Source organism: Phocoena sinus, chromosome 12 (assembly GCF_008692025.1).
Source record: "Phocoena sinus isolate mPhoSin1 chromosome 12, mPhoSin1.pri, whole genome shotgun sequence".
Classification (NCBI taxonomy): domain Eukaryota; kingdom Metazoa; phylum Chordata; class Mammalia; order Artiodactyla; family Phocoenidae; genus Phocoena; species Phocoena sinus.
This window is the reverse complement of record NC_045774.1, coordinates 7,342,763-7,585,000: the sequence shown is the minus strand read 5'-3', so window position 1 is coordinate 7,585,000 and position 242,238 is coordinate 7,342,763. Positions and strand designations below refer to the sequence as shown.

At 43.9% G+C, this 242,238-nt stretch overlaps 3 protein-coding genes, 1 non-coding gene and 1 pseudogene across 12 annotated transcripts in view; 1 reads left to right on the top strand and 4 right to left on the bottom strand.

Annotated features, from left to right (window-relative positions):
• SLC22A2 (solute carrier family 22 member 2) overlaps positions 1–25,080 on the bottom strand; it is a 34,516-nt gene extending 9,436 nt beyond the window's left edge. The window contains exons 1-11 of one of the 4 annotated variants that reach the window (XM_032650590.1): positions 24,646–25,080; positions 22,440–22,543; positions 16,383–16,537; positions 14,301–14,469; positions 12,382–12,496; positions 10,738–10,844; positions 8,583–8,797; positions 7,842–7,950; positions 6,521–6,633; positions 3,074–3,173; positions 1–1,629 (exon numbers count right to left, since the gene is read on the bottom strand). The exon at positions 1–1,629 is cut by the window's left edge and continues 840 nt beyond it. In XM_032650590.1, the coding sequence (XP_032506481.1) occupies positions 1,350–1,629; positions 3,074–3,173; positions 6,521–6,633; positions 7,842–7,950; positions 8,583–8,797; positions 10,738–10,844; positions 12,382–12,496; positions 14,301–14,469; positions 16,383–16,537; positions 22,440–22,543; positions 24,646–25,056 (1,878 nt within the window). In that variant the 5' untranslated portion in view covers positions 25,057–25,080 and the 3' untranslated portion in view covers positions 1–1,349. The remainder of the gene's footprint in view (positions 1,630–3,073; positions 3,174–6,520; positions 6,634–7,841; positions 7,951–8,582; positions 8,798–10,737; positions 10,845–12,381; positions 12,497–14,300; positions 14,470–16,382; positions 16,538–22,439; positions 22,544–24,645) is intronic. The other 3 variants (XM_032650591.1, XM_032650593.1, XM_032650592.1) reach the window with 3 other exon arrangements.
• Positions 25,081–98,263: 73,183 nt separating this feature from the next.
• Positions 98,264–185,969, top strand: SLC22A3 (solute carrier family 22 member 3). Its single transcript, XM_032651316.1, has 11 exons — positions 98,264–98,759; positions 136,683–136,786; positions 139,141–139,295; positions 140,988–141,156; positions 141,997–142,114; positions 168,249–168,346; positions 168,466–168,680; positions 176,150–176,258; positions 176,999–177,111; positions 180,341–180,440; positions 184,427–185,969. Exons 1-11 carry the CDS (start codon positions 98,325–98,327, stop codon positions 184,485–184,487), a joined length of 1,677 nt encoding a protein of 558 aa, XP_032507207.1. The 5' UTR covers positions 98,264–98,324; the 3' UTR covers positions 184,488–185,969.
• LOC116763812 lies at positions 100,939–101,045 on the bottom strand. Its single transcript, XR_004352627.1, has one exon. It is a non-coding gene; the product is annotated as a U6 spliceosomal RNA (small nuclear RNA).
• Positions 108,755–109,002, bottom strand: LOC116763501 (annotated as a pseudogene).
• An 884-nt stretch (positions 185,970–186,853) lies between the features above and the next one.
• PLG (plasminogen) lies at positions 186,854–231,047 on the bottom strand. Of its 6 annotated transcripts, none has more exons than XM_032651351.1 (20): positions 230,996–231,044; positions 226,421–226,556; positions 225,074–225,180; positions 221,144–221,258; positions 219,282–219,421; positions 217,742–217,862; positions 216,066–216,184; positions 214,520–214,682; positions 213,690–213,835; positions 212,000–212,005; positions 210,097–210,256; positions 203,100–203,281; positions 201,350–201,498; positions 200,214–200,307; positions 196,081–196,201; positions 194,258–194,338; positions 193,624–193,764; positions 191,702–191,808; positions 187,658–187,803; positions 186,854–187,015 (listed from the first exon to the last, which is right to left on the bottom strand). In XM_032651351.1, the coding sequence occupies exons 1-20, from the start codon at positions 231,042–231,044 to the stop codon at positions 186,854–186,856; spliced, it is 2,445 nt and encodes an 814-aa protein (XP_032507242.1). The 6 variants fall into 6 exon arrangements, with proteins under 6 accessions (XP_032507242.1, XP_032507243.1, XP_032507244.1 ...); XM_032651352.1 differs by lacking the exon at positions 212,000–212,005 and adding an exon at positions 193,855–193,858 and having other exon boundaries at positions 193,624–193,756; positions 194,254–194,338; XM_032651353.1 differs by lacking the exon at positions 212,000–212,005 and having other exon boundaries at positions 194,258–194,326; positions 200,217–200,307; positions 230,996–231,047.
• Positions 231,048–242,238: the final 11,191 nt, after the last annotated feature.

The window sequence follows — 242,238 nt, the reverse complement described above, 5'->3', positions numbered from 1 at the left end:
TTCTACTTCACCCGAAACTCTGTCTCTGAGATTCAGTTTGGTGTCGGTGCACAGAGGCCAGCTTTCGGCATCAGACCTGGCCTGTTCCTCGCCATCACGTTACTGCCTTCCTGACGCCAGAGCTGGCTGGGAAAAGCCTGGGGGAGCATCACTTAGGGATGCTGTAGAAGGAGCTCTCCATTTATTCCACACATATTTGGTGAGCACCTGCTCTGTGTGTGCCAGGTTCTGTGCTTACCTCTAGGGACACGACCGTAAATGGGGTAGAGTCTCTATCCTCAAGGGGAGGCACTCACGTGCGTGACAAGCTGCACTGAGATGGGGTCTATGGGGGCTGGTTGATCACGGTCAAGGCTCTCAAACTCAAATGTCTACACTCGCCAGGCGGAAAACAGAAGCGTCCTAGGCACAGGATGTAGGGAACGCGGGTCTGTGGCCGACTCCAGCGAGCATGCCCTCCTGCGAGCTGAGCTGTCACCACTCAGCTCCTGCAAATTGTCAACAGGAGGAAATGCCTGTTCAGTGTTACTCCATCCTCTGAGTTTTAAAAAACAGATCCTGGAAATTCAGTTTATGTGGATTTCCCACTTTAAAAACTATGGGGGCCAAGCGAAGCTCTTGAGACCCTTGTATCCTGTGGGCTGCCAGTGCATGACATCTGGCTAGATTCAAAGCCTCTTCCAAGTTCTAGGGAAAGCTTCAGACCACTGTGATTCTTCTGCTGTGACCTTTCCCAAGTGTTTAATATGTGAAATGTGAAGGGTTTGTAGCATGGATACAATTCAGTTCAGTTCATGGTGCCAAAAATGGAATATGGTTAAAATAAACAGTAATATCTAAACATATCACATAAACAAATTCATGGGGAATGTGTCATATGTGATTCTCTTTATTTAGATTTTTTAAGGTTACTTTTTAAATAGATTCATATGTATTCAGAAAGTACAAAAAGTAATATACTGAAAAGTCTCCCTCCTACTGATATCTCATAGCCTCCCAATTCCAGAGACAATCAATGTTATGCATATTCTTCCAGAGATACAAGTAAATTGTATATATATTTAATATATATGTTTTTTGCTCTTTGTACACAAATGATAGACTCTATACTTTTCTATGTTTTCCTTTTTTTTCATTAATAATACCCGTAGGAGAATTTCCTTATCAGTGTATATCAAGCTGCCTCATTCTTCTTGATGACTAGGGAGTATTTTATTGAACAACGTACCATAATTTATCTAACTGGTCTCCCAATCGATGGGCATTGAAAGTTCCCAATCTTTCATTACATAAAAAATATTGCTTGAATGAATAATCCTGTACATACACCATTTTGCACATGTAAATTCCTAGAAGCGTGGAATTGCTAGGTAAAAAGATAAGCACATTTGTAATTTTGATACTATTGTTATATTGCCCATCATAGAGGTTTTAAATCTGACTCCTACTCGCGATGTAGGATACAGCCTATTTCCCCACATCCTTTCCCAACATCGTACAGCGGACCCTTGAACAGCACGCGTTTGAACTGCACGGGTCCGCTTATGTGGTCCACTTTCAATAAATATATTGGAAAATTTTTTGGCATTTTGTGATGATTTGAAAAAGCTCTCAGATGAACCACGTAGCCTAGAAATATTGAAAAAATTAAGACAAAGTTAAGCATGTCATGAATGCATAAAGTATATGTAGACATTAGTCTATCCTTACATAGGCATAAGGTGAGTGATATAAAATTAAAGAGTTCATTTTCTGTGTTATAATTTTGGTTTCAAAGAATTACATTATCGTACAATACGCCTTTCTCGCTCGTACTGGAGAAACTGCGTATCAGCCTGTCATCGCAGGTAAGTGGTGTTTTAAAAAATGTAACAATGTTTCCAATACTGTATTATGAATATGACTGTAATACTGTATGACATAAACACTTTATATCAATTCATTCATTAGTGCATAGGCTAGGCTGCCATGAAGCAATTGTATTATCAATTACACTAGGCGACCATAAAGCAATCATATTGCCGCTTCTTCATTTTCAATGCTTGAGTCACTATATCTGTTAATAAATACGGACTTCTTTTTTCCATTATCTTTTCATTTTTGATGTCTAGTGTTAGTAATACGTATAACATCTACAGTGTTTTGTATCATATAAGACAATGTTAATGTAGGTACTGACAATTTGTCTATAAACAGGTGATATAAGCTTACAGTATTGATAAATACAGTATAGTACTGTAAATGTATTTTCTCTTCCTTTCGATTTTCTTCATAATATTTTCTTCTCTCTAGCTTACTTTATTGTAAGAATACAGTATGTAATACATATAACATACAAAATATGTGTGGATCACCTATTTATGTTATCCATAAGCTTCTGGTCAACAGCACGTTATTGGCAGTTAAGGTTTGGGGGAGTTGAAAGTTTCATGTGGATTTTGACTGCACAGGGTGTTGGCACCCCTAACCCCTGCATTGTTCAAGGGTCACCTGTATGCTGCCAAGCCGTGCGATATTTAACAATCTCAGTGGCTGTTACTGCGGCGTTACTTTGCACCTTCTCTTATTATGAAAGAGATTTGGCATAGGTTAACATATGTTGGAACTGTTTTTTTTTTTCTTCCTGTCACTAAATTGTCTGTTCAAGTCCTTTACCCATTTTTTCTGTTCTTACTTACGGATTTGTTAGACCTCTTTATATATTCGGAAAATTAGCCCTTTACGAAGGAGCGAATATTTTCTCTAAGTTTGCTATTTCTTTGAAGTTTATGGTAGTTTTTCAACAGAGAATTTTAAATTTTTATGAAGGCAAACTTTTTGGAATGGGTCCTGGATATTTGTGGTCAAATTTTAAAGACCTTCCTCGCTATGAAAGGCTAAAGGTATTCTCCCATAGTATCTTCATTCTTTTAGTGTCTCCTTTTTGATGCATTCTAGTCTTTGATTTCATTTGAATTGATCTCACTGTATACGGTGTGAGGTATAGATCCAACCTCATCTTTCTTTACAACTGGCTCCAGAGTTTTCCCAAAGCGTGTATTGAATAGTTCATTTAGGAATCCCAGCTCCCTACCTCTGCATGTTTTCAGCTTCCTCAATGGTCTCAGGCAAAGTCTTCCCTTTGGTCTCTGGGAGCAATAACACCAGTCCTCCAGCAACCAGGCCAACTACAGCTGAAAACCAACAGACGCAAATCACATTCAGAACTGAACCACACTGGCTCTATAATTAAAGCTCTCCTTATTTCTTTAAAACAAGTGTTATTTTTTTGTGCTGATTTCCTATACTTAACAGATTCCTTTGCTATCTCTGACTGCCCTATTCCCCATCATAAATATTTTGCCCATTCCAAACTCTGCTGGATTACAATTCCTTATAGGGAAATGAAATACTTAACATTTTGAGTCAAGGTTATTCTAGGCTAGAGGAAATTGTCATGATATTAAGATACTTTGGAGTCAGAAAATAACTCTGAAAAAGAACCAACGCTAAGAAAAGAAACAATATAGCTCTGCCAATATAAAGCACTCGGTAATGAAAATGAGTCAGAAACTTGGATCATTACTAGCAAATAAAAGTAATGAAGCACGCATTATTTCATAACAGCATTAAATAGTATAGCCAGACCTTTTATTGGATTTTTATTTATTTATTTTTGCTTTTTATTTTTTTTGATTGAAGTATAGTTGATGTACAATGTTGTGTTAGTTTCAGGTGTTCAGCAAAGTGAGTCTTTTTCAGATAGCTAGGCCTTTCTGTTCTGATTCAGGTATTGGATAAATTTCTCTTATTCCTTTTTTCCTTTGTCTCCAGCTGTAATTTTTTGCAGATGTTGGTGTTTTTGTTTCTCTAAATTCCCATTAAGATTTTAGGATTTACGGTTACATCTTTATATGTTTTTCCATCATTGAATGCAGGAAGTAGGATGTGGGTTCTTCGCTAGCTGGGGGGTTTCAAAAAATGCCTGTTGGACTCCACTTTTTGCACGCTTAAAACTGGCAGAAATACGGGCCTCCAGTGTGCAGTGGTTCAGGGCACCGGCTGTAGCTCTGAGCACCTGGGTCTAGTACTGACACCCCGAGTACTGGTCTCAGAGCCCTGAGAAGTTCTCTGATCCCCCTGATACTCCAGACTCCCCGACAGAAAGTGGGGTGGTATCTCCACCACAAAGGCTTGTTTAGAGGCTGGAATGGATTCATATTTGTTAAGTGCTTAGAAGAGTGCCTGGCACATGGCATGAACTAGTTAACCTCTCAAGATCTCCCCAAACCTTGAGAGATTCACTTGGTTGTAACTCATGCAAACAAGAGACATATTCAGCTGGCTTCGATTCTCTGAAGTGAGTGAACTGTGAAGAATATATTAGATAATCAAATTATCATCCATTTAGTACTTTATATTTGCAAAGATAGGCCTAATTAACTAGGATATCACTTATCAATTTTTCCAGTGCTCTTTCAACCAGGATTTTCCAATGTGTTTACTTGTTGGTTTTCAGGCTTCTAGATGACCATTTCTGGCTATTTCAAGAGCACAATTGGCACACCATTATTGTGTGAAAAGAGAAAGAAAATGTGTAAAACTGTTAGTTTTGCTTCCTGCTAGCTATTAAAGGTTGGTGAGAGAAGGAAACTACCAGCAAAATAAAATTGAGGATTGTCTTTGAGTTTACTTCAATGTTGAAATGCAGTTAAAATCCTTTATCTTTAGATGGAAAGGCAAGGTCCGAGGGAGGGTCTGGGTATGGGGGGATCCTCTGGGTCTGGACTTAGCAATTTTTTGGTTAAATGGTACTAAGAGAAACAAAATAGATACTAATGAAGTATCTATTTTCTACCCAGAAATGTCCCGCTGACCCATGCATCACTCACTGCCCACCTTAAGGGAGTGGGCAAGATTGGGATGGAAGGAAGGATCCAGAGCGTGTGAGGGAGCTTCCCCAAGATGGAAAGGGGACTCTGGGGTCAGGTCCCTTGGCCAGAGCTGGGGGAGGAAAGAATCTGGGGCATGTGCCTCCCAGCAGGGCCAGCCACGCTGGTCATCTCAGGATAAAGAGCTCTTGTTCTATCAACCTGGGCCATCCTGTTATTAAGTTGGAACGTGGAGACATTTACTGGGTCTCTTTCAAGGGTGAGTTCTTGCAAAGGTTTGGAGCTTTTCCTGGCAGATCTATGGCAGTAGAAAATTTCCCCTTCACAAATCCCTTGAGAAGAAGGGAATGAGCAGAGACACTTGTGTGTGACAACGCATGGCACTTAGAGGAGAACCATCTGCTATCCCCCTGCTGTGCATCCGAGCTGGGCTTTCCCTTCCTCCCCCCAGATTAAGTCTTGTATGCCCATGGGGAAAAGTGTTACATTTCTGTCAAATTAAAAGAAAGGCTCAGGGACTTCCCTGGTGGCGCAGTGGTTAAGAATCCCCCTGCCAATGCAGGGGACACGGGTTCGAGCCCTGGTCCGGGAAGATCCCACATGCCGCGGAGCAACTAAGCCCGTGCGCCACAACTACTGAGCCCACGTGCCACAACTACTGAAGCCCGCACACCTAGAGCCTGTGCTCCGCAACGAGAGAAGCCACTGCAATGAGAAGCCCGCGCACCGCAACGAAGAGCAGCCCCTGCTCGCTGCAACTAGAGAAAGACTGCCTGCAGCAACGAAGACCCAGCGCAGCCAAAATTGAGTAAATAAAGACTCAGAATGCGTCTGAAAGAAGATTGAAATGTGTCCATCGAGACCTTGGGACTAACACTGACAAGGTGAGTGTTAACGTGTATGGCTCTGGCGCTGTGTCTGCTTGGACGCACAGGAGAGGACCTGTCCCTCCGTCTACCACTGTGGGGAAAGACAATGGGAATGCCCAGGATTCCCAGCCCCTTTCACAGTCTGCAGACTCGCGTTCAGCATGTGCTGATAACTAGGTTTGTCCCTCCCCTTCTCTCCTGTGGGCTGGTCAGGGAGAGGCAGGCTCAGTGTCTGTACATCCTTCAGGGTCAGAGGGAAGAGCTGTGCCCATGCTCCTTAAATCTAACTGCCGAGGAATCTGAGGACCGGGGTGCCCAGCACGCACACAGGTGTTCCTGTTGTTCTAATGCATTTTCTCGGTCTTTGTTTCCCCTGGGTTTTGAAATTGCCCTTTGCAAAATTTTAACCGCCTTTTTTGAAGTAACGAAGTAGAAGAGTTTGTATTTTTCTACATCTGGGCATAGAGGAGGCAGAAAGAGTGAGCTCTTGGACAAAGGGGTGGAAATCAGGGAGGAGAGAAGGGTCTTCTTCAGGGGAAACTCCACCTCACTCTCCCTTGACTTTGCACCCTATGGGCATAAGTCCTCGTGGGCTCCCAGACTTGAGTGTTGGCAGCTGCTGATACTATTAGTAATACTAGTATTACTACACTACTGGTAGTACCAATTACTAGTCATACTTAGTAGTTACTTGCAAACATAGCACTTGTTTCGAGGTAGAAACATGGAGGCCTCTTAAAAATAGGTTTTCATTCAAAGACATCTCTGAGGATTTCTTACCGAAAACCACCAGTGGAAGCTCATGCCAGATGCTGGTGAGCCGGTAGACCAGGAACGGCGTGATGATGCCCCCGATGTCACACATGGAAGAGCAGACGAGGACCCCAAGGTTCCTGAAACACAGTACACTGATGCATCCTTTGACTTATCAAAGGACAGTGGCTATCTCCCACCCACCCCCAGATAAATACTTCCCCAAATCATTAAAATGTGTATGTGAACTGAAAGTGTACATGTTATTGTCAATGCACATAAATGATACATGGTACATAATTCCATTCATATTCTGTTGTACTTGTTTTTTCGGTTTTTGTTTGTTTTTCTTTGCGGTACGCGGGCCTCTCACTGCTGTGGCCTCTCCCATTGCGGAGCACAGGCTCCAGACGTGCAGGCCCAGTGGCCATGATGCATGGGCCCAGCCGCTCCGCGGCATGTGGAATCCTCCTGGACCGGGGCACGAACCTGTGTCCCCTGCATCGGCAGGTGGACTCTCAACCACTGCGCCACCAGGGAAGCCCATGTTGTATTTGTTTTATATGAACTTTCTTGAAGATTTTAAATTAGTGTTGGGGACAGTTTTCATGTTTTACTTTCATCACTGTCTCCCCTGCTCTGTTCTATGGTCCTGCTTGGGCTACTCTCCCTCCTGTTGACATTTGGCCACATCCCTCTCTGGCAATTCAGTAGCTTCTGTCACATGGTTTCTGTGTTTTACCCTATCCTGTAAGTGTGAGGTGTGACCTGCATACTGCCTTGAAATGGTGTCAACCTCTCTTACCCTGCATTTTGAAAGGTAAGCTCCTCCCTAGAGATGATCATACTAAATAAGTCAGAAAGAGGAAGATAAATACCATATGACACCATTTATACGTGGAATCTAAAATACGACACAAATCAACTTATCTACAAAACAGAAAAAGACTCGCAGACAGAGAGAACAGACTTGTAGTTGCCAAGGGGGAGGGGGTGGCAGGAGAGGGCTGGGTTGGGAGTTTGGGATTAGCAGACGCAAGCTAGTATATATAGGATGGAGAAACAACAAGGTCCTACTGTAGAGCACAGGGACACAGGGAACTAGATTCAATATCCTGTGATAAACCATAAAGGAAAAGAATATGAAAAAGAATGTGTGTATGTATATATATAACGACTGAATCACTTTGTTGTACAGCAGAAGTTAACACAACATTGTAAATCAACTGTACTTCAATAAAATAAATTGAAGAAAAAAGTACGGTGTCCTCTGCCGGCACCTGTGGTCGTTCTCACCAGAAAACAAATGTCCCAGCTGCTTTCTTCATGCTGAAGGAAACGTGCTCACCTGATGCATGTGGGGTACAGTTCCGCATTGACCAGGCAGACCATTTCATAGGCCATTGTAATCCCCATTCTACCCAAGCATACGACGGTAACTCTTAGCCAGCGTAGATCTGAAGGGGAAAGCACACCGCTGACACATGCTGCGCTCACTCCCTGGTCTCCCAACAGTGCCCCGGGGGCGTTTGCAAGGAGAAAGTGCACCCTCCAGAATGAGACAAGAATGCACAATCGGTTCTTCTATAGACTCAGGACAATTCAGCAAAAGTCCCCATGTCTGTTTTAGCCTCAGACACAATTCTGTTGCTCTCTTCACTTTAGACTCCAGTCATTAATGACAACACAATTATACCAGCTTCCAAAGTTGCACCAACTTTAGTCTATAGAAGTCACCCAAAAGGAATAACATACACCCCCCAAAAATAGCATTTTTCTCTCTGTGGTCTTCTAACCCCTGCTCTGGGCCAGCTCGATGGCCTGTGGCATGGGTCCTCCTAGCCTCTCTTGTTATATTACATCAAAGAACCACTGGGTGTTATTATATTACATCAGGCAACCACTGGGTGCCACTGTTCTTAAAGGCAGAGTTGCCATATGGGTTCACTCAGGAAGGTCCCAGATATGTTGTTCATTCTTTCCAAATTGACTTGGATGTTAAATGACAGGGTCTTTCTCTCAAAGGGCTGTAATACCCCCTCTTCTCAGGGCCTTGGAAGACAAGACCCCAGCTTGGCCTGACACTTACCCTCAGGGATAAAAACCGAGGCTAAACAGGCTGCCCCTGCCACCATATTTGACGCAGCCCATGGATGACGGCGACCCACGCGGTCAATTGTGACGAGGATGATAAAGGCGGCCGGGAATTCGACCAGGGCAGAGTAGAGGAAGTCCAGGTAGATGTTGCTCCCGGCGAGGCCCATGTACATGATGAGGCCCTGGTAGAGGACAGAGCTCGTGAACCTGAGCAAAGAGGAGAGCTCAGGTCAAGCCGGGCGCCAGGAGCAGGTCCCTGAAAGGTTGATTGTAGGTCACCTATTTTTGTCCTCTTATTACTGCTTTTCCCTCTCTTCCATTGCTTTAACACCATCTGACCCACTGCGGGGGCTGGCTGTGACCCCAGAACCAGGAAAGGGGGAGAATTAGGCTAACATTCCTTGACCAAATTGAAAGGCAAGAAGAAATGTCTTACTAGAGTGATTTATTTAGTAAACTGTATCAAGCTCTTAGTGGTTGTTAATTATTTTTTTCTCTTTGTGGCCTTCTAATGCAGTCGAAATCACAGGGATTGACTACTTAATCCAAATATTAGGAACCCAGGAGACCAAATGGGTACCAAATTCCCAAATGGGTACAGGCCCACTTTCGATGATTTATCTTCTGACGTGATACAGCAACATTTTGATCTAGTTTTGTTGGCTAAAAATGTTCGTTGTCTATAATGGAAAATATGAGGATGATTAGCAAGAATCACAATTACTTAGAAAAAGAAAGGATAATGAAGCCAAGTTTCCCTGATGCATTTTACATGCAATACCGTGAAGGTTGCTAAGTTAATTCCTGATGAGCTTAGCTTTTGTCAGTGACCGTGAAGCTTCCTTTAGCTGATGTGAGTCGTCCCAGCGATGCCGCCCGGTGAAGGGAGGCCTGCTGCAGCAAAGGAGGCTGTTGCAGGGCCCACGGCACAGGGCTCTGGAGCAGCCTGCAGGCGGTGAGGACGGTCAGGCTTGCTACTGGATTGTGGGGCCAGTGGATTATTCCTGTGGTTTGTTTTTTTTTGAATTTTTGAACTTTTTTTTTTATATAGCAGGTTCTTATTAGTTATCCATTTTATACATATTAGTGTATATATGTCAATCCCAATCTCCCAATTCATCACACCACCACCACCCCCTGCCACTTTCCCCCCTTGATATCCATACATTTGTTCTCTACATCTGTGTCTCTATTTCTGCCCTGCAAACCGGTTCATCTGTTCCTGTGGTTTATTCTTGTTCGGGAAGTTTACTTATTTATTTTCTCCAGGTAGAAAAGAAAAATAAAAGGCCTTGTACAATCAGGAGAGATGTACACTCATCATGAATTAATCTATACCACAAGGACCTACTGTAGAGCACAGGGAACTGCACTCAATATTTTGTAATAACCTATAAGGGAAGAGAATCTGAAGAAGAATATACACACATACATGTACATATATACACATATATATATGTGAATTGCTGTGCTGTACACCTGAAACTAACACGATATTGTAAATCAATTATACTTCAATTGAAAAAAATTAATCTATACCAATAGTTCTCAGTTTGGCTATATATTAGAACCACCTGGAGGATTTTGAAAGTATTGGTTCCTGGGCCCTTCCCTCGACCAATTAAATCCATATCCTTGTCAGGGAGGGGTCTGGCCTTGGCATTTTACTATCTCCCAGGTGATTCTTAAGGGAAAGCCAAGGTTGAGAATGTAGTGATCTATGCGTTGGGACTGTAAGCCGATTTCAACATCTGCCTGAGAAAAATGATTTCAGGAAAACCACCTATAAACGAGACTACTTGCAATCCACTGTCGATGCTAACTAGACCCAGGCTATGTTTTTGTGTTTTTTTTTTGCGGTACGCGGGCCTCTCACTGCTGTGGCCTCCCCCGCCGCGGAGCACAGGCTCCGGACGCGCAGACTCAGCGGCCATGGCTCACGCGCCCAGCCGCTCCGCGGCATGTGCGATCCTCCCGGACTAGGGCAAGAACCCGCGTCCCCTGCATCGGCAGGCGGACTCTCAACTACTGTGCCACCAGGGAAGCCCCCAGGCTATGTTTTGAAGGTACTCTTGGTCCCTCCCTTTATGTGGATGATTCAGATTAAAAGAATTTGGAGGGATTTTAAAGTGAAAAGTAATCTTTACCAGTTGTACATCAAGATCAAAGTGTGTTTCCTTATCTGAGGGGTTCTGACCAAGTCAAGAAATGAAGGATTCAACTTCTCGCCAACTTCCTCATCAGATCCGAGGCTCTAAGAATAGAAAAAATAGGAACAGCTTTGTGTATTTCATGATGGCTCCCAGGGTCATCCAGGGAACATAATGCCTTACACTTGCTGAGTGCTTTTAACTGCCCAGGACTAGCTAAGCCCTCCACGCACATTAGCTTGTTTAATCATGACGACTACCCTACAAGTTAGGTCTACGTTTTTCACCCCATTTCACAGAAGAGGAAGCTGGGCTACAGAGAAGTGAGGTAACTCATGCACGTATATAAAGGGATACTGCTGGCAAAGCGGGTGGGGTAAAATCAAGGCCCAGCCCAGTGGCCCTGAGGGCTGAGGGCATTGACACGCCCTCTCTGCACACCTGGACCGGGGTGTGGCCCAAGGGTCAGGAGAGTGATCTGGGACCCTGGCACTCAATCCAGCAATGGAATCACCTGGAGCTCGTTAGAATGAAAGCTCTCAGGCCCCAGCCCAGACAGATGGACGCTGAATCTGCCTGTTCACAAGGTCCCCAGGTGATCCTGTGCACAGAATTGAGAAGCCCTACTGTAGATGACACAGTAGGTGGTGGAGGGGACATTTCATCTCCAGGGTTCAGGAAGCAGAACCCTTGTGAGTCCCACTCCCCTCTGTCTCCTTCCTGGAGCAACACGTGATGTTGTGTGAAAGGCCCAGGAACGAGGGGAGGAAGTCTCCAGGAGACCAGCAGTGACCAGACTTACCACCCTCACGTGAACTCTGACCCTGAGCGAGACAGTGACCCACATGTGCCTTATTCCCTGGCCAGTTTCTGAGAGGATCTGAAATCCAAGAATCAGTGCTATGCCTGTCATTCTTGGGAAAAAATACATATTCCAAACACCCAGAAACCAGAGAGGAAATGAAGAAAAAAGAGCTCTGAGCCCCCAAATCCTCACTCTAAATGCCACGTCAATCTCAAATTCTTACAGGTCACTCATCTTAGAGCCTCATCAGAAATGACTTACTCTTATTTCGGTATAAATTCCTAATAAGCCTGATATTCTCTTTTCCAAGCCTTGTCAGATGAAAAGGTTTAAATTAAAGGTGATGAGGTCCGCTAAAGGCAAAACGCTAAATGCAGAGAAAATGAACACTTCAGTAATTTGTTCTATTCAGGAAGGCAGGGGTTGCTTAAAATATTTTGGGATAATTTCTATCCAAAATTTTTTAAATTCTAAGAAATTATTTGTGTTTGAAGAATCTTCCCTCTGGGGAAAACCTCCCTCCCTGAGGATGTTGATGGACACACAGGCAAACAAGACTTCAAGTACCGGGGCCTAAGGGGCAACATGGTCGAGAGGTGAACAAGATAGAAGCTCCTCATTTGACTTTTAAGAGACTTTTGGCTTCCTTTAGTTTTGTTTTCCATCTGCTTAAAATATTCTACCAGGGAACCACAAATCTTAGTACAACAGAAATGTCCTGTTGCACATGGTGGGTGGGCCGCTTCTGCCACTCTCGAGACATTGAGACAATGCACGGTTTTCCCAAATCTTCCTTTTCACTGTTCCCTGATTTGATACTTCAGCTGCTGGCTCACCTGAAGAGAGGTAGGCAGAGATTTTCCATTTTTCTTTGCTATGTGTTTAATGATTTTCATGGCTTTGGCGTCTTTGTTCTGGGAGATCAGCCACCTAGGAGACTCAGGTACACACCTAGGGCACAGAAGAAGTGTCATCAATGCTGTTAAGTGGAGGGGAACACCCACCCCCAGGGGTCATAGCAGATTTCTGTGAGGGATCTTACACAGTGGTGTAAGATCTACAAAGGAAATAAAACTGTGTAGGGGCTACACAGCAAAGGGAACCATCAACAAAATGAAAAAGCAGCCTACTGAATGGGAGAGAATATTTGCAAACCATGTATCTGATAGAGAGTTAATATCCAAAATATATAAAGAACTCATGCAATCCAATAGCAGAAAACCAAGCAATTCAATTTAAAAATGGGCAGAGTATCTGAATAGACATTTTTCCAAAGAAGACATACAGATGGCCAACAAACACATGAAAAGATGCTCAACATCACTAATCATCAGGGAAAAGCAAATCAAAACTACAAGATATCACCTCACACCTGTCAGAATGGCTGTTATCAAAAAGACAAGAAATAAGTGTTGGCAAGGATGTAGAGAAAAGGGAACCCTGGTGCACTATTGGTGGGAACATAAATGGGTGTGGCCACTATGGAGAACAGTATGGAGGTTCCCTAAAAAAAATTAGAACTACTGTATGATCCAGAAATCCCACTTCTGAATATTTATCTGAAGAAAACAAAACACCCCAAATACCTATTTTCTACTCTTCTGTGGAGCTTGTAGAATTGTAAGAAAATTAAATTTGACTCTATTGAGTGAAAGTGGCAAGAAGTGCTTCAGAAATAGTCAGACGTGGATAATAGGTGGGCCTTCTGCGTCATGCTAAAGCACTAGGTCTTTATTCTGAAGGGAATCAAACTACCGAAAGACGTTTAAGCAGGAGGGTAACGGGGTGGGCCTGGATTTTTACAATGCGGCGTGAAACATGGATTAGAGGATGGGAAAGCTGATGCCAAAGAGACCAGTTATGAGTCTACCCAGAAATCCAGGCAAGACATAATGGATTCCTAATGAGAACAGGGGAAAAGAGGGATGGTTCCAGAGATATACAGGGGGTAGAAAGGATATAGGGATGAAACTAAGGATCACTCTCAGAGTTTTACTGGCTTCTGGAGGAGAAATAGGCTTCCTGGGAAGGGTTGAGATGTTTAATTCTTAGACAAGACAGCTATGGGAAGAACAGGCAGATATGTCCAGGAGCTAAATAAGTGGGTTTTTTCATAGGAGAGAGATTTGGTTGATAATCTAGCATCCCTCTTGCTTTATCTCAGGTAAGCTTGCATTAGGAATTTCTGATAGTTTCTTCTGTTTTTACTGTGTTCCATGTTTCCCTTGGGCAGGGGTGACAAACATATTTCACTTGCCCTGGTAACTCTGATTGATTGGTATGGTCTCTCTGGGGTTCCATGTTGGCCTTATCTGGGATAAAGACTGCTGTGATTGATTGGGGATGTCTGCTTTTGGCATGGTATTGGAAGTGGTGACGAAAGTGCCATACTTCCCCTTCTCTATCCTGAAGTTTCTTCTGAGGAGGGGCAGAATCAGAACAATGGTATTGTCAGTCTCTTTAAAGGGTATCATGGCTACTGGGAGCTACTTTAAACACCACAAAAATAAAGTGAAAAATGTGAGATCCGAGTCATAAAACTCTTAAGTTCAAAGTGAAAGAACATCTGATTTCCAGAGGGGAAGACAGATTAAAGCTTATGATTTTTACCCCTGAAACATGGACCTGGGTTTCCTGTGAAACGGAAGAGTGAAGGATATCTTAGATTCGAAGGATGGTATGCATTGGGGAAGACAGTCTTTTTAGCTAAATAAAATATTTCAGTCTATGTCCTCTTGGTTCCACAGGGACTTACCAGTAATAGAGCAAGAAGCAGAAGTTGGGCAGAGTCACTGTGAACTGCAGCCACCTCCAGTGTGGAAGTACGTATGCCACCCCAGCAAGCACCAGGAGCCCAACCGTAAAGGCCACTTGGTAAAGAATCCCCACTGTTCTCCGGTAGCTCAGCCCAACAAATTCTGTAACTGCAGAGACAACCCAAATGGTCAACGCAAGTCAGTACAACAGTGAATTGGCTGTCTAACTGTGGGGAAACTAGAATGCCAACTCAAAAAGTAGTCCAAGTTCTAGAATTTTCTATACAGCTCTCTGAAAACTTTTAAGTGTTCTTTGGGACCTATTTTGTTATGATTACCGCTGTTGTGTTAATTAATGTAAAATCTTATAATCCCATATTACATGGGGTAAACATTGACTTTAGAGCATAGATGATTTTCACGTAAATGAATAGCTCAATGTAACTTGCCCTCTTACATGAGTTAAACATTTTCTTGGCAATCCTGTTAATGTGTTTAAGTGGCTTGGAAACCTGGTGGTGGGGTTCCGAGCTGACTGGAGTCAGCTAGTACTGGCTTGCAAGAACTGATTTTTAAATTTTCAGGAATTTTGCAAGCTGGTTTTTAACCCATTGGTATCTTAAAAGCAGTCACGGTGGGAGTGTTTACAACTTAGAAATTGGAGAACACTATGAATCAGGCTTTTTATTTTCCAGGAGCTGGTCTATGAGCATAACACGGCACGTGGTATAGTAATCAGCCTTATCCAATCCCATGACTACGGCATGGCAGAAGTATGAGGTCTGTGATACATGGATTTAAGAAATAGTCATTTTTATATTACAAACATTCTAGAATTGAGATTCTAGATATTCCATGAACCACAGAGTTTTGCTTTAAATGTTTGGTAATCATGTGAAAGACTTCAACTATTTGTAAACCAAATAGAAATGCACTTTAAAATTATTTCTATAAATCACTGTGAATTATCCAAAAGCATTTAAAAAGACAGACAAAATTATGTACCTGCTTAATAAATAGAAATGTCTTTCAAAGTGGTTGGGGTCATGGATGAGGTCTTGGGGTAGCAGGTAGAAAGAGGGTGAATGACAGGTGCACCTTAAGGACATCCAGAGGGACTGGAGAAGAGATTAATGGGAGGATGAAACTTAAATTCAAATTTCTCCATGTCACGTGTATGAGAAACCAAATGTCTCATCGAATAACTGCGTACATTAACTCCTTTGTTGCCCAGACATAGATCAGGTGACGACCACGACAGGCACCTGAGAGTGTTAGGCACCATCTCCTCCTTATCTCATAGAATCCCCCAAATTAACTCTACTGGGTCAAATTTAAACACACATATTCCAGTTCTCCTGTGCAAAATGAAAGGTTGATTAATATTATTTTAATTTCAGTGTCCATTTCCCTTGGTGTGGACGCTATTTGAATGTAGCAGAAGGGCAAGCAACGATGGAGTGAATTCCCAAGATCTAATTATGGTGGTAATTCTCCTTAATATTAATTTACAGATGCTCTGCTGTTATAATTCAAATATTCTCTTATAATCCATGGAGCTTAAGCATAACCCTGGTTCCTAATGAGTAGGATGTAAATGATATTCCTGGTCCTACAAATGGCTCGCTGAGGAACCGAGATTGACCACGGTACTTCTATCCTTGGTTTCCTTGCATATACATTGAGGATAATGTGGTTTGCTAGAATGGATGTACTCAAATTACTAAAGCCCCTTATAAATCTAATATATTCTCATCAATGAATTTTCTCTCTGTAAAGCCTGGTAGGCTAGATTTCCTCTCTATGGTACACCCCAGGGCACAGAAAACAAAAATTCCTGAAGAGTTATATAAGAGTTTGGATGGCACGATGTTTACTCTCATTCCTGCTTCATTGTTTTCTTTCTAGGAGGAATGCAGAATGAGTTTTCTGAAAAGATTTCAGAAATTCTTTTGATACAGAAAAAAAATCTTTCAACATTGTCTTGAAGCTGAGTCCATTTTCCTATGCAGCTACCCTCACGTGACTGACTATATTTCGCCAGCAGTGTCCCCCACAGCTACGATCACAAGCGTTCTTACTCAGGATGTAGCCTATTAACCAGCCTGCCTTGCTGACCAGTCCTTGGATCAAGCGAAAAATTAGCATCCATGTATAGTTTGGGGAAATAGCCATGAGAACTCCAGATGAAGCATTTATGAGGATTGTAATCAAGAGGCAGAGCTTACGGCCAAACCTGCAAGGAGGAAACAAAGAGAGGGGATGGAATTAGATTAGATTCATGAGGGCTGTAGAAAATTCACGGAAGTTATGGAACTCTAAACTAAAGTGGAGGTTATCTCTGAATGATGGACATTCAGGAGGTACAGACTGATACCCACCAAGAGAATCCCTGACTTCAGGTCAGTTCCATCAGGACTTTGCACCAGGGCACTATGTATAAACTTGAAGCCCAGTGAGGCCCATTCACCCTGGGCTGGAGCACCTCTCAGCCCCCCACTGTGGAGGGTACGTGGGGAGGGGGTGATTCTTCAGGCCACCTAGCACTGAATGCCCCAAGGGCCCATCTAGGGCTTCTGTCTTCACATGAGCTGGGCCTTTGCACCAACAGTCTCAACTAGTTGCCCACTGAGGAGCTTTTGCTTTAGAAGAAACAAAATTCCATGTTCAGTGTATTTCCCCATCCATTTTCAACACTGCCTTTGGACTTCATGGTATTTGTGTGTCTCCATGGCAACGGTCTTTTGTGTGGCGCTGTCATCATCTCACCTGTTGCCATCCCATAGGCCTTTGCCATGGAGTACCTTAGCAGGATTGCTCCCGCACATTTTATTTGAGACTTGGGTCCCATCGGTTTAGGGACCTGGAGAGTGTCTCAGTGCACAGAGTAGACGGAAACGTGGAAACCTGGGTTTAACCTTGGCCCTACCGCTGACTGGGATGTTGGGCGAGTTATGCGGCCTTTCTGTTTCTTCATCTGGAGAAGAGCTATCTGACCCAGCCTGACCAGGGGATTAAGTGCGGTATTACACCTAAAGAGCTTCGCACCCAGCCCTCCTCCCTCCCTCCCTTTGCGAAGCTGCCTCTCAGAAAGCTGACTTGAAGTTCAGTCTCTTTTTTCCACATCTCATCATGTCCTCTTGGTTTTGTTCTAAAAGACGCCCTAACTAGCTGTTAGTGGAAATTTTAAAAATTCTTCATGCAAAGCGATGTTTTCTTTAACTTTTGTTTATCCACTTCGAACTGCAGGTCAGTAGCGCTGCCAACGTCATTAGCAGTGCACGTTTTGATGCGGCTGGACATTTGTTAATTGCTGCTCTTCCTTTAGGCAATTTGTGCTCTAGTGACCATTTCAATACTGACTGACCATTTGAAAAGAATCCATTGTTAACAATTACTTGGGATTATTAATGCTTTAAATCTGAAATTTAAAGATCAAGCAGTCTCATTAGTAATTAACGTAAACTGCTAAACTTCTTAAAACCCTGTTTTGACCACATCATTTTAAAATTCTCAGTCAGTGGTTCCCCACTGTAAACATGCACCCCCTGGACTTTTATCCACAGCCTTCCAAAGTCATATCAGCACAAATGTTTTAGCCTTTCTTCCTGAACCTCTCCCTTTACCCTCAAAGAATTTATAAGTATGTGCTGAAGTGATAATTCTTCAACTTCCAAAGTTGACTCAGTCAAATCCCAAAGCACCATAATCATGCTCCAGTATATGGACAAAGTTCCATGGCGGATGAGAGGGAACATTCACCATCTGAAACTCAGTGCGTGGAAGCCTTCAGAGAATCAAATCTACCAATGCAGAGCAGCTTCACTAGGGGACATGTTCCCATAAAGACACAATGCTATTAAAACAATAAGGCAGGGACTTCCCTGGTGGCGCAGTGGTTAAGAATTCGCTTGCCAATGCAGGGGACATGGGTTTGAACCCTGGTCCGGGAAGATCCCACATGTGAGGAGCAACTAAGCCCGTGCACAACTACTGAGCCTGTGCTCTAGAGCCCGCAAGCCACAACTTACTGAGCCCGTGTGCACAACTACTGAAGCCCGCGCACCTAGAGCCCGTGCTCCGTAACGAGAGAAGCCACCGCAATGAGAAGCCTGCGCACCACAACGAAGAGGAGCCCCTGCTCGTTGCAACTAGAGAAAGCCTGTGAGCAGCAACAAAGACCCAACGCAGCCAAAAATAAATAAATAAATAAATAAATAAAATTAAATTAAATAAAAAACACACTGAGGCAGGGCTGGAAGAAATTTTGGAGATTTGGGAGAGTTGGTTCGAGAACCTTCCCCCACTTCCTACCCTCCCACACAGAACCACTTAAGTGGTTTAAATGAAAGACGAAGAGCAATAAAAGAGAATGGGGTGAACTCCAGGACTGCTGGCTTCAGAAGTCCTTTAGCCACCTGCCTACTGAGACTGAGGTCTGGGGCTATCAGCATCACCGTCGAGTGGTTAGAAATGCAGACTCTCAGGCCCACTCCAGACCCACTGGATCAGAATCATAATTCTAACAAAACCCCCAGGTGGTTACTATGGACGTTACCATTTGGGAAGCACTGAGCCTCCGTTTCCTCATCTGCAAACGGGATAATCAACTCTCCTTTCAAAGGCTGTTATGATCCTAAGTGAAATGTGACACACAGGGATGCCCAGTAAAATGACTGGCGCATAGTAGGTAGGGGAGAGCTAGTTTTGAAAGATTCCACAGAGTTGAGTAAGTTTGACTGCGACCTGCTGGGACTTTGATTCTGCCTTGATCTCGTTCCGCTGTGAAATCTGGGCAGTGCAGTGCTGGCTCCTGCGAGCTGATTGATAGACTGTCAGAAAAACTTGTGAGCTGACTGTTAGACACAGCCATTATTAAAAATGAAGTGCACCTTACAATAAGTAAATTATGTTAAAAAACACGTGTAATAAATATGCAAAACTTATCTCTTCCTAATTATTTACTGTGTTTGACCATTATCTATGCTCAGGAAGTTTTTTATGTCTATCTGTTGTAGTTGTATGGTGGAAATACCATAGAATGGTGCATCTTTCTAGTCAACTCTGTGTTCAGTGACCTCACTCTGGTAGCTTGAAATGGACCACCGTGGGGAGCCTTGACAACATGGAGGTCAACAAACCCTACAAACTGAGGCTTTTTCCTTCAGAGAGTCAGTTGTTAAACATTTACAAGCCTGACACTAAATTACTGACCATTAGAGTAAAAAAACCTTGAATTGGTGAGAGATTACTTTTTTGGTGTCAGGTGATTCTGAAAATCATTCTTTAGGAGGTTTGAATGATGAAACAAATTAGCCATCTTACAAAAGGTTTACTTTCAAAATCTCTAGCATATATCCCCCATCTCTCCCTCCTTCTACTTGCAAAGGTGACCTTCTGAAATTTGACTTGGTGTAAGGCTCGTTATTCTTATTATAACCTGTTCATAATGTGCTCCTGGCTTTCTTCTAAAAGACACCTTCATCAGCTGTTAGGTCATATTGTTACAGGAGAGAACCAAGTCTGACTACATGTTGGATCTGTTTCTTCTACTTTAACCTTTGCTTTCTGCTGTTTTTGTCCACTAAAAGGAAACTGTCTATACATAATGGCCTGCCTCAGGGAACCCTGCCCCTCTGCCTGAATGTTAAACCAAAGTGCCTTGTTCAGGGAAACATCCGGACCCTGTCCACCTGCCGATGGCTGCAAGGAAGAAGAAATGAACACATCCCCTCCCTGAGGCTGGCCATTCCAGGGGACATTTGCAAAACTTATGGTGTTTTTACTTTACTTCCCCATCTCCTCCCCCTCTCTGTTCTATAAAAGAAACTGGCATCCAAACCCCGATAAGATGGTTATTCTGGGGACCCTAGCCCGCCATCTTCTCAGTCTGCTGGCTTTCCGAATGAAGTCGTGTTCGTTGTCTCAACACTTCGTCTCCGACTTATTGCCCTGTCAAGTGGCAAGCAGAGGGAGCTTGGGCTCAGTAACAATATGTTTTAAATTCCTCATAGCTGACAATCTATTTTATTTAGTGTTGGTTTAATCTGTAGCATCAGATGGGTTTCCATGAGATTCTTGTTCCATTCTATAAAACCTGACAATTATTCAGTAATAGGCATTAAATGTGCAATAGATAGTGTCCTCTTTGGACCCGTAGGGTGGTTGTCTTATTACGCACCCTTACCTGCATACACAAGCAGAAGAGAAGCGGGCAGCAACCAACCAGACTTCAGACAGTTTAAGAAAAAGAAATAGAGGGATGTACACAGCTTTGGGGGGAAGAATAATGAGTAGTCAACTTTACATGGGAGATTTCAACAATAGGAGCAAAATAATGAGGTCATCTAAGAAGGTGGATAATTGACTGGGGATTTTAAGTCAGAAAGAGGATGATAACCGGTCTCCTACTCTGGGCGGGATGGGAATAATCAACTCATTCATTTAACCAGCTGTGAAGCTCAGTCCCCTGTTCGCTCACTTCTGTGCTGGCGAGTTGAGTGTTAGAATCTGCTCCTTACATTGGAAGAGCCAGTGGAGAGGGAACTGGGAGCCAGGGGTCCAGACCGCCACACGTGGGGGGCAGGGCGGACTCCCGACCACCCTCGTCAGGCCACCTCTCAAGACTTCAGGGGTCATTTCCAAACCACCGTCCTTATTGCCAGTTCTGTGGCAATAAAAGTAAAAGCGAACGACCTTCCTCTGCATCTCACAAGCCTCTTTGCCACACAGCGTCCCAGGAGGAGCCTTTGAAGGGAGGCTGAGTTGACAGTTACAGAAGTGATGCGATGCACGGGACTGCCTCGTGACCCAGCGCCTTCACTGCCACCTTCCCTCCCTCCTGCTGCCACAGGGGGCCCCGGCTGTGACAGTTCAGACGCCCCTGAGGGTGTGATTGATTCAGCCATCCTTATTAATCTTTAACACGCTTGCAAGTTTTAATCCAGACTGTAGTCTCATCAGAGAAATGTTCTGTCTATATCTCATATTAAGCTCCACGACCTTTGGTTTATCTGTATCAAAGATATAGTTGGGGAAGGAACAAGCATAACGTGTATTTACTTTACCACTTATTTCAGAATTAAATACATATAGTTATAGCGTATAATAAATTATAAAAGATTGTATATTTATTATAGAGTCATATGGCACTATCTCACTGGGTGACTAGTGATTAAAGGGGAGGATACTGTCCAAAATGTTGCACACGGTGCCTGAAACATGGGAAATACTCAATAAACAGTCAATATTAGGAATATTAAATAATTAGCACTGATGGCCAAATTACCCAAGGTGCTTATCGAGTATAAAGCCAACTCTTCTGTTCCTTTCCCTTCGGGGGATTCCTAACAATGTCTAATTGATCATCAACAGAGTAAAGATGTGCCTTTTGAGGAACTTCCAGCACAGTGAGCCTGGGATTACAAAATAGTGGATAAATAAAAGACATAGGAACAGGTCGATTAGTATGAGTCACTGAAAACTAGCTCCCGGAGACACGGACCCATGTACGAGGACCACCTGCTGTACATTCCACGTGGAGAGGTCTCTCCTAATCTCTCTCCAGGGACGTGACGGTATGGAAGTGGATATTTACCTCTGCCAGTGTGGAGACCCTGTTTCCCTTTCACCAAATTATATCTTAGGTTCCATACATATAATTACATCTGGCCCCAGGGCCCCAGTTCAGGAATCCTGCAACGCCACAGGCTCAGGTAAGAACAGAAGGGAGAGTCTACCTGGTTCCAGCACAGGAGAGGCAAGCGGAGGACGGGACAGAGCTCAGAGGCCCTGAAGATGCATGACCAGGTGGATGGCATGAGGCCAAAGAAAGAATTGGGATTACAACAGGGCTCAAATCCTCTATCACTCTCCCTTCTAACTCTAAGCTTCTGGATAGCCCACAAGGAAACACTGCTGCCCAGTGTTGAAACATCCCTCTATGATCCAAGAGAATTAGAAAAATAGAGACATCGGTCATGCTAATCAAAGCTGTAAAGGAAATCTAAGACCGTCACGACAATTCAGGAAAGTGTGGCCTGTGTGCTCTGGGAATGCAGGGTATTCAAGCAGGGACAGGTGAATCCAAGCGTTCTCCTTGGGACTGCTTACATTCCACAACTTTCTGCTGTACCTACCTGTCTGCTATGTAGCCGATACCCACAGAACCGATAAAAAATCCTACATTCACAGCCGACTGAAACAGGTCCAGCATCCAGGAGTTGGTACACACTAGGTTAAACTGCAAGGGGCCAGGGGTGTCCCGGGTTGGGAGGAAAAGAAAACAAAATTCTGTTAGACACAGCTCAACCCAGGGAACTCAGGAGGTATTCCTCGCATGGCACTGATGTGACTGGACGACAATAAACCAACTCTTTTCTTGCTTGTGTTAATTTTCTTTACACAACCCCGAAGATTTGTCCCGCAGTCTGTTTAGCATTCCATCTGGCAGTATGTCATCAGGCTGAACTCTGTTTTGGCTAAATGAGCTGAAATTGGGTAATTACTTATGCACAAACCATTTCTTTTTGTAATTTTATTAAATAGGTGTGTGGACACAAGCAAGCATTGCCCTAAGGGAGCCAGGCTGTTCAGTGTCTCTTTAAATTAGCATCTTGCTAATGGCTGTTACCTTTGTCCTCACTTGGAACAGGAGGTGATGCTGGGGAGCCACAGGTGCTGGCCTGGAGGTCGGGAGAAAACCCCTTTCTAGGGCTAAGGATAAACTTTCTCACTTTGTGGCCTTGGGCAAAATTTTTCTCTGCTCTGGGCCTCAGTCTCCCATCTCTGTATGAACAATGAGATGAACCACGCTGCAAAAGCCTCTTAAAAGTTTTATGGTACTTGACCAACAGAATGTGGTGGAAGTTATCCTTTGCCATTTTCTGGGTCCAGGCCTTAAGAAACAGGTAGCTTCCTGTGATGGTTAATTTCATGTGTCAACTTGACTGGATCACAGGATGCCCAGATACTTGGTTAAACATTATTTCTACTTTTTAATGATTTTGTTTAATCAAAAATCACAGACATGTTAAGCCAATGGAGCCTGGAAATAAAGAATCACTGTAGAAGAAAAAACAAGTTTTCTGGTGTTAAATCTTCACTCCTCCACATTTCATGTGACTATCAGACCATTTTAGATACTTCAAATGGCTCTTCTACCTTAACGCCTGTACAGAATCTCTTCACGTCATCCAAGCAGTCCTTTTAAGTTAAGCCAGGCACCTGGCTTTCTTTGTATTTGCAGAATAATTTTATCCCCCCATTTTGCTTTGTCTCCAGTAAAAGCAATTCTCACTACTATACATAAAATAGACAACTAATACGGACTTACTGTATAGCACGGGGAGCGCTACTTAATACTCTGTAATAATGGCCTATATGGGAAAAGAATGAATGTAAAAAAGAGTGGATATATGTATAACTGATTCACTTTGCTGTACACCTGAAACTAACACAACATTGTAGATCAACTATATTCCAATAAAAAATTTGAAAGCAGCAAGTCTCCATTTTTTCTATTTATTGAAAAGAGGCCTCATGACTAGATGCTAATACCAAGTGTAGTTTTTTTTTTTTGTTTTGTTTTTTTTTTTTTTTTTGCGGTACGCGGGCCTCCCACTGCTGCGGCCTCTCCTGGCCTCTCCCGTTGCGGAGCACAGGCTCCGGACGCGCAGGCTCAGCGGCCATGGCTCACGGGCGCAGCCGCTCCGCGGCACATGGGATCCTCCCAGACCGGGGCATGAACCCGTGTCCCCTGCATCGGCAGGCGGACTCTCAACCACTGCGCCACCAGGGAAGCCCCCAAGTGTAGTTTTTAATAAAACAATAGTACCATAGCATAAGCTCCAACCCCAAATGGTTTGATACGGATACTTCGAGCAAATTAAGAGAAAACAATTAGCCATCGAGAGAAAAGTACATTGTATCACAGTAAGGCACCCGTTCAGGTGAGTTCCATGAGGTGTCAGGTGTCCATCTGTACCGTGGCAGAGTGGAGGGGAAGTCAGGGCTTCCGGAAAAAGAGGAGGCTTGAAAATGTTCCCTTTCCTGGCGTAACTCCCAGGAATTCTGACGTTTCTGCTTGCTTCTTACCGCTGAGACTTGCATACACTAGAATTCAGAATTTGAAGCTTAAACTCACCTGCTCGGACTCCAGACAAATAAGAGGCTGTGTGTTTTCTTGAAAACTAGGATTTTATTCTATAATTAATTTGCTCGTTTGTTTATTTTTTATAAGATACTTTGAGTCCAAAGAGCACACCTGGCCCTCCCTGGGTTCATCCTTAAGAAAAACTTCACTCTCTGCTTTCTCCATCCCTTCTAAGTCCCACGATCGCCTACCTCGGTCACGATGGAGGAGCCGGGCGTGTCGTACACCCAGCCGTACCGACAGGGGCCCAGAGGCAGGAGGCTGCTGTTGGCGGCCAGGCCGGCCAGCGGGTCCACGCAGCCGAGGGCGCTCTGGTTCCAGTCCACTTCATAGCGGCGGCACTGGCGGGGGAATGCCTGGCCCTCGGGCCCGGGGCCCGGCACCGTGTAGTTGAGCTCCTCGACCAGGCTCCAGCCGCATCGACGGCTCAGCTCGGGCACCCCGGGGCTCCGGCAGCGGTGGTCCGGGGTGAAGGCCAGGAAGACAATGCCCACGTAGATGGGGGTGAAGGCGGCAGAGAGCAGAGCGAGGAAGAGAAATGTTTGTTTCTGGAAAAAGTTGAATTCCCCTATGTGTTCTAGGATGTCGTCCATTGTTGGCATTATTCTGGGGAGAGAAGTCCCAGTGCTGTCTCCTGCACTGCTCAGACGCCACTGAGCAAGGCTGGGCCCAGCTCAGCACAGCCCCGACCAAAAGTCAAAGGGTGAGTTTATTTTAGAAAGCGACCAGCCTTTGGTCCAGACCTTTACTGGTCAGACCAACTCCCAGCCATGCACTTCCCCGGCCACTCCGAAATTCCCCAAGCAAGTCACAGGGCAAGATGCTGTATTTATTGTAGCATCCCTCCGGTGAGTGGGTCCCTACCTCATGCTGGCCCCACAAACAACCCTTCCTCTGTACCACACGGGGAGAAATCCGAGCACTTTCACATATCACAGCCCTGTTGATCTTCTGTAGTAAACTGAGTGTCCAGGAAATTAATATATTCACATCTCACTCACACAGCCAACCTTTCAGCTAAGGTGTCGCAGGGAAACGCACACAATTTTGGCCTTGCTTGCAAGTATGATGCGAATCGTGGTCTCCCGGTCAGAGCTCTTGTCTGGATTCAAGATAGTTTGCAAATTCTATCATTGTGCTTTTTCTACAAACAACAGCCAGGGCACTCGGGGTACATGCTGGGGCTGTTTGCTTTGATTTTTCCAGGATTTTATAATTCTGCTCTTTAAAGAATGACAATTTGGCATTCTTGCCTTTGAACCCTGGAACCCCTTGACCTGTTTGTGAGGCGAGAATAGAATGTTCTCCACACATGTAGGTCAAGTGTAATGCAGGCAGGAGTGGTCTCATTCTGCTGTTTTTTGGTCTTAGTCATTTCTGCCTGTGGTCAGGGGTGGAAGGGCTCTTTAGGATGGTATTGGCTGCGTCCAAACACAAGGGAAACAGGCAAACATCTTTCCTGGTGGGGAAAGGATCCTCACTGCGGTGGGCAGCTGTCACATCAGGAAGGTGGCCTGCTGATACATCTGCATATTAAAATACCAGAAATTTAATCCTGTTTTCTTCTTTTTTTCCGTTGGGGTCTGTTTTCCTGTGGGTAGAACAGCATGGGTTGAAACGTAGTGACCCACAGAAGTCTTCCTCCCCATTGCAGCTGCAAACTTTGTTTTCTTAAAAAAGCAAGAACCAGGGTGCCTCTGGGGACCTTGTCAACCTCTTCTGAGCTCTGTCAGGCTCCTGGAGGTTCTCTGCTTGGTGGTAGCAGCATGGGGGGGCTCCTGCTGCCCCCCGGCCCCAGTTTGAGTTCATGGGTTCAGACTCTATAGAACCAGGAGCTGGGGGAGTATTTCTGGCACAGAGTCATGCATGCAATTCTACCTGCTGACTATTCAGTGGGGGCTAAAACAAAACAAAATAAATGAGAACTGGGTTACATTGCTGACTGCACCGGGACTGGCCAAGGCCAAGGGTGGGCCGTGGTGAGCAGGGGTCTCGGCTTCTGAGGTAATAGACTGTCACAGACTAAAAACGCCAGCCCCCGAAAGCTGTGGCTCATCCCACAGCCATCTTGGGTAACAGGTAACAGGAAGGATTTCCGGAGCGATGAGGCCGCGGCCGGTTGCCTGAATCTGGAGACTGGTTCCGGTTCTTTGATCGGGAGCTCTCTAGAGGCAGAGAGATTTTTCAAATAAAGATGAAAAATCATTAATAACATAACGGACAGAGAAATAATGCCAACCAGCAAAAAGATATGGTGATATCAAGCAAGAAAAACCTACGTCTAACTTCCATTTCCAGGAAAATGGAATAGATGGCCTTCTCCTTTTTCTTCCCGCTGAGCACAGCTAAAATCCCAGCACGCTGCATACAAGACAATTGCCAGGACACACTGAAGAGTGGAGACAAGGAAGCCTGGGCGGGGACCTCTGGGCCCAGAGAGTGACACAGTGGGCAGTTTTCCTGCTCACAACCCACACTGGGTGCTGGAGAAGCAGCAAGCCAGAAATACCAGCGGTGCCAACAAAATGCCGTCAAAAGTCCCAACAAAAGCCTGCTCTCTCTCGATTCCCAGGAATAAGCTGAAGTTTTTCAGTGACCCTAATGGATGTCTCATTCCTCTTTTCTTAAGGTTTTTTCTTTTTTATCAGTCTCTTGTTAGCCCCAAATCACATTGTCTCTTAAAATAATCCCATAGCTCCATAAGACGAAACACTGCCTTAAGAGTTGCAGTCTGCGATTCCGCAGTGTGATTTCGTCCTCTGAACAAGGTTGCTGAGCACCCTGGACATTATTCCCCAGTTGGAAACAATCAGCAGGACCAGGTATCACCTCATCCCACCTCTGTCAAATGTGTGGATCCCTCGACAGGATCCTCAACGCACAGCCACTGGACCTTGGAGGCTGCCAGCTTCACTGCCCGACCTTCCCTGTTGATGGACAGATTCATCTTCTATATGCCTGTCCACGTGTTCTCAACCTAATGGCCTAGTTCTTGCCTCCAGAACTACCAGAACAAGACTCCTGACTGCCCGAGGTGACACCCCATCACACAATAGAGGTCTGTGCATTGCTGTGGCTGACGCGGGGAGACTGGGGCGGTCTATGGTTCCTCCCAGGAGTCCAGCATGGCCAGCTGGGGCTTCGGTCTTACTCCCCGACCTCCACCTCCAGCCTCTTCTCTGACCCCAGGTGCCTATGGCAGGAACCAGAGGAGGATCGGCAGGTGGCAGAGACCGTGACAGGGAGGAAGGGAGGAAATAAGGCGACTCACGTCTGCTGAGCGTGTATTCTGCTCCAAGGAGCCTTGGAGGAGCCGTGTCTCTCCTGTAATCCACAGACCACCCCCGTGGGGCAGGTGTGAGTGCCCCTATCTACAGAAGAGAACACTGAGGGTCAGAGTGGTTTAGGGACTTCCTCAGTGTCAGCCAGCCAGCTAAGGATGAGTCAGACCCGAGGCAGGGGTGTCCCCACACCTCCCCTGCCTTCTGGCATTGGCCAGAAGTGATGTGGGACAAGGCGAGTTAAAAAGTGACCCAGGTCCTAAAACTCAGCACCTATTCCAGGGACCCATGTGGTCCTCACTGCCCCTTACTAGGAAATTGTATAAGCACCTGCACCCTGGATTTGACTCGTTCAAATGGTCCACTCCAAGACACCAGATCTTCAAGGCCATCAGCAAGAGAGCACCAGGTGAGAGGCAAGAAGAGTGTCGTTTGCCAGGGAGGAGTGATGTTGAAACTCACTGTGAATTACTTACAGTAAATGATCAGATAAGGAGAAGGCAAGACCTCAGATCACATATGGCAATCAGTTGCATGGTCATCTGACACGTTTGCATTGAAATACCAGCATAGGAGCAAAGCCCACAGCACGGCCACAATAAAACCCATCCTCCTGAGGTGACAGACCCTACAGCAAAGCCGCACAGGCGGTGAGCGAAGAACCGCAGAGAGGGAGGGGATGGAGCGGTGGGGAACCTCCAGGCTTACAACCTGAGTCTGGTCTCCTGTGCCCCAACCACTTCCTTTGTGGGGCTGCTTACACACTCAGGAGTGTGGCGAGAGGCTAATCTGATCCAAGCTGAACGATCACTTAATCCGTATAATCGGATGATTCATTGTAATGAGCGTTGGAAGTGTTTCTCAATCTTTTATCAGGTTCTTTTGTAATGTAAATAAATATTGTCCCCAGATGCTATGTTCTGGAAGCACCAAGGAAGGCCAGTTGTGCCCAGGCTGACTTCTGAGCTCTCCCCACCAGAGGACAGGTGGGCAGCTAGAACTGTGAGTCCCACCCAGTGACAAGCTAGCGTTTAGGCAGTAGACACATGACTTAGAGAAAAAGTACGCTGTGGCCTCCGGTCAGTGCCGCCCCGCACGTAGGTAAGCTGGAGCCCACCTGAGACCAGGATGATTGGGAGCAGTTTGTCTCAAGGTGGTGAGCGCTGCGTGTTCTCCAGGCAAGTCACAGGGGTGATGGCAGCAGACCGGGCGGGTCAGGAAGGGATAGTCCACACAACCAGAGTGTGCCCAGCCTTGCCCTAGAGCATCCGTGAGACTGGGCTGGCTCCTAACTTGTAAGCTGTTGACTATACTCGAGTCAGAGAGCTGACGAGCGGGAACGCTCAGGACCCCCCAGTGCCGTGGCTCCCTGCTGCCAGCCTCACCCACAAGACACTCCTTACCCCCCTCCCTTCCGCCTTCTCCCTCCTCGCTGTCGCCGCCACATCCTGCACTGGCCTCCGTCCTCCTCACTGCCCTGCTGCCCACCTGCGTATATTGGCCACAGCGGCAGGAGATCTGCTTTGACCCAGAATCACGAACTTGTAGAACCTCTGGATAGAGGGACCTCAGAGGACATCAGAACTGACACTTTGATATCTCAGAAACATCTGTCCCACATGGTTCCACACACACGTCCTGTGCAGGTGAACCTACTCCACTGTTAGGCATTGCCGATTGCTGGAAAGATCTTCCTCATCACGCATCAGGAGTCGGCTTCCAGAATCTTCCACGCATTTGGACATTATTCTTTCTCGGGGTCAGATAGGTTAGGTTAAACCCTTCTTACACAGAAACTCTTGTATTGGAAGATGGCTTTCTTTGACCTCAGAATCTTCTCTTTCCAGAGTAAACATCCCCCGCTTCGCAGGTGGCAGGTGTTCTCTTCTCCTCACCACCAGGGACGACCCTGATGTGTGCTCTGGTTTCCCCTTAACTTGCAGAGTCCGGGTCCCAGAGCACCACTCCAGGTGGGGTTCCCCTGGGTGCTGGATAGCTGGGTGCTGCCCTCTCAAGCCAGGGTGGGCCAACACCAGCAGACAGGCAGCTCCTCTGTCAACGTGCTGCAGTTACCGTCCCGCGGAGGAAGGGCTGATCGGCTCTCCCTGGGCTTCCTTCGTTGATGAAATCTCTTATCTTGTTTATCCTTATTGGTTCTGCTTTCCCCACAAAATGGTGGTCCTGGGCTTATTCCCTTTAAGCCAGGAAGGTGGAGTTAGACTGGCCATGACATCAAGGTGGCTTCTTAGAAGGGGCAGGAACGAGGCGGGTGACTGAGGTTTTGGGGGGTCCCTCCTTCCTGTAGCACCTTCTCTCTCCTCTTAGCTCAGCTCTGGGCAGCTCTGGGGGCTCCAAAAGGCCTGAATGCTGCATGTTAAAATGCAAGACATGGCCTGATACCAAACCACGAGGCAGCCTGGCTGACTTCACAGGTTTCATTTGAAGAGCTTCAGGGAAAAGTAATGTTTAAAACACTCAGGCAGTTAATAACTACAGTTTCCTTCTTCACAGACACCACTTGTCTTTAAAGACTGCTATTTCCTATGTAAATAGTGCAGAGAATTTGGTTTTGGCCTTTGGTTTCTGAGTCGGGGTGAGCCTGCAGCTCATACAGTCCCCGAGCTCTCTAATCTGGCAGCTCGACTTTTATGTGGTTTTGTTTGCCAAAGCAAACTCCATATTAATGTCCAAATACTGGGTTGCCCAAAAAGTGCCTTCAGTTTTTCAGTAAAAATAAAAGGCACATTTTTCATTTTCACCAAGAACTTTATTGAACAATGTATTCACCCTTTTGTTCTACTACCTTCAGCCATTTTTCAGGCAACTTCATAATCCCATCTTCCTAACACTTTTTATCTTTTTGAGCAAAGAACTGTTCCAGGTGCCTTTTATAGTCTTCCAGGGAATTGAAAGTTTTTCCATTAAGAGGATTTTGTAAAGACAGAAATAAATGGAAATCCGAAGGTGCAGTGTCTGGTGAATATGGCGGATGAATCAGAAGTTCCCAGCCAAGCTGTAACAGTTTTTGCCTGGTCGTCAAAGAAACATGCGGTCTTGTGTTATCCTGATGGAAGATTATGCATTTTCTGTTGACTCATTCTGGACACTTTTCTTCGAGTCCTGCTTTCAGTTGGTCTAACTGGGAGCAGTACTTGTTGGAATTAATTGCTTGGTTTTCCGGAAGGAGCTCATAATAGAGGACTCCTAATTCCACCATATATACGACTTCACCTTCTTTGGATGAAGACCAGCCTTTGGCGTGGTTGGTGGTGGTTCATTTCACTTGCCCCACCATCTCTTCCATTCCACACTATTGTACAGTATCTGCTTTTCATCGTCCGTCACAGTTTGTTTTAAAAACAGAGCCTTTTCATTACATTGAATCGCACGCAGAAATACGGTCAAGAAGGTTTTTTTCCGCTTAATTTATGTGGAACCCAAACATCAAAGCGATGAACATAACCAGCTGGTGCAGATGATTTTCAACTCTTCATTTGGATATTTTGAGTCTGTCGGCTGTCTCCCTCGTGGTATAACGCTGATTGTTCTCAATTAATGTCTCGATTTGATTGTGATCAACTGGTCTACCGAACCGTGGAGCATCGTCCAGTGAGAAATCTCCTGCACAAAACTTCGCAAATCACTTTTGACACGTTCGATCAGTCACAGCACCTTCTCCATACACTGCACAAATCTTTTTTTTTGCATTTTGGTTGCGTTTTTACCTTTCTTGAAATAACAAAGCATAATATGCCCCAAATGTTGCTTTTTTCCTTCCATCATCTTCAATATTAAAATGGCTATACAAAAATTCACCGGTTTTGAGGTCTTTTTTTAAACGCGGATATGACAGCTGTCACACACTATCTAACAAAATTGTTTTTTTTTTTTTTTTTTTTTTTTTTTTTTTATGCGTTACGCGGGCCTCTCACTGTTGTGGCCTCTCCCGTTGCGGAGGACAGGCTCCGGACGCGCAGGCTCAGCGGCCATGGCTCACGGGCCCAGCCGCTCCGCGGCATGTGGGATCCTCCCAGACCGGGGCACGAACCCGTGTCCCCTGCATCGGCAGGCGGACTCTCAACCACTGCGCCACCAGGGAAGCCCACAAAATTGTTTTGAATGAAATTAAAGACAACCGAGTGCTACTAGACCCGTCTTATGGAAACAGACAAACAATCCTTTTGGCCAACCCAATACAATCGAACTTTCATGGGCATTTAACCAAGACCCAGGAGCGAGTCAACTTGATTGGACTGCTTTCTTCAAAGAGATAGTGAACCTGGTCTGGCTAGAAAGCATACCTTTTAATGTTACATGGGTGCCACTGGAGAATGAGAAGAGAAGAATCTTTAAGAATTTTCATTTCCATAATTCTCAGTTTTTTTTTTTTTTTTGAAGTTTGGATTAGTGATCAATTTCCTCCTCAACTGACTTATTATTTGTTTTTTTTCCTTTTTTTTTCAGTTGCATCGGGTCTTCGTTGCTGTGCGCGGGCTTTCTCTAGTTGCGGCGAGCGGGAGCTACTCTTTGTTGTGGTGCGCGGGCTTCTCATTGCTGTGGCCTCTCTTGTTGCTGAGCGCAGGCTCTAGGTGCACGGGCTTCAGTAGTTGTGGCTCGCGGGCTCTAGAGCACAGGCTCAGTAGTTGTGGCGCACGGGCTTAGTTGCTCTGTGGTATGTGGGATCTTCCCAGACCAGGGATCGAACCTGTGTCCCCTGCATTGGCAGGTGGATTCCCAGCCATTGTGCCACTAGGGAAGTCCCCGAGCTATTATTTCTTAAGACCACTTATCCAGAGCACTGAGGGTAACACTGCCTGTAATCCTCTCGTATGCTTACGAGGTGGGGATTTCCACACAGGTATGTGTGCCAGAGTCAAAGGGAATCAATAATGCTGATGTCAATTAATCCCAAGCTGATTTTTTTTTTTTTAAAAGTGTCAGAAACAGAGATTTTAATTCACAGCAAAGCCGTAAGCTTCGCCAGTGGAAGTGTTGTGCCTGAGGTTCAAAGAGCTCTGGTTAGAGAGGACGGGCCCAGGACGTCTCAACTTTCTTGTGACTTCAGCTCAGAGCAGGGGTGCAGCAGATGAAAGGGAGGGGCATCTCCTTGGAAAAACTGCTGATTCCAGATCGGGAGAGTAAATCAACATGATGAGCTGGGACATCCTGTCAGGCCGGAAAATAAGAGAGTACTGGTCATGCCGAAAGGGCAAAGGAACCCCGTAAAGATGCTCCCATTTACCTACAACATGACAATTGGGGCACCAACAAGAATAATAACTGCAATGCATTGAAACACATGTGTATTTTAAAAATCTATTCGTTCATAATGATTTTTTTTTAAATCTCATGAAATAATCTAGGCATCAATCTTTAATACACTCTAACTTCGTTAGGTGAAATGACGATGAGGAATTCTATATTGGACGGGTAAGGCTGACACCACCTAAATTTCCCCATCCATAAATAGAAGGGAACAGACTAAATCTCTAGGGATCCTTTAAACATCATAATTTAAGGACTTAGTGATTTGCTAGTTGTAAATCCAAAGTCCTCTGTGTCATGCACAAAGACCCACATAACACTTAGTATGCTACAGATCTATCACCACAGCATAAATACATATAAACTCTCCCCTCTTTCTCTCAACCTTCCACATTAATACAGGTAGAGCCAAGCTGGGTTGTGTGAGGTATATGGTTCCTGGATCAACTACTATCTATGTCCTTTTCATCTCTTTCGGTTACGACCCTCATTTATTAAGAGAAAAGTTATCAAGTACATCTCCAACAGAATTAATTCCTCTAGAAATTCTTCATCTTCCCAAGAAAGACAACTTCAAGTAGAAGATGAAGGAAAGGCTTGTCGACTTCCGGTTGAAATGAAAGATGATGGCAAGTGATCAAAGTGTCGTTTATATTTGAGATTTCCTCAAGATCGAGTCTCAGAATTTAGGTTCCTTTGATTCAGGAATAGAAAGAGCAGACAGCTTAAGGTCATGGTTTTCATAGGACTGGAAGTAAATTGGGGGACCTACAAGCCATATTCATTTACCCAGAGCACGCAGGAAAGGAACACAGCGTGAAGAAAATCGTGTATAACAGAGAATTAAATTGAAGAATTTACCTCTTTTCTTCATATTAATTTTAGAGGGTGAAATAATTCATTTTTAGAGGAAAAAAATTCATCTGTGCTAAAAGCTAAAATAAGCAAGTGTGGAAATGAACAAAAACCATGCAATCGAGGACAAAAAAAAGGCTCTCTATTCAGAGCTCGCTGTACCAAGGGAGTCAGCCCCTTGCATTTTGGCAGAGACTCAAGGGCAGGCAGAGAAGTGGGAAGCCTTCCTAGTGGAGAAAGGCACAGCTCCAGGCATGCCCTGATGGAGGCTGCGGGCACGGGGAAGCTGGAGGCAGCTGGCCAGAAGCAGGGCGACCGTGTGATTGGTTAGGGCTGCATATTTCATTTTCTGTCGTGGGTCCTAAACAGAGATGCCCTCGGTTATTAATCAAGTTCTGGCTGTTTTGGTTCAGTGGCTGCAGGCTGTTGTTTGGCCCCCTGAACTGATGGCTGAAGAAGTTCTGTCTTTATACAGTCCGGCCACTACTGTGTGTATGTTCCATCTCTCACAAGCTAGTCATTTGTCAGAAGAAGCTTTAACTACTCTCTGCAAAGAAACCAAACCATGCCTTTTAATGTTACATGGGTGCTTGGTTGAGACATAACAGCGTCATGGGAACAGTCCCAGAGAATGATAAGACAGGACATCACGTTTGGGGGTGTGGTCTCGGAGCAGGGAGAATTTGCCTTGCAGGCCACTCTCTTCCAGGATCTCCTAGGCTAGGTCTCTGAGACTGTAGTAACGCCACCAGCAAGCAGACTTACCTCGTCAGAGAACAACAGCTCCACCAGCGTGAGGGGAGAAGTCTCGTAGGAGTTCTTATTCAAGAAGATTCTCTAGTTTTCCTTCAAATATATTTCTGCTCCATTCTCTCGGCTGTCTGTCAAGTGGACTCTTCATAAATAAGCTGGAGTTTTTCATTCTCTCCTCCATTTCTTTTAACTTTTGCCTACGTTTTCCACCTCTTTATTTCTCTGTGTTGAGGTCTACGTTATGCTCCCAGATGTACTTCTCCTCTGCTGTGCTTACCCTGCAGTTTTATTTAAATGGCTGAATTTCTGTTTGGTGGCTTTTCAATCCTTTGGGGTTTTTGGTTTTTTTTTAACGTAATTTTGTATTCTTGCACCACACAATCAAATACTTCCTTTCCATACTTTTAAAACCTTTAAAACTGTAAAAATCTACTCATTTAAAAATATTTTTTAGATTTCCTTATTTTTCTGTTTCTGGGAGTGAATTCTCTCCAACCCTTAGCTTTATTTGGGGAGCTCAGTTTCAGCTGCTCATCACCTCCAGGGCTTGTATCCATGACTTCTGTTCTTCCTTCGCATTAAACCCCAGCACCAAGGGGTTTATGGCATTCCGTGGACTCAACTCACGCTGAATCTCAAGGACCACCTCTCTGATTTTGAGTTCCTTCCATGACTCTAGCCTCTAGGGAGATCCCTCTCTTGCTTTGGAGCTCGGCTCTCTATCCGGCAATGGTTCTATCCAGCATATCCCTGTGTAGGAGCATCACAGAGGAGATCTACTAAGTCTGCCATGTTGGCCAGCGTCACCTAATATTTATGATGTGTCTACTGTATACCTCCTGTAGCTAGGTGATGAGGATGACAAATGAGCAAGGCACAGGCCTTTTCTTCAGGGAACCTAGAGTCCAGAGGGCCAGAGAGACAAATGAAACATTTATAATAAAATACGAGAATTTCAATGCTACATGGGATTCTATAGAAGCACCAAGGAGGGTGCATCTGACTCAGGCTTTAGGAAAGGTTGCGAGTCTGTGAAGAAATGCGTGTCCTTCTAAACAAACGCTCTATTGGAAAAAATGATTTTGTAGGGAAAAGTTTTTTGGCTTTATTTTATTTTAAAAATCTGTGCGTGGGCCCAACAATGACAGTCATACGCTGAAGTCCTTGCCTCGCTGGTTCCCACAGTTTAGGACTTTCCCAAGCTTCATGTTTCTTTCAACACCAGAGACATTATTTGATGAATCATTTATTCAGCAAACAGCATCCAAACAGCTATTAAGGTAGCTGCTCAAAAGATTAATTTGACTGCTGGGACATAGATGATACCCTGGAAAGATGTGGAATCACTGTCAACTGCCATTGTAAATATTTACTAGGAGCCTGTTCCCAATGACTTGGGAGGCTTTATTCTATTGTTGCTTTTTTTTAAGCATTAAAAAAGTGCTACTTATCTGCATATTTTTGGTAACATATGAAAATTGTTACTTATATTGAAGATAAATAATCTGGGACAACTTAAAAACAAGGGATCTGGAATGGAAGAAATATAGTGAACTATTTATAGACCCATAAGATGTTTGAGCTACATATCGTCTTGTTGGAAATCCAGTCCGATCTAATGGAAACCAGGTTTCTCACATAACAGCATCACTGGTCTCTACTCCCTAGATGCCAGTAGCACCCCTCCCACTCCAAGTCATGACCAAATGTCCCAGACGTTGCTAAATGTCCCCAGATGAGAACTACTGGTCCACATCCTTTCTTTTAGAGATGAGAAGTGGAGGCCCTGAGAGAAAATGATGTTATGCTACACAGCTAGTTAGAGACAGTCCCTGCAATAGCATCCCTGGTCTCCTGCTGCCTCTTCTCGGGCTCTTTCACAGAAACTGCAATAAAACCTCCAGGCTAGTATTCGTTACCTGCTCAGTCCTACATGCAACAGAGGCCTGGGCTCAGACCCTCAAAATAATGTAGCTTCTACTGACTCCAGCTTGGCAAGCTTGTACTGTTTGAGTCGTCCCCAACGCACTTAAGAACCAAGATTTTTGTGAAATTTCAATGATACTCATTGAGCTGATTCTAAGTAACCAACATGCTCCTTCCAAGCTCACATTTTCTTTTTAAGAAAGTACCTATTTCTCTCTCCATCTCCTTCACCTGTGAAAAAATAAATGCCTTGAGCCAAGCCCAGAGGACTGTGTGTTTGATCATTTTCCGTGGTGCTGGTGATTGGATGACCATATGCTTGCCAAACGGTAAGCAAATCCTTACACAGCTTTTGTTCATTTGATAATTGGTTGTAATATATGCAAAGTTAAAGTTCACTTCTTGAAAACATCCAGTTTCATCTGGGATCTTTTCTTCTGGTCAGTACATTCAGACACCTAAGGAAAAAACCAGATAATCCACAGTTTGAAACCCTGTGGTCCCATTTTTTAGCCTCTTATTCACCATGTTGACAAATAAGTGAGACAACAGAGGGTGAGTGAAACCAGGCCCCAGAATGTTCTTCCTTGGGGACCGTACCACCATGCCCCAGCCCTTCCAGGCTGGTGAGATGCTCCCTTAATTACAGGTTGCTTGGGGTCACTGGCAGGCCTGGCTTGGATTCTGACTCTGCAGAGCTGTTGTCTTTGAAGTCTAGCAGCTTGTGGTTGGAAAAGACCACCCGAGCCAGAAAACGGCCAGTGAAATTCAAGCTCAACTCCAATTTATGTCAGTGTGCCAGTGACGAAATTCACGAGTCTCCCTCGGCACTGCTGAGCATCTGATGGGGAAAATCCTTGCCGACAGCCAGTGCCAGCAGCCACAGCAGGTGCTGCTTCTTGCTCGTTGTTGAAATGCCCACAGCTCTGGGAGATGGCTCAGGAATGCTGCTGACGCCACCCGAGAGCTCAGCACCTCTACTTGCTTGCACTACCACTCTGCCAGTTGGTAAGAGGAAATATGTTTCCGTACTGGGAGATGTCCTCATTGTACCAGGTGATGAATTTTGAGTTGGCTTTTGTGCAGGAGCCAGAGATATCCACAGTCAAATTGAAAACTGGGGGTGGAAAATAATCGGGTCAGGGCTTCATGGTCAGGGCGTATGGAGCCCCACATACCACTGATCTCTTTCCCCTGAATTACTACATCTTCGGCATTGTGAACTGAATCTTTCTGTGATTAAGTCCCAGTAGGCAAGGACTATCTCCTGGTCCCTTTTCGTGCACAGCACTATGCTGGATGTGGCAGCATGGGATAGCAGAAAGAGCACTGACCAAGGAGGGTCTAAAGATCACAAGTCAGGGACCTTCAAGATGGCGGAAGAGTAAGATGTGGAGATCACCTTCCTCCCCACAAATACATCAAAAATACATCTACATGTTGGGGCTTCCCTAGTGGTGCAGTGGTTAAGAATCCACCTGCCAGTGCAGGGGACATGGTTTTGAGCCCTGGTCTGGGAAGATCCCACATGTCATGGATCAACTAAGCCCGCATGCCACAACTTCTGAGCCTGTGTGCCGCAACTACTGAAGCTTGTGCACCTAGAGCCCGTGCTCTGCAACAAGGGAAGCCACTGCAATGAGAGGTCCATGCACCACAACGAAGAGTAACCCCCGCTCTCCACAACTAGAGAAAGCCCGCTCACAGCAACAAAGACCCAATGCAGTCAAAAATAAAATAAATTAAATAAATAAATTTTAAAAAATTACATCTACATGTGGAAAAACTCCTACAGAACACCTACTGAATGTTGGCAGAAGAATTCAGACCTCCCAAAAGGCAAGAAAACCCCCACGTACCTGGGCAGGGCAAAAGAAAAAACAGAGACAAAAGAATAGGGACAGGACCTGCGCCTCTGGGAGGGAGCTGGGAAGGAGGAAATGTTTCCACACACTAGGAAGCCCCTTCGTGGGCGGAGACTGCAGGTGGCGGAGAGGGAAGCTTCAGAGCCACGGAGGAGAGCGCAGCAACAGGGGTGCAGAGGGCAAAGTGGAGAGATTCCCGCAGAGAGGATCGGTGCTGACCAGCACTCACCAGCCCGAGAGTCTTGTCTGCTTACCTGCCAGGGTGGGTGGGGGCTGGGAGCTTAGGCTCCAGCTTTGGAGGTCAGATCCGAGGGAGAGGACTGGGGTTGGCTGTGTGAACACAGCCTGAAGGGGGCTAGTGCACCACAGCTAGCTGGGAGGGAGTCCAGGAAAAAGTCTGGACCTGCCGAAGAGGCAAGAGACCATTGTTTCAGGATGCGCAAGGAGAGGGGATAGAGAGCACTGCCTAAATGAGCTCCAGAGATGGGCATGAACCACGGCTATCATATCAGATCACAGAGATGGGCGTGAAACGCTAACGCTGCCACCACTGCAACCAAGAATCCTGTGTGCAAGCACAGGTCACTACCCACATCTCCCCAGGAGCCTGTGCAGCCCACCACTGCCAGGGTCCCGAGATCCAGGGACAGCTTCCCAGGGAGAACACATGGTGTGCCTCAGGCTGTTGCAATGTCAAGCCAGCCTCTGCCGCTGCAGGCTCGCCCCACATTCCAATTATGACTACTGTAGCCCTCCCTCTCCCTGGCCTGAGTGAGCAAGAGAGCCCTAATCAGCTGCTGCTTTAACCCCCTCCTGTCTGGGTGGGAACAGATGCCTGTGGGCAACCTACATGCAGAGGCAGGGCCAAAACCAAAGCTGAACCCCAGGATCTGTGCGAACAGAGAAGAGAAAGGAAAATCTCTCCCAGCAGCCTCAGGAGCTGAAGATTAAATCTCCACAATCAACTTGATGAATGCTGCATCTGTGGAATACCTGAATAGACAATGAATATTCCCAAAATTGAGACAGTGGACTTTGGGAGCAACTGTTGTCTTGGGGGTTTGTTTTCTGCATCTGATTTGTTTCTGGTTTTTATGTTTATCTTAGTTTAGTTTTTAGTGCTTGTTATCATTGGTGGATTTGTTTATTGGTTTGGTTGCTCTCTTCTCTTTTTATTTTTTTATTGTTTTTTTAAATTTTTACTATTTTTTAATATATTTTAAAATTTTATTTTACTTTTTTCCTTTTTGTGAGTGTGTATGTGTATGTTTCTTTGTGTGATTTTGTCTGTTTAGTTTTGCTTTTACCATTTGGTTTGTGGCTCTAACTGTTCAGTTTTTTTTTTCTTTTCTTTTCTTTTGTTCCTTTTCTTCTGAGCCGTGTGGCTGGCAGGGTCTTGGTGCTCCGGCCAGGTGTCAGGCCTGAGCCTCTGGGGTGGGAGAGCCGAGTCCAGCACATTAGACCACCAGAGACCTCCCAGCCCCATGTAATATCAATCAGTGAGAGCTCTCCCAGAGATCTCTGTCTGAACGCTAAGACCCAGCTCCACCCAACAGTTGGCAATCTCCAGTGCTGGACGCCTCATGCCAAAGAACTAGCAAGACAGGAACACAACTCCACCCATTACCAGAGAGGCTGCCTAAAGTCATATTAAGTTCACAGACACCCCCAAACACACCACCGGATGTGGCCCTGCCCACAAGAAGAACAAGATCCAACCCCACTCACCAGAACACGGGTACCAGTCCCCTCAACCAGGAAGCCTACATAAGCCACTGAACCAAACTCACCCTCTGGCGGCCAAAAACAACAGGAACTACGAACCTGCAGCCTCCAAAAAGGAGACCCCAAACACAGTAAGTTAAACAAAGTGAAAAAACAGAGAAATATGCAGCAGATGAAGGAGCAAAGTAAAACTCCACCAGACCTAACAAATGAAGAGGAAATAGGCAGTCTACCTGAAAAAGAACTCAGAGTAATGAGAGTAAAGATGATCCAAAATCTTGGAAATAGAATGGAGAAAATACAAGAAACCTTTAACAAGGACCTAGAAGAACTAAAGAGCAAACAAACAATGATGAACAACACAATAAATGAAATCAAAAATTCTCTAGCAGGAATCAATAGCAGAATAACTGAGGCAAAGGAACGAACAAGGGAGCTGGAAGACAGAATAGTGGAAATAACTGCCCAGGAGCAGAAAAGAGATAAAAGAATGAAAAGAATTGAGGACAGTCCCAGAGACCTCTGGCACAAGATTAAACGGACCAACATTCAAATAATAGGGGACCCAGAAGAAGAAGAGAAAAAGAGAGGTCTGAGAAAATATTTGAAGAGATTATAGTTGAAAACTTCCCTAACATGGGAAAGGAAATAGTCAGTCAAGTCCAGGAAGCACAGAAAGTCCCTTACAGGATAAATCCAAGGAGAAACATGCCAAGACACATATTAATCACTATTAAAAATTAAATACAAAGAAAAAATATTAAAAGCAGTAAGGGAAAAGCAACAACTAACATAGAAGGGAATCCCCATAAGGTTAACAGCTGATCTTTCAGCAGAAACTCTGCAAGCCAGAAGGGAGTGGCAGGACATATTTAAAGTGAAGAAAGGAAAAAACCTACAACCAAGATTACTCTACCCAGCAAGGATCTCATTCAGATTTGATGGAGAAATTAAAACCTTTACAGATAAGCAAAAGTTAAGAGAATTCAGCACCACCAAACCAGCTTTACAACAAATGCTAAAGGAACTTCTCTAGGCAGGAAACATGAGAGAAGGAAAAGACCTACAATAACAAACCCAAAACAATTAAGAAAATGGTAATAGGAACATACATATCAACAACTACCTTAAATGCAAATGGATTAAATGCTCCAACCAAAAGACATAGACTGGCTGGATGGATGCAAAAACAAGACCCATATATATGCTGTCTACAAGAGACCCACTTCAGACCTAGGGACACATACAGACAGAAAGTGAGGGGATGGAAAAAGGTATTCCATGCAAATGGAAATCAAAAGAAAGCTGGAGTAGCAATACTCATATCAGACAAAATAGACTTTAAAATAAAGATGATTACAAGAGACAAAGAAGGACACTACATTATGATCAAGGGATCGATCCAAGAAGAAGATATAACAATTGTAAATATTTATGCACCCAACATAGGAGCACCTCAATACATAAGGCATATGCTAACAGCCATAAAAGGGGAAAATGACAGTAACACAATAGTCAGAGGGGACTTTAACACCCCACTTTCACCCATGGACAGATCATCCAAAATGAAAATAAATAAGGAAACACAAGCTTTAAATGACATATTAGACCAGAGAGACTTAATTGATATTAATAGGACATTCCATCCAAAAGCAGCAGAATACACTTTCTTCTCAAGTGCTCATGGAACATTTTCCAGGATAGATCATATCTTGAGTCACAAATCAAGCCTTGGTAAATTTAAGAAAATTGAAATTGCATCAAGTATCTTTTCCGACCACAACGCTATGAGACTAGATATCAATTACACGGAAAAAAACTGTAAAAAATACAAACCCATGGAGGGTAAACAATACACTACTAAATAACCTAGAGATCACTGAAGAAATCAAAGAGGAAGTAAAAAAAATACCTAGAAACAAATGACAATGAAAACACAATGACCCAAAACCTATGGGATGCAGCAAAAGCTGTTCTAAAAGGGAAGTTTATAGCAATACAACCCTACCTCAAGAAACAAGAAAAATATCCAATAAGCAATGTAACCTCACACCTAAAGCAATTAGAGAAAGAAGAAGAAGAACAACAACAACAAAACACCCCCCCAAAGTTAGAAGACGGAAAGAAATCATAAAGATCAAATCAGGGCTTCCTTGGTGGTGCAGTGGTTAAGAATCTGCCTGCCAATGAAAGGGACACAGTTTCGTGCCCTGGGCCGGGAAGACACCACATGCTGTGGAGCAACTAAGCCCATATGCCACAACTACTGAGCCTGAGCTCTAGAGCCCGCAAGCCACAACTACTGAGCTCACATGCCACAACTATTGAAGCCTGTGCACCTAGAGCCAATGATCCGCAATGAGAAGCTCACGCACCACAGCGAAGAGTAGCCCCCACCACCCCAACTAGAGAAAGCCTGTGCATAGCAACGAAAACCCAACACAGCCAAAAAAAATAAAAATAATTAATTAAAAAAAAGTTCAAATCAGAAATAAATGAAAAAAAATGAATGAAACAGTAACAAAGATCAACAAAAGTAAAAGCTGGTTCTTTGAGGGGATAAACAAAATTGATAAACCATTAGCCAGACTCATCAAGAAAAAAAGGGAGAAGACTCAAATCAACAGAATTAGAAATGAAAAAGGAGAAGTAACAACTGACACTGCAGAAATACAAAGGATCATGAGCGATAACTATAAGCAACTATATGCCAATAAAATGGACAACCTGGAAGAAATGGACAAATTCTTAGGAAAGTACAACCTTCCCAGACTGAACCAGGAAGAAATAGAAAATATGAACAGACCAATCACAAGCACTGAAATTGAAACTGTGATTAAGAATCTTCCAACAAACAAAAGCCCAGGACCAGATGGCTTCTCAGGCAAATTCTATGAAACATTTAGAGAAGAGCTAACACCTATCCTTCTCAAACTCTTCCAAAGTATAGCAGAGGGAGGAACACACCCAAACTCATTCTATGAGGCCACCATCACCCTGATACCAAAACCAAAGATGTCACAAAAAAAGAAAACTACAGGCCAATATCACTGATGAACATAGATGTAAAAATCCTCAACAAAATACTAGCAAACAGAATCCAACAGCACATTAAAAGGATCATACACCATGATCAAGTGGGGTTTATCCCAGGAATGCAAGGATTCTTTAATATATGCAAATTAATCAATGTGATACACCATATTAACAAACTGAAGGATAAAAACCATTTGATCGTCTCAACAGATGCAGAAAAAGCTTTCAACAAAATTCAAGAACTATTTATGATAAAAGCCCTCCAGAAAGTAGGCATAGAGGGAAGCTACCTCAACATAATAAAGGCCATATATGACAAATCCACAGCCAACATTGTTCTCAATGGTGAAAAACTGAAACCATTTCCTCTAAGATCAGGAACAATAAAAGGTTGCCCACTCTCACCACTATTATTCAACATAGTTTTTGAAATTTTATTCATGGCAATCAGTGAAGAAAAAGAAATAACAGGAATCCAAATCAGAAAAGAAGAAGTAAAACTGTCACTGTTTGCAGATGACATGATACTATACATAGAGAATCCTAAAGATGCTACCAGAAAACTACTAGAGCTAATCAATGAATTTGGTAAAGTAGCAGGATACAAAATTAATGCACAGAAGTCTCTTGCATTCCTATACAATAATGATGAAAAATATGAAAGAGAAATTAAGGAAACACTCCCCTTTACCACTGCAACAAAAAGAATAAAATACCTAGGAATAAACCTACCTAAGGAGACAAAAGACCTGTATGCAGAAAACTATAAGACACTGATGTAAGAAATTAAAGATGATACAAACAGATGGAGAGATATACCATGTTCTTGGATTTAAAGAATCAACATTGTGAAAATGACTATACTACCCAAAGCAATCTACAGATTTAATGCAATCCCTATCAAATTACCAATGGCATTTTTCACAGAACTAGAACAAAAAATTTTACAATTTGTATGGAAACACAAAGACTCCGAATAGCCAGAGCAATCTTGAGAAAGAAAAATGGTGCTGGAGGAATCAGGCTTCCTGATTTCAGACTATACTACAAAGCTACAGTAATCAAGACAGTATGGTACTGGCACAAAAACAGAAATACAGATCACTGGAACAGGATAGAAAGCCCAGAGATCAACCCATGCACAAATGGTCACCTTATCTTTGATAAAGGAGGCAAGAGTATACAACGGAGAAAAGACAGCCTCTTCAGTAAGTGGTGCTGGAAAAGTGGAGAGCTACATGTAAAAGAATGAAACTAGAACACTTCCTAACACCATACACTGAAATAAACTCACAATGGATTAAAGACCTAAGTGTAAGGCCAGACATTATAAAACTCTTAGAGGACAACACAGGCAGAACACTCTCTGACATAAATCACAGCAAGAGCCTTTTTGACCCACTTCCTAGAGAAATGGAAATAAAAACAAAAATAAACAAATGGGGGACTTTCCTGGACTTTCCACTTGCCACTGCAGGGGACACGAGTTCAAGCCCTGGTCCGGGAAGATCCCACATGCCATGGAGAAACTAAGGCCGTGCGCCACAACTACCAAGCCTGCACTCTAGAGCCGACGAGCCACAACTACTGAGCCCACACACCGCAACTACTGAAGCCCATGCACTGAGAGCCTGTGCTCCGCAACAAGAGAAGCTACCACAATGAGAAGGCCACGCACTGCAACGAAGAGTAGCTCCTGCTCGCCACAACTAGAGAAAGCCTGCGTGCAGCAACAAAGACCCAATGCAGCCAAAAAATAAATTTAAAAATTAAAAACAAACAAACAAAAAAATGGGACCTATTGGGCTTCCCTGGTGGCGCAGCGGTTGAGAGTCTGCCTGCTAATGCAGGGGACACGGGTTCGAGCCCTGTTCTGGGAGGATCCCACGTGCCGCGGAGCGGCTGGGCCCGTGAACCACACAACTACTGAGCCTGCGCGTCTGGAGCCTGTGCTCCGCAACAAGAGAGGCCGCGATAGTGAGAGGCCCGCGCACCGTGATGAAGAGTGGCCCCCGCTTGCCACAACTAGAGAAAGCCCTACGCACAGAAATGAAGATCCAACACAGCAAAAATAAATAAATCAAATAGAGCCCAGTAATTCCTGAAAAGTCTAGATAAACAACTTCAATAAACAGTCACAGGTTCTTTAAAAAAAAAAAAAAATGGGACCTATTGAAACTTAAAAGCTCTTCCACAGCAAAGGAAACCATAAACAAGACAAAAAGACAACCGTCAGAATGGGAGACAATATTTGCCAATGAAGCAACTGACAAAAAGTTAATCTCCAAAATATACAAGCAGCTCATGCAGCTCAATATCAAAAAATCAAAAAAGGGCTTCCCTGGTGGCACAGTGGTTGGGAGTCCACCTGCCGATGCAGGGGACGCGGGTTCGTGCCCCGGTCCTGGAGGTCCAGGACCTGGAGGTCCATGCCGCGGGGCGGCTGGGCCCGTGAGCCATGGCCGCTGAGCCTGCGCGTCCGGAGCCTGTGCTCTGCAGCGGGAGAGGCCACAGCAGTGAGAGGCCCGCGTACCGGGAAAAAAAAAATAAAATCAAACAACCCAATCCAAAAATGGGTGGAAGACCTAAATAGACTTTTCTCCAAAGAAGATATACAAATTGTCAACAAACACATGAAAGGATACTCAACGTCACTAATCATTAAAGAAATGCAAATCAAAACTACAATGAGGTATTACCTCACACTGGTCAGAATGGCCATCATCAAAAAATCTACAAACAATAAATGCTGGAGAGGGTGTGGAGAAAAGGGAACCCTCTTGCACTGTTGGTGGGAATGTAAATTGATACAGCCACTGTGGAGAACAGTATGGAGGTTCCTTAAAAAAACTGAAAAGAGAACTACCATACGACCCAGCAATCCCACTACTGGGCATATACCCGAAGAAAACCATAATTCAAAAATAGTCACGTACCAAAATGTTCACTGCAGCTCTATTTACAATAGCCAGGACATGGAAGCAACCTAAGCGTCCATCGACAGATGAATGGATAAAGAAGATGTGGCACATATATACAATGGAATATTACCCAGCCATAAAAAGAAATGAAATTAAGTTATTTGTGGTGAGGTGGATGGACCTAGATAGAGTCTGTCATACAGAGTGAAGTCAGAAAGAGAAAAACAATTATCGTATGCTAACACATATATATGGAATGTAAAAAAAAAAAGAAAAGAAAAGGTTCTGAAGAACTTAGGGGCAGGAAAGGAATAAAGACACAGCCATAGAGCATGGACTTGAGGACATGGGGAGGGGGAAGGGTAAGCTGGGATGAAGTGAGAGAGTGGCATTGACATATATACACTACCAAATGTAAAATAGATAGCTAGTGGAAAGCAGCCACATAGCACAGGGAGATCAGGTTGGTGATTTGTGACCACCTAGAGGGGTGGGATAGGGAGGGTTGGAGGGAGACGCAAGAGGGGGGAGGATATGGGGATATATGTATATGTATAGCTGATTCACTTTGTTTTAACGCAGAAACTAACACGACATTGTAAAGCAATTATACTCCAATAAAGATGTAAAAAAAATAAATAAAAATGAGGAATCCATTCAGACCCTGACAGGTTTATAAGTCTGGGTAAGTAGCTCAGTAGCTGGGGGTCAGGAAGGGGCAGGTGGACAGTAAAGCTCATGTCCTACGAATCCTTGACAGGCAGGGAGTTCGCTCCTGCACCTCCTTTTCTTCCACACCTTAAAGAGCCCCCTGCCCCCAGCCTCTGCCTACTGGGCATCAGCAGCTCTGTAGCACCTGGCCAAGCTCTCTGCTTCTTCGGCATCTTCCCCCTCGAAGGTGGCTGCTCTCACCCCCATGCTCCTTCTCTTTGCTGCCCATGTCAGGACCCAGAGATGGTCCAGCTTATTTTTCTCCACAGCTCTACTTACCAATTTACAGGGTGGCAGAAGCCATAACTGAATGAATATTAAATTATACAATGCAGAACTTCTTAAAGTTTCCTCCCCGAAAAGCACTCTTTTTGCCCAGACTGGATCCATTTTAGTTGCAGCTAAAACTGGACTCTGTCTCTCCCACCCACCCCCTGTTATTAACCAGAAAGGAGCGTTTCATTTTCAATTTTTTTCTCTAGCAAATTTTTTAATCTTATATTTCTTTGGCTGCTACCAATTTTCAAACAGACAACTAATCAAGTAGCAAGTGAAGTCATTTTAGTTTTAAGCTTGAAATATCTCTATTAACAGCCTTTTTAAAGCGGGTTCAGATTTTCAATGTTTTGAAAGGAATTTTGAAGCAAGCTTGCAAGCTAAGACCCCTGAACTCTGAGTTAATGGCAAGTCCTTTTTTCTGTTGTTCAGGCCAAGAAACCTTAACGTCAGTCTTCACTCTTATTTCTTTTGCACACACAGGTAACCCATTAGCTCCAGCTGGCAAAATGAGCAGAATGGGACACTTCTCACCACCTTCCCTGCCACCGCCCTGGCCCAAGCCACCATGCTTTCTCACCGGGACTGTGGCGAGGCTCCTCTACCTGGTTTCATTACTTCCCCGGGGCCCTTTACAATCTATTTCCGATCCGGCAAACAAAGGGATACCATTGTTCCTCCACGGCTCTACTTCTTGCTCTAGAATAAGACCTTCGGGTCTCCCCACCTTACCCCACACTCGCGCACACTATCCCCTACCCCCTGCTTTTCTCACTGACCCGCTCCCTGCTCTCCAGCGCCCCCTGCAGGACCTTGCTTCAGCTGGAAAACCGACGGAAGTGTGCAAATTAATCTTGTACCTCTTTTTATTTGCTTATTAGCTATCCATCTACCTCCTTTTGCGAAGTGTCTGGTCAAATATTTTGCCCATCTTTTATCACTTGTTTTCTTATTGTTCAGTTTTGGGAGTTCTTTGCACATTCTGGATACAAGTTCTTTATCAGCTATGATTTGCAAGTATGTTCTCCAGGTCTGTGGTTTATCATCTCATTCTCTTAATAATATCTTTTAAAGAGCACAAATTTTTATTTTTGATAAAGTCCAACTTATCAATTTTTTCTTTTATAGATGGTGATTTTGATATCATATCTAAGAAATATTTGCCCTACCCAAGATCACAAAGATTTTCTCTGATGATTTCTTCTACAAATTTTGAGCTAATTTTTATATCCAATGTGAGGTATGTGTCAAAGTTAATTTCTTAGCAAATGGATATATCCTATTGCTCCGACATCATTTGTTGAAAAGTCTCTGCTTTCTCTACTGAAATGCCTTTCCACCTTTGTCACAATCTGTAGTCCATAAGTGTATGGGTCTATTTCTGGACACTGGACTCTTCCATTGATCGATTTGGCTATCTCTATGCCAATACCACATTGCCTTGATTATTGTAGCTTTATAATAAAAAAAAATTTTTTTTTTTGGCCATGCCACATGGCTTGTGGGATCTTAGTTCCCTGACCATGGATTGAACCCTGGGCCCTCAGCAGTGAAAGCGTGGAGTCCTAACCACTGGACCTCCAGGGAATTCTGTATAATAATCTTGAAATCAAGTAGTGTTAGTTCTCCAACTTTGTTCTTTTTCAAAGTTCTTCGCCTATTCTAGGTCCTCGGCATTTCCATATGAGTGCTAGAATTCGCTTGTGAAATTCTACAGAAAAGCCGTCTGGAATTTTGGTAGAGATTGTGTAGAATCTGAGGATCAATTTAGCACAAGTTAAAATTTTAACAATATTGTCTTCCAATGTATGAAAAGGGCATCTCTCTCTCTTAGGTCTTCTTTAATTTTTCTCATCATTCTTTTGCAAGCTCTCAATATAGAGGTCTTGCATATCTTTGTCAAATTTTTCTCTAAATATTTCTTATTGTTGGTGCTATTTTAAAAGATGTTTAATTTTAATTGTTATATCTCACCTAGAAAAACTCTTGCACAGATGCATTAAAGGATATGTATAAAAACCAAAAAAAAATTTAATTGTTGATTGGTGCTAGTATATAAACATATTTTGCATATTTATCCTGTATCTTGCAACAATGATAAAATCCGTTATTAGTTTTAGTAGCTATTTTTTAATGGTTTATTTCTGTGTTTGTGTATAGATCTTCAATTATTTTTTAAATTTTATTTATTTATTTATTTATATTTGGCTTTGTTGGGTCTTCGTTGCTGTGCAAGGGCTTTCTCTAGTTGTGGTGAGCAGGGGCTACTCTGTTGTGGGGTGCGGCCTCCTCATTGCAGTTGCTTCTCTTGCTGCAGAGCATGGGCTCTAGGCGCACTGGCTTCAGTATTTGTGGCATGCGGGCTCAGTAGTTGTGGTACACAGCCTGAGTTGCTCCATGACATGTGGGATCTTCACGGACCAGGGCTTGAATCTGTGTCCCTGCACTGAGAGGCAGATTCTTTTTTTTTTAAATTTATTTATTTTTGGCTCCTTTGGGTCTTTGTTGCTGTTCGAGGGCTTTCTCTAGTTGCGGTGAGCAGGGGCTACTCTTCGTTGCGGTGCACAGGCTTCTCATTGCAGTGGCTTCTCTTGTTGTGGAACAGGGGCTCTAGGCGTGTGGGCTTCAATAGTTGTGGCACACGGGCTCAGTAGTTGTGGCACGTGGGCTCAGTAGTTGTGGCTCACAGGCTCTAGAGCGCAGGCTCAGTAGTTGTAGCGCACGGGCTTAGTTGCTCCGCGGGCATGTGGGATCTTCCAGGACCAGGGCTCGAACCCGTGTCCCCTGCATTGGCAGGTGGATTCTTAACCACTGCGCCACCAGGGAAGCCCTGGAAGGTGGATTCTTAACCACTGCACCACCAGGGAAGTCCAATTTAGTAGGTTTTGTTTTAAAAAATTGTAGATTCTATCATAGACAACCAAATCATCTGCAAATAAAGACAGTTTACTTTTTCTTTTCCAGTCTGGTAGTTTTTTATTTCTTTTTCTTGCTTGATTGAGCTGGATAGAATCTCCAGTACAATTCTGAATAGAAGTGGATAGAGGAGACATCTTGTTTTGTTACTAATCTTAGGAGTAAAGCAATTAGTATTTCACAATTAATTATGATATAACCGCAGGTTATTCATAGACACTCATTATCAGATTAAGAAAGTTCCCTTCTATTCTTAATTTGCTAAGAGTTTTTTTTTTAATCACAAATGGGTGTTGGATTTTGTTAAATGATTTTCTGCCTCTATTGAGATGGTCATAAGATTTTTCAGTTTTAGTTTGTTAACATGGTAAATTACATTGATTGATTTTTGAATATTAAACCAAGCAAAAATTCCTTGAATGAATTTCCCTTAGTCGTGATATGTTATCTTTTTTGCTAGGTGGTCAAATTTTGTTTATTAAAATTTTGTTTAGAATTTTTGCATCTATATTCATGTGGGATATTGATCTATAGTTTTCTTGTGATCATTGTATGTGTTTGGTATTAGGGTAATGCTGGTCTCATAGGATAGATTGGCAAATATTCCTTTTTGAATTTCTGGAAAAACTTGTGTAGAGTTGTCATTATTTCTTTCTTAAATATTTGGTAGAATGCATCAATGAAAAACACCTGGACCTGGAAATTGTATTGAGACAGTTTTAACTACAAATTCAATTTTAAAAACAGATATAAGGCTATTCAGGTTATTTATTTCTTCTTGAGTGAGTTTTGGTTTTATATGTCTTTCAAAGAATTTGTCCATTTCATCTAAGTTGCAGAATTTATAAGCATGAAGTTGTTCATAATACCGTAGTCTTTTATTATCTTTTTAATACCTGTTGACTCTGTAGTGCTGTCACCTCTCTCACTGCTGATATTGGACTTTGTGTTTTTTCTTTTCTTTTTGCCCAATCAGTCTGGATAGACGTTTATCAGTTTTATTAATTTTCTCTGAGAACCAGCTTTTGGTTTCATTAATTTTCTCTATTCTTTTACTGTTTTCTATTTCGTTGATTTTGCCCTGATTTTTAAATTATTTTCAATTTTCTGCTTACTTTGGGTTTAATTTGCTCTTCTTTTTCTGGTTTCTTTTTTTTTTTTTTTTTTTTTTTTTTTGCGGTACATGGTCCTCTCACTGTTGTGGCCTCTCCCGTTGCGGAGCACAGGCTCCGGACGCGCAGGCTCAGCGGCCATGGCTCACAGGCCCAGCCGCTCCGCGGCATGTGGAATCTTCCCAGACCAGGGCACGAATCCGCACCCCCTGAGGCGGGCCCCCAACCACTGCGCCACCAGGGAAACCTTTCTGGTTTCTTAAGATGAGATCTGAGGTTATTGATTTGAGACCTTATGTCCTTTTAAATATAGGTGTTTAGTGCTACAAATTTTCCTAGAAATACAGCTTTAGTGTCACTCCACAGAATTTGGACTATTATGCTTTCATTTTCCTTCAGTTCAAAATAATTCCTAACTTTCCTTTCAGTTTCTTCTTCATTGAATCATGGAATATTTAGAAATGTATTATTTAATTTCCAAATATTTGGGTATTTTCCAGTGATATTTTTGTTATTAATTTATAATTTAATTTCATTGTGATCAGAGAAAATACTTTGACTTGAATTCTTTTAAATTTATCAAGACGTATTTTATGGCATAGAATGTGACTATCTTGGTAAATGCTTTGTATACACTTTGTATACACAGGAATGTGTAGTCTGCTATTGTTGGGCAGAGTGTTCTAAAAATGACAATTAAGTCAGTTTGGTTGATAATGTTCATAATGAAAGGCTATAGTTCCTAAATAATATCATTTTGTTTCTGTTTAGTTGTTCAATTATTGAGAAAGTACTACTTAAATCTCTGACTATTATTGTAGATTTGTGTATTTCTCCTTCCACGTCTATCATTTTTCTTCATTTTTATTTTTTTGAAGTTCTATTGTTAGGTACATAAACTTTTAGGATCGTTCTCTTGATAAGTTAACTCTTTATCTTATTTAAATTACCCTTTTACCTATGGTAATATATCTGCTCTATAACTTACTTTGTTTGATATTAATATCCACTCCAGCTTTTTTTTTGACTAGGGTTAGCAAATCACCCATACTGTTCCTTTTAACCTATTTGTTTCTTTGTATATAGGGTGTGTTTCTCATAAGCAGCATGTAACTGGATTTTGCTTTATTTATGCACCCTGACAATCTGTGCCTTTTGACTGAGATTTTTAGATAATTTACATTTAATGTGATAATTTATATGACTAGATTTAAGTCTGTCACCTTGCTATTTATCCCATCTGGTTTTTATTCCCTTTTTCCTGTGTTCTCCCTTCTCTTGGATTAATTGCTTGTTATTATTGCATTTAGTCTCTTTTGTTGACTTATTAGCTAAAACTTTTTGTTTTGCTATTTGGTGGTTGCTTTAGAGTTTATAGTATACATATGTCAAGTGTTATTATATGACTTCCATATAGCATAAGCATGTACAATATTAGAACCCCTTGCTTTCATGCTATTGTTAATACACATTTTTACTTAAACTCCACATCTTGTAAAATCAACAATATTTTTGTTTGTTTGTTCAAAAGTTTTAAAAGTTAAAAAGTTTATTTTAAAAGTTAAAGAATAAATTATTTTTGCTTAAAATGTCAATAATATTTTATACAGATTTAAATAATAAGATAACAGTTTTACATATTTACCAATGTAATATTAGTCTTGGTACCCTTTATTCCTTTCTCTATTGGGTGTGATTTTTGCCTCTTGGGACATTTGGCAATGTCTGGACACTTTTTTTTTTTTTTTTTTTGCGGTATGTGGGCCTCTCACTGTTGTGGCCTCTCCCGTTGCGGAGCACAGGCTCCAGTCGCACAGGCCCAGCGGCCATGGCTCATGAGCCCAGCTGCTCCACGGCATGTGGGATCCTCCTGGACCAGGGCACGAAGCTGTGTCCCTGCACTGGCAGGCGACTCTCTACCACCAGGGAAGCTCTAGACACATTTTTTGTTAACAACACTGAGGGAGGCTACTATTAAGTATCTAGAGGGTAGAGGCCAGGGATGTTGACAAACATCCTACAGTGCACAGGACAGCTTCCCCCCAACAAAGAATTATCCAGCTCCAAATGCCAACAGTGCCAAGCTTGAAAGGACACTGGTGTGAATCTGTATTTCCATTTGCTTTCACTTTCCTTTTGCCTGAAGAGATTTCATTAAAATTTCTTGTAATGTGGCTCTGAAGGTGAATTTTTTCAACTTAGAACTTAGAGTTTTTGTTTTAATTTTGCCTTCATTTTTGAAAGGCATTTTTTGAGAAATAGTATTTTAGCTTGAGGTTTTTTTTTTTTTTTCTTTCAGTCCAGGTATATCTCGTTTTATTGCTTTATTGTACTTGGCAGATACTGCAGGGTTTTTGTTGTTGTTGTTGTTTTGTTTTGTTTTTTTGTTTTCTACAAATAGAAGGTTTGTGGCAATCCTATGTCAAGCAAGTCTATTGGCACCATTTTTCCAACAGCTTTTGCTCACTTCATGTCTGTGTGTCATATTTTGGTAATTCTCACAATATTTTAAATATTTTCATTATTATTATATTTGTTAGAGTCATCTGTGATCAGTGATCTTTAATGTTACTATTGAAAAAAGGTTACAACTTGCTGAAGCCTTAGATGACAGTTAGCATTTTTTAGCAATAAAGTATTTTTTAATTAAGGTATGTACATTGTTCTTTTAGACTATTGTTACTGCACACTTAATAGATTACAATGTAGTGTAAACATAACATTTATATGCACCAGGAAACTGAAAAATTAGTGTGATTTGTTTTATTGTGGTGGTCTGGAACAGAATCTGCAATATCTCCTAGATGTGCCTGTACTTTGAAGATGTTGCTCCACTGTCTTCTTCCTTGCACTGTTTCCAAAAAGAAATCTGCTGTCATCCTTATCTTTGCTCCTCTCTATATACACCATGTCTTTTTTCTTCAGCTGCTTTTCTGATTTTTTCTTTATCAGTGGCTTGTGAAATCTGATTAGGAAGTAACCTGGTGTGATCTTTTTCATGTTTTGTGCTCAGGCATATTCGATCAAGCATTTTGGATCTATGGGTTTATACTCTTCACCAAATTTGGAAAAATATCATTCATTATTTCTTTAAAATAGTTTTTTCTGGTGTCCCCCTTTACACTTTTCTTCCAAGACTCTAAATATACATATATTCGGTCATTTGAAGTTGTCCTATATTTTGCTGATGATTTTGTCATCTTTTTAAGGTGTTGTGGGTTGTTTTTTTTTTTGTATTTTATTTTGGATAGCTTTTATCACTCTGTCTTCAAAGTCACTATCTTTTATTCTGCAATGTCTAATCTGTTGTTAATCACATCCAGTATATTTCTATCTAATAATTGTAGTTTTGTCTCTAAATGTTTGATTTGGACATCTAGAATACAGTTATACAGTTATAATATTTCTTGAACATCTAAAATACAATTGTACAGGTATAATAACTGTTTTATGTCCTTGTTTGCTAATTCTAACATTTAATCAGTTCTGGGTTGGTTGTGATTGGTCGATTTTTCTCCTCATAGATATTTTCCTGTTTCTTTGCATGCTTGGTGAATTTTACTTTGTTTGGTGCTGAATATTTTTCCATATCTAAGTATTCTTGAGCTTTGTTCTGGGATGCAGTTAACTTACTTGGAAAAAGTTTCATCCTTTTGGGTCTTGCTTTAAGAATTTAGTTGAAACAGAGCAGCATTTAGTCTCAGGCTAATTATTCCACGTTACTGAGAAAACATGACTTTGAGTGCCCTACAAAATGACCGATTAATTATGGTGCTTTCCTGTCTTGTTGTGGGGACAGGCACTCTTTCTCGCCCTGTGTGAGTAGCAGGCACCATTCCCACTCATCCTTTCAGACAGGTCTTTACCCAGCCTCACAGTTTCCTCATGTGCTTGTGCCTAGCAGTACTCTGCTGCATTCTTGAGAGGACCTTCCATAGACCTCAGGAATTCTCTCTCCATGCGACTTTCCTTCTAGTATTTTATTCTGCAAACTCTAGGCACCCTGTTCTCCCATACTCTCAGCTCTGTTGATTTAATAGAGCTCTGTTGACTAAGGAAGTCCACTGGGCACCACCTGGATTCCTGTCCCTGCACCATGGCCTGAAAACTCTCTCATGGCAGTAAGGTGGGGTCATCAGAGGGCTCACGTTGCCTATTTCCCATCCCTTAGGATTACTGTTCTTCACTGCCTGATGTCCAGTACCTTGAAAATGGTGGTTTGATATGTTTTATTTGGTTTTTAATGATTGTTTCAGGCAGAAGGGTACATCTCTTACTCCGTCTTGATCAGAAGCAGAAGTTACAAATTAACTAGATTTTATTTCCTTTTAACAAGCATGTATGCGTGTGGCTATGATTTTACATTGCATACATGCAATAAATATTTGCTGTAAGTAAAATTAATCCTGGTTTTATATTGGAGCTGAACAGATGAATAATCCATGGATTTTGTTTGCTAGGTAAGTCATATCTGCCAGGTACTGACGAAGTTGGAGAATCCTGCCCTCACTTATCTTCCTGTCACTGATGTGCGTTCAGGGACCTCTTGTCCTATCAAGGGAGTCATATCCCCTTCCCAATGAAGTCCTTTGCTCCCATCAAGTATCCACTTGAAGTTTGGTGAAGTTCACTCCTTCAAAATCCAGTTTTTGCCTCCTGAGAATTTTATGAACCAAACTTTCTTAAAGGGACCATGTCACATTTCTAGTTTTAAAATCTAAATCTAAAGTAATACACTTATAAGAATACACTTACCATGATGAGTTTCTTAAGCATAGAAGTATTTAGCTATTTTACATAGATGTTTGGAAAGTAAACAGTGGAATTTCCACACGAGGTGTTCCCATGTCTCTGATGGATGGGCACAGAGGTCTTGAAAGCAGAAATAAGAACAGTACAGCACACACCAACACAGAAATAGCCTGTTCTCTCTTGGAATGGAGAGCCAAGGCAAAGCCAGTGCGTTTTAGGAAGGTGGAAACTTGTGCCAACAATTTTTTCCCAGTTTATTTTTGGCCTTTTTATTTTAAGGACTTTTAACCTACAAAGGTGCTCAAAACTCAAATAGATATTTTTCTTTTACTTCTTCCATTGCTTTTATGCCTTGACTCTCATTACTGAGAGGGTATAAAGTTTTAAAATATGTGATTTTTATGGGGTTATCTTCCCTGTATTATTATTTAATTCATATGGAATTTATTAGGGATGTGAGATAAGAAGCCAACATTATTTTTTCCAAAATGTCAAGAAATTTTGCTAGCACCATTACTTTAAAAACTACCCATCACCATTGATTTGTGATGCCACTTTCATAAAATATATAGTTCTTATGTGTACTAAGAGCTGTTGATGTGTTCTTAGCTCTCTTCTGTTTATTTTTTCTGTTCATACTTCTATAAGCCTACTCTAAACCATAGAAAGGGTCTTCTGTAGATAAGACCTACACTATTCTTATTCACTGACTGTTCTTATTTATTCAGTTCATGTTCCAGATAAACTTTATGTTAACTTTTTCAAGTTCAAAAAAAAAAAAAACAACCACCATTAAAATTTCCTTTGAGATCAAATAGAACGTCTCAATTCTTTGGGAGAAGAACTGCCATTTTTACAGTACTTTAATCTCTTCAATCTTACCATCCAGAAATATTTTCTCTCTCAATTTATGCAACTCAATTATGTCACTCAGTAAATATTTACATATTTACTGAGATAGACATATATTCCCTGTGCATTTTTAATACATTTTTCCCCAAGTTATTTGTTTTTGTTGTTACTGACGTTGTGGTGGGAACACCGGACTTTATAACTGAGTTTTGCTAGTTGATAGAAAAGATATTGATGTCTCTACACTTTCCATTGGTCTCCTTTAAATGTTTCCTGTAGTTTTCAGTTGGTTTGTATGTTTTTTTTTTAAATCAATAGAAAGAGTTTCACTTGAAACTCTTAATATTCTCTTGATTATGATTCTGTTTAATGAATACCGGGAAGCGCTATGAAATGCTGAGTTGGCGAGGAAAGAATACTAATCCCACACTTTTAAGATATCCTCACTATCTAATGTATTTTGCTATAAAATTCTAGAATTCCTTAGAGATGAGTAGAACTTTAGGTGTAACAAATCTAATTCTTTCATGTACAGAGAATAAAACAGTCTCTGCTATGTCACTGTTGTAATGTTAGATGCTGGAGACGGGAAAGAAACATTCGTGACCGTGTTATAATAAGCAGTCATCAATTTCAGTATTCTGCTAATTTTACACTTTCATTACCTGTCATTTTCCCCATAAGTGGTATCAGCATCGCTCCCTTTTGTCTCAAAATGGCATAGTTTATATCATAGCAGAGGCAGAAAAGAAGGTTCCACCCACTCCCCCAGGCTGTCTTTCTAAGCTGGTTTCTAAGCACACGGAAGAGGCGTGCACTGGCCGCATCTCCGGAAGTGTGAATGGCCAATGCAAACAAACTGTGAACCTCCAAGTGGAAGCTCACTGCTTTAGAGTCATGTGTATCTGGGGAGACGCAGGGGTGCTTGGAACTCAGGGCAGCCCCACGGAGACAGACCCTGGTGGGAACTTGCATGCTTAAAGCCACCAAAAAATGCTTTAAGGAGCTCTGCAAGCACATACCACTTATTTGCCTTGGAAGATGGGCCATTATCTAAATCTCCTGGAGGGAGCCAGCCCTCCATCAGAGGCTGATGCAACCCTAAGATCAGAGACAACACAGACCTTTCTCATCATTTGTCACCAGTCTGGAATAATCCTGCCCTGCCTCCTGCCATCTCTGCTTCTGCTGTGGCTGGAAAGCCCTCTGAGAGCAATTCCCCGGGGGGAGAAATGAGCTTGATGCCAAGGTCACGTGCAGCCAAGTTCCCTAGACAGCTGAGGACCACCCGTTTTTGCAGCATCACCTCCAAAGCTCACTTCAAAGGGGATAGGGACCAAATCTCCAGCTTTATAGAAAACATTCATGAATTTAGTCAACAAACACAGAGGGAGTTTGTTGTGTGCCCAAGACTTTGAGTTACAAAGGCTGCAGAAGACCTGGTCTCAGCATCAGGGAGAGCATCACCTAAGTGTGGGTAGCAAGGAGGGAGAGACCCCCATGTCCAAGACGGTCTTTGCTATTTTCACCCACAAGAGTCAAGCATCACACCGGATACGAAGCACATAGAATAGTTTGAAGGGAGTATATTGTAATGAGTACAGGGGCCCTTATATATATCGTGAAGTTATAAAGAGGCAAAAAATAATGGGATATATCAGAACACCAAGGCTGGAATCTCTGCTCTTACCACCCATGTGATTTTGAACACTCATGGCACATACAAACCATGTGCATGCAATCCAAGAGGCCCTGACGGGTTATGTAAGGAGACCCAGGAAGACTTGCTGGAAGAGGTGGTTTCTGGGGTAGCTGAAAGGGGACAGAGCCAGTAGGAACCCTGAGACATAGACTCTCACCAGGTGCCTTTCTGTTTCCTTTTTGGGTAGCAAAGCAAGCCCTCAGCCCTCCAAGGTGAAGTTGGTGTCCTGGTGATGGATTTGTTACATAGGCATGAAGCACACAGATGCTGCAGAAAGATATATAGGTACATGGTCATCTGTGCTATCACTGGCTTCACTTGTTGAGAGAGGGGAAAGAAAGTGTTTTCCAATGAGAAAAAAGAACCCAAAATGCGATTTTCAGTCACAACCAGTATTCAGCCCTTCTACCTACAAGTTTTAAAACTTTAGTGACTTGTCTCATGGAGGATCAGAAACCTGGCTTCAAGGGACCAAGGTCAAGGATTGGCTCCCCATTTAGGTCCGTTGGACTGGATTATTCCATAGCTACATTCTGTAACCTCTAAAAGCTTTTTTAATGAATAGGTCAGTATTCCACATGAGCAGGGAGGGGCATGCAAAGTGTGGGCTGTGCTCTTATATCTGCACATCAATCAAGTATTTATTGGATACCCATGCCTTCTGTGTGCTCACCTCTCACTAGAACATGGACTCTCTAAGGGCAAGGACGGTGTCTTATTTGTCTGTGGGAGCTCAGTCCCCAGCACTGAGCTGAGTGTAGGGTAGGTTTCAGTAAAAGTTTGAATGACTGAGACAGCGAATCCCTAGCATGAGAAGAACATTGAAGAAATTCATAGCACGTGCATTGTCCACTGTGAGCCGGTGAAGACAATTCGCTGCTGGCTACCATAGCTTTGAAAACTTGATCTGGGCTGATGGGCCAGTGGGACAGGACCCCCTGCCCCCCACTTTCTGGAGTGTACTGAACGAGACAATCACGCTTGGCAGGGAGATTGCACTCAGCTTAGGGGCAGAGGTCCCGAAGATCCGCTCCCTGAGGGAGGCTGAGTCGTTGACTCCACCTGGTGGCGTCTGCAGGGTGCTCACCTACCTGATGCGAAGCAGAGAGGAGCCGGCAGCCCAGCGCCGGCCATTCAGGTGCAGAAGGGCTGGGACTTGAATGAGCCCCAGAGCGCATCCGTGGGCTCCGAAAGCTGGGCTCCGAACCTCCCAGGCACGGTGGGCTCTGCTCCCGTCATCCCACCCCAGAGAGCAGCATCCCTAGGCAGATGGCCTTATTACTCCCTCAAACAGGATAATAAAGTGTTCTGGGAAAATGCTGTCTGAATGCCCCTGGATGGTCCAATTGTGGAACAGACAGCTGTGAGGTTGGCTCGTGAACCCCCGTTTTCCCAGTGAGTAACCTGAGGTTCAGAGGGGGCTTCCGAGGGAGACAGGTCACCCAGATCTCCCCCCTCCCAGCCAACCCCTCATCTCTGCTACACACACGCTGCCTCTTACCTTCCATGTGCACGGGGCTCTGCCGTTACGGAGCGCAGTCATATGTGACCTAGAACCTAACAGGCTGTCCAGTGAATACAGAAGAGGAGTGCCCTTGTCCATGACGCAGTTGAGAAGGCAGACAGGTGAGGTCAGTAGCGAGTGAACAGCGGGGCGGCACTAGCCCAAGGCCAGCACGCTCTGTGCCCTCCACAGGGGCTGAACTCCCAGAATCCGGCGGTGCCTGCTGTCCTATGTCCTTGCAACCCCAGTGTTCGATTTGAGGAAAGACACCACGTATGACTGGTACAGCTCACTCCATCTAGCAGACCACGAAGGGGAGCTTATTTCTGTCCACTTCGTGGTTTGACAGCCCATCTAGATTGATTGGAAAAAAGAAAAAGAAGAGACCTGAAGGTTTATTTGAGGCATTTCTAGAGCAAGCAAAGCACTTCCCACGTCTCTGTAGGCCTGACAACACGGGAATTGAGAAGCCACAGCACCAAACGCGCGATGGATGTTCCAAAGAAAATGCAGGTTGTTCTTTTTCGAAATCAGGCTTTGGAGATGGTGTGTCTTTTCTTTCTTGAGGTGGTGTTGGACTGTTCATTCAATATGGGTATGTGAGACTTCGTTACGAGAGAAGACAGTTCCAAATGCATAGACTGAATTAGCTGAAACCAAAAAGTGTAAGGGAAAGAAAAGGAAGTGGGGAACTTCCCCACTGGGGGTGGGAAGATGAAATGTCTTGATGAAGCCACAGAACAATATATGAGACAAAGAAATGATAGGGACAAACGTATATACTCCATGAGAAGTGGAACTGTCGTGAAAAGACAGTTTGATCTCTGATCATTTGACCCCAAAGGGAAGAGGACTCTGTGTAGCATTTCATAAACATCCTGTTATCAGAGAGGATTACCCGAACCCATGTCATTTCCCAAGACTGCGTTAACCTAAAATGAAGCAACAGAATTGCTGTTGCTTTTGACTGGAATTAAGAAAACTCAGGAAACACACAACCCTATAAAAATATTTTTTTAAAGAGCAAGGGTCACCAAATGTCCTCAACAAGAAATTCAGAACAAGTCACAGTGGATGTTTGCTGAGACTGGGAACACACAGGATGATCAGTCTAGGCTTTTACATGTACGTCCACAAACGTATACACACATACACATACATATACACATGTGTGCACACATATATGTTCACACTTACATGGGCTGGATCAAGTCCCTCCCAAATTGCTAACCCTTAGTAGCTCAGGATGTGACTGTACTTGGAGATGGAGCCTTTAAAAAAGCAATTAAGTTAAAATGAGGCTGTTAGCGTGGTTCCTAATCCAGTGTGACTGGTGTTCTCAGAAGAGGAAATTTGGACACTTAAAGAGAGTCCAGGGATGCGCATGTGTGCACATCTAGGGAAGACCATGCGAGGGAGGACCCAGCGAGAAGGCGGCCGTCTGTAAGTCCAGGAGAGGCCTCAGAGTGAAACCCACCCTGCCCACACCTTGACCTTGGACTTCTGACCCCCAGAATTGTGAGAAAATAAGTCTGTGGTTTAAGCCACCCGGCCTGTGGAATTTTGCTTTGGCCGCCCCAGCAGATCAATACACACATTATTTTACATTAAATGTATGACTGAAAGTTTTTTATAATGTTTAAGTTAGTCTTTTCCTTATTCTCCTTATGCTTGACTCCCTCTCTCTGCTCCTGGCTCCACCCAAGGTCACTGTGTACAACGTACTTCGTGGGAGTTCTTATTTCTCTCTGTACTCATGTAGTCAAAGAGAGACACACGCACATACAGAGGTGAGGGGCTGTCCTTGCTCTACACAATTAGGATCATATTTCACGGGTTTTCAGCGTCTTGCTTTGCATTACTCCTTAAAACTTATGGAAAAGTTGCAAGTACGATACAAAATAGCCGTTCATTATTTTTTTTTTTTGAACCTTTGATCCGTTTGAGGCAAAGTTGCCAACATGATGTGCCATCGGCTCTGGACACTTCGGAGTGTGCTTCCTTGTCATCTCTGGCAGGAATAGTACAGAAATGATGGGCTCTTCCCGTGGGATCCTATCGGTGGTGCTCAGGTTCTACTCATCATTGCTGACGACACACAGTTTGATGGCTGGTTAAGCGGTGCTGCCAGTATCTGTTTTAGCACAGTCACTCTTTTTCTCCTTGTAGTTAATAACTAGTTGACACTATGCGAGCATTTTGTTCTTCAACTTTCAATCCACTCATTTATTTATATTAGGTGGACTCATAGATTCCTTTTGTATGTAATGGGTTATCATTTGTTAACTCTCATGATTGACTTTGATGTCCATGTCTGTGTCCTTTGGACATGTCCCCCTCATCATTTGAACACTTTCTTGCTTTCTGATACCCGGTGTTACAGGCTCACCTGCGCTTTCCCTGCCCTGGCACTGGAACTGGCCTTTTCTCTAAGGAGCTTCTCTTCCTTTTGCAGAGAATCGGGCATTAGATGCACTCATTGTTATGGGGGGATGGCAAGGGCAGGAGGTGGCTGCTTCCAGTCAACAGAGTTACAGATTATACAGACATATGTACACACTCATATCTATACCCACATACGCACACACACATATAACTATACCTATGTATATATATTCACACACACATATATATATGTGTACACGTGCATCTATACATACACACATCTGAATCTTTACTTATTATGTATATTGACAACCATGAGTTCACACTGGTACCTCCCCTTCCCATTTAACCCCAAAGAGTTTATCCAAGTTCCGAGTTGTCCTTATCTGTAGCTCCCACCTCTGACAGTGAGGCATCTGGGCTGTTCCCCCAGGCAGAATCCCCCTCAGCCCTCCTGGAATTCTCGCCTCACCCTGCCAGGGCTCTGAGCCCCAGCCCAGGCCCCCATAGGACCCTCCTCTCTGCTGGGCCTCTGATACCCCTCGCCGGGCATCCCCTCTAAGCAGATGCTCTCCTCGCTCACCCAGGCCCTGACCCTCCCCCTGGGCCAGCGTCCCTCTAGGCTTCCCCCTCCATGCCCTGCTCAGAATCTGACTTGTCCTGCAAGCTGCCCTCTCACCCTGACTGGCCCCAGCAGCCCGGGTGTGGCTGCCTGCCCTGCACACACAAAGTGGATGAGTTCTTCTGGAAAGGAAGAGAAGTGCAAGGGAAGGGAGGGCCATGTCTGCTACCCTCACTGGGCAGGATCCCGGGCAAATCACTCCATGTCACTTCGTGGAGGTGGGCGTTCCCCCTTGCATGGCACGGGTGTGTCATAACAGCCCATGTGCCCCTCGTTGGCATCCCTTTGTTTCGGTGTTTTACCGCCACAAACAAAGCTGCAATAAGCATCCTTGTATGTGCCTGTGGACTGGGTTTTATGCTTATTTCTATGGGACAGGGTCCCAGGGGTGGGATTGCTGGGTCAAAGGTAAAGATTTTAACAATGTCCAGCAATCCTGTGACAATCTCTGAGAAACTGTTTCTTGACCCGAAGAAACCGAGGTGCTGAGAGGCATCTGACATCCTTGGTAGCCCTGGAGCCCTGGCGGGTTTCAGATGAACCCAGGGAATGCAGGCGTATTCTTCTCGAGTAACCATACCAGCCAAGAAACTCCCTTTCAATCCTTGTAGGTCCCCGTAAGGGGGCGGAGCGAACCCCGTCCCCTCAGCTTTCATAATTCATCCCCTCCCCCCTCCGCATCGGGCTCCATGTTCAGCGGACTTGAATGCCGACTCTCTGCTGTCCCCGGGGGGCCACCCGACAGCGCTCACGACCTAGTAGGGAGGTCGACCAGCAAGCCAGTCCTTGTCATCGCGTATGCCGAGAGCCCTGGGGACACAGGTAGGGGCAGCTCAGACGTGGGGGTGCGCAGGGAGGGAGGCAAGGGCTTCCCAGAGGGGTGACCTATGACCCTGGTCTCGGAGATCAGGTAGATCCCAGCCGGGCAAAGGAAAGGCAGGGCGTGTCCCACAAAGGAAATAGGTGACAGGGAGCGTGGCCCATATGGGCAGTCAGAGTGCACAGGCTCCACCGGGGATGCAGGGACCCCACCTGCTCCAGTAGCTCCCTCCGCCGGCCCGGCTCCTTCCAGCCTCGTGCTTTCCCTCCGGCACCATCCTCGCCCTTCTCCCGAGCAAAAGCCACCTTTCAAATGCCTGGTGTGTGCAGCGGTCCCTGGCTGCTGCAACCACACTTATCTCTTGCCCTGGGAACAGCCAGGTGCCCAGTGCCTGACGCCTCGTGTTTGTCAGATCCCTGCAGCACTGAGCGCCGGAAACTTACCGCGTGTCTCAGCAATTGATCTTAGCCTGGGAAGTGGGTTTGGGGTTCCCCGCTCCCCCTGCTAGAGAGCAGCTCCCTAGGGGTCAGGTGTGCTGTACACAGATGGGGCTTAGCTGGGTGGGCACAGAGAGAAGGAGTAGCTTTGTTCCATTGTCTTTACACATCACAGAGGCCTCATTCCCTGAAAATCCTCCTCACCATCCTGGGGCTCCGCTGGGAATCTAGGTGCGCAAGCAAAATCCTCCTATTTTCAGTTATTTGCAAAGTAATCCAGTGTCCAGCTTTCCCGTCAAGGGGGTGGGGTGAGCAATATGGCAGCCATGGGAAGAGGGGAGGAGACCTTCTTCATGCTTTCTCTTCCCATCAAGGCGGAGGGTGACTACATGCCAGCCAGCTGAGTAACCCCCATGTCTCATGGGCTCCTAAGGATTTAGCTTAAGCAGTTGGCTCAGGGAGCTCTCAGGTGGAGCTGGGACATGGGATAAACGCCGCTGGTGGAATTGCACAGCGTGTGGACTAGTGACTGGAGGAAGGAGGGGACGTGAGCAACCTCACTGCCGGGGTCCTGTGGGTTCTAGCCCCTTCCCTGTGCTGTGAGGGCAGTGGCGGGGTGTCCAGCATCCGACCAGCTGCTGACCACCACCACCCCCACCCCACCCCCAGCCAGCGATGGATGAGGACAGCTGAGACCCACTCACCCTGCAGAGACAGTCACACTGGCATTCTTGAGGTCTTTTCTTTGAAAGAGTTACTAAATTCATCATTAAAGCTAATCTCTATTGGATCAGCTCGGTGCTCTGTGACCACCTAGAGGGGTGGGATAGGGAGGGCGGGAGAGAAACGCAAGAGGGAGGAGGCATGGGGATATATGTATAGCTGATTCAGTTTGTTATAAAGCAGAAACTGACACACTATTGTAAAACAATTATACTCCAATAAAGATGTTTAAAAAAAGTTAATCTCTAAAGGCCATTTCTGATGTATTTTACAGTCTAAACAAAGTTGCACTTTATCTCAAATTGAAGTAACTAAAATAAAACCCATGCTTGGTGGTGGAAGTCAGAGCATATAAAGGAATAAGCTGTTTATGGTGAGAAGTGTGTGCGCCTGAGGCACTGTGGTTCAGAATAAGCTGAAATGGATTAATGCGCCCCTGAGATTACTAGACATCGAAGTCCCATCTATAAGGCAGACCGTTAACAGCTATGGAGTCGGAGGGTGGTGATGTCAAGGTCCTAGCCAAGACCACGCCTTGGAAATGGCTAGTTCAGAGAGTCACGATTAACTCTGGGCACAGCGATTTCTAGGAAACTGCTGTAGCCAATCTCTAAGAGAACTCTTTATCTGTGTGCCAAGTGTCTCCTGGTCAGATTCTGAAATCAGCCAGTAAGCGTTAAGTTGATATTAAAGCCAGTGGAGGTTCTCCCAGGAATTCCTGATGGGATGGGGGTGTGGTCAATGTCACCGACCCTGACAGGAAGAGGCAGGAGGCTGTTCTTCCTGGAACCAGCTTTGTGACCTTGGGCAAGTCACTTAGCTGCCAAGACTTCTTCCAGTCCTAAATGCTCTGATTTATTAACTTTGGGGAGGTAGTTACAGGGTATTAGGTGGACAGAGGCTTTGCTGATGAGAAAAAGAGAAACACATGTTCAACAGTCGATGCTTTCTAATATGCATTGGAATCATTTCTCTGTGTTCATGCTATCAGGCTGTAATCACTTAGATTACAGTGACTGGAATAGGGTGGAACAATTCAGGAAATGTTTGTAAAATAGGCAAGTCCTGAATTTAGAGGGAAAGAAGGAGCCTGACCCGGAATAGGAGGGATGTTCCAGGCAGGGATTAGCTTATCTGGTGCCTTGGAGGAGTGGTGGGTGGGATGAAGAGGGGGTGCTGGGGTTTGGGTGACAAGAGAAAGACTAAGAAGCTAAGGTCATGGTAAAAATGCTTTACTTGCTAAAATAGATACATGCAGACTTTTTGGAAACAAGAACTGTGGACTTGAACAAGAAATCTGCTTGTCTATCAGTTCCAGTTGGTTGTACTTCATGGACCAAGAAAATAAATTTCAGAACTATGATGATTGACATAGTGTAGCTAGCAAGATACTCAAATGCTGGAAGATATGGCTACCAGAAATTGTTGGAATCATCTCAGAATTTAGACATAGAAAAAAGGTAGCTTTAAAAGAATTGAATAGGGCTTCCCTGGTGGCGCAGTGGTTGAGAGTCCGCCTGCCCATGCAGGGGACACGGGTTCGTGCCCTGGTCTGGGAAGATCTCACATGCCGCGGAGCGGCTGGGCCCGTGAGCCATGGCCGCTGAGCCTGCGTGTCCGGAGCCTATGCTCCGCAACGGGAGAGGCCACAACAGTGAGAGGCCCGCGTACCGCCAAAAAAAAAGAAAAAAGAAAAAAAAAAAGAATCAAATAGCATTGTTCTCATATCCCTTCCCCATTTTGACGCAAATCAGCACAAGCTGTCATGTACCTGCACCATGATTTAACTGACCCATTTTACAGACAGAGAGACTGAGCCCTGGGAGATAGAATCTAGAATCACAACATACGTTAACTTCCACGGGCTCTTCAGTAAACAGATCACTTTAGCAAGATCTATGAAAATAAAATGATTTGTGTGTAAGCAGATAGGGTACGGAGTCTCTGGAGAAAGAGAACCAAGCATGGCTTTCTTGACATAAGAGAAGATATTTTTGGCCCAAGCCATTTTGGGGTCTAAACATGGCCACAATGCTTGTCCTTGAACAGGTCTCAGTTATCATTGATCTTGAGGGAACAAAAGAATGAAGAAATGTACGACTGTCATCAGGCAAGAGAAGTAACAATAGCAAAGATAACGTTATCAGTTGTAAAGGCTCCCAGTTCTGTTTCAATGATACAGATTAGCCTGAAGCACTCAACCACCAGATCAACTGGAACCTAATGGATGATGACGTTGACCTTTTCTGACACTCATGACTTCAATCAACTGAAGCCTGGACTGTGTCAGCCACCCAAGCTCCTTCATGAATGTGCGTATACCCTTAGCTTAAAGCTCCCCCAGTTTTGCTGGTCAGAGAAACACTGCTTTGGGAAAGATCCTGGTGTTTCCCTTAGTTGTTGCAAGTAACAAATCCTTCCTTCTCCTGCTCTGTAGCTTGGTTGTGTCTTGGCTCTGATGCCGAAAGCTCAGCCTCTGTGCACCGGTGCCGAATCAAGTCTCAGAGACAGAGTTTTGGGTGAAGTAGAAAAGAATAGCTTTATTGCTTTGCCAGGCAAAGGGGGACATAGCTGGCTCCTGCCCTCGAAAAACTATGTGTCCCAACTGGGGAGGATTTGATGAGGAGTTTTACAGCAACAGTTCAAGGGTGGGATGGCTGATAGGATTAGGGTGTGTGCAGGGCTTGCACTCCTCTAATCTGGTCTCAGGTAATCTTTTTTATAGAGTTTTTAAAAATTGTATTTTATTTATTTACTTTTGGCTGCGTTGGGTCTTCATTGCTGCGTGCGGGCTTTCTCTAGTTGCGGTGAGCGGGGACAGCTCTTCGGTGCGGTGCGTGGGCTTCTCACTGCGGGGGCTTCTCTTGTTGCGGAGCATGGGCTCTAGGTGCTTGGGCTTTAGTAGTTGTGGCGTGTGGGCTCAGTAGTCATGGCTCATAAGCTCTAGAGCGTGGGCTCAGTAGTTGTGGCACACGGGCTTAGTTGCTCCACGGCATGTGGGATCTTCCTGGAACAGGGCTCGAACCCGTGTCCTCTGCATTGGCAGGTAGATTCTTAACCACTGCGCCAGCAGGGAAGTCCCTCAGGTAATCTTTTTTTTTTTTTTTTTGCGGTACGTGGGCCTCTCACTGCTGTGGCCTCTCCCGCCGCGGAGCACAGGCTCCGGAGGCGCAGGCTCAGCGGCCATGGCTCACGGGCCCAGCCGCTCCGCGGCATGTGGGATCTTCCCGGACCGGGGCACGAACCCGTGTCCCCTGCATGGGCAGGCGGACTCTCAACCACTGCGCCACCAGGGAAGCCCCAGGTAATCTTCTTGATGAGCTTCTCTGGTTACTTTAATGTAGCCTCAGGTGGTCTTTCTCTGGTATGAAGAATAAAGACATTGTTATGTGTATCCCTTGAGGTGGAACCAGGACTCTACCCCAAGGCTGCACTATTGTTTCTTAGCTGCCCCTCCCTTGTCTTTGCATCCTTTCCCTTCCCAGATTAGCGACTGTTTGAATCTGCCCCTTGGAACACAGGGAGGGTCATGGAGGCTGGAGTCAAGAAACAGGGGACAGAAAGCCTTCTGGCTTCTGTGCCCAGGAGCCCCACAGGGTCCCGCTGGGTTTCAGCTCGACACCCACCAAGAGGCGAACCAGTTTTTCAGGTAACATGTCTTACTCTGATTTGCAGGGGGAGCTTTGGGGTTGGGGGTGGTGGTAGCAGGAGACCTTTGTGTTATACTTTCTTGCTAGATTTAAATCCTGAAGTATACTCTAAGCTCTAGAACCTTTGGATTAGAATATTGTAGAATCACAGAAACATGAAGTCTTCATGGATCTAGTCTTGTTCCCCGAAAACTGGGCTCACCTCTTGGTGGGTGTCGAGCCAAAAGGTTGGGAGATGGAAGGGTTTATTATTGATACTTGCAGCAAGTAAGGAGAACCCCAGGGATCTTCCCCAAAGCAGGGTCTCCCCGAACAGCAAAATTGGGGAATTTTTAAGCTAAGGGTACAAGCATATTCATGAAGGGGCTTGAGCAGAGCAGAATTCAGCATAGAACTGGGGCCAAGGTCAACGGAGTCCTAGCTTTAGTTGATTGAAGTCACGAGGGTCAACACTGTCATTCTATCCTCCTCCTGGGTGCAGAGCTCAAAAACGGTATCAGATTGTTATGTATTTCCCTTGAGAAGGAACTAGGACTCTTTTATCACTGAACGATTGTTTCTTTACTGCTTTTCCTTTGTTTCTGCACTTCCTTAACTTCCCTTAAGATCACTGATTAGTGAGACCTGTTCAAGGGCAGGCACCGTGGCCAAGCTTAGATCCCAAAATGGCTTAGGCCAAAAATGGCTTCTCTTATGTCAGGAAAGCCAGGCCTGGTTCTCTTTTTTTTTGACATCTTTATTGGAGTATAATTGCTTTACAATGGTGTGTTAGTTTCTGCTTTATAACAACACCTGGTTCTCTTTCTCTGGGGCCCCCTACCCTACAGTCTGTCTCCTCATTTAACAGGTGAGTCAACTGAAGCCACAGAGATCCACACATGACTGATTCAGCTTGGTGCCTAATAGGCAGCTGGACACGTATGCCCACAATGGAACTCTGAAGCCATGTGCTGACCACCAAGGTTGAAGGATGGCATTAAAGGGGTCAGGCTAAATAACTGTGGGGCTATCATTAATAACTGTGGGGAAGGGATACATATCTGATTGGAACTTTTCTATATACATATTTGTTGTAGAAATATAAGCAGATAAAGTAGGGGATCCCCAGAGGAAAAGAATCAGATAAAGCTTTCTGACATAAGAGAAGCCATTCTACATCTAGGCCATTTCGTGGTCTAAGGCAGGCCACAAGCCTTGCCCTTGAACTGGTCTCAGTAATAATGATCTTAAGCAAACAAAGGAACAAACGACTGTTATCAGGCAAGAGAAGTAACAACAGCAAAGATAATAAGTCAGTTGTAACTCCCAGTTCTGTGTTAATGGTAGAGATTAGCCTGCAGCACTGCCTTGAGCTGTTCTGCAGAATTCAACACCCCCCACCCCCACCCCGTCAAGCACTCACCTACCAGATCAACTGGAATCTAAAGGATGAGGGTGTGGACCTGCGTGACTTCAATCAACTAGAGCTTGGACTCTGTCGACCTAGGTCCCAATTCCATGCTGAATTCTCCTCCTCAAGTCCCCTCATGAATATGCATGTGCCCTTCACTTAAAATTCCCCCCGTCTTGCTGTCTTTCCCACTACTTTGGGAAAGATCCCCCGTGTTCTCCTTACTTGCTGCAAGTAATAAATCCTTCCTTCTCTTGATATTTGGCTTGCTTGTGTCTTTTGGCTGAACATCCATCAAGAGGCACACCCAGTTTTCGAGTTTTAGGGTAAAAGGAAGATGTGAAATAGGGGATAATTAAAATTTTTTTTTCCCAAACAAACAACTCTTTATTGAAGTTTAGTTGATTTACAATGTTGTGTTAGTTTCAGGCATACAGCAAAATGATTCATTTATATACACACATACATATATGTCTTCTTTTTCAGATTATTTTCCATTATAGGTTATTACAAGATATTGAGTATAGTTCCCTCCACTATACAGTAGTCCTTGTTGTTCATCTAGTTTTTTTAATTTAAATTTTAATTTTTTTATTAGGATATAGTTGTTTTACAATGCTGTGTTGGTTTCTACAGTACAGCGAAGCGGAGTTCCCTGTGCTATACAGCAGGTTCTTATTAGTTATCTATTTTATACATGTTAGTGTATCTATGTCAGTCCCAATCTCCCAGTTTACCCCCCGCGACCACCCCCACTCCCGGAATTTAAAATCGTTGACAAAGCACATTGATATCTGTGGAAGAACTCTAAAACTTCCTGAAATAGCAACATGCTCTGCTCACTTTCTAACGAGGTTGGCTGAGGATTAAAGTGAGAGGTGTGGGGAAGCCTGGACTCTCCTCGGCGGGGCTTGCCTGCTCTGTGTGTTCCTGTGGAGGGGAGAGGGGCAATGGCAGGGGTGTCAGGCAGGGCATCTCCACCAGGCCCCCAGGCTGGGTCTGTTCAGCTTCTACAAGACGGGACACAGGAGCATCTTTCCAGGGCTCCGCAGACAGGCGATCCTTCCGCACATCACATGCTGCTAAAGGAAGCCCTGCCTTTAAAACAGGAAAGCTTAAAAAGAGCAGTCATGCCTCATGCCTGGAAAGTACCTCTGCTATACCAAACACCATCACACCTGCCTTCTTATTTGACCTCCACAGTGAGCCAAAACAGATTACATAGGACAAAATAAAAGATCAGTGAACTTGCAGATTGACTAATAAAAATGATAAATTCTGAAAAACAAAGAGAAACAGAATGAAAAGATATCGACTGGTAAGACAAGATCAAGCAATCTAAAAAGGTGTAACTGGAGTCCCAGAAGAAATAAAAAGAGGAAAATGTGGCAAAAAATATTACTTAAAAAAATAATGATATAAGACTTTCCAAATTTGGTGAAAAACCATAACCTTATAGATCCAAATAGTTCAGAAAACTTATGTAGGACAAATACAAAGAAACCCACACCTTGGCATGTCATAATCCAACTGCTGAAAATCAAAGATAAAGAGAAAATCTTGGGAACAGGAAAACAAAAACAAAAAAGCCACAATGACTATAGAGAAGCAACAAGAAGAATAATAACTGACTTCATATCAGAAAATAAATAAATAAATAGGTGAGAATGCAGTGGAGTAACATCTTTAACGTATAAAAAGAGAATGCCTGCCAACCCAATTCTTGTTTATTTATTTTAAAAAATTTAAATTGAGGAAACCCAGAATTCTATACCCAGCAAAAATATCCTTCAAAAATGAAGGGAAAGACCTTTTCAGATGTCTGAAAATTGGGAGAATCGATTACCAGCAGATCCACATTATAAGAAAAAAAAGATGTTCCTCAAGTGGGAGAGAACTGACTCCAAATGGAAAATTAGACCTACAAGGAAAAAAGAAAAAAAAAAAAAGAGGACCAGGAGTAAATATATGGGCAAATATAAAAGATTACATATTTTTTTATTCTCTTAATTTCTTTAAAAGACACAATTCTGTGTAACACCGTATTGGGGGTTTATAAAGTATGCAGATGTAATATGTATGACAACAGCAAAACTAAGTATGATGAGGAGTAGGACTCTATTGTTACAAGGTCCTTACATTTTCTGAGAAGTGATACCACATTAACTCTGCATAGATTGTGATAAATTAAGAATTCGTATTGTAATCCCTATAGGAACAATTAGAAGAATAGTGAAAAGAGATGAGCTGAAAAGCCAGTCTTTCAGACTGTTGGACGCTGAGTTGTGCCTCTTAGATCCCCCTTCAAAAAAAGACTGGTTGCCCCAGCTGCTGGAGTGCCCTTGGCAGACAGCCTCCCACTGGCAGACCCTTCACGGGTTATGCTAGGTGCAGAGAACTGTCTTGCCCACCCCTCCTTGGGCAACTCAGGACAACCCTGAAGGACCATTGTAGGGGGCCTGTGGGGTTTCTGTGGGGTCTTCTGGGGCTATTGTTGAACCTACAGCACAGGTCAACTTCTCCCCCTGCCCCATTCTCCTTTCTCCTCCCTTCCCAAAGCTTTGCTCTCAAGGCCACGTCCTGACCAAGCACTGTGCATGCTTGATTCCACCTCAGAGACTTCTCTGGGGAACCCAATCCACAGCACTTGGTAGCAAGACTGGGCTGAGAAAGCAGGTGAAAATATGGAGTTTGGGAGCCATCACACGCACTTGTCTGGCTGGTGACGAGGACCCCATCACTGGTGACAGGTGGAGATAGCCCCTGGTGCAAGGCAGTTAGCCTAATGGCTTAAACTTTCTCTGGTGGTGAACTGGGATGGCCTAACAGGGCCAAGAGATGTGATGTGATAAAGCTGATGTGATATATCAGGTGCTTAAGAGAAAAATAGAGGCTGAGATTGATGATCAAGCAAGTGGAGGCCTCCTTGGTAGCATACAAAGATGCTCTCCTTTCCGGCAGAAGGAAGGAAAATAAAGCTGAGGATGACCCAAGCTTATTGGTCAGAGTAGTCAAGCTCCAAAGAAGGTTAAATGCCAACCAAGGCAGGTTGTAATGCCAGAGTTGGGGCCCTTATGGGAAAGAATATGACCAGGACTCATGCAGTGGGGTCAACTGGGTCAGTGGTTCTCCAGATATATATATATTTAATATGTTCGAGATAAATTTCACCATCACAATGATTTTAAAGTCTGAAATTCAGTGGGTTTTAGTATATTCAAAATATCGTGCAACCATTACCACTGTCTAATTCCAGAATATTGCCATCATCCCCCAAAGAAACCATGTACCTCCCAATTTCCTCTTCCTCCCAGGTGCTGGAAATCACTAATTTACTTTCTGCCTCTACCAATGTGCCTATTCCGGACATTTCATAAAAATGGAATCTTACAAAGTGTGGTGTTTTGTATCTGGTTTCTGTCACATAACATAAAGTTTTACAGGTTCATCCATGCTGGGTCATCCACGTGTCAGGTCACTAAGACTTACACCTTTGTTTCTTCTGAGAGTTTTATAGCGTAGCTCTCATGTTTAGGTCTTTGCTTCATCGTGAGTTAAATTTTGTATATGGTGTGAAATAGGGAGCCAAAGTTAGTTTTTGCACGTGGCTATTCAGTTGTTCCCACACCATTTGCTGAAAGACTATTCTTTTCTCCACCGAATCATGTTGGCACTCTCTTTTTTGTTTGTTTGCTCCACTGATTTATTTACCATTATGTTAAAATTACAGTTAAGTTACTGTAGTTTTTTTTTTTTTAACATCTTTATGTTAAACTGCTTTACAATGGTGTGTTAGTTTCTGCTTTATAACAAAGTGAATCAGTTATACATATACATATGTTCCCATATCTCTCCCCTCTTGCGTCTCCCTCCCTCCCACCCTCCCTATCCCACCCCTCCAGGTGGTCACAAAGCACCGAGCTGATCTCCCTGTGCTATGTGGCTGCTTCCCACTAGCTATCTACCTTACGTTTGGTAGTGTATATATGTCGATGCCACTCTCTCACTTTATCACAGCTTACCCTTCCCCCTCCCCATGTCCTCAAGTCCATTCTCTAGTAGGTCTGTGTCTTTATTCCCGTCTTACCCCTAGGTTCTTCATGACATTTTTTTAAATTAAATTCCATATATATGTATTAGCATACTGTATTTGTCTTTCTCTTTCTGACTTACTTCACTCTGTAGGACAGACTCTAGGTCTATCCACCTCATTACAAATAGCTCAATTTCGTTTCTTTTTATGGCTGAGTGATAGTCCATTGTATATATGTGCCACATCTTCTTTATCCATTCATCCGATGATGGACACTTAGGTTGTTTCCATCTCCGGGCTATTGTAAATAGAGCTACGATGAACATTTTGATACATGACTCTTTTTAAATTATGGTTTTCTCAGGGTATATGCATGTTGGCACTCCTGACAAAAATCAATTGACCATAGATGGTCACTCTGCTGTCCCAGCTGCTGCCACCATGTCTGCACTCCAGACAGCAAGAAGAAGAAAAATAAGGAAGAAAGGCACATCAACATCAACTCTCTTTCAAGGAGACTTCCCAAGGTTCTACCCAATCTACTAGCATCTCCTTGGATGGAACTGGGTCCATGGCTGCACATCTCTGCAGAGGAGGCTGGGGGATGCAGTCATTACTCCAGTTGTTAGAACTCACTGTGAATTTTAATTTTTCATTCATTTACCTCATTTATTAGGAGCTATTGATAGATTAATATAAAAGTGTAATTCTTCAATAAACTTAAAAGATATTAATATTAACTAAATATAAAACATGCATATAATATAGAGATGATCAACCAAGCTAAAACAAATTCTTTGAAAAATCTAATACAAATGGACAAAACTTCGGTTAGATTAATGAAGAAGAATAAAAGAAAGCACAAATCACTGATGTAGCCGATGAAAAGAGGGACAGAAGGACGGATGCTGCAGTGGAATTTCCTCCTGCCTTAGAGATGCAGGCAGCTCTGCATTCTGCTGTATTAACCTCCTAACATCAACCAAACCTGAGCCCTCTCCCATGCCCGGAGCCCCCTTTGCTCGGCCCTTCGTTAGTTTCATCTGTGCTCTTGCCCTGGCCCCTAACTGGACTCCCCACCCGTGCCCTCCTCCGCCCTACCTGAACCGTGCTCTTCAGATGCCGGTGTCCTGCAGGAGAAATCTTCCACCAAGAACCTGGCATTCAAGCCCTTCTTGCTCTGGAGCTGATCTCTTTTCACCTTTGCTTTTTCTACTTCAGTTAAAATACGCTCCGTTTTCTAAATTCACCCCTGTAACTTCCAACCTCCAGAATCTCACTGATGCTTCTCCCTGCACTTTTCTTCTCCTCAGAGAGCCCAAATGTCACCCAGTAAAACTGCACTATTCCTATCAAGTCCCCAACTTGAAAACTGGACTTCCTCCACTCAACAGTTTAATAATTTTGTGGATTTTTAAACTTTGATGTGGTTTCAGACATACAGAAAAGTTGCGAGAGTAATAAACAAGTCTGTGTACCATTTCTCACAGTTACTAACTACTACTATTTTGCACTATTTTCTCTCCCCCTCCGTACACACACACACACACACACACAGAAAGGAAGTTGGCGACGTGGTGCTTCCTATCCCTTAAATACTTCTGCATGTATTTCCTAATAACAAGGATATTTTCTTACACAACCACAGTGCAATTATCAAAATCTGAAAGTTCAACATGGATGCAATGCTATTATCTAAGTCAAAGTCAGTATTCCAGTGTCTCATCAATTGTCCCGATAATGTCCTTCATAGCTATTTTTTCCAGTCCAGGATTGGTCCAGGACCATGCCCTTCCCTTAGTTGTCACGTCTCTGGTCTCCTTTACAGTGGATCAGTTCCTCAGCATTTGTTCGTCTTCCTTCTAGGGCTGTGACCGAATGTGTCATACAGGGCTTAACAAATCAGAAACCCAGGAGCCATCTTTACGCCTTCTTCTCTTTCCCCCACTTACCTACCATCACCAGCTACTGTTGATTGTAACCTCCTAAATATCTCTGGGGTCATCCATTTTTTCCATATCCATCTCTCAGTTTATCCAGCTAGAACATCTGTCTCACCAGGACTCCTGGAATACCCTCCTAATTAATTGCTTTTCCTCCTCTCGTGATTGGCCCTCTCCAATCCATGCAGTACCTGGCAGCCGCTGTCATCTTTTCCAAATGAAAACTGGATCCTCTTACTCCCCCAATTAAAAGCATTTGATGGTTTCCCACTGTCCTCAAGGCAAAGGCTACAAAGCCCTAGGTGGTCCCTGCACCCCACTGCCTCTTCAGTCTTGTGCTGAACTGAGAAATCTCCCCTCGTGCTCCAGAGTCCAGCCTCACCAGCTCCTTTCAGCTCCTTCAAGCCTGTGTGCCTCCCAGTGGGAGAGACGTTGCTCAGCTTCCCCCCGCAACCCCGGGGAGCACCCTCATCTCCTTGCCCACTGCTCATCTCTGTCTCTGAGCTCTCAGCTCACAGGGCATTTCCTTCCAAGTTCTTTCCTGCCCGTCTGCTTGGGCGGGGTTTCATCATTATACCTGTGAAAAGACGAGTTTACCTTCCTCTCTCTCTTCTTCCTGAAGCCTGGCACCTTGTAGATCTAAAATAAGAGAAGGGCCCTTTTGCAACTCCAAGCCAGAAAGGAGATGGACAATCTTTTCACCTGGTGAAAGTACAGGAGATGTGCTGGCGGCAGGCTGACCTCCACAGCGCTGGGAATCTGACTGGTTTGTAGATGTCCCTCCTGGAGGTGGAGCCACTGTGGGGGAGGGCTTTCTCCTGTGTCTCAGCCTCGGGGGTCTGCACCTCACACCCCCTTCCAGCAGCAGAGCGTGGTGGAGAAGTAACAAGTGCCCACCCACGCTGGAGGCCACACAAAAGGAGGGGAGGCTTTGGGGACCAGGAAAGAATGAAGTGACTTAAAGATACAAGGGCTTTGACATACACACACTAATATGTATAAAATGGATAACTAATAAGAACCTGCTGTATAAAAAAATAAATTAAATAAAATTCAAAAATTCCAAAACAAAAAAAGATCCGAGGGGCTGAGGGAAGATGGTATAAGAGGGAGGGTCCCCCCAAATCCAGAATTAAGGCGTCTTTCCCTCCATGAGTGGTCTGTGCACTCAGGGTAAGTGCAGAGGATGGTACATGGTGTAGAGAATCCAATCCCGACTTTCTATAATTGTCTCTGGGCCAAGGTATGGAATGACTGAACACTCTTGACAACCCACACGCGTGCTGGACTGGGCTTGTCCCGCCCCACTCCTGTGCTTTGGCCTCAGGAGGAAGCACACACCTTGACCTTCCTCCAGAGGATGACAGGGGTCAAAGAGCACATCCAGGCAGGAGAATGCTTTTGTTACTGACCTTGCCATCTTCCCTCTCCAACTGGAGGTTACATACATCCTCAGGGTGCCCTGCCCGCTTGGCCACAGCTAACTGGACCAGGCGTGGATACCTGACTCATGATCCACAGATTCTCTTTTCTGCAAATCTGAAATTAGAGCCATCAAGCTTTCTTTGATTTCTTGGTTTAGTAGGCCTTAGAGTTTAGGCAGACACATTTGCTGTGCGGATAAGGAAGGAACAAACCAGGGCTATAGAAAGTGAGAGAAGAATGGTCAGACACGCAAGAAACTCTGCATCTTCCAGGAAGGGAGACAGAATGAATAGACACTTTAGTTGCTCCCACCTTTCCAGCTCCAGGCTTTACAGTGTTCAGTTCTAGTTTGGCATTTGGTCCCAGCGTTTCACCTGCCCTTGATCTCCATGAGCTACTCCTCTTTCTTCTGATAAAGTCTCCTTTCAACTCCAGCTAATTTAAGTGAACTTCTGTTTTTATAAACGAAATAATCTATTACTTAGAACCAATGATCTCTGAGTTGGTTTCCATTACTTATCACCAATAATAATCTGAGATTTGTAGCCGACAATTTTATGATGTGTACTTAATTTTAATTGGTTGTAACCCATCAAAAACAACAAATTAAACAAACCAACAGACCCAGCTGGTGTGGTTAAGACAGAGCTGGAAGGTCGCTGTGCCAGGAATCTAAGAAGTCTTCAGGTTCAGTGTCACTTTGGTCAGCAGAATCCTAAAGATACCCCAGGTTTCCCATCCCCTGGCTGTTCAATCAGACACTAATCTAGGTAAGAACTTTGCCGGTGCAGTTACGGTTAGGCATCACTTGACTTGTAGATAAGATTATCCTGCATTAGCAGGTGGGCCCAGTGTAATTACATGAGTCCTTTAGAAGAAGAAGAGGCAGAAGGGGAAGGAAAGGGACATTCCAAGCAGAGGAAGGACTCAATGCTCTATTTCTGGCTTTGAAGATGGAGGGGGCCACAAGTCCAGGAATGTGGGCAGCCTCCAGCAGGTGAGAACGACTCTCAGCGGACAGCCAGCAAGGAAAGGACCTTAGTCCTACAACCTCATTGGACTGAATTTGTCCAACAACACAAATGAGCCTAGAAGTGGATTCTTCAGATAAGAGGCCAAGCCAGCCGACTCCAGTGAGACCCTAAGCAGAGAACCCAGTTGAGCCGCACTGTGGCCAGATTTCTGACCCACGGACCCTGTGACCTAATAGATGGGTCTTGTTTTAAGTTACTCTGTTTGTGGTACATATTATTACGGAAATAGAAAACTAATATGACTGTCATCTGGGGTACATCAGCACCACCTCGGGAATCCAACACACTCCAAGGCCAGAGGCCATCCTCTCTACCATCTGGTTCAGGTCTCTTGCTTGTAAATCAAACAAAGGGAAAAAGAAAAGGAAAAACAGAACTTTAGGTCAAGCCTTGCAGTCTATCCTTGGGACCTCTTCATGTAGGTGTGGTCAGTATGTGCACATTAATGAGGTTTTTAAAATCACAATAAATGATAAAGTAACTGATATCCTTAACTGAAGGTCAAAGTCGTCCTAATTCACGGGGCTAGGAATCTCCAATCGTGGAATTTATAATTAACCCTCCTCCCATGCAGGTTGGCGATACTATAAAAACAACCTTTCTCAGGATATTTTGGGAGTTATATTCCCAGTGAGAAATGAGAAATGCAGACCCACATGGAACTGGAAAGGCTATCAAGAGAAAATAATTTGCTAATCTTCATGGGGCTGGAAAGGGAGAGAGAGGATACAATCTCAGGCTTAACCTTTTTAAAAAGAGAGAGAAAGGCTCAGGGGAGTCATTTGGGTATTAGACCCAGGCTCCCAGCTGTGGCCAGGAATCAGGGTACAGACGTTCTGATCCCCACTCTTGGAGCTGGATGGGTCAGCAGAGCCCGGACTGGATTTATGTTGGTGGAGTTTATGGGGGTACGAGAGGGGAAGTGTGAGAAAGTGAGTATTTTAGTGGCTCCAAAAGGAGGAGACCAACGCCAGGGGTAGGGATGGTGCTTCTCCTGCTGTGAACGTGAGATTTGGAGTCCTGGGAAAGAAGGGGCAGCCCAAAGGCTGAAGGACCTCTGCTTGGAAAGCCTCTGAGTCTCTGAGCAGAAGCTTCACGGCCCAAGAAAACCCGCATCGACATGGAGGCCGGCCTCACCCTCCCTCCAGCCCAGAGCCCCAGGGCCAGCTGCGCAGAGTGGGCAGCAAGACACCTACTCACGGGGCTGCCGGCAGAAGGGTGATGGGGAAACGCCCGGTGAGCCAGAGCAGGGCCAGTCCGCAGGCTCGTTTCCGAGGGTGGGGGAAGCCTCTGGGGTAGGGGGCAGGCAGCACCAGGGGCCTGACTTAGCAGATAAGGTGCATGGCCTCAAAGCCCTCACCATTTAGGCAGAAATGCCAAGTGATGTCATTTGCTCCTAAAGGCTGGTGAGGCCAAGAATATTCAGGCTGCACCCTCATGCCAAAAACACGAGTGTGGGCTCCTTTAAGAGTCTGTACCAAGATGGAAGACAGCTTTTTCCGTTGAACAACAAAAGCAAAAAACCCCAACGTCCCTCAGAAGAAGCCTGTGTCGAGGTGGAGCGGAGGGGCTTCTTTTAAACAGCGCTCCCTCCGGTCCCTGAACATCCCCACGCATCTCCCCCAGGTCATAGAAAGCACAGTCCCATGAGGGCTAATCCCCATGCCCGCAGCCTCCCTCCAAGCCCCAACCTCAAAAAATTCTAAACACAAAAAATCAAGAACAACAACTCAGTTGAGCCCTGGTTTGGGCAAGAGATCCTGGGTTTGCCAGGGGAAGGCTACCTTCCCTGGCCTACTTTTAGAGCACAAAGTGGGGGTGGCGGGAAGGACCCGTCCTTTATTTTTATATCAACATGTATTTTTCCAGGTACAGGGTAGCGGGTTGAACGGTGGCCCCCCGCAAAAGACATGTCCTAAGCCCTGGACGTTGTGATTGTGACCTTATTTGCAAAAAAGGTCTTTGCGGATGTAATTAAGGAAAGTGTCTCAAGGTGAGATCATCCTGGATTGTCATCCCTAAGTCCGATGACAAGTGTCCTGATAAGGGACGCACAGAGGCGAGCCACAGGGCGCAGAGGACACGGCCACGAGAAGACAGAGACAGAGATTGGAGAGATGCTGCCACCAGCCAAGGGCTGCCTGCAGCCCCCGAAGATGGAAGAGGTAAGGAACGGATTCTCCCCTGTAGCCTCAGGAGAGAGCCCAGCCCTGCCCACATCTTGGTTTTGGACTTCTGGTCTCCAGAACCACCAGAGAATAAATTTCTGCTGCTTTGAGCCCCTCCATTTGTGGTCATTTGTCACAGTAGCTATAGGAAATGGAGACACGCAGTTACAGGAATTAAGTCTACGTTTTAGCCTATACTCTCCACTCCTTCCTTTTCTGTCACTCTCAGTTCTGGTCAGGAGGCGGCAAAAAGCTTTCTGATGTCTTTATTTGTGACTGCCTCAAAGCAGGCCAATGCAACAATTGAACATTGAAATAACAGTAACTGAAGGTATGGAGTATGATGTCAGAATTCTCACTATTTTGAATGCTGGCAACCAATGCTAGGAAGACTTGATTGACAATGGACTTGCGAGGGGGACACCGAGGGTCCGCAAGATTTATCATGTGACTTAGCAATGATCTGTTTCATCGTCTACATCGGAGGTCTTATCACCTGTGACGGGGGAGGTGAAAAGGGTGGAAAATGAGGGATGAGGGATGCCAGTATTCTGCTACGGTTGAGTCAGGAGACACTTTCCAAGGTTGCTAGAATAAGAAATAAAGATAAAGGGCTTCCCTGGTGGCGCAGTGGTTGAGAGTCCGCCTGCCGATGCAGGGGACACGGGTTCATGCCCCGGTCCGGGAAGATCCCACATGCCGTGGAGTGGCTGGGCCTGTAAGCCATGGCTGCTGAGCCTGCGCGTCCGGAGACTGTGCTCTGCAACGGGAGAGGCCACAGCAGTGAGAGGCCTGCGTACTGCAAAAAAAAAAAAAAAAAAAAAAAAGATTAATAACTTCATTTTTAAAAAGAAGAACTAAAAATTGTTCTGTAGTCATAAAATATGTAGAGGATTATGGGAAAGGAATGCTTACGTTTTGTAGAAGAGTCACTAGACCCTATCAGGAGTTGCTAAACAAGAAACGGAGGGAGTTTCCTGGTGGGCTAGTGGTTAGGACTCTGTACTTTCACTGCCACGGCCTGGGTTCAATCCCTGGTCGGGGAACTGAGATCCTGCAAGGTGCACAGCACGGCCGAAAAAAAAAAAAGGTAGTTGAAAAAAAAAAAAAAAAGAGAGAGAAATGGAAGTAACATCCAGTAGGGCTAAAGATGTAGAGCAATCAGCTCTGGGAAGTCCTGAGAATGAAATCATTACTAAACGGTTAGCTCCGGGAGGTGGCCCCAGGGACGTGGGCGGTTCATAGGGAGATTGTTGATTTTCCACATTCCCTTCTGTATCTTTTTTTTTTTATGTGTATGTATTATTTTAAATTGATTTCTTAAATAAAATAATCCAATAATCTACCTTCTCTCCCCTTTGCAGTGTATTTCAAGGTAGAAGTTGGAGGCAGTGAAAAAGGAGGACAGAGGAGGCAGGATAACCACGAAGTCGGGTCCCCTGTGGCCCTTTCTCCCACCCTGGGTATCAGGTGCCCCAGAAAGGACAACTTGTAATGAGCTCCAGAGTTCTTGGAAGGTCGCAGTGTCACGGAGGCCCTGGTTGGACTTAGGTCCCGGCGCCCACATTTCATGAAGTCAACTCTGGCAGTACCAGGGTGCCTCTGTGCCACGCCTGGGCTGGGGTCACAAATCTGTGAAGACAGGGAATAGCAGGGGAATTCAAAGATTGACGAAAGCAGCACTGAACACATCTGCGATGCTTCTTCTCCGGGAATAGCTATGCTGGCGTTGTACCACTGCTCCTGATTTCACGTGGAAGGTACCGTGAGCACTAATATCTGTGGCAAGTAACAGAGCATGTTATCAGCACTCATGGGCTTGCAGGTCACCCAGAAGACCCTGGATAATTTTGGACTTGGGAGGGCTTTAAAATTTATTTAGAAAAGAGTCAGGATAAAGGAGTCAATTCCATCCAGTTCCATCCAGTTTTCTCTCCCTCTCTCCCACCGCCATTTAGAATTCATTTCAAAGGTGGATTTTGGAGGCAATTTTAATTCTTTGGGGGCTATGTAGCTGTGCTTATCACAGACAGAAATTAGCGAGCCTTTTCACTAGGTACTGGAGAAGCCTGTGCTCAGAAATGCAAGGGGCGATCTGTCATCCAACACTTTTTTTGGGGAAATCCTATTTTCTATGATCTGGACCATGTCGATTTCAGGCAGTCACCATTTACCATCTAGAGCAATAAGGAAGGCCTTTTCCATGACAGACATGGGAGCCAAAAGGAGTGTGGGTGGGTGGTGCCCACAGTGACCCACGGACATTCCACGGGGTTCTGCCCAAGCCTCTTGGGCCACTGTTAACTGATTTGCAAATACAGAGTCAGGGACCCGCGAAAGTCATCACTAATGCTGATAAAGACACAGAACAGGCAAATACAGAACGGACTGAGAATCCTGGTTTTAGGCTCAGAAACCGGAGTCTGAATCCCAACTCGCTCTCTTGCTGATGGTCTATTTTTTCATGTCTGAACTTCAGTCTCCCTGAAAGAGAAAAAAGCATCGTGACCAGGTGAGAACCCCATCAGCTTTAGAATCTGACAGATTTCGAGTTGGATTCCATCCTTGCTGTACTTTGTATGAGTCAACTCTCTCCTAACCTTGGTTTTCTCCATTAAAAAAGGGCATGAAGATTAAACGAGATGACATGTGTTAAAGTGTCTGGGACATTCTAGTTTCTATTCTCCTGAAAGAGGTAAGAGATGAGGAAGTTAAAAAGAAATTCTGCCTTCCACAATGAGGCAGGAAAAAGAGGCAGGGACGTGGGGAGGACTGAGAATGGAGGCAATGGCAAGTTTGGGCCCATGAAGTGAGAAGGCTCCGGTTGCTACTTGAATGACAGAAGCAAGCATCCATTAGCTTGGAGGCATATATAGACTTGGGATCTATTTGCTATTAACTTTGAGGCATATATTGTATATTCTTGGGGTACATTTGCTATTAACTTTGAGGCATATATTGTATATACTTGGGGCACATTTGCTATTAACTTTGAGGCATATATTGTATATTCTTGGGGTACATTTGCTATTATATATTGTGTATACTGGGGGTACATTTGGCTATTAACTTTGAGGCCTGCATACACTTGGGGTACATTTGCTTCTGCAGCCACAACTACTCTCATAGTTGCCCAAGGAGAGTCTGTAGAATGAGAAGAAGAGAGTGATTTGGGCAGAACCTTGTTGAATGCCCACTTTGAGGGGGTGGTCAGAAGGAGAGAACCCACCAAGAGGTCTGAAGAGTGGGCGGGGGCCTCACAGAAGCCAAGGGAAGAAAGTGCTTCAATAAGGAGGGAAAGTCAAGAAGAACTGTCTTACCAGTTGGATTTAGCCCAAAGAAGGTCTGTAGTGATCTTGTCCGGATAGTCTTAGAGGAGTGGTGGGTATCAGCTCTCCTGCAGAGGTTGAGGAGGGAGAGGGAGCGAGGCGGACACGGGCTCTCTGAGCAGGTTGGGTAGCGCCCGGAGGAGAAGTGCGGTTGCAGGAAGGTGTCTTTCTTTCTTCTTCCTCCTTTCCTTTCTTTCCTTTTATTCTATTCCCTTCATTCCTTCCTATCTTCCTCCCTTCTTTTCCTTCGATGAGTAGAAAGACATAAGCATGCTTAAATTCTAATGAAAGAGGAAATGGAAGCTACAGGCAAACAACTTCCGAAACTCTTCTCTACTGCCCAGACGGCTTTCTCATAGAACCAATAAATTGCCCATCAAACACCTCCATCTGGATGTCCCTTGGGTGCCTGAAGTTCAATATTGTCTAAAACTGCTTTTTCTGTCTTTCCTCCCAGTGTTTGCTTCTTTTATCCTCTTGACAGGCACCACCATCCACCCTCCCAGTCGCCCCAGTCAGGGACCTGTGGGTCACCATGGATTCTACCTTCACCTTGTCACCCACCCAGCATGGCCCTGCTGTATCCTCAACCTCCCTCACATCCATCAGGCTCTTCCATCCCCACTGTCCCTTCTTAGTGGAGCTGCCCACCTTCTCTCCCCTGGACCACAGAGAGTCTCCCGAAAGGCTACCTTGCCTCTAGTTTCATATCTTTGAAGCATCTTTCCTCATTAAGCAACCTCATCTTCAAAGGAATACTTTTCCTTCTGTAGGAGAAGTCTTGCAGTCTTCCAACTGTGATATGTGGCTTCTTTGTCTTTACCTTTGTAGTTCATGCTCCTCAGTCTGGAATGCCACTTATTCCTTTGTCTAAGACCCAACTCAAGGGCTTGTCTGACTCTCAGACAGATCCGATGTCTCCAGTGTTCCAGCCTGACACCTCTGATGTGTTCTCATAGTCTCTCCCTAGACAGTAAACTCTTTAAAGGCAGGGATAGTATTTTATTAATCTCTGTACTTCTAGTCCCTGGCACCATTGCAGGAACTGATTGAATGAATGAATGACAATGAAAAAGACAGGGCTAAACGCAATTTCATGGAACCGATTCCTCATTACACTTTTTGGGTTCAGTCCTCTAACGAGTCATAAGCCGCCAAATCATATTATCCGTGTTCAGGCCACCCCACTCCTCTCATTTACCCACAGGATATTGTCACAAACCTCATAGAGCAATTTGCTGTGTTACCTGTTTCCCAGAGTACGGCACCAGGAAATGTCAGTCCTTCAAGATGTTCTGGGAGAGAAGGATTCCAAGGTCACAGTAAGCTTTGGACACAGTGCAAACAACATTCTCCTTTTGGGGGTACACCATGTAGCTTAAGGGCTTTGAGAAGTTTAACAGAAAAAACGTTGAATTTGGTTGTCAAGGCTTCCTAAACTTATCTGAACCTTTTCTTTCTTCAAGTCACACTTTGGAGCTTTAACATTTCTGAAAGTTGGCCTGTGGCAGTCTTTCGATTTACTCACAGTGGGGTTCTTCTAGTAACACATGACGCTGGAATCCTACCTGATTCCTACGCAGTAACTTTTGGTGCCATCTTTGGCCGACAAAATGGCATATGGCAGTTTTAACGATGTCTGTTTCCCAAATAAGCAATGTATCTTGAGCTTATGACATGTTTTAGAGAGTAATGATTTTTCCTCAATTAAGAAATTCTATGCCTATCTGAAAGATTCCATGTATCTTATGAGGTTTACTTTTTTTGTTTTGTTTTTGCTTCTTTGTAGAAAACTTTTTGTTCCACCTGACTGGGGATTAAAAATAAGATATACCAAAGTCACCCTTTTGATTCCTTAATTGAAACGTAAGTGAGTTACAGTGAGGTCTTGCTTCCTTTTAGGCTTCACTCCAGGGTCCTTAAGGGAAAGCAACACTGTTTTCCAACATGATCTGGATGGTGAGGTTCAAACCTGAAGATTTCATTGTTTTAAATTTGAGATTTCAGAGACAGAAACTTAGGGTGTATCTCTACATACATCCTAGACTAAAATCCAAACTTCTTGTTTAAAAGTGAATAGATACTTCATGAAAAAAAAATCCATCTGTCTAGTTGACTTCTATAGCTCAGCTTGTACAGAGTGAAATGATATTTCTTTCTATAACAGCACTTTGGATAGTTTAAGGGACGGTAGTGTGAGCAGGGAACACCGCCCAGCAGTTCATTCATGTGGCATCTGCAACCATTTCTGCTACTCACGTCCATTAGAGTTGCTTTTCCTGAAAGGATAATGTATACTAATCTCAAATCCTATTGCAGAGCTGGTATTTAAAAGCTCAACTTCACATTTTTTCCAAGCCAAATTTCCTAAATCTCTGGATTAATTAATACTCTGGAGAAGGGACTTGCCATTTGAAAAATCGTACTTAGAATTATGATTCTGGGCTATTTGCATCATTTCATGTCTGGATGAGGATTATGCTAATAGTTTCAGACATCACATCTGCAAAACATTGTTTGATGTCCTCTAATGGAGATCTCTCAGTCATAAGATAGCCGAGTGGAAAGACCTTTAAAAAAATCGCTTTGTCTCTCACTGTATCTGGTGCATAAAACAGAATAAATGTCTGCCAACAACACGACCTGAGGATCTTTTAGATCGTGTCTATATAACACCCGCGAGGGCAGGAAGGCATAAGTCACCCATTGCCCTGCCAAGTTTCCTTTGTAAACTTGTTGTGTTGGCATCACCAGCTCATGACAAGCACATCAGAGCACATCAGAAAACGTCAGTGGAGCAATAATTAGCAACTGTGTCAGGTGCCTGGGCCCATTTTGATAATGTGAGATCATAGCTTTCTTGCTCTTGGATGAACAGGAAAGAATGGTTTCTGGAAGCCACAGAGCATCTAAATCAGTTTTCCCACTTGTATTTGGGGTAAGGTATTAGGCCAAAGCATTAAGAAAAAAGAGGTTCAGAATATATGAAACTGAGAACCAGATGAGTCACTGAGTTTCCCTAAAATGACTCCGAGAGTTGATAGATATTGTAGACTATCTAGAAAGATGTCCAGTGTTACGCTGGGAAGTACATAAAAGAGAAATACACAATGTAGTCCTGGTCGTCAATGACAAGGTTAAGAAGACAGAAATAACCTGTGTGACACAACTGGAAAGGAGTACCTCCTGTTACGTGCTGTGTTACCGATCACAGAGTGATTTGATATGGGCGTAAGTACTCAGGAGTGAAGAGAAACAAGTGAAGTTTAGGAAAGAGGCATAGGGGAGGCATGATTGAGTGCAACTGGAAATGGAAAGAATTTTGCAAATAGTCAACGTTGATTGAGTCCTGTGAGTTTAATACTCTTATTTATCCCCATTTTACTAATGAGGACACTGAGACTCAAAGGGGTAAGTGATGTGTCTAAGATACACAGCAAATCAGTGGCAGAGGAGCAATTCCAGGGCAGCTTGCAGACCACTTAGCCACCTTGCTACAAGAGCTAGCTCTGTTGTCATCAAAGACATGGGTATACATATGAATATGGATATAAATGCACATGTATGTATTAGATGTGGTGGAAGCAGAAGATGGTCACAGGGACCGCATTTCAGAGATGAGAGAAAGATTAAGTATAAAAGTAGGAACTGGCATGGATGTGAGGGGGTTGATGAAGATATATGACTATCTGGAAAGAAGGGCGTACCTCGGGAGGGTCATGGAAGACCTCCGTGGGCAGGTTGGGGTTAGCAGGTAACAGGGAGGCTGGCTGGTCTGGAGCTGAGATTCAGGTGTGGACTGAATGGCCAATACTGACCACCATACTTTGTCTCTGTGCTTTGGGTGCAGAGAAAAAATATTTAAGGACAAATGCCCAGGCACGTCTTCTGATGTGACTGTAGCCCAAGAAACCCATGGTAAAGAGCTTGAACCCTGACTACATTTGGGGGTCAGACACATGCAGACCCAAAGGTGTGGAGCAACGGAAACCTGAGGGCTGAGGATGAAGGGAAGCCACATCCAGCCCCTTTGACCCCCCACTCAACAGACACAGGTTCCCAGTGAGGGTGACTCTACTCTTCCCCGGCATTAGCAAGCCCCCCACGTGTACACATCACCATTCTCATCATCCAGTTTCAAACAAGACGATGCTCCAGCTCATGCCCGTCACTTCATCCGGTCCCTGCCCAGAGAAACCGTGATCTGTAATAGCTCTGGACCACTGAGAAGACTTTCAAGTAAGATTTTGGACCAAATACTCTTTTCTCTGTGTGCTCTGACTTGAAAACGTAACCCTTGAATGAGATATGATTCCACAGTGCACATGAGAGCCCCACCCACTAACATCTTAGATGTTCCTGGAAGGTACAAGAAGGAGAGGTGCAGGAAACTGTCCAAATGGATGTGGGGCACCCATAAAAGACAGTCCTGGGCATTCCCAGAGAAGCTTGGGTGTGAGAAGCCTGCAAGGGTTACAAGGCTTCCTGCAGGAGCAGAGCTGGGGCAGAGCTGCAGAGATGAACAAAGGGATCTTGAAGTGGCTGCATTTGTGAGCTTAAACTGGTGGTGTCCAGGAGAGCCACTTATCACATACAAACTGTTCCAGCGTGTCCTTAGGTGTGTTATGGAGTGTGCACACAAAACCCCAGGGGCCATGTGTATTTATTAAGCAAAGAAAGCATGTATTTTGCAGGAAGATCACTAACACCAATGGCAGTAACAGAGCAGAAGAAACACAGATCCTTTATTTTCGGTCACAGCCTTCTGATCAGACTTTAGCGAAAAATGATTGATCACCATTTAGCAAAAACTTCTTTTTTGCCCATCTGAAGATAAACGTTTATTTCGAGGCAGAAGAAATCCATAGCTTATGGCTTCAGTTCACTTGTCCTCTGTGCTAAACCCAAGGTCACACTCAAGACGGCACGCACACAGACGACCTCCAATTTACAAGTGGATGGGGCGCTGAGAGGACACTCATAAATTGGTTCTCTGGAGCACAGGAGCACGTCCCCATCGACTCCCAGGCCAGTCCGTAAAACTCTCTGAACCCCCTGAGTTCCGAAGCTGGTTCCAAGAGCCGCCTCAGAGCAACTGTGAGACTGAGGGTGGAGCAGGGCCAGGGGGGTGGGGCTGGACTTGGAGGGCGGGAACTGTCATGCCCTTGAAAGGAAGAGCTCAAAGTCACGGTCGTTTTGGGGACAAGTTTTCCAGGACTGGTTGTCGTAGCAATATAGCATTACTTTTATTTCTTAAATAACTTTTTTGCGAAACAGTTTAAGATTCACAAGAAGTTGCAAAAAGAGTACAGATTCTGTGTATCCTTCACCCAGTCGCCTTAATAATCATCTCTTACCTAATCATGGTATATTGTCAAAACCAGAAAACCGACATTGGCAAGATACTCTTAACTCAGAGAGCTTACTCAGATTTGACCAGTTATCTTTTTTCTCCCTAAACAAATATAGTGCTTTGGAATTATTAGATCTTATTATTTTTCCAATGTTACAATGCTAAGAAAGTCTCAATTTTTGCAAGAAAATCTTCCATTCTTTACTATAAAATATTTAACTGGTGGTGTTATTTGAGTGAAAACTGAGTAGGTTTTATATTTATACAAATCACTTTAATTTTTATATTAAAAGGCAAAGATTTTATTTTAAATTTCTAGGCTATACAATATTTGTAGCCAAGAGAATAATTTATGAAATGACAACTTTAAAAATTAATCTGAGTCACTGTTTGATAACAGTGCTTGGGCCTGGCTCCTGGACCTACTGGTGCTATAAACTGAGTGACCTCATTTTAGATGAGTTACTTGATCTCTTTGGTTCTTAATTACTTGATTGCAAAATAAGGAAATTAGACTACATGACTTCTGAAATTTTTTTCAGCTAAAATAACCCCTATGGGACGCCCATGTCAAAAGTATCATACAGAGATTGTTATAGAAAGCATAAGATAGTTTTATGAAGAACAGACAAAACAAAACCAAAAACCAAACCCTAGAGCTAAAGTGAAAAGGGGAAAATACCTTGTATTCACCTAAAAGTTATGGGAAGAGTACAAAAGAACATTTGAGGGCAGCATCACTGTGGAGGGTGAGGACCACCGGCCTGCAGGTGGTCCTGAGAAGCACACATGGTCTGAATTCCCCATAAACCACTTAAACTTGTGTGACATTTGGACCATCCCAAGCCTCAGTTTCCCCATCTGTAAAAGGATGATGGACACTGTTAGTGGGGCTCTGAGGAGGAAAAGGGATATGACAGGTAAAGCGCATGACAGTCTTGTCCCATGAATGTTAACAGAGCCCCTGAGTGTCACGTGTGAGTGGGAATAGAGCCGATGTTGCGTTAGATGGTATGAATGGAGTGCAGGTCCGCCTGCCTCTGACAGTGTGGTTAGCTTAAGCGGGGAGCCTCCACTTCCGGAGAACAAGTTATGGGGCTTAGATGTGGTTGTCACACTGGGCACTTGTGAACTGAGAAGGCGGACAGGGTTTCCCCTGTGATACGGAAGAGAGACCCCCGGTCTCAGTGGGGGGATCTGAACCGGCAGAAACGAGCAACACTAATTAGAGAGCATTCTATTCTGTTTTTAGGAAAAATAGATATGTCCCACATACTTTTTATCTCACTGTAAATTTGGGATTAGAATTTAGACTCTGGATTTCAGTCTAAGACATCTTACTATGAAAATGAAAGAAAGATTTATTATTCTCTCCCCATCTTGCTACTCATACCAGTTTCTTATCTACAAATGCCTTCTCTTCCGCCTGGCCTTTTCTCCTATTTTTAGCCATGTCTCAAACATAGCCTTCCAATTGCGATACTCAAGATAAATGGGAAAATCATCTAGACCACAATCAATTCAATAAAAAGATAGAAAAAAATTAATTAATTCAATAAAAAGACAGAAATATTTGTATGGACTCCTGCCCAGCAGTCATTTAACACTGCTATGTACATCAAAATTTCCTAGTGGGTATTCTTGTTCTCCTTATACTGTTTCTTTGGGCCATATTTTTTAAAGTTTTCATTTTGAGTTTTTCAAAGAGCTTTCACCTTTTCACGTTTAAGACATAGCTCTAAAATCTTAAAACATCGAATATTCTGTCTGCCAGCATTCTACAACCTGCATTAGAAAACCAGTGTTAATATATACATATATATACAAACTGCACGAAAACTGACCTGGATTACTGTAATTTATACCTTTTATTTTTCTATTTAAAGGAAAAGAGAACTTGAACTCATTGCATTTTACAGCCAGGAAATGGTCTAAATTATCTTAATTTCATTGGACTTTTAGAAATTATTGGCTCAACCAGAACTAGAAACTACTCTTTGACTCCAGTATAGACTGGGAAAGTAGACATTTGTAATTTGAAAAATACAAACAAAAATTAATTCCGAAAGGAGAGTAATCTACAAGCAGAACGCCTTGAAGCCATGAAATCAGCTAAGGACTCAAAGCCCCTTGGTGTTACTCTGCTAACCCCGGGCTCATCTCTCCAGACCACCTTTCAGGCATAGACAGACTCTGGAAATCATTCATTGCCTACAGCGTCGCAGCATCTGTTTGTGCCTGGGGTACAATAAAGAATTCTTACGGAGACAGACGTTATTTTACAAAAAACAGCATTGCACAGAATGCACTATTAGAGCTGGTCTGTGAATCCTTGTCCCCCGTCTGCAATCAAATAAGTGCAGAAATTGGGAGTAAGCACTTAGAAACTTTCATACCGATCTGGCATCGCCATGACATCCAAGCGTGTGACTGGTGTACAGGTCTCCTTGAATAGGGTGTAGACCATTTCCGATGCTGCTGAATTCACCTTGGGGTTGTACGTGTCGTGAGCTGCAGTCTATCCGTGCCCAGTAAGACCCTGTGTTGATCTGCGAAAGATCAAAACAGACAAAGAAACATGTCTCCTTTACCTCTAACGGGTTGAGAGGCATTGATGTCAAACGTATTTACACAACATGTTGTGAGTATCACTCATGTCAGTAACTATGTCGATAAACCTTATTTTTAGTGAATGTGTTATCCTTTCGTTTTTAAGTTGGATTAATTGAGAGGTCACTCAAGTTTTCATCGGTGCCTGCAAATCTCCTAAGTCTGCCTTTTCCCGTTGGAAGATGGCATTACTGTGATTTACGTACAATGGTACTAAGAGTCAGAAACGGTGGATCGCTCTTGAATGCTTTGCCCAGGGAGACCACTATCACACTACAGAAGGTAACTCACTAAAAGACAGTTTCATCCAGAATGAGGTCCAGCACCAGAAACTTCTGGGCAATATTTTAGCAATTAATAGCACAGTGGTCTCTTCACCGAGACTTTCACAAATCCCCAAAGTAATAGATGTTTTAAGAGTTTTGGAGACCCACGGGGAATACTGTGTCTATTTGGGACTTCCCAGGCTACACTGACAGTAGCAGGATGACCACTGTTTTGCCCTCATACTCCTGTCCCCTTTCCTCTACCTGACATTCCTAATCAGCCGTGGCCTAATTTCCACTCCACCTCAAAGTTACCCTCAACATGCTCTAGATGGCTCCTGACAGATGACAGGAGTGGGACGTAGGAAGAAACCCATTTACCATTCCTGCCCTAAACCATTTGTGATGAAAAGGTTTTCCAGAGAGGTAATGTGCTTCACCTTGCACTTGTTGTAATGGCACTAGCATTGAAAGGAAAGTGGCAAAGGACTTGCTACTCTATATGTTCAGAGAGTAAAATACAAACTCTCAAATCTCTTAGGCTTGACTAGGTTTTTCTACTTCGTCAGAATTCAACTCTGGAATATTTTAGTGCTGTTTAGCATTTTCCTTCATGGCTACCATCTTCTCCAAAGATGTCTTTTTTTTTTTTTTTTTTTTTTTTTTAGAATAAATCATGCGATTATTTTTCAGGTAACACCTTTATGTCCGATTGATATCCCAGAACACGGAAACAGCAACCCAAATCCGTACATGTTTATTTTTGAAAAACCGAAGTGTTTTGTGTGTGTGTGTGTGGTACGCGGGCCTCTCACTGCTCTGCCCTTTCCTGTTGCAGAGCACAGGCTCCGGACGCGCAGGCTCAGCGGCCATGGCTCACGGGCCCAGCCGCTCCGCGGCATGTGGGATCTTCCCAGACCGGGGCACGAACCCGCGTCCCCTGCATCGGCAGGCGGACTCTCAACCACTGCGCCACCAGGGAAACCCTCCAAAGATGTCTTTAAGTCTAAGATCCTAGATGCTTCAAGTATAGGGAGCGTCTATTTCCAAAGGATAATAGTATCTGCAATATTTGTCCCCCAAACCAGAAACTTTCCTCTAAGGAAGTCCAAATTGTAATCAAGTAACGAGAGAATGGATCAGAGAAACAAATGAACATTGGTCAGTCTAAATCAATGTTAGGGTCCAGCGTTCTGCCATATAATAATGGAAGTGCTCTGTGGTTTTTTTTTTACTACGTTCACATACTAAGGTAAAAAATAGCTACTCCGTGCCTAATAAGGTAAGAATGAGAGCGTTTCAAATCCTCTTACCCATTTGTTAAAAAACAAAAAAGAAAATAAGATTCCTAGTTTTTCCCCTTAGACCTGAGCACAGGCCACGATTCACTTGCCAAATTTTCTCTCAGAGGATTGTTTTCAGAAGTTTTATTTCTAGATTTATTACAGTATTCCCAAGGAAACTCGTCTTTTTTTGTGCTTTACAAACAGCACAAATGTCATTATGACGTAGTTTGGTAACTCAATATGCGGTGAATAAACCCTAATACCTGGTATATCCATTCCTAAACGCGAGAAAAAAAAATACCAACTATAAAATTTTAGATGAATAAACCCAAACAATTACCTTTTCAAAAAGAGTTAAAGTCAGTATGCTTTACAAAAGCTAAACGTTGTGGGCCAGTAGACTTTTATTGTTCTTATTCAACAATCATTTATTGGTCACTATGTCTGGACCAGCTCTGTCCAACAGAAATTCCTGTGGTGACGGAAATGTTCTGAATGGACATAGTCCAATAGGGTAGCCACCAGCCACATGTGGTTATTGAGCACTTGAAACGTGGCCCAGGAGAAACACAACCTTTCATTTCACTTAATTTTAATTAATTTAAATTTAAATAGCCACATGTGGCTAATGGTACCTTACTGGATAGTGCAGATATAGAATGGATGTCAATGTTTTAAGATAGAAAGATGAACATGATTTGGCTTTTCTCCCTAAAATCTACAGAGTAACGGGAAAAATAAAATGCATACATAATTTTACATAAAAGCCCTGATCAAATTTATATGGAACTTAATAAGAAGATAAAAGTTATATGGAAGAAAAAAGCCCCCAAATTGCCAAGATAACTCTGAACAGGAGGAGGGGGAGGGGAGAGAAGAGGTGAGACTTGTCCTACCAGATACGAAGAATCATCATAGAACTATCATGATTAATAGTAAAGTACTGTCACGGAGAGAGAGAAATGAACAGCAGTAGAACAGCCCAGAAGCCTATTTGTGCAGGACTTTTTTTTCTTTTTGGCAAGATGCAGAAAGCAGAAACTATAAAGGAAACTGATACATTTTACTATCAGAATTTAAACTTCTTGTAATCACCAAGACAACATAAATACAGTTAAAAGACAAACCACAGACTAAGGAGATAGAACATATACAGCTGACAAAGGAGCAGAATAAACACATATACGAATAACTTCCCAAAACTTCAGTGAGAAGAAACAAGTAACAAAGAGAACACAGGCAGAGGATATGAGATGGTGATTCGCAAGAGATGAATCTGAAAGATGAATACCTGTCAAATGTGCTCAGTTACAGGAAATGAGCTAGATCCATATTTATCAAGGCTAATAGGTCTCAAGGCTAATGGCTCACAGGCTTAGTTGCTCTGCGACACGTGGGATCCTCCCGGACCGGGGCACGAACCTGTGTCCCCTGCATCGGCAGGCAGACTCCCAACCACTGCGCCACCAGGGAAGCCCATAAGGTAAACTTTTGAAGAGCAAGGGACACCTGTATAGTGTTTGTGTGTAGTACCTAGGTATAAAAAGGATTAAAACATGGAGGAGATGAATAACGACTTCATGATAACTATACCTGGGCAAGAGACAGCCTGAATCTTCATCAGAGGGGGCCACACTTTCGCCTTCCTCTCCCCTAGAGCCAAGGGCTTGTACCCACCTGAAGCCCATCCCCCTTCCCATCCTCCTGTCTCACACCAACACGCTGGGATCTGAGATCCCAGGTTTCCCTGCTCAATGGTCCTGAGCCCTCTTCTTGAGCCTGTGTGGCCTTTTCCCCAGGCCCACCTTCTGAAGAAAGGGTCTGGTAGCTTCCCTGGGGAGGAAGGGAGGGGACAGGGGACAGGACCTGAAGGCATATGAAGGAGACTTCAGCTGTGTCTAGGAGTGTTAGTTCTTTATAACAATATACCTAAAACACGATAACATGACACTTGCTAATTCTGGGGAAGGGTGGTATTTTTGTACAACTCTATTAATAGCCAACTTACATATAGCACTTATCATGTTTCAAGTACTGTTTTAAGCGATTTGCATAAAAAATGAAAAGGTGTCATCGCTACTCAGTTTTACAGAAAAGACTAAATACCTTGCCCAAGTCACTCACCATAAAGAGTAGAAGGGGATTTGAACATAGCAGGTCTGGCTCCAAATTCCATGATCTTAGCAACTGCTCTAGGTCTACTTGTCCAAATGCTCAGATTACTTCATTTAAAAAAAAAAAAAAAGGAATTAAAGTTAAAATAGCCTGACAACTGCAATACAAAGAAAAATGTAGTAAAATTCCTTAAGAAGGTTCTTAGATGTGTTAGGAGCACAGACAAGGACGGCAGACATGACTTGGGGAAGAAGGCCGTTTCGGCGGTCGGGGAGGGCTCGGCGGAGGGGATGCGGACTTTCGGCCCAGGCCTTGCTGGGCAGTGGCTGCGAGGGCAGGAGAGTGAAATGCCAGGAAGAGGAAACTTCTTTGTGTGGACAGGCACAGATTTAGGAAAGTTAAAGAAGGATCTGAGAATTAGCAAGTCGTGGTGTTTGGCTGTCACATGGGGGACAACTTGGTGAGGGATATAGGTTGGGATCTTGAAAGGGAGCGTGAGAAATGAGTATTTTATTTGGAAACCAAGGCAAGCCCTTGAAGGCAGCACCTCCGAGCTGCTCCGTGGGAAGACAACAGTGCAGCCTGGCTGGAAGGACAGCGGCCGCAGGTGAGGAGCCCCTAGGGTCACTGCGAACAAAGTTGGTTAACAAAGTTGGTGGACGAGGAGAGGAGGCCGTGCCTGTGGGGGACAGGGGAGGAGGGAGGGACAGGGGACAGGGGAAGCATCCAGTTGTTCCACCAATATTTATGGAGCACCTACTAGGTGGTGGCAATATAGAAATGAACAAAACAAAACTTTCTGTCCTCGTGAAACCTGCCTTCTTAGTGGAGGAGGGGGCAAAAGTAAAAAAAATAAGTAAATTTAGTAAACAAAGGGATAAAAATATGCATATGTTAGAGGGTGATAAGCACTTTGGAGACAGATAAAACGGGGAAGGGAGCTGGGGGCTTGCCTGTGTACTGGGGCAGGGGTGGTGGGGAGATGGCCAGGAGGGATGAGGTGAGGGCACCTTTAAGTAAAGGCCGGAGGATTGCCGGGTGTTGAGATGATATTGAGAGTCTGAGTCTTGGGGTGGGGCCATGGTTACCCCAAAAGAGAGGGCAGAGGAGTAGCTGGGTGGGAGGACAGATTCTGGGGTCCCAGGGGGCAGTCAATAATATGGACTACACCCTGGAGCGTGAGACATGTACACACAGAAGTGGCTGCTAACCAGGTGACAGATGAGCTTCAGTAGCTGGGAACAAGGATGATAGAACAGTGAGAACTCTCATTCAGTGAGCCCCTCATGTGTGCCCACCTGCCACCAGGTGTTTTATCCTTCCTAGTACCCGGGATCCTTAGGACATCCCTGCACAGAAGACAGTATTAACTCAGCAGCAAATAAGAACGACAGTAATAAGAGCTAACGTGTGAAAGGGCAGACTGTGCGTCGGCAGGCACTTTATGTGTAATAATTCATTCAATCCTCACAGCGACCCCAGGAAGGTATCAGTCTCACTTGACAGATGAGAAGACTGGGCTGGCCCGGTAAGGTGCCCAAGGTCACAGCTGGTGAACGGACGCAGCCTGGCTCCGGTCCTTGCTCTGGAAGGAGGAAAAGTCAGTCTGCGCTCTACCGGCCTCTCTACTCTCTGAGAAAAGTGAGCTAAGGGTAGAACGCTTTTCAGACGGCTGGGGTGGGGTCCTGGGCAGAAGAGCTGGAGAAATTCTCAGAAGATACGTCTTGAGTGGGGAGGCTGGGCCAGGGCAGGGAGGACGCTGTTAGGAGTGCAGGGTGAACAGCATAGCTGAAGGCTGCAGCCGCGAAGGGGCTTTTAACCCGGCCCGGGGAGGGCATCCGAGTGTGGACATGGACACAGCAGCCTGGACGCGGAGCAGGGGCCAGGACGCCAGATCGCACACAGCTCTGCGGATCTCTGGGAGCGAATAAGGGAGCTAAAAACAACGATTGAAACCAACCAACAAACACCCTTTCTGGGCGATTTCAGGGCCAAGAGCCAAAGCCTTGGCTAAAGAAACCTGTAAGGGGCTGAGGTCCGTTCTCACTTAGAACTCCAGGACTCTGAACAAGACGCCTCACACCCCTGTGGGTTGTCCAGCTGCTCTTTTGAAAAAGTTGGACGCTCTCTGAGATGTCGCCAAAATCTAATCCCGCGTGGTCCTAGCTCTGCAGTCGGTCCACTGCTCTGGGACCCGGCTGCCCGGCCCCAGGGGTGCGCCGGGCGGCTCTGCTCACCCAAGGGACGATAACTGGCGGGGTGTGGGGGGAAGGGGGCTCCCCCGGCACGGGCGCGGGACCCGGAGCGCGCGCGTCGTCGGTCCCCTAGGCGGCACCCGGGACCACCTAGAGACCGAGTCCCAGGAGCCTGGGAGTCGCTGGGTGGCCCTGGAACTTTCTTCTCTGGAGCCCGATCCGGGACCGCCCGCAGAACAGGCTGCTGGCAAGGACCAAATGGAGCTCCGCGCCAGGCCGGAGGCTATGCGCGTCACTCGCAGTCCCGGGCCGGGTCCGCGGCGCGCGGTGGCGCTCCGCCAGGCCGCGCCGCCCGCGCCCCGCCGCGCGCCCACCCCGACCCCGCGGCGGCGCCTCGGGGGAGCGCGGCCCGGGCCTCCGCGGGCGCCCCCGGACCGGAAGCGGGTGCGGCGGGTGGGGGCCCCGGGGCCGGAGGAGCGGCGCCCGCTGGCGCGGCGCCCAGGGGCGTGAGGCGGGTGCGCGGGGGAGGCGGCGGGGCGGAGGAGGCGGCCGGCCGGTCCGCGGGTCACTCGGAGGCCCGGGCGGCGGGCGGCAGGACGCGCTCGGGGAGTCAGGCGGGCGGGCGGCACGCACCATGCCCTCCTTCGACGAGGCGCTGCAGCGGGCCGGCGAGTTCGGGCGCTTCCAGCGGCGCGTGTTCCTGCTGCTGTGCCTGACGGGCGTCACCTTCGCCTTCCTCTTCGTCGGCGTGGTCTTCCTGGGCAGCCGGCCCGACCACTACTGGTGCCGCGGGCCGAGCGCCGCCGCGCTGGCCGAGCGCTGCGGCTGGAGCCCTGAGGAGGAGTGGAACCGCACGGCGCCCCCCCACCTCGGCCCCGCGCCCTCCGAGAGCCGCGGCGACGGCCGCTGCCAGCGCTACCTCCTGGAGGCGGCCAACGCCAGCGCCGCCGCCCCGGGCGCGCTCAGCTGCGCCGACCCGCTCGCCGCCTTCCCCAACCGCTCGGCGCCGCTCGTGCCGTGCCGGGGGGGCTGGCGGTACGCCCAGGCCCACTCGACCATCGTTAGCGAGGTAAGGGCCCGGGTCCGCGCCGGGCGCTCCCGCCCCGCCGGCGAAAGCCGGCCGGGAGCGGACGGCGCGCGGAGCCCCCGCGGACGCCGGGAGTCGGTGAAGCCGGCCGCCGGGAAGGTCCGCGGAGGCAGGGAGCTGTCGGTTACCTCTGGGGACCGACCGGGTTCATCCCGCGCTTGGAAGCGTGGTGCTGCGTCGTAACTGCCCTGGCAGTGCCTTTGCTTTATCTCTCTCTGCTAGTGAGGCAACGGAGTGGTGCTTCGGTTTAGGTGTGAACGAAAACCGCCCTGGAAGCCAAGTGCTAAGATGCTTCGCACACATCTCCTCAGGGATCGAAGCATCCTGTACGATGCTCGTTGACTGTGAGATGTGTGTGCGCAGTAGTTGGAAATGACGGATGGACGCGGGTAGAGAACCGCAGTGTCTGGGGCGAGCGACGCTGAGCACGTCCGCGCCAGCTCGTGGTCCCCAGGGGGGCGAAGGAAAGGAGAAACCAGCGTTTGAAGGCAGCGCCAACTGTCTGTAGTTGCCCAAATGATTATCTGAAAAGCAAAAGTACAAAGGTCGAGGCTTTCCCGGGAGCATGATTTTGGCAAAACTGCTTTGGGGCAAAGAGCAACATTTGAGAGAAGTTGGGAAAGATGAGGTTTTGAATTTAAAAAAAAATTTTTTTTTCCTTCTAATAAGTGACAGGAACGCAGCAGAAGAGGCTGTAAGACATACATAGTGGACACTCCACTTACTGGGGGCGGGGGTAGCTGCTGGGATCGGGTGGGGACAGTCCCCACGGTTTTTTGGCTACGTTTGAGCTCTCAGTGCCTTGGGGGTTAGGTGCCCTCACCTTTGGCGGCAGAACTGTTTCTGCGCTGCGCTGGGCTGGCGGTTTGCATCTTCATCTTGGTGAGTTCTGACTTTAGGGACTGCCTCCACTGAGCTTGCAGGGAAGGGATGAGTAGTTTTATTGAACTTTGCTATAAGCGTGGATCAGTTTAATTTCTAACAAGTGATTGAATGTGCTCAGGCAAATTGGGAAAGAAAAATGTTTGTCTTTAATTTGCTGTCATAAAGAATTTTTAAGCACCTACTTGAATAATGGGGGAAACACTGGCTTCAGAGTTCGCAGTGCCTCTTCTGCCTGTTAATGGTGTTCTTTGGTCTGGTGGTGACCTAGTCTCTCTGAAGCTGGGATTGTAGGTCTTTGAGGTTATGCATGTTCTGTGTGTTAGCACACCATGTGTGGTCCTCTGCTAAGTGCTTTAGAGATCAAACCCCATGGCAGCCCAGAAAGGCCATGTGTATGTGTGTTTGGGGTACTTAAATTTCTACCTAATTTGTGGGTCATGATCGGGACTATTTTATAAACTGTGGTGGTCTTTTTGTTAGGGATTTCACTCTTGAAATGGATAAGGTGTGGGCTTGGGTGGGAGAGGGTGTTATCACTGGTACTTCCTTTGAGTTGTATCCATTAGGTGGCTGCTTAGTGCTACTTTCCAGGCAAACCAGAAGACACTGCTCGGAGAGTAGACGCCTGATTTTTGAAGACATACAGATCTCAAACGAAGAATCAAATGAACACACACTCCAGTGGGGTTTCCGTGAGCAAGCATGATCCATAGACATCAGAGAAGGGAGACATAAAAATCTCTAAGTTAGTGTCCAGACAGGTACTTTAAAAGCATTCTGGGGTTCCAGGGTTGTTTCAAGCATTCCAGGGTTATTTCAAAGGAGGGACAGTTGGTCTTATGAAGGTCTAACAGGCACTGTGGAAGGTGGGAGTTCCGGAGACCTGGTGCTGGCATGGTCTCCATCCAGCTGTGTGGCTTGGGTGGATAGCTTAACCCTTCTGGGCTTACCTTTCTCATCTGTAGTATCAGGGGTTGGATTAAACCCTTTACAGTCCGACCAATGCCATCAGTGTCATCACTGGATGGCTGTTCTGTGTGCTCAGAACAATGATAAAAATCTTCAAGGAAAAGTGAAATGCTGTTCAGAATGCTCCCTTAAGGCCTCTGACAAGTTTTGGAAGTATATTGGAGAGAGATTTTTTTGTTGTTGTTCTAAATTGTTTGCTTCTTCTGGTTTTTTTTTTTTTTTTTTTTTTTTAACATCTTTATTGGGGTATAATTGCTTTACAATGGTGTGTTAGTTTCTGCTTTATAACAAAGTGAATCAGCTATAAAAAAATATGGAACGCTTCACGAATTTGCGTGTCATCCTTGCGCAGGGGCCATGCTAATCTTCTCTGTATCGTTCCAATTTTAGTATATGTGCTGCCGAAGCGAGCACCTGGTTTGTTGTTTTAATGTTTTGATTCTTGAGAGGAAACCCTCCATCTGTTCAGGAAGTTCAGCATCTAGAACAACTCCTTCCCTCGCAGAGTTCTGCACAGCTAATATGTTACTGTCTCTGGTTTTGCATATGATCCAAGTAGTGTTTGTTCTTTCATATGCTGTCAGCGTGACCCATCTCAGTGTGTTTTCAGAGACTTGAGACCTAACATATGAGTCACGGAAAGGGGGTGACTTGGGAGACTTCAGAACGCGGAAGGGGAAACCAGATTCCAGAATGGCAACATACGGCTGTTACATTTAATCCTTGCGCCATTGCTGGGTAGACAGCATTGTCCCGGCTTTTAGAATAGGAACCTGAGGCAGGAGATGCGAAGGGACCCACTAGCGTCCCAGACCTTTTATGTAGCCAAGGTGGGTTCAGATCTGAGGGTCTTGATTGTGAATCCGTCTCCTTTCCTCCAGGCAGTGCTCTAAGTCCTTGAAACAGGTCCACACAGCATGATACCAGATCACTCACACTTTAGAACCTGCAAGAAATCTAGTTGAACCTTCCTGTTTACGTAGTTACTATCCTGGTCCTCTGGCCAGCGTGTCATTTTATGTCATTTCACGGTCCGGAACACGATCCGCTGCAGATGAGAGGCAGTCGGTACTCTCGGTGTGAGTGTTGCAGAATGGGCACTTAAACCTCATCCACCCTTTTTTCATCTTACAAAGAGAAACAGCGCCAAGGAGTTAAGTCAGAAGTCAATGCGAAGTGCAGGGCCCTTTCAGTCCAGCTCCCCCTCTGGTTTCTCCTGCTCAAGGTGATGCAGTGGATTTTTCACCTACATTTAATGACCTCAGCACAGACTTTTCTAACGTCTGAATCTCAGCCCTATGTGGTTATCAGACATTGGGCAGAAGAAAGCATGATGTGATGCAGAGAAGTCCAAGTCCTTACCACCCAGATATTTCAATTCATTGCCCAGGGAGTGAGACTCCGAAATTAATGTTAAGACTTTGAAATGCTTGCTTGTGTACCATGGATGGGGGGATAAAAGAGCTCCTCTCTCACTAGGAACCAGGCCTCAGAGCACCATTAAAAATAGACCGAATTGCCCTTTGTAGATAAGTTTTCTCCCACACACAAAAAATGAAGGTCCATTTGAGGGAAGTGGCTGACCCATTGAAGAAAGCGGAGGCTGCTTTGATCTCTGGGGCTGTCCCACTGCTTCTCATGCCTTCCGCTTTGTTTCCTGCATGTCCAACCCACAACAGGAGGCCAACCCCAGACATTAGTGTCATCAGCATCCGGTCCCTACTATTTGCTAAGCATGGAAACACACTGCCATGAATACTGGAGAAAGGAGTTTAGCCAGGCCCAGGTTTTGTTCTGGGCTGAGTCTCTGATTTGCTCTGAGCACTTGAGAAAGATCTTACTTTTATATTGTTTTTATTTTTAATATTATTTGTGCTTTCCCTGGTTTTTGCTGAATCAACCTCACCAAGAGAACATCTGTTTTATTATTACTTCAAAGGACCAACTGTGGTATTGTTCATTTTCTATTTCATTAGTTTGTCCTCTTTTTTTTTAGTTTGCATTATTTTTTTAAAAATTTATTTAATTGAATTATAGTTGATTTACAGTGTTGTGTTAATTTCTGCTGTACAGCAAAGTGATTCAGTTATACATATATACATTCTTTTTCATATTCTTTTCCATTATGGTTTATCACAGGATATTGAATATAGTTCCCTGTGCTATACAGTAGGACCTTGTTGTTATCTTCCTGTTTATTATTTGTTCTGGTTTTTTGGATTTACTATGGGTGTGCATTTTTTCCAATTTAAGTTATCTGCTTAGCTCAATTCTTTCCTGCCTTTCTTCTTTTCTAGAATAAATGTTTAAAGCTATAGATTTCCTTCTGTGTACTTTTTTTTGACTATACCCAGCAAGTTTTGAAATGCAGGTTTTAGTTATTATTCCATTCTCGGTATTTTTTTTTTTTTTTTTTTTTTTTTTTGCGGTACGCAGGCCTCTCACTGTTGTGGCCTCTCCCGTTGCGGAGCACAGGCTCCGGACGCGCAGGCTCAGCGGCCATGGCTCAATGGCCCAGCCACTCCGTGGCATGTGGGATCTTCCCGGACCGGGGCACGAACCCGTGTCCCCTGCATCGGCAGGCAGACTCTCAACCACCGCGCCACCAAGGAAGCCCCATTCTCGGTATTTTTAATCTCCATTATTTCTTCTTTGACCCATGATTTATTTAGATATTGGTTTAAAATTTTTAAGCATACATTGATTTTTTATCTTTTAATTGTTCTAATTTAACCTTGGAGTGGTAAGAGAAAGTGGTCTGAATGATACTGATTCTTTTTTTTTTTATAATATTTGGCTTTATTTTCTAAGTATTCCATTGACCTTTTTATTTTTACCATTTACTTTTTAAGTCTCTCTCTTTTTTAAAATTTTATTTTTGGCCGTGTTGGGTCTTTGTTGCTGCTCGCAGGCTTTCTGTAGTTGAGGAGAGCAGGGGCTACTCTTCATTGTGGTGTGCGGGCCTCTCATTGCAGTGGCTTCTCGTTGCGGAGCACAGGCTGTAGGCGCACGGGCTTCAGTAGTTGTGGCACGCAGGCTTCAGGAGTTGCAGCACGCGGGCTCAGTAGTTGTGGCTTGCGGGCTCTAGAGCGCAGGCTCAATAGTTGTTGTGCATAGGCTTAGTTGCTCCGCAGCACGTGGGCTCTTCCCAGACCAGGGATCGAACCCGTGTCGCCTACATTGGCAGGTGGATTCTTATCCACTGTACCACCAGGGAAGTCCCTGATACTGATTCTTTGAATTTTATTGGAACTTTCTTTTTGGCCTTCTAGGAGGTCAATTTTTATAAACATCCCATACATGCTTGAGAAGAGTGTGCAGTCTTTAGCTATTGGGTGTAGGGTTTTATAGATAGATGTCCAATATTTGAAGCTTGTCAGTTGTGTTGTTACAGTATTCTATATTTTAATTAACTTTCCATCTGCTTGGTCTAGCAAGCATAGAGAGTATTGAAATTTACCATTATGTTGGGGGGTTTGTCATTTTCTCCCTATATTTCCAGCAGATTTTAAAAGTTGTACACATGAGATTGGATGCCTGTACATACAAACTTAGAATTTTTTAAAATCTACATAGTGAATTGAACCTTTTATTATAGTGTTGGTACTCTGTCTAAAATCCATGATGTATATTGTCCCGAGGTCTACTTTGTATAATATTATTTAGCAACTCCAACTTTCTTTTGGTTAATATTTGCCTGCTATACCTTTTGTTATCCTTTACTTTCAAACTTCCTATGTTCTAATAATTTAGATGGGTTTCTTATAAAGTGCATATAACTTGATTTTGCATTTAACTACTATGCTTAGCCTATTCACCATTTCTTGTGGTAATTGGTATATTGGGGCTTATTATACCAGTTTTTTCTTTGTCTTGCTCTTTTTATGTTTTTTCCCTTCCTTTAAAAAATGATTTAAAATATGTTTCTCTTATTCTATTTACTCCTTCCTTTATTTGTTTCGAATTTAGATTTTTTCCCCCAGCTTTTCTACCTTTTTTTTTTTTTTGTAAGTATAGTCGATTTACAATGCTGTGCTAGTTTCAGGTGTACGGCAAAGTGATTCATTATATATATATTTTTTCAGATTCTTTTCCATTATAGTTTATTACAAAACATTGAATATAGTTCCCTGTGCTATATAGTAGGTCCTTGTTGTGGAATTTAGATTCTTTATTTCAATTCTTTTAGTGGTTACTCCTGAAATTTTGCTAAGTTTACTTAAAAAAACCTAAATTTAATACTCCAACCTCCTCCTAAACAATTTAAGATCTTAAACACTTTCATTCAGTCACTTCTCCTGTATTAGAGGCATTAATAGCCAATATTCTAGGTCTGTTCCTTTATTGTTAATTTATGGGTTTTGTGTAAATCATGTATGCTTGGGTTTATACTTATACTTTATCTACTCATTATTCCATACCCTATCTCTTTTCCCCCCTTCCTTTCATATAGATCTTTAACATTTTTTCTTTAGTGTGTCTCTCTAGGTGGTAAATGTGCTCAGTTTTTGTTTATATGGAAATGTCTTTATTTCACCATTATTCTTTAAGATTTTCTTTTGATGTGGACCATTTTTTAAGTCTTTATTGAATTTGTTACAATATTGCTTCTGTTCTATGTTTTGGTTTTTTGGCCGCGAGGCATGTGGAATCCTAGCTCCCTGACCAGGGACTGAACCTGCCTCCCCTTCATTGGAAGGTGAAGTCTTAACCACTGGACTGCCAGGGAAGACCCCGCTATTATTCTTGAAAGATAGTTGTGCTAGGTAAATAGTTCTATGTTGCCAATTATGTTTCCTTAACCCTTTGAAGATGTTAGTTCTGTCTGTAGTTCTCATTTTACTTTTGAAAAATCTGTCGTCAGTTTAGCTGTCTTTTTCTCTTGGGTTGTGTCTAGATGGGTATTTCTTCTTTTTTTTTTTTTTTTTGTGGGTATTTCTTTTATTTATCCAGCTTGGTTTGCATTGCCTCTAAAGGGTGTCTGACATATAGTAGGCACTCAATAAATAGCTGTAGAATGAACCAGTTGCGTTTCCTTTCCACTGTGAATTTTGGTTCTTTGGTAGATTCTGGAAAATTCTCAGCCATTATCTTTTCATTTTCTGCTCTCTATTCTTTCCTTCTGAGATTCTACTTGGACATAAGTTGGACCTTCTTTTTCTGTCCTTCATGAGTCTTAACCTCTCTCTCATATTTCTCATTTCAATATCTATATATAGTTAAGATATTTTCTCAGACCTGTCTTCCAGACCACAATGTTTCTATTCAGCAGTATCAAATCTGCTGTTTAATCCATTCATTGAAGTTTTTATTTCAGCAATTATCTTTTTCATTTATCAAAGTTATATTTGTTATCTTTCAGATATCCCTGGTCATTTATTGGTAGTCTCTTATTTTTTACTCATTCTTGTGTTTCCATTTTTCAGTTTCTTTAAGGGTTTTACGTATGATTACTCTATATTTTATATCTGGTAATTACACTGCCTGAAGCCCTTGGTGTTTTGAATCTCTTATTTGTTGTTTGTTATGTGTTTGGCACTTGTTTGTTATGTGTTGGTTGTGAGTTCCCAGCTGGTTGAGTGTCTCTGTGGGAAACCTGGCTGCCTGCAGAGAGGATTTGCACTTGCTTCTCTCTGAGCTTGGACACCCATGATCTGGAATCATTTTCTTCCTTCCAGACTTCCTGGTGCATCTACAACTGCTGAATCTGTCATTGTTGTTTGTTTTTATTAGAGGTGTATGATTTCCCCTTACTTTCTGAAACACCAACAATTCAACAAAAATTGTGTTTTATGCTGAATCTCATTTTTTCAACAAGAGTCCCTCAAAGTAACTAGTCCTTTCTGCTGATGACAAAAGTGTACTAATAGTTTAACAGATTTTTTTTTTAATGGAGTGAAAGCAAGACCTTAATGAGTGAGCAGTCACCCCACTAGGTGTCTGCTACTTGGTGTTGGCAGCAGGATGACCAAGCAGATCCATGCAGTGATGTGTGTATGAACCCCAGAGCCAAAAGGAATGAGACTATGAAAAAGCATCACCTGCTTCTTTCTGGCAACTGATTTATTAGATTATCAGCTACAGATCAATTAAAATTTCATTAGCATTTGTTATATGCTAGGCACTGGGGTAGGCTGGTAATACAAAGGTAGATAAAATTGTCTGATGAGTTCTGGCAGAGAGACTTGCCCCGAGACAGTAATGTACTGAGAGTGGTAACAGGTGTGGTGAAGGGATGCCTTCTTATGATTGACTGGGGGTGAATCAAAGAAGAGTGTGCACTGACCTTGACCTCAGCCCCAGAGGAGAAGGAGGAGTCCAAGAGGAATATATGAGGAAAAGGATGTTCTATTCCCACATTCTCTCATCGTCAGCATCATTTATTTGTAGCCATTTATCGACTGCCCTCTGGAGCAGTGGTTGATGTGTATTCCTTTGACCCACCCACACAGACGTGGAATCAAAAGATCAGGGTGGGGTTCAGGAATCTTTGTTGTTCACAAGCGTGTAAAGCCCCTGCAGGCGGTCCCTAGACTACACCTGAGGAGTGTGACAAGAGCATCACAAGTGGAACAGCCTATGTGTGGGTGAAGCAAGTACCACCTCCCCCAAACACACCCTGCAGACCTTGGGATGGAAGCCTCGTTCCTTTACCCAAGACAGGAGTCCCACATCTTTCTTTAAGATGAAAAGGCAACCCTCAGAATGGGAGAAAATATTTGCAAACGAATCAACAGACAAAGGATTAATCTCCAAAATATATAAACAGTTCATGCAGTTCGATGTTAAAAAAAAAACCCAATCCAAGAATGGGCAGAAGATCTAAACAGACATTTCTCCAAAGAAGATACACAGACGGCCAAGAGGCACATGAAAAGCTGTTCAACATCACTAATTATTAAAGAAGTGCAAATCACAACTACAATGAGGTACCACCTCACACCAGTCAGAATGGGCATCATCAGAAAATCTACAAACAATAAATGCTGGAGAGGGTGTGGAGAAAAGGGAACTCTCTTGCCCTGTTGATGGGAATGTAAATTGATACAGCCACTATGGAGAACAGTATGGAGGTTCCTTAAAAAACTAAAAATAGAATTACCATATGATCCAGCAATCCCACTACTGGGCATATACCCAGAGAAAACCATAATTCAAAAAGACACATGCACCTGTACTTTTCCTCTGGGACACACAGCTAGGTTGTATTTCCCAATGTCCCTTGCAGCTGGTGGGGGGCGGTCCTGTGATGTGTTCTGGTCAGTGATGTGGGGAGAAGCAACACACCTGGAGCCAGAATAACGTTTCTCCTCACAGTCCCCCTGCTTGCTTCCTCCCCTCATCTGCCGGCAGAGAGTCCTGAAGACCCCAAAGACAGCAAAGCCCTTAGCTGGAAGATCGGGGCTTGAAGCCTGCAGGGAGGGCACCCCCATCGTCCTCCCTTCCACCTCCTCTGCATGGGAATGTGAAATTAATGAAGAATAAACTTTCTTGTGTTAAACCGCTGAGATTTGGGGTGGGGGGGGTTGTTACAGCTCTTACTGTGAGCCTACCCTGACAAATACACATTTTGGTGTGTTTCCTGGAGGCTGCAGGCACCTGATGAAATGGTAGGGAAGCTGGTTCCTTCGAGATAGTCCTCCCCTTGGTCTGCGCACAGGTCACCATGACCTTGCCTGAGGTCCCTACGGGCCCCTCTCCTCTGCAGGCACCCCTGCTGCAGCCCCTCCAGGGCATGCCTGACTGTCCTCCCTGGGCAGTGAGCGTGCTGTTTCCTCTTCTCCAAATACCTTTCCTCTTTCTTCTTGAGGATGTTCCATTTTTTTTCCCCTAAAGATGCAGCTAAGAGTTACCTATTCCAGAAATACCTTCCCTGTCCCGACTCTGGGGGTCTGCTTTCTTTCCTCTGCCCAGCCACCCTGTCTGTGTGCTGAGGGTATTACCTTCCTCATCAGACTGCAGCTTTCTTTCTTTTTTTTTTTTTTCAGTGTAAACCCCAACACAAATACACCAGCATGATTTCGTGCATTTAGAGGGGAAACGTTTCTTGGTTAAGTGGAAAACTGTGCAGGTGTCTTCTGGAAGACCTTCATTTTAAGCAGCTTTATAGTGAAACATGATATCTAGAAGTCTGGACCTTCTTTCTTCCATTTGCTGTAATCTACATTCACTGAGTAGAACTTGTACTGATCATTGGGACCCAGTGGGTTCCAGGGTTCTGGGTTCTTCTTTCTGTCCCAGCCGACATCTGGATTGAACAATGCCAGGCGCAGGTGTGCAGCGCTGCACCAGTACCTCCTGCTCCAATAAATACGAAGAGGGGGATCGAACTAGAATGCTTCTTGGCCTGACCGAAGATCACGCAGAGCATGGTTGCGACAGAGGCCTTGAGTCCAAATGGAGAGAAAAACAAACCTGCAAGGCCCGAGACCAAATAGCCTCCACGCCGCGGAGGAGTGGACGTCCAGGGTCACCCAGGACCTAGACTGCAGCTTTCTTGGGGGCAGAGACTGTTCAGTATATCTTTGTGATGAAATCACATGGCATTTAATAAATCCCATGATGAAATTAATGAGTGAACGGGAAAGGGATCGAGTGAAATATTTGACCCCTTTTATAACTGGCTCAGCCAACCCTGAAATTGACCTTCGGAGACTCTAACAAGCTCTTTCCCCCTCCACAGTGCTGCTTTCTTTTTGCATCAATTCTGTATATTAATTTAGAGAAAACGGCCACTTGAACAATTCTGATTTTTTGAACACGGTGTATTTGATGTAATTTGAACGTGATGTGTTGCGGCATTTTCTTAGGCGTAATTCAGTCTCTCTCGCAGTGTTTTGTAGTTTTCAGTATGAAGGTGTTACAGAAATTTCACAGGTTTTATTCTCAGGCGTCTGTTTTATTGATAACCTTGTACGGTGCTGCTTCTTCATAACTTAGCCAGCAAGGGCTTTTCTTCCTCCCCTTCGCACCAACGGGCTCTGACAGATCACTGGGGTGGGGGGGGGCACGGCCCTGTAGAAAGTGGCTCCAGGCCTCTCGAGCAGGGGGACAGCCGCCACCACCCGACCCCTGTCTACATGGGGACTCTGTTGTCCTCAGATCCTAATGGGGGGTTGCGACCTGGAACGTGAAAGGGAAGGAGCTGGACGGCTGGCTCTTTGGGGCCATTATTTTTATGTGCTGACGTCCATTGTGCAGAAAAGGCCTTTCTCAGCTGTCCTGGTACTTTTGGCCGCGTCTGTGTCATCAGCCGAGCTGGGCTCCGGGAGCAGCAGAGCACAGGTGCAGGGCACAGGTCAGCGAGGGGCACATGGGCGCCTGGCGGGCAGCAGTTCAAGGGTGCAGTACTGAGCCCTCCAAGGCCATTGGGGGCGGGGTGGGGAGACACTGCCTACATTTCAAAACAAAATAAAGCCTCTCCAATTTTTCCTCATTTTTTTTCTTAAACTATAACCAAGAAAGGAAGTTTATTTCTATTCTGTGAGGAAATAGCAAAGTTCCTTAAGGTTCTTGGTGTAGCTTTCTAGAATGGCAATGACACAAGCATGGCCAATGATACTTAATGCCTTTTTATGTGGGTGAGAGATCAGTAACATGGCTTTTTAAGGATTGCTGTGCTCTAACTTTTCTGTGCTTGTAATAAAGCAAAGTAACTTCGGGGCTGGTGCTTGTGTAACACTAGAGGAAAACCATGAGGGATGCAGTGTAGGGGCGCACACAAAGGTGAATAAATAAATGTGATTAAAAAGAAAAAAATCCTGTGTTTAAATTGTATGGCTAGTACGGGCCCCGCCAAGCACGTCCCTCAAAGTGTGTGACTGATTCAGAATTTAACTTTAAAAACTGTGTTCAGGGAAATTAAAAATGAAAGCCAGAAAATGAGTGTGGTGATTATCGTTGAATATTTTCCAAAAGCTTGGATCCTAGTCTCCGATTAATCAGTGAAGCAGACGTTGTAGTGGAAAGGGTGCTGATCCGAGATGTGGGAACCCTGGCACAGGTCGCTGTGAGTGACTGGGGGTGACAGGTAACATCCCTGGACCACTGTTTCCTTATCTGAGTGGAGTAGTCAACCGTCAACGGATTTCCGAGGTTCTTCTACCTCTATCATTCTGCAGCCAAGTTCATTTTCAGGTATTTAATTCCTGACCCTGAACTTGGGGTTGCCATATCCATGCAAGAGTGGGAAAGTGGCTTGGGATGAAGCTAACTTAAAAGCTGGAGGTGTTCAGTTCCGGAAATCAGGATGGATTCTTCCCCAGGACACCTTACTTCCTGGCGGGCGTGCTGTGAACCGTGTGGACACAGGAGAGGGTGATGGCACGGGTGTGGCCACATTCTAGAGCAGCTGCCCGTCCCCGCCCTCTGTAACATCTGCTGTCGACCCTAGAGTTTCATGGGGAATCTGAGGAGGGGACACGCCCTGGGCCACCTACACAGTGGAAACCACCCGAGGGAGGCAGGATGGGGACAAGCTTGGACTTCAGAACGAAGGTGATTATTCTGCTGTGAAACCCAGTCTTCTGAGACAGGGGACCTCCCTGTTGGATGGTTATAGGCCAGAGCAGGAGAGATGAGCAAGTGACAGGTGAGGCTCTGGATTTGCATTTTAAGGGCCATCACTGGGACCAGAAAGTTGAGACACTCATGAGGAGATACAAACCGGAGCTTCACAAGCCTGTCCACACTCACCCGCTTTGGCCTCAGTTATCTGATTATTAACAATTTAACATTAAACTTAACATTTAACTTAAGTTTTAAGACATTTAAGTATTTGAAAGTAATTCTGACAAGACTGTGTCTGTTTAGGGAGTATATAACTTTTCTTTTATGGGTTTTCTTGTTAACTTGTGTTGTATTGATTGGTCATAAAATCTACAAATAAGTGCGGGAGACTGTGTTTTCTTGTTTCTTAGAAAATAGTTCAGGGAGGAAATTTGGAGGCTTCAAATAAGGTGAGAAGTGAGACACGTGCCTCCTGACCGGTGATTCTGGTTCCTGTGCAGGAAACCGCAAACCATCTGTCTTGCTCTCCTCCCCCAAATGACGGGAGACATTTTCCTCTTGGGTGGATGTCAGCTATTTTAGCAGTTGTTGGAGTATAATTGTTTAATTTTTCTTGGCTTCATAATGCAGACATGAGAGTTTCACATGTCAGACAAATTTGTATATCATTGCCTGGAATGCAATTTTATTTTTTATGCAGTGAAAAGTTAATTTTATTACTGCTTGTATAACACGGGGGCAGCTTTGGTAAAATGGTGATTTTCTATGAAATGCCTTCAGCACAGCGGTGTCCAGTGTGAGAGACCCAAGTGAGGCCATCCTAGTTGGACGGAGCTAGGGCCGCCGCAGGCCCTGCTGCCCAGAGGAAAGAACATTGTCTTGATTCTTAGGACAGGGGGACCTGTGAGACAGTTTGGTATTGGTGACTTCTGAGGGCTTTGAAAACTTTTGCTGTTGGTGTTGTGAAGTCTCTGGAGCCCACCTCCTCAGGGGGCTGGGGGTACCGCGCCCCTCCTGAGAGATAACAGAGCATCCATTGCCTGGACGGTGCTCATGTGAAGCGGGTGGACCCACTCCCAGGTGTGTGATGAAGGCTTCCCGCTGGAGAACAGCAAACACCCTCTCATCATCCTCTCTGCTCGGTAGCGTCACGTCTCAGATGCCTTTCCCAGAGGTGGCTTATGCCCCTCGGACGCACAGGGTGGCTCTGATTTCACGGGCTTCTGCCAGCTGGAAGCATCGTGCGGCCGCCAACAGCACAAGATGAAAGACGACATGTGTGTCTCTTGCCCCCAGGGAGGGATGCTGTAAGCTGATGCCTCTCAGACATAAACAGAGGGGCCTAGGCACCAGAACCTCTTATTCTGAAGATTGATGGTAGCACATTTATGGGAATCCAAGGACCGTGGAGAAGACAGTGTGGGCTGTTAATATGGATAATTCTTTAAGAGCAATGCTTTGGAGACATTTATTGAGAAATGAGTGCCCTTTCATTGCCCTCAGATGAGGGTTTCAAAGCAAACCCTCATAGGGAAGTCACGTGGACAATTGACAGTATTAAATATCCAGGGCAGAGGAGAAAGTTAAATGGAAAGTAATTAAAATTAATTTGGCATCGACTTTAAAAAAATCAAATAAAGAGATAAATTTCAGAGTTTCTGTAGTGTAAAGGAAATTGTTCCAAGAACCTTTCCCACAGAGAATCTTGCTCTTTCTGTGTCTCAGCTACTTGGTAATAATGGTAATAACACATTTACCTAAGGCCTCCATTTGACCGCCAGCCAGCATCCCTGTCAGATGGCTACGCTCCCCTATCCAGTATGTATGTCTATAGGGCACTTCCAGAAGAATTTTGATTTTTAAATCAAACCAAGTGCATTACAAAACAAAATAAAACTACCTATGTCTTTATCCACTATTTAGATAATGACCCTTGATTGTTGCAAAATACTGTGAAGAAATGATCAACTTGTAGATCAGAACTCGTTCTTTGTGCCTATCTGTACGGCAAGTAAGTGGCTAAGAACATAGGATTACTAGTTGTGTGAACATGGGCAGATTTCTTAGTTTGAGACTGTTCCGAGCTCAGATTCTTACCAAAGGGGAATAATCGCTGCTGGGTGGAGCTGATGGGAGGCTTACGTACATAACGCATGCAAAGTGCGTATCCAGTTGTCTGCCCAGCCTAAGTGCTATGTGACTGGTGATATCGCACTTGTTGGTTACAGATATTGTGCAAGTCCACTCAGAGAGGCAGCTTGGGTCTGGAAATTAGGGGCAAATCCCTAGAAGCTTTTGTTGGGCAGAACACTGAGATTCCAGCCCCAAGGGACATGGCAGGGATCACCTCCCTAGAGCTGGTACATCTGTAGCCCAGTAATAAAGACTAAGAAAAGACCCAGAATAGATTCTCACAGCTACAAGCTTTGGCAAGACGTCCCGAGCTTCCATTTCTTCACCCCCCTCGGGCCCCTATGGATCTGGGCGGGGTTACGGTCCACGGTCGCTCAGAGGCAGACCGACAGCTCTGCCCACTGCCTCCTCTCCAGCCCCAGTTTGATTGAGAGATTGTGAAAAGAACTAAAACTTCATTCTAACATGAAGCTCCCTCCATTGCGTGTTTTATTCACAAGCACAAGAAGTCCTTCAGTAAATCTGGACAGCAAAAGTTTCTCTCAAGATGCTGTGGTTAGAAAACCACCGATGTGGCTCACGCCTATGTTCGAGTTGGGTCAATTACACAAATTTGCTTCACATTTTGGGGCAGTTTGCAATGGCCATATCATGTCACAGTTTACTTGGCCTGTCATGAGAATCTGGCCGTAGAGAAAAGACCGAAAGACTCCCCTCTGCCCCTGAAATCTATGAAATGAACACAGGGCAGTGATGGTGGGGCAGGAATTATAAATATTGAGATTCAGTTTGGGGTTGAGATAAATCTGGGCTTAGTTGTTCTATGCATTAAGCAACCCAGTTCTCTTGACACTCAATAGACACTACAATGTAATCCATGAAAGTAGCTTAATACCCAATAGGGACAGAAAGCCATACTATAATATACTACATGTAACCTGATAGTTATTGACACACCTTTCCTGCTTAGAAACCTGATTGTCTCTTTAATTACTGGATGACATTAAAACATAATGATTTATGTAACTATTTAAACTATTTAAAACATAATGAACTCATTTAATCCTCACACACGCTGTGAGGCGTGGGCTGTTATCCGTGCTTTGTAGAGAAGGAACGGAAGGTGCAGAGAGATTAAGTAATTTGCCCCAAGTCAGGCGTTACAGGATGAGAGAATTGGAAGAGATATTTTTGATGTCTGAACCAACAAGAGATTAATTGATAGCCCTAGAATATGAAAGGGACTTCCAGAAATCACCAAGGAAAAGATAGCAAGCCTTGTAGCAAAATTGACAAAGGATATAGACAGTTTTCATGAAAGGAAACCCAAAAGGCCATTCAGCATAGGAAGCCCATGCAGATTCATTCATCATCAGAGAAATGCAGATACAAACAAGATAGCACTTTACCCTTGTTAGGCTGGTTAGAAACCAAAAAGCCCCGTGGTGCCAACTGTTGGTAGATTTCAGGTCTACTGCTGGAGGGCAGGTGGGGCTGTTTTCAAGAACAGTCTGAAACTACTGATACAAATTAGGTGTCTACAAACATATACTGTGACACAGCAATTCCACTCCCATGCATGAGTCCCAAAGGAACATCTCAAATCTATCAGGAGCGTTATTTGGGCAGCAAGGAGTTGGAGACAAACCTACGCATACGTTGACTTTCAAAGGTGTTTCGTTGTATACTGAAATCTAACACAAAGAAGCTGAACAAGCATCAGGAAAGTTGTGCCTTTTACATGAAATTAAAAATATGTAGATTCTGCAAGAATGCAAACAAAAGATATACCTTGACACATCAGGATGGTTCATTTGTGGGGATGGGATGGGAATAGGAATAGGGACAAAATAGAATAAATAAAATAAGATATGGGTGTTTTATAACCAATGGTTATATAATACATTATAATTAACTCAACCTTCTGCCCTTGAGGTTCAGAAGAGACAAAGGGGTAAAAAGAAGGAAATGGATTTTTCTACCCAAGACACTTAACGGGTCTTGTAAGATGCCTTAGAAATCACCCCAGGCCCTGGCCTATTGAATGAATTGGCCTATAACCTAGAAATGTAGTTAGGATCTAGGTTAGTGGATTTCAGACTGTTTTGGTGACCCTAGGCAGTGCAACGCCTGCCCCCTTCAGGAGAGTAATCTTACTTTTATCAGTTTTATTTTGGTGTTAAGATTCTGTTTTTTTAAATTTTTTTTCTGTTTTTTTTTTTCTGTTTTGTTTTTAAGAGGGGAAATAGAGTTCTGCTTCTAAAATAATGTTTGAAATGATACAGGATCAGTATTCCCCAGGATCCCTTCCAGATCCAAAATTCTATATTTTAATCAAAACAACCAACTTAACAAAAATGTTTTCAAACTCAGAAGTTGGAGTGTCAGCATCCCTTATGATTGTATAGAAGATATTTTCTTGGGAAGGTGTTGGGAGCGTCTTTTCCTGAGGCTTCTTTGTGTTAAATTTCAGTACACAACCAAACATCTCTGAAAGTCAACATATGCGTAGATTTGCACTTTAGAGACTGAATGCATCTGATGTGTACTGAGCCTGCAGATTTCTTTATCCTCTTGTGACAGCTGACCTGAGACTTCCCCAGAGCTGTCTGCCTGTGGGAATCAGAGGCAGCACTGCTGAAGGTCGGTAGACATGATGATTTCACCTGGGGATGCTGTGTCCTCGGATGCAGACCCCTGACTGAGGCATGGATGGAGGCCTTGCCTGAGCATGTCACATGGAAGATGTCTCTCAGTTTCCATCTCAAAAGTCTTCTATAAAATGTCATTCCCAGGGCTTCCCTGGTGGCGCAGTGGTTGAGCGTCCGCCTGCCGATGCAGGGGACACGGGTTCGTGCCCCGGTCCGGGAAGATCCCACATGCTGCGCAGCGGCTGGGCCCGTGAGCCATGGCCGCTGAGCCTGCGCGTCCGGAGCCTGTGCTCCGCAATGGGAGAGGCCACAGCAGTGAGAGGCCCGCGTACAGCAAAAAATAAAATAAAAATAAAAAAATAAATCTAAGTCAACACCAGATAGCTTTACAAAAAAATGGTAGCAAGTTAAGAGCTTCTGTATTGTGTAGAATGAATTTTAAAAAAAAAAAAAAAAAAAAAAAAATGTCATTCCCAGTATTGCCTTCTAGTTAATCCATAGCTTTTATTATGCTTTTATGTGATCTCAGATAGAGAATTTCAGGCATCACTTTTGCCTTCAGTGATCATATAATCTTCCTAGTTAGGAAGACGAGGGGCCAGATACTGTTCAGAACCTTCTGGGGGACTAGGTTCTGGAAGTCATGACTAGATAACTCTACAAGTCATCCTGAAACGAGATGCTTTGATGCGTCATCTCTTTCTTTTTTACTTTGCCCTTTTCCCACTGTCCTTTGGTTCTCCAGGGGGGAACTGTCTTCATCTGAGTTCCCCACACAGCAGAGCCTGAGACAGGGCGTATGTGCTAGTTTACGTCTCAGGGCAGCCAGGGCGCAGAAGCGGGGGCAGGGAGGTGAGGTCGGGGAGAAGGGAGTGGACCCCTCACCGCTGTATCCTCTAAGCCCCTGTGCAACTGACCCCCGAGAAGCTGAGTAGAGGGTGGAGGACAGAGCTGGGGAGGGAAAAGGGAGGAAGAACATACCCTGGGTTCTGCCTCCTCGGGGTCAGATGTTCCCTCCCAGGCATTAACTCCCTCACGCTTTCAGCTGGAGCCCAGAGGCGCAGGAGGCCAGCAGCTGGGAGGGGCTGATGCTCAGGTGATCAGAGCTCCCATGGGCCAGCTCAGGAGGCAGGTTGCACCTAGAAGACCCGAGGGGGCAGGGAGAGTGCGACATGGGACCAACAGAGCGTTAGCTCTTGCACAGACTCTGTCCCGAAACCTTAGCAGGGCCACGCCCAGTGGCTTTCTGCCTCCCTGTTTCCACACATCTGCATGCCCCCACTTTTGGTTCACCCTTATGTCAGACTCCCGATGCCCACCCCCTCCCTGTGCCCTTGCAAGGGGGCTGCCTTGCATCCCCCCTTTATCTGCGGAGTTTCCGCCTTATGGTACCATGCCACCACTTTCCTCTTCTGCTTGCTGGTGTCTTAGGGTGACCAGCTGTCCCAGCTTGCCTGGCATTGAGGGGGTTCCCTGTGCCTGAGGACTTTCAATGCTAAACCGGGGAGAAACCCCGGCAGACCAGGACAGTGGGTCATCCCGAGCACTCCACAGGTAGAAAGAATGATTCACAAGATGTATAATAATAAAGAGCTGTGAACAACGCAGATGTGTAATATGGTTAAATAAACAGAATGTACCCATTTGATACAATATGACAGGATGATAAAACTGAATTGACAGATAATAGTGTAGAAATGTTTATGATGCACTTATAAGTTAAAACAAGAGGCTGAGATAACAATGTGTGCATATTACGTGATTTCAGTCATATACTTAAAAACCTCTGCATGGCAAATTGACGATTGAAAGTAGGGACTGCTACACAGAGATCTTGAAGGAGAGAGCTTGCTGTTACGGCCACTTACACTTTTCTCTTAACTAATCGAGATATTCTTTTGCCAAAGATGGTGCTAAAGTAGCGATAGAGCTGAATTAACTTACGGTCGTGCTACATTAAAAACTGACGAGGAGAATGCTTGCAGAGCGTTCAAAGGAACTATAGTTATTTTGTTCAGCAAGTCAAACCTGGAAATGAAAGCATGCAAATGACAGTGGGTTTTCGGCAAAGGAAGAGGCACCAGATTCCTTCTCAGCAAGGCCCACGAGAGAGAAAGGCTGGGAAAGCTTCTAGTTAGTGAAAGAACTTTATTGATGATCTCTTAACCCAAAGTTGCTTTACTACTTGTTTACTCGTTGCTTTTGGGAATGAAAAGACTCTCAGAAAAGAGGAGGCCTGTTCAGAGAAGACGGCTTGGGGGAGAATAAAAGCCTCTGGCATCAAACTCACTCAGCCTGGAAGCTGTCATAAGATGACAGAAGGACTTTCCTTCCCTCAGCGCAGGAGCAGAAAGCGAAGCGGGTGACGTGCACTCGTGAAGCCTATAATTGCCTCCCTTGACCCGAATCGTCAAAAAGGCGATTGCTCCATGCAGAGGAACTAAGATTTCATCGGACCTCCCTTTTAATAGCTAGCGTCTGTTTAAATGTCTTAGTGACCACGTTATATTTTGCCTTCTCCAGTTCATATTGTTTTCTATTAGTGATTTTTTTTTTTTTTACTAAGTGACAAGATACATTTACTTGATTCATGAACCATTAATTTATGTGTCTGTCTGAGATTATGTACTCTTGGGGGCCATTTTGATTACCGAATTTATTTTCGATCATAAAAACATAGTAGTTAGGTATGTTCCAGGCGCTTTGAATATATTATCATCAGCATCAAAAGAGCCTATGAGGGAAGTGTTATTTTCCCATTTTCCAAAGGACGGAATCTCTGAGGCTGGGAACACCTGTGTGATGTGCCCAAGACAGGACGGTGTGAGAGTTGGCTTTGTCCTGAGGCCAAGCTCACCCCAAACCAGTGTCCTGTCCCTGCCGTCTGCCTCCAGAGCAGTGGCTCTCAAAGTGTCGAGTCACCAGGAGGCCTTGTGAAAACAGCTTGCTGGACCCCACCCCAGTGCTTCTGAATCAACAGGTCTGGGGTCGGGCCTGAGAATGCTCATTTCCAGGTCCCCCCGTTGCTGCTGATGCTGGGGGTGCCGGGGTCCCACTGCGAGGAGCCCCTGATCCAGAAGGAGGTTCGCTTTCGCTACTGACTTTTCAACTGTGATGATGACTGGCTCGCCTCGCACAGGGCCGTCTTCAAGTCAAGTTCCCGTGAAGTCTGGTTCTTCGCAGAAACTCAGTTCCTTGCTCCTTAGCGGTGTTTCTTTCACAGCCGTGTTTCCCCTTCCGGTCCAGCTTGCGCAGCTCTAAATGGGTCTTAGGAAAACATCATCTTGGTCACAGCACTTTCTATTCAGAGAGCAAGCAAGACTCTTGTCTATGAAACCGTTCAGGTGCCTCAATCTGGCGTCAATCTCACGTCCCTGCCTGATGTTCGGATGGCATCGAACCTTCCTCTGCCGCACGGAGGCTCCGCTGCCCCGGTCCTCCGCCCACCAGTCCCCCGGAAAGCCACGGCCATCACCGGGGATGCCCAGCCCTGCCTTCGAGAGGCGGTGGCTACGGAGTGGCAGGTGTGTGCCAGGTGGGTCGCGGGCACTGGGCCGCCAGGTGAGCGAGGTGCGCAGGCCCCGCCCCAAGCCTCCGCAGGCCGCTGCGCCCCCCGCTATGGACCCTAACTCCTCTCCAGCCCCGTCCCGCTTAGATTCCGGGTCCCGTTCTGCAGCCGGGGCTGCGGAGCGCCGTGCGGGACCCTCACCCCGCGGCTCGAGGCTCCGTCCCCCCGGCCGCATGGCCTTCCTGCCGGGTCCTCATCCTCTCTCACTCTCGTTCTCCACGAACTGCCCCTTGCCCCTCACTCTCAGCAAAGCCCTCCCTTTACACTTCCTGACAACCGAAGACCTGGGACGAGAGGCTTCTTCCGTGCCCTGCTGCCAAAACAAGAAAGGCACCCGTACCCGCTCCCAGCCTTTCCTCCTGACGACACATCATGCTGGAAGTCACAGCATCCCTTCCCACAGACGGTGTGTGTCTCCCCCTGTGCTGGGTCCTGCCCACTTCTCAGGCCAGTGCTACCTCCCCGCGCCCCGCCCTGTCCCCTCCACGAGCATCTTTGCCCGCCTTGCAACGCACTCCAGTGTGTCTGGTCTACACAGCCCCTCCCCAATGTCTGTTGTCTGCCCACAGCTGAGGACCCGTATTTCTCCCTCAGAAGCGCGTTTCTTCGAAGGGTTATCTTATCTCACGGCCTCCCCGTTCTCACCTTTCACTCTCCCCTCGGCCGGTGCGGTCCCCTCCCACCCCGCCACGGTCTCTGGAGACCCCAGGCTGCTGCCCACTGGCCCTCGCTCCTGCTCTTGCGTGGATCCCCAGGGTGCCACCTGTGCTCCAGGGAGGAGCGTGATTCGTACTCCATAGTGACCCTGCTGCCAGAGTCACCAGTTCACATTTCACTGTTCTGCTCATTTTGTGCGTCCCAGTGCGTCTCCCGTTTCACTTGTGCAGCCCTGTCCAACGTGTGCTGAAGCCAAGCACATTTAAACAGATGGGCGCTGCTGGGCGTTCCCCCGTCTGCTGGTTCCTGCTCACTTCCAGGAACCCTGGATCCCAAATCTGGAGACACTCTGCAGAAAATACTCTATTTAGTAAAATGTTGAAGTAACTTAGCTTAACTGTCACGTATTTCATTAGCTCCACTGTTGCCGTGATTACCTAGTGCCTACATGGAAAGCGGACGCTCTTAGGAGATTTTCATCATGATGACTTCATTTTGCCTTTGTTCTTTACTTTTGCAGTGACACTCCATCTGTAAACAACACAATCTTCAAAACATGACAGAGTACATTGATAAACTACCCCTGAATGCCTGTGTTTACTTGTTAAACCTTCCCAGTCAGGTCAGAATCCATTAATGTTTCAAAAAATCATGTAAATAATGCTGCTGTAGCATGCTAACATATTCCAGAGTATTATGAAAATTTTTAACTCATTTGTAAGTACACACATACGACTACTGCGATAAAGCAAATATTGCAATAAAGCGAGTCACACAATTTCTTTGGTTCCCCAGTGCATATAAAAGTTATGTTTACACTACATTGTAGTTTATTAAGTGTGTGATGGCATTATGTCTAAGAAAACCTAAAATGTACGTACCTTACTTAAAAAATTATGCTGTTGGAAAAAGGGCGCCGATAGATTTGCTTGATGCAGGGTGGCCGCAAACCTTCAATCTGTAAAAAAACACAATATCTGCAAAGTGCAATAAGACGAGGTGTGCCTGTAATGGAAAACAGTATCAGAATTTACTACCGTGTAGACCCATTATCAGAGCGATTACTGTGATGTGCTTGTGATGTTCATCGACTACTTTATGATATTCTCATCTCCATCGTTGAATCCTTAAATGGACAAAGTAAAATACAATAGCTTTCCATGTAAGTCTCTTGGAATGCTTTCTATCTTTTTTCTTTTTTTTTTGGCCACGCCCGCATGGCTTGCAGGATCTTAGTTCCCCGACCAGGGATTGAACCTGGGCCACGGCAGTGAAAGCCCGGAATCCTAACCACTAGGCCACCAGGGAACTCCCTCTGTCTCTTCTTTTTAACACAAGCACTTAGAGATTTACTGGAAATTTCAACAATGCTGTTTTATGTTAGAAACACAAATGTATTTCATGTAAATGTTTCAATTAAAAAATATAAAATTTTTCAAAGAAAAACATAACAGATATCCACACACTCATCACCCAAGATGAACAAATGTTAGCATTTTGTCATAGTTACTTTTGATTTTTTTCTAAAAAGAAAGGAACCATTGCAGATGAAGTTGAAATTCCACTTCCTATTGCTGTAGAAGAAGTTACACCAAAACTTAGTGACTTAAAACCACCACTTTTTTTTTTTTAATTGAAGTACAGTTGATTTACAGTGTTGTTCCGATCTCTGCTGTACAGCAAAGTGACGGGTTTACACCGATTCCATGGGGGAGGGGTTCAGAGCATGCACAGCAGGGAATGCTCGTCTCTGCTCCATGATGTGTGGCCTTGGGTAGGAAGGCTCAGAGGCTTTCTAGTCCATTCTTCACAGTCGTCCTATATCTGGGCAACCATGTGAATGTCCCCTTGTAACCCTGTCTTTCTAAAAACTAATCACAGAAAGCAGTGGAGATGCAGCGTCAGGACCAGGTGTTGTCAGTGCTCTTACATTATTATTATTATTTATAACAGTGTTTTTATTTTATTTTTACTTGTTGACAGTTTGCTTTATTTATTTATGGCTGTGTTGGGTCTTCGTTTCTGCGCGAGGGCTTTCTCTAGTTGTGGCAAGCAGGGGCCACTCTTCATCGCGGTGCGCGGGCCTCTCACTCTTGTTGCGGAGCACAGGCTCCAGACGCGCAGGCTCAGTAGTTGTGGCTCATGGGCCTAGTTGCTCCGCGGCCTGGGGGATCCTCCCAGACCAGGGTTCGAACCCGTGTCCCCTGCATCGGCAGGCAGATACTCAACCACTGCGCCACCAGGGAAGCCCGTCTTACATTATTATTTATCAAGCTAGGTTAGAAGGGAGCTGGCATTAATTAATCAAAGCTGTACATTTGACTTAGTTATACTGTACTCTCTAATATGTTCTAATCATTAGTAGTAAGTACTCACATCTTACTTCATGTCACATTTTACAGTGTTTAAAATACATTCGCATTTATTCCCTCAGTTGAAGCTTCATGAAAATAAAACCTGATAAGAATCTTAAGTTCATATTTTGTATAAAGCAAATAGAATACTTAATAATAAAATGCTTTAGAAACCGTATAGAGCTATCAACATGCCCATTGCTATTAAGACTCACGGTCCAGTTTTTCTGTGATCTAGTTTCGTACTGCAATCCTGCCCCATGCGTAATCCTGTATCTCGTTGGTGACTCTGTTCCCTTGGCTTCCACCTCATCTCTGTGTGTCAAAACACAACCAGGTCTTCACGGCCCGGCTCCAACACTGCCTCCTCCAAAAGCCTTTCCTGGCACGTACTTCCCAGCTGGACTGCATCTCTCTCTGCTTTGTGCTTACGTAGCATTCTGTGCTTCTCTTGTGAGGTTTCAACACGTTCCACCTTGTATTCTGTTTCACATACTGACATACTGCATCACCGGTGCTCAGCTGGGAGCTTCGAGCACACCGGAGCCTAGCCCTGCTGCCTTCTCACTGCACGACAACATGCCTGGCACCGGGAGCCTCCTGGACAAGTGTTTTCACTGTGCTTAGCTGCTTTCGCTGCTCTCAGGCTGGGCAGAGTACAAGATCCAGACGTGCCTTCAGTGTGGCCATATCTGGCAGGACAGAGGACTCTCCCCTGGCTTACCCAAAGTCACCCAAAGCCCCCCAGTTTAGCGAGAGGACGCCGGCCTCTGACAGGGGCGTTTCCCGGGACTCACTCCATCCTGGGACCGTGGGGCTCGTTGGTGAGGGCTGCACTGTCCAGTTTGGAGCAGATGTGGATCGAGAAGAGACACAGGAAAGAGAAAAAGACTTGGCAGTGGCAAGGCCGTTCAGGCCTTTTCTAGGACGGGTGCCTACCTCCGGTTTAAGAATTAAGTAATTAAAATAAATGAATGTCTGTCTCGTGTCCAGCTTCGCTTGTAAGCACTGCAGGGACAGTGGCTGGAGCATCTCTGCCTCCCAGGGACACCGGGAGGGACAGACCAAGTGGGTGCACGTTATTTCCTGAGTGGCTCGCTTTGGAAGTCTGGCACCTAACGCTTCCTCAGGTGGGTTGGTGGACAGCACTGTGAGAAAGACCACGTGGTCACCTTACACCTTGGTGGCAGCGTCTCTCTCCAGAAACTTATCAGACCAGACCTGGACCTTTGATGTGGCTTGAAGCGGGCTCTCACAAACAGCCAGGTCCACGTGAGTGCAGCCAGTCGGCACCACCGCCCTTCGGAAATGCCCTGTCATTTCGACCTAAGAAGTGCAGTCTTAGCAATGATCTGTTTTCCTGCCGTTCAGCCTACTCTGAGCCAATAAAAAGACATAAACAGTCAAGGTGACACTCTACTCTAGAACCTTCCTTCCTTTGCAAAACAAACATAATCTTAGGACCAAGATGCATACATACCTCTTGTACTCAAGACCTTGTACTCCCCCCACCCTGCCCCCCGCCAAGCAATTGGTTCTAAGAGCGATATAAAACTGCTAGAGTAATGCTTGAAGAGAAAGCAAAAGTATGGTGTGATACCAACATCTTTTTAACGTTAGACCGGTAGCAGAAGATTTTACTGCAAGCATGAGGCAATATTCAGTTGGCAAAAATATGATGGAAGTAGTAGCTCACCTACTGAAAAGAGAGAGCTTAATGATGTCTAAGTAATTATTAAACATTTGTTTAAAGAAAAATGCCAAGGGTTTAAAAAAAAACTCAGAACAAGAGAGTTTTGGATATTTGCTGCAGTACACATCTATCCAAGTAAAAGTAGTTAAAGAATGATCTCTTGCACCTGCTTAAATGAAGAACGTATATTCCAGCAACTTTTTTTTTTTTTTTTTTGCGGTACGCGGGCCTCTCGCTGTCGCGGCCTCTCCCGTTGCGGAGCACAGGCTCCGGACGCGCAGGCTCAGCGGCCATGGCTCATGGGCCCAGCCGCTCCACGGAATGTGGGATCTTCCCGGACCGGGGCACGAACGCGTATCCCCTGCATCGGCAGGCAGACTCTCAACCACTGCGCCACCAGGGAAGCCCCCAGCAACTTTTTAAAGCTGCATTTCTTTGTATGAGGCTGCAAGGGTGGCAGGTCGGGGCATATGGGGTGTCACAGGGGGTGGACTCAGGAGTTAAGACGTTTCAGGTCAGCCTCCTCCCCACCTGCTGATGAGCATGTAACCTCCAACTGCTTTCCGCATCTTCCTAATCTCAGTTTCCTCATCTGTAAAATGAGGGTAATAATCATGTCTACCTCACAGGGTTGCTGGGAGGAGTAAATGAGATGGTGTATATGACTAATTGAAAGCTTGACTCTAGGGTACTCAGTAAATGTTAGGGGTCAGTAAAAATAAGTTTCAGCCACTAGACTCCAGATGTGAAGCCTGCCAGAGTACCTACGATGAGACATCATCTCTGTACTTATTCACCTGAACACCTGGATGTGTGGACTCAAATGGCCAGGCTGCCGAGCTGCTGTATTGCTGTGTTCTGCTTATTTGGTTAATGCGTGTTCAAGGCACTACCCGCCCTGACATCTGCTTTAAGGAGCCTTAAAACAGGGTCTTCATGAAGTCCATCTACATTTTTTTTGTTTGTTTCAATAGCTCCAAGTAATCATAAGGAAAAACAACTTGTTTTTAAAATGTAGTAAGAAGCAAAGATTTTCAGAGTGGGACCTTGAACAACTAATGGTAATGTGGTCTTGGGTCCCATGAGGAACTAGAGTGGCAATCCTGGATGATACGTTAATTGTGCCCTGGAACCAACAGAGTCAAAGTGCATCTCAGTCCTGGGAAAGGAGCTGAGATGCCTTTCAAGCCTTCCTTCTAACACCCCCAACACCTGGACAAGGGCAGTTCCGGGCATCTTAAGGACTTTGGGAAATACACTGTTTTGTGTGTGTGTGTGTGTGTGTGTGTGTGCTAGAAATAGTGTTCAGAGTAATATAGATTACAAAGTTTGTTCTGCGCTTTGGGTCAAATATTATAATTATAAACTCAGCAGTCACAATGGGGAAACACTTGCAAAGCGGTGTTCTCCAGGTGGAGTTTGGTCAATAATCCCATTGTCCCAGGCTTCCTTGAAGTGCTCTAACCAAAAATCCTGGGCCAGACTCTGCTGAGATTGTTTTCTCAAGCCTCTTTTCCTGATTCTAAACAACTGGAAATGTTATGAATATAATTCTATTGTCAAATCCCACTTATTCCGGCTCTCAAATACAAACCACCGAGAGAACAAAAAATAAAGTGAACACAAGACACAAACGGAGGAAGAGGCCATCTGCAGAGGCTGCTGAGAAAGCTTAGTTTGGGCACAAAGACTTTAATTTTATTGAAGTATAATTGATTTACAAAGTGGTGTTAATTTCTACCGTACACAAAGTGATTCAGTTATACATACATATATTCTTCTCCATTATGGTTTATCACAGTATACTGAATATAGTTCCCTGTGCTCTACAGTAGGACCTTGTTGTTTATCCATTCTATATATAATAGTTTACATCTGCTGACCCTGAACTCCCAGTCCTTCCCTCCACTACCCCCCTCCCCCTTGGCAACCACAAGTCTGTTCTCTATATCTGTGAGCATGTTTTCGTTTCATAGATATGTTCATTTGTGTCGTATTTTAGATTCCATATCTAAGAGATATCATGTGGTATTTGTCTTTCTCTGTCTGACTTACTTCACTTAGTGTGATAATCTCTAGGTCCATCCATGTTGCTGCAAATGGTGTTATTTCATTCTTTTTTTTATGGCTGAGTAATATCCCATTGTATATATACACCACATCTTCTTTACCCATTTGATGGACATTTAGGTTGTCTCCATGTCTTGGCTATCGTGAATAGTGCTGCTATGAACATCGGGGTGCATGTATCTTTTCAAATTATAGTTTTGTCTTGATATATGCCCAGGAGTGGGATTGCAGGATCATATGACAACTCTATTTTTAGTTTTTTGAGGAACCTCCATACTGTTCTCCACAGTGGCTGCACCAATTTACATTCCCACCAACAGTGTAGGAGGGTTCCCTTTTCGGCACTCCCTCTCCAGCATTTGTTATTTGCAGACTCTTTAATGATGGCCGTTCTGACCTGTGTGAGGTGGTACCTCACTGTAGTGTTGATTTGCATTTCTCTAATAATTACTGATACTGAGCATCTTTCCATGTGCCTATTGGCCATCTGTATGTATTCTTTGGAGAAATCTCTATTTAGATCTTCTGCCCATTTTTCAATTGAGTTGTTTGCTTTTTTGTTATTGAATTGTAGGAACTGATTGCACATTTTGGAAATTAATCCCTTGCAAATATTTTCTCCCAGTCCATAGGATGTCTTTTCATTTTGTTTATGGTTTCCTTTGCTGTGCAAAGCTTTTAAGTTTGGTTAGGTCCCATTTGTTTATTTTTGATTTTATTTCTATTGCCTTGGGAGACTGACCTAAGAAAAACATTGGTGTGACTTATGTCAGAGAATGTTTTGCCTATGTTCTCTTCTAGGAGTTCTATGGTGTCTTGTCTTATATTCAAGTCTTTAAGCCATTTTGAGTTTATTTTTGTGTGTGGTGTGAAGGGTGTGTTCTAGCTTCATTGATTTACATGCGGCTCTCCAACTTTCCCAACACCACTTGCTGAAGAGACTGTTTTTCTCCATTGAATATTGTCTGGCACAGAGAATTTTTTTTCTTTTTTTTTTGCGGTACGCGGGCCTCTCACTGTTGTGGCCTCTCCCGTTGCGGAGCACAGGCTCCGGACACGCAGGCTTAGCGGCCATGGATCACGGGCCTAGCCGCTCGCACAGCATGTGGGATCTTCCCGGACCGGGGCACGAACCCGTGTCCCCTGGATCAGCAGGCGGACTCTCAACCACTGCGCCACCAGGGAAGCCCCTAATTTTTATTTTATATTGGAGTATAGTTGATTTACCCTCATTTTACAGATGAGGAAACTGAGATTAGGAAGATGAGGAAAGCAGTTGGAGGTTACATGCTCGTCAGCAGGTGGGGAGGGGCTGCTGGGAGGAAGGGACAGAGGGAGGAAGCTCAGGTGCCTGTGGTGCTGAGTACAGAGGAAACACATCTTTCATCTCCAGGCCCCCTACTCACACTCAGGGGTCTCTGAAGCGAGGGTGGGTGTGGGGATTGAAGTGCAGGTATTTACAATGCAGTGGGACCTCTCCTGCCGGTCACTGGGCTCAAATCTTCCTTCCACTCACAGAATTTCTCTCTGCACCTTATCATAACTTCTCCTCCCCCCTTATGGGTTCTGATTTATGGAAAAACCAGCGTTAGCACCTTGGACTGCTCTGTGCTTCTCTTCTTTTCTCTCAGGTGTCTCCTCTCTCTTTTTTCTCAGGTTCCTGGAAAACTTCTTCAAACGGATGTTCGAAGTCACTAACTCGCTTGTCCCCTGCGTTCCTCAGTGCTACTCACTGGCTTCGTTTGTTTTTAATTTCAGCAGTTACGCTTTTAATCTCCAGCAATTCCTTTTTGCAGATTGCTCCTTTTCCCCCGACGAACCGCTCTTACTTTATCAATGTGATGGCCCCTGGCGTCTCACCGAAACTCTGAATTAGGGTTCTTAGTGATCCTGTTTCTTGTAGCCACTTATCACCGAGAACCATTTGCTCCGAACATTCAGATGGTTCTCGGTTGACTTTCGGAGCCTTGCCCCAGCCTGGGCGCTTTCCTCTGCTTGTGTCTGCAGATGGGCACGTGGCCGGCTCGGAGCCTGGTGAGGCGGTGTCTGTTCAGTTCTGCCGGTTCCCACTGACTGTGATTCTTCTCTGGTTTGCATGGGATCAAGAGGAGACCTCCATGGGCTCAGAGAGTTCTAGCAGCTTCTCCTCGTGGGGGGTTGACATGGCTGCACAAGGCAGCTGGGCAAGGAAGGAACCGCCTCTGCTTCCAGCCATTCAGCAGCTGACCCTGGAGTATCTGTCCCGCAAACTCCCTCTAGACACGCGTGCAACTCAGGCCCAGCCCTCCCAGCCGGTCACCGGCAGCCCACACCGCAGGCTCCTGCACCAGCTGGATGCCCAGAACCCTCCTACTTCCTCAAGGCTTGGCTCCAGCCCAGGAGCTGTGAGTGAGGGGCATAGAGAGGGGAGGGGACAAGGGTTGAGTGTCTTTGCTCAGCTCCCCGACAGGCTTGCTTCCCTTAGACAGGTTCTGTGGCAGCAGTCCCCCTTTGCTTTCTGCTGAAACTCCCGAAGCTTTAGGTCTCTGGGCAGGACACGTCTCTAGTTTCTGTCTGTGGTTTGCAATTTTTAGGATTGTATTGGTTGGGCCCTTTTAGCTGGAAATTGGGAGAGAGAGGAATTCATAAATATGTGGATCTCTGTGGCCCTTGGCAGTTGGAAGCCAATGTGGATTTCCTAAGTCTTATTTCCTGAGCAGGTCGTGGTTTCCTCAGCTTTGAACCCAACCCCTTTAGATAGACACGGCCCACCCATGACCGACTGTGCTGTTTGGTGGTACACACAGCCCCACCCGTCGCGTCGTGAGAGTGTCCAGCATACAAGGCAGCTGCTGCACCGCCACGTGGGGAAGAGCAGCCCTGCAGGGCATCCGTCTCAGTTACCATGTTGGATTCACCTCCCAGTGCCTTTCTCTTTGTCCAGCCCCTTTACCTCACTCTCTATCTCTAATCCCTCTTTGCTTTGTTTCTGAAGCCTCTGCTTTCCCCTCCATCTGGGTGGGCTGGGCTGTGGAAAAAGGAAAAGAGAGAAGAGAATGCAGGCGGAAGAAGGCTCAGGCACAATGGGGCGTTGTGGCTTTATTCTTTTTTTTTTTTTTTTGCGGTACGCGGGCCTCTCACTGTTGTGGCCCCTCCCGCTGCGGAGCACAGGCTCCGGACGCGCAGGCTCAACGGCCATGGCTCACGGGCCCAGCCGCTCCGCGGCATGTGGGATCTTCCCGGACTGGGACACGAACCCGTATCCCCTGCATCGGCAGGCGGACTCTCAACCACTGCGCCACCAGGGAAGCCCCTAATTTTTATTTTATATTGGAGTATAGTTGATTTACAACGTTGTGTTATTTTCAGGTGTACAGCAAACTGATTCAGTTATACATATACATATATCCACTCTTTTTCAGATTCTTTAAAGGGGAAATTAAGTTGGAATGAGGTTGTTCAGGTGGGCCCTATTCCAAATGGCTAATGACCTTGTTAGAAGGAGATTAGGACATAGACACACACAGAGGAAGACCAGGTAAAGGCAGAGGGAGAAGACAGCTGTCTTCAAGCTAAGGAGAGAGGCCTCAGAAGAAACCAACTCTGTTGACACCTTGATCTCAGACTTCGAGCCTCCAGAACTGTGAGGAAATAAATTTCTGTTGCTTAAGCCACACTGCATCACGGCAACCCTAGCAAGCAAACACACAGGCCACCCTTGGTGGTCCTTAGCTTGTAGATGCATCATTCCAATCTCTGCCTGTGTCTTCCCCTGGTGTTCCCCCCCAGGTGTGTGTCTGTGCCTCTGCTTCCTCTTCTTATAAGGACACCAGTCATCGGATTAGGGCCCACCCTGATCCAGTGTGACCTCATCTTAACTAATTATATCTGCAAAAACGCTATTTCCGAATAAGATCATCTTCTGAGGTTCCAGATGGACATAAATTGGGGGAGGGGTGGGGAGAACACTGTTCAACCCAGTACAATATGCAAAAATTAACTCCCCGCCAGCAGGCATGTAAATCACTGATAGGCTCCATACGAGTGGTTTTCAAACTCACCTTCTTGTTAGACTAGATTCTGATTTAATTGGTCTGGAGCAGAGTTTAGGCTTGTTTTCACTTACTCCAAGTAATTTTAACGAGCAGTCAGTGTTGAAAACCACATTTTAAAACCATTCATTGGGACTTCTCTGGTGGTGCAGTGGTTGAGCGAGAATCCGCCTGCCAATGCAGGGGACATGGGTTCGATCCTTAGTCTGGGAAGATCCCACATGCGGTGGAGCAACTAAGCCTGTGTGCCACAACTGCTGAGCCTGCGCTCTAGAGCCCGCGAGCCACAACTACTGAGCCCGAGTGCCACAACTACTGAAGCCCGCGTGCCTAGAGCCCGTGCTCCGCAACAAGAGAAGCCACCGCAATGTGAAGCCCACACACAGCAGCAAAGAGTAGTCCCCGCTCACCGCAACTAGAGAAAGCCCGTGCACAGCAACGAAGACCCAACACAGCCAAAAATAAATAAATAATAAATTTATTTAGAAAATAATAAAACCATTCATTATGCTATTTATTATCATCAACATTAGATCAGTAATCATAATGCAATTGGGAACATTTATCGGGTATTTAATATCTCGGGCATTGGGCTAAGTACTTTACATATATTACCTGAGTGACAGCATCAGTCCCGTTCTTACCCCCATTTTATAGATAGGGACACAGAGGGTTAAAGACACTAAGAAAATCACCAAGAGACACAAAGCTAGGAGTGTTAGACCGACACCTGGGCTGACTCCAGAGCCGCGGCTCCTCTCTGCCCTTAGATCTGTCCAGATTCAGAACCTGTCATCTTCCTCTCATCTTCACATAGCCTCAGTTATGTAGAGAAATCGTAAACATTTTCAGATGAGTAATTGCTTGTCTTCACTACAAAGAAATAAAACAGCTTGAACGCTGATTTGAGGGTGAGTCACGAAGGTCTTCAGTTAGTAAATGATGAGGCATTATTTTTATTATCCACCTTGGAGAGCAGCTGATCTGACAGGTGATGCTCTATAAACCTTGCGTCACACAGTGGTGCCTCTTTATGCCTGTGAAATCACCTGTTCTAGGTGATTGTTGCAGACTCTTGGGTTTCCTGTCTCGTCTCTGAGTCCTGCTATCATCTCCTTGGAATCTCGTTCCGTCCCGGGACCAGGGTTTCTGCTCTGGACCTCTCCATTTGCAACCTTCCAGACTCTTCCTCTAGCTTTTAGAACTTCCTCCTCCCTGTTGTGAGCTCTCTCGATGCCTCTGGTGTCCTGAATAAGAAACTCTGTCCCTGCGGGACCTGCGCCCCCTTCCCCACTGGGGGCACAGACACAAGTGGTTCTTCAGCTTCAAACCTGAGCCTGACACCTCCACTGCTGCAGGCAGATCTGAACCTCATTGGCCCACACGCTTCTGTCCTTGAGCCTCGGCTGCCCATCGCCCTGCTCAGTACCCTTCTTTTCCCTTTTTTTCCCTTCTAAATGCAGCTCATTGTTGAAGGATCTGTTTATGTCCCACCTTCTTCACGAATCTGACTGCTCTGGGTCCCAGCAGTCCTTTCTTTCCCTGAGGCCCTCACGCATTTATAGTCAATTCCATTCCATTCAGATATCAATTCCTCTGCATTTGCTGCCCGTGAATTGATCCTGGCTCTCTAAGCCGTATAATAAGCTCCTCACGGAGGCAGAAGCAAAGCCTGCTCATCACTGGTACTGCTCCCAGCCTCGTCTGCATGATGCCAGGCCCACCACTGGAAGCTGTAAATACCTGATGATTAGTTTTCATACCTGCAGCTCGTCACGGCGCTTCATACAGATCAGAAAAGCATTAATTTTTGGCATTAAGATACCCCACTAATGCTATCGGATCGCGTTAAAGAGATTTTCATTGAAAGTAGAATTGATAATGACATCCCTCCTCCTCATGGAGACCCAACCCAAATGATTTTCTCTGTGATTACACTATTTTTAACCATTATTAGGCTCTGTGGTGGCGGCTTGTTGATTAGAAATGGAATCCATCCATGGGGGTCAACGTGTGATTGTCTGGCCAGTGCTAAATGTAGCCCGAGGCACCCTACACCCAGTGGTCAAACCAAAGGCACACTGGAGTCAAATACTGTGATGTCCCTCTAAACTTAGAATCTCTCACGCGAGAATTTGTTCAAGAAGGCTAAACAAGACATCTATGGAAAAGCCAGCTGCCGGTCATCAGGGGTCATTCCCTGTGGTTTCAGGAGCGGGCAAGCCCCCCTCCTGAGGTCCTAAGTCTCTTGCATCCCTGTATTATTTTTACCTTATCTCCTACCTTTGGCCTTTGTATATTGAAGATATTCTGTTACTCTGGTTCTAAGGATAATTTAGAAATCAAAACTTGAGCATAGATCTGATAATGACCTGCTCCAGCATTTTATCATTACAACCCAAGTTAACATAATGTCTGTTTGGATTTTAATGACTAGGAAAAGCTAAAAAAAGTCACTTGGTTGGAAGCTCTTCGAAAGTATCTAATTAGGCTAGAGCTGTGCTTTCTGCAAAATGAAGCAATGTGATCCCTTCCAGCATTCCATGAACAGTTGTTTGAATCTTTTATCAGATTGGCTTTCTGCTCATGCGAAGGGGAGTAATTCTCTTTGTGTAAAAATGACTTGAAATTTAAATAAAAGTGACTTTAAAAGAAAATTAACAGGATGGGTACACCTGGATTTATGAGCATTTAAAAATAACTTTAAATATGTACACTTAGGAAAAAAAAAAAGGAGATGCTTCACTTGTTCTTGGTAGATTGCCTTAGGACAGACGTAAATGCTTGTGTCTTTGATTCAAACTTAGTTAAATTTGACAAGAGATGGGTTTTAGGTCTCCCTGGTAACTACAAACAGCTTTTAGTACTTTATTTCAGGAAAAAGTCTTCAGCCTGTGACGTTCATTGGCTTTGGTACGTGCCAACCTCTCTCTAGACACAAAAGCATATCTCAGACCCAGAGCTGTTTTGGCAGCAGGCAGCGAGCTCAGAGCCGATTAGGAAGCACCAGCCCCAGGAGGCAGGGGTCTGACTCCTGACTGTAGTGCAAGAGTCAAAACCAAGCCCTTCCATCCTTGTGACTGCAGTGTCTGTTCCCTACTGGGAACCTAAATGTGTGTGTGTGTGCATTTCTTGTAAAGGTATGTAATTTGTTTATAAATTTCTTTTGTGCTTTTGAAAGATGGCAGGCTCCCAGTCATAAGAAGAGAAACTAGGCTAGGTATTTCAAGCGGGAAGGGATTGAATAAAAGGATTTGGGTTTGAGCTGTTTTGGAAAGGCGAGGAAAGCAAGGAAGGACAGCTCCTGCAGAACCCCTGCCCTGCTCCACAGCATTACAGAGCCTGTGGGTCCTGTCCATTTGCCCCTGTGTAGCCGGGGAGTGGTTAAAAGCACTGACTGTTGTCACTGCTACAGTTGGAGCCAGTGCTGCTGCCACAGCCAGAAGCAGAATCCCCACTACCTGCCTTCTGATCTTGCACCAGCGCCCCCTACTGGCAGAACCTAAACAGAACCCCTGCTGGCAAGGATTCTGAGAATTGCAGTTTCCACTCCTCCAGCACCTGAGATGCAAAACAAAGTATAGAGGACTGACAATATGTGGTCTGGATGGTATCGTGGTGCTTTAGAAACTAAGTTATCATAGCACTTTAACCACTTAAACATTTACTTTATTTTACTTTACTTTATTCTATTTATTTTTTATTTTTTTTTTTTGCGGTACGCGGGCCTCTCACTGCTGTGGCCTCTCCCGTTGCGGAGCACAGGCTCCGGACGCGCAGGCTCAGCGGCCATGGCTCACGGGCCCAGCCGCTCCGCGGCATGTGGGATCTTCCCGGACCGGGGCACGAACCCGTGTCCCCTGCATCGGCAGGTGGACTCTCAACCACTGCGCCACCAGGGAAGCCCTAAACATTTATTTTAAATTAATTTTATTGTGATACAAAAAAATCCTTTTTGACGATTTCTTTTATGGGAGAGTGAAAAAGATCACTGTTTTTTTTAAAATAAATTTATTTCTTTTTTATTTATTTATTCTTGGCTGCATTGGGTCTTTGTTGCTGCGCACGGGCTTTCTCTAGTTGCGGAGAGCGAGGGCTACTCCTCGTTGCGGTGCACGAGCTTCTCATTGCGGTGGCTTCTCTTGTGGCGGAGCACGGCCCCTAGGTGTGTGGGCTTCAGTAGTTGTGGCTCGCGGGATCTAGAGCACAGGCTCAGTAGTTGTGGCGCACGGGCTTAGTTGCTCCACGGCATGTGGGATCTTCCTGGACCAGGGATCGAACCCGTGTTCCCTGCATTGGCAGGCGGATTCTTAACCGCTGTGCCACCAGGGAAATCCAAGATCACTGGTTTTATATTAGAGAATATCTTTGTGTTTAAAGAGTATTTCGGGGTATTTTAATTCACACAATTCAAAAGCAGCTAAGTATGTTCATAAAGGGATAGCTCTTGCTGGGCCTTGCTGTGTCATCTATGAAAACCATTCCTTTATCTTTAGTTAACCAAGTTATCTGAAGCTCAGCTGGAGGATTTGAGAGGTTATATTTGACACTGGCTGACATTTTTCTGTGTCAAAATGCTTTCTCTGGTGGTTAAATCACCTGTTTGACCTCTGAGGTTTTATATACTTTAATTGCATCCTTTATGTGTTTAATTCTAATGGGAAATGATTTCAGATAAATAATCATCTGCAAGTTTACTTAAAATGAAATTGCTCTGCTTTGGAAAACCAGTACCTACACTGACAATAAATCTCTTTTAAGTTACTGCTACTATGCATATATGTGTATATTCTTACTTCTTTAATCTCCATAAATCTTTTCAGTAAGTCTATGAAGTGAGCCAGCTACTACTGATCCCAGTTTTTTTTTCCAGCTGTGTTAGTCGACAGGTCATTAGCTGTAGAATCAAGACAAGTCAGGTTCTATAAATAACTATTATTACAGTTTGCTTATGAATATGTATCTATAAGACCACTCACAATTCCTATTCCAACAGCATTAATTTTCTCATCATGCTACAGTCTCGAGCAGTGGTCTTCACACTGAGGCAAGCATACCATTTGGAGGTGTGCAGAGAAAATCACAAGGTAGAGGGCCTGGCTACTTTGAAGGGAATCAGTTTTCAGAGCCTCAACGCACATATGTCCAAAATGGATCTGTCTGAGGATATGTACATGATGAGGATACAGGTCTTTTCCTAATATCCTTCTCCCCCTTTGCGGAAGGACTCCTACGTCTCTTCCATCTTCCTATGATGTATTGACCTAGGGTTTGAAAACCTGTGGGGAACCAAACAGTGGGACAGTTTGGAATATTGGTAAGAAAGTAACTAAGAAAGAAAGTAAATACCCTAATGATTTGATTAAACAACTTTGTGTAAGTCTGGTGGTTTCCGTTTCTTTCCTGACAGCAAGACTGTAGGAGTCTTAAATGGCATGTTGGTTAATAGAAAAGTTAAAAATAATTTTGGTGATAGATTATTCTGTAAATCTTGGCATTGAGAAGGAAGCAAAAGGATTGAGTAACAATACTGTAACAAAACTCTCTCCATTCCCATTAATTTATTTATACAGACAAGTTTTCTTGGCACATAAATTTATAAAAATGAAGAACAGGAATAGAATTGATGTTGAGCCCTAACTCATTCTAGTAATAAAAAGTCTTCAACCACAGATTACATGAACTAAGCGGAAAACCCCGGGCTTTTTTAACATTCTTCTAGAAAAGGGGCAGTGCATTTCCAACAAAATTTTACTCCTGAGTAATAATTCTTTTTCAAGATTCATCATATGTTATGTTTTTGTCAATTGTGTTCTAAAAGTAACTGTTATAACCCAATCAGAAAGGATTCTAATAGTTAGAAACATTGTCACAGGAAAAAAATGTTAATTAAACGTCAATTTATGTACATAATTTATTACATGCAGAAGTATTTATTTACCTGTCCATTAACATAATACACATTAACACAAAACACATTTTCTACATAAAATATTAGGATATATGTATGTGGGAATGAAAATAAGAATTCAAAGAGAAAACAGATTAGTGTCAAATTTTAGGCTATTGAAGAACTTGTTTTCACTGGATGATGGTAGGCGTCACGTGGCTATAGTACTCTATCAGATACAGTTGAAAGAACGATTGAAAAATGTCAGCCTTTGTAATGTACTGAAAATTACATCCATGGCAGATAGTGAAACTGATAAAGAAGACGTTTATATATCACTGTAGAAATATCTATGCGATACACTTAAAATTTTTATTTAAGGAGCACGTGAGCAAAAATGTTTAAGGATCACTGGTCTGGACAGATGATCAGGTGTCTTGAGGGTAAGCATTGCCACACGTCTCCGTCTCCCATGTGTTTTCTTTGTTTTCCCAGTTTGACCTCGTGTGTGTCAATGCGTGGATGCTGGACCTCACACAAGCGATCCTAAACCTGGGCTTCCTGGCCGGGGCATTCACCTTGGGCTATGCAGCGGACAGGTAGGCATGGGTATGGCAGCCAGTTTACATCTAGAAAATGATGTGTACCTATGGAGAGGAAGATGTTTCATGTTAACTATTAGAAAACTATTCTTGCTAATTTTGGAAAAAAATCTGAATTCCTCCACTAAGGACATTCATACCTGTTGGGCTGCACTAATGCCTTCCTTTGTAAGCTTCGTCTCCTCACCCCTTGAACTGTACAAAAGGTTGGGGCTGCTCCCCTTGGGTCTGAATGCATCTGAGAGGAAACACAGAGCAGCGAGGCCGTGACTTCATGGCGGGGCCCACGGCTGGCTGCTTGGATGCCGTGGAGGTGATTCCATGGGCTTCGGTAACTCGCTGATCGCGGTTTGATGAATTCAGTCATAAGGTCGCCCCCTTACAAATTTGTTTCATTTAATTAAAACAAATTTTTGTATTTAGTCTACAAATTAAAAACTCTGCAAAAAAAAAAGTTTTCCAAAAACCATGAAAAGAATTTGATCTATTCTTGAAGATCCATAAATACACAAATATACCAGTTAATGGCAGACACAAAGTGAGTGTATATATTCAAGACAGTCGTGCTCTCTCTTCAAATATCCCCGTTTCGGACATTATTGATGTAGGTTATTGTACTCCTGTTTAACTGTCCCTTTATCCCAGTTCTCAGTATGAACAGACTTGCAGTGATTTAACAATTCTCCCTGTCCCCCGTGTCTGGCTTACCGCTGCTCCCAGCACTCCAGCCCAGCATCAGTGGGTCAGCGTGACCCTGCTCGCAGTGGGCAGGGCTGGGAGTGTCTCTTGCAGAGCTGAGAACAGCAGTTAATTGGAGAATTCAAGACAAAATGCCCCCAATCCTGTAGGCAGTTGGTGGTCTGCACTTGACCAGACCAGGACTTCAAAATGGGTAGCACCTTTGGTTCCTGTCCCTCCCTCTGTCGTCTTTTTCTTGTGTTGTCCCCCAGCCCTCCTCGGCATGTGACGTCCTCCTTAATCCTCTGTGTCTGGTGCTCTCTCCCTGTCTTTTATCTGTGTCTTTCCTACTGTTTCTCCTTACAGCCTTTTCAATTCATTTTTCCTTCCTTAATCTTCCGCACACAGCCCTCTCTTTCCTAACTGGCTGCCATTTGGAATTGAGTTACAGATTTTCAATATGTATTTCTTTCATTTTGCCGTTACTCTTCCTAATTTAAGCATTAGGTTTTGCTTCTTCGGCATGTTTCTCTTTCACAGCCAATCAACATATCTTCAAACTAAAGTAACTTGACCAAAGGAGGGGGCTTTTCCTACCTGTGTTCCAGGAGGGGCTGAGCATCTGTCCTCAGGTGTGACCCGGTACTTTGGGGAGGAAGACAGAGCCGTGAATAATGCTGCCTCACCTCGGGGCTGACCATCTTTCAGCTCCTTCAATCTCTTATGTTCTTGAAGGAAAGGGCAAGAAGCAATTTAGTAGGTCCTATATCTGTGAGAGGAGAGTGGGAAGGGCAGTGAGTGAACTTAAAAACCTAGGTAAACCGAGACTCCTTGTGTCTCCCCTCTGAAGCGAGATGCTGTGTGAATTTGTTGGAAATTTCTATGGGAAAATGTCTTTGAATCAAATCTCTCAAAGGTCGTTGATGACAGGGCTTCACCAGCCAATAATCTGGCACAGCTATACTGAACCACTTAGCATCAGACTCTCAGAATATTGCCGGCGGTGACCTGTGTCTTTTGCCTAAGCGCTTTAATAATGGCTACGTAAATGGTGAAAGTAAAACACAAAACTTAAGAACAAATCACATTTATTGTGAACTTGACAGTTTGTAAAGGGCTTTCACATTAGCATCTCAGTTTGGTCTCTACAACCTCACTGTAGAAAAGATAAAAGAAAAAAATAAATCACAAGCAAACAAACAAAACCTGCATCTTGAATTGCTTAAGGAATTCACCCAAAGTTGCGTGACTTGAGCCAGAAGGCCAGGCCTTCTGGCTGTCATGATCATTTTGGCTTCTTTCTGTCCCTTTCTCCTCTGACCCCACCCACAGAAATGCTAGGAAGTGTCCAAGCTGTGCCACTGGAGTGACTGTATGGGAAAAGAATGTTGTAATGGAGAGGGTCATCTCTTTGGAAACTGCAATCCCAAAGGATGCATTCCACGCTTTAAATTTTGTAATGTCATTTCAGAGGCATATGTTTTCATTTGCCCTGGCTTTGCTATAAAACAAAGCGTAGCATTTTCAGCAGTCCTTGACATGGTAATAATGAACCTATAAAGGACACAAATTCTGCACTTAAGCCTACTTTAACAACACTTGCAGTGAGAGTCTTCTCACTGTGTTGAAGAAACACGTTTAAGGTAATCTCATCCTTTCTCTTTCTCCAAAAGGTACGGCCGAATAGTCATTTACTTAATATCCTGTTTCGGCGTTGGCATTGCTGGTGTTGTGGTGGCATTTGCACCCAACTTCCCTGTGTTTGTGGTCTTCCGCTTCCTACAAGGCGTGTTTGGAAAGGGAACGTGGATGACTTGCTACGTGATTGGTAAGACCTGGCTACGCCTCCTTGTCTGTTTGAGAACCAGGGTTAGGTGGGTGAGAAGTGCCGCTGGTCAGCCTTCCTCCAGCAAGTATGGTGAGGCTTCACTGCTGCAACGTTATTTCTGCAAATGGGAGGATGCAGGGGCAAGATGCTGACTCTTTAGAAATTAAAGTTCCATCTTGTTTTGGGAACCAAGTATGGACTCTCACCAAATACTGGGGTGAACCACTTTCTAGCACGGCCATACTGTTATCACATGGTTTCTTGCTTTGTTTTCTTAGAGATTAATCTTTAGAAAAACTTCAGTAGTTCCTTGAAACTTCTTTTTTTTTTTTTTTTTTTTTTTTTTTTTGGCTGTGCCATGTGGATTGTGGGATCTTAGTTCCCTGAACAGGGATTTAACCCAGGCGCTCAGCAGTGAAAGCACAGAGTCCTAACCGCTGGACCACCAGGGAATTCCCCCTTGAAACATTTTTAAAGCATTTTCCATGTATTTCTGTGATACAGTTTGAGGTAACATTGCTGTGCTCTCAAATATTATTTCTTTAATTCTATTCCTTCCGTACAAGTGGAGAACTTTTTGCCGTGCAGGAGATATGACCTGAAAATAAGAAGTTCATTTGTAACCCTTTGCTATCTTCCATACCTAGAAAGTTGGACGTCTGAGTGTGAAGGAGAGAAAAACTTCTCTTTGCTCCTATTACTGGGGAAGGTCCTGGCTGCTACCTTTCCAGTAGTGTCTGGGATAGGCACCCACTCTAAGTCGTGGTGGATTTGTGACCAGGGAAATATGAAGCCTCCTTTTTGATTATCACCCCAGATCTGTGAGCTTCCACTCACTTCTGTTACTGCTGGACAGCCCCTCTTTGGGGTGCCCACTTTGGGGACCCTTTGAATATCTTTTTGTGGGCGAGGAAGGAGAGAGAGAGCTGGGGGGACTGATGGTTGATGGCTGGGGCAGAAGGGATAACTTTGGACTATGAAGCGTTTTTAAGGAGACCCCAGTCTAGGTGAGTTTTCCTAGTTGTGATCTTAGGGCAGCAATAAGGTAACATATGCCAAGATGATCAGAATGGAGTTAGGGACAGATAGAAACGGATCAGCAGGAGGGGAGGGGAGGAAAGGATGCCAACAGTAAAATTCCTCATGTGATTTTCAAAGAAATATCACACAAATGAAAGGTCCGACACTGTGGAGAGAATTATCATTTGATAGAAACTCTCTTGTGATAGTGAAAAATTTATCTGTAGAATCTAATGTTCATGATGAATCACCTAAAGAGACTGTAATATGCAAATCTTTAAAGACTGTGATAAAATCTAGCCACTTTATTATATTTATGTTTTGATACTTACAATTACTTTTCAAAATAGTCATCGTCTAAGCTTTCCTAAAACCAACACGTATATTCTTTGTGTACCCGGAAGGGTGCTAGGCTGGGTGTGTAGGAGGATGGCACGTGCTTGTTGATAACGCAGAGAAGAGGGGGAGAGGAAGGGACCTGAGCTGTCTGGGAAGCACATCCCCATCAGGGCAGTGCCTAAGGAAGCTTTGGGATCTTTGAGAGTCCTGTATAGTATTCTAGCGCCGCTGATGGATGGATGTCACAGGTGTAACGTCTGTGTTTGTGTGTTTGTCTGTTTGTTTTGGAGCTGGTCTTGAGCTTCCCTAACCTCTCTGTTTGTTTTCCTTCAGTGACAGAAATAGTAGGTTCAAAACAAAGGAGGATTGTGGGAATAGTGATTCAGATGTTCTTCACCCTTGGAATCATAATTCTCCCTGGAATTGCCTACTTTATCCCCAACTGGCAAGGGATCCAGCTAGCCATCACGCTGCCCAACTTCCTCTTCCTCCTTTATTACTGGTAATGTGGTTTTGGTCATTATCAAATTTATTCTTATTTCACAGAAATGTAGAATCTATGCTTCCAAACCAACACGAAAACGAAGGCGAGATTTTCTAACATCTCCAGAATGGCTATGGGCTTTGCGAATTTCTAGAGATGATTTATTGGTTTTTGACTAATAGTTATTATTAAATTAAGAAAATTGAAAAACACCTTTAAAATAGAGTATTAATTATGTTTTATTATTCTGTAATCTTTTTATGAAAACTACAAGGCAACAAACCATATCTGCCAGTATGTCAACATGCAGTTTAAATGCAGTGAACAAGATTTGCTTGTCTGTATGTTTTATTAAGCTAATTAATGGGACTCAGGAATTCTCAGGGGAATAAGAAAATGTGAAGAGCATCAGAAAATTAAGTTATCGGAAAGCTACAGGTTTGTGCATTTGACTCCTATTAGAATGAACATATTTTAATCATCCTCTAATCTAATTTTAATATATGAGCAAACCAGTTTACGTAAATTGGGTTCTTGACCTTTTCCTAAATGTTCATTAAATCCCAGTTTTTTTCATCTTCGTAATTGAGGACTGCATATTCTAAGACAGCCTTCTCGCGAGAGCAATGTAATATTGATTATTTTTATCGTAAGCAATGATTCAATTATCAAGTGAGCATTTTTTCCCATCCGTTATAAACTTGCAAAGATAATCTATGTTTCAGAGAGCCAGTTCTAAGCTCTCAGAATCTCTGAAACACGTATCTGATCGCAAGATCCATTTCAATAGAGAAATTCAAGTCATAAACTTTTAAGTTTTGAGATACGCAGGCATAACTCAAGACTTCTTTTCACCAGGGTGGTTCCTGAATCTCCCCGCTGGCTGATTACTCGGAAGAAAGGAGATAAAGCATTAAAAATTCTGAGGAGCATCGCGAAATGCAATGGGAAATATCTCTCGCCAAATTACTCGGAGGTAATCTTACATATTACTAGTAACAAGTATTGTTAAAGTGGGTGAATTAATTTGTCACTTATGCACATATTATCAAATATATGACTAATCATTTTTAGTTTGACTTTAAAAAAACCTTGGGAAGAATCATGTGGTGTATTAAAGAAGAAATAATTGCAAAGTTGTAATAGCATTATAATTGAGGTGAATTGGTCATTTAATCCATATTTTAATAGTTGCACCAAGTTACTTGAACTACTATACTTGAATCACCTACTGTAGGCCCCATAGTAATTAATCATTCATTCATCTTAATTGGACGAACTATAAATCTTTTCTTGACATTCAATTTAAGTCTAAAGATTTGTCTTTAAATTTAGTCTTGGAAGTATTGTCTCTGCCGACCAGAGCTTGGGCAGTAATGTAATATTTCAACCTTTAGACTTAGACATCCTGAATAATCTGCCCTCCCTCCCTCCCTTCCTCCCTTCTTTCCTTCCTTCCATCATTCCCTCCTTCCTCCAGCAAAGGCTTTTTGGGTGCCTCTGTGTCACTGCATTAAGAGAAAAGGGGGTTGTGTATTAAAAGCTCATTCTTGTCTTTTCAAAGATTTGATATGCAGCCGAAGACATATGCATGTATTTGAAGCAACACCTGAATAATTAGAGAATAACATATAAAAAAGATATGATTTTTGCTTTATCTGAAAAGACTAAGTGAATGCAGAATAACAGAGGATTATTATAAAAGGAATATTTAAGAATAATTTTTTAAAATTTATTTAATTTATTTATTTTTGGCTGAGTTGGGTCTTCGTTGCTGCGCCCGGGCTTCTCTAGTTGCGGCGAGCAGGGCTACTCTTTGTTGCAGTGCCCGGGCTTCTCATTGCGGTGGCTTCTCTTGTTGTGGAGCACGGGCTCTAGGCACGTAGGCTTCAGTAGTTGTGGCATGTGGGCTCAGTAGTTGTGGCGCGTGGGCTTAGTTGCTCCGTGACATGTGGGATCTTCCCAGACCAGGGATCGAACCTGTGTCCCCTGCATTGGCAGGCCGATTCTTAACCACCTCAATGCCAGGGAAGTCCATAAGAAGAATTTTTAAATGTTTAATATTAATATTGCTAACATCGTTTTCTTTTGTAGCATTCAGTTTGTCTTGCTAGAAACGTTCTGATAAAAATGGGTTTGTGGGTTGTATTGTCAACTCCCCAGCTTCCTAGCTCCCCAGAACCTGGTCGGTTATTTTCGGATTTCTACCTTCTTCTTTCACTCTTACATTAAGTAACAAGCAGTAGGCTCTGTGTATACAAAGGTTTCAACTGACCAATTGTCACTGTTGGAAGTAGATTAATGATTTACCTTGAGGTTTACAGGTCATAAAATATATGGTAAAGATAAAACGTGATCGGTTCCAACCATGAAGACTAGTTGATCCTTGTCAGTCTTTGACTGAGAACATTTGAGCTGTGCTTCTAGGGAAAATAACATCCCACTGCCCTCTCAGCTTGCTCTGGTCACACGAGCCATTGGTCTGCACAGCTGGATCAAATGAATGATACTTTGTACTCAGTTTTAATGGCCAAATGAGTATTTTTGCTATTCATTCATCAGTATCCTGAAGACGTTGCACGTAGTCCCAGAGCTAAGCATGTGTAAGATCTAAATCAAGGTTTTAAGAGTGTAGAAAACATAGTGTGTGCTGATGGCTTATGAAAGAAGATGCTGCATTAACCGTGCACGTTGTGTGTTATCATGAGTGTTGCTGAGAAGCCAGAGGATGATTGCCAAAATAGCTGCTATTCCACATCCTATGAGTGTCCAGTCCAACACCCACTGACCCGCTTCGAATTCATGAGCAGGATAGAGATCATTTCAGCAGGGAAGTACTTAAATGCTCTACATCATTGTGATTGTAAATGATCGGGAACTATGGATCCGATGGCTTCCAAGACACTTGAACTCTAGTTTTTAGCAGTTAGATGATCTCCATTTGAAAGTCAGGATTGGTGAGACTTCAGTTTCTCCAGGACTTCAGTTACTCTAGGATCCTAGCTACCACTGTGGGCATAGGATCCTAGTGATAGGTGTTGTGATAGGTTGATAGGCCTCTTCGGTCTTTTTTTAATCCATAGGTTTTCTTTTTCTAGCAACTTTTTTAGCAACTTTGGTGGAGAATGCTACGGGGTTTTCTCTCTGTTGAGTTTTCTGAAGTCCAAATTTCACTGATTACATCTCTTCGGATCCTTTAACGTGACCCTTTGTCTTGTATTCCCTGTGATGGAATACAACTAAATAGAACTAAATTGGCAGTTAGATCTAGAGTTAAGCAAGTTCAGGTTTGTCATTTTGGGCGTGACTACTTCATAAGTGGCTTTGTACATTTCCATTAAGAGACACCTAGTGTCTCTGTGCCTCTCTATTCTTTTGTGATGTTAGCTGCCACTGATAATCATTGCCTGGATTTATCCATTCATCGGAGATTGCAAATTGACAATATTCCCATTTTGTCATTATTTCTTCATGTGTTACTGGAACACTTATATCAAGACTAACTTATCCCATCAACTGAGATGACTCTGACATACAGTTCCTATAGGAAAGGCAGGATATAGGCATAATTCTTTCTTTTCAAATTAGCAAATTGGTTGCCTGAATTCTCGAAGTGATCAATGCATTGTGGGCTGTGGGGTTTTTAAGCCTCATTATGACCTCCTGGATTTATACATACTGTGTATGTTTCAGTCTTCTGCAGTTATTGTTATTATCCCACTGATGCTCAAATTGCCCCCGTCTTTGGACAGACAAGGCTCATCTTTGCTGGTTCCTGAGTCCCTCTGCCACACCTCTAGTAGTTTCTGAATGCTTCCTTGCTCATTAGCACGACAAGATTTTCCAGGCTTGTCTTGTAAGTTCCAGTCTCATGCTTGTAATCCCCTGCTTCTCAATGGGGGCTTCAAGTTTTGAAATAAATGTCTTCAAACTGACTCTGTCCATCTCCAGCCTTTAAAAATACAACCGAAGTAGAAAGGCAAAGTATTGTCTTTAAAAAGAGAAAGAATTTTAAAACGTAAAGACGTTGAAAGCACTTTGCTAATAGCTGAACTCAGTCAAATTATAGGCCAAACCATAGTTTTCTATTTCAGAGACATTAATGTTTCCACAAAACATGATAATGTGTAAAATCCCTCTTTCAGTGCTCAGAAATACTGGTAGGTAGTACAGGCATTTGACTTGAACTCCAGCACTAGCACCAAGGCAGGATCCTATTATAGTTTTGGGGGGTAATGCTATCAATTACTCCTCTTTTGGCCACTCAAGGAACTACTGCCCATGTCAACAGTAGGACCACCAGGAAACCTTACGGTTACACAGTCACCTCACACCTTCAGAAACCCTCCGTTGCCTTAGCTGGTATTCCCGCTCTCTGGATATAATAACATCAAGGCACCCGTGCCCAAGGCTGGTTGCCCAGTGCTCTCCTTACACTTTTCACGGAACCTCTCTTTGGTAAATCCTGACTTTTGGAAGAAGTTATTACCATGTAAATGACCTCATCCCCCAAGACCTCTCCAATTCCCACCTCATCCTAGGGGTGCACATCCTAGGCTGCAGTGAAGCTAGAATGAATTAGAAAGAATCTGCTTGGTAGCAAAGCGGCCCTAGGAGATCTGGCAGGTCTACCCTCCTCTCATCACAATAGCCTCAGCCACCTCCCAACACCAGCCTGTTCCATCACTGACACCAGAGGTCCTGGTCTGTTTTAGGCCCGAGATGCAGAAGTGGTGGTGGGGTACCAGTTCAGAGCAGAAGCTGTAAAGGCATCACGAGTTTCCGACAGCTCTTTTGCTCTTTCCTTCTGCTACAAGAACAGCACATCCCAAACTGGAGCTGTTCCTTCAGCGTGGGTCCAGAATGAGAAGAGCTACAACTTGGAACAGAGCTATAGCAGCTGACCTACAGCTGAGACGTGGAATGTGGCCAAGAAATCATTGTTTCCCCTGTAAACTACAGTCTGCTAAATGTGTCTCAGTAAGCTACAGAGATTTGAGGGTGTTTGTTTTTGCAGCCAAAGCTAACTAATGTAGCTGATAGTAATAGTACTGGTTCAGGTGCCAAAGTAGGGTTTGGTGATCCAACGCATTTTTTGCTATCTAGATGACGCTGGATTGTGGTAGATTAGATTATTGTTTGAAATAGTCACATCTTCCCCCTCGTTTCCAATGCATGAAGATACTTCCTGGCTCCACTGATGCGGGGCAGAACCATGTAACCTGCTCTGGTCTCCTGATGGCTGAAGTGTACGGCCTGCCCTTCGACTTCGGGCTTGGCCGTTCAGGTTGCTTTGACCAATGGTAGGTGACCAGATGTGATGCAGTAGAGTCATGAAATGTGCTTGGGCTTGATCTCTGGGCTTCAGCCAGCACTGTGAGAAGAATATTTCCAGGTTCTCCTACTGACCACATAGAAGGCTAAGAGACATTTGGAGGAAAGCTGCTCTAGCAAAGTCTCCCCAAACCTAGATCAGCAGTCTCCCAGCCAGCCCACAAATGTGTGAGCTCAATGAATGCTTATTATTTTATGCCACTCTGCTTGTTACAGAGCATTATTTATCAAAAGTCAACTGATATCCTGATTAAATAGCCATTGTCACTTACTGACCTGGATTCTACAACTACATAGGTAGTAACTCTGGCAGTAGTTTGGGTTTCATTTTTTTAAAAAAAGATTTTGAAGATGTCTCTCCCCCCGTCTTGTCTTCGTGTGGGATATGCTCATGGAAAATAGTAGGCTACAACTCTAGTTAACAAAGAGGCTCTAATACTACCGAACTGAATATGTCCGTATTTGTTGGCGATACTGTTATGTTCTGTTGACTCAAAAACCTATAAGGCTTGATTGTAATTTCCTTACTTGTATGATACGCTTATATAGTTCATTGCTCATAGCTAATCACAGTTTATTGAAATGTCAGTCGTAGATGTTACACTGATAATCATTCATGCATAAACACACTCATGGGCAATTCCCATGGTGACGTGTTTGGGTGACATCAAGAACTGATACTTGAGCTTTCTGATCGCAAAGGGGACATCATCAATATAAATGATCCCACTCTGGTGTATTTCCAAGATTGAATATATTAAAACCTCCTTAAAAAGTGTCAGGCTAATTTTTAGGTTACCTTAGTTACCAGAGAGACTTCCAACTCTTAATAGCTGCCATATTTCCTATATTTTAATGAACCGTCACAGAGGCATCAATATTGCTCCAGAGAGGGACTTTCCAGCTTTGGGAATGTCTGTTTCTGACATTTCCTTTCCAAAGGGGATTTTTATAAACATAATTTTTGTTCTTCCGAAAGAGAAACCACACCATGATTCTGGCTGTCATGAAGCTCATGTGAGTTGTGTGGTATTTTCGTCCAGTTGTGCTGTCTTTGTTAGTTTTCGTGTTTAATTATTATCTCAGACTTGAAACTTAAAAACTCTCCCGTAGAATTCATTTCAAAAGATCCAGAGAAAGTAATTTAGGCCCAGGCAGTGACCGTGTCAAGAGTGGGAAAGGTGTGAGTCTGGAAAATAGTAAAAGACAGTGGGAAAAAAAGTCTCTGGAAACTTGTACATTACTTTTCCTTAACAGAAGTAAATCTTCATTCTTTGACTTCACACAGAATAAATGATTCCGGTTCTACCAGCAAAGCCGTCATCCTTAACATGACGTGTTAAAATGATTGGTGTCATATGCCACCACCTTAGCTTTAATTTAGAATATTCTTGAATGCATAAAAAAAGTCAGGACACTTCATATGCTAAACAGAAAATGGATCTTTGGAGCTGAGAAATAATTTAATAGTACTCTAGTTAAATCCATTTTTGGAAACAGCCTGAGTTCTATAAATGGGCTATATTTCAATTCTAATTAGTTCCCATGTCTTTAACTTTTTGAAAATAAGACAATATTGCATGAATAGGGAAGAATGTTTATGCTACAATTTAAAAAGCCATAAAAACAGCAGTGAAGGGCCGTTGAATCCAGAGCGAGTTCCTTTCCCAAGCTGGGTGAGTAGATAGTGAGTTTCTTCCACTAAAGGAAATTCGGCCTAAAATCTTCCAGGTCAGTGGGCTCTCGTTTCACCTGTACAGATCTTGAGGGAGAGTGATCCAGAGCATCACATGGCTTTAACTGAGCTAGAAATCCAAGTGTCTTATCCCTTAAAGAATGAGATTACAGCCGTGGAGAGGGCAAGGCAGATTTTCAGGGCAGCTCCTCAAAGAGCAGCATTTTGAGTGAGGAACCCTGGGAGACAGACCTTCTCTCCCCTTCCCTGAAATTGACCTTCCAGAGTCCCTCCTGAAATAACTGGGCTATATGCTCTTGCCACGGTCTTAAGGCTTGAGAAGTATACATCAGAACTGTGAAAGAAAAGCACTCAGCATCATTGTTACATAAATATAAATAAATATATATGTAGATATAGTGATACCAGTCAGTCCTGGTGTCTGATGACATCTTTCTAACAAGTAATTGGATCTACAGAACCCAGGACAACTCATGGACTCAGATGGTGACCAGTAGGGTGACCAGTTGTCCTTGTTTGCCCAGGACCGGGAGGATTTCTAGGACACTGAAGTCGCAAAGCTAAATCTAAAGAAAGTCTCAGGCAAGTGGGGGTGACTAGGTCAGTCCTCCCCTTCCCAGCTATGCTTAGAGAAGGATACCAAAGATGTACATTTTCTGGCTCCAAAAGCCCCTCCCAGCCCACTGGGACCCTGATCCCTATGAGAAGACAGTGGGATGCCTGGCCTGACTAGAGGATGGGACCTGGGATTTCCCGATGTCAGATGCAAGCTGCCGGGGCCCCCAGGTGGCTGCCAGGCTTCCTCTTTCTTCCTCAATCCTTAATTCTTTAAAAAACACACACACAAACACACAAAAACACAAAAAACTTTTACAGCCTTTATTTGAAGGTCTAACATGAAGTGATATTCCTTTGAAAAACACACACACTTTATTGATGCATGATTGACATGCAGAAAGCTGTACATGATTCATGTATACAACTTGCTCGATCCCCTGTTTCTACTATAGTTCTTAATCTGGACTTGAACCCTAGTTGTTCGACTGGGGCCCTGGCCCCCTGCTTACTTTCTGCCTGTTCTTTCTGTCAAAAGTGGGGTCCCACTGCTGATGTCTTTACTCATCTGTTGTCATAGAGTTAGATGTTGCCCCTTCTGACAAGTGCCTGATCTTTCTGGAGACTGCGGCTGCTGAGAACCCGTCCTCCAGGTGGGTCCCACACGGGACAGCAGTGCTGGCCCACAGGAGACCCAGGTGTCCCCTCCCCCCACTGGCCTCTCTTGGTGTACATTCTTGGTCCAGACACAGAGCCAAAGCACCTCCATTCACCTGGCCTGCTCTCCCTAAAGCTGAGATTCCAGCAAACACTGTAGGCAAAGTGATGTTGGATTATGACACAAGGGGAAGAGTTCCAAGCTCTACATAAGTGATATTTAGAGGCATGTCAACTCCTCTTCATTAGTTACAGAATCTGGGAACAATGGACTCCTCCCTTTTTCCATCTCAAAGGCTGATCCTTGCCCTTCACAACAACAGCCCTCCTGTTTGAGCCCCAGCACCCCTGTGGTGATGCAGAGAAGCATTTGCCTTTTTCTGGCCTAGCCCAGGCCCCGGTGGCATTACGAAGAAAACGAATTAAAATATCAAACAAAATGAATAAGCCACACAGGCTTATTTTATCCTGTTAATATTGATTGCTCTTTTTTGGTGAGAATTGTGAAAATGCCGACTGCGGTTATTTTAATTCTGGGTCTCTCTAATAGAATAAAAAGTGAGTTTGCTTTTGCTCTTGCCTTTTGAACACTTGCCAAGAGAATGGCCCTCTAACGCCGTCTTTGAAATCTTCATATTCTATCGTGTGAGAGAGGAAGATAGCAGCCTTTTCCAGTGTTTTGTTCCTGTGCCACTTGGCCCACTCTTGTGTTTTTGGCAAAAGCAGTCTCTGCAAATCCAAATTGCTGTGCTTCCCTACTGTGAATAAATGAGAAAATACTAGCTCTTTGTGAAAGTGTTCCCTGCTCTGGAGGCCATGATGGGTGCAACTTCCAGAACCCTGCACATCCAACTCCCTGGCAGGAATTCCCGGGCATTATTCCTAATCCAGAGCTGCTGTTGCTATGGCAGTGCTGCTTGCTAGATCTCCAGTCCATTAGGAAAACTGCCTTTTTTCAGGAAATAATCCTAGGAAAAGAGATGCAGCCTGGGTGAAATCATTTAAATTCTCCAGGGCTGGGCTTCCCTGGTGGCGCAGTGGTTGGGAGTCCGCCTGCCGATGCAGGGGACACGGGTTCGTGCCCCGGTCCGGGAGGATCCCACATGCCGCGGAGCGGCTGGGCCCGTGAGCCGTGGCCGCTGAGCCTGCGCGTCCGGAGCCTGTGCTCCGCAACGGGAGAGGCCGCAACAGTGAGAGGCCCGCGTACTGCAAAAAAAAAAAAAAAATTCTCCAGGGCTAGGTTGATTGTTGCAGTATGCAGACATGCTCCTTTGATGTAGATAAACATGAGAAAATTGTGCTAACTAGTAACAGAGAAAACACTGGGATCTATTCGCTTCCATCCCTGGAGGTTCCCCCCAGGTAGATGGTATAAAGGTTTCAGGTGCTAGATTCTCAAGGGCTAAATCTTCCCTTCCCTGAAAAAAATAAAAATTAAGATCCATCTAACAGATGGCTGGATGAAGAACAGCCAGGTTGTGTTGCAACAGCAACACTTCTTCATGTGGGTGCAGATATGAACGGGACCAAGCCCGTGCAAGCCAGGGATGGCTAGATTTCTTGGTTTAGAACAAATAATGTGGGTCTGTGCTGTTTTCATTTTTCTTTGAATCTGGCACTATTGGAGGGAAGTATAATTTAATGTACAGAAAGGGGACCTGATGGAGAGGAAGCCTTCCTTCTTCAAATAGTGAATGTACCTTTCTTAAGGTGGCTGTATAAAGGAAGCTTTAGAGTGAAGAAGTCCTTATATCCTTCCCAGGAAAAGGACTTAGGGAACGTTGGGGGAAATGGCCTGAACCAAGGACACTCTTATGCTAGAAAAGTAGGTCTTTGTTACCATCCCTAGGAATGGGCATGGAGGGGGACCAAAGAGGAACGTTCTGGCTAACACACTCCTGCCTCGCAGCGCCTGTGACCTTAGCCCCGGAGTCGATGGAAGAACCATGCAGCAGTCTGTCCCGGGGGGGCCACTGATCCCTGGGAACCACCAAGTTACTGCCAAAGTCCACAAACCATTTGCAGCCAAGTCTTGTCTGTAGAATGAATGAATACATCTCGGATACATATACACTATTATTTCAGATGAAGGTAGATGCCGTTGTGATGAACAGTGACTAACGAACCGAAAGGCGTTAAGTTCATAGTAAATTTGTGTTATGTTGTCGTCTCAATGAACAGAATTAAAAGCACAATTCCTATCATGCGGGCAACCATTAAATTCTTCGACATTAACCAGAAGTTCTCATACTCAATTAGGACAAGAGTCACTGATCAGTACGCACAGACAGGATTAGTTTCCATCAGTCGGACAGCTGTTCCCTGAGCTCTGAGAGTTCAAGTTATATGAAGTTCTCAGAAAAAGCTGAAGGACCCCACAGAGTCTTGATAAACCGAATTCTTGACAACTTCCGAGATTTGTTCAGTTTTTTTAAATTCAATAAAGTAAACCCAAGTTCATTATATTCTGCTCTTTCACTGACCTTAAGGACAAGTTCTTCCTCTGAAGTAGCAAGAGTTGAGCAACTTGGTGTACAATTGTCTTACTGTCTCTCAAAGGTGGGTGCTTGTTTTCCTTCTTGTTTAGGTTTCAGAGCCAACACACCACTAACAGTTTAGATCTTGAGGAGGACTGAGGAAGCCTTGCTGAATGAATACTCAGCCCGATTATGTCTGTGGCCCCAAGAACGGTAGAGATTAAGTACTGGCCGCGTGTGTTGATCACTAGGGGAGTCTCCAGGCTTAAACACTTCTCTTTGAAACCTGACGCGGACAGATCTTACCAAAGACAATTCACGTATTCACTCTGCAATTCGTAATCGTTAACATGCTGTATTTATACAGGCTGATCTAAAATTAGCAGGGGACAGATTGGATGGCAAGTGAGTGAAACATGGGCTCCGTGCCATGTAGTGTTCTTCCCACAGTTCTGTAAACTATGTGGCACACTTGGTTGTCTAAAAACAACCGGCCTGTAAAGTTCAAGTTGATTATTAGTTACTACATTGAAAATATTTTTCACCTTGCACCCTGAATCATGGAATATTTTATTTGGTCACCGCATGTTTAGAAAAACCATGTAAATGTAATTGACATGAGGTTGTCCCACAAACGGACACGCACCATAGCAGGAATTCATCTTCATTTGTTCACCCATTTATTCAGCAAATAGTTACAGAGCACTGGGTTCAAAACATCTAGTTTTAAACAACCTCTGTGCAGTAGTCACTTTCAAAAATGCCTCCCAACATGCATTCAAGGTGCCTTACATTTTCTCTAATTCTCTATGGTTGGTCTTCTTTCTTTTTTTTTTTTTTTTTCTTTTTGAGCTGTTTTCAGGTCCCCCCTCTAATAGTTCCTTACCTATTCAAATATACTCAGTTTCTTCATATAGATAAGTGTAATACAACTAAATATAAATTTTTCCTCTCATTTAAAGCTGAAGAACAGCTTAAATCTCAAGTGTAGAGTTTGGAAACCGTATCAGTGTGTTTTAATTTTGATGGCATTGTCTACAGAAGGGTATTCTAATTGGGTCTCAGTTAGTACATCTGTTAAGGCTGGAAACTCACCTATGTGTTTCTTGGAATATAATAAAGCAAGTCACATTTCAAAGTTAGAGAGTGAATGCAGTATAACATTAATACACATCACTGTGGTCCAGAGTGAAGCCATGAGACTGAACAGGCTTCACTATCAAAAACCTCCAGAGTCAGAATTCCAGGGATGGTGTGTACCACCCACTCGTGGCTTGTACTTAAAAGCATCTCATCCCTCTCTAAAGATGCTTCTGCCTGAACAATCAAGTACATGCCCGTGAACAATAAGTAACTGTATGCAGAAAACTATTCTGCAAATCAAGAAATAGAGAAGGGAGAAGCTTGCAAATTCTAGAACTCACCGAGGACTGCAATATTTATTGGGGTGCGTGTCAACTGTTCTTTCAGCTGTTCAGCTGTACTTGACTTTCTTTGGAAAATTTCTTAGCTTTCCCCAATGCACGTACATAAACATGAAACTAAGGGCTTCCTGAGGTGCAGAAGTAAGGCAAAATTTGAATAGTTGGCAAGCCTGGAAGCACTGAAAGCAGAGGAAGTTCCAAGCTGACCTCTAAGTAGCTCTGTAGCAGGTGGTTTGGGTGACCGTCATTTTTCTTTGAGCGCAGAGTCGAGTTAAGCCTGTCTCTCTGCGCGCGGTACAGCCATCGTTGGGCTGTGCAGGCCCCTCTCATGTTTGGTCGATTTGATTTTCCCTTCCTCCACTCTCCCCACTCTGCCCTCAACAGGTCCCCAATTGAATGTGCTTGATGTATGCCCTTTGATATTGATGTGTCCTTATAAACCAGAGCTTGTGGTATGCGTGGGTTTAGGTGACATAAATGGCGTTGTGCTGCTCTAGATCTTGCCTCATTTCTTACCTTTTCATGGAGCAATGTTTTAAAGGTCTCCTTGTGTTGCCCACACGTGAGCGCTGCGTGGTTTTCGTCAGTACCTTCTGCTGTATTTCACATCTCCGTCCTCCAAACCTGGACTGCCTCCAATCATCCTGATAAACGTTTCCATACATGTCCTCTCTGTTTATCCATTCTCTATATAATAGTTTGCATCTGCTAGTTCCAAACTCCTAACCCCTGCCCCTTGGCAACCACAGTTCTGTTCTCTATGTCTGTGAGTCTGTTTCTGTTTCGTAGACAAGTTTATTTGTGTCATATCTTAGATTCCACATATAATGATAGCATATGGTATTTGTCTTTCTCTGTCTGCCTTACTTCACTTAGTATGATCATCTCTAGGTCCATCCATGTTGCTGCAAATGGCATTATTTCATTCTTTTTTTTCAGCTGAGTAATATTCCATTGCATATATATACCACATCTTCTTTATCCATTCATCTGTCGATGGACATTTAGGTTGCTTCCGTGTCTTGGCTATTGTAAATAGTGCTGTTATGAACACTGGGGTGCATGTATCTTTTTGAATTAGAGTTTTCTCTGAATATATACCCAGGAGTGGGATTGCTGGATCTTATGGCAACTCTATTTTTAGTTTTTGAGGAGCCTCCATACTGTTCTCCATAGTGGCTGTAGCAATTTACATTCCCACCAGCAGTGTAGGAGGGTTCCCTTTTCTCATACATGTCCCCTTTGGACACTTGAGAGGTTTCCCGTGGAGTATAATGCCTAGAAGTGGAATGACCGGGTCCTGGGTTGCATGCAAGTTTAGTGCCCTAAATAATGCCACATTGCTTTCTGTGTACACCCATTGAGTGTCCTGTTTGCCCATGTACACATTTGGTACTCTCCAGTTTTCTAATTTGGCCAGCCTCCTTAGTGTTTTAGGTTGCACGTCTCTGGTTACCAGTGAGGCTCAGCACATCTTCGTGCATACTGCTTTGTTATTTGTGTTTCTCCTCTGTGGATTGCCTTGCCATATCCTTGCCCACGTGTATGGAATTTTCTGGATTTGTTGGACTTATTGGATTGGATTTGTCCCCTTCAATTTATAGGATTGCCTTTTATATTCTAAACTTTACCCTATTGTTGGTTTTAGACATTGCGAGTATGTTTCCCTCAGTGTTTTAGCTACCCATTAACTTTGCCTATTGTTTGTTTCATTGACCCAAAATTCTTAAATCCTTAATTGATTTGATACGGTCAGATCAGTATGTTTTCACATATTGATTGTTTTCTGGGTTTTGTTTAAGAAATCTTCTTCTGTACCCAAAGGCCACAGACATTCTCCTATTAGCTTATGGCTCCATCACATTCAGGCCTGAATCCATCTGCCCTGCTCCCTCAATGCCACTGTGAAGCAGGGATCCACCGTTATTGGTCTCAGTACTGAGCTGATTTTCCGAGCACCAGCTAATAAGCGATACATCATTTATTAAGTTCCCATTTCTGAGTCTAAATTAGTTTACAGCTTAAAACCTGTCTACTATTTTTAAGGAACCCAACAACTCGTAACTTATATATGTACTCCTGGGCTTCAGATCGGGGCTAAGATGCAGGCACCTCGCCAGTGTTATCAATGAATGTCCCACACCTGTGAAGCTCCATGTGGCTGGAGATACATGAACCAGATAATGAACCAGATCACTTAGACCTCAGATTCGTATACAACCAGCAGACAATCACGTTCACGCTCTTGGCCTTAAAAGATAAACACACGTTGTTAGCAAATGCCCAAATATCAGTGCTTATCCTCTAAAACACACTTTCTGATTCTGGACTTCACTATCTAACTGCCCATCACTGAAATGAAGGAGAAATACTCTTCAAAGCCGGAACATCAGTCATGCAAAAGCAGAAGGGATATAATGTCCCCCCAAGATACTCAAGTATTTCTTTAAAAAATGAGGATTGTCTCTGGGAGAACGATGCCTGCTCTGCGTACCTCTCAAAAGGAGGTGACAACGTATGAACATACTTCATCAGTGTAGAACGAGATCATGATTTTCAGACCCACCAACACCTTCATTAAGTGTACTTGGGGGTTCAAATGTGACTTGTTAACTGTTCCAGTCCCTGGGCAGTGGCGTAAGCTCTTAGTCACAAGCTTTCAAGGGGACGGCAGGTCTACCCAGGGCTCCCTCTGCTTCCGTGTTACAGTTTTATGATTTATTTCAGTGATAAACTAATTAGTGCCTGTTGATTGAAAAAGCAGTAGAAATAATCCTCATTTCTTTTTAGGAATTTTAAAGGTGGATTTTATCAAAAGGACTTATTATTTATAAGAAGCAAACAAAATTTCATAAAAATTGCAATTTCCCCAAATTTAAGTTGAAGTCTTAGTTTAATTACTTCAAAATAGAAATATAATACTTAGCATAATAAATTCCTATGAAGAAGAGGGTATAGGGCTTCCCTGGTGGCACAGTGGTTGAGGGTCCGCCTGCCGATGCAGGGGACGCGGGTTCGTGCGACGGTTCGGGAGGAGCCCACATGCCGCAGAGCGGCTGGGCCCGTGAGCCATGGCCGCTGAGCCTGCGCGTCCAGAGCCTGTGCTCCGCAACGGGAGAGGCCGCAGCGGTGAGAGACCCGCGTACCGCTCCAAAAAAAAAAAAAAATAGAAGACGGTATAGACCAGAGAGCCTTTTTGTAAACGTGAGAAATCTATGGACTCTTTATCATTCAGGATAAGCCAGGTGTGCATGTAACAAACACTCCCCAGATCTCTGTAGATTAAAACCACAAAAGAGGGACTTCCCTGGCGGCACAGTGGTTAAGAATCCGCCTGCCAATGCAGGGGACGCAGGTTCAAGCCCTGGTCCGGGAAGATACCACGTGCCACGGTGCAACTAACCCCGGGCACCACAACTACTGAGCCTGCGCTCTAGAGCCCATGAGCCAGGCCTACTGAGCCCACGTGCCACAACTACTAAAGCCCATGAGCCTAGAGCCCGTGCCCTGCCACAAGAGAAGCCACCGCAATGAGAAGCTCGTGCACTGCAACGAAGAGTAGCCCCCCGCTGGCCACAACTAGAGAAAGCTGGGGTAGCAATGAAGCCCGACGCAGCCAAAAAAATAAATAAGTAAATAACATTTTTTAAATAAATAAATAAATAAAACCCCCGAAAGATTAACTGCTGTCTGTGCCACGTGGATTCACTGGGGCCTCCTCTCCTTGTCACAGAGTCCTCACTCTTTAATCTAGGCTGTCCTATAGCAGCCACTGCCTGGACCATCGCAGAAAAGGGGGAGTTCTAGAGGGTCCTGCTTTAGCAATTAAATGCTCACAACTCCTTGGCAAATCTGGGGAGGGGGCCCCACTCAATCACGCAGGACCGAGCACTACAGTCCTATCACGTCCCTGTGATGCGCTGGGGAGGGAGGAGAGGAAACAAAAACATTTTTGGCAAACAGCGCTCAGGAGATGAGTACCACCATAGATCTCTTTTAAAAGAAAAACAATTAAGAATACAGAATTCAGTTTGAGAAACACTGACTTAGGAAGATACATGCTTTTGAATGCAAATGTATGCAAATGATTACTACAAAGTAGCTTTCGCCTTCACAACTGGTTAAAAAAATAATTTGGTCAAAGTGTAAACACAATTTCAGAAGTTCTTACTGAAAAATAGGAACTATGATGACCCATTTCTCAGAGAAACCACAACTTCGGGGCATTGTGAGAGCAGAAAGAAGATGGTACCCAAGGCACCACAACTCTCGGAGCACATTGTTAAATAGAGGACAAGGAAGGGCAGCCAGGCCTCTCCTCAGTCACAGCCAGCAGTCAGGGCCAGCTCAGCACAGGGATTTAGAGAAAACACCCTGAAAAGATGCCTGTGAACCTAGCTGATGGCGAACACCAGAGAGGACGCCAGGACCACTGCCGGCTTGCTGAGAGGCTGGTAAGAGCTGGACGAAGGAAAACAGGAGAGGGAGCCGGTCCCGGAGAAGAAGACCCACAGGAATACAGGAGGCAGCTGACCCAACCCGAGGGCGCTCTGAGAATACCATCCTGGACTCGCCCTGTCACCACGGCCGGGAGCACTTGTGCGATGGAGCCGATGTCGCCCTGGGTTGGCCTGGCTGTCGTTGGCCTTCATGGAAAGGGCTGGCAACCCAGAGACAGGGTGGTAGTGCCTCATGCTCCAGGCCCAGGCAGAAAGACACCTGCCAAGAATCCTCCTGGGCGAAGTTGCACTTCGGCTGGAATCCTGCAAACACCTGAAGCCCTGGAAAAGCTAGGAAAAGGAATGATGATAGGAATGCGGATGGGTGGAGATGTGGTTTGGCTTTTATTTGTGACACAGCAGATGATTTGTTTTATTTCACACTAGCTTTCTCCTCTCTAGAAGAATCCTTGGCTAACTAGTTACTTACAGATACTCAATTTGCCTATTTAGAACTAAAAATTTGTGTATCTAGACATGTTCCTATGGTTTAAGACGCTGGACATTCTTTTCTTAAATTTATAATTGGAGTTTTTTATTGAGATAAAATGACATAATATTAGTTACAGGTGTACAACATAATAATTTGGTGTTTGGTGTATTGCAAAGTTATCACCGCAGTGAGTCTAGTTAAGATCCATCACCATACATGCTTAATAAATTTTTTTCTTGTGATGAGAACTTTGAAGATTTGGTCATGTAGCAACTTTCAAATATGCAGTATGGTATAATTAGCTATAGCCATCAGACTGTACATCATATCCCCTTGATTATTTTTTTGGACATTCTTCATCATTTGATATTTAGAACTTTTCTGTTTCAGCAGCAATCAGTGACATTTATTGGTGCCACTGGGGAGTTCAATGACATGTTTAATCCCATCCACTCACATCAAATTTTGGTGTCCGACCCCTGCCAAGTTCTGAGTCTTCAGGATTAGAGTTTTAGAACTGAGAATGCCATCTGTTTTTCCCTCTCTCTGTCATGTGCTTTAACACCTCTCCTCCCCCAAATCCTCGCAGATTTGTTTTTAAGAAATGAAGCAGTGTTCCACCATGTGACCCACAGCTGCAAGCCATCAACCTTTGCTGATGTTAAGGCTGCACTTTGGATCCCTGGGGAACTCTAGAAAGATGCACTTTTGCTGTTCCAGGGAGCGAGCCCAGTTGTGGGATGGGAGGGGGACTCCCTCTCGGGCCAGACACAATCTCGGAATAAATACCTCCTCTACAGAGCATCCTCACAAAAGAGCTGGCTGAGCCCGAAGTCCAAAACAGGGACCACCAGCCATATGTGGCAGTGGAGCCCTGAAATGTGGCTGGTCTACACGGAGGTGTGATGTGAGAGCTGCACCGTGGATTTCAAAGATTTAGTGTGATGTAAACACATCAACTATCTCATCAGTAATTTCACGTTAATTACATGTTGAAATGATTGTACTGGGGGTAGATCGGATCAAATGCAACATAGTCTTAAAATTAATTTTGCCTATTTCTTTTTACCTTTTTAATGTTGCTACTAGAAAATTTAAACTGACGTAGGTGACCCTATATTTTTATTGGACGGCGCTGGTCTAAGTGTCTGGAATTTGATTTTAACCATTTTAATAAGCGTCAAATACTGATGATCATTTTGATTATGAGCATTGCTTTACCATATGAACTCTGTATGGTGAATACTTTATCTACTCTTGTTTTAAAGTATAATGAGGTTTTTAAAATTTTTCAAGCCACTGTGGGTAATTTCACAAATTCTCTTTTGTGGATGCCGGGCAGCATTATTGCCACCTAGAAGCCGGCCAGTGTTCTATGACGTTAAACATCTACTCCTGGACCTTCTGGTTCTGGCCTTCATCTGACCGATGGGGGTGTCCGTGAGGCGGTGGCGGTGGCGGGGATTGGTGTACCACAGCAGTCACCGTGCACTTCCCCTCGGCCTCACCCAAGCTCTCCAGCTCCTGATGCTTCTAGAAATGACCTATGTAGGTGGTTGAACTTTGGGCACGACTCCTGGTCCTCCAAATCAGTGAACCCCGAATCCTCAAGTAATATTTTGTTTGCACAGACTTCTTAGAGGGTAAAAGGTTCTAGAGAACAGAGCATGTTGGGAATTTGTGACGACACTTACTAAGTCAGTGTTAGATTCAAGAAGAGATGAATTCCCCTTCTCATCAGTGGCTTCACCTTTCCTTGTGAAATATGACAACTGTTGAAAAATCCACCCACTGAGATCAAGCAGGTGAAACTGCAAGGCTGGGAATGCAGCTGCCTGACGCTGTTCCCTCCCCTGCCGGCGCCAGACCCTACCGATCAGCTGGGTTCTTCCACCTAAACCCGGGGGACTCATGTTCCGTCTTGGCCAAGAAGAATAAATGCTAGGAGTCAGCAGCTGAGGCAGGACTTCGTGGATCATCCGGGCTTCTCACCCGAATCTCCAGGGAGGTTGTTAATATGCAGATTCTGATCCGAGGTAGGGCATCTTTAACAAGCTCCCTGGTGACCACACTGTGGACTCATGGACCACACTTTGAGCAACAGGGTTCTCCAAGCGTCATTTACTTGTGTTCACATTTGTGAGAAATTACCCTGTCTAAGGCCTGGGAGATCAACAGTGCCAGGTGAACATTAAATATACCTGGTAAACTTAAGAAAATCTAATAAAAAAGAAATCCATTCCGTTTTTTAAAAAAGGCACAATGACAGTTGTCTTTACAAGGGGCTTCATGTAGGAGTACCTTGAAAAGAATCTCCCCACCTAGTGCATTGTAGTATAAGGTACAGTTTACTAACTGAAAAGATTTTTGAAAGTGCCAAGTGAATTATCGTCTGGAAGTAAAATATCTCTGAAATGTTGTAAAAATAATATTAATGTCAACCGCCTCCATTTCTGAGCACTCACTGTGCGCCAGGCGTGTGTATTGCTGACCTTAAACAAAATTAACAGTAATTGTTATTTAGCGAAAATGAGTTTACTCGGGAATAGCAAAGGAATTACATTTTGGGACACGCAAACTATGGCAATCCATAGCCCAGTCTGAGGAGACAAAGGGAAGGTTAGCTTTAATTAGGTTCTGGGAAGAAATTGGGGAGGGTCATTTTGAACAAAAGTTCATTGGAGGATGAGAGTTTGGGGTTGACAGTTTCACGTCGGTGGCGTTGACAGGCAGTTTGCTGTTACTGAGGACTGTGGAAATCTTTCATCCTCTGCTGTGTAAGTTGAGGTGGGGTGTATGTGCTGTTCATATGCTACTGATGAGAGTTTAAATAATGCGTTGGTAAGAAAATGTTCTGACTAAAATACAGCATCTCTAGCTTGACTCTGGCTGGTTGTCTCTCTCTTTTATTAAAAATTATTTTCTTTATTTTTTTATTTTTATTTTTAGATGTTTGGGGTAGGAATTTATTAATTAATTAACTTTTGCTGTGTTGGGTCTTCGTTTCTGTGCGAGGGCTTTCTCTAGTTGCGGCAAGCGGGGGCCACTCTTCATCGCGGTGCGCAGGCCTGTCACTATCGCGGCCTCTCTTGTTGCGGAGCACAGGCTCCAGACGCGCAGGCTCAGTAGTTGTGGCTCACGGGCCTAGTTGCTCCGCGGCATGTGGGATCATCCCAGACCAGGGCTCGAACCCGTGTCCCCTGCATTAGCAGGCAGAGTCTCAACCACTGAGCCACCAGGGAAGCCCTAAAAAATTATTTTGTATTGAAGTATAGTTGATGTACAATGTCGTGTTAGTTTCAGGTGTACAGCAAAGTGATTCAGTTTTACATACACATGTACCTATTTTTTTTAGATTCTTTGCTCTTATGAGTTATTACAAAATATTGAGTATAGTTCCCTGTGCTATACAGTAGGTCCTTGTTGGTTATCTATTTTATACATAGTAGTGTATATATGTTAATCCCAATCTCCTAATTTATCCCTCCCTGCCTTTCCCCTTGGGTAACAAGAAGTTTGTTTCTTGACGGGAAACCAATCCCATGTCAGGAGAGCTCTGAATACCATATTTATAACAGATTGTTATTTACAATGTCTTTCTCTTTCTTGGCAATTTAAATTAAAATGTCAACTTCAAGAAGTGTTTCAGAAAGGCACCAGAAAGAATTGTAAATAGAGCTGGACTAATCAAAAAAAGATGACTAAAGTATGCTTTTAACATCATTGTTGATGTAAAACAAAATCTTGGCAGAATTAAAAGACAATTAAGAGTCAAATAGAGCAAATAGCCATTAGTTCAGTAAATGAGTGTCGGGGCACCAGCGTGTACAGTTTACCTGTGAGCAACCCCTTTTTCAACGAGTGTCATTACTAGGTAACAAGACTCCAAACAGACAGATGTTGCCAGGAGCATTTCCCATCTTCCTTTGCTCCTAATGAAAGCAGGCAGACACCACTTAGATGGATAAATGTGTGACAAAATACAATGCCAAGCTAGATACGAAAGATAACATTCTGCATGGTTCCATTTATATGAAATTCTAGAAAGGCAAACTGTAATGACAAAACGGAGATGAGGGTTTGCCAGGGGCCAAAGCTGGGGGCAGGGAATTGGCTGCAAAGAGACAGGAGGAGATAGTCCACATCATGATGGCAGCGGTGGTTATATGACTCTACACATTTGTCAAAATTCATTGAAATGTAACTTAAAATTGCTGAATTCTACTGGACATAAATTATATTTCAGTAAAGCAAATTTTTAAATCTATCTATCTATCTGTCTATCTATAATAACCTGACATAGCATTTCTATTCTTTTGTACCTGACTCAGACTATGCAAAATCTGGTAACGCTTTGACAATAGAAAATAAGCATGATTTAATTTAAAAATATAGAGCTAGAAGTTGTTGTAAAAGAATAAGAGCTGCAACAGTTACTACACATGAGTTGCCAAGACTTTCCTGGATGAATTCCATCCAAGATACGGCTTTTAGTCTCTCAAGGTCTTTGGACACCCAGAAAGTGGGTCATCTTTCAGAATATCTGCGTCACTGTAGAGAGCGTGTTAGTAAATCAAAGACCAGCTGGATTTGTTCTTAAACTGGCAAAATACTTGCTTGGAAGCACTATTAATCCTTTCATTTACTGAATGGGGAAAATTGGTTTTATGGTCTCGATTACCTTCAGTTGCTATCAACACTTCGTATTCTGTTGGTGTAGGATATATACTAGGCATTGAACTTGTGCTTAGGAAAAGCAGAGATCATGTGACTGCTTGATTCTAATAAATGTTAAGTTGGAAATTAAGACTAATACTAAATATTTTTATGGAGTAAATTTGAGTAGTGAAACAATTCTTTTCATTCTTTAATGCAAAATTATTTTGCCTAAAGTATTCAGTTACTATGCAAAAGCATTGTTCTGGACTGAATTCTCCAGATAATTCTGCTTTTGGCAACAAGTAACAGGAAACCAACCTAAATGGGCTTAGACAGTAAGCACAGTTCCAGGCTCCTGGATCTGGGATTCTAGAGATAGAACAGCATCCAGGGTTGTTTAGACCTGGGTCTCCACACTGAGCCATGGTTTCCTCTCCTTCTCCACCCTCCACTCGGCTTCTCTCCTGGGGGTAGGATGGCTGCTAAGACCTATTTGAGCCCACTCTTTCCTCATTAATTCCCTGAGGGGAGAGAGAGAAGATTCCTCGGATGCCTCTGACTTAAAGGCAATGAAGGACTTTCCCAGAAGCCCTTTCTCTCATTGGTTCAAATTCGGTCACATGTCTATCCCTCATTGGTTCAGAATGGGTCATGTGCCCAGTCACTGACATAAAGGATAGAATTACCCTTGGATGATCAGACATCCGCCTACAATTGGAAACAGAGTCAGCTTTCCTGACAACACAAATTGATGAAGTATGTGTGTGGGGGGGAGGGGGGATGGTGTAGTGGGGGGGTTCTACTAAGAAAAAGAAAGGGACAGTGATACTGAGTCAATGACAAAAAAAGGTGCATAATGTCTAATTTAAATCCATCGCTTTAAAAGTGAGTTATCTTTTCTTGCTACAAAAGTCATGTAGGTTTAAATTTTAATTTTTTTTAATAATGAAATATTTTCTATACCCCTGTTACCCAGACTCAACAGTTAACTTTTGCTGAGGGTATTTAGGAGATCCTTCCTTTCTTTCTTTTTTTTTTTTTAAGATGTTGGGGGTAGGAGTTTATTAATTAATTAATTAGTTTTTACTGTGTTGGGTCTTCGTTTCTGTGCGAGGGCTTTCTCTAGTTGTGGCAAGTGGGGGGGCCACTCTTCATCGCGGTACGCGGGCCTCTCACTATCGCGGCCTCTCTTGTTGCGGAGCACAGCCTCCAGACGCGCAGGCTCAGCAGTTGTGGCTCACGGGCCTAGTTGCTCCGCGGCATGGGGGATCCTCCCAGACCAGGGCTCGAACCCGTGTCCCCTGCATTAGCAGGCAGATTCTCAACCACTGCGCCATCAGGGAAGCCCCAAATTTTAATTTTAAGAGAATATTGATAGCCAGAAAGAAGAAAGTAAAAGCCACCTTAATCCCACTACCTCTGAGAACCATTAATGATATGATACAAGCATACTTTTAAACAATAAAATAAATATACTCTGCAGACACAGTACAGCATAATGGTGAGCGATACAGACTCAGGGAGCAACTTCCTGGTTCAGCTACTCCTTGTCTGTCTTCGTTGGGTTAACTACTTAGCTTTCCTGTGCCTAAACTTCTTCTTCCCTGTAATGGAAATAACAGTACCTGTATAAGTTCGTCCAGCACTAACCCTCTAGTTCAGAGGTTGGCAGTCTACCGCCTGCAGGCCAGACCTGGCTTGCTGCCTGTTTTGTAAATAAAATTTTATTGGAATCCAGCCACAGCCATCCATTTATATATCCACTTATGGCTGCTTTCACAGAGCAGTGGTACAGTCAAGTAGTTCCAGCAGAGACCTGATAGCTCACACAACCAAAAGTACTTACTATCTGGCCCTTTGCAGAAAAAGTTGGCTGGGTTAGACCATCAGAGCTCTATTGTCTTGTGAGAATTTAACATGTCATAATTCTGTGGTCATGTAGTAACTTAACTAGCCTGGAGACCTGATCAGGAAAAAGTGACATCTGCAGAGCAAGAGGTATTTATTTTATGAGTTAGAAAGAGTTAAGAACCACGAAGAGCTGAAAAATCCCCAAAGGTGTTTAAGTGTCAAATTATCTCTCTGAATTGACTAGAGATCTTGAAATATGTGAAGTTTGATTTCCCCTAAACTCTGGGATGTTGACGTTGGATGGACCAGAATGAAAGTAATTTGTTCAGTCTTATCTAAGACATATGAGTCATGGCTATAGGCAGAAAATAAGAAGATTGAAGAGGAAATAAAAGAGAGTCCATAATAAATTGTTTTGAATATTGCTTTTGAAAAGAAAGGATTGTCCCTATCTGTGTGGTCTGAGTGAACAGTGACGTACATGTGTGTACGTGAGCAGAGCTGTCGGCTCTCCCTGGAGAGAAGAGAACAGTCTGAGATGAACATGACCCAGGTCTAAGTTGTGGAAAAACCCTAAGTGAAAAGATGAGAATCACTGGAATAAGTGATACATTCATGGAGGAAAACGGCTCTCATATGATGAGTGACTTTAATCTTGAATTTAAAGGTCCTCAAAATCTAAATTATTTTAATCAAGGCCAACTTTTCCATAAAACAGTGTTTTAGCTAAAGATTAAATACTTGGTCAAGTGCATAATGTCCTTCTTTAAAATTATACAGAAGTCACCGTCAACTACAAAGAAGTTTTCTAGAATAAAAAGCTTTTTATACAGTCAGCAATGCAGTGAGAGGATTAAGAACAGAGGCTGTCCATCAACTGCCTGGATTTCAAATCCTAGCTTAGCCACCTTCCTTCTATTGAATCCTTAGTGTCTTAAGCCTTGTTTTCCTTATCTATAAAATAGGATCAATAAAAGTACTAGCTTTAGAGAGTCTTGATGAGAATTAAATGAAATAATTCATGTAAAGTACTTAGGCCAGAATCTAAGAAATATTGCACACTCCATAGAAGTTAGCCATTTTAATGTGGGCAATATATAGAAACTAATAGTGAAAAAAATTTTGATAACCTACCATGTAATAATATACAGTCATCCCTTGGTATCTGTGGAATATTGGTTCCACAACCCTCTGCAGATACCAAAATCCTCAGATGCTCAAGGCCCTTACATAGAATGGGTCTCAGTTGATGCTCTGTATCCACATGCTCTGCATCCACAGATTCAACCAGTCACAGGTCCCACGGTCGGTTGAATCCACAGATGCAAAACCTGTGGGTGTGAAGAGCCAACTGTATTGTGATGTACTAAGTTCTTTCACTTACGGTATTTCTGCTGTATTTTTGGAGCAGCAAAGGTGAAGGTAAGGGTCTTAGAATTTCATTTTAATAAGGATTGTATTAGTGACAGTACAGGTCGACTTGCTGCTGAAACACTGCAAAAATACAGTGACAAAAAAGAGAAAAGTTTCTTTTTCTTTAACATGCCCACCCAGCGTTGAGTAGCCCGGCGCTAAAGGCAGCTCTGTTCCATGAGGTCCTCTAGGACCCAGGTTCCATTTATCTTGTTTCTCCATCTTCGCCTGCAATAGGTTGTATAATCAAAGCCATTTCACCAGCATTGTCTTCTTCCATCCTTCAGGAAGGGAAGACAGTGAATGAAGAGCAAGCCATTTCCTTTTTAAAGGATGGGGCACAGAGCTTGTACACATGGCTTCTGCTCCCACCTCATTGCTGAGATCTTAGTCACTGGGCCACCCGTGGTTGAAAGAGAGGCTAGAAGATATGACTTTAGCTAGGCTGCCATGCCCCCAACTAAAATTCCATGGGTTCTCTTACCAAAAGGGAGATGAAAAGAATGGATGGTGGAATCAATTAGCAGTTTTCCACCGGTGTTGCTATGGTAACTACTAATACTGCTTCATTGACCCCGAGATACTGTTAATTTTGAGACACATCATCATTTTAGGCAACACTCAGTAAGAAAAACCATGCTATTGAAACTGGGCACATTGCTTTCTTATCAGCCGAGTTGTAGGACACGTCCTAATTTCGAGATTTTTCAGCTGTGAAGAGTGTGTGTCTTGGTATAGAAGAAATACAGTACTGGAAAGACTTAGGAAAAGAAAGTGATCTAAAGACATCCATTTTTCAGTCTTCTGTGTGTGTGCCTTTCCTTGGGGCAAGCATAGGCAGCAGATATGCAGCTTCAGGTGACCTGTTGAGCGTGATGTTTAGAACAGGTGATTGACGAGGTATTGTACTATCCGCGTGAATTTAAGTCAAATTCCTACGACTGCTGGTAGAGGGACTTTTGACTCAAAGTCTTGGGGAAAAGTTGCCTAGATTTTCACTCATTCTGGACCGGATCTGGAGTTGAGTAAACAGACAGTGAGGGTCCTGTTTTTGCTAGCCAGGGTTCTCACTTAACAGAAGGACAAAGACCGAGGGCTATAGTCTGAGGGAACAGACATGGCCATGGCACTTGACTTCCTGTCTCAACATTCAGTCATCACCCAAACACTGGCTGAACACCAAGCACTTTGCTTGGTGCCACAGCGCAGTCCCTGCCCTCCAAGAACTCCAGAGCTCATGCAGGGAGAAAAATAAGTAGACCCGTAAAGGCATGCAGTTGCATATGGGCTATGATAGAAGTCTGGTAAGTAGAGGCACAGACTGGAGATCATCAGTTCCCAAGTCCTCCCAGTGGCAGGGAAATCAAGACTGGGGAGGTGTAAGGACTCTTCAAGCAGAAGTAACAGAATAAGCAAGTGCATGGAAACGCGAAACAGTGGTCACTTCAAGGGGACTGAGTTATGATCCCTTTGGCACACAGGAGTAGAAGCAGTGGGTATGTCCAGCTTTGTTTCCCTTACAGTGCCTTATACATAGGAGGCAAACAGCAATATTGTTTTAATCGAATTAAAGAAAAGACCAACTTCTTGGATGGCCAAATAGAGATGAGCTGAATTTTCCTGGATCAAAAAGATGCCGGATTCCAGTAAATGGACAGAAGCAAAAAGATACCTTTGGTGCCACGCTTGTTCGGGAACTTACTGTTATTCTAGCTTATTTGGCAACTTAAGGTTTGAGGATTTAATGGATAAAGGAACTTGCTTGGAACTGCTTTCACCAGTTTTATGCTTATTTTCTCCAATTTAATAAATGCATAAGTGTATTTTACTTTAGAACACACCTTTTATCCTTGTTTACTCAGAGCATATAGTACTGCTGGTATTACCGTAAGAATAGATTCTCAATGCAGCAAGTACATCTTTGTGAATTTGACCTCTTACAAAGGCTAGAGAATTAAACTTCTTATTCTCAGGTTTTAAGATGTAATAACGAAAGACCCTGGTCTGTTCAGTAAGATCATCTGGTAGCTTTGAATCTGGTCAATGACAAATCTATAATATGCAGATGTCTCTTGCTGTATATTGCTACTGAAATCTGCTTCTCTTATATAGATCACTGTTACAGATGAGGAAGTTAGTAATCCATCCTTTTTAGATCTGGTGAGAACTCCCCAAATGAGGAAGTGCACACTTATACTTATGTTTGCTTGGTAAGTTTGACTTGTGATGGATTCAAAAGCTTGTGTCAAATTTACAATGCATCCCGTCCTTCAGATCAGGTTGAAGTTATCTCTTACTTGTTCTCCCTTGTCTTTCAATGTTGCTCCAGGTTCACAAGTGCTGTGGTTTATCAAGGACTTGTCATGCGCCTGGGAATTACAGGAGGCAACCTCTATATCGACTTTTTCATCTCTGGAGTTGTGGAATTGCCAGGAGCCCTCTTGATCTTACTAACCATTGAGCGTTTTGGTCGGCGCCTACCCTTTGCGGCAAGCAATATAGTGGCAGGAGTGGCATGTCTTGTCACTGCATTCTTACCAGAAGGTAATTGTCCCCTAAGTCTGTTTGGCAGCCAAGAACTTGAAAAAAATCTTAAAATAATCAAGAATGGAGAACTTGTCTTTAGAAAATGGACCATAGCATCAAAATCGTAGTGCCAGTCGTGCTCTAGTGATGTCACTCTGTTTTCTGCCTAACCAGCCTAACTACTTTGAGTATAAAAGATCGGTTCTATAGATTTTTCTGTTTTCTCCATTTCTCAGTTCATTTATGGATGAAATAGATGTGAGAAATCTAGCTTGGAGTGATGTAGTTTACTTTTTAAAAAATTTTAATTGAAGAAGTAAAAATTATAATTGAAGTTTCAGGTGTACAGTATAGTGATTCATAATTTTTAAAGGTTATGCTCCATTTATAGTTATTATAAAATACTGGCTGTATTCCCCGTGTTGTACAATACATCCTTGTAGATTATTTTATACCTAATAGTTTGTACCTCTTAACCCCCTACCCCTATGTTGCCCCTCCCCACTTCCTCTCCCCAGTGGTAACCCACTAATTTGTTCTCTGTATCTGTGAGTCTGCCTCTTTTTTGTTACGTTCACTAGTTTTTCGTATTTTTTAGATTCCACAGATAAGTGATATCATACAGTATTTGTCTTTCTCTGTCTGACTTATTTCACTTAGCATAATGCCCTCCAAGTCCATGCATGTTGCTGCAAATGGCAAAATTTCATTCTTTTTTATGGCTGAGTAGTATTCCATTGTGTGTGTGTGTGTGTGTGTGTGTGTGTGTGTGTGTGTGTGTGTATACCACATCTTATCCATTTATCTGTTAATGGACACTTAGGTTGCTTCTTGGCTATTGTAAAAACACTGCTGTGAACATAGGGGTACATGTATCCTTTCAAATTAGTGTTTTTGGTTTTTTCTTGGATATAGACCCAGGAGTGGAATTAATGTCATTTATTTCTGATCACCTTTATCCAACTTAATTTTGTGATATCATTGACCCTGTTTCACATTTCTTCCACGTGGCCAATCCCATGTGAAACACTGAGGTTGCAAAGGGAAGGAAAACACGTCTTGACTTCAAAAGGTTGACAACCTAGTGAGGAATATAGACACTTCAATGCTCTCACAGCAAACTGTGATAAATGAACTAATAGAATGATTTACAAGGTTTAGAAATAGGAAAAAAAAGGTGCAAGAAGTGATGAATCCATGGGGATAGTCAGGAGAAGCTTCCCAGAGGTGAAAACTAGGCACGTATGAAGAAGGAAGAGAAGTGTGCCCTACAGAGGGGAAGGCTAGGAGTGATTTTACAAAGGAAAGCATGGTTCTCAGAAGTACGCACCACCTTTGATCGTTCGGGAACCAAACGTTCTTTGTTATCACAGGAATATCCTGGCAAAGAGGCTGAGGGATCATCTGTCACCAGTGGAGATGGCCTCACAGCCAAGGCCAAGCCAAGAGCTTGGGCGCCTCCACCGTGAGCTTCAGGTGGAGGACAGGTGGCCTCCAAGTGGCTGTTGCAGTTTGGACAATGGCAATGAGGAGGAGAGAGGCTGAGAGCAGGAATCAAGGTCGTGGCAGTCGGGCCTGAATGGGAGACAGTGATTTCAGAGATGTTTCAGAGTTAAATTGGGGGGTGGCGGGGGCCTTGATGACCGGTGTGTGGTACAGAGGTTGTCAGTGACTCCAAATACACTGTTAATGGAAAGCCGGTTATCTCTGCCTCAGAACACAGCGGGCACTGGACAGAGGAAGCCTTTCAAACTCCCAGGGAACGTGTGTTTTAGAGCAGATCTATTATTTCAGCATTTCAGGTGGTGTGGGGGTGGGAGGTGGCTGGCAGAGCTGGAGTCTCTGTTAGTTCTTTGTGTCAGCACAAGAGAAGCTGCCTTTTCTTTTGCGAATCCTCTGCGGATCAGGGAAGAACTGATAATACTGTGGAAGTCGAAACAGTCAGACATTTACAGATGAGTTTATTAATTAAATAAGGATTTATGAAATCCCAAAACATCAGATAGACCCTACCTATTTAAATAAAATTACAGAAATGCCCATCTTCAGAAGAGAAGGGTGGAAAAAAAGATGTGAAGTCCTGTCATACTGGAATGGTTGATGATAAACAACTGACTGTTTACATTTATCTCATTTTTCTTGAGCGTATTAGTTTCCTAGTGCCGCTGTAACAAAGTACCACAAACTGGGTGGCTCGCAACACAGAAATTCATTCTCTCACACACCTGGAGCCTGGGAGTCTGAAATCCAGGTGTGGGCCAGGCCATGCTCTCTCTGAAGGCTCTAGGTGAGGACCCTTCCCTGCCTCTTCCTAGCTTCTGGTGGTTGCCAGCCATCCTCGGCATTCCTTGACATCATTCCAATCTCCCCTCCATCTTCACATGACCTTCTCTGCATCTCTGCGCCTTAACTTAACCATTATATCCGCAAAGACCCCTATTTTGAAATAAGGTCACATTCTGAGGTTCTGGGTAGACATGAACTTTGGGGAACACTATTCAACCTACCACATTGAGTTAACACATTATAAGAGCTGGGGAAGAGATTGGCCAATGCGCATCTATTTAGTGTCTTTTAATTTCTGCCAGTAAACTAAGAATAGAGATAGTGCAGTGAACAAGACAGACGTAAGTTCTGTCCTCGGGAATTATGCACAAGTTAGTAGAAGGTGACAGATCAGGAACATTGGAGACCTCACTGTTCTTTCTGTTTTACTTCGGCACTTTTTCGTTTTAGGTTTAATTTTTAAATGTAGTTCCCTAAGACAGCGTCATCTGTTCTCATTGCATCTGGAACAGGAATCAAATATTAATTACGTATTCACTGCATACGAAGTTAGGAAAGTGGAGAGAAAGAGTAATGACTGAAGTGTGGCCCATCTTTCCATTATGTAACTTTCCCCAGAAGATCTTCTCTGGCCTTAGATTGACTGGGATGACTTTAACGTGTGTCGCATTCAGCATGATCCCAGAAATCATTGAAGATCGTACGTCCAAACCAATATTGAAGGAACTAAGGGGGTGAGAATCAAGCTATTTTATAGAGAACACTCTCATATATTAGAAAATATAAGGCAAAGAATAGATTTTTCTGTTTGGTCCGATCAGTTTTATTTTGTAGACAGAATTTCCCAATTTAAGCCTTAGAATTGTTCTCAGCAACATTGAAAATGAATTGCTCTTATTCTGGATACATTTTTATTTGTATATCCTGCAGATTCGGCCGCTTTTATAGTCACACGCTGGTCATAATTGACTGCTAAGAATAAGTTCAAATCCCTAATGCTGGGAGACGCAAGAGGGAAGAGATATGGGAACATATGTATATGTACAACTGATTCACTTTGTTATAAAGCAGAAACTAACACACCATTGTAAAGCAATTATACCCCATAAAGATGTTAAAAAAAAAAAAAGAACACTGAAAAAAAAAATCCCTAATGCTGTGTGTGAGTGCCACATATTAGCAGAGGTTTCTTGCTTGTGTTGACATCCTTACTTCCACTTAAGGGAACCTCGGGACTTGGTTACTTGGGCTGTTGAATTAACATTAGAAAGACTTTTCCTCTCAGCCTTTCTTGACATCATCACCAGGATGACTGCCCCTGAAGAGAATACTGAGTAGCCTTCTAGGGGAATCAGCTCTAAAATTATCTCAGAGAAAACGGTTTAACCAACTTTCCATCCACTAAGCATGACTTTTCATGGTCTGAAGAATGAACTTCCGGAAAAGAAAGGCTTTCAGGCTGTATCCTCATCTAAGACTCACTATTTCTGACCCCAATTTTTTTATTTTATTTTATTTATTTATTTTTTTTGCAGTACGTGGGCCCCTCACTGTTGTGGCCTCTCCCATTGCAGAGCATAGGCTCAGCGAGCCCGCTCCGCGGCATGTGGGATCTTCCCTGACCGGGGCACGAACCCGTGTCCCCTGCATCGGCAGGCAGACTCTCAACCCCTGCGCCACTGGGGAAGCCCGACCCCAATTTTTTAACTCTAATTAAAGCCTGAAAAATAAAGAGCTTTCTAAATCCATACTCACCTGCCATCTTTAATTTGACTTTATTCAAGATGGCTGCAAACTCGGCAGTTTGGGTAAGTCTTTTTGAAATGAAAAAGTTGTCTCGGACTTTTCTCTTTAAGTAAAAAGTAAGTCTGTTTATCTTACTTACTAGGAATTTTCACTACATTTTATTTCAGAACTCAGAGCAGATGGTGCATTCAGAGGAGATGTAAAATTGTGTTTGTTTAAAATCCTGCGTCCTTTCTTCAAAACTTGAGGTATTATTCTCAGTAATCTCTACCAGCTTGACCAAATCCCCGTCAGAGGGACTTTCTTTCTCTGTGTTCTCAGGAGTTCATGGGAGGTAGTTTCAGTTTCAGTCCTCATTCTTAACTTGTCTTGTTGTTTTCTGCCATTGCTACCGGAAAGATGTCTATTGCCACCCCAGGGTGAACTTAGCATATTACAGGGATAATCAGAAGTTTTTATGTGCATACGTAATAGTCATACATAACTTACACCTCCTATGAATTGTTTTCATTTTACCCTTTAGTTAAAATGAGCAGTGCAGTGCCTTTGGGACTTCTCTTTTGTTACACATTTCAACAAAATCTCTGTCCCAGAGCAGTTAGATACTGGCCTTTACTTCTTAGAAAGAGTTGAGGACCTTGAGAAAACTTGACAGCATTTTCTTAACGTTTTACTGAATTGACTATTTATTTATCTGTACTCACGGAGCTAACCACATACATTTCTCATGGAGGGGGGGAGGGTGTGTGTGTGTGTGTTTTAATTTGGTTCCTCGGTTTTTGTTTGTGTTTGTTTTTCCGCAGTCAGTTATAAACTTAAATTGTCACTGAAGTTGTCAGTGGGACTCACTTGTAGAGCTGTCGTGATTCAGTAGAAAAAACTATAGCTTAAGAACCTAACCTGGGTAATCAAGTTCTTTCCACGGGAGCCAACAGCGTTCTTCTCAGCAGCCTGAGAGCGGCGAGAGGTTGCCTGGTCAGGCCGGGACCCAGGGAATCTGAGCGCCAGTTGCCACTTAAGTTCCCCAGCATCTGGCACCGCAGCACCTGCTCACTGAAGGAGGGGGTGGAATGCATTTCCTAGTCTCCCTCCCTGGCCTTAACGAAAAAGTAAAGGCTAAGTAAAACACTTGTTTACAACTGGGCCAGAGCAGATGGCGGGCCCAGTGCATCAGCACGACTGTGCTGTTGTTCACTCCCTGGTGTGACGTTAATGTGAGTACTGCAGGTGTCCTCAGCTGGGAAAAACATCAAGGACACCAGGGCGTCCTCGGCCAGTTTGCAATCAACATATAACAAACTGGAGCCTCCCAGCAATGATCTGGATTCTGGAACCCTCTTTTTCTTTGCTTGCCCTCCTAGGCAACTGTTTTATTTAATGAGTTTTAGCTTTTTTATTGGTTGAATATTCTCTAAAGAGAACACACAGAAGGGGAGTTCCCTGGCGGTCCAGTGGTTAGGGCTCCTCGTTTCCACTGCAGGGGGCATGGGTTCGATCCCTGGTGAGGGAACTAAGATCCTGCATGCCGTGTGGTGCAGCAAAAAAAACCAAACACGTAAATCTCCTGAGCTTCATCCTTTCTCTCGTCCTCCTGATTCATGCCTACTTTTCTACTAAAAAATTATATATTCAGGAAAGCGTGATAATTCTAAAAGACAAGAGGACCCTTTAGTGCTGAGCAAGCATAAATAAATATGAGTACAAAGGGAGAAGGTTTCCTTTTCAAAGATGGAAGCCAGGCATATGCTGAATGCCCTTGGCTTTGCTCTGGAGAGTAGATAAGCTGCTGTTCACGCGGTCATATGTCCTCACCCAAGTCTACTAAGAAAGGATGGCATAAAATCAAAACTATTGATACAATGAGATACCGCCTCACACCCGTCAGAAAGGCCATCATTAAAATGTCTACAAGTAACAAATGCTGGAGGAGGTGTGGAGAAAAGGGAACCCTCCTACACTATTGGTGGGAATGTAAGTTGATGCAGCCACTATGGAAAACAGTATGAGGTCTCTGTTGCCATATGATCCTGCAATCCCACTCCTGGGTATATATTCAGACCAAACTTTTGTTCAAAAAGATACATGCACCCCTATGTTCATAGCAGCACTATTCACAGTAGTCAAGATGTGGAAACAATCGACATGTCCATCAACAGATGAATAGATAAAGAAGATGTGGTATATGCATACAATGGAATATTACTCAGCCATAAAAAAGAATGAAGTAATGCCATTTTCAGCAACATGGATGGACCTAGAGATTATCCTAGTAAGTGAAGTAAGTTAGACAGAGAAAGACAAATACCATATGATATCACTTATATGTATAATCTAAAATACAACACAAACAAACTTATCTACGAGACAGAAACACACTCACAGACATAGAGAACAGACTTGTGTTGGAGGGGGAGGGATGGAATGGGATTTGGGGGTTAGCAGATGCAAACTATTATATAGACAATGGATAAACAACAAGGTCCTACTGTAGAGCACAGGGAACTACATTCAACATCCTGTGATACACCATAATGGAAAAGAATATGAAAAAGAATGTACATGTATGTATAACTGAAGAAACTCACACAACATTGTAAACCAAATATACTTCAATTAAAAAAAAAAAGGATGGCATCAACTGCACAACTTTTAGGAAATTTAGAGCACTGACTTTTTAGAGCAAAAATGGTTTATGCCTTCTTCCCTTAAAGCACAAAGGAAAGAAAATATTTAGTAGAGAACATTTGGCATTTCCCACTAGTTACTATGGAGGAAAGGAGTGTTTCCTCATATAACCAAAGCAGCCCTAAAACAGTTCATTTTTAAATGAATGAACAAACCAGCATTAAAGAATCTGGCTCCTTCTGGATGATTTCGTAGGCAAAGTAGAAAGACCTGGGATGAGGGAAATAAGGAAAGACATACGCCCTGGTGATGACGCACGGCAGAGATGTCCCCTCCCGGAGATCTCAGTCCTTGGAGCAAGAAACCAAAGTCAGTTTCAGGTCCAGATCTTTCCTGGTCTGTTGGGAACAGTGATTCTGTGTGTCATCACTAAGGGGTATGAACAGAAAGAGGGCAAATGGGCGTCAGACTGCTGTGATGGTTTTCAAGGGCACAGGCAAAGACTGCCTTCCAGACAGAAGGCCAGTGTACTCAGGCCCTCTAGGAAGGCACTGCTTGGAACATTGTTTTCAAGGTAGCAGCTTCTCAACAAATGCCTTGACTTGTATTTCTGTAATCCAACCCTGCTCGGGAAGGCAGCTGGTGCACTAAATGCTAGCTGTCCTCCCAGTTGCTGCTGCTGTTGAATTTGGGCTACAATATTAGGAGGCATCTACCATTTGCACTTAAAATGAGCAGATTTACGGCCGGGAGAACACTAAGCAAATGCCCTTTGTTGTTTTGTAAAATTGTATTGAAAGCAGACCCTTGCAAATTTTCTGTTTTTGCAGGAATACCCTGGTTGAGGACCATTGTTGCTACCCTGGGAAGATTAGGCATTACCATGGCCTTTGAAATTGTTTATTTGGTGAATTCAGAATTGTACCCAACAACATTACGGTAATTCCAACATCCGTACCGTGGTTTCTCCTAAGTAATTCTGCAGCCGCATGTTTGAAGTTGACTTAAAAACTATGAAATAGTTTTCTTAGCTTGGCGACCTATTACCCTGGGCTGGATTCAGCCCGTGGAAAAGCTAAGTTTTGAGTTGTAGCTTCTTTTTGCATTATTATCATCAATATCTTCGTACACAGTTGGGGGTTTGTGGAAAGGCACTAGACCTGAAATCAGAAAATCTGGGTAGCGTGCTTGCGTCATGGGTTACACCTTCCTTCATCAGCAGGGCTCTGTGTAAAGGCTACAGCCTCTGTTCTGACCACACTCCACAGCCGATTATTGAAGGACAAGATGAAACAATGTGCATAGCTAGGGCAGGTTGGCCTCCTTCCTTGGGGGAATATTCCTGAGCACACCTTACCGCCAATCTGGGGTGCCAAGGAGACACATAAGCGCCACAGAGCAGGCTGGGTAGTGAGCCGCTGATGGAAGATTGATTTCCACCAATACTGTAGACCCGCCCCCGCCCCCAACTAGCCTCACTGTGACTCAGCTTTTACCCAGACGTGAACTGGTGCAGGTTGGAAATGATGCGCTTAGGGTATGAGAGAGGAGAAATTTTCAAAGTTAAAAGCTAGAGAAGTGGGAAATGTTGTTACGATTTCTCTGTTACTTAGATATCTGAAAATGTTATGTATCTTGAATTTATTTAAATACTTTAAAACAATTTTTTTGTTCTGCAGAAACTTCGGAGTTTCACTGTGTTCAGGTTTATGTGATTTTGGGGGGATCATAGCCCCGTTTCTGCTCTTCCGCTTAGCGGCCGTTTGGCTAGAACTACCTCTTATCATCTTTGGTAAGTTCTCACTTTACATCCTATTCTTAAATGCTCTCATCCACATTTTCACATTAATAGAACCTAAAATGATCATCAGGCTGGATATCAATTTTAACCATTTGCTCTTTTTATAACAGCTGTTTCCGTTTTGAGGAACCACAATGAAATGTGGACCCTAAACCATTTACATTTACTTTACATTAAGGGTTGCTATAAAAAAGTGTTCAGTTTAGCTTTCTTTGTTGAGGTTCTGAGTTAAAATCAAATATTATGAAACTTTTTTATAATATTGTGGAACATAACCAATAATTTTCCAAATAGGACCAAATAATAGGACCCTCTGTATGTTTAAAAACAAGCCTAAAAACAAATTGTATTGTTAGGTGCTCCATGTCTCTCAGTATTGTATCTGCATGTGCTTTGGTGCTAAGCACACCGTGCCCAAAGACCAGAGGACGCAGAAGCCCTTGCAGACACGTACCGTAACCTCTTCGATGCCCCTCAAGTTCATACCCTCCTTCCGACCTTCAATCTTCACGAAACTCACGAAGGGATAGAACCATAGCATAGGGAGGCCCCTTAGGGTAATTCAGTCCAGTGCATCTCCAGTGCTGTTTCTGCCCAGATCTCATACCCTCCTCAGCAAGAGAGGATGCCGGCTGGCCCCTTGCTCACCTACCTTTCCTCCACCTCCACTTCCTTGCTCCCGGTAGAGGTTTTTCACCCATCGCTCCGCAGTTTAAGCTCCAACGAAAACATTGCATCCGTGAGGGCATACGTCCGGAGGAATGCAGGCGTCCTTCAGCTGTGCTGGGGACCATAAAGTCGGCTTCTAATCACTGACACCAGTGATTCCATAAAAGATCATTTCAAACTCTTTCACGGGATCTGATAAACAAGCTCAGCATTGATTCTGGGCCAGCGTGAAAAAGCAAAGAGGGGCCACTGTGCAACCAAGACAGAGCTGCCTGACAGCCCAGGCCGTCGAGGTTCGGGGCTTGCCTGTGAGCCCGGCTGGCGGAGCTGGGCGCTGGTGCCGCAGGGCAGGCCCTTGCTTCGCAGAGTCTGGCTGGGGAGGGAGCCAGTCACAAGGGAGTGTGATAAATAAGGGCGCCATGAGAGCACATCGCAGGGAGCACCAGCCCCGTGGAGTCAGGGAGCAAGGGGGCCGTGTGGAGGTTGAATAGGAATTATGCACGTGAGAGGTGTGGGCTGGTGCTCTAGGCAGCGGGAAGGCCTAGAGTAAGAGGAAGTTAAAGGACAGAGTGCAGTGTGTAAGTTGGGGCCTGAAGAGAGATGCAGCTGGGGAGGTGAGCTGGGGCCGGACCATGGAGGGTCTTCTCCGATGTGCAAAGGGTCTGCTCTTTATCCAAAGAGCAGAGTTTCAAGCCGGGGTTAACAGTGTCAGGTTTGCATTTTAGAGACATGACTCTGATGGCAGGTATGCCTATGAGTTAGAGGGGGACAATGCTACTGGTGAGACGATTCAAAGAATGTTGGTGTAATCAGGTAAGAGATTTCATAAGGACTGGGTCTAGGGTGATGGCGCTGAGAATGTTGAGGAGTGGAAGGATCCACAAAAATATATTGGAGGTTGAATTGGCAAAAGGGGGTGATTGACGGGACGAGGGCCAGAGGGACCAGGGAGCTGGCAGCCGGCCTCCGGGCTGGCAGCACCGTAGGTGGCGGGGCCAGTCCTAGTTTAGTGGATGTCAGAGGTGCCCGTCTGCAGGAGGACGCGGAGGGATACTGTTTGTAGCATGAGGTGCCTCTAAGAAATCCAAGTTGAAATGGTGAGAGGCCAGTAGGTTTGATGAGCTGAGTCGGGAGCAAAGTGTGGCCTTGTGATGAAGGTTTGGAAGCCATCTGGATGCAGATAACCACTGAAACCATGGGAGTGACCGAAACCCCGTCTACAGGGAACAGGACCGAGTGAGAGGAAAGAAGGGGGCCCAGCATGGAGCCCTGAGGAACGACAGAACATCCAGCATAAGCAGAGGGAGAGGAACCAGCCAGGGGATGAGAAGGGATGCAAGAGGGGCAGGAGGGAAACCGGGAGCGCGTGGTGCAGGGAAGCCCGGGGACGGCGGGTGAGGTCACCAGCCGCCTGAGCTGCCACGAGGCCAGGCAGCAGAGACGAGAAGCGGGGCCACTGCACCTGGTGGTGGCAGCAACTGGCGACCTGGCTGGAGCAAGGCCAGAGGGGATGCGGAGCAGAGCTGGATCAGGGCAGGTGGAGCTGGGAGGTGACTCTGGCCCGCCAAGGTCAGCTGTCAAGTTTTCAAGAATTTTTGAGCCAGTTTAAACACATCCATCATTAAAAATGGAGTATATAAAATAGATTAAGAGCAGAGGTAATAAATACGCACACCTCATCAGTTCCTGATTCATTGAGTTCTACAGCATCTGTCCCCGAGGCTGGTGCGTCCACCGTAGTCCACGGTGGAGATGCTGCCGCCCATCTCCCCAGAGCCTCACTCGCGATGTCACACTGCTGGTTTGAATCGCTCGCATCCATGCTGGGTGTATTTACACCACAGAAACAGGGAAATGCTGCTGCACGTCAGGACTTTATTTTCTGGAGAGCTGGTTGTTAGACATTTACCAGCACAGCTGGGATATGAAGATGTGTAGAAAATAGGAGAGGATGGTGTTTCAAGAATTGCGGTTCTAAAGAACGGAAGAAGGGAGGATGGTGAGGTTGATAGAAGGCTCTTTAAAGAGGAGAGATTTGAATATGTTTCAAGGCGTCCACTGACGGGTTAAAGGTGCTGGAGAGAGCAGATGAATCGCTACAGCGCGGAGCCCACAAAGACGCCAGGAGATGCTCTCGGGCAGATGTGGGCACGAGTCTTGGGTGTCACATGATGGAAGCGGGAAGGGGAGGGGCAGGGTGCAGTGAAAGGAGGCTGAGGGACTCCTTGCTGGTGGCTTCTATGTTCCCTGTGAAGTAGGAGGTGAGGGCTTCTCGGAGTGTTTGGCACTTGGTAGGTCCTCAGTAAATTGTGAAACGAGTGAATGAATGGATGGATGCCAAGAACACAGGAGCGATGGAACTGTCTAGAGTTGGAGGAAGGCTGAGAACCTGTGAAATCATGACAGAGGAACGCTGGGCAGGGTGACCAGAGGGCTGCTGCGGGGCAGGATGAGTCCAGGTAGTGAGCACAGCGGCTTCCAGACTGAGCAGGGGGCCATGAGGGGGCGCTGTGCGTTCCCGGTACCGTAACGCCTTTCTCCTGTGCCACAGGTATCCTGGCATCTGTCTGTGGTGCTCTTGTGATGCTTTTGCCTGAAACCAAGGGCACTGCCCTGCCAGAAACAGTGGATGATGTAGAAAAACTTGACAGGTACGGTACAAAATTCAGCATATCCTAAGTAAAAGCAGCATTTCAAACCCACTGGGAAAGGACGGTGCTAAGAAAATTGAATATCCAGGGGGAAAAATATAATATTAAATCCCTGTCTTACATCTGAAGCAAAAAGTTCAAAGTAGATTTAAAAGGTTAATGTAAAGCAAATCTGTAAAAGAATATGTTTTATTTTTTAAATGTGGTTATGAAGAGGGAAACATTTCTAAATAAGGTGTTAAAACTCAGAAGGAATCTAAAGGAAAGAGACTGATGATTGGACAAAGTAGAAATAATTTAAATGTGCATCGATAGGCAACCGATGGTGAAAATGATAATATATCTATAAAATAATTGAGATATATCTATATGGAAAGACATGGAGAGATTTTCAAGATGGATTACAAAGTGAAAAGTCACAGAACAATGTGTTACAGTATTTATTAAAAAATAAAACCAAGAGTAATCCCTCTCTATAGCTAGATGGGAAAATAAATGCTAGTCAGATGATGATAGAATGGTAGCTCAATCGATAGATGGATAGATGAATGATAAGTGATACATAGACAGATAGAAAGAAGATAGGAGAAGGACAGTGAGAAAGAGACTGAACTTGGGAAAAGGGTGTCTAAATGGTGTACAGGGAAAGCTAATATCCAACCAACACATGAATATGAAATATGTTTCTGTTATATCAAGAAAAATCCACAGTACACATATTCTAATCTCCTCTGAAATCTTCCATAATAAAAAGACAGGAGGAGAGAATATGAATATGAGAATGCATAGGAAAGGATCTAAAATGATAAAATATACCCTCTGGGGATAGAAATCGTTCGGGAAGTGGGGTGTGGAAGGGAGGACATTACTTTTATACCCCATAGACTTCTGAATTGTTCGATTTTTTATTTTTGTAATTACAACTCATGGTCTTGTATCATTTGTGAATTTTATTTTTAAAATTTTTTTAAGTTTTCTGGCTGCACCGTGTGGCATGTGGGGTCTTAGTTCCCTGACCAGGGATCGAACCTGTGTCCCCTGCATTGGAAGTGTGGAGTCTTAACCACTGAACTGCCAGGGAAGTCCTCATTTGTGAATTAAAAAAAAATAATTTAACAGCTAATTTTATTTATTTATTTTAAATTTATTTTTGGTTGCATTGGGTCTTCATTGCTGGGCACGGGCTTTCTCTAGTTGTAGTGAGCGGGGCTGCTCTTCGTTGTGGTGCGCGGGGTTCTCATTGTGGTGGCTTCTCTTTTTGTGAAGCACAGGCTGTAGGCACGCAGGCTCAGTAGCTGTGGCTCGCGGGCTCTAGAGCGCAGGCTCGGTACTTGTGGTGCACAGGTTTAGTTGCTCCACGGCATGTGGGATCTTAGTTCCTGGACCAGGGATCGAACCTGTGTCCCCTGCATTGGCAGGCGAATTCTTAACCACTGCACCACCAGAGAAGCTCCTAACAGCTAATTTTAAAAATAAAAATCAATCTTCTAAACAGTGACCTAGAAATTAAGAGTATGGACCTCTAAATATTTAAAAAGTGTATCAAAAGTCTTTATGACAAGACTGAAATGTTAGTAACCTCATGGCAGTTTTATTCTTCACTTGACAGACTGGGAAGAGAATAGAAACCGACATTTTTTAGGTCCTTATATACGTGATCAATGGTTTCATATACGTCATTTCATTTAATACTCAAAGTGATTTTGTGCAATACAAGTTCTTGTCGTTACTGTTTTGTATGCTAGGAAATCTACGCTCAGAAAGACTTCACAACTTCTACATGCTAGTGCTGGGATTGATATTGTCCGGTGTACAGGCGTGACTGTTGTTTTGGATAGTTTTATTATCTTATGCTGTATCCTACTTGATTATGAGTATTTTAGTAGCAAGAATCCCCTGGTAGTATTGGAAATTTCTCTCTTCATATCCTCTTTTAATGAGGTCCCATCCCCCTCCCCAGAGATAGGCGACCATCGCTCAGACGTATTTCAACCAGACCTTTAAAACCTATACAGTGATTTCATAGTCCTATTTCTTGATGCTATTTTGAAAAATAAGATTGACGAATCGTCTCAGAACTTTCCTAAGAAAGGCTTATCAGTGTACTCAAAACCAAACCACCAGCCGACTTCTAACAGGACTGGCCAATCAGAGCACAGGTGGACATTCGTCCCATGAAGTAACCCAGTCAGATTCTTGTGCTTGTTTGTAAGTAAACTGATAGGTAATGGCTTATTCCTCAACCAAAGCTCTACCTATGTTTTACCGTAAAACAATGCTATGTGAAGCCTGAGGTGTGGTGGGAGATTCTCTTTAAGACATTGCCATTTTATAAACCAAAATTAAGTTAAGAAATTTATAAAAGGGGGGACTTCCCTGGTGGTCCAGTAGTTATGAATCTGCCTTCCAACGCAGGGGACTCGTGCTCGATCCCTGGTTGGGGAACTAAGATCTCACGTGCCGTGAGGAAACTGAGCCCACACGCCACAACTACTGAGCCCCCGTGCCACAACCAGAGAGAAGCCCGCGTGCCACAGTGAAAGATCCCGAGTGCTGCAACTGAGACCCGACGCAGCCATAAATAAATAAACAAATATTTTTTTTAAAAGAAATTTATAAAAGGTATCAAAACTGTCCTCTTGAGTGTTACATCATGGAAAGACTTGCATCATCCAGAAAGGATAGACATGCTGCTAGCTGTGTCATCACAGACAATTATGTGGTTTGTATGAGCGTATGGGGGCCAGATCAGGGTGGGCGGTGCCCAACCCTGTCACCCCAATTGCAGTCATGCTAACAGACCAAAGGAAAGAAGACTATATAAGGTTAGATAAAGCAGGGGAAATGGTGAGAAAGGAAATAGGATTATCTTCAAATAAGATATCCAAACTTTAAGGGCAACTTCTCGTGGGCTGATGCCCTGCAGGATCTGTTCGGGGCTGGGGTACGCAGGAGAGCATCCCGGCCGGGATTATAGGGTCAAAAGTAAGAAGTTCAGTGCTGACTGTTGGTGGCACAAGCCTGGGAATGTGTCGTTGGAGTTTTGAGACGTCTAACTCAGTGGTGCAGAGTTCTTTTCCCGCACATCTGCTGCCCTCTCTTGTGAATGCCCTCTGTGCCAACCCTCCAGCGACAGGGACTGCATCCTTCTGTTTGACTCGACTCCATTTGCTGCGGCTCATTTATAGTGAGCGTGATAGACTCATTCTTGATCCCCAGACCAGTCAGAGGTCAGATTTTCAAACTCATCAGGAAAAAGTGGAGGAAGAGGGAGTGATTTGAGATCAAGACTCTTTCGCCAATTCAATCATATTAAAAATAGAATTAAACAATTGGAAGAGATGGAGTTCTGGAGGTGAGAAGGCCATCTCAATGGCGTGCAGGGAAAATTAATATCCAAGCAGTACATACACAGGAAGAATTCGTCCAACAAAAATTCAACTTACATGAATTTTTTTCTGTTTGTAAATTTTCATAATTAAAAAATTGGGTAAATTAATTAATTATGCCTGGTCCCTACCCTTGAAAAAACGTCTGATAAAAGTCTGATCTATGGTTTTACAAGTTAAGCACACTGATTGCATTCTATAATCACTTACTCAGGAACAAAAACTACTTAGCCCCAAGTTATGGAAACCTGTTAGTATTTTCCCTTCTACAACAGCACTTAGTCATTTTCTCATTTCTGCTTTCTTTTGTTCACATCAGCAGCTCATTTCCAAACCATCTGTTACGGAGTAGAAATTCATAAAGAATTTATATGTGCTATAATGCTAATTAACCCCTGCCTAGGGATTGAGGGCAGGCAAAAAATGACCTGGAGACAGTTAATTTTGTTCCCTTTGAGTTGGGTTTTTATGAGTAGTTATGCATGTGTGTATTCGATCAAAACCAACTATGAAATTGAGTCGTAACAAAAAGACTTCCTTCTCACTAGTTGTGTAACCTTTTATAAGGACTTTCTCTTTTCTCCTTTGTTTTGTTAGTCCACATTCCTATAAATGTGGCAGAAAAAAGAAAACTCAAGTTTTGAGCTCTCACCTTTGAGCCCCCTGCCAAAGATGCAAGGAAAGAGCTATTCAGGCTGGTCCCCCCAAGAAACCGACGTGCCTTGCAGAGACGTGTGTGTTGTCCACTTCAGCTGTGCAGCTCCAAGTGTTTTCAGTACTTTACAAAGACGTTCAGACTATCCAGAGTATTTTTATACAGCGCCGGATGAATCAAGACTCATCGTGCTGTCAAAGTTTCTGGGAACATGTAATATGTGACCGGTTTAGCCAAGAGCCCGTTGTGTGCACAGCTCCTCCTGAGGTTTTTTCTCACGCTGGGGCAGTGTCTCTGACCCACTGGGTTACGGAGAGACAAGAGAAGCCCCACCCAGTTCTCAATGACGGTTCCGTCAAGAATGCAAGATGTGCAAACCAAGGATCTGGGGCAAGTGTACAGGAATGGGTTCATCAAATCTGATCAAGACGTGGAGGCTCTGAACGGAGGGTTCTGATGATTGCAGGGAAGATGAAGATTTGGGGATCTTGTTAATGCAGAGACTGAATCTAAGGACCTCGGGCCACCTGGCTCTGAGCCTTTGCTTTCTCCTCTCACCTTGAGCCCCTTAAGCTCCTGGAGCATCTAGGTTTGCAGGCACTTTTAGGCCTTGTTCCAGAAATAAGAACAAATCTGCTGGACAATTCAAGGATTTGGCTCTATTATTTATAAAATCAGATTGGTCCTGAGATGATTCAGGATGACTGCGGTCCTCCTTTAGTGGACACCTAGAGCCACATATTCAGTGTTTTACTGATGAAACCCATGGACTACGAATTCATGGGTCTTCAGATTTTAATCATACAGGGATATTTATCTTACATGTGTGAGTTCAGCTCTGTGATGATGCCCACGGTCAAGAGTGAAAACTATGGACAAATCTCATTCAATCTTGACACTTTTGACTTGTCTTGGGAAGAAGCTTACATTTTAGTTTGAAAGAAAGGTCAGTTATATCCATGCTTAAAAGAACTAGCAGAAGTTTATATTGTACATGACTTTACAGGTACTAATAAGGGATTTGATCTTTCTTTTTTGTTACTGAGACTTTTTGAAATGTGGAGTTTAAATACAAATATGCTGTCTTTATGATGTCCTGCTTTCTGTGTCACATTTGTTATATTTTCAGGTTCAGTATGTATCTTATGCAGAATTGTTTAATGAATTATTTTGGGTGGACAGGTAAAATGTGAGCCAAAGGGAAACCTTGCCAGTGAGGAAGAAAGTTTCTATGTGAACGTGTGACGATATGTACGGTGTACGTGCTAATTGTAAAATAAGTTTTTAATCCTTAAAGCACATCAGAATTGAATATGAATACTTTATTTTTCAATGAAATAGACACAGTTCTTTAAGGGTGTAATGCTGCATTTACCCTTTATTCACACACCCTTGTATTTTTGTTTCTTTTGCATTTTTCTCTTTGCTGTGAGATGGCTGTTGCTTCTTGATACGATCACCTTGGAATTGTATTTTGAGTTGACATTTGGGTTCTGATAACAATAAAAAAATGTAAATTGTCAAGAAAAATCAATTGGCATCCTTTCTCTTCTTTCTGAACGTGCGTCACTGTAGAACACTCCTCCCATGTGACAAAGTGTACTACATATCCAGGCAGCCAACTACTGATGGAAATTAAATGGTCCGCCTTCAATATATGTTCGTTGCTCCTTTCCAGGCTCTTGGCACCATTCCTAGACTCATATGTGACCCAGAATACCATTCAGACTCTTAGCTGGTCTCGTGTTATGACACTTCCATTGCCCGGTTTACTTCTCAGAATACAGCTGTCTGCCCAGGGTCTCCTGCGCTGGGCTAGAGTCAAGTTGTCAGTAACAGATTTCATTCCCAAGAACAGAATGTGCTCTCATGATTCCCCATATATGCTGCAGCTTTGAAAACATTCATCCCAGTGCCAAAAATAAAGACATTAAAGATGTGTGACAAGGTAAATGTATAGGTGACTTACTAGGGCTTCTCTATTCATCTTACAGGCTTCTCGTTCCTCTCTTCCTTATGAGAGAGAACAAAATCACTCAGGTCTGTAAGAGTTACACCGTTTACAATTGGTAGGATGAACGAAGAGCATGAAAACAGTGAAAATCAAAAGATTAAGTCAAAGGAAGTACAGAGTTTATTTTCAACAAATGTCATAGCTGTATTGCCTCATTATTACAGAATCCAGCAGTCCATGGACAGGAACAAGTTATCCACAGCAATACAAACAAATGTTGCGGTTGGCAGTAGCTGGTAGCTAAGTACAGTGTCAAACTTGGTTTGATTACTGTCAATTATTTTTGAGCACGCTGAATTCCCTACCCATGTTCCGGCTTCAGATCCGTTGATGCTTCACTCTGTCTCCCATCTAATTAATTCTTTCTCATTATTTCTTCAATCCAAGTAACAAACTTTGAAACACGAACATACACACCAGGCTTATTGGGGCGTGCACAGCCAAGACCCCATGAAGTGACTCCTTGTAAAATGTATTTGTCCTTCTCAAAGCAAACCAGAGGCCCTCCACTGTCACCCTACACAGAGGAAGGGAAAAAACCATGAGAGGATTAAGTTTCCATCCTTTTAGTATGGGATGTCATCCTTCTATTACCCAAATGTAAGTTGTTCCCAGTATTTGAACATCCCTTTCCAACCAGAAAGGGACTTAGTAACATATTATTTGAACATCTGCTGTGCTTCAGTACTAGGCAACGTACGTTTAACGAAACCGTACCATTTAGTGTTTCCCCGGGGGGGAAAAGAAATCCCTTGTGAAAACTGTATTCATCCCTTCAAGCCTTGGGGTTTCTCTTAGGGAGGGTAACCCCAAGAACAATCTCAAAGGAGGTGTGGGAGGGTCTTTGTCTCATGCCAACCTCCCTTTCCTACTAGAAAGGCCACGTCCCGAGTCCCACCCAAGATCCCCCTCCCAGAGGCGTAGGGGCTGTTGCTTAACTATTCCCTTATAACCAGTGTGGAACTCAAGGCCGAAGAAATCACCCTAGATGACCTGAATCAGCCTTCAGAGACACGCTTAAAAGGTTTCCAGGCAACATTTAGACTGTGGCCTTCGATTGACAAATCCTTCTAGAATTTGCTGCTTTGGGGCTGAAATGTCTAAGGGGCCAAAACAGGCCAACACAAGATGAACTTTGATCTCTTTAGTCTTTTGTTACCTGGCAACTGTCAGCACCTCCAGCCAGATGCCCCGCACACAGCTCGGTGGGTTTGACTCTCCCATTCAGATACTCATAGCGATTGCACACCTTGTTTTCAATCACAGGCAGCCGGGCTTCCTTGAGCAAGCCAGCACCGTAAGTGCCTGTGTTTAAAAAGATGAAACACACGGTGACTGGATCGAAAACGTGTCCGCAAGGAAGCTTCCAGAACAACAGAGCAGCAATGATAGATCTCATGTTCATCGTGAGGTTGGATAAAACAAGAAGTCAGTTCCCGGTACTAGTAGAACTCTTTCTTTTTTCTTTTTGACCCTTGAAAGTATAAACATTATATAAGATTTCATGTTCCCAAGACCTAGACTTAATTAATCTGGGCTTCTTTATGGGATTTTGAGGTTGGTTTGTGTTGTTATTTTTTGGTTTCTTTTTTTTTTAAACTATAAAGAAATTTACTTTTAATGTATAAAGAGAGATTGAGAAATAGTAGTGCTACTATTTTCATATATGCCCTTCTAGGATTTTGATATGCTTCTTTTACTACTTATATCGTATTGCACATTTTTTCCACACAAAGTTATATCATAAAGACTTTCATACACCTACAATCTGTATAATTAATATTTTAGTTGGGAGTGACTGATTAATGGGTTTGGGATTTCCTTTTGGGGATGAGGCAAATGTTCTGTAAATAGTGGGGACGGTTGTACAACGTTGTGAAGGTGCTAAATGCCACAGAATTGTACTCTTGAAAACAGTTAAAAAAGTAAATTTTACGTTACGTATATTTTACCCCAATATTCGAAAAAAAGAACAACTGTCATTGACTGACAATTAACTTTTTCAGGTACAAGCTCATTATGTGGTGTAGCTCATCTAATCCTTAAAACAGTCCGGTCACCTAGGCACTTTCGTCATTCCTATTGTACAGTTAAGGAAACTGAGGCTTAGGGAGGGTGTGTAGTTTGCCCAAGACCACCCAGCAAGTATGGTGGAGCTGGGATTTGAACTTGGGTCTGCAACATCGTGGTCCAAATTCTTCACCACCACGTTCATTGGCTACAACAGCTGCTCTCAGCGTATCACTTCTTTGTTCCTGCAGGTTATTCATATTCCTTAGTATTTTCTTAAGTCTAAGTTCTGAGGGATTATATAGACATATTTATGGTTCCCAGTATCTTCGCCAAATATTTTCTAAACGGGTGTGACAGTGTAAAATGTCACTAGAAAAAAAGCAGTGCACAGCAACCTTCTGAGTGTGTGGTGTCTAATAATTTTCAAATGTTTGCTAATGTGATGGGTGGACCTTGTCTTAATTTGTTTCCTAATTTACATTTCTTTTCCGATTAGGGCCAGTAAAGATTCTTTGGTGTGCTTGTTTTCCAAACTGCACTTCTTTCTTTGTGAGAAAAACTGCTTTTTTCTTACTTTGGCAAATGGAAATAGAACCCGGGCACGATCACAGGAAGAGATGATGTTTTCCAGACGGACACACCCAGGTACGTCTCAGCATTTTCACAAATAATCCAGTTTTCCAATTTTGCAAGCCCAGCTTTCATGAGCTTTGCAAAATCTTTGCGTTGCCAGAGGGAAACAGCCAAGAAATAAGGTACTGCTTCTTCTCCAAAGACTTTTAATAAAACTGGAAAATTGTCTTGAGTTCAGAAAACTTACACTGGAGTTGACGGGAGCACCTAAGAGATCCACCATCTGGAAAGAAGAGGCGAGTCCCAGCCCTGGGCAGAGCCACCGAGGACGAAAGTCCTGACCACAGAAGCATTGGGTAGCGGATGCATTTTCTGAATTGGGTGGATATGCAGAGGGTGCGGCCTTCTCAAAAATTTTTGCTGAAAATTAAGTTAACTGAGTGTCCTGCTCTTACATCTGCTTTCTGAGCAAGACAGATCCTGAGGCTAGGGACAGATCCACTGCTAGTTGACCAGACGCCTTCGCGGTCTGTGCAGAGGTGCTGCCATCGTGTGGCCACAGGAGAGATGGCGTTTCTGAGGGCCTGGGGCTGAGGGTGACCTAGGAACCTGATGGGGTGGTGGCGACGTCGAAGCAGGTCCCCGAAAACACCCAGCGATTGCTAATGAGGGGCTGACATGAATGACCCCCTCGACATCAACCCTTACCTTGCTTTGGAATACAGAAGTCAGGGAAAGTCTGGAGACTAAAGGGGAGAATTCTGACCTCACACGGAGAGGCTGATTGATCTGATGTCATTACTGACATATAGAAAATTGGTAAACAGACCTGACTCATGTTTTGTGACTCCTGACCCAATGAATACATTGAGAGTCATTTTCTCCAGTTAGACGTTCAGACGAGGCCTGGAGAGACAGGGGAACCCAGTGCAGGGTGATAAGTTAGAAAAGTGTGGGTGCTTGGTGAGACAGAAGAAACAGTGGATGGGCTTGCGGGGGTCTGGCAGGCCTGGGTTCCATCAGGGCGCAGCTACACACAGGTTATGTGGTACTTATTGATGACAGTGACAGTGGTGATGACGGGGAGGGTTGGGGGCCGACCATGACGGCGATGGTGATGATAATGATGGTCCTGAGATGGTGAGGGTGGTGGTGAGGACGGTGGTGGTGATGGCGGTGTCCATGGTGATGGCGGTGGTGATGGTGGTGGTGATGGCGGTGTCCATGGTGATGGCGGTGGTGATGGTGGTGGTGATGGCGGTGTCCATGGTGATGGCGGTGGTGATGGTGGTGGTGATGGCGGTGTCCATGGTGATGGCGGTGGTGATGGTGGTGGTGATGGCGGTGTCCATGGTGATGGCGGTGGTGATGGTGGTGGTGATGGCGGTGTCCATGGTTATCGTGGTGGTGATGGTGGTGGTGATGGCGGTGTCCATGGTTATCGTGGTGGTGATGATGGTGGTGATGGCGGTGTCCATGGTGATGGTGGTGGTGATGGTGATGGCAGTGTCCATGGTGATGGTGGTGGTGATGATGGTGGTGATGGCGGTGTCCATGGTGATGGTGGTGGTGATGGTGGTGGTGATGGCGGTGTCCATGGTGATGGTGGTGGTGATGGCGGTGTCCATGGTGATGGTGGTGGTGATGATGGTGGTGATGGCGGTGGTGGTCGTATAATAGGCACAGGAGCTGCTGAAATACCATCTCCAAAGCACTGAGCTCTTCATATGCACTATCTCAGTCCTCACAGTGACCTCATAGGGGAGCACAGATGAGGAAACCAAGGCTAACATGTAGAACGTAATTTGAAAACACGGATTTTATGGATGAGGGCTTAGATGCCAAATGGTACAAAGAGGTAAGGTGACTTGTCCCGTTCGCCCAGCTGGTGGCAGAACCAGAACTACTTTCCAGGGTTCCTGGCTCCCACTCTGGTGCGCCGACCAATGCTTCTGAGAAAGTGAGGCAGAGATCTAGGACATTCTTATAATGTTCCTAGGCCCGAGTCTGAAGGATATAATAATAATTTTTATTATAATATAATGCAGGGCATACTGCAAAGAGAAGATGGGATTCCCAAAATATAGTACCAGCTGCTGAGCCAGGATCCTGCAGAAACGTTTCCTCTCTCATCCTCACCCCGTCAACCAATACCAAATACCATCCTAGAATTGGGACCTTTCTTCCTTTCCCCTGCTGTCAGTCTGCCCTACCCCCGACAACGTCTCCACGCAGAGCCAGGCAAGTGGGTATTTGAGGAGACTAGTTTAACTATAAATTTTGTTGTTGATTTGCACCGTGTTTGGGAACTCTGTGCGCTTAATTCACATGAACGACAATCTAACACCCTTAATTTGTAGCTTGTGTCAAAACCCTACTTACCTGGGGACACAATATTAACCTTGGATTTTTGGAGGTCAGAGTCTCAAGGAAACACTACCCTTCCCCTCATCCATGTCCCTCGATGACTGATTTTAGAGACGGAGGCAGATGTCCAGACAAAGTCAGGAAGGGAGTGGACCTCACTCACTGATAGAAATCAGTACACATGCTCATTTTCCCATGTAGGTTGCAGGTCAGAACCAGTTCATCATGTGAGTCACAGAATTTACCTTACCTTGGGTTTCTCCCCAGCCAGTGATGTAACATACTGTCCGGTCCGCGACCACGTAATTCGGGGATGGCAGACAAGCTGGGATTACCTTTTCGGTGATGATGGCAGGGCTGAAAGGAAAACATCAAAAGTTACATTTGACTGCCCTGCTGGGAGACTTCTGCCATTCATCTGTTGGTCACAAGATCCCACCTGCCCCAGAGCCCCAGAACGCTCTGAGCTGGTATTTCTTCCTTGCTTCACTGACACAGCGTAATGTAGAAAACAACTTTTCATCCTCACATTTGCCTGTAGTATCTTATGAGTCAAAAAAAAAAAAAATAGAATAATTTGTTTCAAAGGCACCAGTTGTGGACAAGAAACTAGAGGTGGGAACAGAGATGACAATGGATGAAGTTAAGAGGGCTTCAGTCAGCAGGTAGACCATTCAGCTGAAGTACAATCACAGGGCTTTAATAATAACAAGTGCCTTGTGCCACTAGGAGCAAGCTGCCCCATCTTCGGGGTCCTCAGATTCCTCACCCATGAATGTTACAACACCATGGCTGGAAGAATCCAATATAATGCAAGATACCAAATCAAAGAGGATTAGAAGTAAGTCCCTTGCCTAAGCAAAGTAGTATTGTTTTCCACAAACTTTCACGTTGGAGTTCCAGAGAATCAAATATTAGAACTTTGACTTTTAGACTTGATTCTATTTTAGTAAGTTCAGGAGGAGAACCCATTGAAGGTGAGAAATGCCTGATTCTGATTAAGAACCATCATGGCCTTCAACTTTGAAGCAGACACACACTGTCAGAGCTACCAGAATAGATGGGCGTCTCACATGGAGTGGGGGCCGCGGTCATCACGGTATAGGTTCCCCTTGCGGAACGCCAATGCCTGAGACTCTTGGGGTTTGGGGAGCCTGGGGGTGGGTACCCGAAGGCTCAAGCGCATCAGTCTATCGGAGAACACATCCAGAACCCACGTTCACTAAATGACTTGCTCGAGGATCACAGCTTTCCTGATGGCCCCAGGGGACCATGGAGAAAAGCGAATCAGCTCCTTTTTTAGGCTAAGCCAAGAAGGCCCTTTCTTTCCTTTCCAGAGCGTCCAAATACCCCAGGGAGTCGCTCAGTTTACTGACCCAGAAAACTTGTGAAGTGTTTTCTGTCCAGACCCAGCGAGCCCCACTCAGACTCTTTACCCCTGGGCTGGCCACATCCTCGTCACCATCACCGTCGTCCCGCTGTCATCTGGAGCCCATCATGCATGGCCGATGGGCTCTGCATGCCTTGCTGACTGTCCCAAATGTGCCTATTCTCAAAATAGCAGTCTGTTTATTTAGCTGTCTCCCTTGTGACCTGTTTCCAAATACTGCTCACTTTAAATGACGTTAACAGATTTATCATTTTGTCAGACTTAAGAAAACACCATTTCAACAGGAAACATAAAACCAGAGATAGGAAGAAGGAGAATTTGCACTTGTGAATTTTGAGTGTGTGTGTCTGTTTACATCGCCTTTATAAAGTGCATCGAAATATACATAATCCCATTGGATTCCCCCAAATATATTATTACATTGAAAAGAGAGTGTCAACCTGGAATAATTGAATAATTCTCTGATTATGAATGTATATTAGCTGGCTGGGGAACATTAAGTGAGAGAGTTTGAGGGGTAACCTGTACCTCATGTTTCAACTCGCTCTTTTTCCGCAAGAGGAAACTGTGTCCTGGTGCCTTTGTCATGACCACGGCTAGTAAGAGGCAGGCGGGGCTGAGCCCAGGTTTTCTCACTTGAAGGTCAATGCCTGTCCCAATGCCCCATGCCGTTGGGGTCCTAGACGGGGCTGCCCACACACAACTCTGTTACGGCTCATAAACCCAGTGATGAGCAAATGTTCTCACTGCTCACAGGGTGAGAGTCACGGGCGAGCCAGTACCTGCTCAGCTTGAGCAAGGCGATGTCGGCCCGAGTGGGCTCCGGGAACAGCTTGGTCACTTGTATTTCCTGGACACTGTCTTCAATGGCGGTCTCTCGGTGTGCGCCCAGGATGACCTTGTATGATGCCGGCCCTGAGTAGCTAGAGAAGACAGCAACGTTAGGAACAAAATCTGGGCCAGCCCTTCATCGGGTACCCTTCTAAGCCACAAACACTGCGTCTTCTCCCCACTGGGCTACCTACCATCAGAGACCTCCGAGTGGCAAGAAACAAGTTCACGGTTTACCTGAACCTGGCTGTTAAGGAATGTTCTCGGGGCTGCTTTTGGCCTGACCACAGAGGAAGAATGACACCAACACTGAAGTTGGCGCAGGACAGATAGGGGTCTGTCTTCTTCGTTTCTCTCTAGGAACACCTCCTCCTCTCTCGTCCAATGGCCCTGGCAATTCTGCCTCAGGCCCTTCTCATCCATTCCCTGGTCCCCAGTGTCACTGCCATGAAAGGAAGGAGGGAAGGAAGGGGAGGGAACAGGGAAGGGGAGAGGGGAGGAGAAAAGGGTGAAGGAAAGGAGAGACGGGGAGGCGGAAGTCTTTAAGACGAGTGAGTCTTTGTGTCAGGGGTCCCCTAAACATACCTGTCCAGGCAGTGGGCAGCAGTCAACACCCACTCTGGGGATATTAAAGTGCCTCCACAGAAGTGGCTTCTAGAAGGAAATCTAGAAGGAAAATGTGCCAGGATTTTAGTTCAAACCTGATGATTTATTCTACAGAAAGCCCGGAAGTAGTGCTCACTCTGTTGTGATATCGCTGACGTTCCCAAAGGACAAGGTGACCGGCCCGTCATCGGGATGGTGGGAGCTTTGAGCTGTGCTCCTGTGGTGGGTTCTCAGGAGGTCACTACACCACTCTGGAAGGTGGCTGGCGCGCAGGCGAGGCCCAGCAAAGCCATGCGACTCCAACAGGGGGTCCACGCCCATGGCTTTGACCCTTTGGCCCTGGACTCCAGCTCCCTGTCACTTCTTTTTGACAAGATCTATGCAAGACCCGACGAGTCATTCTTCAGGGAACCAAGTGGGATCCTGAGTAGCCGTGATTCACGGGCATTTGCTAATCTTACCTGAGAAAGCTCGCTCTGGGGGGAACGTCTCCTAAATCATTTACTTTATAGGACTGCTTAGGCACGGGGTCACTCATAAAATCTGTGTGAGCCGCTCCGAAGCCCATCATAATGAAAGGGACACAAATAGTAAGTGAATGACCAGCAAGGCGATTATCAATCTGGAAATAGACCACAGCGCATCTTGGGAAAGAAGGAATATGAGATACGTGAAAGGTGAAGGCTCCGTATCTCAAGCAGTTACTAAATGATAAGACAAATAAAAGAAAAGCCAACTCAGCCGGGGAATGAAATAGACTATTTTCATTCATCGATAGCGTCTCACAAGCGGAAGGAAGACCGCGGAGCACAGCGATTGGGCGCATGTGCTCTGGTGCGACATCAAAAGCACATCAGCCTGTTTCCCGCGTGTGCTTCGAATGAGACGCCAAACGGGCTTATCAAAGGCGAGCACCACTGAAAGATAACCTGAACCTTCTGGGTCATGTCGGATGGGGACTGATCACTCTTAAATTACGTCGATCCTGAGCTACCCTTCACTGAAGGAGATGGCGTTTTGCAAATGGGTGAGCACCCTTTGATTAAATTCAGTAGTTCTCAAAACTGTGGAAGGAAGGAAGGAAAGAAAGACAGAAAAAAAAGAGAAGAGACTCTGTGTGATATATTATAGATAATTTAATCTTTACCCTCCCCCTCCAGGTGTCCCATTTCTAAAAATATCCCTTTCTCTTCGTTTGACAAAGTAACAGTGGGTATCTATCGAAACCCTCAAGGCATCTTCCACAGTTTTTTAGCACTATGGGAACTTAGTGTAAATTGCTACATTTATCAATTTTGATGAGAGCTGCCCAGATCAAAAAAAAAAAAAAAGCTTCTAATTCTGACTATTTTCAAACTGAAGAACATAGAAAAGAACATAACGAAAAAAGAAGCAGACTCACAGATATAGAGAACAAACTAGTGGTTACCAGTGGGGAGAGGGAAAGGAGGAGGGGCTATATAGGGAGGGGGAGTGAGAGGTTCAAACTGTTAGGTATAAAAGAGGCTACAAGAATATATTGTACTACAAGGGGAATATAGCCAATATTTTATAATAACTATAAATGGAGCAGAACCTTTAAAAACAGTGAGTCACTATATTTCACAGCTGTAACATATTTTACAGCAACTATTCCTCAACTAAAAAACATAGAAAAAGTTTTTTATAGTTTTCCTTACTCCTTTGCAGAACTTAGAGGCAGGTACTGATACTGAGGGTATGTGGATTTAGTGTGAATGTAGAAAGGTTTTGCAAGGAGTACACAGGAGGATGGAATACACTGTTTCTGGACATGGTGTTACCTTTTTCGAAGGCTGACTTGCCAGGGCCAGGAGTGTGGGGTGGACACGCACCCACCTACAACCCTTCCGGGACACTTCTTCGGCTCTACCTGGGGCTTTCCACAATCAAATGAAGAGGAAGCTGTGGCACAAAGTGGGAAAAATTTGCATTTGAAGACGTGAGAGAGCAACTCGTGATAAATTCATGGCTCGTGGCCAAAGCACTGAATTTTTGACATCCCAAAGCCCAAACTAAATAGTAAAATCATAAACAACTTTTGGAATATTTTTTCTAAGTTTCAAGAGTGGTAGGGGACAACAACATTTCCTTCTCCTTTCAAGAAAATATAAGTACTTTTTTTTTTTTTTTACTGCTTTCTTAAGGAAGTGATTAAATAAATTTGGAAGAATTAGGCATTAGAATGAGAGCTTTTTGGAGAGGAGCTTGACTGACACAAATTGTTATTCTGACTTGATGTGCTATATCTAGAGAGTGAATCATCGTCACCATCATCATCTGAACCATGTAAAGTTTACTGAAAACCATAATTGTCATCCCCATTGAAAGGCACTAAGAGTATTTTTAAAATGTGAATCTCTGTGTGTGCACGTATGTGTGCATGTGTTTGTGTGTGTGCACGCAAGTGTGCGTGTGTGTCTGTGTGTGTAGCAAGGATAACAGTCCTAAACTAAAATAATGCCTTCTCTCAGCCAGTTTCAGGATGGCTTTTCCAGGGAGCCTCCCAAGACTAACCCAATGCCACGGGGATGACTTCCGTTCGCTTGCCTTCCTCTCTATTCACTCTCCCACCTGCTTTCTCTCTCCACCTGGCCTGCAGGGTTCCTGGAGATTAGGGTTAATGCTCCATCTCTGGTTGGTGCCACTTACTAATGTCTAGAACAGTTCAGGGGCTACACAAGGTATTCATAAAGGGCTTCCCTACTGTCTGGAGCCCTTTAAGATCTTCAAAAACAGAAGCATAAATCATCGTTGATAATAACATTACAAGGAGAAATTTTTTGCTCCTAATCAACCAAGAGATTCTATCCTCTAGTGAATCTGGAATCTGAATTTTCCAAATACCTTTCCAATTGTCTTGGCCTATTCTGAGAATCTATATACAGAAGTTTTTTTTTTTTTTTTAAAGAAGCATGCAATATAATGAAATCCTACTCTCTAACACTGACCTTAATTTCTCTTACTGTGTCTTACACAGGATAGACTTACAGAAATGGACTAAGAAAAGAATAACTACAGATATTATGGTACCCTGGTCTTAGTATTCAAAACAAAGCTGAAGTTCTATTTATTTTTAATTACTTATTATTTGTACTGTTAGTGTTGGTGGAATTGAAATGAGTTGTTAAAACCAATTAACAAAAATTTACAATTTAAAATAAATGAATATAAATAAATAAAATTATGTTTAAAATGGGCATCTTTCAATTTTTATTTTATTTTATTATTATTATTTTTTTGTGATACGCGGGCCTCTCACTGTTGTGGCCTCCCCCGTTGTGGAGCACAGGCTCCGGACGCGCAGGCTCAGTGGCCATGGCTCACGGGCCCAGCCGCTCCGCGGCACGTGGGATCTTCCCGGACCGGGGCACGAACCCGTGTCCCCTGCATCGGCAGGCGGACTCTCAACCACTGCGCCACCAGGGAAGCCTGCATCTTTCAATTTTTGAAGTTAATATTAAAGAGAAAAACAATACAATCCCTTGATAAAATTGAGAAGCAGAATACTGTGCTGAATAGATTATAGTTCTGGTTTCAAATTGTTTTACTTATGTGCAATTTGCATGGTGCCATTGTTTTAACAACACAGAATATTTACACAAATTTTTCAGGTGAGTTGCTTAAAGAAGCTTACGTGTAGCCTAAAAAGTTAATCAGCGTTACTTTTTCATTTTAAAGATATTTTCCATGGGAATTACAGACGATGTAAAGTTTGGAAATTTTAAAGAAAATTGCTATTAGGAAATTTCTCACTTACATAAAGGAAATCCAAAATCTCCCAGGAATAAGCAATAAAAATCTTTTTTAAAAAAACAGAGAAGGTGAAAATAACCTAAGAAAACAAAGTCATACTTCAAAGAGATTTCATATTCTGTAAAATCTGAATAAACTTATCGAAAGCCATACAAGCACACACACAGAAAGTACCCTTAACCGGGGATAGTCACCCTGTTAAGCACCGACCTGACATGTTGGAGGAACTGTGCTGAATTTACTCATTCAGCAAATATGTATTCAAATATGTATACGTAGTGCCTGGCATGCACTAGGCATTGCTCTAAGCACTAGAAAGAAGGACACAGCTGAGGTTTGTAATCTTTACCTTCTGACGGTGGGTACGTAAAAAGATGTTGCACTGGAAGATTCAACAGAGGCCCCAAGGATGCCCGGGGATGTGTAAGGTAAACCTCCATCTGCAGACATCAAGGCAAATAGCCTCTTCTACAATGCTGGTACACTTACCCAAGTCAAGGATGGAAAAGAATCAGGTTCTTAAGACGGAAGAAAGAAGAAAGAATGGAGAGAGGGCTGTTCCAGCGGACTGTGAGGTCCCCGCTTCCTCAGGATGTGGGCACGCTATCAGACCACGTGGTCTGATCTTGAGACATATTTCCTGAAGGATACCCAGGCCTGCCTCACACTTGAGAAGCTGATAGCGTCTGGTGGTGACTGAGGGCTGCACCTGGGACGTTACTGTACTTCCCTTCAGTGGGAATCAGAGATGCGTGAATCCCAGGCACAGCTGTAGAGGCCGGGGCGGGACTGTCAAGCTATACAAGTTAAAGGCAATCGTGCCACATAGGCAGCCTGTCCAGGATAGCGAGGCCACGCGGTAAGAGGCAGTGGGGTACCAGAAAGCTTCAGGGTGGCAGGGAGGAGTGGAAAGGGAGGCGCTAACCCCACCAGGGGCTCTCAGATGGAGGGCCACCAAGAGAGCTTGTGCACAGCAAACACACACTGGAGAACGAGTCAGCTATAAATTCCCCAAGTCCAGAGAGCACAAGGACGGCAACCAAGTAGAATCTTTCCTGTCACCCTGACCTCTCCCTCCTCCCCCTGCTCTACCCAGCAGTGGCCCAAAATCAAAGCCCGACAGTGTGGCTCCAGAGCTCTCAACCCCTTCCCCAAACTGCCTCCCAAACCATCTCCGGACGTGGACTTAAGTGGCTTTGCAGCAGCAACTTCTCTGCTCCGGCCTGTCCCCGCACGTGGCAGACACAAGCAGATGCAGTCAAACGGTGCAGAGGAGAAGTCCAGACTGGTTAGCGGGAACCAGGACAGATGGTGTTTGCAAAGATGGCTCAGCGGAAAGTAAGATAGGGTCCAAATCAAAGTGGCTTACATTGTTCTCCAGACCTAACTATGGATTTGTTACCTCTATCTATCTATCTATGGATTTGTTACCCCAGACTTTTCAGAACTAACGTCAACTCCCCTTTCCCTGATCCAAGCTTCTCACTCCCTAGAAAAGTCCTATGTATGGATTTGTTACCCCAAACTTTTCAGAACTAACTTCAACTCCCCTTTCGCTGATCCAAGCTTCTCACTCCCTAGAAAAGTCTCAGAGAAACGAGGAAAGAACCCGGCAAGCTTCCTCTAAGTTGTCTGACTAATGCATGGCTAACGCATGGTCATCTTATGATAAAGAAAGCTGGGGCTTTGTAAAGAGCTGTGTTACTTTTCATTGAATTCTTAGGATGACAGTTTATAGGTTTACAATGTATGTTGTCTGTTTAGCAGTTTCCTGCGGTTTGTGCTTTCTTTCTTCTCAGCTGCTGAAAGAGAGAGTTTCCTATCTGGGTGACTCTAAGTTTGTGTTTCATGCCTCCCACCCCAGACACTGGAGAGTTCAGTGGAACTGTCTGGAGGCTGATTAGATCACCTCTGAAGTTGCTCTTTTGGAGAATTTTGCATTTATTTTGTTTACAGAGTCAGAGGAGGGGGCGGTGCCTAACAAAGGGGGCCACGAGTAGGACAGATTCAAGAGGCCCAGGATGAAAAGAGGGCTCCCAAGGAGAGGGGACCCTCTCTTGCCCAGAAGCGCTCAGCCCAAACTCTTGTCTTGCAGATCTAAGACCAGGTGATGCTGCATTTATTTAGAAGTCATTTCCTTCCAAAAAAGAAAGAAGCTTACCACAATGAGGGACATCACAGTAGTCAAAAAGTTTTCTTGGATTTGTCGTGTAGCACCAGGGACCATTGACATCACCATCAGGATTGCGGCAGTACTGGAAAAAGAGGCTGGCATATAGGGGGTGGCACACACCGGGGCGGGGGAGGGCAGAGAATGTCACGTGAGGCTGGCATATAGGGGGTGGCGTACACCCGGGCAGGAGAGGGCAGAGAATGTCACGTGAGGCTGGCATATAGGGGGTGGCGCACACCCGGGCGGGAGAGGGCAGAGAATGTCACATGAGGCGCAGACACTGGTTTCACTGATGTCCTGAGAAGATGAAGGGTTAGTGCTCCTTTGGGGGGGAGGCAGGCAAAGCTATCACTTCAGGATGCGTGTCAAGCCTCTGACTCACAGAATGCCATCCGTCACTTCTCGTTCAAAAGGAGCTCCAGCCTTGAGGCCACTCCCCTGGGGAAGGGGTGAAGACCCTGAGGCGTCTTGAGGTAGAGGCTGTATAAAGGGGCCTCCCCGCTCAGCAGCCTGTGTCCGTGGGGACCATAGGGACCCGGCAGTAAGGGACTGTAGACGTGGATGACTCGTCCTGTCCCTTTGCTCATGTCAGTCTTCTGCTTGATGGCGCTGTTTTGTTTGCTGTTTGCTGTGGCTTCAGAACTGCTTATTCCCCTGGCCTGGGCACCCTCTGTGGGTCAGCTGTGGAAAGACTGTGTCTTCCTTTTCCTTCCCTCTACACACCTATACCCCAGAGGAAACCACCCCAGAGAATGTGTGGGACTAGGGGAAATCCTAGTGGAGTCCTAATTACGCATCCAGTTTTCTTCTAGAAAAATCCAACTACAATGTCATGAAGGTCATCTTTGATCACTGGAAACCATAAATCAGTAACAAAAGCAGACAGGAAATGACACACATGGAAGTGATAAAGACAGGGAGGTTGGCTTGCCCGTGCTAACGCTCCCTCCCACGCTGAGGCTGGTTAGATCCTACGCTTGGTCCCCTGAAATCTCTCGCACATCTTCCTCTCCACCCCACACTGAAGCTCAGTCAGGCTGACTTTCTGTAACAGAGGGTCAATTCAGTCTGCAAAGACTTGTCAACAAAAGGCAAAATCGAGTCCAAATCAAAGTGGCTCTTACATTTTTCTCCAAACCTGCCCGTGGGTTTGTCTCTGGAGTGAAAATGTTGTGTTTGTGGGGCTCCTGGGCAGCCCACTCCTGGCAGGGGACACCGGCCACCGTGGTCGCCTTCTTGCCCCGGTATCCTTTACCAGTGCCGAACATGCAGTCTGTCGGGGAGAGAGAATGGTGGTCTCCTGTCATTACACAGAGCCGGGTGACAAGGAACAAACGCAGCAGTGCTAGGTTTCTCTCAGGACAGACTGTGGTCACATCCTTCAGAACGCAGGAGTGCTAAAGACGTCAGTGAGCTCTGCTGAATTTGACAAGTTACCAGAAACGCTATTGGCTCAGAAATGATCACAAGCTGAGATGCTAGACTGGGAGGTTTGGCCAGGACACTAAGATAATCAATTTTATAACAAGCTGAGTGGTGACACAGATGCCACCGTGAGCTGTTAGATGATTCTTGAACACCTCAACAAGGACGGAGAGAAAGAGTGCGGATTGAAAAGGATTTTATAAAAAATATTATTTTGGCCAGAGCTGTGCTGTGAGTTCCCACCTTCTGGGATGAAAGAGGTAATAAAGGGATGACGAGAGGCCCCTTCCCCAAACTCATCCCTCACCTCAAGCCTTGCCGTTGGGGGATTCGGCAGAACCCCTCAGAGAAATTGATGTGTGTTCCATAGGGGGACCCAGTGCCCAGTGCTCTGATGGCCACATGGAAAATCCACAAAGCAAAAGCTGGGCCAGCTGGCTTCCAGGCCAAGGAGCAGGGCTGGGCTAGGCGGCCTCCAGTGTTTTCCAGGGCCAGGGTGTGTGAGTTACTCGTGCACCAAGTGTGGGGCATCACGTGAGGCCATGCGAGGTCTTATCAGGAGGGATCCCCAGCTGGAGCACGGCACTCAGAGTCTCACCAAGAAAGAGTGGGGAGAGATGAGCTGGCCCTGTGTGTACAGCAGCTGTACAGGTGTACAGGTGTTCAGTCGGGAGCAGTAGGGGAGGTTTCTCCAGCATCCTGGAGGAGGCAAGTCCACCTCCGGAAGGAGAGGGGGGTCTCAACTAGAAACCAAGTTCTCATTTAATCATTCCTGTCTGATTTTGGATTATCTGAAATTGGTCAGACAAGCCATGGGACCCCTGAGTTTTCATTCCGGGGCAGGGGGAGAATCAGCCCCCTCGGTTTCCTTACCCTGCAGCGGTACAGAGCACTTCCTGCCACCTGACAACCACAGGACCAGGGGCCAAGCACTTAGAGCGACACGCGGGCGAAGGGCCAGGGAAACAGAGAGGACTGTGATATCTTCATGTCTCCCACCTCAGATGACAACGACATTCTTATGCTCAGGCCCCGAAACCCTTGGAGCTGCATGTCCGCTTCGCCAGGTGTTTGTTGTAGCCCTCCTAACTCTGTACATTCAAAACCAAATCAGCCATTTCTATCCCTCCATGCAAAAGGCAGAGACTTGCTTTTCTAGAATGTCCCATCTCGGCCACCATCATCAACATGTCAGTCCACCCAGGCTCAAAATTGTAACCATCCCTCACAAGCAACTAGTTTTCAAATCCTAAAGAAACGCCCTACCCCATCATGCCAGCAAGAGCAGCTCTGTCTCCCCCAGGTGATACACTGAGGCTTCCTTCCATATCGCAGACTCAGCCAGCACTCCAGCTCCCTGTAACAATGACGCCTCTGCATCCCAAAGATTTTCCATCTCTTGTCATCCCGATACCCAACTATACAGATGTCTGGCCACAGACTTCTTACCTGCTTCAGAAGTATCCTGTATACTTGGAACCTGGGCAGCAGTTGGAGATTCTGTGACACGCTCTTGTGTTTCTGAGCATTTCTTCAGGTTACAGAACTCCCATCTGACGCTCGGGTCAGTGGTATAACACCAAGGGCTTTTATCAGCATCTGGATTTCTGCAGTAGTTCATTGTCAAGCCACTGTAAATTCCACAGCAGTAGAGGTCATGAGAGGTGAGCGAATCTTCAGGGCACCCCAGCACCCTCTGAATTTTGTTACAACAAAGTGACTGAGATATTTCCATTAAGGTACCAATTATTATTATAATGTCACAAGCACAGATAGTCCTCAACTTCTTACAAAGTGGGTAAGTTTTTAAAAATAGGTTATAGTTTTTATTTTAAAAAAATCAAGGGACTTCCCTGGTGGTGCAGCGGTTAAGAATCCGCCTGCCAATGCAGGGGACACGGGTTCGAGCCCTGGTCTGGGAAGATCCCACATGCCGTGGAGCAACTAAGCCCATGCGCCACAACTACTGAGCCTGTGCTCTAGAGCCTGTGAGCCACAACTACTGAGCCTACGAGCCACAACTTCTGAGCCCACACACCACAACTACTGAAGCCCACACGCCTAGAGCCCGTGCTCTGCAACAAGAGGAGCCACCGCAGTGAGAAGTCCGCGCACCTCAAGGAACAGTAGCCCCTGCTCGATGCACTAGAGAAAGCCCGCCCGCAGCAGTGAAGAACCAATGCAGCCAAAAATAAAGAAAGAAATAAATTTGTTTAAAAAGAAATCAAAAGTAATATATGCTCCATATAAAAACAGATCATATATAAATGTATAACAGAAAGTATCAGAATATCTTCCTTTCCCTGGGAATGTTAAATACCTTCCCCAGGGATAACCAATATGGATTTTGAAGCATGTATTTTAGAGTTTTTTAAAGGCACATACAAATATATCTATATCTCTGGCTTTCTCTCTCTATGTGAGTACATAGGGCTACGTAAGTTGGAACCAAAACATACTTATCCAAGGCAGAAAAGACATACAAGATGATATTGATATTCCCAGGGCCCCTCTCTTATTCTATTTACCCATACTGTATTTTACGATGAAACAAAAACTCAGGACAGTAATATTACTGTAAATATCATAGGTAGATTGAGTGGGTTTGGGGATTGGAAGGCTTGTGGAAGCCTTCCTGGAAAACTAGCTCCCAGGCAGGATGAGGTTTCCCGAGGATGCTGCATTCTGGGGCATATGGGGAGGAACCCCAGACCCCTCTAGCTGGAGCCACTCGGAGACTGAGGGGAGGGGGCGTGACTAAAGGACAGTGGGATCAAATGGATGAAGGGAGACGTCTGGATAGACCACAGGGTCTGTGGGAGCTGAATCAGAAACAATTGGATAAGGACGTAGCAGACGAGCAGCCTGGGGCTCACTGGGCAACTTGGATCCCCAGGGCCACAACTTCACCCCAGCCTCTCAGAAGCCTCAGCCTTGGACACCCCTTTGCAGCTTAGACCCATGGCCTGAGGCTTATGAGATAGTTTGAAACGTATTATGGGAATCCAGCAACACTGTGTCTGTGGGTACTATAGACAAGTGACAGTCTCAAGCCCAGGCCCACAAATTGAGGAAGCCCGTTAGCAGGTTTCTGAGCCCTGGATGTGTTAAAAAGCTTGTCATGTGAAACAGACTCCTGCTCTTTTTTTTTTACATCTTTATTGGAGCATAACTGCTTTACAACGGTGTGTTAGTTTCTGCTTTATAACAAAGTGAATCAGTTGTACGTGTACGTATGTTCCCGTATCTCTTCCCTCTTGCGTCTCCCTCCTTCCCACCCTCCCTATTCCACCCCTCCAGGCGGTCACAAAACACCGAGAGTCTGTCATACAGAGTGAAGTAAGTCAGAAAGAGAAAGACAAATACCGTATGCTAACACATATATATGGAATTTAAGGGGAAAAAAAATGTCATGAAGAACCTAGGGGTAAGACAGCAATAAAGACACAGACCTACTAGAGAATGGACTTGAGGATATGGGGAGGGGGAAGGGTGAGCTGTGACAATGCGAGAGAGAGGCATGGACATATATACACTACCAAACGTAAGGTAGATAGCTAGTGGGAAGCAGCCGCATAGCACAGGGAGATCAGCTCGGTGCTTTGTGACCGCCCTTATTTTTTTAAGGTAGTTTGACGAGTTTTGATGAACACACATACCTGTATAGCCCACACTCCTAGTGCGATAGAGAACATTTCCATCAGCCCCAGAAACCTCCCTTGGGTCACTGCTCAATCAATCTCAGCTGCCCCCCAGACGCAAATACTATTGATTTCTTTCACCATAAATTAGTTTTGCCTTCTCTGGAACTTCCTATGAAAGGGCTCATACAAGTATGTACCTTTTACGTGTGGCTCCTCTCCTTAGGATACTGTTTATAAGTTTTATCCGTGCTATTTGAAAGTGTCAGTAGCTCGTTCCTTTTTATTTCTGAATAGTATTCCATGGTATGAATATCCCACCAACTGTTCATGTTCTTATTGATGGCCACTGAAGTGCTTTCCAGTTTGGGGCAATTTTATGAATAAAGCTGCTAAGAACTTCCTGGTAGATCTTTTGGGGGGCTTATGTTTCATTTCGCTTGGGTGAGCATTCACAAATAGAATTGCAGGTTTGTAGGCAGATGCACGTTTAACTTTATAAGAAAATGTTGGACTGGTGTCCAAAGTGGTCGCTCCATTTTACATCCCTACCAACATGTGTGAGGGCTGCAGCCGCTCCGCAGCCCGGGCACACTTCTTATTTTGTGGTTATAATTCTTATTTCTGTAATGGCTAAAATGTTGAACATTTTTTCAGGTGCTTATTGACCATTTGTATATCTTTCCCTGTGGAATGTCTATTAAAGTCTTTAGCCCCTTTTTCTTAGGTTGTTTGCCTTCTTACTAGTGTGTGGAAGGGATCTTTACACATTCTAGATACAAGCCGTTTGTCAGATATATGGATTGAGATTATTTTTCTCCCAGTCCCTGACTTGTCTATTTTCTTTTTTTTTCTTTTTTTTCGCGGTACACGGGCCTCTCACTGTTGTGGCCTCTCCCGCTGCGGAGCACAGGCTCCGGACGCGCAGGCTCAGTGGCCATGGCTCACGGGCCCAGCCGCTCCGCGGCATGTGGGATCCTCCTGGACCGGGGCACGAACCCGTGTCCCCTGCATCGGCAGGCGGACTCTCGACCACTGCGCCACCAGGGAAGCCCTTGTCTATTTTCTTAACAATGACTTTTGATAAGCAAAGTTTTCATTTTATTAAAGTCCAAATTATAATTTTTTTATAATGTTTTCTGGGTCCTATCCAAAAATGGTCTGCCTTCCCCAAGGCTGTGAAAATAATCTCATATTTTTTTCCAGAAGCTTTAAATTTCAGCTTTAGTTTTAACCTTTCCTTTCAGGTCTAAGAGTTTTCTCAAGTGAATTTGACATGGCAGCTAGGAGTCAAGGTTTTGGGGTTTTTTTCCTTTACGGACACTCAGTTGTTCCAGAACAATTTGGGGGAAATTTTCCTCTTCCTATTGAATTGCTTCGCCAGGTATATTGAAAATCAACTGACCATACATGTTTGCGGGTCAGTTTCCAGACTTTCCCTTTTTCCATTTGTATATCTTTTTGCCAGTACCACTGATTCCTGAATTCCTCTGTGATTTCTTTTTTGACTCATGGGTTATTTAGAAATGTGTTCTTTAATTTCCAAATATTTGAGAATTTCCTAAACTTTTCATTATTTATATCTCATTTAATTCTGTTGGCTCAGAAGACACCTGTATATTATTTTAATCCTTTTAAATTTATTGGGACTTTTTCAAGGCCAAGCATATGATATACCTTGGTGAATGTTCCTTGTGCACTTGCATATGTATTCTAAAGTTGGGCATATGTTATGTTGGTTCATATTTTCCTCCAAAACTTCTGTATCTTCTCTGAATTTTTCATCTACTTGTCCTACTGTATTGTTTTGGGAGAATTTTTAACTATACAAGAGAGAAGTGAGAAAATCTCCAACTGTAATTGTGGACGCATCTATTTCTCTCTTTAGTTCTGTCAGTTTTTGCTTCATACATCTGAACCTCTGTTATTAGGGTCAACACATTTAGCATCGTTAACGCTTTTTACTTCAAAAATGGCCTTTTTATCTCTGGTATATTTCTTATCCTAAATTAATTTTTCTGTCTGGTGTTAAAAACCATTCTAGCTTTCTTTTGATTAGTGTTTTTTTTTTACATCTTTATTGGAGTATAATTGCTTTACAATGGTGTGTTAGTTTCTGCTTTATAACAAAGTGAATCAGTTATACATATACATATGTTCCCATATCTCTTCCCTCTTGCGTCTCCCTCCCTCCCACCCTCCCTATCCCCCCTCCCCAGGTAGTCACAAAGCACCGAGCTGATCTCCCTGTGCTATGCGGCTGCTTCCCACTAGCTATCTATTTTACATTTGGTAGTGTATATATGTCCATGCCACTCTCTCACTTTGTCATGTGTTAGCATACGGTATTTGTTTTTCTCTTTCTGACTTACTTCACTCTGTATGACAGACTCTAGCTCCATCCACCTCACTACAAATAACTCAATTTCATTTCTTTTTATGGCTGATTAATATTCCATTGTATATATGTGACACATCTTCTTTATCCATTCATCCGATGATGGACACTTAGGTTGCTTCTATCTCCTGTCTATTGTAAATAGAGGTGCAATGAACATTTTGGTGCGTGATTCCTTTTTGAATTTTGGTTTTCTCAGGGTATATGCCCAGTAGTGGGGTTGCTGGGTCGTATGGTAGTGTTTTTATTGTATTAATTTTCCATATTTTGATTTTTAACTTATTTATGTCTTTATATTTAAAGAGCATGTATTGTAAAGAGACCATAACTGGGCTTTGGTTTTATTCAACTTGACAATCTCTGCCTTCTAATTGCATTGTTTCATCCTTTTTATATTTAATATACTTATTGATAGGGCTGGGTTTAAGTCTAACATCATTCTGTCTATGTTCTGTTTCTACCATGCCTTCTTTACTCTTTTTCTCTCCTTTTCTTCTTCCTTTTGGATTAATTGAATATCCTTATTATTATCTATTCCTCTGAGTTTTCATTTTCAGTGGTTACTCTAGGATTTACAATATCCCTCTCTAACTTACCACATTCAAACGTGTATTAATATTATACAGCATCATGCATAATGTAAGAAAATTAGAACAGTAATGTCTACTGTAATGTAATGTCATGTCATGTCATGTCATGTAATTGTAACAGTAATGTCTTCTGTATTGTCTACCTGATGGTAAAGACATCCAGTGAATTTTTCATTTAAGATATATATTTAATATATATATTTAGTTCTTAAATATATATATATTTAGTTCTGTCTTTTCCATTTGCCTCTTTTACAGTTTCCTTTCTCTTTAGCTTATCCATTTGATTCTTTTATGTTCCTATTTTTCTTTAAATCCTTAAACACAATTATAATATCTTTCAGAATTTTTTGTCTGCCAATTCCATCATTTCTATCATTTCTGAGTCTGTATTGACTGATTTTTCTCCTCATTATGGATCACATTTAATGATCTTTGCATGTCTAGTAATTTTTAAATTTCTGCCAGACATTGTAGATACCACATTACTGAGTGGCTTGATTTTGTTATTTTCCTCTCAAGAGTGTTGACTTTTCTTCTGGCGGACAGTTAATTTACTTGGAGATCATTTTGTTTATTTTAGGATTGCTTTAAAGCTTTGCTAGGGTGTTTTTCTAGAGTAACCTTTATTCCAGGAATACACTAATCCTACCCCTAAAGTGTGACTTTTCTGGATTCCTTACTGAATGCCCAAGGTGTCCCATGAAGTCTCTCCTCTCTGGCTAGTAAGAATCTCAACTCTGCAAACACAGAATCTCCTAGTGCTGTGTGAGTTCTATAATCTCCGTTTATCTCCCTGTTCCCTGGTAGTTGTTCTTCGTCCCACTCACATTGTGGAATCTCTCCCTGTGCGTTTGCAGCTTTATATCCAGCCAGAGACTTCAGGAGAACTCTATACATATTTCTGGAGCTCCTTCTCTGCACAGATCCTTCCTCATGATTACCCAGCCTACTAAATCCAAGCTGCCTCACGAATCCCCACTCCAAGCTCTGTGTCCTCAGTTTAGCAAGACTGTTGTGGTCTGCTTTGGTTCCACCTCCTTGAACTGCAGTCCAGGAAGTATCTCCAGGAAGAAAACCAGGGTACTTGTAAATTTATTCTAATTTATTTTCTTTTCTGAAAAGTCTGTCCTGTGCTGCCTGTTGTCCGTCATGTGAAAACAGTTTTTCCATAAGTTTTACAGCCATTTATCGCAGAAAAGCTGGTCTGACCAGACCTAGCTTTCGTCCATCTGTATGTCCATTTTGCCTCTCAGTATCTGTATACTTTCTGACTCTCATCTGCCTTCTTGCTTTTGCTCCTAATGTTCTGGTAACTCGTATCCCTTTAGACCACGAGTGCTCAGGACCCAATGTACCTATACAGGTCAGGTGGAAAATACTTATATTTATCACCCAGTGGTGATAAGTATTTATATTTATTACTCAATGACAAACACAAAACCCCTTCAGGAGTTGGAGGATGAAATGATAAAGTTCCATAGTTGAAAGACCACACTGATCTTTGGCAGGTGCTGTGGAATGATGCTATTTCTAAGCTCTTGATCATTTGTTCTTCTGAGCTTTTTACTACTATGACCTCAGCCCCTCTTTATCTCCCACCCTGCTTCTGCAAAACTACTTAGGAAAGATAGCCAGCCTCTAGCTTCTCTTCTTTCCGAAATTTTGCTCTAAAGCAAAAGCTGCCTGAGATATTTTGTCTCATAGTCTGGAGCCAAAGGAAATTTGGTCCTAAGACGTTTGTTTAAAGCATGGCCCTTTTAACAGGAATTTAAGTTGGCTGTTGCTCCTCTAAGGGTTAAAAATCAAAGACGTACGCATTTGGGTAGTTTCCTGGGGTCTTCTGGTGCCGGTGTGGTAACATCGATGACCAAGATTGACATTTCCTTCCTGTGATAGTAGTGGATGATGTCCCTCGATAACTCTGCCCATTACCCTGGTAGCAGTCCTGGGCTACAGGAGTTTGTTCAGGTGGTACTGAAATTGAAATAGAAGAAATCAGTAAATAATGACTAAAACAGAGAAATATGTGAAATAATTTATTAAACAAACAGAATAGTCATCTCTGGGAATTAACACTCTTCTCTTTTTACATATTGGCAGGCAGATGGCCATGCAAAGAAAACAATAGATCCATAACATTCTAAAACTTTAAGGACCTAACTTTTTGGTAAATATTTAATTTAAAACTCAGAAAAAAATAAGTAGGGCAGAGTGCTTATAGCTGGGCATCGCACTCATGTGCAAGCTCTCTTCTATGGATCTCCACTGGGAGATCATGGGAACAACTGGGCAGGTCTCCAGAAAGAGACACATTCACTGGTGTAGGCTGCCGGTGATGACGGGGTGACAGTGAGGAAGACATGAAAACCTTGTGCATTCCCCAAGACTCTTTGCTTATACAAAGCCAAAACCTCAAGCTGCTGGGGAGTGGGGCAGGAAATGGTCCTGCACCCAGGACCAAGGCAAAGATCTACTGCCTCTCGGGGAGGTGTAGGGCGAAAATCTTATTACCCTGGAGGAGGGGCAGAAAATTCTCTTGTGCCAGGATACTTCACCAACACACAACAGAAGTCTGCTACTCTTCCACCCAAGACTCACCCCATATACAAGTTAGAGTTTAGCTCCATGGGAAGAAGGGGCAAGAATACTGAAAAACATTACCTTCAAAGCCCAGGTGCACAGAGTATATCTAAGGCTGAGGGTAAACCAGGAAGATAGAGAACGCCTACCTCCACCAAAATCTTAGCAGTGAGTAACAAGAAACAGTAGTCTATCACAAGGGTCAGGTTAGAAGTGTGGCATGACCCACGTCTGTGGTGCAGGCATGCAGTGATTGCTAACAATTGAGAAGGGATTAGGAATGCTGAGAAGACTCTTCAGCACCCCAGACCCTACTCTAAGCACAAAGTGATTGCACCCCATCACTGCAGGGATTTGAAACCTGTGGTTCACTTAAGGTAAAAGCAGCAACAAGGAAACTCAAATTCCTTTTATCTGTTAATTGTATCAATTCAATTATCCACATAACATACTGATAAAAGAAGAAGGGTGCCCATTTCAAAGTGTAAAGAATATTTGCTTCAAGAGTTATTGTTCCTCTACATATATATCCAGCATTTGATTAAAAATTACAAGACACACCAAAAAAAAAAAAAAAAGGGAAAAAAAAGCTACTGTTGAGTGATAATCAACAGTGCCAGACTCAGTGATGACTCAGAGCCAGACAGAGATGTGGACACTATCTGATTGAGATTATAAGGTAACTGTGATGAATATGTTGAAGGATCTTGTAGTACCGTACTACAATATGCATGGATAGGTGAAGAATTTTAGCAGAGGTGGAAACTTTTTTTTTTTTAAAAAAGAAGAATAAAATGCAAACACTAGAAATAAAAACCATGTTATCAGAGATGAAAAATTCCTTCAATGGGCTGATCAAGAGATTAAACACAACTGAGGAAAGAATCAGTGAACTTGAAAATAGATTGATAAATATTAAACTGACATACAGAGAGAAAGAGAAAAAAACAGTGGGGGGGAAAAAAGTAGAACAAGCATATAAGAGGTATGAGGCCATATGAAATGGTCTAATATTTGGGTGATTGAAGTCCTAAAAAGGAAAACAGAGAGAGACAGAGAGAGCAGGGGAAAGAAATATTTGAGCAGTAATGGCTGAGAATTTTACAAAACTAATGAAAACCAGCAATCAGCAAACACCAGAAGCTCAGAGAACTTCAAGCAGGATAAATACCATAAATAAACAACAAAAACAAACAGACTCACTTAGATACACCGTAATCAACTGCTGAAAACTGAAGATGAGAGAAAGTCTTAAAGGCAACCAGAGAAAGAAGAAATATTAGATACAGAGGAACACAGATAAGATTTCCATCAGAAACTACTCATAACAGAAGATAATATAGCAACATCTTTAAAGTGGTAAAAGGGGAAAACAATTGTCCACCCCAGAATTCTATACCCAACAAAAATTATTTTTTTAAGTTGAAGGCAATATAAAGACTCTTTCTGACGTACAAATGCTGAAAGACTTCATCATCAACAGACTTGTATTACAAGAAATGGTAAAGGTTAAGTTTTTTACAGGAAGAACATGACATCAGATGGAAATTGGAGAACCAACAAAAAGAAACGAAGCATAGCAGAAATGGTAGACATAAATAAATGAAAGTAAATATAAAAGATTTTTTAAATTTATAATTGCTTTAAAACATGACTGTTCAGGGCAAAAATAGTATCAATTTACTGTGAGATTTCTAACATAATAGAAGAAAACTCTTTGAGAACAATAGCACAATATTTTGGGAGGGAGGAAATAGTACAATGTTGTAAGGTTCTTACATTAAACATCAAGTAAAATAATATTATTCGTAGGTGGAATATGATAAGTTAATGATGTATATTGTAAACATTAAAAAATACTAAAATCAGTGGTAATGAGGCAATACAAAATACTCAATTAATGCAAAGGCAGAGAAAGATGAAAAAAGGAACAAAATTCACATAGGACAAGTAGAAATAACTAATTTGATGGTAGATTTAAATCCAACCAGGTTAACAATTACATTAAAGGCAAACAGTCTAAACATCTCAATTAAAAGACTGAGGGAAGAAAAAGTTATATCGGGCTTCCCTGGTGGCGCAGTGGTTGAGAGTCCGCCTGCCGATTCAGGGGATGCGGGTTCGTGCCCCGGTCTGGGAAGATTCCACATGCCGCGGAGCAGCTGGGCCCATGAGCCATGGCCGCTGAGCCTGCGTGTCCGGAGCCTGTGCTCCGCAACGGGAGAGGCCACAACAGTGAGAGGCCCGCGTACCGCAAAAAAAAAAAAAAAAAAAAATAGAGCTCTTATGGCTGTATTCATTTCAGCAAAAGTAGACTTTAGAACAAGGACTATTTCTAGAGATAAGGAGAGATATTACATAATGATAAAGGGGTCATTTCTTCAAAAAGGCAACAATCCTAAGTGTGTCTGTGCCTGACACAGAGCTCCGGAATATATAAAGCGAACACAAAACTGAAACGAACAGCTGAAGCTGGAAACGCCACCATTCATTTCTCAGTAAGCAATAGAACAGGAGACAGAAAATTAGTAAGGATTCAGAAGAGCTACACAATACTAACCAACTTGGCCTAACTGGCTTTTGTAGAACCCTCTACCCAACAATAGCAGAAGCCAGACTCTGCATGTGAAACAGTCACCAAGAGGACCTCATTCTGAACCACGAAACAAGCGTCAACACATTGAAAAGAAACGAAATCATGAAGCATGTTCTCTGACCACAACACAATGAAACTGTAAACAAAGCCACTGTATATTGTGCTGCTGCTGGAGTAGAAAAATACAGAGCGCGCTGGAGCTCTCAGTAAGCTCTCATCGCCCTTGCTTACCTGGGGCATCCAAATGTTCCGTGGATAATGGAGAGGACTCACAGGACGGTATCGTGCAGTATTCCCACCTCACTTCACTGTTGGTTGTATAGCACCATGGACCTGTTTCTCCATCGGGGTTACGACAATAGTTTTCTTCCAAATTTCTGAAAAAGAAGCGACTGTGAGTTTGGTTTTCCAAAAAGGCTAAAGATATAGCGAAGTGCACACATGCTTGTTAATAGTGATGTTGGCTATGTATCCAGCTAATTCTCTAGAATTATACAAACTCAATAATGGGTGGGAACTTAAGCAGAGCAGGATTCCAGAGAATTATGGCACAGATGCTTCTCTTGGGTAAATGATTGAAATCTATTCCTTGGCTAATGTCTAATGGAGCAAAATAGGTCTTTTCCTACAGCTCTGGGCACTGTGCTGTATGCTGGAAACACAATGGGTATTTTCTACACTGCTTTGCCTCCGAAAGCGTATATCGTAGCCCTGGAATTTAAATGTTCTCAAGCCTTACTGTACGTTTAGTACAAATGTCAAAATGTTGCTGAAACCCGCTCCGAGGTTACTGATTTAGTGGATCTACGATAGGGTCCAAGAATTTGCGTTTCTGACAAATTTCCTGATAATGCTGATGCCGCTGGCCTGGGAAACCACATTTTGAGAACAAGTGTTCGAGGAAAATCAGCGCTAAATTTCACTTCCCTTGCATGTGACTTGGCCAGTTTTCATTCCCAAATGCTGTAAGCCTAGGTCTCTATTGTCACTGACACCAAGGCAAAGTCAATGGGATTTCACTTTCCATCCAGCTGACCGGGAAGAGACCAGAGCAGACTTACCTGCAGGGAAAGTTTTCTGGGGTCCTGTTGTGCTTGTGGGGTGTCTGCTCACCCCAGCGTTGACAGGTGTGCCCAGATACGGTGACAGCCACTGTCCCTCTATAGTTTTCGCCTCTTCCCTTCAGACACTGATATGTTGGCCCGGAAGATGGTGGCGGTGTTGCTTAAATGGGAAAAATACATGACAATGAATGTTTTTTAAGTAAAGGATTCACAGATGGATATTATGGGGGAATGGATGGATGCAGGGAGCGTCAGCCTGTCTTCTTTTCCACTCATCCTCCCAGATATTGGCATTTGAAAGTTTTTTATCGTTTTTCAGAAGAAGTTGATGTGGTAGAATCGATGTTTCCAAGACCATCCCATGAGGAGCTCCTCCAGGGGCAAGACCCTTGGAATAGATGCTTCTTTCTATATTCTGTTTTCTCTATATCCTCAGCTCATCACACAAGGTAAGGCTCAACATGTGTCACATCCCACCCCAAATCTGCACGTGTACCAACAATCCAACTTCCTTTACGAAAAATAAATTATTCATTAAGTAAACATAACTGGATGACCCCCAATATTCCGCAAAGCCAAACAACAGACAGAGTCCATGGGAAGAAAGAAAATAGTGTCTCCAAGGAAAAGGGTATGCAGTGAGAAGTCAAGAAATTCTTAAGACACACTGCCATATATAAAACAGGTAAATAAAAATTTACTGTATAGCGCATGGAACTATATTCAATATCTTGTAATAAACTATAATGGAAAAGAATCGGGTGAAAAAGAATATATATATGTATATATATATATATATATAAAACCAAATCACTTTGCTGTACACCCAAAACTAACACAATATTGTAAATCAACTATACTTCAATTAAAAAAAAAGTCTCAAGAAAAAAAAGAAGATGACAGAAAGAGAAACTGCTGCTCGTGAGGAAGGAGGGCACCGAGGCACCTCAGCGTCCCGAAGGATGACCTTCAGAGCGAAGAACAGGAAGCCGGCCCTCACGGCCTGCTAAGTCCTTAACGGTCTCAGATGCCCTTGTTCAGTGCCTTGCTTCAAATTCTCATAGAAGGAAAATATTATAAAATTGTTTTCTCCAACTCATTCCTGCGAGGTCTACCATTTCATCTTCTCTCCCGACCTCTCTTCTCCTGTTGCTCCCTCCCAAGCTGAACATACTGAAAAACTGGACATCCAGAGACACCTCTTTGCTTACAATTGAAAAGACCTCTGGTTGACAATGAAATCCATGTACCAGAACGCATGGGTCTGATTTGCCTTTAGCGCTAGAGAACCATAAGTGTCAGAGATGGCTCCCAAAAGCCTACATTCATCTGTACTCAAAACAGGCAGAAGTCTATGTTACGGGACCAAAAAAACCCCATAGTAACTAGATACTCTGATCAATTACCTACAGTAACCAATAAATTGTTCTAAAAGAGTAATCACATCCCACGGAATTTATAGGGCAATTTTCAGGCACGGCACTCTTGTTACCAAGAGAGGGACAGGTGAAGATCCGTGAGGACTGGGTAGGAGCATACTTACTACATCTCGGGATGTCACAGAATTCCCAGCGTTTGTTGGGATCGGTGGTGAAACACCATGGGCGGGGCTCCCCATCGGGATTACGACAGTAATTCCTCTTCAGATTCTTGTTTGGAAATCTGAATGTGCAAGAAAGATTTCAACAGCACTGAACATTTACATCCACGGATGAGAATCATTTCAAATGAGCAAATATTGAGCACCTGCTGTGTGCTAGGCACAGCGAGGCACCCAAGGAGGTGACTGGATGCAGGTTATCCTCAGTGTGATGCCAATCTCATAAGGTTAGTCGAGTATTCTAAGGATTATTTTTCTAACAGTTTACACGTGCAAAAATCATAGAATGGGATCAACTTTATCATTTTGGCCATCTGTAAAACCGACGTAAGCCAGCTCCAATTATTCAGCTGCAAATAATAGCAATTTTTAAAACACAAAGTACTTACTGGCTAGAGATAGTCATCTAGTAAACAGTACAGCCGAGAAGTTGGTGTCTTCATAGTTTAAGGGAATTGTCCTCCTGATCTACCCGGTTCTGGTCCTGCTAGCCTTTAAGCTTATAGAAACTGAGACGGATAAGCTATGCTCCCGTGTGCAGGCCAGAGAGTCCCCTCAACCACAGGGACCCAGTGACCGAGGCTGCGAGATGCACGCCATGCCTCGTGCCCCTCTGGGCTCATTTTACGTCCCTTCCTGAGACCACAAATGCTTAGTCAGGATGGACAGAGCAACCAGCAGTGGCTTAAGCAATCCTCTTGCAGGATTGCTTTCCTGAAAGTAAATTTACCCAATTCTGAGCCTTGAGGCTTTACTGTATTTCTTCTTTGGAATACAATAGGGAAAGGAAAATGCAAACAGCTGCGTTTTAAGGTAGCTATTTGGAATGGAAGGTACAGAAATTCAGTGGAGCTGTTTTCTACACTGAAATCTGTGACTTAGTCTCTTTGCCTATAAGTTTTTATAAGCCCCGTTATAATCCTATAGTAGTCCTAGAAAGAAGAGAAAGACCGAAGCAGCTACAGAGAGGGAGGTGTTTTAAGTACAATTAATGTGTACAATTAAGTACAACTAATTAGAAGATGTAGAACATTGTACTGTAGAACTAATCATTACTTTCTAGATCGGAGACTCCTATTTCTATTATAGATTCGTGATCCCCTTTGAGAAGCTAGTGAAAGTTAGGAATCCTCAACCCCAGAAAAATGTACTGATATAAATACACATAAAATGTTGAGGGGTTCACAAAGCCCTAAAGCCCATCCACAGATCATAGGCTAGGAAGCCTTGAATCTCATCAGTATGAAGGAAAAGGAAAGGAAGAAAGAGAAGAGGAAAATATTTGGAAAATACGCAAGTGAGACGTATCTGTTTTTCTTAAACTTTAATGTGCCTACGAATTAGCCAGGAATCTGGTTATAAGGCAAATTCAGATTCAGTGGGTCTGAGATTCTGCATTTCTAACAAACTCTCAGATGATATCACTCTTCCATGGACCACATTTTGAGTGGTAAGAATGTATCCTTCATTTGCAGTCATGTGGGAAGATTCAAACTTTGAAATTCAAAAACATCAGGTATGTTCACTTTTTGAGGAATGCTAAAATATCTAAATAACATTAAATTACCCATAACACTGCAGAGTCATAAACATCTAATTCCACTCCCAGTGAGACTTACTTGGCAGGAATGTATCCATGAGCATGTGGGCTCTGAGAGTCCCACGCCTGGCAATCAAGTCCAGACACGGTCTTGGAAATTTTGCCCTGGTAATTTTCTCCACTGCAATGCATACATTCATCTGGGCAGAACGGACAAGAAGGAAAGGAAGAAAGAAACTGAAATGGATGAAGCAAAACGGAGTAAAAACTAGAATTCCACTAGAAATGTCTAATACCTTTGCCTCTTGTTCGATGTACTTTTCCCACAATCACTTGGCAACAAAACTGGCAATAAAGGCTTAATTTTCTAATACAATCTATAACGTCATTCTCTTTTTCAAATGGGAAAATTAGTATATTTTGGTTAATACCTACTCAACTATTATAGTCTTGACCAAATCCAGAAACTCCATAATGCCATATCCTCAAAGTGGGATGTGTGGTCCTTGGTGGGTGGGAAGGGGGTGGGGGAGAGGTTGAACATAATCTCAGGAGTCTGTAAGTTCTCTACTAGAATTTTTTGATATTTGGGGTCCCCATTCCAATAGCGGTCTTTAAAATTTTCTATGAAATTATTCTGGTCGTATGGATAACTTCCAAATAAGCCAGCACCCTCTCAAAAACATTGTGGATTTTAGTGCTAGGGTTTTTGCTCGTGTTCATGACCTCACACGGGAACAATACCCACCTAAAGGGACAGCGCTTCTGTTTTTATATTATTGAGCTCATGACAGGCTGTTTTTCTCTCTTACATCACTTAAAAATGGAAACTTTGGAATACTTGAAAGAACAAGGTTCAGCAAATATAAGACTTTAATTTTTATGGGGTAATAAGGAAAACAGAAGCAGACTTGATGCAAAAATGATGCTCTTATGTCAGTGAAGGGCCAAATGACCTCATAACATAGTGTACAGGTAAAGGATCCCCATGGTTGGAATAGAAAAAATGATGGGGAAGTGAGGCTTCACGTGGTACATACACTATCCATGTGGTTACACATATCTCACCCTTGTTCATTCCCCCATTGCACCAATAAACAGAGCGGGAAATGTGAAATGAACATTTTTCAATAGGATGTTTTAAATCTTTAGCATTGACTTTTGAGGTGCACTAGTAAATTGATTGGTCCATTAAAACGATAGAATCCTGACTTAAAAACTGGTTCCTTGCTTGGTTTCAGTGAAACAACAAAGTCTACCGTGTTAAATTAATATTGTGTATTTGAATTGTATTGATTTTGTGGTTTTATTTTAATGATTTAATTGCAAATATGTTTTTGGCTTTATACTGTGTCAGAGCTTTGAGCATAAGAAGTTTGCATCTAGAGTTTATATCTAGTTTTATATTAGTCCCTGTTGAAGTACATTTTAATAAAAATAATTTAGATCAATCATGGAAAATGTGCAAAATTGGGCCTTTCCAAGAAGTCATGTGTTACTTGATTCTGTCAAACACAGCACTGATTGATTATTAATATCCCTGTAGAAAATTGATTTACAGCAAATTACTCCACAGACGAAGGGCAGATAGGAAAGCATTTTCTAGAGCCACCTCTGACCTTCACATTGAGGAATGTCGCAGTAGTCATATCTCGTGCCTGGATCTGTGGTGTAACACCAAGGTCCCTTCTTATCATTGTCTGGGTTCCTGCAGTAGTTCTCCTCCAATCCCGCTAAAGGAGAGTTTTCAGGTGAAAAGCTGTGGAGGATGAAAAAGAACCACTTTGACTATATTTTTAAGATCAGCATGTCTTTAGCAAGGCAGGATAAGACGCCCTCTCTTTCCCATCTGCGATTCGAGGTGGTGTCATCCAAATGCATTTCGGCTATGTGCTAGAGCATTCGTGTCACCCAATTTTCAGTACCTCTGCTAATGGCCTGCTTCAGTAGAGTAGCTAATATCACTATGTGGACAGCCAAGTCCTGGAAGTAGAGCCGAAGTGTCTTTATGCACAGTAGAAATACAAAGCCCTCAAAAGCCTGCCAAATTCACGATGCATTCCTAACACCTGCTTTTGGCAGTTGCCCTTCTCTCTGTAAAAGTAATAGACGTTAACACCCTTTTATCTGTGTGAACTCTGCACGAGGTATTACACTAAAATTTCTCTATGCATTCTCTAATGTAGTCTTAATAAAAATCCCCATCAGGAAGGTGTTATTATCCCCATTTTACAGATGAGATAACTGAGGCACAGCCATGTGAAACAAATCAAATCTTGCCTAAGCTTGAGCAGTCAATAAGTAGTATCTCAAGGGTTTAAAGTCAGATGTGTCTGATGCCAAATTCCACATCCTCTCTGAGATGCATCCAGAATTAATGGGAGACTGGGAGGATGGAGTGAAGCTCATTTTCAGAGGTGAGTTGCTATATAACCATAAGAAATTAGATTCAAAACCTAAGACTTGGGACTTCCCTGGTGATCCAGTGGTAAAGAATCTGCCTTGCAATGCAGTGGATACAGGTTCGATCCCTGGTCAGGGAACTAAGATCCCACATGCTGTGGGGCAACTAAGCCTGTGCGCCACAACTACAGAGCCCTGGAGCCTGCACGTCACAACTAGAGAAGAGAAAAAACCCGCATGCCACAACCAGAGAGAAGCCCGTGCACCTCAACGAAAGATCCCGCGTGCCTCAACTAAGACCCAACGCAGCCAAAAATAAATTAAAAAAAAAACCAGAAACAAAAACCTAAGACTTAGAATCTGAAATGGTAGCTCTTGTTTCTGGTTCTTCTATGTACCTGTGTTTGGTAGATTTGGTCCTCCCAGGATCTCATTTTCCTCATCTGCTGGGGTAGAGACGGCCTATATTATCTCTAAGGCCCTTGACATTCCATGATTTGGCCATTTGGTTTAATCATTTTAACCTCAATAAGTCTTAATGTGCTGGGAATATGAGACCTGCCCATCTCATAGGGATGCATAAAGGCAATTTGTTTGGGTACGTGAGGGGGAAGGGTCATAGACACTAAATTCCCACTTGATAAGCCTTGTTAATGAGAACTTAATCCACCTAATTTTATATTGGGCAAAGCCCCAAAAGGATGACACTAAAATAAATAATAGGCGAGTTGCAAGATAATCTGTTTTTCACAATGTTGTGGTGAACACATGGTATATTGGATTTAGACTAATTTACTTCTAAGCATAGCCATCTTTGGTCTTTTCTCAGATTCAGCCTAGAATTCATGCTTTTATAGTTCTTTTGTATTGTTCTCAGTCTTCCAGAAAAGCATATACGCAAGAATGAATGGAAAGCAGCCATTGTCTGCTTTTATTCCATAAACAATCGAACAGTTCTGCCCCAGCATCAAGAAGGTTCTCCCCATACCTGCTAGTCACATGTTCTGGTTTGAGTCAGAAGTAATGGAATCATTCTGAGTATAAGAGGTGAACACGGAGATGAAAGAGAAAGTCTTACTTGGGTGTGTGTGGAGAATTGTCGCTCCATTTTTGACAGGTGACACCACTTTTTGTTTTGGCCATGGTCCCCCTGTAGTTCTTCCCAGTTCCAGTCTTGCACTCTGAAAGATACACTGCAAGGAAGTCCAAACAGTGGTCAAACCCTTTCTCAACAAGAAAAATCATGAAGAAGCCCTGCACTACTTGAACACATTGAGAGAAAGGACACCATCGCCCACTATCTAAAAAGACAGTCTTTTACGTCTAAGAGTTACAGTTAACTAAGCCACGTGGGGCATTGATTCCTTTACTCAAAACTACCGCCCCTCCCTGTGCCCGGCAGACGCTGGGTGCTGGGGATGCTGGAAACACCAAGAGTAGGAACCGCACAGGCCCTGTCCTCGTGGAGCTTACATTCCAGTGGAGTCATGGGGGCCGGTTATAGAAAGTAATCAAGAACACAGATTGTGAAATAGACAACCTCGTGGTGACACATGTAACAGAGAAAATAAACAGCACCATGAGAAAGTGGATGGGAAAGGGGATGGGGGCTTATTCACAAGGTGGGCAGCAGGTTTTCAGAGGTTGAAAGAGATCCAAGCCACTTCTACTTTTGGAAGGTCCCAGTAGTATTTTAAATATGAAAAAATGTCAAACAGGGTGATATGACTGTGGTCTATTTTCAATGTTTACAGAAGATGCTCGCAACCAGCCTCCACTTAACCGACGCACCGGTTGCCCAGTGGGCCCCATCCTGCCTTTAAACACGCTGCCAGGTGCCCACCTGTGGCCCACCTGTGGCAGGGTGGGCATCTGCGGCTGGCAGGCCACTTTCGGGTGTGCCCACCCACTCTGTTCCTACCAGTTTGGTTATATGCTTACCAAGAATCCGTTGCTTTTATTTCCAAAACTTTCTATACAGCTCTATTTGATTACAGATGAGCTAAACTGAGAAATGAATGGGGGGGAAAATGGAGCTTTTTTAAAAAATTAAGTTGAATGGTTTCAAGGACTTGAAAGAGTTGAATAGTATTTTTTTCGAATTTTATTTTATTTTTTTATACAGCAGGTTCTTATTAGTTATCTATTTTATACATGTTGGTGTACATATGTCAATCCCAAACAACAGCTGTTGTTGATTGAGTACCTGCCAAGTGCAGGGCTCGGTGCCAGCTTCTTTACATTTATTCATCATAATCCCTGCGACAAATCTGTAAGGCTGGAATAAGGCCAACACACATCTCTGCACAAGGCTTTGTTGCCTCTCGTTCCATTACAAACTCTCAGTAGGAAAGAGCAGTGTGGATGGAACAGGCAAAAAAAAAGAGAAATGGAACCCGTGGTATAGTAGGGAAGAACAAACCTGATTCCAGTTGGATCTGTGTCTTTAACTTTTGTATTCTGTTGCTTTTGCTACAAGTTAAGAATAACCTGAAATATATAGGCTAGCCCATTCTCAAGGCTCTGACCTCTAAAGGTGTAACACTTTTCCCTTCGTATAGAGACCAAAGGTTGCAGAACAGAGAATAACACTTATCTCGTTGGAGGTTTATAGGAACATCGTGATGGGACTTATGTGGCCACAGCTGCAAGAGCAAAGGATTCCTACACCAAGAAGTCTGCAGCAACCGCCCTGAGCCCCTCCCCTTTCAGTATAAAAGAAGCCTGTATTCTAATCAGGGAAGATGCTTCTTTGGGACACTAGTCCACCATCTTCTTGGCTGGCTGGCTTTCTGAATAAAGTCTCTATTCCTTGTCCCAGCAAATCATCTCTTGATTTATTGGCCTGTCCTGCAGATAGCGGGACTCGAGTTGAATAGTTTTAAAAATTGTCATCATATCCACTGAGAGCAATCCATCCATATAGTTGATATGAGTTTGAAGAGGAGGACACTAATTATCGTAGACAAGTCACTCGAGTGTGGTTTATGCAAGAAATGTACCAGATAACTCCTGTTGGTGGCCCCAGGTTCAAAGAAAAAAAGCCCCTGCTTTACATCAAAAGGTGCCAATGTAAGCTTCTGTTTTCGGTGAAAATAGAAAATATTTAAGGTATATTTGTGTCATCTTTTATGATTCCCCACTTTAGCCAAGTTTTTAAATTAATCAATCAATTATCTGGGGAAAGGACTTCTAACACACCTATAGCAGCTACTGCTTTAAACCCAACGCTCTATATAAAGATGGCAGATCTATCTTCATTGAGATATATTATTATAGTAGATATATTACACTTATCAAAAAGGTAAACTCAAGGTACTTTGGAGGCCAAGGGCCAGGGGAGACTTTTCAAAGGAGGTGATGCTTGAGCTGAAATCTGGGAGGTGAGAAGGAGCTGGAAGAACAGAGGAGGGTCCAGGATGAAGAGGTGTGTGTTTGCCCTGCTGGAGCGGGGGGGGGCAGATGTAAGCCCCGCACATGAGGTAGGCTTAAATAATACAGGACCCTGCAGCAATTGGTGAGTATTTCGATTGTCTTCTAGGGCGCTAAAGGTTTGAAGCAGGGAAGTTACAGACCAGCCGCTGCGGTGGCACAGCCAGTGATGGTGGCGGCTTAGACCCAAGTGGCAGCAGTGGCCATGGTGGCAAAAGTAGAGATGTAACTAATTTGACACTGACCATTCCCAGAAAAACCCTGGCAGGTAATTTAACAGTGGGTCAATATTCCACAGTAAAGAAACAAGCACCAAAAAATGACTGACTTTTGACCTCTCTTCTATTTGTATGTACCCGCCAGAGTTTATATAACCTTTTGCTCCTTTCCATCCCCTTGAAAACAGGCAACTCTTCAACTATCCAAACTAAGCCTAGAGGTCACCCCCATGATCCTCTGGTTAACAATTTACAAAGGACATGTTTAAATGTTAGCATTTTGCAGAGAGTATCCCACCAGCCTTTTTAAAAATCTGACGGACAGTGGGATTGTAAGAACTAGTAACGTCAACGGATAAACTTCAGATATAATCCGCACTTTAGACTCAAGGATTAGAGCTAAACAGTGGGCTAGACGTGTGTATAGCAGACGCACAGATAATTAAACCTAAGAGGATGAACCAATGTGTAGATAGAATCCTAACCTAAAAAAACACTTCTCAAAATCTTGTTTAGAGTTTTGTGGGGAAACTAGAATGTTGTAAGCCATTGTCAAGAATCAGTGAGATAGGATGTTTCTGGTTGAGTTCAACACCTCTGATACAGAATATTTGGAGAGCAAAATTGTTATCAAAATAGTCTTACTACCTCGCCAGCAACAGAGAATAGGAAATAGTTTTGAAAGCATCATTATTCATTTAAACCTTCGTACAGACTTAATGAACTTTTACACATCTTAGAAGACATGCAACTTCCGTAGGAATCTAGGCCACCCGTGATCCTAAACAACGAAAGATCTAGAGTTTTCAAGGAAACTATGGGAAAGGAACTGCAACTTCTGCACATTTTCAAAAGACACCATTCCAGAGTCTAAGGGAAATACAGACCATGCCTGAAAAAAAGTGGAACATGTAAGAGTAAAAATAAGAATATTTTCTCTATTCAAATGTTACTGCAGATTGAAAACACCTCAGTTTTGCTATTTCTCCAGGTTTCAGACCAAGGACTGTGGTCCCTGCAGAACAAAACACCAAGATCATAAGAAACTTGTAGACTCCCCCTCTTCTCCTTAAAAATAAAATAAAATTTTCAGTATCTTATTTTCAGGGTCATAGAGGTGGAAGTGATTTGGTAAATCCAATCCCTTCGTCTTTAAACCAAGAGAAATGAAGCTTAAAAGGTGAAGTCATATATACAGGTTGACGTAGTGGGTTAGTGGCCAGATCTTCTGACTCCAAATTCAATTTCACTACACCACAGCGCCTTCATTCGCTGGTCTGATAAATTACAGACATTCAACGGGCTGGGGGAGGGAAGGGGGAGGGGAATGGGGAGAAGGAAGAAAACGTTGTACGTACTTCTCTTCTCAAATAAAACGACATCCCTCATCCTAAGGACTGGGGAAAGCTTGCTGTTTTCAGCCATTATCACACATTGTTGTTCTTTACTGTGATACTGGAATGCCCTGCAGAAGAGAATCAGAAAACACAACTCTTTTCCTTTATTTAAGGAAAGCAAAGTTTTATTAATAAGGAAGAGACTAAAGATAACTGTCTTGATGAATCAAGGAGCTCAGAATTTGTTACTTCCAATTCAACTTGGCACTGTATCAATGAAGTATCATCAAAGGATGCAGGAACATGGTAGCTACTCTTGTTTTCTTCTACCTTTACCTCCTCCCCCTCCAAACTTTCTCTTTTTTCCCCCCTCTGTTTCAACTGCTTTATTCTTTCTTCACTAGTCTTCTTAATGAAGTGCCAGAATATTGGCTTTGTGCTGGAAAGAAGCAACTGAGTGCTTTAAACCCATTCCTGAGAGGGCCCACGTGGACTCCTGTAACTTCCCCTTGACCATGTCTCTGCATTCTACTCCCTTCCCCTCACACCTCCCTGCACTGTACCTCAGTCCTGCATGGACGCTGAGCCTGGCATCAAAGCCGTCCATGGCTTCCTTTCCTGCCCCATCTCCTGTGTGAACCTTTGCTTCAGCTGACTTGGTCCTTTCATCGTCCCTCTCACAGGTGCCCAGCCGTGCTGCCTTCTGCCTAGAATCCCTCCCGCATGGTCAGTATTTACTAAGATCTCACCCTTCAAAGCCCAGCTCAGTTCCCACCTCCTCCCCAGGCCTTCCCTGGTCATCTCAACTCTTAGGATTGTTCTTTCCTCTGAATCTTCATAGAGCACGTATTGATTACGTCACTTATCAATGTCTCGCATTGGCTGACTTTTTTAAAATTTTTATATTTTATCCAGTTTCTGTGACTACACCATAAATTCCAAAGGGCAAGCACTGGCTTTTGTGTCTACACAAAAATCTATCATATATACTGATATATATGTATCTCCCCAGGTGCCGATCACTGTATAAATGCTTTGTGGCTCCTTAGGGTCTAGGACACTTCTAGTCACGTGATCCTCAATAAATACTTATCGACGATAATGTTAGAAACTAGAGCTCAGAACAATAGCTGCCGATGTCATGTGTAAAAATAAATAACTTCCTTTGGGGGCATTTTTCTAAAGGGGTCACTAATTAACGAGAAACCGTATGGTTTCAGATACAGAGAGCAAATACAGATTCCAAACTCCAATCCCATGAAATTCCTCTATTTTCACTGATAAATCCCTGAGCAAATTTCTCGTGATCAACATAATAGCGTCTCAAGCAGCAGGATTTCTGCGTAGGCGCAGTGACCAAGAAAATACCTGCAAATGAAATCTCTTTCCTCCTCACACTTTGTTGCACATTCGTCTATGCTTCCTGTCACCAGCTGCTTCCGCGTCAAACTAAACAGGGAAGCTCCCTGGGTATTTACATAGTCATCCAGGGGGTCTCCGAGACCTACAAATGGAAGATAAAAGTGGCACAACTGATAAATGCATCAACACCGTTGTTTAATCCTCATGAATCTGTAAACTATTCGCTTTCCATCAACGAAGTAAAACTGGCTGCTCCATTGGAAGCAGAATGGGCGGCTGTGAATAAAAATGTTTAATTAGGAAAACAGTTCCGTGAATAGATGGCACTAGGTTAAAAGATCAACTGGATTGTTAGGTTAATAGATTGGAACTCTTGATCAACTTCCATGTTACTACGTTAATGGGTATGAAACGTTAAATAAGAAAAAATTTGATCTGTTTGCTAGTAATTGCATATCATGATGGAACAGTAAGAGACAACCAAGGGCAACTTTGATGTTGATTTGTCCATCCTTGGGTATAAATAGGAACTGGAGGCCCCTATTCGATTCCCTACAGTGCAAACTTTAGTTGTGGCGCTGTCACTTAAACTGATGGGATCAGCACACTCTGAATGGCTCCACCACAAGATACAAAAACCTTGGTGAGTTGATGATGTCGAGAATAAATAAGAGCTGGACTAACTCTTGACCACCATACATGGCCATTTTTATTCTGGACTTGGTAGAGTGACACCTCACTATTTATTAAAGAGAAATCAGTTTTGCCAAGATGATGACAGCTTTCTGGCATTTCTGAGGAAACAACAGCAGAGCCTGGGACAAACAATGGCCTTGATTTTCCTCGGACATAAAATCTGAGGCAAAGAGTCTGTTTGAAGGTCGCTCTGCCCCCTTGCTACTGCAGAGGGTGGCCAGGGGTGTCTCAGCCATGTTCCCACCGCACGGCTACAAAGAGTACTCCTGAGACACGTGGCGCCTGAGACAGCTGTGGCAGCTCTACTCCAAGCCTGGAGACTCAGCCTCTATCCTTTTGAGATGGAACACCAGCCGTTTTCATAGGGTGAGGGGCTAAAAGAGGTTAATTTCATGGAGACAGCAAAGTTTCCTAAAGTTTGCCTAAGTGGGATTAGGCAACCCGGCAACTTTGACCACTTTGAGGGGAGGGGTGGAGATCAAAGCCAGGGTGAGCGTGTTGAAGAGCGGTCAAGAGAGGCGGTGGGAACAGCAGGGAAGACAAGTCTTTGCAGAAATCTGGCTGTGAAAGGAGCATTTCCTAGAGGCCATATGAAATCTCAGAAATTTTAAAAAAATTTTTATTGAAATATAGTTGATTTACAATGTTGTGTTACTTTCAGGTGTAGAGCAAAGTGATTCAATTATACATATGTATTCTTTTTTAGATTCTCTTCCATTATAGGTTATTACAAGATATTGAGTAGAGTTCCCTGTGCTATACAGTAGGTCCTTGTTGGTTATCCTCCTGATTCATCCCTCCCCCCTCTTTCCCCTTTGGTAACCAGAAGTTTGTTTTCTATGTCTTTAAGTCTATTTCTGTTTTGTAAATAAGTTCATTTGTATCATTTTTTTAGATTCCACATATAAGGTATATCATGGGATATTTGTCTCTGCCTGACTGGCTTAGTGTGATCAGCTCTAGGTCCTCTCAGGAATTTTTGAAGATGAGGCATTCTAGAGCATGTTTGGGCACTGATGAAAACTATCTGGTAGGAAGGGTCATGAAGGGTCACATCCTCATTCTCAGAAGGGCCATCCCTTAACACCCACACACACCACAAGGGTGTGATGCACTTTCCTGGATTAAGACAAAGCCGTTTGCAGAGCCCACCCTCTCCCTGCCTCTGCTCTTCCTTCCTCGACCTGAGATTCTCCAAACTGGAAGGATGGATGGTTCCATCCCTGAATAGGAAGTTGACTGATGTTGTTCAATACACCAAAAAAGCACCTGATACATGTATCAAGAGATTATAGAGAAATAGATATTTTAGACCCATACCCATGTCGTCATCCTGTATTTTTCTCCCAATTGGTGCTCTCATTTCCAGGAAGAGTTGTGCTTTGGTAAATTCTATAGATCAGGATGTGACTTTAAAAACAAACATAAGAACTCTATAAAATATATCCTATAAAGACTGAAATTAGATCTTTTGAAGAGTTCTTAGAAAGTAGAGCAGGCCGGGGTGTAAATGATATCAAAACAAGAAAACTTCCATTTTTATCACCCTTTAATTATGTTATGTTAGTATGTTTCATAGCATATAGCTGCTGAGACCCACCTTAGGAGCTGATACACCAAAGAAATATCCCAAAAGAGAATAAAGTTTATTCTTTTGACTTTGAAAAGTTTTCCCCCAATAATTTCTTTCTTTAATTCCAGGGAACATGTGACAATGTGGTGCAATACGCTTTGTTTATTGACCAAGAAATATTAGACAAATTTTTTTAGTAACAAAAGTATTTTTATATTCTATGCTGAGTGTAGATGTATATTGGTACCAAAACAAGTATATTTTATAAATAATGTGGGTTTGTATTTTTTTAAAATCATGGTACTGTGTATATGTACACCCATGCTTGTGTGTTTGAAAGAAAAGACTTTGTGGTTTGTGAAATGCAAACTGCGTTTCCGCCTGTCACTGAGAACAGCTGTAAAAGGAGATTTTTGTTCCTCTCCCTGGTCATTTCAGTGCACTGGAAAGATGAAACACTTCCATGGAAAGACAGAGTAAATGCCTTCCTTTCAAAAAGAGCTTACGCAAGTCTTTTTTCCCCCTTCTGGTGAAGAGGTATGTTAATCCTGCCGCGGAGAAGTCTGTTCTAACATCTGGGTGTGTCCCACTGTATCCAGAGTTCCAGGTCCCGCTTCCCATAGACTAAAATAGAGTGTGCACAAAAAAATAAAGTAATAATAAAATAGAGCGTGCACCCCTGTGCCACTCCCCACAACCATTTCCCATGAAAACCTCTTTATGCAACTTTCTGCTGTTTTTCCTTTGATATTTCTTTAGATGGCTCCACTAAATTCAAGTGTATTTGACTCTGATTTAAAGTACAGCTCGTAAAATTTTATCTGGCTACTTATAAATTGAATTTCAAGTATCTATACATTGTTTATATGAAGAACCACTAACATAATGTATGATTCCGCTTATAAGAAATGTCCAGTGGACATATATACACTACCAAGCGTAAGATAGATAGCTAGTGGGAGGCAGTCGCGTAGCGCAGGGAGATCAGCTCGGTGCTTTGTGACCACCTGGAGGGGTGGGATAGGGAGGGTGGGAGGGAGGGAGATGCAGGAGGGAGGAGATACGGGAACGTATGTATATGTATAACTGATTCACTTTGTTATAAAGCAGAAACTAACACACCACTGTAAAGCAATTATACTCCAATAAAGATGTAAAAAAAAAAAAAAAACAAGCAATGTCCGAAACAGGCAAATCAGAGACAGAAAGTAGATTAGTGATCGCCAGGGGCTGGCCGGGGATGGAGGTTAGGGAGAGGGGAGAAGAGGGGTTGGAGGTGACAGCTAAGGGGTGTGGAGTTTATCTGGGGGGGTAATAAAAATGTTCTAAAATGTATTGTGATAGGTGCATAACTCTGAATACTGAAAACCTTCGGATCGTATGCTTTAAATGGATGAATTGTATAGTATGTGAATTATATCTCAATAAAGCTGTCAAAAAAAAAAAAAAAAAAAAGAACTACGAAGACATGCTTAGAATATTTTAACAAAGGTTTAAGCAAAGTTGAAAAAGTGGGAAGAAGCATCAGATTCCTTCTCAGAAAGCCCTGGCTAAAGTCCTGGTTTCTGGGAGTTTGGTCAATAGGCAAATAATGTGATTTTCCTAAGGACAGATTTCCTCATCTATAAAATGGGTATAAATCTACTACAATACCTATGGTATCAGCTAAATAAGCTGGACTTAGTAAAGGACACACACATATGCATGTATGAATAAAAATGTGCCCGGCCTACCTCAGGTACTCAGTGGAGATTTCTTGAATTATTGTATGGACATCATCCTGCAGATCGATGCCTGTGATTTCTCCAGGCATAAGAAGCAAACTTATATGTATGGAAAGCCTTCCTTAAGTCATAACAAACAGAGAACAGGTCAACACAGCCACGGACTGGTCAAAGAATACGGTCAGAGATATTTCACTGTTTACATTTGAAAGTCAGAAAAATACGACACCTTAACAAAAATGGTCTACGTTAACCAAACTAAGAACCAGGCGAAGAGACTAACAGCTTTTGGGGCTGTTAGCTATCTGGGCTATTTTTTTTTTCTAACTAAAATAACCATCACGTGGGCTCCATCTTTTAGACTGAAAACGTCATGCGTTATTTTCTCTGCCCACTTGTCTCCGGTATTCCCGTGAGGGAAACAAAACATTTCTTGAAGATTTCCTCATTCTTAGATCGTGACCTGGGAATCTCACGAGTCAAAAGCTAAGTTCAACAAGTTGCACATGAAACCATCATGGATCTATTTTTAATACATTGCTAGGAAAAAATATATTGATTAAAGTGAAAAAACTCTCCGTGTCTTACCTGATTTCAGAAATAAAAGAAGTAGAAGGACCACCTCCATATGTACCATTTTGGGACTGACCAGCAGTGTCCGGAAAGCAGTGTGTCCCAATCCCAAGATGTTATTGACTTACATGAGAGGAAATGCACCACAAACAAGATAATCACATGGAGTTAATTATTCTCTTGGAGGCCCATTGCCACTGTGCTCTGAAGTGTTCAAACATTACCTTGACAGGAGGATCTTACAAAATGTTTGAGAGCGGAGTCTGCAATAGATGCTGGGAAGCGGTGGAGGCTGCCCGCCCCCTCGGCTGCCCCACACTGCCTCCTGCTTCCCTCCTTGCCCCCAGCCCATCATCGTTCCCACTTACTCTTCTTTCCTTCCCTCTTATTTCACTCTCTTTCTTTTGGGTGAAAAAAAAAATTCCAACAATAGCTAACATTTGCTGAGGACTTTCCTATACCAGACCTTCTGCATAGTTTCATCCAACCTTCCAAACAGGCGATATTATTATCACCCCCACTTCAGATGAGGTGACTCAGGCTGAGAAGGTTTAACTTTCCCAAGGTCACTTAGCTCACAAGGGATGAAGCCAACGGACAAAATCTATTTGGCCTCAGATTACAGACTTAAGCTAGAGCATCACTATTAACATCTCCACATTGTACCAGTGTAGAAATCACTACGTAAGTTACAATATTTCATTATTATCAAACTTTATGTCCAATGGACTCATATGGTTTCCATGATTATAGATGATGTTATAAAATGTCGATCTTTTCCCCCAATGAATTCACAGTGCATTATAGTCTCATCCTCATGAAATAAAGCAAGAGTGGGAAAATCAAGTTTAAAGAATGTCTTGATTTTAATTGTTGATTCTGTACTTTGCCCTGGCTTAAGGCTAGAATGACCAGGTAGTACATGCTTTAAAACTCTTACGTGAGTGTTCAATAATATTCAGGAATTGGCTCTATTTTAATTGTGAAAGAAGAACTCAAAACACTCCTCTCTCCATGCTATGAAATTCCTTTCTATAAATTAACCAGCAAAACGTAGAGGTGGGCACCGATCGTCTTGGATGGACCCTCCTGCAGAATTGCCTGGGGTTGAAGTACTGTGTGCAGAATTCACAAGAACAGAATGTGCTGGAGAACAAGATGGTAGCACCATCATGAGGGGCTGGGAGGACCTGGCACATTTCCTGTTTTTCCACCATGTCCCAGCTTTCTCCCCTCCCTCTCACCTAGTGGCCCAGTTTATTCAATGGGACACAAGGTGGAAGCAAGTTGAGAAATCAGTCTTGGGAAGACTTTTTGTCTTAACGTATCTGAAATGTCTCTTAGGGGAATTATGTTGGTGTGTTTCAGAAAATACTTTGGGGGAGAAAACAGGTAATACATGATGTTGCCACTACACATTTACTTCCACTTAAAATACTTTAGTACCGCCTCATGGATAAGGCACCTCAGGAACAATGCTATCAGAAATTCTACATCTGCATAAACGTCCTTTTCCTGTTTTGTTTTGTTTTTTTGATATGGATGGTAGTGGTATGCATTTTGCCCCCTTTCCTCTTGGAAGCTTCTAGAATATATTTGGTTCTACAAATGTTATTTTGTTTATTTTATTTTTGGCTGCATTGGGTCTTTGTTGCTGCGTGCAGGCTTTCTCTAGCTGCGGCCAGGCGGGGCTACTCTTCCTTGTGGTGCGTGGGCTTCTCATTGCAGTGGCTTCTCTTGTTGCGGAGTACGGGCTCTAGGAACGGGGGCTTCAGTAGTTGCAGCGTGCGGGCTCAGGAGTTGTGGCTCGCGGCTCTAGAGCGCAGGTTCACTAGTTGTGGCGCACGGGCTTAGCTGTTCCACGGCATGTGGGATCTTCCCGGACCAGGGGAAGATCGAATCCGTGTCCCCTGCATTGGCAGGCGGATTCTTAACCACTGCGCCACCAGGGAAGCCCCTACAAATGTTATTTTGTGAATGAGGCTGCCCTCCAATGGCCTTCTGACTATGTATTCTTCACCACCTTCTCAATACATCAGCATCACGACAACACAGGTAAACACAAAGCAGCGTTTGGCTATTGTGCCCCCTATTCTGCCGTGTGTAAAGAGAAGAGGAAAGAGGAATGTGTTGCTTAGGTGTAGACAGTGTGGATGGATACAGACTCCCATTACGGCACTGCCCTACAGGGTTCAGCTTCATAGGCGCAGGGTAGGCACAAAGTGACGGACTATTCTAGATCGTACGTAGGAATCCCACACTGGCACTCTGGGGGGGGGGGGGGGGGCGGGGCTTGGGCAGTGGTTTTGCCCAAGGCTGTAAAGACAATTAATTCAATATAAGTCATTTTCTATTTGAAAGAATGGCAGAAGCTGAGGAAAGAGATAAAGAAAAAGATCGTCTCGGTATAGTGTTAGCAGGTTGAATAAATTCTGAGATGTGTATTCTCCTTGAGTTCAATTCATTAAATATTTATTGACCAAATAGTAGGTGTTAGATTTTTCTAGGATTAGAGAAAAGGTACAAATCACAGTCTCTACCTTCCCCCAGCCTCCCCTTAAAGGAACTGCAGGAAACTTTTGCACCTGAGATGCATGGAGTCTGCTGCTGCACTTGTAGTGGGCGTTTGTGGGGGCGGGGGGGGGGGGGATAAGGACACCAAAATAAGCGAGAGGCTCTTCCCAGCATGGGGCCTGCAACCAAGATCCACTCAGGACTCAGGCTCCCACAGGAAGGGAAGAATTAGCTACTTCCTCCCCTCCTGGCATTGAAGTGGTGAATTCCTTGCAAGCACCTTGAACACAAGGTAAGGCCAAGCTCACCAGGGGAGTGGGGTAGAAGCCCCTTTGGTCTCACTTGCACCCACCCTGCAGGTGAGGTGGAAGCTGTGGCCATGTGACATCTTCCCAGGTGAGATTGCGTGGACCTCGCGTTGCTGGCCTGATGTCGGCACCTGTCACCTTTCCCCCACTGACTTTCCACCTTCCTGCAGCCCTAGCTCTTCTCAGCCCAGGCTCTGCCATCTGGCAACTGTCATTCTAAGACAGCTCGTTTCTTTTTTTAAAATTTTTTAAAAATTTACTTTATTGAAATATAATTTACAATGTTGTTAATTTCTACTATACAGCAAGTCATTTCTTTATCATGAACGTCTCTGAATCTTCCCCGCAAAGACGTCATTTAAAAAAAAAAAAAAACAGCACAAAATTAATTCATCTATTAAGGGCTCAAAGTAAGCCTTACATCATTGCAAAGGTTCATAGCAAGTTTATCTTTGCCCTCAATGCCAATTTGCAGATTGCTTTCACTGTGTGAGTTTATTAGGGCATATCATCTAGGAACCGTGTTCTCATTCATCTGAAGGTGGCGTACCTTTCTCCTTTCCTTTCAGAAACTTGCCCAGGGAGAGTCAAAAGTTACAGAATTTCTAGATCGGGGAGCCTAAGCCAACCTCTGGCTGATTTCTGAGAGCTCACGAGTAGTGTGAGTGGGACGGGAGAGGCCCTCTCCCCCGGCTCCACGCCCCCCTCCCCAGCCCGGACAGTTCTTCAGGCCTGATTGACGCCACCGGCTTACCAGCCGCTCCTACACGTCGACCTGACATCCAGAGGCTGGAGGAGCCCAGGCCTGCCCGGGCCTCCCGGGTGCTCGGGGAGACCCACCATCTCTGCACGCAGGTAAGACACCAGCCAACAGAGGCCGCCGCATCACACCTGGACCCCAAGAAACGACCCCTTCCTCATCGCCGGCTCATCCGCTGCCAGACCCGCCTCCGGCGGCGGAGGCGGCCGAAGGTTCCCCGAGGGAAGCATGGGGTTGGCGGGGTGAGGGACGGGCAGAGTTTCAAGGAAGGTGCGCACCAGCCTGGGCACCATCCTTCAGTAGACGCCTCTTCCGTGCCTGCAGTGCGTCTAGCGCTGCGCTGAGCGCCGAGCGGACGAGAGGAGACTCTCCCCGCCCTCCGCGAGTTTCCCACGTGACCGGGTGGGGGCGGTGCGCGTCCGCCAGTCGGACTGTGAGGCAGCGCGGCCAGGCCGTCCCGGGGCGGAGGGACACGCCCTCGGCTGGAGGAGTGAGGACACGCTTCCCTGGGAAGTGACATCGACCCTAGATGACAGGCAGGAGAGGTGAGAAGCAGGAGAAGTGTGTTCTGAGCAGAAAGAAAGAATGTGCGAAATCGCAGAGGCGAGGGTTCCATCCAGGCGATTGAAAGTCGTTCAGGCTGAAATCGGAAATGATGAAGAGACCGAATCCCATCGACACTGCGGAGAGAACGGCGGGGACCCTTGAAGGGTTTTAAAAATGGAAGAGTGGCCTCATCCTTCTGCCTGACGTGTGGTGAGGGCATCATAAGAAGCCCGGAGGAAGGAGGTGAGAGATGAGAGGTGTCTGAAAGGAGGCAATGGGGACAGAAAACAGGACCGGATTAGGGAGATGGTTAGAAAGGAGAGTTGACAGGATTTTGTGACTGAGTCTGGTGAGTGAAATCAAGGCTGGGGCCGGCATTTATGTCTTGGGTATATGGTAGAGAGCGGTATCTTCATTGAGAAGGAAAGAGTAAGATGAGTTTGCTTGGAGACGTGTTATGTTTGGGACCTTGTGAAAGTCCCCAGTTGCCCAGAAGGCAATTGGATATTTGGGTCTAGAGCAGGCGTTGGCAAACTGTAGCCCATCAGGCAGCCTCCTGGTTTTGTAAATAAAGTTATATTGGCACACAGCCTGGCCTGTTCATTTACTGTTGGCTACGGCTGCATGTGCGTGAAAATGAGTGGTGGAGTAGATGTGACTGAGGCTGTATGTTGGCCAGCAAGCCCATAAAATATTTACTACCTGGCTTTTTGCAGGAAATGCTTGCCGATTCCTGGTCTAGGGCCCAGGGAAGAGGTTTGGGCTGGAGATGTAGAATCAGGTACATAACACTGAAACAAGGGACGTGGATGAGGTCACCCTGAGAGAAGAAAAGAAGACCTGGGATGGAACAAGGGAAGTCTTTTTTTCTTCTTCTTTTCTCTCAGTGTTGTGTTAGTTTCTAGTGTACAGCAAAGTGATTCAATTATATATATAATAAATATATATATTCTTCATATTCTTTTCCATTATAATTTATTACAAGACTTTTTTTAAGGTTTTTTAAAATTTATTTTATTTTTTTGGCCTTGCCGCACAGCATGTGAGATCTTAGCTCCCCGACCAGGGATTGAACTCACGCCCCCTGCATTGGAAGCGCAGTCTTAACCACTGGACCGCCAGGGAAGTCCCACAAAATATTGAATATAGTTCCCTGTGCTATACAGCATGACCTTGTTGTTTATCTGTTTTATATATAGTAGTGCTTATCTGTTAGTCCCAAACTCCTAATTTATTCCTCTCCCCCTTTCCCCTTTGGTAACCATAAGTTTGTTTTCTGTGTGTGAGTCTGTTTCTATTTTGTAAATAAGTTCACTTGTATCATATTTTAGATTCCACATACAAGTGGTATCATATGATATTTGTCTTTCTTATTCTGACTTACTTCACTTAGTATGATAAATCTCTAGGCCCATCCATGTTGCTGCAGATGGCATTATTTCATCCTTTTTTATGCCTCAGTAATATTCCCATATATATAAAAAATATTTTATATATATATATATATATATATATATATACACACACACACACACACATATATTACATCTTCTTTATCCATTCCTTAGTCAATGGACGTTTAGGTTGCTTCCACATCTTGGCTATTGTAAATAGTGCTGCAGTGAACACTGGGATGCATGTATCTTTTCGAAGTATGGTTTTCTCTGGATATATGCCCAAGACTGGGATTGGTGGATCTATCTTTAGTTTTTTAAGGAAACTCCATACTGTTCTCCATAGTGGCTTTACCAATTTACATTCTCACCAACAGTGTACGAGGGTTCCCTTTTCTCCACACCCTCTCCAGGATTTATTGTTTGTAGACTTTTTGATGATGGCCATTCTGACCGGTGTGAGGTGACACCTCATTGTAGTTTTTTTTTTAACATCTTTATTGGAGTATAATTGCTTTACAAGGGTGTGTTAGTTTCTGCTTTATAACAAAGTGAATCAGCTATACATATACATATATCCCCATATCTCCTCCCTCTTGCATCTCCCTCCCACCCCTCTGGGTCATCACAAAGCACCAAGCTGATCTCCCTGTGCTGTGCGGCTGCTTCCCACTAGCTATCTATTTTACATTTGGTAGTGTATATATGTCCATGCCACTCTCTCACTTCCTCCCAGCTTACCCTTCCCCTTCCCCATGTCCTCAAGTCCATTCTCCACATCTGTGTCTTTATTCCTGTCCTGCCCCTAGGTTCTTCAATTTTTTTAATTTTTAGATTCCATATATATATATATTAGCATAGGGTATTTGTTTTTCTCTTTCTGACTTACTTCACTCTGTATGACAGACTCTAGGTCCATCCACCTCACTACAAGTAACTCAATGTGCTTTTCTAAGAATTTGTCCATTTCTTCCAGGTTGTCCATTTTATTGGCATATAGTTGCTTGTAGTAATCTCTCATGATCCTGTGTATTTCTGCAGTGTCAGTTGTTACTTCTCCTTTTTCATTTCTAATTCTATTGATTTGAGTCTTCTCCCTTTTTTTCTTGATATGTCTGGCTAATGGTTTATCAATTTTGTTTATCTTCTCAAAGAACCAGCTTTCAGTTTTATTGATCTTTGCTATCCTTTCCTTCATTTCTTTTTCATTTCTTTCTGATCTGATCTTTATGATTTCTTTCCTTCTGCTAACTTTGGGGGTTTTTTGTTCTTCTTTCTCTAATTGCTTTAGGTGTAAGGTTAGGTTGTTTATTTGAGATGTTTCTTGAGGTAGGATTGTATTGCTATAAACTTCCCTGTTAGAACTGCTTTTGCTGCATCCCATAGGTTTTGGGTCATTGTGTTTTCATTGTTATTTGTTTCTAGGTATTTTTTGATTTCCTCTTTGATTTCTTCAGTGATCTCTTGGTTATTAAGTAGTGTATTGTTTAGCCTCCATGTGTTTGTATTTTTTACAGATTTTTTTCCTGTAATTGATATCTAGTCTCATAGCATTGTGGTCGGAAAAGATACTTGACACGATTGCAATTTTCTTAAATTCACCAAGGCTTGATTTGTGACCCAAGGTACGATCTCTCCTGGAGAATGTTCCATGAGCACTTGAGAAGAAAGTGTATTCTGTTGTTTTTGGATGGAAGGTCCTATAAACATCAATTAAGTCCATCTTGTTTAATGTATCATTTAAAGCTTGTGTTTCCTTATTTATTTTCATTTTGGATGATCTGTCCATTGGTGAAAGTGGGATGTTAAAGTTCCCTACTATTATTCTGTTACTGTCGATTCCCTTTTATGGCTGTTAGCGTTTGCCTTATGTATTGAGGTGCTCCTGTGTTGGGTGTATAAATATTTACAATTGTTATATCTTATCCTTGGATTGATCCCTTGATCATTATGTAGCGTCCTTCTTTGTCTCTTGTAACAGTCTTTATTTTAAAGTCTATTTTGTCTGATATGAGTATTGCTACTCCAGCTTTCTTTTGATTTCCATTTGCATGGAATACCTTTTTCCATCCCCTCACTTTCTGTCTGTATGTGTCCCTAGGTCTGAAGTGGGTCTCTTGTAGACAGCATATATATGGGTCGTGTTTTTGTATCCATTCAGCCAGTCTGTGTCTTTTGGTTGGAGCATTTAATCCATTTACACTTAAGATAGTTATCAATATGTATGTTCCTATTACCATTTTCTTAATTGTTTTGGGTTTGTTATTGTAGGTCTTTTCCTTCTCTTGTGTTTCCTGCCTAGAGAAGTTCCTTTAGCATTTGTTGTAAAGCTGGTTTGGTGGTGCTGAATTCTCTTAGCTTTTGCTTGTCTATAAAGGTTTTCATTTCTCTGTTGAATTTGAATCAGATCCTTGCTGGGTAGAGTAATCTTGGTTGTAGGTTTTTCCCTTTCATCACTTTAAATATGTCCTGTTATTCTCTTCTGGCTTGCAGAGTTTCTGCTGAAAGATCAGCTGTTAACATTATGGGGATTCCTTTGTACGTTATTTGTTGTTTTTCCCTTGCTGCTTTTAATATTTTTTCTTTGTACTTAATTTTTGATAGTTTGATTAATATGTGTCTTGTCATGTTTCTCCTTGGATTTATCCTGTATGGGACTCTCTGTGCTTCCTGGACTTGACTGACTATTTCCTTTCCCATATTAGGGACATTTTCAACTATAATCTCTTCTAATATTTTCTCAGTCCCTTTCTTTTTCTCTTCTTCTTCTGGGACCCCTATAATTCAAATGTTGGTGAGTTTAATGTTGTCCCAGAGGTCTCTAAGACTGTCCTCAATTCTTTTCATTCTTTTTTCTTTATTCTGCTCTGCAGTAGTTATTTCCACTATTTTATCTTCCAGGTCACTTATCCATTCTTCTTCTCAGTTATTCTGCTACTGATTCCTTCTAGAGATTTAAAATTTCATTTATTGTGTTGTTCATCATTGTTTGTTTGCTCTTTAATTCTTCTAGGTCCTTGTTAAACGTTTCTTGTATTTTCTCTATTCTACTTCCAAGATTTTGGATCATCTTTACTATCATTACTCTGAATTCTTTTTCAGATAGACTGCCTATTTCCTCTGCATTTGTTTGGTCTGGTGGGTTTTTACCTTGCTCCTTCATCTGCTGTGTGTTTCTCTGTCATCTTATTTTGCTTAACTTACTGTGTTTGAGGTCTCCTTTCCTCAGGCTGCAGGTTCATAGTTCCCACTGTTTTTGGTGTCTGCCCACAGTGGCTAAGGTTGGTTCAGTGGGTTGTGTAGGCTTCCTGGTGGAGGGGACTGGTGCCTGTGTTCTGGTGGATGAGGCTGGATCTTGTCTTTCTGGTGGGCAGGACCATGTCCAGTGGTAGATTTGGGGGTGTCTGTGACCTTATTATGATTTTAGGCAGCCCCTCTGCTAATGGGTGGGGTTGTATTCCTACCTTGCTAGTTGTTTGGCATAGGATGTCCAGCACTGTAGCTTGCTGGTCGTTGAGTGAAGCTGGGTGCTGATGTTGAGATGGAGATCTCTGGGAGAGCTTTCGCCATTTGATATTATGTGGAGCCGGGAGGTCTCTGGTGGACCAATGTCCTAACTTGGCTCTCTCACCTCAGAGGCACAGGCCTGACACCTGGCTGGAGCACCAAGACCCTGTCAGCCGCATGACTTTCGGGAAGTCTGAGGTCTTCTGCCAGCGTTCAGTAGGTGTTCTGTAGGAGTTGTTCCACATGTAGATGTATTTCTGATGTATTTGTGGAGAGGAAGGTGATCTCCACGTCTTACTCCTCTGCCATCTTGAAGGTCTCGCCCTCTCATTGTAGTTTTGATTTGCATTCCCCTAATAATTATGTATGTTGAGCATCTTTTCATGTGCCTGTTGGCCATCTGTGTGTCTTATTTGGAGAAATGTCTATTTAGGTCTTCTGCCCATTTTTGATTGGGTTGGTTGTTTTTTTGTTATTGAGTTTTATAAGCTGCTTGTATATTTTGGAAATTAAGCCCTTGTCAGTCGCATCATTTGCAAATATTTTCTCCCAGTCTGTAGGTTGTCTTTTCATTTTGCTTATGGTTTCCTTTGCTATGCAAAAACGTTTACATTTAATTAGGTTTAGGTTTAATTAGGTCCCGTTTGTTTATTTATTTATTTATTTATTTTTTGCGGTACGCAGGCCTTTCACTGTTGTGGCCTCTCCCGTTGCGGAGCGCAGGCTCCGCGGACATGGCTCACGGGCCCAGCCGCTCCGCGGCATGTGGGATCTTCCCGGACCGGGGCACGAACCCGTGTCCCCTACATCGGCAGGCGGACTCTCAACCACTGCGCCACCAGGGAAGCCCCCCATTTATTTTGAGTTTGTTCCTTTTGCCTTGGAAGACTGACCTAAGAAATCATTGCCATGACTTATGTCAGAGAAAGTTTTGCCAATTTTCTCTTCTGGGAGTTTTATGGTGTCATGTCTTCTATTTAAGTCTTTAAGCCATTTTGAGTTTATTTTTGCATAGCATGTGAGGGAGTGTTCAAGGGAAGTCTTTTGAGGTGACCAACAGTTAGCTGGAGGGGACTGCCAGTAGGGGTTCAAAGAAGCCAAGGAAAGTGAGACTTTTTGAAGGTGGGAGTGGTCAGCAGTGCCCAAATGCTTCTGAGAATTCAAGTGAGATGTACCTGTGTGTCCCAGCAGGTGAGAACAAATGAGGTCACAACACCTTACTCAGCCAAATCTCAATGGCCCAGGCTCCTCACAAAGTCTACTCTGCCCACCACTCCCGCCAAATATATATGAAACCCAGGAAAATAGCGTATTTTATTCAACAGATTCCTGACCCACCTCTGTAATACTTTTGCCCCAACATGTTTGGCTTCATGTCCTTTGATTGAATCTCCATATAACAATGATTTGGTAACGTCATGTTCTACGCGAGAAGAGAAAAATAATTCATTCTTTCTCTACCATTTTCTTATTGGTAGATTTAAAAACTTTCAGCTTCATATCTTATTATTGATAATGAAAGACAGCTTGTAAGGATTGTTGTCAAATTTAGGGAAACTTCCATCAAACTACTATTACGTATGAGCTGTAAGATTTGGAATACTTCCCAAGACTCTCTTCTAGCTCAGTACATTTCACATCCACATATCACATCATATTATCCTGATTCAGTCCATGGTCCTGCCCATTCCTGTCAGGTCAGTCAGCACGGTGGATATTAGGAATGTTCTGGAAGCCATTTTGCACTGGGACGGCCAGCAGTAACTCACACAGGAATGAATCCATGCCCCATAAATGCATCCCACCGAACCCAAACTCAATTCACCTTTAGCTGAATCCCAAAAATGCCCATGCCCACTCCAGTGCCATTTAACCTAAAGAGATGGAGGGAAGGTCAGTGTGGAAAGAAACAGAGGTTTTAGCCAATTTTGTCTAAAATATTTTATTTTGCAAATTTTACAAAAGCGTACGACCACATGAATACATTGCTAGTGTACCCGAAAGTGGCGTCTGGCTGCTGGCCGCTCCAAAGCCAGTAAGAAGGCCAGGTTGGTGGAAAGGGAAGTCTGCTTTGTTTTGGTTGCTTGCAACCAGGGGGAAGGGCAGGTGCCTGTCCAAAGGCCAGCTCCGCCCCCCTCACCCCAGCCCCCCACCGACAATTGGTGGGCAAGAGCTTTTATAGGCAGAGGGAGGGGGCCCCCTGCAGAAACAGCACAGTCAGCTCTGACG

Bases quoted from the DNA above. Each gene is read 5' to 3' on its own strand.
- SLC22A3 (XM_032651316.1), top strand. From the start codon at position 98,325: ATGCCCTCCTTCGACGAGGCGCTGCAGCGGGCCGGCGAGTTCGGGCGC. The intron at 168,681-176,149 runs GTAATTGTCCCC...CTGTTTTTGCAG, and splicing joins CACTGCATTCTTACCAGAAG to GAATACCCTGGTTGAGGACC. The intron at 180,441-184,426 runs GTACGGTACAAA...TTGTTTTGTTAG, and splicing joins GATGTAGAAAAACTTGACAG to TCCACATTCCTATAAATGTG.
- PLG (XM_032651351.1), bottom strand. From the start codon at position 231,044: ATGGTACATATGGAGGTGGTCCTTCTACTTCTTTTATTTCTGAAATCA. The intron at 213,836-214,519 runs GTAAGTCTGCTC...CTTCTTTTTCAG, and splicing joins CCAGAAAACTTTCCCTGCAG to AAATTTGGAAGAAAACTATT. The intron at 201,499-203,099 runs GTAAGAAGTCTG...TCTCCCCGACAG, and splicing joins ACAGGATACTTCTGAAGCAG to ACTGCATGTTCGGCACTGGT.